The following is a 270,669-nucleotide window of genomic DNA, read 5'->3' as shown; positions in this document are numbered from 1 at the left end:
TGCCGCCACGATCACTTATTACCACACGGGGAGCTCCGTGACGGAGGATAATCGAATGCAGTAGGAACCAGGACACATCAGATGAGTGGCTGAAGCAAGTGCCATCGCTCAGTGTAACGTCCTTAGATAATCCACGCAGACGATAATCCAGCGGCGTCCGGTGGAAGACTTCGGAAAGGGCCGAGCAAATCTATGCCGACTTTTTCGAAAGGCGAAGTCGGTGGCGTAACTTGTTGCAGTGTACCTGCAGGAAGAGCAGTCGGTTGCTGTGGCGTTGGCATACATCACAACTGGCGACGTAGTGCTTCGTCGTCTTCCACAGTCGAGGCCAGTAGAACCGCTGTCGGATGCGATGAAGCGTCCGAGCAAATCCAAGGTGCCCAGACGTAATGTCGTCGTGCATTGCTCGGAACACCGCAAGGCGCAAGCGTTCTGGGACGACTAGAAGCAGTGGGGCACCATTGCTTGAGTAATTCTTGCGGTACAAAACACCGTCACGAATCACAAATTGCAATTGAGTGTCGAGATCTGTTGGTCGCATCAATAATTGGTCTCAGTGATGGGGTCGCGCAGCTGCTCCTGACTGAAGATGTCCATACTCGGAAAGTCCAAGGAGACCGTCGCAAGGTAATTGTCGAAATCGTCGTCATCGGTGCTTGTAGTAGGAGATGGTAGAACGAGGTAAGCAATCGGCGTCGGCGTGGCATCGCCCACTCTTGTAGGCAACAGAAAAGTTATATTCCTGAAGCCGCACGGACCAACGAGCCAACCGGCCCGCTGGGTCACGTAATCCGACAAGCCAACATAGGGAATGATGGTCGGTTACGATCTGAAATGTCGGCCGTACAAATAAGGTCTGAACCTGTGTATGGCGAAAACAACTGCGAGGCACTCCAGTTCTGTTACAGTATAATTGCTTTCAGCCTTGTCAGAGCACGACTGGCATAAGCAACGACGTGTTGGCGTCCGTCATGAACTGGACGAGGACGGCACCGACGCCCACGCCACTTGCATCGGTATGCAGTTCTGTGAGTGCCTCCGGGTCGAAATGATGCAGAAGGGGCCCAGAAGTGAGCAAAACTTCGACTGTGTCGAAAGCAGCCTCATTGCTCAGCGGTCCACCGGTAGGGGGTGTCCTTTCGAAGCAAGTCTGTCAGTGATGAGCTAGCTGGGCGAAGTTTTTAATAAACCGGCGAAAATAAGAACAAAGGCCCAGGAAGCTACGAAGGTCCTTCACCGTCTTTGGTGGCTTGAAGTTGCGGACTGCAGTGATCTTGTTGGGATGTGGTCGTATGCCGTCCTGGTCGACTAGATATCCAAGAACAACGGCTTGGCGCTCACCAAGTGGCACTTCTTGGAGTTTAAAATAAGACCAGCTTGTTTGATACAACTGAGAACAACGCTGAGCCGCTGGTTATGCTCGTATAAAGTCCTGCCGAAAATAATGACGTCATCGAGATAACACATACAAATCTCCCATTTGAGACCGCGAAGTATGGAGTCCATGAATCGCTCGAAGGTTGCTGGAGCGTTACATAAGCCAAACGGCATAACGTTAAACTCAAATAAACCGTCGGGCGTAACGAAAGCAGTCTTTTCTCTGTCAGACGGATGCATTGGTATCTGCCAGTACCCAGACCGAGGTCGACGGATGAAAAGTACGAGGCGGAGTACAGGCAATCAACAGCATCGTCGATGCGTGGTAAAGGATACACGTCTTTCTTCGTGACGGCGTTAAGGCGGCGGTAGTCGACACAAAATCTCCATGAGTTGTCTTTCTTTTTTACGAGTGTCGTACGACGATTTATTATGAGACAGCAACGTCTTAAACAGTCGAGGTAGCACTCGCAGAACACGAAGGTAGATCGCGCGCACAGCAACAACAGAAGCGGAAGCTCTTCTTTCTCTTCCTCACTACAATGGCCCCGGGAGTGAAAAGGAGCCATCCTGGCGACTAAGGCGCAGGTAGGATCATAGGGTCGTAATATGGCTTGAGTCGGCTGACATGCACCGTGTCACGACCGCGACGCCTGAGGTCGTGGGATGGCGTCACAGGTTCAACGACGTAGTTGACTGAGGATGTGCGGTCAATTATGCGGTAAGGGCCATCATAACGGGCAAGAAACTTCGTTGAAAGTCCAGGGCTATGCGGTGGGACCGACAACCAAACGAGTGAACCGGTCGCAAAATGTTGTGTAGACAATTCGTTGTCATGCCGGAGCTTTTCGCGACCTTGAGCGGCGGTCGTAAGTGTACGCGCAAGCTGCCTACAGTCCTCTGCGTATTTGGCCGCTTCAGACACCGTTGTGCACTGGGAAGTGTCGGGTCGGTACGGAAGCATGGTGTCCATTGTGCAAGAGGGCTCTCGTCCATATAGTAGAAAGAACGGCGAAAAGCCAGTGGTAGCTTGTGTGGCAGTGTTATAAGCGTATGTTACAAACGGCAAAACAGTGTCCCAGTTGCTATGATCCGAGGCGACGTACATAGTCAACATGTCGCCGAGAGTACGGTTGAACCTCTCCGTCAAGCCGTTCGTTTGCGGATGGTAGGCGTGGACTTGTGGTGGACGATGTTTGCATGCCGCGAGAAAGGGCTTGTATTACTTCGGAAAGGAACACGCGCCCTCTGTCACTGAGCAGTTCGCGTTGTGCTCCATGTCGAAGGATGAAGTTTCGCAAAATGAAGAATGCGACTTCGCGCGAAGTAGCGGCTGGAAGTGCTGCGGTCTCGGCGTAGCGCGTGAGGTGATCGACTCCTACAATTATCCATCGGTTACCCGAGGAGCTGCAGGGAAGAGGACCATATAGGTCTATGCCGACGCGATCAAAGGGACGAGCCGGACAGGGCAGCGGTTGTAATTCGCCAGTAGGCCGTTGGTGAACTTTTCGTCGTTGACATGCTGTACAAGCTCGAACGTACTGGCGGACGAAGCGATACATTCCGGCCCAGTAGAACGTTGTCGTAGCCGAGTATACGTCTTCAGCTCACCGGCGTGACCGTTATGAGGAGCAGCATGAAAATATTCGCATATTTCAGAACGCATGTGCCGGGGAATCGCGAGTAGCCACTTGCGACCGTCGGGTAAATAGTTTCGCCGGTAAAGAATGCTGTCATGCACAGCAAAGTGAGCGGCTTGGCGACGAAGCGTTCGAGAAGAAGGTGTGGTGTTTGGGTCGTCGAGGAAGTTTATTATAGCTGAAAGGGATGGATCCTTTCGCTGCTCGACCGGCATGTTAGCGACGTTGATGGTGGATAAAGATGCAAAGGACATTGATGCGGAGGCCACATCAACAGGCATCGGCGATCGGAAAGCGCATCGGCGTCAGAGTGCTTCCTGCCCGATCGGTAGACAACGCGGATGTCGTGTTCTTGCAATCGAAGCGCCCAACGCCCGAGCCGTCCTGACGGATCTTTAACGAGGACAGCCAGCAAAGGGCATGGTGGTCAGTAACAACGTCGAAAGGGCGATCATAGAGGTATGGACGAAATTTGACGAGAGCCCAAATGATGGCTAAACATTCTTTTCAGTGACGGAGTAGTTTCTTTCGGCCTTGGTTAAAGTGCGACTGGCATACCCACAACGTACTCGTCGTAGCCGTCTTTCCGTTGCGCTAGGATTGCACCAAGTCCGATGCCGCTGGCGTCCGTGTGTATTCTGTAGGGGCTGTAGGGTCGTAATGACGAGGATCGGTGGTGAAATCAGTAGGGCGACGTAGTTGCTCGAAGGCTTCGTCCACGAGGTTGACCACGCGGAGATGCCGATGCTTGCGGTAAGCAGATTGGTCAGTGGCGCAATGATACTTGCGAAATTGCGCACAAATGCCGAAAATAAGAGCAGAGCCCTATGAAGCTGCGGAGTGCCTTAAGAGTAGTGGGCTTGGGGAACTCTGCAACCGCGCGAAGCTTGGCGGGGTCAGGAAGAACACCATCCGTTGATACAACGTGCCCTAATATTGTTAACTTACGGGCAGCAAAACGGCACTTTTTGATGTTCAGTTGGAGGCCGGCAGGAGGAGAGACAGGTCAGTATCTCACCCAAGCGAATTGAGGTGCGTTGGAAAATCGGCCGAAAATACGACGATGTCATCGAGATAACAGAGGCATGTTTTCCACTTGTAGTTGCGAAGGATGGTATCCATCATACGCTCGAAGGTTGCGGGCGCGTTGCACAGGCCGAAAGGCATGACGGTAAATTCATACAAACCGTCAGGAGTGACGAAAGCTGTCTTTTCGCAGTCACTTTCAGCCATGGGCACTTGCCAATAGCCCGAGCGAAGATCCAGAGATGAGAAGTACTCCGCGCCTTGTAAGCAGTCGATGGCATCATCTATCCGAGGCAGCGGATAGACATCTTGCGAGTGATCTTATTCAGCCGACGATAATCCACACAGAAGCGGATTGACCCGTCCTTCTTGCGTACTAGCACCTACAGGAGACGCCCAAGGACTGTCGGAGGGGCGAATGACGCCACGCTGCAGCATATCGTCGACTTGCTCGCTAATGACCCGTCGTTCGGCTGGCCGACACGCGGTATGGGCGCTGGCGTAAATGGAGCGTGGGAACCAGTGTGGATGCTGTGAGTGATGCTCGCCGTACGTCCCAAGGATGGTTGGTCGCAATCAAACGATGACCGAAAATTCTGGAGGAGGGCGAGGACTTGGCGGCGGTATGGATTCGGCAGATCGGCGTCCAAGGCGGCTTCAAGAACGTCTGACGACGGCGAAGGCAGTGATGGTGAGGTGCAATGCTCGGAGGAAGTAAGGGCGTCGAGCTGATAACAGGGCGAGTCGTCGGAAGTCTCAAGAACGTTAATTGGGTCAATGGGCTGAACACGACCTAATGATTCTCCGCGCAGTAAGGTTACAGGTTGCTTAAACGGATTGCAGACAAGCATAGATGATAAGCCGGATCATAGTCCCTCAATATGGCCGGATGCAGTGGCGAGAACGGCAAACGGGAGAGGTAGAGCCCTCCGACGCAGAAAAATAGGCGACGGCGTAAAAAGTACGGTGGCGTCTGTCGCTGCGGAGCAAGATACGGGCACAAGGACCGACATTTCGGGCGGTACTTCCGTGTTGGATACAACAGTGAGCTTTGCGGCTTTAGTTGCAGAAGGCTCGGGCAATACAGATCCAGAGAATGGGAAAAGCGCCACTTCGGCTCGGGCACAGTCTATGATGGCACGATGTTGCGACAAGAAGTCCCAACCGAGGATGATTTCATGGGAGCATGAAGAGAGCACGAAAAGTTCGACAACGTATAGAACGCCGTCAATGACCACTCTTGCGGTGCACGCAGCATGCGGCGCTACATGCTGCGTACTTGCAGTGCGCAGGAGCATGCCAGATAGTGGCGTGGTGACCTTATGCAGTTTTCTACAAAGCTTCTCGTCTATGACAGAAACGGCAACCCCAGTATCAATAAGCGCTATTGCGGCAGTTCCTTCAACTATAACGTCCAATAAATTGCGCGGCGACTGTGCAGGCCTTGTAGAAGTCGCGGAACTTGCAGTTCGTGCCTGCGGAACTGTAGCAGCTAGTTTCCCTCGCTTGGCGACTGGCGACGACGTAAGGGCGATGGCGAGCGACGACGTGGGGAGGGTGATCGATGGTTGGCGAAAGGACGTCGAGGTAGCGGCGAAAAGTCGGGGTTGCAACGCACGGCATTGCCGGTATCATCATGCGAATAACCGTAACGCTCGGTTGCGAAGTTCCAGGTTGAGGCCAGGGATTCCAGCAACCGCCACCAGATGTCGTACGACGATTTATTATCAGACAGCGACGTCTTAAACAGCCGAGGTAGCACCGGCAGAACACGAAGGTAGATCGCGCGCACAGCAACAACAGACGCGGAAGCTCTTCTTTCTCTTCCTCACTACAATTTATTTATCTATGCGTTTATTTATGCGTTTATTTAAAAATACCTTACAGACCTCCGTTGAGGCATCGTGTAAGGGGGAGGGGGGTAGTACGAAAAAGTGAACTACCGTAGTACTTTAGTAACACAATATGCATGAACAGCAGTCATGTACCATATCGCATAATGAGAAGTGCAATACAACATAATTTGTTAATGCAGCATTGGTAATAAAAAACATATCAACAACACTAGCAAAGACGAAACGTGTAATAAGGAAATAATCGCACGGGATATTTTATCTACAAAGTCATGTAGTCAAGCAGAATTGAAACGTGATACAGTATTACGGTTCGCATAGAAAAAAGAAGAAAAGAAAAAAGATTTTCAGCTTTGCCCCCAGAAAGCCGGGGACCCAAAGGCGGGCCGTTCTGGCAAGCGTTTCATCGCTTAATTTTTGTTTTTACGTGCACTGTGAAGCTGTTTTTCTTGAGCACTCGACCAACAAGTGAGGAGGAGACGGAACGTTGCGGTGAAACTTGCCCTCCCCCCCCACCCCGTTGCAAAACTCCGCTCACGCCTATGGCCGCAAGGGCGAAGCTAGCTACATATGAATGCGATAACAACTAACTGTAATGTTATACGTAGTACTGCTAAAAAGTCACTCCTTTAGCAACACCTGGCACAACTCAAACAAAACTGCTGGCGCAAGGAAACGCGGCTACTGAATCGAGCAAAACGACCTTCGTGGATAACTTTGCGATGAGAACACGCGTGCAGGGGTATGTGCCGTCCATGGTGCCGTCGGCCGATCCCCTGTAAGGATACAGCGCGAGCGACCGCGGGTGTCCACGCGCGGCTGGTCAAAGTACGCATTTTTTGCCAGAGTTACGCAGCCCCGCCTCCGGCACCCCTCCATGCGCGTTTTATTTCTGTTTGAGCCGCGTTCGTCGGCAGCACTGGTGCGCTTTCACTCACACATAGCACATACGACACGTGGGGTGACGTTATCGATTCGTACTTTATGCAGAACATGACGGCGACACCTACGCCGACGGCAAAATGCGCCTCGAGCGGTCATATAATTGCTATAGCAATAAAATAAGAAATCTTCCCAGTTATGATGCAAAGCGTACTAAAGAGACCTATAACTCATTATGCAATGCGATCTTTACAGGTTTTTCAGACTACTTCACGGATGTGTTTAAGTGCCGCCATCTTGAGCTCTTAGCGCTGCTGTTTTGTATCCGTAACAACTCCCGAATAACCGGCGCTACCAGAACGCTGATACACGTGAAAGCGGCTGTACGTATGGATTACGCGTTTCGCGACTCGTTATTTGACTTCACAACACACAACACTGATAATCCATTCGTGTAAAAGCCCACGATGGAGGCGCTGTTTAACAAAAATAAATAAAATTGTCGACTGCAGCGATAGCAGCCTCGACTCACAGTTTGCTCTTGCTGTGCATGTAGGCCCATGCGAACACCGGGTACGGTACGACTGCGTGAAAAAAAAAGGACATCAATTTTATAATAGTTTAAGCAGCTGTACAGCACCCCACACGCCTAACAAGAACGCCGGAAGGGGCTAGTTCGCACGATAAAACCCGCCTTCTACTTTCTTCTGTGCTACCCTCTGTCATATTGGTAGGACTCTGGTACGCGCCGGGACAGCTGGTATCGCCAGAACGAAAGCCTCCGTGATCAATAGGTGTTTCGCGATTATTACGCTAGGGGAAGGGCGCATGCGCCGTGGCACCATGAGGGAGGCGGATTCTGCACCGTGGGCCGTCAATACGTTGGACATGTTGCATTATCAATCTGCGCAATGTTATTATTCATTTTGCTTTTCCTAGACGCGATGCGTGCTATGAAAACTACACCAGTGTTTCAGAAATGGAAAATTATTTTCCGAAATAAACTTGAAGAACAAAGCAAGATTTCTAGTGGACGAAAAACTTCGCTTGCTCTCCAATATACATTTATTCTCTGGCTCTCACTCACTCTCTTACTCTCATTAGTGATGCAAAGCAAAGCAGGACATTTAAGTTGTACGAAACTATAAACAATACGGTATATACACTAGACGATCAGCAGCTTATGTGATGCCCACTGCAGAACGAAGACCTCTCCCTATAATCTCCATTCTGCCCTGCCCTGCTCTATACCATTAATTAAGTTTGAAAGCAAAACGGTTCACAGCTTTTTAAAGCCCGCTGGTTCACTGTGTATGTCGGCTAGCTCTGGCTAAATCTGACTACCTGCTCCTACATCGGTGCCACAAGATGATATGTCGGTACTGCTATGCGTTTGCCGCCTCAGTTTGATAAATAGTTTCGCAGAGTACGACATTCTAACTTTAAAATTATCTACAAGATTGTTGAAAAAGTTACCAAAACGAAAAAACCCGCGCAAGGCGAATGAACGCGGCCCTGGCTACGACACCGAGTCGCCACCCTCACGCGTCTAAGTGCGAAGACTAAGGATGCGGCGGAGCTGGTGGCGTTGCCCCCCTATTTTCTCTCCTCCTCATCCTCACTTCCGTTCCCACCCGTCGCTATGCTATACACTAACTATACAAGAGAGCTCCATTAACGTGAGACCTGGAGAGGTGTGAAGCACTGGTGTTTCCCGTAGGGACACGTCAATAGCGATGAGAGGACAGCGTCCCCTCGTTGCTACGGACAGCATCCAGCGCCCATCGCAGAAGCACAGCTTTTCGAGAGCCAACGCGCCGTCTTATTTGCCACTCGGAGAAGCGCACGAGGCGTTGTCTCTCGCAGGCGAGCGCACGTTCTCGCGAGATTTTCCTGAGCGAACGCGCCGTCTTATTTGTCACTTGCATTACCGTGACGGGTGACACCGTGACAGTCTGCAACGACAGGAGATGCCGACAGTCCAAGCGCATAAGGTGCCTCGCACCTACCAAAGAAACTTACATATTGTATTAATGCCGTATATATACATGGGCTCATGGGTGAAAGCAGGTATGGGCCACCTGGAAAGAAAAAAGAAAGGAACGGGTTACTCAAGGCGCGTTTCCGTATTCTAACGAGCGCAGGAGAGGAACTTCCGGTCGACGTCACATCCGGCAAAGTCACGTGACTGGAGCAGAACTTATGACGTCATGCCACCGCCGTAAAATTTAAATCAAAGGGAAGGCTCCTGCTTGGCGTTGCTAAGTTATCGCTATTTCGCCAGCGTCATTGGTCTCTGCGTGTCATTGGGGGACCGGTAACATAGGCCGTTCGCAGTTCTCACTGTTTTGTCGGCACGACTGATGACATATAACAGCGACGCTCAGTGACGTCACATGCTCACCCCTTGTTCAGTTCTGCCGCGTGGATGACGAACGAGCCCATCGCGCCACGAAACGCCTGCAGTCCCTGTCCTCCGCCGGCAGAGGCCTGCGTTTTGAACCACGGGGTGGTCAAGACACGAAGAACTCTCGATGGCAATGGGTCAAATGTAATACGTCAGGCGAGCGCTCTTAGAAAGCTGTTTGCTTTACGCGGGAATGTTATACTGACACGTTAGCATTACGAGTATTAAAGCGGGAAGAGTCTTGTGAATGTGACCGTGATGAATGAAGCCTGTCGGAGGTAAAGCTTTAGAGGTCTTGGAAGAATTTAAATTAAAAAAAAACACTATGAGGGAGCGTCACGTGACAATCTAGAAGCCTATATTTCTAAAAAAATTGGACCATCTCCCCGAAGGGAAGCCTGATGGGATGCGAAGCAGCAGCGTTGCGCACGGGTGGCGTCACGGGTTGAACGGCGCTCACGCGGATGCTGCGGTGAGCGCTGGAATATTCGTTTGAAGCGAAACACGGTGTAGCGTTTACTGGTGTAGACGTTTGTTTGAAACGCGGACACGGGAGGCGAGCAGGCGTTGGAGCCGGCAGCTGCGGCGCTCCCGCGGGTGAGGGAGAGAGTGACGTATGCGCGCACCTGCGAGGGAAGCGTGCGAGGGGTGCGTGACGTCAACGCCCAGCTGCGGCGTGACCTACTTGGCACCGCTCCAACACCTGCGCCGAGGGAAGCGCGTTGCATTGCGTTTGTGCGGACGGACGGACAGCGTTACACAGGCTAGTCAAAGAGCTGCTACGCATCTAAAATGTCAGAGGTCCCTTATGCGTTTGCCTAAGGTGACTCGAAGGCGATTGATCCCCCTACTCCCGGCCGAAAGCTTTCTGCACGCAACGCGGTTTTGCACTGATTCCGCGGTCGGAGACATTAGACGCTCTTTGCACCTCACGTTGTGTTGCAGTGCCTCCGGGATCGGCCCACCTTTGACCAAGCAGTGATGTCATCTGATGAGATCACGCTATGTGACGTCATGCACAAAGTACTGCGACCTGCTACGACATCACGACGTCGTAGGGTGACGTCATCACAGGATGATTTTTTGCATCACTCGGGTTGACGCCGCCGATGCCGACGGTCACTTTTCGCGTTTGATGAGACATCTAAGGGTATCGCCTTAAAAATATGTAAGGGATTAAAGGGACACTAAAGAGCAAAACGATTTTTCTCGCATTAGTAAAGTAGTCTTCCACGATACCAAAAACGCCACGCTTTCTGCGCGAAGACGCTTAATAAGCGAGAAAACGCGCAAAAAGAAAATACAGGTGGCGACGCCACCTTGAATTCCCGCACCATTTGCCGTGACGTTACATATTTTTGATAGCGCCTGCTTGGGCCTACATAGTTCCTAATCGGTTAAATCGAAGTACATTGTCCTCTGAGGGGGCCAGAGACTTGACATAACGAGTTCGTGGAAATTTCGTCGAACCAGTGGCGCCAAAATACGTTAAATGCTCTTTGAAGCCTTTTACGTCACGAATTACAAAGTGCGGCGCGAAATTTAAAAATGAAACTTTGAACTTAATTTTCTCCTCTAATAATAAACCTATGGTGGTGAAATAAACTACACAAGAGTTATCCGAGCACACTTTATCAATCTAAAACAAGCCATTGCATCTCTCTAGTGTCCCTTTAATGGGGCCTCGATGGATCCCTGGACGCCGCCATGCTGACCTCTGGGCTGTTGTAAATACGCGTAACGACCCCCCGCCTCCCTCCAAGATGCACATCCGAGGCAGTGACGTCAGCCTTTGTACTATCACGGCCGCTACATAAAAAGTAGCGGCCGTGGTACTATGGTGCAACAGAAAAGAGGCGTTCCCTCTCTTCGATGGAAAGGCATACGCAAGTATGCAGGAATTCAGACAACCACAAGTGGCAAACAGGCGGCGCTTAACATAGGAAATGAAAAATTAGAGAACTTAATTGAGACCAGAAGGTGTACTAAAGCAGAAACCCCAGGAAGGAAGTACATTCTTTGTTAAAAAAATTGTGCTTCCGGCGACGTATATTGCTGCCACTGCACATATTCTAGTGCCATGCGCTATCTTACTCCAAAATCGTGCAGAGGAGAGGGCAAGTAACCAGAGCATTTGTAGGGGTGTTTCAAGTTGGTTTCTTGGGAACGGCCACGCGACGGCGGTAGTTCTCATTGGTATCTCTCTTTGTATGACGCGCAGTTTTGTCTGTTTGTTTTGTTGTTTTCTGACGTGCTACATAAACTGTGCTGAAGAATTCATGGATATATTGATAATTGATCTATATATATATATATATATATATATATATATATATATATATATATATATATATATTGATATCAATTGACAATATATTTATATATTGATCCTGTACGTCAAAACGTGCAGCGTGGTTTTGGTTAGGGGAGGGTGTGCGATACCATCCGAGAGCAAATACAAGCGCCGCCCCCGGACTTGCGGTACGCCTGTCATTCATCTGTGCAAGAAAGTCGTGCTATGTGGTTTCTGTTCTAACCGTAATTACTTTTCGCTGTTTATATAAACAAATATTCATACTAAGAATTAAAGGTTCGTCATCCCTACTTAAAGTATAACGTTTGGCTGAGCAGCGATGCTGGAAACATTCCTGAAATTTAGCGGGAAGTTCAAGATTTTCGACTGGAAACCAGTGACACGAGCTGGTCTGTCTGGGAATACCGCTTACCTGGAAATACGCGAAAGCCGCTCGACGTCACGGCAATTAAAAAGCGCGATTGGATAGGTCATCTATGCAAATTATCTCAGGGTTAGACAGAAACGGCTGTGGGCGGAACTTACGTTTATTCTTAGGTTGTAAGCGACTACAGCGTGACACGATTTAGAAACGCGCGTCTTTTTGCGAGGAGTGCACGAGCTACTGGTGTTCGACGTCACGGAAGTGAGCAGGTACGATTGGATAAGCTATCCACGCAAATTCTTTCTGGGTGGAACAGGGAGGGCTGTGGCGGAGCTTACATTTATTTTAAGTTGTAACGGACTATAGTGTGGCACGATTAAGAAACGCACGTTCTTGTACGAAGAGTGCACGAGCTACTGCTGTGGGTGACCGTGAAAAGTTGAATACCACGTAAGGCGCGATGGTTTTTGCGAAAGCGTGTTCTCACCGGGGCTGCCAGTGCTAACGCCAAGTGGGCGGGGCTAAAGCCGGGGTCGTTCAGCGTACCGGGGTAGAAGAGCTCAAACTTGACCGCATCCAGCTGCAATATGGTAATGATAATAATGATAAATAAAGAATACGGAGAAGCGAAGAAAGAAAGAAAGAAATCAGGAGCGCTTCCCCGACCGCGAAAACGGGGCAAGCGAAGCATTACGTGCGTGTGGCTGACGTACTACTTTTCTTTCTTTCTTTCTTTCTTTCTTTCTTTCTTTCTTTCTTTCTTTCTTTCTTTCTTTCTTTCTTTCTTTCTTTCTTTCTTTCTTTCTTTCTTTCTTTCTCATTGCGCAATGGCCCCTTCTGTTTCCCTCCGCCATGTCAGGAATTAAAACCGTCATCCACGTGCTTAGCAGCACAAAATGTCAGTTCCTACTGGCAACAACGACGGTCGTGCGTCCATATCCGGGCAACAATGAAAATGCGGTAACGTGAAATGACAATGACCTCGATAAAAGATCTGATTGTCATATCAGGAACAACTGATCGCCGACAAGCTCACCGTCAAGAGCGCGTCAGTTATTCGAAAACGGCGCATAGAAATAAGCGCGTGACCGGCGCATCTTTGGGTGCCGCATTTCTCTACACCCGCTGGCGCCGGGTTTTTCGTGTACAAAGCCGCCACTGCCACCGAAATCTAACTCGTAACAAGCGTCACTTGAAGACGACAAAAGGGCCATTTAGCGCGGTAAATGTCCGACAAATGCACCAGCATTGCGACTGAATACCTTCTGCTACCTTCACAGTTAACACTGGGTTGCATTAACCAACAGTATCCAATATTATCTACCACGAGCCAACAGTTAGTCAACACAACGGAGTGCTGGTAACACGCGAGGAAATAGGATATAAGATTCGCATAGGCTATGCACTTTTTTTCCAGAGTGGTGCTAACCCTTGGTGATACCTACAGGCGATACCTGTTGGTGATACCTGCTGGTGATACCTCCTGGTGCTAATGCATTAAGAACAAAGAGCACTGAACTAGATATGCAGTGTATGTTCACCACACGACTTGTAACGCAGGAAAAAACAGCTAGTGCCTCTCCCGGACACACTAACATTCCAAGAGAATTGGCTTTTGTTCAAGAAGGTACATGGTAGTATTTAAAGCGTGCAAACGGCGCGTAGTAGCACGACTTCTGTTCTGCTGCTTCCGTTCAAGTTAAGGCATTACTGAAAGGAGGCTTTCAACTTCTAAAATGGAGTCTTGAAGGTTGAGCCGTGCACACCAAGGATTGAAAAACAGGATTTTATGTCAACGAAAGCTGAAGAAGTGCCCACGTAATGCTAATGCATTTCTTTCGCGATCACCGCTATATTGTCACTTCTTTTCTTTAATTGTTAGAACCTGCGCACTTGGTTCATCGCAAGCGTGATCACTTAAACTTGCTGTGCAGCGTTTGCAGCGTTACAACCGTGCCGATGTCTTACCATGGCGCTCGCTTTGGCAACGTCCATGTCGGCCAGTGCCGAATGCCCCAGGAATATCTTCACCGATTCCACCAGTCTGTTCATAGACACGTTGGCCTGCGCACAGATGTCAGTGCACGGTTTACTACGCAGTCATCGCTGGCACAATCCTTGATTTTCGGTTACTTTAATACAGACACTAAACAGGGGGACTCGTATGTAATTCAGATTGCAATGAGAATGGCTTTTTTTTTCTTCTGAAGTGCAATTTTCGTTAGCAAGAAGCATATTTTATCGCCATAACAATTATATCGACACTCCAGGCGCATTCTTGCCGTCGGCGTCGGTGTCGCCGTGAGGTTCCAAGGGCGATAACATCAGCCGAGCATCGTATGTTCTATGTGCGAGTGAAAGCGTACGAAGGCAGCCTAAAAAAAAGGAAACTTGCAGGCAGCCTGCCGTTGCGCGAAAGGCCCATGGGTGGCAACGCTGACACCGGAATTTCTGCAACATGGGCTCTTTGACGCTATCGCGTTAAAACGGCTTCTGCAACACTCCGCCCCCCTCCTTGCCCCCTCGCCCAGTTGATTTCTCATACAACGCTTCAAATGAACAACAATCGCGACCATGCTTTCGCAACTTCATAAAAACAACCATGAATGCAAGTATGTGCTAGAGAACTGGGCAAGACATACAATATGAAATTCCGGTTAAGTCTGGGGTACATGTTTCATCTACGTCAGCTGTTTCCCGCAAGACGTTATCAAATTATTAAATTTAGTGACGTCTTCTCTTCGCTATGAGAAGGGCGCATGCGCCGTGGCACCGTGAAAAAAAGAAATCACATTTCACCGCAAGGGCGAAGCAATGAATGCGATAGCAACAAATCGTCATGTTATACGAAGTGGCAGCTAACTCTTTTTGATCCGGTCAAAACGGTGGTGTAAGGGAATACGGCCGCTCCACGGAGAGTTGCGCTTTTCGCGCAGTCTCTTCGCGTTGAGAGCACGGCACGTAGAAGGGTATACGAGCCGCCCGCTGATGGCTGCCGAGATAGCGCGCGCGCCAGTGATCGCGACCGCGCCCTTATAATCAAAGTTCACAGTTGCTGCTCGAGCGACCCCCCCCCCCTTCCACGTCCCTTCATGCTCGTTCGAGTGGGGCAGGGCGTTTCCTCTCTGCTTCAGTAGCATTCGACGGCAGATCTAACACGCGCGGGGATGTTATCGCATGCGCCCTCCGAGCGACGGAGATGGGCCGGCTCGTTTGATCTCTGCTTCAGCCACGTCCGTCGCCCGCGCTCGCCCGTTTTTATCCGCGGGTAGGACATACGATGCGCGGAGGGATGTTATCAATTTGGACTTTATACGGAGCATGACGGCGACGGCGACGGCAAAAACCCGTCGAGAGTGTCAATATAATTGCTATCGCAATAAAAAAAGGTGCATTCGCGGGATTCTGGAGTCCTGTTCAGCGAATCACCCTGACTTCGTGGCGACGCACCTTCGCCTGAGATAGCCGCGGCAGGTCGCTTCGTTGGTAGACGTGCGACATTCGCAGATGGTCTAGGTAGAACTGGCGCAGCATAGGCTCCATGTAGTCTATGCAACGACGCTCGGCGCTGGGAGGGTTGTTCAGCAGCCCCACGTAGCGGTAATGAAGGCTAGCCAATGGCGTGTTCTCCTTGCCGGCGATCGAGAACACTTGGATGGACCACAAGATCATGTACAGCGTCAGTTCGTTGTCCCTGCGTTCGAGTCCGTTGCGCTGTACGTTAAACGTGGCGTTCAGAGTATGCATCAAATACTATCTACACAAATTTTAGTGGCACGAGCTACGAGTGGCCCTCTCGTTACTCTTCCAATCACTTCCGGTGGAGCGCTAGTTACTTCCGTTTTTCTGAATATTCAGAAAAAGTTCTACAAAATAGGAACCGATGGTTCTGGTTTGAGATGAAGGGACCCTGCAACACTATTTCAAGTAAACGGGAAATGGCTTCATTAAAAGAACTTATTCCCCCATGAATCGACTGCCGCAAAATGTTTGGAATCGGTCCAGTACGAGCGGAGTTCGAGGTCTGTCGCACGCTTCCAGCGCTTTCTCTTTCCTTTCGTACCAGCGTGCGCGCTGAAAGCTAGGCGAGAGTGAGAGGGGGGGTGACAGGACGGCAACAAGATGCGGCCGTTCGTCAGCGCGCATTTTGACCTTGAGCAGTTTTTTCTTCAGAGGCTGCTGAAATTTGTGACGTCGCTATGACGTCACATAACAACGTCATCACATGACATCGTCCCATGGTCCAAAGGTGGGCCGATCACGGACGCAGTGCGAAACCAAGTGTGGTGCAGAAATCTTGCAATGCCTCCGATCCTGGAGGCTAGTGCAAAGCCACGTTAGGTGCAGAAGGCTTTCGGAGGGAGGCAGGGGAGGATCAATACATCAGCTGAGACAAAAAAGGTGCTTTTCGCCTTCGAGTCGTCGTTGGCGAATGCGTAAGGATCCCTGCGAGTTCGGGCTGCTTCCTCAAGTTCCGCCCCTCCCCTTTCGGTGAAGACACCTTGGAAAGCAACACTGATTATCGTTACTCACTTCAATCCATCGACTAAGGTCTTGAGGCCTTCGTAGTATCTCTTGTCGCTCCAGACGTACGGCTTCCCTTTGCAACCACTGACGTCAGCCGATACAAACTGCGGAGAAGGAAAAAAAAATCAGGTTACAGCCTCCGGGTTTTCACTTTCTCCTGTTTCATATTTTTCGCGCAAAGGGTGGCTGCCTAGCGCGAGCCGTGTTTTGCTGTGTGCAGTTGCTATTACGAATTACAGACACAATTATTCAGAAGCTCACAAGAAGATAGACTTGAAGAGATGAAGAATCCTAAGACAGGGGGCATTGCTGGACCCAATGCTTCGACAAATGGCCTTGTCTTCTTCAAGGCAACAACTGCCTGCCTTAGCGCGTATATGTGCATGCTTCGCACACCCTCCCCCAAGTACAAAGGTGAAAGAGAAACTGCCCAAATAGTGCAATCTGTGCTTCTTTCTTTAGGAGAGACATCAGTCATAATGTAGGCCTAACTTTAAAAAAAAGATACTGCATGCGATGCCCATTGTGGTATCCTTACCCTACTGAAGTCTTCCACTAAGACGGGTCGCTCGAAGGGTACGAAGAGGCGCCGCTTGGGATGGTCCGCGAGCTGCGTTAGAAAAAGTATCCAATGTCTTCAAAACGCGCGAAGAGTTCCTGCAGACGAAATCCTGACCACTTGGTTGGATATTATATGTTTATAGGGCTCCTTGAACTTCTTTCACGCTGTACCCGACGGAGCAGATGCAAGGAAGGGACGACGAAATTTTCTGCAAAGCGTATTTACTGAATGCTTTCAGCCGTTGAACCAGTCTTCGCGATAATAATGCATTATCCTGACGAAGGCTGGTCCGCCAGCCGAATACTTTCGGTAGGTACGCTTTCAGTAGATACGGTACCGGAGCCCTCAGAGACAACAAGGAGGCAGTTACAAGAAAAATTCAGCGAGATCTCACGCATTGCTTACCGCAGCGATGATCTGTTCCACACCGAAGAAAAAGTCAATGTCCTTCCTGACCTCGGGAGTATCGTCGACGCCGGCCTGCTTGAGGTGGTCCACGTAGGCGAACGAGAACTCGTCCTTAAAGTCACTGCTCTTGTACAATACCTCAGGCACGAACATGTCTGGTGGAAACAGCTGTGAAAAAAAAGACACGTGCCGCGCTCGCCACTTTCGCGTGGAAATGAATACACGTACTCAGCCAAGAAAGAGCACACGCTTTAATGTTTCCCTTCCTCAAACAGAAGTGGCCGTCAGCTCCGGCGTTAACACGATTGATGCCGACAAAAAAAAAAGGTCTTGTAATGACGTCACCCTAAGCCATCGTTGTCACGTCACAAGTGTAGAAATGGGGAGCGTCATCGTGACGTCACATAAAGTGACGTCATATGAAGACGTCATCACCACATCGTAGCTTGGTCATAGGTGGACCGATCCCGGAGGGACATGAGGTGCAGAAAGCATGCAATCCCTGTGATCCCGGAGGCAGTACGAAACAACGCTAGGCGCAGAAAGTTATGGGGGGCTCAATACAATCCACTGAGAAGAAAAAGAAAATGAAGACGGCTTTCACCCTTCGAGTCATCTTAGGCGAATGCATAGGGGACCTTGTTAGTTTTCCTAATATTGCGATAGCATTACTTGACTCACTGTGTGTCGTCGCCGACATCCGAAACCTGTAGTAGAAAAGTTCAAACCCCTTCACCACTGCTGTAATAGATGGAAGTCTGCGGCTGCATGTTCTGCGCCATTGGCTTCACTTTCTTCTCGCGCCCATTCGCGCTTCTGTGCGCGTTGGCGCTCTTTCAGTTCCCGCTATTCTTCCTCTGAGCGATCGACACCCGTCCGTCCCAGAGCGAGTCCAAGAGGTCAACTACCGGTAAGAGCGCTAGCGCGATCTCTGCGTCACGAGACAAAGAGCCACAACGATTGGTGTGGAGTGCCGCTGCCGAGTATCGCGACACTTGCGAAAGAGGCATCGGCGGTGGCGAGGGCCGCCAGTGGAGAGGGAGCGAGAGTCGAGGGGGCGATGCGCGAGGGGCGCCGTAAATTGTTGTCTACGGACGCGATCCGCACGAACGTAACCATATGCACATTGTCAACGAAGGCTCCCTAGGCGCTGCCATAATCATCGCTGGACTGCTGTTAATATGAGTGATCCCCGAAAATATACTGCCGAGGCTGTGAGGTTAGCTTTTGTGCTCCCGGCAACAGTCAAGAAAGGAGGTGATCCTTCTCTCCGTTGAAAAGGTCTATACAGCTTTGCTGTAAAAAGGACATGGACAAGTTAAGTTGCGTCATCGTCACCTAACTAAAGATGTGGCCGTGGTGAGGGTTTTATCCTCAGGCCCACCACTACTGCTTGCCACTCCGTAGCGGTAGGGTTTATTTGCACCTCAAAAGCCCAGGATCGTGGGCTATTGTAAGCCCACGATGTGCGCACAACTCCTCTATTTACAAAAACACTTCGATCCACGTCGTAACGCTTGGCTCAAAGCCAAAAAATGCAGCATAGAAATTTATACTGGCTGCCTGCTTCGCGTGAAACCGATTCCCACAAGGCGTCGGATATGCGGAATGTTTTACGTTACTCATGTTGACGAAAACGCTTGTCTCTCTCCAAGTATCGTCAGGTCTCGCGAAATCTCGAAGACGCTGACGCCGACGATCAATTTTCTCGTTTGATGAAGCGTCTAAGGCTTGCGCCTTAAAATTGCTGAGGTTTTGCGCGCCAAAACCACGATATGATTATGAAGCACGCGTAGTGGAGGGCTCCCGAAATTTCGACCACCTGTGGTTCTTTAACGATCACCTAGATAAAAGTACACGGGTTCTAGCATTTTCCCCTCTATCGAAAGTGCGACCGTGGCGGCTACTTTCGATCGGACCCGCTACCTTCGGGTCAGCAACCGAGCACCGTAACCATCGTACCATCATGGCGATTCATGCATGCAGGTAAGTCCACGCGGGCCCTTTGATAAGACTCGGCTTGCGTAAGCGTGCAGTAGAAGAGCAAAGACACTCACGTAGCACTTCTCGTCCGCCACCACTGGTGTGTAGAAAGCCCATATGGGGTGCAGCTGCTCGAACTTGCTGAGCACAAAGCCGGTGCCCCTGGACTTGGCTGAGTACAGTTCTCCCACGAGGTCCGCGTGTAAACCTGGACACAGACCGGAAGACCCAAGGAAATGTGGCGCATGGGGAACATACATGATTTTTCCGAGCTGCATTATTTTAGAAGAATCCGCTGGTGGACTAGTTGGTGCATGCCTGACTGGCGCTGTTTACAGCGCCAGTCTATGTTGTTTATGTGTCTTCCATTTGTCCTAGTTTCACTGCGCTGCACATACTTAGTATATATCAATGCAGGAGTTTACAGAACATCATGGGAAGTCCTTGTGGCGACTTATCTAATAAATGGAGTAGCTATAGGAAACTGTATTGTGCTAGTTGGTTACTGGCTCAATGGAACATGGCAAATAGCGACGCGTAGACCGGTTCATGAGGGCCACGCTAACCTCTCGTGGACTGGTCCACGAAAGGGCACTTTAGATGTCACTAGTAATTTCAAGTTGCCAGATTTCATTGTTGCCTTTCATCGTGCCATTTTATTGCTTCACGCATGACCGACAGAAGTGTTGCGCTGCTGAGCACGTGGATGAAGGTCTCATTTTTGGCATGTAGGAGGGTAGCAGTTAGGAGGGAACATTTCGCAATGAAAGAAAGAAGGAAAGAAAGAAAGAAAGAAAGAAAGAAGGAAGGAAGGAAGGAAGGGAGGAAGGAAGGAAGGAAGGAAGGAAGGAAGGAAGGAAGGAAGGAAGGAAGGAAGGAAGGAAGGAAGGAAGGAAGGAAGGAAATGAAAAGAAAAGAGAAGAGAAGAGAAGAAAAGAGAGAAGAAAGAAGAGAGAAGAGAAGAAGAGAAAAGAAAAGAGAAGAGAAGAGAAGAGAAGAGAAAAGGAAGAAAGAGGAGTAGTACGTCTAACCACGCGCACTCCAAGCTTCGCCTGACCCCATTTTCCAGAGAATGGAAGGGTTGCTAATTTCTTTATGTGCCCCGCGCTAGGTCACCCTCAGCACTACTCCGCCACCCAGGAAGTCACCCTATGCGCCCAACACGTCCCCCCCCCCTCCGTACAAACACTCTTGTGGGGAAGCTACACCTCCGATTCAAGGTGGCATTTAGAAGGGCAAAAACAAAAAGAAACAGAAGAAGGAAGCACCAGGGGGGGAGGGGTGTCTGAAAATAAACTTTAAGATGAGCACTCGCCCTGTCTCTTTCTCCTTTCTTGAGTTTCTTGCGTTTATTTTTTTTTTTGCGCTTCTAAATACCATCATGGTTCTTCACGAACTGGCCCGAGTATCTGTCCTTCTGAACCTCCGATTCAACACTTACCTTCGGTAGCGCGACATATGCGGTGCGCGCCCTTGGCAAGTCGGTGCAGCTCCCAAATTTTGGTTGGCCATTGGTCAGAGCCACCTGTGGGAGGACGGAGGGTATAAAAGGCGCAGTTCCGTTTAGTCGGCAGTGTTACAGCGACAAATTCAACCAGCTTGTTTCGCCGCGCACTACTGCGATAAGAATGAAGTCGCTCAACACAGAAAGTTCGCCGGCGCCAACGTTTCAAAAGGTGGACCTGTCTTTTGCTCACGAAGGAATAACTGAGAAAGACAACTGCTTTCGTTGAAACCTTAAGCTCCTGCAAAATTCCTCTATTGAACAAGGTATCACTTCATGAGAATTGATGAGACAGCTGGGGTTGGAGACAAAGGAACAAAGCTTAACGAGAAATAAGCAAACGTAGGTCTTAGTGATCTGACTACCAGCTGCCGTACTCCACGCCATGAAAGGGATTTGGGTCAAGTCAGGGATCTTATTTCGAGGTGGCGGGGGAGTAATGGTGAGCCCCCTCCCCCTCCTTCCGTATGTATGTGCGTGTCTGTGCACATACATATACACATATATATATATACACACACATACTACTACAAAAGTTTCTGACGGGGTTTGAAGACCCCCTGGCCATTGGTATGTATATGTACTAAAAGGTTGCAGGTTTTGTCCCTGCCGGAGGCAGGTTGCCTTTTCAGCCACTTTAACTTCTTCGCATGTTTTGGGGTTGCATTTCCTTCCTTCTACGCAATATGAGTGCCCTTCCCGCAATGACCGCATTGTGGTCTACAGCATGTTATAAATGGGAACAGTCTGAGGTCATGCGTTATTGTTAAACATAGACAGCGCGACCAGCGGAGGATCTTTTCTACTTTTCTTCATACTTTGCGGTCTCCTAAAATTTTCTGGGTCTAGGAAAAGTTCCCAAAAGCTAGGCGCACTATCCCCGTGAGTTGAAAGCTGTAATATGATCATTCTTAACAGATGTTCACGCCGGCACACATACGTACCAAAAGGTTACAGAAAGGCAGGCGTACAGCGCTTATTTTTTGTCTGTGCGTCGGTGCCGACTTTGAGATCTGTGCGACCTAAACATTAGCCAACTATACAGCTCTGCTAATAATTACATATTATCAGTTATATAATATTTATATATCGTGTAACTATCACTGTTTGTGAACATGATTCCGATTCTCAACTCGTCGCATCACTGTCGCCACGAACGAGAGGCCCTTACTCTGAAAGAGTAGTTCGATGAGGATGGAGTACTCGATGTCCATGACTTCGTTGTACGGCCTGTAGTCGGCGTAGTTGAGATCGACCGCTTCCTTTCGGAAGCCCCAACACGCGTACTCGAAGTAGCTGTCACACGGGTTGCTCTTCCACTTCACGAAGCCCATGGTGCGGTGCTCTGCGCGGGAAAGTACACTGCCGTCAATCCCATCTTTGCATTAAGAAGAAGGTATCAAACAAAGAAAGAGATTCACACGGTCCCTGATGCATTCGCCTAAGACGATTCAAAGGCGCAACCCATCTTCTTTTTCTTCTCTTTTTATCCTCACTAGATTGTATGGGCACATATTGAAGCAGAATCGCGAGTTGAGATAGTTGGTGGATGGTTATCGTGGAATAACTTCCAGCGCAACACAGAAAGCGGACAGTAGAAGAACTTGTGTCCAGCGGTTGTGTTCTCAATTGTCCGTTTTCTGTGTTGCGCTGTAAGTTATTAGCCCGGAAGAGGAAACACCGATAGTGATATCTAAGCATTACACATGCATTACGCAATGTTTCCTACGGTTCCCAGTAATGGCAGTGATCGTTCGCCGATGATGGCCCTAGATAAGTTCGGAGTCAAAGGGTGGTATATTTCGGCGAGGAACTGATCGTTCTGGTGAGGAACATACGCTGTTTATGAGGCCCTACTAGGGAGCACGGTTTAGCACTGTGATATGGTGATCACGATAATAAAAGACGCGTACTCACCATACTCGCCGCAGGCATCGTCGATGCACAGCTCTATATCGACTCCCGGCTTATGAAGTAGGCCACCGGATGCGACTGCGTACGTCGATTGAATGATTACAATCACGTTGATATCATCGCTATAATTTGACACGCCGTTGTGCCTCGCACAGTCACAGGAGATAGCTACATGTTTGCACATTGTACATTCAGCCGTCACGTCATCATCATAGACGGCTTTTATAGCGGAGCTGTAAGCGGCACACCTGTTTGATTTTGTAGCGTCACTCGATGTCTAAAGAAACCCCTAGCGCCCTCTAGGGAGCAGTGGTTGTCTTGAATTTTGAAGCATTAATGCGGAAGCCCCGCCGCCCCCTATAGAGGACGGGAGAAACTAATGCATTAGAGTGGAGGAACGTTTTGGTGGGGCTGGGGTTTCAACTAAAACATCTATCTATCTATCTATCTATCTATCTATCTATCTATCTATCTATCTATCTATCTATCTATCTATCTATCTATCTATCTATCTATCTATCTATCTATCTATCTATCTATCTATCTATCTATCTATCTATCTATCTACTGTACGTCCGTTACTCAGATTTCGTTTAAGCTTCCTGTAACGAATTAGTGACGTGTGTAGAGCCATCTTTATGAGGTATTTTCTAGTATGTGTTTATATGTTGAAGCTAGAGGGATCTGGGCATAATCCAACGGCTGCTTAAAGGAGTACTGACACGAAATTTAAATATTTTTGGCTTGTTGCTCTAAATAAAAAAGCAGGAGTTTAAGAACACTATAAACAGTTTCGTTGTGCTCGGGAATGCATTGAATATACTTTTTAATATCGCTACCCTAAAAAAGCATTTTCGGTTTCGGTATCGAGAGGGCGGTTCGCAGTGACGTGCAGACACAAGTATGACGTCACGGGAAGACTGCAACTCGCGAAATACTAGCACCAGCTCTGTCATTTGCTGTCATTCGCACGTGGTTGGTATAAACAGCAATGAGTGAATAGCCGTCCAGGCACTCCGGCAGCGATTTCTGCGATTTAGTCTTTATGCGGGACGCAGACTTCGCAAACCCAGTGAACTGCTGTGACTCGCCGCGATAATGTCAATTGCAGTGGGGCTTGCTTGCAGATGCTGGGTGACGAAAACTTTAAGATCAAAGTAAAATATTTTACACCCGTTGTCTGGCTCCGGTGTGTGAAGAGCTTTGATAGTGCATAACACGGGAACGAAAGATGTCCCTTTTAGGGTGCCTCAAAATGGTGTCGGTACTCCTTTAATAGTGAAAGTCAAATAGTATCCGGCCTGCGAGGAAAAAAACTAAAGGGTAGAAAACCTGTGTTAGAAAGAGCACCAACGAACCTGAAGTTGTAGAAAGTGCAACCCATTGGCACGCTCGCGTGACAAGCTTGCCCAGAAATAGCCATGCTAAAAGTGGGCCGGACTCACAGAAGTACTCGACGATGATGTAGGAAAGGACGCAGTATCCGGCCACACCTAGAACCGTGGTCAGCATGGACAGCATGAGAAACACCTCGAGCGTCTTGCGGTACGGGTTCAGGTCCAACGCGTAGTCCCTGAAGGGGTAACGCCCGACAGAGGGGATGAAAATTACACCAAAGGACGGTGTCGACATGACTATATATGGCCGACGATTTTCATTACTGCGTTCATACTATAATGATGTGATAGCGTGTTTGTCTGTTTACCTCCGTTTGACACGTACACGATACGACGTGGTGTACGACGTGGTCATAGTTACGCCGAAGTTGTCGATGACCGATAAATTACACTTTTACTGGTTCTAAGGTCCATAATGTCTACACTGAAGTCGCCGACTAGTGTAAAGGGTTTGTGCTTGTAGGTGTTTTATATTGTTTCGTCACAGTTATGAGTGATATTAGTCTGTTGTTAAACCCGATGTTTCGATTTTACACGGTGCTGAGCCGTACGCACGGACGCCAAACGGACGGACAAACCTCGGCCTCATGGTGCTTCGCCCCTAAAATTACGAGAGAAAAGCCACCGCAATACCGCCAGTTCAAAACGCCGCACGAATCCTTTTCACGAAGTTTGTCACCGAGCACTCCTCTTTTCATGCACTTAAGAGTTTCCTTCGGATAATACAATATTCGGGTGATACGTCTCGCTCTCCCGGTTGCCGTGAAGGTCGTATCCAACGAGGTGCCATTGTATATTTTTATGATGATACTCTACGTTCAAAACAAACCCTTACGTCGCTTCATTTAATACTCTAGAAAGCTCCTGTTGAAGAGGACTTACGTTTTTTCGCACGAATTGCCCTCGGGAAACAAGTCACAGAAAGGTAAATGCGGTGTTTCCTTTGCATTAAACGGAATTCTTGTTGAGATTCAATTGCACGCCGTGTATTATTGCTCAATGAAAATTGCCTAAAAGTGAGGGTTTTCTCACATCCAGTTTTGTGGCTCATCTGGAGCCATGCCGTCCATGGGCATCATGTTCGGATCTTGTAGCCCATCCACTGGCATCTGCTGTTGACCCGGCGGCAGCTGCTGGCCAAGAGGTGGCTGTTGGCCCGGTAATGGATGCTGACCCGGTAATGGATGCTGGCCCAGTAATGGATTCTGGCCCGCTGGTGGATGCTGGCCTGGTATTGGGAGCTGGCCCGGTAGTGGCTGCTTTCCCGATGTTGGATGCTGGCCAGCTGGTATGTGCTGGCTAGCTGTTGTGTGCTGGCTAGCGGGTGGATGCTGGCCAGATGGTGGCTTTTGGCCCAATGTTGGGTGCTGGCCTGCTGATGGATTCTGGCCCGGCGGCGGCTTCATGATGCCTGCAAAAAGAGTGGAAACAATATACAAGTATATCGAAAGGATCAAATATTCAAGTGTACGTGGATTTTTTTTTTTACACATTTCATTCGTGAATATGTAGTAGTGCGCGGGTTTGTCCCCAACATTTGCACGTTGTTTTTAGTGTGGTATTACCAGGGATGGTGCCAGGATTTTATTACTGGGAGGGCACCATGTATATTGTTTGTTCGTGGAGTATCTCGACACATGTCTTCTCTCCTCGTTCCCCGCTCAAGGAAAGCTAAACTAACGGAAAGCTTCGGGTGCATTCCTTACTTCGCGGTATGAAGGTCCCGTCTTACAACTATATTAAAGGCAATCTTCCCTTGTGTTCTCAAAGGCTTTTTTTTTTTTGTTTGGGGGGGGGGGGGGGCATTTGTGACTTCAATGTGTCATCGATGATTCTGCTGAACTAGGTTGCCTGTCGGGGTTAAACAGAATACAACTGACGGAATTTCTCTTAGGCAACCGATCCGCGTCAGTGGTACAGCGGTTACGGTGCTCGGATGCTGACCCGAAGGTCGCCGGTTTGATCCAGGCCGCGCAGCCGCATTTCGGTAGACGCCAAATGCTCTGTGTACAGTGCGATTTAAAGAAACCCCAGGTGGTCGAAATTTTTGGTGACCTCCACTACGACTCACCTCACAAGCATATCGCGGTTTTGGCACGTAAAACCCCACATAATGTTATCTTAGGAAACTGCTTCTCCCGGCTAATTCTCGTGGCATGCACCCGGGATTACTGTTATCGTATGTGCATATGACGTTTTTGCGCTCTTCGGGTGTTCAGTTTCCCAACAGCAAAAAAAAACTGACAAATTTGCTGTGGCGTAAAGCAGAATACGCGAAAACTTAGCATCAGCTTTGCATGACCCGCGCTGCGCATGCGTCGTGCGTGAACTCAGGTGGATATCTTGCGTATGACAAAAAAAAAAGCAGCTGTTCCAGAAAAGTTGCTCTGTATTGATTAGGCTTCTAGCACAAGTGGCAACCATCTTGCGATGCATGCTTTCGGCAGCTGCCACTAGATGGTGAAACAAGTTCATGCTAACTAGAGTCCCTGCACACTCTAGCGTTAACTACTGTATACTCTACTGTACACTCTAGAGCTAACTAGAGTTACAATGTACTGCTCCCCAAGGGGAACATATACAGTAAATCTGATCAACGAAGTGTTGTTCTAATGCTAACAATGTCTTGGGCTGAAATTCTCGTCATTTTTAATACAGATGTAATGATGCCAAATGAGTAGGATCATAAATTAAAGTGAATTCAAAGTGAAATTGAACTGAATGAGTGTGCATTAGAGTGTATAAATAATTCAAGTGAATCAGGCGAATTAGGCATGAATCAAAAAATACATCAAGTGACTTAAGTGTGAATCAAGAATGAATCAAGTGTCAATCAACTTACATTGAAGTGAATCAAGAGTGAATCAACTTACAATAATGCAAATTAGGTGATAAAGAACAGTTAGAGTGAATTAAGTGTATTGTAGAGCGTAGGCATGCACCTGTGGTATCTTTGACGTTAGCTAAATGGACCCGGTCACATTTTTTTTTAATTTTAAGTGAAGTACTTACCTCAACTGATCGCAGGATATGCCGCTATTACAGCCGAGTGGCGACGCAGACACCTGTGGCAAGCTTTACACGTTGTCTGGTATCGTATGTGGTCTGCGTTTACGGCGGGGAAACGGGTACGAGGAATGCCTGTCGCTGTCGAAAGAAAAACCAAAGAGCTCTTTTGGAGACAGAGCAAGAGTCGAACAATGGCGCTTCTTACGTACGGTGATGATTATGATTCTACGCATTGCTTTCTCTATGCTAGCCGCTCTATAACATTGTCACCTTGGTGAGCGTTAACAATCGGGACACAAAAAAAAAAAAAATTCGAGAACGAAATGCTCACCTTCGCACGACGAAGAATGGTGGCCGTGGTCCTTCGTCGCTGTTATCTTCTTCTGCCGGCCTACTCGTCGCGAGGAAGCAGTGCGAGCTCAGTGTTACGATAATGATGATGAGGAAGGTGATGGCCCTCAACCACTGGCCAATCCCCCACACTGGTTGTGAGCCACAGTTAATAGGTGAACAAGAACAAGAACTGTTAACGACGGGAAAGATGCGATGTAGAATGGCAAAATCTAAATCTTTACATGCACCGAGCTGGTCTGGCAATCTCTCCATCGTGTTCTTTTCGCAATGAGGTAGAAAAAAATCGAACGCTTCTTGCTGGACTGCCGACGTTTATCCTCACTCAGGAAAAGAACTGTTGAAATTCTAATGCGGTGACTTGGTCTGCCAGTTGCTTCACCTGTACTGGTGTCATTTGGGGCTTCTGTACTGGGACACTCGGACGTGAATGTCTGCAGTGCTGTAGAGAAATTCAATAAAGCTTGCTGCTGGGCGAATTGCTTCATACGTGTAAGGAAGTATCTGTGTCCTTGTCAAATTTTTTTCCTTGCAAGAGAAATTCAGATGTGAGTCAAGTCGATTTAGTAGAGAAATTCACCATGCTTTACCAACTAGCCAACAAGTTGACCTTATTATTCGATTTAGTAGCTACATCAATCGCTAGTAATTTTTGGCTTATGGTCTACTGTCACAATGATTGTTCTGCTTGTTTTAAAAGCTACAAAACATGGTTTATTTAGTAGTCTAAAAATGGGATTCATCACGTCGCTGAAGCGTCGCAAGAGTTTCCTGAAGGTTCAAATAGATTTAGACGATAGAATCGATCTTTACTCCTGATTTTTCTTTTATCTCAAATTGCTTTATTTTTGTTGCAATTTTTTCGTTTCATAATTCATATTCGTATGTTACCTATTTATGTAGCGTTACTAGTTTCAAATTTTGTTAAAGTTCGAGGATCTACTCTGGTCTACTAAATAAAAATTTTGAATGGGCAGAGCTTATCTGGCATCCTCCCCTCTATGTTCCTGTTGTCGTATGGACGAATCAATAGAACACTGTTTCTTTAACATGCAGTCGCTTCTATTTACTCAGAAAAAAAAAACATCTTGAAAGAATAATTCAGTCGAATTGGATTGGACCTCCCTATTTAACATATTCTGTCTTTAGGAGCCTCCTCTTTAGGTCATTGTCACGGGGATATCTGCACCACTGTTGGGAACTTTGAATTTATTCAGGAAGACTTTGCTCAATAATTTCCATTACAAATTTATTTTGATTTTTCTGGAAAGTCTTACGCGACAGAGGATATCATCATCATCATCATCATCAACAACAACAACAACAACAACAACTGTGTAGGGTGCAGTCACACTACGCAGGTTTAGACTTTGTTGCTCAATTAGTAAATTGCCGTTACAAATTTATTTAGACTTTTTTCCAAAATTTCACAGGCGATGGAGAATATCGTCATCAACAATAACAACAACAACAAATGTATAGGGTACTGTCACATTATGCGAGTTTAGGTTAAGACTCATCAACAAACGTTGTGCATGCATTTGATTGCCGATTTAACTTATTCAAACCTTGTTTATTGCACATAAGTACACTGAATCGCCATCCCTGATTTCATTTGATGATTTCCGGCGCACACAATCTTCGCGGAGCCCGAGGATTTATTTTGCTTTCATGAGAGTGCGATAGTGACGTCATCAAGATTCCGCTGTTTCCCACGCTGGGGGATCGGCCAAGAACTGTGTAGTTTTAAAAGACAAATCTTAAATTAAAGGTTAAATTTTGTCTATTCAAGATTGAAGAAGTAAAAAGAAGTAAAAAAAAATGTTAAGAATAAATAAACAGAGCAGTATTGTCACGTGGTCGTGACGTTGAAGAACGCAGCAATCAGCAGCTTCAAAACGAAACTTTTTATTTGGGCGATCTTGTGCCCGGGAAACGAAATGTCAAACTACAAGAAATACACGCTGTACACTGATAGCGGCCAAAGAGCGTCGGCCGTCGATTATCCGTCTTTTATAGATCAGCCATCGAACCTTCTAGTGTTATCGCTGGTGCTCGCGTAAGCTCCTCGAACAAACTTGCCTATTCGAGTGTTGCGCGTAATCTTAACAAAATGATCTTGAACAATCGCGAAGCTTCCCAAGCATTGCGGCGCGGTCTGTGCCGAGCGTTGCTAAGAGTTTTTTTTTTTTTTTTTGCCTGAAACCCGAATCGTTCAAAATTAGGCTGATAAACGCGCGTGGCAATATAATAGAAGTAATGAAGTGAAGACTTTGAATACAAAAATAAAGCAATTTGGAACAGAAGAAAAACAGCAGTAAAGATTGAGCCTATCACCTAAATCTGGATGTCGCGTGTAATTTCCTTTCTCTTGCTTTTTTTGTTTGTTTTCTTCATCGGTCTGGTCTGTTCACTGAAACGCCCCGTACACAATTCCAACAATTTCATTAGTTTTGTTAAGAAATCCATACTTTTTCCATATATTTGTCATATACTTCCATGTAATGATTAACCTGAGCGTTTGGGTGAGTTGGTAATTCATCGTCAAAAAAATTTCAAAAGCGCGGGAAAAGACACGAACGGACAAAAGGGAGGCGACACGGACTAGCGCTGACTTCCAAGTGATTTTTAACTAAGAAAAGACATATATATATATCCTCCTGAGACCTGAGCAAATTTGTGGCCGCACAGGTGAAATCAAAACACATTTTTTGAATGCACACACATGCTGTATTAAACCAGAAAAAAATTGAGTCTGTACGGCAAATAGTTTTTGCACAGCAGTGTGTGCATTATAATGCACACTGGGTCTCAATGCACGGAAAACGAACGACACTCGCCTATCACCAAAATTTACATGTGCTCGCGAAAAGCATGCTCATTTGTTGTGAAACTGCCTGGAGAAGTTTTGCGCAGGTGTGATGCAAAGAACGATGTTGCACGTGATGCACCTGAACTTTGTGTGCTGAGCGTAGGCGTGCGCAGGGTTCCCCATCAGGGGAGGGGGAGGTTCATCGCAGCGCCCCCCCCCCCCTACTAAGTCAATGTACGAGGCAGATTTTGCGCCCTCCCACCATCTTAGCTGACTAGGAAGGTCAACGTATGGGGCAGATTTTGTGCCCCCCTCTTAGGTGACTAGGGGGGGGGGGACCCCCTGCCCCCCTCCCGTGCGCACGCCTACTGCGCTGAGAATATCCTGGGCTTCGGCACCTCGAGGAGGATCCCTAGTTCCCAAGCTCTGAAATGTGGCTTGCTTGCGCAGTTATTGGCTCAGAAGACATGGGCCCGACCTTGGCTTTCAGCAGCTTGCGTGGTGACTCATTAGGAAGGTTTCGAGTAGGGTACGCAAAGCTTTGCGTTGGCTTTTCGCGCAACTACACATGTGTCGTACGCTTCCGCTTGCGGGCTCCTGCTAAGTGACGGAAATAGCGGGCCGCAAACGCTAACGCTAACTTAACGTACGCTACTCGAAAACTGCCTATTGTCAAATTCTGCACCACACCTGTCTTCCGGCAACAGGTAATGGGAAAGGGACAGCCTCGTCATATGAGAATTCTAGGTCCGAGGTGCCGTTGCTGATCATTGACTCAAGAACGAGTTTATCACTGATTTTTAGGTGAAACGAACGGCAAAGCCTAATGCCAAAGAGTAACGAACCGCATGAGATTGGCAATCATACGCAGGAAAAAATTGGGGGACCCTTAAGCTTCGCCTTTAAGAGTTGAACGCGATATCGAAATCCGGCCCCTAGTGCGCACTTCAACCACTAAGTGCATACTTATTAATGTGTATTGTTACACACACACACGCGCACACGCGCGCGAATTTTACAGGCTTTCGATCTAAAGCAAGAGTCGCATGGCCTCCAAGATATACGCCGCGCGCCGGCCCTCTCGGATGCCATGAAAAGTCGAGACATATTTCTCACAATGCCTCACAGATGGCAGCACATTATCTAGCGTTTGCTGCGTTTGCTTGATATGTTTTCCTCTAGATGGACATAGTTGTCCATTTTTAGAGCTGTTTGAAAGTTCGTGTGTGTATTTAGCGGCGATGGCTGCACTATCCCGGCGTTTTTCGACGTAGTTTGATGGCCTCGCGAACGCGCCTACCGTATGGGCTCGTTTTCGTCGTGACACCTGCCGAACAAAATGCGTCGAGACTCCTTTCACTACATGACATTTATGTAGTGTTTTTGTCCGAAGTAGCTGCAAGCAACATCGTGGGTTTGTGGTAAAACACTTGCTTGCCACGCGAACGGCCCGGGTTCGATCCTCATTGGGACCGAAGATTTTATCGTTTATTTTATTTGCTACTTTCTCGATTTTTCGCTCACGGATGATTTTTCGCTCACAACCAACGGTGCCGACGCCGACAGCGGAATTTCTGCGACACGAGCTCTCTAACGCTACCGCGTTAAAAGCACCCATTGAGACCGAATGTGCATTATAATGCACATTTGAAGAAAACAGCTTGTGATAACAAAAATACTCGCCCTTAGGGTTACATGACGTGCGGAAATTATCCCTAAACCCTTCCTAAGTAGATTTAAACAACAATTAAGAAATATGACACGATAAATATTGAGCAATTTGTGAATTACTTGGACGCCGTGAGCAGAACGTCGAAGACTAGAATTGCGACATGTTTAAAAGCGGGAAAACTGTGCTTCCACTGTAGTATGCTTCCTGTATTGCTGACCAGATGGCACCACATGATAGAGCACGCGATTGCACCCAGAATCTTGGCTCGAATAGTGGCGCGAATTTCGAAAACCGAGAAAAAACTAATGTGCATTTTAATGCACGCGGGGTCTGAAGAGGATATATACAGTGGAAAAATGGCAAAACTGCGCAATAGAACATGAGACAGACACCGCGCATAAACGCTAATAGGCGACGAAGTTAGAAAGTTAAAAAACACTATCCTACAAGTGCATCTGCATGAAAAAGATAATCAACGTCCTTCTTGTGCAAATCTATGGAAGGTATGCTGATGCACGCTTCCCCTAAACGAACAATATGGGCCGCTTCTACTGCCATATACGGAAACATACTGAATTATTGGAATAGCACACAGAATGCTTCAGTAGGGACGTGGGTGTGCACCATACTTAGGACTCATCATTGCGGTCGTCATCATCGTCCTCATCATTCAGCTCGTGTCGCGTGCTCACCGATCGCGGTTGTTGTTCTGGCCTCGACGATCGGTCTCCAGTTTCCGCACGTCTTACGATCGCTTGCGCGACGTTTCGGCTACAGAATCAACTCGGACTCCTGCCGAGGGTATACCGGTAGCCTCGGTTGCTCCAGCAACTTCATGATCCCACCAGAGTCTTCACATCCGACTCCATCAGACACCCTCTGAAGGAACCGAATTCCCCTTCTGGTACGCCTATATATGCACTATGTATGCACTATGTATGTCTATGTATACGCTAAATGGCAGCCTGATTGCGGCTTGCACACTTAATTCGAGGAACGAACCATCTTTGGCAGCCGTATAATTAGCGGTTTATGACGGTGCTCTCGGGTTATATCACTAGCGACGCCTATTCTTCTTTGCAATTTTCTTGTTCGCGTTTAATTTGTACGTAACTGCACTTCCTGCTGGTTGCGTTACTGAGTAAGTGAGCCGCTCGATCTACAGCAAGAGTTGTCCTCGAAGGCGACGACGATCGCTGGGATGTTTATCCATTTTGGCCACTTCTACCTGTATCGTTTATAAACAGTAACTATACCGTGTCGTTTGTCGCCGTGTCGGGGTATGCCATCGCTAGCCGACACTAGCCGTCATTTAGCCAAAATTTACCTGTAGTAGCTATCACTAACCCAGTGTAGCTGACATTGGTCATTCTTTAACTGAAAATGACCTGTATTTTAGGATTACTTGCGGCGGCAACACCGACTTACTTTCTGCACCAAATGTGCATTATGTCTATTTGTCGCGGCAGCTGTAACTATCACGCTCTCTTTCTGCACTTGCTCTTTGATTACACCAGATATATGGTCATTCTACTTGTTGCATCGACTGTGTTACTGTTAGTTGTCACGCAGACGTATTATTGGTTACTTCGTGGCGTAGGCAGGGGGTGGTTGGGGGGCTTCAAACGCCCTAAGCTCCCCTCCCCCTTCCACCCGGAAAATTTCACAATTTTTTTATTTGTATATGTACGCGCGCATACAAACACACACACCAACATGCGTAAAGAAAAGCGATACCCTCTCCCCCACGAACAAAAAATTCTTGCTTGGCCCCTGTGCTTGCTTGATGCGGCAAACCTGCTGTGCGTTTTTTGTCTGCGTCAATTTTATTGTGTTTACTTGTTGCGTACACGGACCTGTTTTCTGTCTTCGCCGGCTGTTTTCGGCAACACTTTCACCCTCGATCTGACTCACATAAGCGGGCGCACACACACGCGCTATTTGAACCTGGAGGCTTAAAGAGGCCCTGCAACACTCTTTCAGCATGGTCAGAAAACCCTGCCGATCGGTAGTCGAGGCTCCTGAGAACACGTGAGCCAAACGTTACAGCGCAGCACACGGCCTGGAATTTACAATGAATTCTCAAAGTGAGTTAGAAATCTCCCTCTTCTTTCTACAAATGACGCAATATACCGAAATTACTGCGCAATGTACCCAAATTCACGGTCATTGGCTGATTTGAACATCGTGAGCTTCATAGTTACCGCGACTGCCGCGGGAGGCCACCACGTGCTCGCGCGGGCAGCGCCCGATCTCACTGAAGGTTAGCCGCACGTTCAAAAAAGAAAAAGAAAAAGTGCTGAAGGTCATGACGCGCGCATGACGTGACTTCTTTCCCTCGTGTCATCCCTCCGTGTTTAAGCTTCCAGCGCGTTCGCTTGGACGGGAAAAGCAAGAAAACAATTACAGCGTGCGACAAATATCTGTAACTCCGCTCCTACTTGACAGGCTCTGAAATTTTTGGCGGCGGTCGGTTCGTGAGGGAATAATCTCTTTTAATGAAGTAATTCGATTATTAGTGTTGCAGGGCCCCTTTAAGCAAAATATTTACGATGTAAAACAAATCGTTACAGAAATCAGAGCTGCGGTGTTGGCGTCGACTTCACCAGTACGGCATCGTGACGGCCATTTCATTCGGAGCCCGGGACTCGGCAATTTCCAGCCATGTCTGGTAATTACGCAGCGTTTACTATCGCCATGTGAATTTATTTCGCAGATATACATGCATGAAGGTGCTCGTGTTTTAACGTATTTAGAACAGTGTTGGTAGTTACAATTTGGGCTAATGTTACTCTAAATTTATTCTGTAAACTTTGTCCGGTACTTCCAGATTGTTTATAGTTTAGGCCAACGTGACGTACGGAATATATTAATATAGATCGATCTATCTCGTACGTCGATTTCGTAGGTTTCTAATTTTCATCGGATATCTGCACAGTGAACTGCGGTGTCGCGCAAAGTAGTGACGTAACCTTCTGCAAGTGTCTTTAAGCATTTTTTTTCCATAGCCCATACAGTCCGTTATCGTTGACCGGAAGAAATATCCTAGTTGGCATACTAATAACGTTACTACTGTATTGAAAGCTAGTAACGCTTCGTTTCTCTTACGCAGAAGTGAGCATGGTCTCAGGAGTGAGCTCGGTCTCAACGGCCACTGACCAGCCTAATAGCGAGTGAGTGCTTACTCCTAAGATGTCACAACCCGACATCCATTCACCGCCTATAGTATAGGTTTACAAATCACCCGTAAAAGCGGCGGACAGCGATTCCTTTAAGTGATTCTGTTGTGACAATAAAACGGAATCCACGTGAGGTATGCAATTCAGTTTGACGCTTCTGTTCGCTTGGTTGCAATGCATACCAGCTATTCAAATGAAATATATGTGAAACCGGACAGGCGTCATCCGTTAAAGAAAAGCATCGTAGTACACAAATAAGGCTCATTACTCGCCAATCAGTACAGCAGATATGGATATGGCAAATGCAATTCAGCAGAAGTACTCGAGGTGCGCTAAGGTTAATAATTGTTGGGGTTTAACGTCCCAAAACCACGATATGATTATGAGAGACGCCGTTGTGGATGGCTCCGGAAATTTCAACCACCTGGGGATCTTTAACGTGCACATATATCTAAGTACACGGGCCTCAAGCACTTTCGCCTCCACCGAAAATACGGCCGCCGCGGCCGGGATTCGATCCCGCGACCTTCAGGTCAGCAGTCGAACTACCTTAACCACTAGACCACAAGTGGCTGGTCTGCGCTAAGGTTCGCGAAAAAGGAAGAACAATGCCTGGTTGATCTCGTTTAACGGACTTCTTTGAGTTCCCGTATGTTTCGTTTGAGTGCCCGAATAAAGGCCCTGGTTACTGGCTCAAGGTCTGAAAGCCGCCGACATTGGGAGCTAAGAGCATTTCGCGCTTAAAAAACATCCTCCCAACACCGTCTCATTGCTGTACGTTTTGTTTCACATTTGCCTCGTCGGCCGATGAATGAATGAATTAAAGTTTTGCTCTGCTGGTGCAGGGAAGATGACGACAACAGGCGTGCATCGTTCATCGTCTGCTGCAACATAGTGCTCTTCATCATCATGATCATCCTCCTTATACTGCTCTTCATTCGATACACGTGTGAGTATAGTTAATATGTACATGAACCCTCGACCGTGACACAACTGCTGGTCACGTTGCGTAAGAGGTGCTTTCAACTGGGTCGTCCCTGAATTCACTCAATAGGGGAAAACAAACATAGTGTGACTGCCCCCATGCAATAGTCAAGCAACATGTACTTGGTCGCGTCGTCATACAGTGCGTCGGCATGTTTTTAAACTCTGGCTAGAGTTGGCTGAAGCGCCCTGCATAGCTCACTACTTTGCTGAAAAGCTATATACAGTCACCATGTATCAAACCCGTAGAGCTTAAAAGGACACTAAAGGCAAATAACAATTTATGTCAGAGTGAAAGCTCAATGTATGACAACGTCTCAAAGGGCAATATTATCAACAGCAGGGCCCTACTTACCGAGAAATTAAGCTAAATGTATCTCACGATGAGCGCCACGAGTGGGACATTTCGGAAATGATCCCGATCACGTGAGAGAGTCCGACTACAATTAATCACTCGTAATCAAACTAGCTGCAATAAAAAGAGAACCTTCCGTGCATCAAGAGACGAAATAAATTGCTGCTTGTTCGTTTCTGTTTGATTCGTGGAAAAAAGAACCTCTTTGGCGTTGCCATGGGGAACGGTGCGTGTGGTTCAAAGGTTCCGTTTTCGCCTAACTGCGCTTCGCCCGGCACCCTGCTTCGCTCACACGGTCGCGTCTCAGTGGTAGTTTAGGTATCACGTACTGCCGCGTGTATTCTGCGCGCTCTAGCAGTCGCTCTGGCAGAAAGTTGCTCTGGCAGAAAGTCGCTCTGGCAGAAAGTTCGACAAAATGCCGCATGCATGTGATGTTGCCGGATACCCGAATGGTGCACGCCGGCAGTGCACGCCGCCTCGCAGTAAAGGCGGGTAACGTTGGGCACGGCAACAGTGACGTGAGAAAGACCGCTTTCAGGCGGGTGATTTGAAGTGCGCTAACGCGAAGCGGACCGCTAAAACGTGACTTTATTTCAAAATAAGCACTTCCTTGGCACAAAAGTAGCACTACGAGGTTTATGGACCGCTATTTCAACAATCAACGTCGACTTAATATTTGCCTTTAGTGTGCCTTTAACACGCCTACGTTTTCATTGTAGTTCGCGGAGTAGTGTTTGTTTATGACTATTTTTTTTTCATTCACTTATTGTGGAATAATCTTGAATTAACGAGCTTGTTCTTCGATTTCTTTTTCTCTTTCTGCAGCAACTCTAGACACAAGCGACGGCGGTAAGTTCTTGTGCGAGGAGTTCTTTTGCCGGCCTCCGAGTGCTGGCACGCTTGAAACCATACATACATACATACATACATACATACATACATACATACATACATACATACATACATACATACATACATACATACATACATACATACATACATACATACATACATACATACATACATACAGACAGACAGACAGACAGACAGACAGACAGACAGACAGACAGACAGACAGACAGATAGATAGATAGATAGATAGATAGATAGATAGATAGATAGATAGATAGATAGATAGATAGATAGATAGATAGATAGATAGATAGATAGATAGATAGATAGATAGATAGATAGACCTTGCGCAGCGAGTATTCAGTATCGTAAAAGAAAGTAGAGATGCATCAATTTCATATATCTTCTAAGTCCGCTCGTGCAGCTTATCTAACAATACGAGCAAGACAATGGCTCCTATAAGAGTAATATTCATTCATTCATTCATTCATTATTCATTCATTCATTCATTCATTCATTCATTCATAACTGCATTGGTGTGAGCCTCTTTCTTATCTTACAGACGAAACTGACAGCCCGTCGTATAAGCCGATTCCTGGCGGCAGCGTTCCCACTCCTTCCAGTGGTGAGCAGAAAACGCTTGCAGAAAACGTTTCCTTGCTTGCAGAGGAGTCCCAGTTAGAGTTAATCATTCGACGAGAACCTTTTAACGGCGGCGCTGTTGAAGGCTTGGGGTGGAGCCGTATCCGGCGACCGCCGAAAACTCGGCCCAGTTGTGCAAAGCGAAGTGGAAGCGTAGCATAGCCATGTATAGTATAGTATAGTATAGTATAGTATAGTATAGTATAGTATAGTATAGTATAGTATAGTATAGTATAGCAAGGGATGGGAAAAGGAAGTGAGGGGCAGGAAGAGTGACGTCAGAATGAGGAGGAGGAGGAAATGGAGGAGGGGAAAGCCAGCAGCTACGCTGTTTCCTCAGTCTTCGCTCCACCGGGCGTAGCCTGTCCCCACTATTCTTTTTTTATTAGCGCGACATCTCTCAATGAATGAGAAGAGACAAAACTGAACCGATGGTGCGCTACCTGTAACAAATTATTTCTTTCTTCGAAATTTCGCTAAACTCCTTGAGAAGCGTTTAACGTGCGATCGTGCGCCGCCGCATCACCCTTTCCCTCTTTCACAAGCGCTCTGACCTTCTCCCTCGATTCGAGTGTTCGCTTGTGACGTCACAACCCTTGCTCTCGCCCACTCTTTGCTACACCTTTGCTACGAAGTAACTTTGTGTGTGTGTGTGTGTGTGTGTGTGTGTGTGTGTGTGTGTGTGTGTGTGTGTGTGTGTGTGTGTGTGTGTGTGTGTGTGTGTGTGTGTGTGTGTGTGTGTGTGTGTGTGTGTGTGTGTGTGTGTGTGTGTGTGTGTGTGTGTGTGTGTGTGTGTGTGTGTGTGTGTGTGTGTAATTACGAGTGTAATAACTTTACTGCTTAGTGTATCTTTAGTGTATGATTATAAGCTTCAGGCCGGTACATATCAGCTTCTCAATGAAGAAATTAATTCTGATAAGTCATTGGGCGACCCAGCAGGCCCGCGAGGCGGCGGAGAGGCAAGACCTTGACGTCCTACGTAAGAGGCCTAGACCCAGCCAACCAAATTGCTGGTTTCAATAAAAGCTTATTCCTCCTCCTCCTGATAAGTCAACTCGCGGGAGTAAAGCATGTGTCTTAAAGGGGCCCTGCAATACTTTTCCAAGTAACCATCAAATGGTTTCATTAAAGGAGTTTCTTACCTCACGAATCGACCGCCGTAAACATTTTAAGAACCGGTCAAGTACAGCTGAGTTAGATTCGTCGCAAGCTGTAACTGCTTTCTCTTCTCTCTCGTCCCGACGAGTGCGCCGGCCGCTAAGCGGGGAGGGTGGCACGGGGGAACGAAGATGTCACGCGCGCGTCGTGACCTTCAGCACGTTTTCTTTTTTTTTCTTAGAACGCGTGGCTTACTTCCATTGTGATTGCGAGCACGTGGCGGCTTCCCGCGGCGGTCGCTGTAACTACACAGATCACGATGCTCAAATCAACTAATGGCCTTAAATTTGGGTATATGGGCCGCGTGCCGCGCTATAATGTTTGGCTTGCGTGTTCTCGGGAGCCTTGACTGCCAATCGGCAGCGTTTTGTAACCATTCTGAAAAGGTGTGGCAGGGCCCCTTTAAAGCCTTATACGGATTAAGGCCTTATATGGTTCTATATGAGTAAAACAAATCTGGCGTCCGGTGTTGACAAAGCAAATGAAAATCCAGAAAAGTCACGTGTGGCGCATACACACATTCCCTAAGTAAGAATTATAAGTGCTTAGTGAGTAAAATATGAATTAAACTGAATTACTGCAGCAAGAGCATGTCATGCATGTGCTTAGAAAAGATCGTTAAGTGCGTGAGGTGACTCAATTGTGAATTTACGTGAACTATAAGGAATCAAAGGTGAATTATGGTACGTTAAATGCGAGTGACATTTAAATTCATGGTTATTTATTTATTTATTTATTTATTCATCTATTCATCTATCTATTTGCACATACTGCCAATCGCAAATGGATCATAGCAGGACGGCATCTACAGTAGTTGAATACAAAAAACAACACGAATTGTAATACAATCGCAATACAAGTAATTACAAAGAAAGTGAAAAACAAGAGCGATTATTTACACGTGAATCTAAAGATAAACAGGCTCGCATAGTGAAATTAACCGTAGTCAAAGAGAAAAAAAGGAAAAAAGGGATGAAAAAGAGAAAAAAAACATCGTGAGACCAAGGTGTAAGCATTTTTGCACAGTGGTGCTGCAGCGCCAGACGACAAATACATGCTGTGGCATTTCAAACGTGAATTTACAGTGAATCAAGTTTTGGAGCTCCTGAAAACCAGCTTTTATGGTACCTGTTTTCTTTGGTGCAACGGAAGGCTTACCGGTCTGTGTGTCTAATCACGGAAGGGTGACGCGCAAAACTCCGTGAAACATTTATCAAAATCGTTTTATATGCGGCGCGACTATTAAGTCGCAAACATAACACATGCTGCAAACAGTGAGAGGTGGGTACGACAGCGGTTCCTGTTTGTGCATTGTGGTTTGCTGCGCATGCGTGCACTCCGCTCACATGTACCGCGGCTCGACGCCGTGTTCCACCAGTTGCCGCGAAGGCAGCGCCGCCTCTCAGCGTCAACACCTCTTACCTCGTAAGCAGCACAGAATAGAGCGGGGATGGGTAACATTATACACTTTCTAATTTTGAACGCTAATTATGGTGCCAATAAAAATATCAGTCTACTTACAGCAAACGGAGCGAATACATAGTGCAGCATAAAGGCTCTTCGGCTATAAGGTCGAAGTCTGGGTCAGTTGGTACATGACGCTGGGGAAAAAACTTTGACTTCTATCCCTTGTCCGGCGTCTTCTTGACTGCTTTTTGCCTCAGCTCTTCAGCTGCCGCGCGACATACAGGCTTTTTGTGACTTCTAAACAATATTTAAAAACAATCCTACTAAAATCGCGAAAAGCATGCTTGAATCTGTCACTATAACTAGCGATCTTTCATTTCCACCAGGGTCTAATCACACGTTCTGACCAGTTGTCGGTGCTTTTAAAGGGGTACTGACACGTACTTGAATTTTCAGTTGTCGTGTTTTTGCGTCAAGTGAAAGGCCAAGCCCTCAAGAGCCTAGAAAAGGTAGTGCTAAGCGCGAGTGCAATCTGAAAAAGCAATTACAGTATGTTTTTAAAAGCTAGTTTCGGTTCCCACCGTTGTACGCTGACGTCACAACACGGCATGACCTTCCCCTCACGTGCTCGCACAATATATACCGACGTTTCCACGACCGCTTCACACTGTGGCTCCGTTGATGACGCGCAAGCGGCCATTTTGAATGTTTTGGTGACGCACTAGCGGCCATCTTGGAAGTCTTGAAACCTGACGTTATGACAACTAGCCAGACTGCTGCGTGAAGTCGCCAGAATTAGTACTGTAGCCTGACATCAAGCTAGTGTCGATGTCGGTAGGTGCGCCATGGGAAAATTCACTTTAATATCAAAATAAAATATTCTTTCGGCGTTTGCTGAGCTTCACACTTGCTTAGAGCCGTCTCTGAATACAGGAGATTTGTATGGAAGAGTAAACTCGCCTTAGAAAAAAAGGTGTCAGTACCCCTTTAAAATGGTATAATATGAATTAATGGTGCATCAGACGTTGTGAATTCAGTCAATCAAACGTAAGTCTTTCACCTGCGCTCTTAGCGTTAGCTGATGGGGCAGTCAATTTTTGTTTCCTCGGCGGGTGGTTTTCTTTTGTCTGGCGTAGGAGGCTTAAAGGGGCCATGACACCCAATTTTCGATCATAATCTGTTTTATGTGGGGTAATCCTTCGGCGTCCACAAACAAGCCGGCGAAATTTTTGGCGCATTCGGTCGAGCGCTTCATTTATAATTGAATATTTTAATAAACATACGAGCGACCTGAGAGTCGCGCAACACTTTCGCACTCGCGAGCCGTGACGTAACAAGCTGCTTGCTGTGCGGGCGTCCGCATTCAGGCGAACGATTTTGTTCCTGATCAGCTGCTCGTGCAACCGAGCTATTTCAGCATTCTTCAGCTTGTCATTGAAGTTGAGCAATTCGCAGCGGCTGAAATTTTGGTGGAAGACGACGGCTGCGCTCCACGCAGCACATAACGTCACACTCGCCATGGCAAAATGGCGGTAGCTGGCGGTAGGTGGGGTTTATAAGTGGTGACTTCTGGGGCTCATTTCGCACTGAAATATTCTTTACAGTCTATTTTTCATATGTGTATAGGCATAATAGACCCTATACTGCTATTTTTCGCTGAAACTTGCCTTTTACAAACCGCGCATTCAACGCAAATGGTTGGGTGACCGTGTCATGGCCGTTTATCGATATGAGAACACCTCCGGCTCATAGTTATCCCTTTCTTTCTTACCTCCTCGAAGCGACAAAGAACGCCACGGTCACCCAAGCAAGCACTCCGCCCATGACGCCCTCTGTCAGCACTCCGTCGAAGGTGACCCCGAAGGTGCCAACCTCATCACCACCGACACCACCGCACCCTCCAGTGTCAACGCCGTCTACATCACCGTCGCCACCCACGCCACCCACAACACCAAAATCGGTGGCGCCGACACCGCCAGCGAAGCCTAGTGAGTATAGATTGTTACCATGTCAATCAATCGGTCATTGTTCATTTCAGTTTTGTTTACATTGGCTGGCAGCATGTTTGTAGGCCGGCTGCAGCGAAGCGCTCGATCAGTTGGGCTTTGTGTACCGCTGAAGTAGGCTTGAGAAACCAGCAGCGCTTGTTATTAGCTCACGTTCGCATTAGCAGCATTAAACAGCCCACACGGCTTCTCATGCATTTGCCTAAGACAACTCGAAGGCGAAAGGTATGGGCTACATCTTTTTGCCCTTGTCTTCTTAGTCGATTGTAACTGATACTTTATTAGCATTTGTACGATAATTAACTGAATTGACTAACGTCATTATACGTTATCATTTTCCTTCCAGCTGCTGCCCCCACAGTCAGTAAGTACTTTTCGAGACCTCGCCTGCGCCACGTGTTCCTACCGTTTGCTGCATCGTACATTGCTCGCGGAAAGTTGTGCGAACGAAGTCAGATGCACGACGTCACGATTACTGGAGTATTACGAAAAGTACTGATTAGTGGCACTGTCGATGCATAATCGACAGGGCCACTAATCATTCGCCACGGCACGCTGGCATTTATAGGTGCTCGTGTTCGGACGCAAAATTAAACGAAAGTGCGACCGTCGTAACGCCAGCTCTTCTAATGACGCACCTATTACTGCGTTACTTACTGCAGACCCAGTTAAGCTGCCTATAGAGCAGCTGTTAGGCCCCGCCACAATGGTCCTAGTGGTTATGGCGTTCGACGTACTGACCCGAAGGTCGCCGGTATCGGAATCCCGGACGCGGCGGCTGCATTTTCGATCTCGAAATTTCCGGAGCCCTCCACTACGTCGTCTCATAATCATATCGTGCTTTTGGGACGTTAAACCCCAGATATTATTATTATATTAGAGCAGCTGTTAGCCCTGAAGACCGTCCAAAATTTTATTGTAAAATAAACGTTTAATTAGTTGATTGATTGACTGCACAACAAAAAATACAACGACGTAAGACGAGACTTTGCGCTGGGTGGAAATTCTTCTCCTGCGTCGGTGTCTTTTTTTGTTTTTTGGAGTCATACTCAAATAATGGATTACCAACTTGCCCAGAATGCTGCTCTATTACTGCGAAGTGAACGACCAGTAGAGTTCTCACATAGGAAATTTCGCGGTCTAAACAGAGTTTTTTTTGTTGTTGTTTTCACGTTAGCGGGTACAGTGCTCGGCTATTGAAACACGATATTCAGAGTGCGTGGCAGACGGCGGGGATGGCGACGGTGACGGCGAGAGCTTTCGTGACGCACGGTGACTGCATCCGGTAGATCACCGCTGAGTCTGTGGTTCCCGGGGGCGTCGCAGCGGAGTGCTGCTTGCCATGGCTTCAAAACACTACACTCACATGCCGCGCCGCGCGAAGCGGCTGGCGGGCGTGTGTTACTAAAGACTGCAGTGATCCGCCGGCTCCAACGAGAACCACAGACTGAAGGGTGGTCTATTGGATGCAGTCGCCATGCGTCACGAACGCTCTCGCCGTCATCGTCGCCATCACCGTCAGCAGGCACGCGCTCCGAGTATCGCGTTTCCATCGACGAGCACTGTACCACAAAATTTCATAATAGTACACTAGAGGAAAATCTGGCGCTAGTATCTATAAGAACTGCATGGGTAGAGTGTACTAAAATATTCTGGTACACTCGAGCATGGGAATGATGGGTAGTACATGTATTTGCCTAGGCTACGTTCTTTCGGCTCCGTGTGGCCTGCCGCCGCTTTGTCGCAAGACGAAGTTCAGTAGTCCCACTTCAACATCTTGACCCTTTTAGACTCACCACTTCATATCAGCTCACGAGGTTCACAACGAGCCATTCTCTTTATTCGAAACAAAAGCCAAAACGCAACAGTAAACCAGACCACGAGTGCGTTCGAAGCCACGAGCCCGAAGAAAAGGGAAATCCACGTACTACCCATCATTCCCATGGCGGATCAACGATCGCAGCGCCAGAGTCCCCTCTATAGTCGCATTCAACTTTAGAAGGCAGGAGAGGCCCCGCCCAGACTACCGAAGCGCGGCAGCCGATCGCCTCCGCGACTAAAGAAATAGTCCCGCTCATGCACGCGCCGATGTTCTCAGAAGGCGGAGCCACCGGCCGTCCTGCTCATGACGTCAGTCCAGAGTGCGCACCCATTGGTGCAGGCTTGTGTTCATCCGCCTTTGAGGAGGAAATGCCGCTGCCTTCTAAAGTTGTATCCGACCATAGTAAATATTGAAGGAAATTCTATGCACTGTGCCTTCAGTGACCTTCCGTAGCGATTGCGCTTACTTGCTCATGCTTTCACTTCCCCCCAATTGCAGAAAATTACACGCTCATCTGCGTGTTCGAGGCTCTACGCCCAAACCAGTGGAACAAGACCTACTCGTGCACGGACTACGTCTACATCCGCTTCTTCTCCTACAGCAATGACCCTTCGCCTAACGCGCAGGTGGTCTTCGAGAGCAAGCGACAATATGGTGAGTGTACTGTTCGAAACAATCGGCCAGTCAGCTGCTTCGTCGTTTTCTTTGTCGCTGTACAAGTTGTACGTATGGACACTGCGAGTGACTCGTGTCCGCCGGGGACTTGTTTCCGTAACCTGAAGAGCGCATCGTTGAACTTCCGGCCGCCGTCGCTAGGGGGCGAGTCACATGACCTGAACATAAACGTCAGTCATGACTTCATAATACCGCCATAGTTTGAATGAAAGGCTCGCCCTGGCATTGCGGTAGTAACGCTATTTTGCCAGTGTCTGTGGTTGACCTCGTGTTAAAAGGAAGGAGGGGGGGGGGTCAACCACGCAATGCATTAGTGCAGCTCCATTAGCTCGCTACAGCAGCTAGCTTTGATCAGGAATATAGGTCGAATTTCTTTGGTCACGAATATAGGTCGTCCGCCGCGGTGAAGCAGTGGTTTGGTGCTCGGCTGCTGACCCGAATATCGTGGTTTTGGGACGTTAAACCCCAGATATTATTATTATTATTATTATTATTATTATTATTATTATTATTATTATTATTATTATTATTATTATTATTATTATTATTATATTATTATTATTATTATTATTATGCTAACCCGAAAATCGTAGACTTAACATACAAGTTTCAGGAAGTTTCTTCGAACAAATGTCGCCAAAGTAGAAGACCAACTTCGGGCTGTCCAGGAGACCCGTGAGGCGGCGGAGAGCTTTGGGCTCTCTGTCCCGACGTGGGAGATGCCCTCTGCACCTGGCACCTAGCCGAGTGTCCTTCAGGACCCCTTTTTGGGCAATAAAGTTTCACCACCACCACCACCACCACGAAAACTACACTTTGAAATCCGGACGTCAAGCGCGGAGATTTCTGCGCGAAATTTAAAAATGAAATTTGGCCTTGATTTCCGCCTCTATCAATAAACGAACCTATGATGGTGAAATCAACTACGTCGGAATCCTCAGAGTGCTATTCATCGGTCTAAACCGATCCATTGTTTCACTTTAGCGTCCCTGTGATCCTTTCAGGCTCAGGGATTCCAACTAGAATCATCAGTTCTGTAGGTCAGTCAGCAACCAGTTGGCAAAAGAATGCGTAGGTCTTCCTGTAGAACTCATATTTAGCATCTGTTCTATATGTGCTGGCAACCTGGTACGCACAAGAAAGCCAGGTCACGTGTGAACGAAAAAATTACAGAAGCGCTCGCACTGCTCCCACAATTCGCTGCGGCAGCTGCTTCTTTCACCGTGCAGAGGTATGGGAATTATCTTAGTTCTGTACCGAAAGTTTGAACTTTGGCAATATGGCAGTATTCTATGTCATTAAAATAATTTTAAGTAATAAATTAATAAAAAGGATCGAAATATTACCTAATATTACTTAATTGATAAATTAATTTGGTCACTAGATACATTGATTGAAAAGTGTGAGCACAGATTCGATCTTTCTTTTGTATACCATGAACGTGCGCACCTCAAATTGCAAAAAAGAAAAAAAAACAGTTGATCACAGTTCAAAGAAATAACTTGGGCCTGAAAGGGTTAAAAATTTCAGGGTCCCTTATGAATTGACCTAAGATGACTCGAAGGCCAAAGCCATCTTCATTTTCTTCTAATTCGACTTTTGCCCCGCCAGCCACCGAAAGCTTTTTGCACCTGACGTTGTTTTGCAATGCCTCTGGGATCGGAGGAGTTGTAAGCTTTCTTCAGCTCACCTGGTTTTGCAATGCCTCACTTTGCAATGACGTCATCGTGTGCATGTCATGTGATGTGACGTCATATGTCGACATCATTAGGTGATGATGACTTTTTTGCCTCACTAAGCCGCTCAATTTTCGCCTAATGAGGCATTTAAAGCTTTCGCCTTAATAAATACGGTACATTTTGCAGAGGGTGTTGCACCCTTGTACTACGACAACAGCGACCACGAGTGGAAGCAGTACAGCTACCGAGCACTCGACACTCGGGTGCGCAACGCCAAGTTACGACAAGGCGGTGGCCGTTGGATGTTGGGCATCTGGGGCTCCGCATACATAAGGCTCATGTGAGTTGAGTGCAGCACGCTCGTTCGCTTGCTTTTGAACCGTCGTCAACTGAGGCATCCGTGATCCGTGGCAACAGGAGGCATCGAACCGCGAAGGCCCACAATCTCGAAGCGTGTGTATTTTTCCCGGCATATAAGGTGCTTCCTTATTTGAAAATCCGAGAATACTGGCATGCCTACTTACTTTCTTCTATTTCACGCGGAACGTCTTTTAACATTGGGGCTGTTTAAGCCGGCCGTATTCTGTCCAACGCGAACAAAAAAAAAACTCCGTGCTGCGATGACGTCACCGGGCGTTGCCTAGCAAGCTGGTAGCAATCGGTTGGACGGCTGTGCGCCTGCTTCGCTATAGCCCATACACTGTTCCGCAACCAGCCCGCCTGCCTGGACACTGCGCGCAACCGCTCGGCCGTGCCAGACGTGACGTCACGGCCAACTGCGCATGCGCTGCTTCGTTCTGTAAAAGCCGGCGCGTGGCAGTGGGGCGCGGAGTCAGACGCAGACATCGGGAGACCGCAGGAGTTCCTCACTGCCGATGAGAAAGCCGCTTTACGGGAGTCGCAGCGCGCTGCCAAGCGAGACTGCTGGACTCGACTCGTTTAAAGTAGTCATCGACGCAGTACGACAGAAACCGCGAGAAGCGACTGTGCTGGAATAGAGTGCAGCTTAGCATCGCGTCGTATGACCAGGACCAGCTATAGGAACCGATCAGCTCCGATGTGCCTTTAGCCTTGCGCTTCTAGTGCAAACTACGCCCGGCTTTTTTCACATTCTTCTGACGCTTTTATTGCTCGGCGCAGGCCGGGATTCAACTTGCACGCTGTTTCGCGAATGACGCCGCCTGTTTTAGAAACACTGCATCCCCGATGCGTATGCTTACCTTCCAGGTTGTGCGCGCATCAGCGTTAACGCTAAGATTATTGTGACGCATGTAAAAATGCTGACGGATTTCGCCGTCAATCAGATTACGGATGTCTGTGCTAGCTTTGCGCTTCGAGTGTTGCTTCTTTTGCTGGGCACGAGTTCGCCCAGTAAAGCGTTTCATCTTTACCGGCTGCGTTTCGCTTTTTCCACCCTCACAACCACGTGATAATATTTAAATCCGTTATAAGTCCCCCTCACTAGCCTCTGAAAACACACACAAAAATAACGAGCGCGTTGTTATTCTCTCCTGGCGGTTCTCGTCTTTTTGACGCACTTCGTGACTCAAGAACAGTGATTCGCGGGACCTCATTACGGTGCACCCTCTCGATTGGTGCATAAACACGATATATCAGTTGTGAATTGTTTCCCCTACCCTGGTTTGTCACGCAGTCGCACCGTTCTGCCTTGTCCCGCTTGACTACCGTGCGCGATCAATCGATTTCACTTCATTTTGTGTGTTTTCCACAGCGCTATCGGAGATAGCGTGTAGCCGACGAGCGCGAAATCCTGATAGGCTCCACGCTTAGTGCTGGCATTGTACACGTGATTTTAGGAAATTAGTGGCGAGTAGGAGATATCGCCTGTAGGAAGGGTAGCGAATGCGAGGAGACCACTCCCTCGTCTTTGAACCCGGGGTGGTGACGCGCTCTTTAAGCATATTTTCTTGCCATTTTTGTCCTTTAAACACAAACAAGTGTGGCTTGTATGCGCAGTCGGCGTCAGAATTTTGGAGACCATGACTAGGTTTGAGAAAATCATTAATTTCCCAGGAATTTGTGCCTGCATTCGGTCTAATTGCACAGTACATGTCGGCGCGTTTTAGAACAGTCTGGAAACCTAAACTCAAGGCTGCCTGCCGAAGCGGCGGGAATATTCAGCATTTTTTCCCGCCTCGTGGTCCCTCACATTGTGACGCTGACTCTACAGTACTCACGGATTGAAACGCGACAATTTATTGCTAAGTAATGCACAAGTACTTTCGTTTCCAGCGTCTTCAGTTCGTGTCATATCAGCGTAATTTGAACGCGAACACTTACATCAGGAGCGGCGGTCATCTTGAGCAATTGCTCATAGCAGTCGCTTACATACATACATACATACATACATACATACATACATACATACATACATACATACATACATACATACATACATACATACATACATACATACATACATACATACATACATACATACATACATACATACATAACAGGCCCGTAGCCAGGATTTTTTTTTTAGGGGGAGGGGTGGGGGGCCCACTTGCTGAAAGCCTTGGCTATTTCAGAAGAATAGCGAGTTTTATTATTTATTTTCGGGTAAAACACCCCCCTCCATGAGAATTTCGGAGGAGCCCTTAGGGCACTCCCCTTGGCTACGTGCCTGATACATACATACATAGAATCACATACATAGAACGAGTAATTTTTCATTTCAGGAACGCCCTGTTCGACGCGACGAAAGTGCAAAAGGCTCTGTACGACGCGCTTCGAAGCAACTTCAGCCAGAGGTTCGACATTTCATTTTTCGACGGGTTCGGCATCATCAACACCATCATATGCGACAGCCGGCCCCTGGGTCGCGCTGGGGCTTTCAGCACTGTACGTATTATCCGTATGTGGGCCATCTCCATCTCAAGTACGTAGCAGGTGGCTTTTTCGATGCATATATACCCCTGTAATCCTGGTGAAAAAAAATTGCGCGGCTTGAATCAAGTCGCGCAAGGCTCAGCCACAGGAGCTACTGGGCACCTAGCTGGTCCTGTCTTGGCTGTAGGCTTTCACCCTCTCACCTGTCTCTTTCTCATCCATTTTACCTAACGGCATTGACACTTGATTAACGTCAGGCTACAGTGTTAATTCTGGTGACTTCACGCAGCAGCCTGGCTAGTTGTGATGACGTCAGGTACCGAAACACCTAAAATGACCGCTTGTACGTCACCATCGGAGCCATGGCGCGGAGCGGCCGTGGAAACGTCACGATATCTTGCTTGAGCACGTGACGAGAAGCTCATACCGTGTAGTGACGTCAGGGTACAGTAGAAACCGACAATAGCTTTTAAAAGCGTACTGTTTTAACTTTTGTAGGGTGCACTCACGCTTACCAGTACTTTTTGTAGGCTCTTGAGGGCTTGGCCTTTCATTTGACGCAAGAAAAAGAAATGAAAATTTTCGTGTCAGTACTCCTTTAATAGAACACACGGGCCGCAAACACCGACTAGGGGCCACACGTTTCATATGCTCTTGTTAACCATCTGTTCCGAGTGCCTGTGCGGTAACTGAGCGCGTGCCGGTTCATGATGACGGTAATTTTCTTTCTACGACACACGGCAGCCATAACATGTCGACCATAATCCGAGCATTAGTTCAAGAACGCTCGCCTCTGTTAAATTGCGCATGCGCAGAGCAATCGCCTGCTCAAAGACGGAAAGCGCTTGCTTTGCTCAGCTTCTCGTCTCTCTCTCCCCCTTTCTTCACTGCAAGAACGTGACACGTGAAACAGAGGCCACCTATCACTACTGTGCTGCGGTGTCCACTGTCCATTGCCTCCCAGGGGGCGTCACGCATAGCCGCATTAGTTTCATTCTAAGACTGTCCTGTCTGTGGACGATGGAAGCAGTCCCACACGCGAGCGTGAATCGCCTTGTCGGAGAATAGAAGCGTGCGTCTTCAGAGTCCTTGCAGTTGTTCTCGAGGAAAAACAAGCGCGCTCTCCGGCAAACATGCTCTTCCGGAAAAGGCGCTTCTCCGGCTCCGTGATAAACTATCTGAATCCATGCACGATCAGCGAGGGTCGTCTGTGCGACGTCTTCGCAAACATATCCCTGTGGAACAAGTTCTTCTGGCAGGTGGGTCTCCAACTAAGGGAACTTTCTCCGGGCGAACTGTCTCTCGTAGAAGTTCATTGCGGGTACGTTGGTCTGAGTATGTTGCAGCAGCAGGGGGCGGCAACGCTATTGTGCCACTTGCTGTCGCATCACCGCTGCATCGTTTCGGTGCACCTGAATTACCAGTTGTTAAAGTATTACCACCCAATCATATGCGACGCGCTGCGCAGGAGTTCGACCCTTACACAGCTCAAGTTGTGCCCACCAATCATGAACGCTTCGCTGAGCTTCGCGGCAGCGCTCCCGCAAATGAACCAACTGCAAGCGCTTGAGCTCAGCCGTGTGCCTCTCAATCGCACAACCCTCGCGGTCCTCTCCGAGTTCCTGGCAACAACCCGGTCGCTGACGACATTCACCGTGACCGACAACTGTATGGAGGGCGAAGACGCGGTTGTCGTCCTTCAAGGACTCAGGAAGAACGTGACAATCTCGACGCTGTCGATCGACTCCAGTCTTCTGAGCACGGTCTCGTCCCGGTGTGGTGAAATATTCGCCGATTACGTGAGGTGTAACCAGACGCTTCGATGCCTGACCATGGCGTCACGCGCTCGCCTCTGCTTCAACAATCTTGGTCCGGTCATCGGGGCGCTATTCTACAACAGCATCCTCTCCGAGCTGAACCTGGTCGGCTTTTCAATACATGTGCTGGACAATAAGGTCATCACCTATATGCTGAGCTGTAACCAGGGACTTAGAAGGTTCCACATGGCCAACTGCAAGTTTGACGAGTACAACAACTGCATGAACACCTGCGTGCCTACATTCTCGAGCGAGTCCAGCCTGATCTCTTTGTGGTTGGCGGCGCTCGCAAAAAACAATAGGCTGGAGGAGCTGACCATGGGCCTGTTGTGGATAAAGCCGGAAGATTGCAGTTCCTTCTTCCGAGCTCTCGCGTCTCACAAGTCCTTGAAGAAGGTCAATATCCCGCAGTTCAGGCAAAGCGATGTGGTCCAGATATGCGGGGCCATTCGGGATACGGGAGTGCCGGAGCGTTTCTTCGTCGGCGAGCACGAAGTCTTGAGGGACACCGCTGCGGTGCTCCCGGAGTGCAAAGCGCTGTCCCGCATCAGACTATACCTGCGCACTAGCTACGATGTCGAGCTGATGCACACCACGCTGCGTCTCCTGCCGTCGTGCAGGCACGTGAAGTCTCTGAGTCTCGAGATGGCCGGGGAGATGTTCAACGGAAAGGTGAGCTCCTTGATTGCGCAGTACCTCACCGACACGACGACACTTAGGGAGCTTCGGCTGAAGTTGTTCTCCGGACCCTGGCATTCCTTCGACCGGGCGCTGCTGAAAGCGCTGTCCAAGAACAACAGCATACGCAGGCTGTTACTCGAGGGTCTCTGCATCAACGAGTACGAGGCTGAGATGTTGACGGACATGTTACAGTCTAGCCGGACGCTATGCCACCTGTCCTACCAGTGCGACAGCGACTCCACTGCCTCGTTTCTCGGAAAGCTGTCGCCGAACATTTCAAGCAACTACATGCTCCTCGGCTTGTACGTAAACTGGAACGGGTGGTTCCGCAGCGACTGGCACCCCATTCGGGACGTCGTGCGTCGCAACAACTCGCTGGTGACGCGGGCGGCGCACTTCGTGATGGGAACGAGGCGCAGGTACTGCGCTGCAGCAGCCGAGCTGATGCAATTCAGCCCCGGACTTGTGGAGAAAGTTCAAGAACTCGCTTCCATCGACGAAGAAGATGCCGTGTCGCGAATCGAGGGCAGCCTGCAGAGCTTCACCGAACTGCACGACTTCATGTGTCTGGCCGGGGTCGTCAAGAAAAGTGTGAGTTGCCACAGGCGCGAGGACGGGCAGAAACAGTTCGTTGATCTCAATCGTGACTGCTGGTTGCACTTGCGGCTGTACCTAAAGGTGGGCGACATCCTGGATCCAAAGTAAGCGCGGAATTTTGATCCTCTGTCGTAAATAATGTGTTTGTCACATAGGGGGGGGGGGGATGTTTGGAAAGTTTTTCGACAGGAGTTGCCCATGAAAGCGTCATTTGTTCTTTTTCGACCGGCACTTTGCTTTCGCGAGCTGCCGGTCATCAATCGAAGAGCACCGGCATTTTGTGCACGGGTAGTTACCGTGTTCGCACAATTCGTATTTCTTTGCCTCGTAGAGTAGCCCAAATTTGTATGCGCGTGACGATCGGGTTCGAAAGCGAAATTGGGCATCTAGTTTTTTTTTTTTTCAATTTTCCTAGTACAAAATTAGCCGTGCGTCATAGTCGGGGGCTCGCTATAATCGTGATGATACGGTATTTTCCGGCTGTCTGTGTCCCTAGAACTTTTTTCCCCAAAAAATCTAGGGACTTAAGTTTGTGTTAGCTGCAGCATAACCTCCATTGAGAATGCACGGTGACGGCGCAATTTCAGGTTATAATCTTGCCTGCAGTATTCTGTCGCGAGGTGCCGTCAAGCGAAGAGTGCCGGCCTTTACGCCAGAATGTAAACTAACGACCTTTTCAAAATGCGTTCTTTTTATCATCGAAGTATTGCGTACGTTAGTGTTCTGTGTAGCTTTAATAAATTTGGGGAGTGGACACATTGCCGACGTGTTGCCGTCACCGAAGAAATTACCGGGAGTGCAGTCGGAATGGTTATCGCAATGGCGTCACTGCGATTTCAGTCTTGCACTATCATCATTGTATCAGTGCCGCGAGAACTCTGTGGGTGGCATCAATTTCTGTGATTTTCGCGTTTTCATGTTGAAGGACCATCGCGCTTAGCTCATTAGCTTCGCCAGTTAGCTCTCTAACTGCGAGTATTTGTTTGTTTTGGAGCATCTTGACGGTGACTGGAATTTTTTCTCTGGCCATCGCAATATCCACACTCACAAACACACACGAGCACGCATTTGAGATTTCTGTGAACAGTGTCTCATAAAAAAATCTAGTGGCCATGCTACATATCTGAACATCCAGCATGCGCCGAATCGTTAAGTGTTCCAATAATTCGCCAAAGTTATGTCATCGATTAGTGTAGTATCTAAATGGGACGTGCGGCATGTTATTTCTTTTTTTCTTTGTACAATTAAATGCCCTTTCCAAAAATTCAATGTAGTTTTAGCTCTTGAGTATTTAGCGCGTTTTAGACTTCATTTCGTAACTTGAAATGTATGAACTTAGCTTGTATTAGCGCGGTACAAAAAAAGTAGACATGACACGACAGAGAGGTAGGCGCCTACCTGTCTGTCGTGTCGTGTCTACTTCTTCTTTTTTGTACCGCGCTAATACAAGCTAAGTTCATGGATGACCAACTCGACCGAACTACAACATTTTTGAAATGTATGTTTTTTATTATCCGCTAGTAAAGGCCATCTCCCCAGAGTTGTACATCTCGTTCCCCTTCGATAATTATGTCTTTAAGATGAATACGTTCAGTATTTCAAGTTATCGTTGTGAAGATGCCTTTTGGAATATTTTTTACCTCCTTTCAGATGACGTGCTGTTCGCGTGCGTGTGCTAGTTGTAATGGTCATCTTGTCAACCTTTCCGATTTGAGTGTTTACAATTGTGACAACGTGCAGATGAATGCGCACTCAGTCATGTGCGACGAAATGTCTGGAACAATTTCATACTGTGACGTGTTTGATAATAAAGGAACAATTGCATACTGCAAAGTGTTTGATAATAAAGAAAAAAGTCAGTTTCGCCGCAACGGCGAAGCATTGAATGCGATAACAACAAATTAGAATGTAACACGAAGAACGGAAAGCATCTCGAAATTTCCAACCCGTCGCTCAAGCGCAAAGGACGCACGAAGAGAACACACACAGGACGAGGGCGAACTATCAAGGGTTATGCACAGCTCGACACTTAAAGCGCGCTGCTCAAACATAAAGAACGCACGAAACGAATTCACAAGTATACACAGGACGAGCGCAAACTAACAACTGTCACAGTTGTTACTTTCTGTTGGAACAGAGCGCTCCTTTCGCAAACTCTGCCGTTGCAGTGAGCGAAGAGACCTTCGTACGCTTTGTAACTTCAGCGCGGACATCGCGGTGAAAGCACAAGGCATACAAACCAACCTCTTCACGAGATAAGCGCGCACGCAGGCAAGCACGGCCAGTAGGGCGAAGTGCACCTGTCGAGGCGCGCGCGCATCGCAACGAGCGGGACGACGACCTTTAAAGCGCACCCCTTGCGTCCTTCGCGCCATCTCGCTGGTTACCAAGAAAGCACGCTGAAGTAAATGGTGTATATAAATAGCTCGCCGTTAACATGCTGAAAGACGTACGCCTCGTGGCCTAGCCGTCTAACGCCGCGCGCTGCGGAGCGAGAAGTCTCCCGTTCAATTCCGCGCTTCACAAGAATATTTCTGAATTATTTTTCTTTCCGGCTTGTGTATATATACATACTGGATGTCCTTGCTATCTTTAGCCAAGGGTTAAAAAATACAATATTAGAGGCAGGCGACTGAAATCAGTTGCAAATTACTGACAGTCACCTTGCGCACTATAGACAATTTTTTTATTGTTAATTAACTAATTTGTTAACTATGATTATTTAACTAAATTGCTAAATATTGACTTTAGGCAAAAAATGCAACTTGCAAAGTTTGAGACCGTCTTCAGAAACCCCAATTGCATTATTTGCGATAAAGAAAGTCTTACGTATACCATTTTTTCTAAGCTGCAAAGAAAGCCCGCGAAATACAAAAAGAACCACGTGACAAGCGCATTCGCGCGCCGCGAAAATGCTGCCCTCAGCCGTGGTTTGAGCGAACGAAATCAGCTGCGGCCGGGACTTGCGGGCTCCGTTGCAGCGGTAGGCCGATAAGTGGGCGGTGGTTTCTTGGTCCGCGTCAGCCAGTTGCACGGCCGGTCTGGAGACGCGCGCTCGCTCCGGAGCGAGCGCGCGCCTCTAGACCGGCCGTGCCAGTTGGCGCGCGTGACGGTGCAAGTTAAGCGAGCGCGCGCCAAGAAATGTTAACTCTATGGCGTGAAATGTTAACTCTGTGGTTCGCAGATTTTCCGGGGCAGCGTGACAGGTCCTCCCGTCTTGGAGCCCAGCTGGTATTTTATACACACGGCTGCGGTGTTTCCTCTCGGCAACGGCCGTATACCCGAAACCATGGTCGCCGACATACTGAGGTGCGTGTAATATAACTCGGCCGTTTAAAAGCAGCATTATTAAATGTATTTATTTATGAGGTCATGATTATATGACCAACTTCAGACCAGAGAACTGCTCCTGGGCAATTCTTACGGTGTTTCATTTATTCACAATACGGCATGCCAGCCTCACATCAAAATCATAGCAGGTGGGTATATGATCACACATACAATGTATGTTTAGTTTAATCAGCAACAGTTACAACAGTATGTACACTCTAAGCAAACACCAAAAAAAAATATCCAAGCATGTGAAACAGCTTGCCAACGTGGAACTACAGCAAATAGCTTCAATGCTCATAGTTAAAAGCAACTCGCACTGAATGTAACTGCGTTTTACATTTCAGTATAGATTATCGCAATGTTGCAAATCACTACATTTTCCAACAACTTAAGAAAATCATACCGCGATACAGTGTTAGTTGCACAAACGAGGACGGTCACAAAGATGGATGCTTGAAGTGACGATCAATCGTTGAACAGGCAATATCGAAGAGTTGACTCCAGAAACGCTACACCAGTTCGACTATTTGTCATCATTGTGTTACTTATAGATGCACCTAGGCTATCCCATTCGCGAACAACTCCGGGGAGAGAAAGGAAAACTGCAAAGTATCGCTATTGCAAAGGTATTTATTTCATAACTAGTGTAAAATACGAGGACATTGATTGTCACTGGATACGGTGCCTAAATCGCGGTGTATGCGGCAACGCGAAAAGCCGAGCGAGTGGTTGCGGAGCGAGCACGACCAGCTACAGGGGCTGTATCGCCATCTAACGAAACAACTGCTACACAAGCAGTGGTCTCTTGGTCGAAATGTAGACTTCCTACAGTATATATTGTTGCTTCCACCAGTTTAACATCATCTTCGGCGCTTGTTTGGGGGTTTTATACAGACTTGGCAGTAGTGCAGTCACAGTAGGTAAAGTGCAGCAATTACATTACTTCTTGCTGTAATGATTAACGTAATGAATTACTTTTGGGGGCTGGTAATTAATCAGTGTAATGAGTTCATCAAACGATCAATTTCGAGAAAAGTACTCATTACTTTCACGATCACTTTAGACTAAAATAGAGCATTTCCGCTTCCCTTATGGCGTAAAACTTGAACAACAAAGGGAAAAAAATAACAAAGAAAGGTTAATCTGAGTGTCACACATGAAGCGTGAAATGTTGAAGAAAGATCTCCGAGGTTTCAGTGTATATGTGCCGTAAGTGAAGTGTACATTAGTTAGTGCATAAATAATGAACTTTCGTAAAGTGTTTTGAAAGTAATTTCATTACATTTCAAAAGTAATATAATGTAAGTCATTATTTTCAGCCAGCTCTAATTCGTAATGTAACTTAGTTACATTTTTTAAAATGTTAAAGGTAATTAGTAAAAGCAAGCTGCTTGTTACGTCACGGCTCGCGAGTGCGCCAGTGTGGCTCGACTGTCCAGCCGCTCGCGTGTTTATTAAAGTAAGCAATTGTAAATTAAGTGCTCGACCAAATGCGCTAAAATTTCGCCAGCTTATTTGCGAACGCACAAGGATTAACCCACATAACACAGATTATGATCGAGAAATTGCGTGTCATGGCCCCTTTAATTACTTTTTAGGAGTACTTCGACATCTCTGGTTTTATATGTGAAGGTACAAACCATAGAGTTTCCTAAAATTAACTAGAGGGGACTCTGGCGCTGCGATCGTTCAGCCACCATGGGAATGATGGGTGTAGTACGCGGATTTGCCTAGTCTTCGTACTTGCGGTCTTCGAACGCACTTGCGGCTTTGTTTATTGCTGTGTCTTTTCTTTCGGATAAAAGAATGGATCGTGGTGAACTTCGTGACCAGATTTGAATTCGTGAGCCTAAAAAGGATAAAGTGGTGAAGTGGAACTGCTGACTTTTGCTGAACTTCGTCTTGCGACAAAGCGGATGCAGGCGACGCGGAGCCAAACGAAGCCGAAAGAACGAAGTTTAGACAAATCCGTGTACTACCCATCATTCCCATGCTGGCTGAAGCGCCATGCGTTGCAGCTGCCGTAGACACTAGCGCCAGAGTTCCCTCTAGTAAGTTCCCTCGCAAGGACGTCTACCCAGCACCTCCACCAAATGTCTCGGGTGAGAGTATAAAAAGAAGAAATGTATTTACAAAATATACATACGGAGATACAAGTAGCTGCTGCAAAGATGGAGGAACAGCAACAACACGAGCGCTATTTCATTCTTCGTCTTCATCGTCTTGTTGAAGCGTTCTTGTTCCTGATGGCATGTAACAGTATTGTAGGAAACTCTATGGTAAAAACGATCCACAATACGCCTAATGTGCAGCCGCTAAAATCGGCTGGCCCTCTCGTCACGCAGGGAAGCCGACCTCGTTGGGCTCAGCACGAGCAACACCACCTGACGAGCCGAACATCTTGCAGGACAGGATCCAGAACAACGCGCCATATTTGTTCGCTTCGCCGCCGAACCCGATCGTGCCGCCCGGCCCGGGCACGCGAGGCATGGTGAGTCGTCCCTCGTGACGTCACTAGGCGCTAATGCTGTAATACCTACTCTGTCATGGTAACAATAATTGCCGGGGTTTAACGAGCCAAAACCACGATGCGATCTTTATGAGGCGCGCCGTAGCGGGGAACGCCACGTGAATTTCGATAATCTAAGGTTCATTTAAATGGTGCGCGAAGTGAACACAGACACAGCACAGAACAGAAAACACAGGACGTCCCGCTATATTTTTCGTTCTGTGCTGTGTCTGCGTTCAGTTAGCGCACTATTTAACATAGGCGTGCGCAGGGTTTCCCCATGGTGGTCGTGGTGAGATGGGGGGGGGGGGGTGCAGACCTTCAGCGCAGACCCCTCCCTCCCCCCTTTGGTTGAGTCCGATGACAAGCATGCTTCACAATGGATGAAAAAAAAAACTGAAAATGAAGCGATGACGTGCTTTCCACAACGGCCTGCCTTTGGTCTCTGTCTTTCCGGGGGTAAATGGGAAGTAAACAACTCTTGGAATGCAACACCTGTGGTCCGACTAAGTGGAGGTATGAGGCTGACTTGGCGCCCTCCTCGGATAATTAGGCGGGGGGGAGGGCTGCTCCCCTCGTGCGCACGCCTATGCTTATAGCCCTACTCAGCATTTGTGGTTCTTTAACGTGCGCCTAAATATGCGCACTACGGATGTTCCTTGCATTCCGATCCCATCGAAATGCGGACCACCGCGGCCGGGAATCGAGCCCACGCCCTCGACCTTAGCCTAATTATCTGCCTAGTGGCGTTAATGCCTATCATCAAGCAGTCATGCTACTAGATATAAATACCTGGTGTTAACACCTGGCGGTAATACCTAATACACAGCTCTCAATTCTAACGGACCAATACGTACACTACCTATACAATAGAGGCTGTATGTCAACGTTTATAGATACGTTGCTGTATGTAACAATGTGCTTGCATTAGGAGTGCCGAAGCGAAAAAAATGTGCGTATGTGATTGGGAATTTAATGCCCACCTCTTGTTGTGTCGTTGAGGAAGTCTAGTCCCCGATAGCATAATTCAACACATTACCAAGTGGGCAGCATGGCTGCTTGCTGAGCTGGTTGGTTCATGGCTTTTGCCTTCAAGCACTATGGAATATGACATAATGCCGAATTTTTCTTTCACCTTCGCCAGCGTCTGTTAAAACCGTTCGCCGATGAAATAAGCATCCATACATTCAGTCCTGAACAAATTGACCTGAATGCGCGGCTAATCGGAGACCACGTCACGTGACTCCTTGGCTTGACGCGCGCGTCACGTGCAGCTGGACAACCTGAGAGATTTCCCGCACTGGAAGACGGTGCTCAACAGGAAGAGACTGTGCTTCTCCGTCACCACGTCCATCAATTATGCCTGGACCAGCGTCGACGGTATCAACTTCATCGATTTGCTGCGACATCCTCAGGACGTCCAGCGCTACAGCCGCCGACGGGTACGTGCCGTTCCAAAGAGAATGGGTGAAATCATACGTAACTTCTATGCGTACATTCTAGTACAGCAAAGGAATGTAAGACTCATAGCAGGTGTAGAGGCAAAACAGCGCGATATAACAGGGACCAAGTAAGAGTAGACAGGACATCATCAATACGTATACTGTACCAATATCAATACGTGTCGTGCCTGCTCTTCCTTGGTCCCTGTTTCTCGCGCTGTTTTGCCTCTACCAGCTTTGAATCGTTACCAACTCGCCCAATTTTCAATCCTACTCGGATGTAAGACTGCGCGAGTTGGTTACAGATTCATGTTTAAAGCAGCGCATAATAAGGAAGCACTAGACAAAGAAGAACAGTGCTTTGTCCTGTGGTCTTGTGCTTCCGTCTCTTGCGCTGCTTTAAAAATATAAAATCTAAAAAAAAACATAAAGGCGGGGTGACCGGCCGTCCGGCCCACGACGTCAGTCTGGAGTGCGCACCCATTGGTTCAGGCTTGTGTGCATCCGACATTGAGGAGGAAATGCCACAGACTTCTAAAGTTTTATCCAACTATAGGTAAAAGGAAAAAAATCCAGGGACTTTATCTGAAACACTCGAGGATGTGCTTGACAATTCGACTTCATGAAAATAAGAAAATGCCACTGGACGGAGCACTTATGCAAGTTCTCTTTGGGAGGGGCAGCGATGGCCGTGGGCAGAGCTTGTATTTATTTTTAGGTTGTAACCGACTATACCTGGCAACGAAGAGATTAGATGGGAAGGTCTTTTTCGGGGCTAACTGGACGGAAAACATGGTTTTTCGGTGGTGATTTTCTTCGCACGTCTGACCCTCGTCCACGCAGTTTGTCGACTTCAACAGCACCACCCCGCTGCCCGCGGAGCAGATAAGAAAGCACGAGTACTACTACGACGAAGTGACGCACACGCATTACTGGCGCTACCCGCCGCCGGGCCAGAAGCTTCTGAGCTTCTTCGCATACGACAATGCTGATACGATCAAGTACAAGGTACGTGCATGCTACTATGTACTACCTCGGCGCTATAGGTTGCAGGCATAGGGGCATGCGTGTAATTCCGTGCCCTTTAATAGGGCAACAGCAAAACTTCCGGTCGCCGTCACGTGCGGGAAAGTCACGTGACCTGAGCTGAAACGTCACGTATGACGTCGTACAACCGCCGTAAAACTTGTACGAAAAAATAATGTTCTACCCGGCTTTCATTGCGGAACATTTTGCAGCGAAAGCTTTATATGGCTAGGCGAAGCGAAAGACCGTTCGCCACATGTTTCGATAATGGCCTCCATTGGTTGCGCCGTTAGTTACGTCGTTCTCTACGTCGCACCCAAGCGCACGTGCCGTTGGCTGCGCCGTCAGTGACGTCGTCTCTCCATGGGACCCAAGATGGCGGAAGCAGCAGTGCCGGCAGAGTAGCGTCGACATGGCAATGGCGCAACGCGTTCGCCGGGGCCAACGCCCGCTTTCGGCGAGAGTTTCTCGAGCGGAACTTCGGCTGCGACCGCCTGTGGTTCGACAACAACCTGGCTACTATCGACGGGATCCGGTCTCAGCAACAACGGAACAATGCCATGGAGGTACTGACGCGGTGGTTCCCCAGCTGCTCTCGACGTCAACAAGCTCTTCGACGTCATCCTCAAAGGCCGGCGGATTTCGTCATTCAAACCACCCGAATAATTGAGAAAGGCTTCAATACAACGTTGGGATTAAGCCACTGCTTAACAGCGGGGCCGCACGCTCTAGCCTTCACTGGTTAACTATATGTATGCGGAGTCCTTGGGCAATGTTTTTTTTTTTAGTGTTCTACCCAGCGTCACGTGACTATCCGGCATGTGGCGGTGAACAGAAGTTTTGCTATTGCGCTCTTCATGGTACGGAAGCAAGCTGCTGGCAATGACTCACTCGGCGAATAAAAGTGCTGCGGAATCCCGCCATGTGAAGGAAAGTACGTGTACACAAAGAAAAAATATATATTGTGAGTATTGTTTATGCGCTTCATCTTCTCATATGTACATACTCATCATCACTGCTTGGGTTTGGGCTGTGGGGCTCATACTCGACACAATAAAGTGTCTTGAGCGTCCTAAACGTTGTCTCAGAAGTGGTGGAGAGTGCTGTCTGGTCCCTGGATCCTCTCACGACTAACCGACCATCTCCAGCTTCACCTAGAACACATCCCTGGAGCTCCGTTCGGGACGCCGCTTACACCACCTGCGTTCGGCGATGTCGCAAGACGAGCAGCCCAGCACGGCAGCGACCCCAATGCTCTCCCCGGCGGCAACCCCTTCTTGGGTGGTCACGAGCCCTCAAAAGGATCGACCAATGTTCGCAGGGCTTTGTGGTGAAGACGTTGAAGACTGGCTGGAGGAGTATGACCGCGTGAGTGCCATCAACCACTGGGATGCGCCTACGAAACTTACCCACGTTGCGTTTTACCTAACAGGCGTCGCAAAGACGTGGTTCTATAACCATGCGACAGATTTTCCGAATTGGACCTCTTTTACGCTTCAGCTACGCCAGATATTTGCCAACCCGTCTGTGCGCTCAGATATCGCGAAGAAGAGGCTTACTGGGCGTGTTCAACACACGGGAGAGCCATACACTTCTTACGTAGAAAGCGTACTCGCCCTCTGCCGTCGCGTCGACAGCTCAGTGGCGGAGAACGGCCGTGTGCGCCACCTGCTCAAAGGTATAGGGACTGTGGCTTTCAGTGCGTTCGTAGTGCAGAACCCCACGACCGTAGCCGATATTGTCGCTACCTGTCAGCGCCTCGATGAGCTTCAGACCGCACGCTTGCAACCTGACATGTCTGATTTGAGGCCAAGCAACGACATAGAGCTGCGTGCATTGATCCGCTCGATCATCCGAGAGGAACTTCATGCACAAGCTTCGCCGTGCCATCTTGAGGTTCGCACGACGCCACCTGGTGTCAATCTACGTGAAGTCGTGAGGGAGGAACTGGCTTCCATGACCGGCACGCAAGTCCCGAGCCCGCATCCCGTGCCAACGCCAACTTATGCTCAGATTGCTGCTATGACACCACCGCCCCAGGAGACACCACTACCGGCGCCTGGAGTGCATGGTTCGTTCAACTCCCTCACACCACGAGCGCCGGTCCGCCTTCCAACGCCTGGCGCACTCTTCGGCCGATTTGCTTCTATTGTGGCGTCCGTGGCCATATTTCAAGATTTTACCGACGCCGTCAGCAAGACGAAAGACGAGGTTACGAGGACTTTGAACGGGATGAGTTTTACACCACTGGACCGCAATATCGTCGCCCTTACCAGAACAGCCCACGTCGATCACAGTCTCCGCAGAACATCGGCGCAGTTGCTAGCTCCCGATTCCCGCGTCGTCGCTCGCCTTCACCGATGCGGCGCTCCTCTTCGCCACTTCGACCTGCTACTTCGACTCCTGATCATCGACTTGAAAACTATATAGTGCAGCTTCGGGAGGGAAAGCTGCATCTTTCGCACTATATGAAATTCCTCCGGGCCGCCCGTCAAATATATTGTTGGTGTATGTTGAAGGTGTACGGACTGAGGCACTGGTGGACACAGGCGCATCGCTTTCCGTCATTAGTGCAGACTTGTGTTCCCGCTTGAGAAAAGTGAAGACGCCAAACAATGGCCCTCCCCTTCGCTGCGCTGACAGAGTTCTTATTCGGCCTTCCAATGTTTGTACAGTGCGGGTTTCGATTGATGGCATCCTTCATCATATTCAGTTTCTTGTGCTGCCCTCGTGCACTCACGCGCTCATCTTGGGATGGGACTTCCTTTCTTCAGCATCAGCTTTCATATCTTGTCGTCAGCGAGTCATTCATATGACAGACACAGAGTTTTCCTCCGATGACGTTCCTCACAGCTTGCGTTTCGTCGCAGCCGCTGATTGTTGTATTTCGCCGGGAGACGAGAATATTATTACGCTGGCTTCTGATACCTATGTTAATGGTGACGTGTTCATTGCACCATCTGGTCGCTGCAAACCTACGGGGCTTACCATAGCACCTGGACTTGTGCGGTTTAGCGACGGTAAAGCGTCGGTCCTCGGCCAGTGATGCTGCCCCAAGGCACTGCTGTGAGTTGCTTCGCTGACACTGAGCCTTTTTCGCTGGTTTCCTTTCGCGCAGAACCACCACCTTTGTCTGCCTCAACTGATTCTAAGGCTGCGATCAATCCCCACCTCACTGCTGAGCAAAAGAGAGGCCTTTTAGCCATTCTTCAAAAGCACAGCGTTTTGTTTGACGTACATTCCAAGGTTCTCGGCCGCACTTCCGTCGCAGAGCACCGCATCGAAACGGACGGCAGCTCCATTGTACGCCGCCACCCATTCCGCGTGTCTTCGGCGGAACGGCAAATCATCGAGGACAACGTCGCCGACATGCTCAAACGCGACGTACGTCAACCGCCCTTCGTCCAGCTCTTGGTCATCTCCTGTGGTGTTGGTCCTGAAAAAGGACGGCTCTGTTACGATTTTGTCGATTACAGAGCCCTTAATAAGATCACGAAAAAAGACGTCTATCCGTTGCCACGAATCGACGATGCCCTCGACTTCCTTCAAGGCTGCAGAGTATTTCTCCAGTCTCGACCTCCGGTCCGGGTATTGGCAGATACCTCTGCACGAAGCGGACAAAGAGAAAACAGTCTTTGCAACGCCGGATGGGCTTTATGAGTTCAACGTAATGCCCTTCGAATTATGCAACGTTCCTGCAACATTCGAGCGCATGATAGACACTGTTTTACGACGCCTAAACTGGAAAACCTGTTTATGTTATTTAGACGACATCGTTATTTTTTCTTCTACTTTTCCTCAGCACCTTGAGCGTTTGAACGAAGTTATAACATGTATTTCGAACGCTGGACTTCAGCTCATTACAAAGAAGTGCCACTTCGCCAGCAAAAGCATTAAAGTACTGGGCCACCTTGTCAGTAAAGATGGCGTTCGACCGGACCCGGACAAGATTGTTGCCGTGATTCGTTTCCCTCGTCCAGAAAATCAGAAACATTTGCGAAGTTTCCTTGGTCTGGTGTCTTACTTCCACCGCTTCATCAGTCACTTTGCTGCCATTGCGGGGCCATTACACTAGCTTCTGACGTCAGGAACAGCCTTCGCTTGGACCGATGACTGCGAGTGTGCGTTCCAAGCCCTCAAACGTGCATTAACATCAGACCCGTCCTCCGTCACTTCGACGAGAGTGCGCCCACTTTTCTGCACACAGACGCAAGCGGCCATGGAATCGGTGCTGTCCTTCTACAGCGCGACGACACTTCACAAGAGCGAGTTGTCGGTTATGCCAGTCGTGCACTAACACCTGCGGAGCAGAACTACTCGATAACAGAGCAGGAATGTCTCGCTGTAGTTTGGGCCATACAAAAATTCCGACCGTACCTTTATGGACGCCACTTCAGTGTGATTACTGACCATCACGCTTTATGCTGGTTGTCCTCACTGAAAAATTGTCTGGGCGCCTCGGTCGCTGGATACTTCGCTTGCAAGAGTACATTTTGACGTTGTGTACAAGTCTGGCAAACAGCATCAGGAAGCCGACGCCCTCTCTCGCTGCCCTCTGCCACTTTCATCTCCGACCAAGCACCCTCATTGCCCCTCAGGTGCTCATGAGGCTTCATCTTCACTCACGTTATCGCCACTGGCAGTTGCCGAGTCGCTATCTTCTAACCGCTGCGCTCAGTTTGCCTCGTGTCAACGTGACGACCCCTATTGTAACCGCGTCATCGGATACCTAAGTGGCACGTCTTCTCCACCTAATGCCAGACTAAGTCGTAAGCTAAGGCGGTTCAAGCTGGAACACAACGTGCTGCATCGCTATACTTACAATACCGATGGACATCGGTGGGTGCCAGTACTTCCCCGTTCGCTGCGTACACAAGTTCTCGAAGCACTGCACGACGACCCATCTGCTCGCCACTTGGGGTTTCACAATACATACGACCGCATTAGGAGTCGTTTCTTCTGGCCTGGCCTTTCTACCTTTGTGGCCAAGTATGTCGCTTCTTGCGCACTTTGTCAACGCCGGAAAAGACAAACTTCACCTCCTGCTGGCCTGTTACAATCTATCCCATGTCCCGAAACACCATTTGCCATTATCGGAATAGACCTAGTCGGGCCACTTCCCGTAACGTCACCAGGTCGTCGGTGGATTGTGACAGCGGTCGATCACCTCACACGGTACGCAGAGACCGCCCCTCTACGCACTAGTTCTGCGTCAGACGTGGCCGCCTTCTTTTTGGAAGCCATCGTGTTGCGTCATGGTGCACCTCGCGTGCTGCTGAGTGATCGCGGAACACCTTTTTGTCCACAATTCTCGAGGAAGTGCTAAAAACTTGTGGGACAGTTCATAAGATGACATCAGGCTACCATCCTCAAATAAGTGGTTTAACAGAGCGATTCCATCGGACTCTAACAGACATGATATCAATGTACATCGGACCAAACTACTGATAACTGGGACACAATCTTACCCTTCGTGACGTTTGCGCACAACAGATCTGTCCAACGGACTACCGGATATTCACCTTTATACCTCGTCTACGGTCGTGTGCCGGCATTCACTATCGACGCCTCTTTCTTCAATGTAACGACGAAAACCCCTACAACTACACCAGAACATTTCATCTTTACGCTGGATGAATGTCGACAGCGTGCTCACCTCAACACAGAGGCCAGTCAACACAACCGCAAGCAGCGTCATGGCAGCTTTCATCGCGACGTCACCTTCCGTCCTGGAGATGAAGTACTACTTTGGACGCCTGTTCGTACTCCCGGATTGTGTGCCAAGTTTCAATCGCACTTTCTTGGACCATACGTTGTCCGTGAACAAACATCCCCAGTCAACTGCCTTGTCACTCCCATCGAGGTTTCTTCGGACCATCGTTACCGTGCATCTGAGATAGTTCACGTTTCGCGCCTCAAGCCCTTCGTTCGCCGTACCTTTCCCGCCTGAATCGCGACCGGGCCGGCCGCTCGCACGCGCGGGGAAATTTAGTGTGAGCATTGTTTCTGCGCTTCATCTTCTCACATGTGCATACTCGTCATCACTGCTTGGGTTTCGGTTATATATATATATATATATATATATATATATATATATATATATATATATATATATATATATATATATATATATATATATATATATATATATATATATATATATATATATATATATATTTGTCCTCGCCACAACTGTAGAGCACGAAGTTACACAACAGAAAAATTAAATGGCTTTCTCAGAAAGAAAGCCTGTAGTTTTGTGTTACAAACAGGCGTATGACGTTTCTTTTTTAATCTTTCGCTAGCAATGACGTCATTTCATCCGCCATATCGGCTGCACTATGGCATCGCGAAGAGTAGTGCTCAAGAAGGCCTGTAGAATGCAGGGATTCCTCAGCTGCAAGGTAAGTTAGGTAAGAGAAGCAGTGGAGGTCTCGCGAGCAGGTTAGGCCAGCTGGGAAAGCGGGGGGGGGGGGGGTCACTAAACTGGTTTCTGGCATCCCGAACTGCCTCCTCTTGCCGCATATCTTAGCAGCCATTAATTAGTCACTGTATTTTGCTCTAGGATCACGTGCACACTTGGCTTCACTCTCCTACTCACTGAGAATCTCTAATGCTGCGCATAAAGCGCGCGGTGTTCCCACACCCTGGTGGACCAGGGCGTTGCCAGGACTTTCTTTTTTCTTATTGGGGGGAGGGGGGGGTGGGGGTGAGCGTGGAGTCTTCCGACCACCCTTGCGTGTTTTAAGAGAACGTTCTGTTTGGCGAGTTGGTGTACGTTCATATTGACACCCACCATCATCTATGAACCATCCGCTATGGCACACACGTTTGTGTGCGAAGATGTAGAAAACGCTTTGCCTGCTCTGGCTCTGGGGAAGACGTCGACTCCTGCCTGTCTGTCTTGTTTCGCCTGCGACATTACTGGCGGTGGACAATTGCTTTGCAGTTGTTAGTGGCGCTCTGTCCCGTGCACTTTCTCGTGGTTGTGTTCTCTCGCGCCTTAAAACAAATACTTGCATGTTTGCATGTGCGCCCATGTATATCCATAAACCAAATCTTAAAATGTCGAGAATACGGGTATGAACCCTCCAAGCGAACCCGCCTTCTGGCTTCGGCACTGCTGATGGACCGCATTCTTGCAGGTCGAGCAGATGCTGAAGGCCTACCCCGACGACCGGTGCATCGTGTTCGACGACCTGGGTGAAGATGCCCTGCATGCCACATTCACGATTAGGGGCACCACGCACGAGTGGAAGGCGTACGCCATGTTCGAGGCCGTCTACGACGTCTTGAACAGGATTCCCCCGCCATAACACCACCACGCGCGGCACCACTGGGGGAGTAAACGGCGCCGTCGTGCTCACGCTTTCGGACACTTATACCCTCCTCCAACGAACTTCCCCGCTTTCCCTCCCTCCTTTACCTTTATCGTTGCGTCATCGACGTCACGGACATGCGTAAACGGCTGTGACGTCACGGCGTCGTTGATATGCGCGCGGCAAACTGTTTAGTGTTTAGTGATGCATACGCCCCGCCCCTCGTTTACATTTCTCGCTGTGTCATCGCAGTCACGGACATGCATGCACGGCTGCGACATCACGGTGACGTCACTGATATGCGCGACGAGCTGCTTAGCAACGTATACGCCACGCAACGGCTCGTGCCTCGTGAAAACGAGGCTATTGACCTTGTTTAGCGCGGGTACTGTCGTTATCGTGTACGACGCAAACGGTGTGTGTTCGTACTGTTGCATATGCATAGTCATTATATTATACTCACAACCATTGGCTTTATCTTCTGATTGAGATGCATTCGCAGTATAATAAACGATGTCGTTTAATAGAGTATTATCATTCCCAGGATTTCAGGGCATCTGTACGTGACGACATCTCTAGGCGGCAGCAACGGCGTCCTGCCGTATCTGAATGGGAAATAGGCAAAAAAAGGTGTCGGAAAAGGTGGGAAATGGGCAAAAAATGTGTGACGCTGCAATTTTACCTGAATGTTCCATGGGTCTCTGCTGTATAGAACCTGGAGTCCTTTTCGGTAAATAGCTTTTTTTCGTCAGATATGATTTTTTTCGCCTATTTCCCCTTCAGTTACGGAAGGCCGCCTCTGCCACTGGCGACAGATGGCGCTCGGTGCACATGTCCCCTCGTGATAGCATAATATACTACCGGTTTGAGGATTCGAAAGCCGCGTATTAAAGTAAATGCGATTGACCACTTTAGGCGCTAATTAAGGACTAGTTAATAAACGTTTATTCTCTCTCTCTCTCTTGCGGCACCATATTGCACTCGCGGAGGAAGCGATAAGCGATGAAGCCACTTTACAGGGGAGCTGTTTAACCCTTTCAGCCCTGGATTTGTTATTTTGGTCGGAAACTTTTTTTCTGTGCGTGTTTTCCTAGTAGGACCTGATAAGACCACAAACGAAAAATTAAGCCAGTGGTGCAATTATTTACGGATTAATAAGCATGGAGCCAAATTGGGTCGTCAGGGCTCAGTGGTTGTGAAATGAGAAAAATGGCTTCTTTACTCCTGCTATTCACTAAAGTACACAAAATGTGATCCATCGTCTTACTTGTCAGCGTGATACTCCATGACACAGTCTCGGTACGTCGTCCCGAAAATGGCGCTTACCCACCTTGGCGTCACCCATGACTTCCGTCTAGCTGCTTCTTTGTGGCTCCCAGCTCCGCAAACGTGCTACAATATTAGTTTCGATCGCAGTGGGGATCATTGAAGAAGTATTCCCCCAAGATTGAGCAGTTTTGGTTTAATTTCCGAGGTGCTGGAGGAAATATTGTGTGGTGGTATCAATTGACACCGCCAGAGCCGAAGGGTTAAAGTCGACGTCTAATCATTAGTTATAACTTTAAAACTTCACATCAACAATTCTTGGCCGATCCCCCAGTGTGGGTATGAGCCATATGTAGAGGCACATCACCATCAACCCCACGGAGCGTCGTGTGCAGCACCTATCGGGTATGTGCCACAGAATCGGGTAAGCCCCACTATTCACAACCGGTTCACTGAAAATGAAGCTCTATAACTAGAATGTTCGGTGATGGGTAACGTCGTGCGCTCTCCGCGAGCAGCAGCTGCCCGACGGAGGCGTCAAAGAGGGTTGACGCGTCAGCGGCAATGACGACGTCGTTCTAATACAATATCTGGGGTTTTACGTTCTAGAACCACGATAGGATTGAGGGACGCCGTAGTGGAGGGCTCCAGGATGACGTCGTTATGATCCAGAAGAGTCGGGGAGAGAAAAATTAAGGCAACTTAGCACCAGTGGTGCTAGAAAGGGAGAAAATAGGAAGAGCAAGAAAGAGAAAGAAATAGATAGAGAGAGGTAGAAATAAATACAAATAGAGAGAAAAAAGACAAAAAAAAAGGGAAAAAGAAAGGAGGAAAGAAAAAAATTCGGCAGATCCCACGCACCGTGAGAGTCGATGTATGCGAAGCATGCGGCGGAACTGACTGTGGCGTAATTTTTTCTGAGCGAAACGTTACAAAGTGACGCTAAGGATTTGCATAAATTTTATACGCACACATATACGTCGAAGAGCAGCATATGTGTTATATAACCAGTTGTTTACAGTTGGGTAACGCTGCGTACGGCAACATGGTTTTACCAACACCAGGAGCAGTAACCTGATATGTAGTGTTTGTCCTTGTGATGGAGAACGTAAGCACGTCTCACGAACCCGTGTGCATGTGTGGAAGAAGTTCCTGACAGTTCTTGAACAAGGTCATCATCACCGTGGTCAGTGAGCACCAACAGCTCGTCATGACTTGTAACTGGATCCGGTCGTGATCGCGGTGACGAAGGGTCCATGTGTAGTGAAGTATGACGTATTGTGCACCTGTTGGAAATCGTGGATGCCTCCGTCATTTCGTCAACAAATTGTCTGTCGATAGAGCCGGCGACATGTCGGAACCTGAAGTCACCCTTCGCGTTGGTGAGGTATAGGCCGTTCAGGCTGGTAGGCCTGGATAGTGCTAGGTAGACCAACATAAATGGATGGCGCTTGTCGTATTCGTAGACTACCTGGGCCTATGTGGCCTACGTAGCCTAGTCTACAAAGCGGCTGTCAGTAAACCTGGTATCATCCTCGGTCAGCATGAGGCCATCGTCCAGCCTCTTAAGAAATGAAGAATACACTGCGGCGTTCTGGCGGGCTAATATCATACGTAACTTTCGTTAATGTATTCCTCCGGGGTCGTGCAATGCATCAATATAGCTTGCTGAATCATAGGAATACAAATGTAATGTTTATTAGACTGCTATAAAACCGGAGCCAACACCGGAACCACAGACGTTAATCTGATATGACGCCTGTATCGTAGGAGTATCATGTAGTGTTTATTGCTTTGTTCCAAAATTAGATAGCCAGCACCATAACCACAATTGACGTTGCACCGATATTACGCCTCCATAGGCTGTTTTTTCCAAACCAGTTTATGTACATGTCGTGGCTCTGTGGTAGAATACCTGATTGCCACGCAGAATGCTTGGGTTCGATTCCTGCTGCGGTCCTAATTTTCATTCTTTCCGTTCGTCGGGTCAACGCTGCCGATGTCGGTTTTTCTTCACGCTCTTCTATTTAAGTTACCAATGTCTGTTCTCGCCGTTCCTGGGTAGATATAAACTGTCAATCACCTGTGGCGCATACCCGTACACCGCGGCCCCTGGTAAACGGGTATGTGCCGCACGGGTCTGGAGGAGAGGGTTTGACGATGTACGCGACAGGATCTTCGCGTTATTCATGTGAAGACCCGACAGTCATATTCGTCAAGTCTTCTTGCCCTCCCATGCCAATTTTGGTCTACACCAAGTTAAGGAGCCGATCATGAGAGCGCCCAGACGTAGGCGGCTAGATAGATAGATAGATAGATAGATAGATAGATAGATAGATAGATAGATAGATTGATACGTAGATAGAAACGCTCAAAGTGCCAGAGGTTCGCTAAGAAATGCTTCGCATTTAAAAAACCGAAGAGAAAGAAGGCTGCACAGCTCCGCACTTCCTTCAGGCTTGACAGCCCTAGTGCGCAGCTGCCTTATTTTTATACGTGGTTTTGCCCGCGGTACGCCAAGTGACGACAGCATACGACAGCCCGGGCTCCTACAGTGCTCCGCACTTGATATCAAGGTGCTCGAAGAACAAGAGGAAGAAGACTTCACTTTGGCGCGAGCGCGCACTCAATATGCTTCAGATGGCTATGCTATACGTGGTTTTGTCAGCGTTACGCCAAGCTACACGAGCCTCGAGGCGACGACAGATTACGACAGCTCGGGGCCCTAAAGTGCTCAGCACTTAAAACATAAACGAGCCATCTTCACTGACTTAATTGAGGACTGATTAATCAGTGGGGCTAGTGGCATCAAAAAAAAAAAGACTAGTGGAGCAAACGAAGGAAAAGCCTAGCAAAGGAAAAGAAATACTGCAGAAAAGAAAAGTCAAAGAAAGAAATGAGAAACGAAAGAAGAGCCACGCAACTAATGCCACTAGCTCCGCTGTTTAATCAGTCCTCGCGACGCTACGTCAGTGAAGCTGGCTTAATTTTTTCTTTCTCTTTGCCGTCGCATTTAAAGGTGCTGCGTCATGTCCTGCGATATGGTGTGCTTGCATGCTTACATTGCGAAAGTTAAGCACGAGGGCGTGGATTTGATTCCCCGCCACAGCGACCGCACTTCCGCGGGGGCGAAGCGCGTAATAAAAAGAAGAAAAAGAAACGCCAGGCCTGCGCGAAACACGCAGAACGTTTCAGACAAGGTCGAAAACCACGCACACAATCAAGTCGAAACAAGATTAACATGCCGAGAAATTTCGTTAAAACTAACCGATAACTCGAACGCCTTAGCGGAGGCTGCAGTATTATTCTGAAGAAAACGAGAATATGCGTTTTCACCTTCTTGTTTAACTTACGCCGTAGGGCATACTGGCGACAACCAAAAAACAAAAGAACTTTCACCGCTGTCTCCGTGTATTGCTTCTGTGTGTTGCTTGTGTACCATAACGTTCGTTGGGGTACAGAAGCAACGCACCTTATCTGGCGACGCACGTAGAGTACTTTGATCTAATTTATCGATAAGGCAATTACGTTTAGCATCACTGATATAGTTGAGACAAAAAAAAATAAACACATTCACGTCAGACCGTTCACTTAGGTGCAAGCAATGCTGCGTTCCCGAAACATCACATATTTATAACATCAATCGTGAAGATCAAAAGCTGCCTCGCATGGTCGGGTCAGGCCAACATGACGAAAACAAGTCATCACAAGTAAGATTACGCCAACAGCGATTGGGTCCATAACGCCCAGAAAATAATAAACACGAAAGTACGCATCGAACAAACAGTTCAACACAGAAAAGTCACAAGGAAACTATGACGTAGCGGTTCACACTTGCCATCGAGATGCACGCCGGTCTTGTCTCTATATAGTTTGCGAGTATTGTGACACCTCGCCAAGTATCGTCACCGCTCTCGTTGTTGACGTCACCAAGGCGCAAACATTAGGAAACACAAAAGTACATGTCAAACACACGATTCAATATAAAAGACACCAAATATTACGTAGCCGTCCACACTTGTCCTCGACTCAAAGATGCACAACGGTGTTGTCTCTGTAGAATTTACGAGTATTATAACAGCTTGCCAAGTGTCGTCATCCGCTTGCTGATGACGTCACTTTGGCGCTTGAAAAGAGTCACGTCACCACCCCCCTGTCGTTGACTACACTATGGTGCTTCAAAACAATGTCCGTGGAAGCCTGCTGGAGTTCCGTGCTGAGTCATCAAGGTCTTCCACAAGTTGTGGCAATCTTTTTTTTCTGTTTAGGGAAAAGGTACTCCGTACCTCTTGACCATCACGTCGTACACGGCCTTTATCATGTCCAACTTTCCGAAGAAGACGTGCTGGTTGGTGTAGTTAAAGCCCACTTCCTCATAGTCCTCGCCGATGTCTTCGAAGACGATGCACTTGTCCTGTCCGTAAGCGTCGAGCATCTCGTTCGCCTGAAATACCCAAGTATAAAGTGGAAAGCACAACGATATCAGCTTAGAATGACAGAGAGCTGTTGGTACGTATTCACATGAAAGGGGTACTGACAAGAAAATTTTCCATGGTCGTTTTCTTGCGTCAAATGAAAGGCCAAGCCCTCTTAAATGTACTGATAATGTGAAAGAGCCCTGAAAAGTAATTATAGTATGATTTTAAAAGCTAATTGCGGTTACTACTGTACCCTGACGTCACAACACGGTATAAGCTTCTCGTCACGTGCGTGCGCAAGATATCGTGACGTTTCCACGGCCGCACCTCACCGTTGCTCCGTTGGTGACGCACAAGCGGCCATTTTGAATGTTTTGGTGACGCACAGGCGGCCGTTTTGGAAGTTTCGGTACCTGACGTCATCACAACTAGACAGACTGCTGCGTGAAGTCACCAGAACCAGTGTAGCCTGACGTCAAGCTAGTGTCGATGTCGGTAGGTGCGCCATGAGAAAATTGACTTTAACATCAAAATAAAATATCTCAACAGCATTTGCTGAGCATCACACTTGCTCAGAGCCGTCTCTCTAAACGGGAGATTTGTGTGGCAGTGTAAATTCGCCTCCGCAAAATGGTGTCAGTACCCCTTTAAAAGAAGAGAAGTCAAGACACCACATACGCCGCAAAAGCCTTTGCCCGCCGAGTCTTTTAACATAAACGATATCAGAAGGACCGTGTTCCTTGCTCTTGTATTATCGTGTCAAGTGCGTAGCGCTTTAGGGGCCCGGCTTGTTGTCCATCCGCAGATCTCACGTGGCGTGGTCACGCTCACAATCAAGCGCTAAATACAAGCCTAAAACATGGCTAGTAATGCTCAAAACCGGGTTAAACTAAATGAACAAGGTCAAAAATAATAATATATAACTAACAGCAATAACCAAGAAGTAATCGCAATATTTCAGTTAAAATAGCTAAAATTGCTGCGGACATCTTCCATTACTCCTGCGTCACGCAAGATGGCGTCACCGCCTCGCAGAGGACTTCGTCGGCACTTGGTCACTACCTCTGAAGGGGGAGACAACCTGACGGAACTCGCTGCAGACGACGCCTATCTCAACTGCCGTAACAAGCAGGAAGTCGATAAAGCGAATCAAAAAGTAGCGCGCATGTCGCACACCGAGTTTTCGAAACTCCTTAACGAGATTCTGCTCCTGCCTGGGAAACGCTATACATGCTTACCACAAACAATGACGTCATCGACAGTTCGGTAAGCGGAGTAGCGGGAACTCTACGGACGGGAATCGCTGGGTGACCGTGCTACGCACTTCCGCGGCTTTCACAGTAATGGAGCTGCATTTGTTTTTGTTTTCTGTTTTTTTTTTTTTGGGGGGGGGGGCACCACCGTTCTAAAACGATATCGGCACGCACGTGTTTTCCAACGCCAACGCTGCATGCAATACAACGAAAGAAAAAAGAACTTCGCATCTAAACGAATCTGAGTCTTGAATAGCGACACCACTGACTCTCGCGTTCCTCTTCAAATCATATCGGGTCCGAGCACTATTTCCGGTTTTCCGAATGTCCAGAAATTCTTTTACTAAACAGAAATCGGTGGTTCTGGTTGAAGAAACGAGTTATGTTGGATACACGTGATATCGGAGCTTAACTTGACTTAACAGAAGAGTCATTCACTGTCAGGATACTTTATGAAAATTCATTGATTTACTTTACTGAAAACTTGTGAGCTGCTGGGATCGTTGCGGCACCTGGCGGAACGGATCTCAACCACGCGCTTCTTTCCGCGTGGCCTCCGAGATCCGCTTCGGCAGTGCGACGAAACACAAGGTTAACACAAGGAATACACCAGGGCACATGAACACCGAGCTGCGAGTGTCACAACCACACACCAGCGTTGCATACACTTAAGTCAAGGATTGAGGCCACGCCTCCAGATTTTTTAAAGGCGATAGTATTTCTTGGGATACTTCAACGCAGAAATTTCGGTCTGTCTGTCTGTCTGTCTGTCTGTCTGTCTGTCTGTCTGTCTGTCTGTCTGTCTGTCTGTCTGTCTGTCTGTCTGTCTGTCTGTCTGTCTGTCACACGACCCAGCCACCCGGCCAAAGTTTAAGCACTTGCTGAACTTTGGCCGGGTGGCTGAGTGGCATCTTGAACTAGTACCGGCGTTCGTATTTGTGAACATTGTCGATCAAAAAGTAAATATTACGCACATCTGAGGCGCAACATCGATGCGTAAGTATTAGGTGGCGCGTTCCTTTACTAGAAAATACATAATACGTAATTATAAAGACCCTATAGTGTTTCTTAAGCCAGATGCGGCGATTCAACATAGAGGAGGAGGACTCATGTAGTACGGCCAGCAGAAGACAGTTGTCTTTCGATGGCATTTGCAGCGAAGCACGTAAATACGCGGCCAATTTTTTATATCGTCACCTTACGAAGTACTGAATGTTGGACGAGTTAAGAGAGTACTGCCACGTGCTAATGGCCGTCGGTTTCAACTTACCGCCACTTTAATTCCCAGTTGAGTATAATTACGCGTGCGGAATTGCTAACGCTTCTATAGCGTGCCGTCGCACGTACCACCCTTGTTGGGCGATTTATCATTTCTGTCATAGGCAAATGCATGCAGGAATCATTCCTACAAAGTTAATCCAAGGATTTCACCAGAGCACCCCAATACCGAGGTACGAGTGCGACTACCAGACACCTAGGTCAGGGTTTTAACAGTGTTCTTAGTCGAGGCTTGCCCGTCCCTTAATGCCGTAGCACTGGTCACGTGCCCATGCGGTGTGGCCAGAGTGGGACTCGGTGGAAAGGGAAGCGGCTGCGCTGCACCAAGATGGCGAGGGCAAGGCTCGGTAGAAAAGCGAACCAATGAGAAGCGCGCAATATGGGCGAGGGTGAGGCTCGGTGGAAACTGTGAACCAATGAGAGGCTCGCCAAGAGGAGGAGTGTCGAGGCTCGGCAGAAAGGCGAACCAATGAGAAGTGCGCAAGATGGGCGAGGGTGAGGCTCGGTGGAAACTGTGAACCAATGAGAGGCTCGCCAAGAGGAGGAGTATCGAGGCTCGGCAGAAAGGCGAACCAATGAGAAGTGCGCAATATGGGCGAGGGTGAGGCTCGGTGGAAACTGTGAACCAATGAGAGGCTCGCCAAGAGGAGGAGTATCGAGGCTCGGCAGAAAGACGAACCAATGAGAAGTGCGCAATATGGGCGAGGGTGAGGCTCGGTGGAAACTGTGAACCAATGAGAGGCTCGCCAACAGGAGGAGTATCGAGGCTCGGCAGAAAGGCGAACCAATGAGAAGTGCGCAAGATGGGCGAGGGTGAGGCTCGGTGGAAACTGTGAACCAATGAGAGGCTCGCCAAGAGGAGGAGTATCGAGGCTCGGCAGAAAGGCGAACCAATGAGAAGTGCGCAATATGGGCGAGGGTGAGGCTCGGTGGAAACTGTGAACAAATGAGAGGCTCGCCAAGAGGAGGAGTATCGAGGCTCGGCAGAAAGGCGAACCAATGAGAAGTGCGCAAGATGGGCGAGGGTGAGGCTCGGTGGAAACTGTGAACCAATGAGAGGCTCGCCAAGAGGAGGAGTATCGAGGCTCGGCAGAAAGGCGAACCAATGAGAAGTGCGCAATATGGGCGAGGGTGAGGCTCGGTGGAAACTGTGAACCAATGAGAGGCTCGCCAAGAGGAGGAGTATCGAGGCTCGGCAGAAAGGCGAACCAATGAGAAGTGCGCAAGATGGGCGAGGGTGAGGCTCGGTGGAAACTGTGAACCAATGAGAGGCTCGCCAAGAGGAGGAGTATCGAGGCTCGGCAGAAAGGCGAACCAATGAGAAGTGCGCAATATGGGCGAGGGTGAGGCTCGGTGGAAACTGTGAACCAATGAGAGGCTCGCCAAGAGGAGGAGTATCGAGGCTCGGCAGAAAGGCGAACCAATGAGAAGTGCGCAAGATGGGCGAGGGTGAGGCTCGGTGGAAACTGTGAACCAATGAGAGGCTCGCCAAGAGGAGGAGTATCGAGGCTCGGCAGAAAGGCGAACCAATGAGAAGTGCGCAATATGGGCCGGTGAGGCTCGGTGGAAAGTGTGAACCAATGAGAGGCTCGCCAAGAGGAGGAGTGTCGAGGCTCGGCAGAAAGGCGAACCAATGAGAAGTGCGCAAGATGGGCGAGGGTGAGGCTCGGTGGAAACTGTGAACCAATGAGAGGCTCGCCAAGAGGAGGAGTATCGAGGCTTGGCAGAACGGGTGAATTAATGAGAGGGGCGCAAAGATAGGTGAGGGTGAGCCTGACGAAGGCAGGCATCAGCTTCGCTATGTTATTAGGCTGCAGAAATTCGCGCCTTTTTCTTCCTTCCTGAAAAATCACTGCTACTACTTCGCTGTGTCGACAGTGTTCGCGCAGTGGAGCTGGTCGCATTTTTATTTTCGTGACATGGCTCCGTGGACCACATCGATCGTCTCGAAACGTGGCGACGTACCTTGTATGCCAGCGTGGTGTTCGTGTCGTACGCAAATAGCGTCAGTAGGTCGTTATTGCGAATGTACCGCCAGAAGTGTGAGTACGTCGTGTTGTCGAAGTAATAGGTGGTCTGCTTGTCCTCGACGGGATACACTCCTGTGCCGTTCAGCTTGGTCGTGAACTGCAGAGACGGTGGTCAGCAAGCAAAAGGAGCAATTAAATATTTCGTAGACCACTAGTTCATTATATTGACTTTGAATAAAGACGAAGTTGTTGTTATAAGCGCCACCACGAATGAAAATTAGTCATTAAATCAACAGCCAACATTGTTCGATTCTAAGCCTATATTAGTAATCACTTAGCACGAGCCAACATTGGCCGGTGCTGACGAGTTCGGAAGAGTCTATTTGAAACTATGGAGAAGCATAACATTACACAGTACACTAGAGGGAAATCTGGCGCTAGTGTCTATGGGAGCTGCAACGCATGACGGTTCGGCCAGCGTAGGAACGATGGGTAGTACATGGGTTTGCCTAAGCTTCGGTCTTTCATCTCCGTGTTCAGCAATCCCATTTCACCACCTTGACCTTTTTAGGCTGATGACTTCAAACCAGCTCAGGAGGTTCACGACGAGCCATTCTTTTATGCGAGACAAAGGTCAAAACTCAACAATAAACAAAGCAGCAAGTGCGCTCGAAGCCGCAGGCACGAAGGCTAGGCAAATCCGTGTGTACTACCCATCACCCATCATTCCCATGGTGGCTAAACGATCGCAGCGCCGCAGCTCCCTCTAGCAAATTATCTAGGGAACTCTATGCTTGAAAGCTGAGCAGCAGTGTCAGCACACTGGTGTCACGTTACCCGAGCAGAAACGTCAAGTACGTCACACAACCCCCGCGTAATTTGAATGAAAGGCGAAGTTCTACCTGGGAGTGCACAAATTAGGTATCGGTATACCCTGCCAGTGTCAGTGGTTGGCGCGCGTCACTGGAGGTGCCAGTAACCTACGCCGTGCCGCTTCTGAGTTTTCATCATCTTGCCAGCATCACCACTGCCAGGGCTGACAGTGACGTGACGCTTTACCACTGACGTCACACGTGGCGTTAATGCTCAGGTCACGCGACCTAGAGCCGTTGCGGTGCAAACAAAAACACCCGGCCAGTGCTGGTAGTGGGCGAGTAAGCATGGTAGTTTTAATTTGGTTACACCGCAGCCTCCGTGACCAGTTTCGACAAGGAGCAATGGCGCGCCGATCGCTGAGGCTATCGGTCGTACGTAGCCATCGCACCTCGTTACAGAATGCGGACGCAAGATTGTCCAGCACCTCGCAATAAGATTATCCAGCACCTGTCGTTATCACACCGTCCCGTCTCTGGCGCTGTGTGTTCCTGTCCTAACGTATTTGACGGAAAGCAGCGACACTGGCTCACCCTTAGCCGGTGGTATCGCTGCACGTCTTGCACGTTGTGGATCTCCGAGACGAAGTCGATAGGATCGGCGCTGCTGCGCATGTAGTTGATGGACGTCGTGAGCGAGAAGCACAGACTCTTGCGTTTCAGCACTTTCTTCCAGTGAGGAAACTCAGCGAGTATGTCCAGCTATGGAAGAGAAGAAAAAAAAGAATGATATGCAGAAACTTCACTGGGTCGTCGAAGCAAGCGTGAGCATTGTGCCCCTTCCCAACGTCTACTTTGACCATCGCTTGACCACGATAGGCCTACTGACCATCGCTTCACCACTGCTTGGCCTTTGCTGAAAGGGGCAGCGAGACGAAAATTTTCTGTTCTTTTTTTCTTTTTTAAGTCAAATGAAAGGCCAATCTCTCGAGAGCCTAGAAAATGTACTGCTAACTGTGAGTGCACCCTGAAAAAATTAATTACAAAATGTTTTTAAGAGCTAGTTTCGGTTCCTGCTGTACCCTGACGTCACGACACGTTACGACCTTCTCACCACATGCTCGCTCAAGTTGTGACGATTCTACGGCCCCTCCGCTCCGTGGCTCCGTTGGTGACGCACAATGGGTCATCTTGAATGATTTTGGTGATGCACTAGCGGCCATTTTGAATGTTTGGTGACTCGCGTCATCACAACTAACCATACAGGTTGCGTGAGGTCACGCACCATGTCAATACAGTGTCGATGCCAGTAGGTGCGCCATGAGAAAATCGACTTTAATGTCAATATAAAATATCTTATCAGCATTGAATACGCATCACACTTGCTAGAGCCGCCTCTCTATTCAAGAGAGTTGTATGACAAAGTAAACTCGGCTTCGATCATTTGTGTCAGCACCCCTTTGACCACTACTGAACACCGATTCAATAGCGTTTGAACGTTCGGGGTTAGAGTCTCCATATGCTTCGAATGTCGAGGATTGGATAACGTGTATGCTAGGAGTGTCGAAGGTTCAAGCCCGGCCAACTAGATAAGTCGTGGGTTCGATTCGTTATTCACTACTTACCACTGCAAGTTTCCCATGTATTTCCTATGGAGCCATATGTTTTGCTATGGAAGTTTCCTTAACTTTTAAGAACCAGCTTTCCCAATGTCGCAAAGTGTGAAAAAAATCTCAGTTTTGCCGCAAGGGTGAAGCACTGAATGAGATCTCAACAAATTGGGAATTTATACGAAGGCTGGCAGCTAATTGTTTAGCATCCGACCTGGCGTGGCTCAGCAAAACGCCGATATGAAAAAATGCGGCCGCTTCAGTGAGCGAAGTGACCTTCGTGCTGTCTTGCAGCTCCATCGCAAACCGAAGGGTGAGAACAGCACCTACAAATGTATGAGCCTTCTGCTGATCACTGTCAAGATAACGCGCGCGCCATCGCGTTGCTGCCGGAGCCACGCACCCCTCCCCATGGACTTTTCGCGCGAAGAAAGACGACCGGCACGTTTCCTCTGTTTGTGCCGCGATCGTCAGCTGTTCTCGCACGCTCTCACTCGTACGGACAACGTACGACGAGCAGGGTGATGCTATCGATTTGGACTTTATACGGAACCTCACGGCGGCGCCGACGCCGACGCCAAAAACGCCCCGGGAGTGTTGATGTAAGTGCTATCGCAATAAATAAATGTTGCAGTAGCCAGGAGTACTCACACTTCAACGTATTGCTCACTTGTTTTGCGCAACTTTACTTTATTGTTGAGTAAGTACCATATTCACCATTCCGCGAGTGCCCGGAGCCACAGGTCTGATGGGGTTTGGCGGAGAAGCGGCCTTGTAGGGAGCAGTGTTCGGTCCAGCTCGTTCCAAGATGATGTTGGGCTCGTCGGTGGAGTTGCTAGTGCTTATCCCGACCACGTCTGCATCCCTGCACGCGCATATAACCACGATACTGCGCTCAGATGTGAAAAGGGCTGCTGCGGAGGAGCTACAACTTTTGACTAAAATGACGTTATTAGAGAAATATCTTGATAGCGACGTATGATTCGCGAAGATGTCGTTGATGTCGCTATCGTATCTTTACTAGAAAGGAAAATGGAAGATAAAAAATTGCATTCTTGTATATCGCTCCGAAATCCAAGCAGTTTTTGCCAGTGTGACGTCACGGTTGTCAGTCTCTTTTTGAAACTTTATTCAATGAATTACATAGTACACTGTACTATACATTGATCACACATGTAAGGCAAGTGGGCAGCGTTGGCAAAAAGACAATTTAATGCCTGACAAAGTGCCATAACCCGTCCCAGTCATTAAACCGCACAAGGAGCAGTAATGTACACATTTACAAAATTAGTAACAAAGAAGCAGTCACAGTTACACAATTTTTTTTAAAACAATACATAAAACGTCGTCAGAAGAACATTCATGCTTTAAGACCTGTCTGCAAGACTCAGTTCATAACAATAGTGTATTATAACATTTTTTAAGACACAAAGCAAGGAATATGTACAATTACGCAGACTCACTGAATACAAAACCATGAAATTACTGTTCACTTAATGAAAATACGACAGATATTCAACGACAACCTGAGCGATGCCATTTCAATGCATAAAGTTACCGTCGGCGTTGTAAACGCGAATTTTTAAGCATCGTTGCGTGGTGACATAGAGCGAAACACGGCAGACGAAAAGGGAGGTACAGAAACCCACGTGACCTTCCCGGGTGAACGGTGTATGGAAAGGGAACGGATTGTTGTGACGTAATCGCGTGACACCGTCGCTTGGTCAAAGGTGAACCGATCCCGAAGGTAGTGCAATATCCACGTGAGGTATACGATTGAGAACTGGGTGAGCTGGTACTGATTCACGGCGGATATAAGTAAACAGCGCAAAAAAAAAATTAATAAAAACAACGAGGACTAAGAAAACGCGTATGGCGCATGGAGCCACGAAGCGTACATGTTGCTTTCTTGCATTGATTGTTTTGCACCCTTCGAACTGACAACGCGGACGGTCACTTTTTGCATTTGAAGATGGGCCCCTCACCAGCCTCTGAAAATACAAAAAAAAACGAGCGCAGTATTCTCTCCTGGCGTTTCTCGTCTTTCTGGCGCACTTCGTGCCGCAAACAGTGATTCCCGTGACGTCCATATTGTACATACTCTCGATTGATCTATATACGCGAAATATCAGACGTGAATTGTCTCCTGCACTGCTTTGCCACGCAGCCGGCCATCCGTTCTTCCTTGCCTCGCATGACTATCGTGCGCGATCAACTGATTTCACTCCATTTTCTGTATTTGTGACTGCGCAAACCGAGGTAACAGCGTGTAGCTGACAAGCGTGAAATCTTTTTAGGGTCAACGTTTAGTGCTGTTTAGTGCTGACATGGTACACGTGCTTTTAAGAAATAAGTGGCGATGGTGAGATATAGCCTGTAGGAGGGGTAGTGAAGGCAAGGAGGAAACCACTCGCTCGTCTTCGAACGCTGGGTGGTGAGGGGCCCTTTAACAACATTGATTGTGTCAGACGCAGCTCTGCAAGCAACCTGAGCATGTCTGCAACCATCGTTTCGGGAACTCTAGCGTTGCCTCCCGGCCAAATGGCGGCCGTGTGGATGTAGGCCCAACTCGGCTCCAGGATCGGATTGCTCGCTGCCCGGAAAGTCTGCGGACGAGAAGAAGTGAGAACTGTAACCCCAAATACTTGCCAGCAATTTCGTTCGTAGGCATAGATCTTTCAAACGGAGAGGAGGAGTACCTTCTTTCTGGACTATGGCTCGGAAGTGCAAATGCTGACTCACGCTGACGTCACATCCTCGGCAGTGCATTTTTAGGTGGTTCATGATTATTTCCCACAGCCCAGAGGCGATTACGGCGGAACCCAGGGAGTCTTCGTTGAAAAGCCTTCTTTGACGAGTGGTTTTGTCTTTTTTGAGAAGCCAAGACCACTTGTCGGTACGTTGACTCAAGCAACACCACCCTGCTCAAGAAATTTTTCGCGATTTTCCCCAGGTACTGAGGCTAGGGGATGTGTCTAAATGTCAAGGATGGAGGGGGGGGGGGGGAAGAATAAAAGGTACCTTTGAGACTCAGATACTGACAAACACTACGAAGAATTTAAATTTCACTTCATACCTGTAATAGAGTCGTACTTAAGAGCACACAAAAATGAAGAATATGGTACTACATATATCGTGTTAGAACTTAATTGATTTGCTGCTGCGACCACGCAACAATTTAGCCGAATATGTTTAAACAGAGGTACCGTGCACCACCTTATTCTTCCGATAAACAAAATTTCCCGTCACAAGAACATATATCTTCACGTATTAAGAGTGTGCCTTCAGAAAAACAAGAGGGGTTGTACACCCCCTTCCTCAACCGCTGTCGTTCTCTCTTCATCATGCGTAAAGTGCAGCGCGCACAGGAAACGACGGACGAAAGAGATGACGCAAACAAGAATCTCTTCATCCTTGTTGAACGCACTGTCGTTAATCCCTCTCCCCCCCAAACCACTTTATGGGTTGCGTAGGGAAATCTGTCTATGTTCACGTACCTTGCCGAAGGGCTCCGCGCGTCCCATTGTCCTGCTATCGATGATCATCGAGTTGATTATAGCAAATCCATTGAAGAGGTCTATCGTCAGCTTGTCGCTGAAGTTGCTGCGAAGGGTGTCGTGAAGCGCAGTCTGGAAGGTGTTGGCGTCCCACAGACTCGCCCTGCAGCGTTCGCGAGTGCAGAAACGCGCGCGTTAGGCTGTGGTGAGCTTCAAATGACGTATACCACGCGGCCCAGCCCGAACATGACTGTCTTCGTCATATATATATATATATATATATATATATATATATATATATATATATATATTGTGGTGACCAAGAGCGGCACCGAGGCTCTGGCGCGCGGGCAGCTAGAGTGAAATAGAGGAAGAAGGAGTTTGGGATAAAACAGCGGAACTGTCATTTTTTTCAACCAAGTATAGCTGAGGTGAGTTTGAGATCCCTGGTCTATGGGAGTGTATGTAGACTGTTGTACGAACTGGTAATTCATGATGAATGAAAATAGCGCGAAAAAAAAAAGCGTGGAACAAGATGAACAAAGCTACAGGACAAGCGCATTCCATGCTTCAGTACTCACACGAGTCGGGTGAACGTGGTGCCCCATATACCGAGGAACCAGCGGGAGTAAGGGAAGTTCTTCATGCTGTTCTTCACGTTGTTGTCCAGTGCCCTGTAAGAGCCGAACCTTTGCCGCCATAGAGTCACCGTCTCGTCGTAGTATAGTTTGGCGACGCCATCTGCAACGAGAGCGGTAGTGGAAAGCCTTAGATGCCTCATCAAACGCGAAAATTGACGCTCGGCATCGGCGGCGTCGGCGTCAACACGAGTGATGCAAGAAATCGTCATGCGAGGACGTCGACATATGACGTCATCATGACGTCACAGATCGGCAAATCTGCGACGAAATCATGACGCCATCACGTCGTCACTATGGCAGGCACGTAGCCAGGATTTTTTTTCGGGGGGGGGCCCAAGGCCTAATTGTTCGAAAGAAAGCCTTTCCATGGCACAAAGAAAAAAAGTTGCCTGGAAATATAGAAAGCTGGACGAATTTCGGGGGGGGGCCGGGCCCCCCCCCCCTTGCCTACGTGCCTGCACTATGGTGTCATGACATGACATCGTCGCTTGGTGAAACGTGTGCTGATCACGGAGGCAGTGCAAAACCAGCCGAGGTGCAGAGAGCTTGTAATGCCTCCGATCCTCGAGTCACTGCAGAACCACGTTAGGTGCCGAAAGCTTTCGGAGGGGGGCGGCGCAGGATCAGTACATCGACTGAGAAGGAAAAGAAGATGGCTTTCGCCTTCGAGTCGTCTGAGGCCGATGCATAAGAAACCCTATGAGTTTTTTTTTTTTCACCAGGGCGTCACCAGGTTCAGAGATTGCAATACAAACAAGCTTGTAGGTCACATGATAGTGATGGCGTCTTCAAGTTACGAAACGCCTGCCTGCCGCTAATACGGTCAAAATTTAAAACGTAACGCAGCGCGCCCTTCTTTACACAATAGCTGCATTTTGACAGAGAGAGAGAGAAAGAGATAGATAGATAGAACTTAACCTAACACGCATGCATTTACGTCAGAATCGGTTGATGGGAGGTCCAGGACCGGTTTGTCGGAGAGACCGGTCGTGGACATTCCAAAAGTACGTTAAATACAACGAAGTGCGCCCTTCTTTTCATGTCAGTACTCCTTTAGAGGAGTAATGACACGATTTTCAGGCCTAGCAAAGGGGAATATTTTTCGTTTCCTTGGCATGCAGTGTTAACGCTATCCACACACAGGAGCCAGAAAGCACGTGTATAATAAGCCAGCCCCACCGCAATGGACATTATCATTACCAGTCAACATAGCTGGGTTTACGAGCTCTGCGTCCTGCGTGTGGCCTAAATCGCCGAAATCGCTGGACGAAAATTCACTCATCGTTGTGTACGTGCACCATGTGCACCTGACAGCAGACGATAGAGCTCCACCTAGTACGTCAAGAGTTGCTGTCTCCCTGTGACGTCATACAGTGTTGACACGTCACAATGAAACCGCCCCCTTGACATCGAAACCAAAAGTGCTTTTTTAAGGTAGCTGTATTAAAAATAGGCTCAACGCATTCCCAGGCCCCACGATACTCTCTTTAGGAGTCACGACACGAGTGTTTTTATTTAGAGCAACAACCCCAAAAAGTCCTAAAATTCGTCTCGGTACTCCTTTTGGTCTGTCTTTTTTTTTCTCTCGGAGCCTGTACACAGCGCCAAAGAGAACATCAATAGACACCTCGGCTCACCGAATTGCTTCTTCTTTTCGAACACAATGGGTTCCTTGTTCGTGTTGTAGGAATACACGAAGAAACGGATGTACACGAAATCCGTGCACTGGGGCATGGTCTTCGTGAGTGGGTGTGGCAGGTACTCGAACGCGCATATGAGCGTGAACGCGCCTGCGAGTCGAATGGCGAGGGTCAAAGGTCAATTGCATTGTTAAATTCTACAGCATGACCAGGATTTGGGGACATGTGCACGTAGCGCCATCTCTCGTCGGTGACAGCGATGGCCTGCCGTAACTGAAGCCACACGCTTTGTAGTGCGATGCTGAAATTTCGCCAAAATGTTCCAGTAGGTCTCTGCTGTATAGAACCCTGAGTCGCTTTTGATGACTACCTTTTTTCAATAGAGATGATTTTTTTTTTCGCATATTTCCCATTCAGTTATGGCAGGACACCGCTGCTGCCGCCGAGAGATGGCGCCACATACAGATGTGTCCAAATCCTGGGAATATGGGACATTCTGTTGTGCTAGTTGGCGTTTGCTGATCGTCATAGTGTAGCGCGAAGGCTAAAACAAAAACACGGAGTCGACAACACAGGCGCTACTAACAACTTTTAATGGAAGGTTGACGAAGAAACACAATGTATACCACTCCCGACTACATCCGGCAGGCTAAAGGGTCCGTTAGCCAGACATAACAAAGCTGAATGAATACATAAACGAAAAAAAAGCGTCCAGTTATTTGCGTGTTAATAACTTGAAGAAGAATTTGAACGCCCGTCCTTCTGCGCATTGCAAACACTGCGCACGTTCTCCAAGGTTTCATGGTGTCAACCTCCCGGGTAGCACTAAAGAAAAAACGGTACGTGAGCTTTTAGAAGCGTTTGCTATAAATGAAAAGAGTATACCTTGTACGTCAGATGTATATTGTTTTCTTTGCCATGGAATATGCCTTTCTTCAGTCATTCATTTGTCTCGCTAACGGACCCTTAGCCTGCCGGATGTGGCCTGCGCGTTGGGAGTAGTATATATTCCGTTTCTCGTTGACCTTCAATTGAAACTTGTTAGTAGCACCTGTATTGTATGTCTCCATGCCTTTGTACTTGTGTCTTCGCGCTACACTATGACGTTCAGCAAGCTGATAAAATGCAGCCGAACCTCGTTATAACGAATTAGCTTCGGGACCGCAAGTTAGTCCGCTATATCCGATATTCGTTGTAACAGTACAGATAAAAATCAGCTCCAAAAAATCGACAACCTGGCTCTTATCTTTAAACACACTATAAACAGAGTATTCCTTATCCGTCTCCTTGTGGCATTTCAAACTTCAATTCAGGCGGTGGCGCAACCAATGATATGCGCTTTATTTTTATTTTTTGCGCCGGATGACCAAAATTTTCTTAACTATTTCAAACGATTACAAATAAGTGGTTGTGTATTGTCTTTCAAAATTTATTTTAATTTTTATGCTACCTTTGGCTCTTTCAGCCTCGTGTGAACCAAATATTTCTTCATAACAGCCGATATCGCGGCGGTTCTCGCCTTTTTGGTTTCCTTATAAAAGACAATAAAATATTTGCTGAAATGCAGCGTCACCAACCGAAGTTCGTATTCAGTTCGCTATAACCAATAATTCAATATATCGGTGTTCGTTATAATGAGGTTGAACTGTGCCGACAGCACTTCAGTTCAGGAGTGCCGACACGATACCTTCGATTATTCATTTTTTGATAAAGTCCTAAAAATCGAACAACACATCTCGAGCTAGTTGGTTGATCATAACAAAGCAAAAACAGCGCGCAATCGACGTATCGAAACTATAGACCTATATATATCTATAGACTATAGACTACAAACAATAGGCGATATATAGTCAATAGAGACAAGATAGACAATAGACTATAGACCTATATAGAACTATATAGCGATTGACATACCGAAACTATAGAGAAGAATACTTTTTAAGCTTCAGGACATCCTAAATAATATGGGCAATGGATTATATAATGAATTGATTAATAAGTTAATAAATTAATTGATTTTGTTCAGCATATCAAAATAAGGAATGGAAACAGCAGGCGAAAAGCTACAGAGACATAGGTTGGGTCTGCATTTGACGCGAGACACAAACCTGACGCGATAGCGTCCGATCAAACGCAAGATCATAAAATTTCAATAAACAAAGAACGTAAATACGCCGAGAATAAAACAAATGGTGTTCCAAATATGCGCATTCCGGTTTACAAAGTGCTTCTTCAACTTTTACTCTTTGCAAGGCGAGTTGAATTGTACTAACTTGAGCGATAGTCATTCAACAGAAGTAACGGTTACGCTTATGGTATTGCGTATAGGTACCCAGGACGTTCGAATGTCATGACAGCACCGCTCATAAGAGCCTCACGGTCCGCATTGAAAAACGTTAGAATGTCCTGGAAAAAAAGATTTCTTCTGAACTATTGTTGTTTGCGAGTTTTATGTATCTATACATATACATATATGGAACGGCACGACATCGCCGTTGGCGATGCCGTGCTGTTTCGTTTAATGTATTTAGTGACGTATATTTATTTGCCGTATGCCATATGCCATATTTTTCATGTAGTGACGTATTTAGTGCCAAGATACTCGAACATTACCGGAATAGGGGTCTCTGCTGCACATAACCGTGCGTCCATTTCGAAGGGTAGTTATGTTTATCGCAGATATTCTTTTTATTTTTTGTAATTGCCATTCAAGTTACGGCAGAACACTGCAGCCGAAAGACGGCAGCACCTGCGCATGTCCCCAAATTGTGGAAGTTCATGAGAATTGACATGAAAAAAAAAAAAAAAGATTCGGCAGATCCCACACCTTGTGGGAATCGCTTTCATGCGAACCAATAAGCGAGTAGTTGTCACTGTTGCATTTTTTGGCTTTGAGCCAAGCGTTACGAGGTGGATCGACGTATTTTTGCGTGCACATCGTGGCTTTACCAGGCACGTCGACTACACTAGCGTTTTAAGGGTAACTTATAGTGTGACGTAACGTCAGCACTCACGTTAGAACACAGACGTCAGCATTATCGAAACCAAGTGCACTTTACGGTGTGGTGTTGTGAATATCATACGTAACTTTTGTTAGCGTATTCCTCCGGGGTTCAGCAACGCTTGAATTTAGCTTGCTGACTCATTGGGATACGAATGTAATGTTTATTAGATTGCTATAAAAGCGCAGCCGACAATGGAACAATTGACGTTAACCTGGCATGACGCCTGCATCATATGTATTGTTTATTGCTTTGTTATAAAATTAGATAGCCAGCCCTGCAACCACAATTGACGTTGCACCGACGTTATATAGGGTCTTTTTCCAAAGCAGTTTCGAGGCGTGGCGTGGCTCTGCGGTAGAATACCTGACTGCCATGCAGAATGCTTGGGTTCGATTCCTGCCGGGATCCTGATTTTTATTCTTTGCATTCGTCGGGTCAACGCTACCGCTGTCGGTTTTTCTGTGCGCTCGTATTTAAATTAAAATTGTCTTTTCTCGCCGTTTCTGGGAAGATATAAACTGTCAATTACCTATGGTGCATACCCGCTTACCGTGGCCCGTGGTATACGGGTATGTGCCACACGTGTCTTCAGGAAAAGGTTTGACGACGTACGCGACAGGATTTTCACATTATTCATGGGATGAACGCAAAGTCATACTCGTCAAACCCTCTTACCCTCCCATGCCAATTTTGGTCTACACCAAGCTAAGGAGGCGATCACGAGAGCACCCAGACGTAAGCGGCTAAATAGATAGATAGAAACGCTCAAAGTGCCTTGGGTTCGCTAAGAAATGCTTCGCATTTATTGTTATCACTGAACTGTCTTCAGGTCCCGGGACAGTCATAGAAAGTCATGTAGACTTCGCGATATGTTTATACATGTAATGCTAATAGACTGCTAAAATAAAATCACTCAGAGAATTATATTTGATGACGCCCCATTTTCGCTTTCGATGCAAAGAAAGAGGGTTGTAATATAATAATAATATCTGGGGTTTAACGTCCCAAAACCACACTATGATTATGAGAGACGCCGTAGTGGAGGGCTCCGGAAATTTCGACCACCTGGGGTTCTTTAACGTGCACCTAAAGCTAAGTACACGGGCCTCAGACATTTTCGCCTCCATCGAAAATGCAGCCGCCGCGGCCGGGATTCGATCCCGCGACCTTCGGGTCAGCAGCCGAGTGCCATAACCACAAGACCACCGTGGCGGGGCAAAGAGGGTTGTCCCTGAAAGCTTTTGTTCAAAAGAGTACGGCGCCATTTAGCATTGTAAACCGAAAATTGAATTCGTGTACTTACGGTTATCATAGCCTGGTGGTGCTCGAGCTTTGAGGAAGGAAATTGGACAGAAAAAACGTGAACATAAGGATAACGCAAGAATGCTAAAAAGAAAAACGAACGCTACACAAACAGAAATAGCGAAAAGCACAAACAATAAAAAAAAAACAATTACGTGCAGCTTTAAATGACTTAACGTCGCGAAGGCCGATTAAGCAGCGTAGCTGGGGGCATCAGTTTAAGCTTGGCCGTTGCCGAACACCCCAGAATGAATGCCAGACCCTCAGCTTATCCAGGATGATTATCAGCCGGTCTTCCTCTCCACACCACCTGCTTTGCTCTCGCCATAGCCTAGCATTCGCCCTCCTCCTTTTTACCCAGCCTCACCCTCTCTACGTCGCTACCTTTTCTCTACCAGTCTCAACTCGCTACAGTAGGCTTCCCTCTCACCCGCTTAGCTTCACCCATGCTCTCCCTCTCGTCAGTCTTCTCTCTCGCCACTGGGCTAGGAAGTGCACACGACGGATCCCCAGGAATTTAACTCGGCCTTAAAGGAGCCCTGCAAAAGTTTTTCAGCATGGTCAGAACACGCTGCCGATCGGTAGTCAAGGCTTTTGAGAACACGTGAGCCAAACATAATAGCGCAGCACGCGGCCTGCATGGAACTTACACTCAATTATCAAAGCCAGCTAGAAATCTCTCCCCCTTCTCTCTTCAAATGATGTCATAAGTACTGCGTCACATACCCAAAGTCCACGGCCGTTGGCTGACTTGAGCATCGTGAGCTGCATAGCTACCGCGGCCGCCGTGGGATGTCGCCACGTGCCCGCGCGCGCTCGCGGTCTCACTCGAAGTAAGCCGCGCGTTCGAAGAAAAAAAAGTGCTCAAGCTTATGACGCGTGCTGAAGAAGGGACGCATCTTCTTGTCCCATTGTCATCCCCCTCCCTTTGCAGCTTTCAACGCGCTCACTGGTACGAGAGGAGAGAGAAAGCACTTGAAGCGTGCGACAAATTCCTGTAACTCCGCTCGTACTCGACGGATTCTAAAAATTTTGGGGGTAGTCGATTCGTGGGGCAATAAGATCTTTTAATGAATCCGTTCGACGATTACTTGGAAAAGTGTTGCAGGGCCCTTTTAAACAGCTCCGTTGTTAAATACAAAAAAAATTAAAAACAAAAAATTGTCACACCCCACGCTACGAAGCAGTCTACTTTGATACCAGCCATGGGCAGCACAAGACACATTGATAAAGGTTTACGGACCTTTTTTTTTTCTGCGCGTAGCTACCAATTAAGAAACGTGCGATCTGCGCTTAAGATATCGAACAACGACAAAGACTCGATGTGTAGAAGTCAGCGCGCGTCTGCTTCACGGACGTTACAAGCAGCCCCTAATAGATTAAACACAGATAGTGGCGACGTACGTTTGCGTGCTGTTTTCGGACCTTGCAGTCGCCTCCGATGGCTACTGCACAAAAATTCAAGGGCCTTTGTTCCATCGGTAAAATGGCGACAAGAGGCTTGGTGTAAGCGTGCCTGACGTATACATATACCGCTTTTCTTTTCTTCCTTTCTATTTTTTTTTTCTTTCTTTCTTTCCCATTGCGAAATGCTCTCTCCTAACTGTTTCCTTCCTCCATGCCGGGAATCGAACCTTCATCCACGTGCTCGGCAGCGCAGCACTTCAGTTGCTACAGGCAACAGTGACGGCCATGCGGTCGTATGCAGGCAACAATGAAATGTGCCGACGTGAAACGACAAGTCACCTCGATAAAAAATCGGCTTACCAAATCAGAAACGGCTGAGCACCGACAAGCTCACGATCGAGAAGCATCGATTGTCAGAAAACGGCGCATGCAAACACACATGTGAGCGGCGCACCTTCGAAGGCCGCATTTCTGTGGCGCCGGGTTTTTAGATGCGAAGCATCTTATGTCGGAGTTCAAACCGGTGGTGTGCGGCGTGACCACCCTTACTGTGCATGCGCAAACCCTCTCCACACACTTCCTCTCCACTCCCCCTTTCCCATCCCGCTCTCCACTCCCCCTCTGAAGCGCGGACTCGACATGCCAAAACGCTGCTTCGCATCGCCTAAGTGTTCCCTTTAGCGGGAGATGGTGCAATTGTTTGCGTATGACGCCGCCACCGAAATCACTTAGTTATATGACAAGCTTCGCTTAAAGGGCCCCTAAACCACTCCGAGTTCAAAGACGAGAGAGCTGTTTCTTTCTCGCCCTCACTACCCTTCCTACAGCCGCTACGTCCTCCTCGCCACTCATTTCATGATAACGCACGCGTGCAATGGCAGCACTGAGCGTGGAGCCCACCGGGATTTCGCCCATTTCGACGACACGCAGTTATCTCCGCTTGCGCAGTCAAAAACTCGCAAAACGAAGAAGTGAAATCAGTCGATCGCGCATGATATCATGCGAGAGAAGGCAGAACGGGCGGGCGACTGCGTACCGAACCAGGACATCGAGACAATTCACAACTGATGTCCCTCGTATTTGGGCCAATCGAGAGCTGATTTACTCATGACGTCAAGCTAGCAGACTGCTGACGTCATTAATTGTGCGTAAAACACGGCACAATTTAATAACGCGCTCGTTCTTCGTATTTTCAGAGGTTGTTTAAGGGCCCTTTCTAAAGGCTCGGTAGCTTACTCGTAGACGACGTAGTCGATGACGCGTTTGTGCCCTTGTTGGTAGAGGAGGTCGACGTCACATTCGTATTGGAGCCGTTCGTCGGTGACGTCGGTGTCGGCGGTGTCTCCGGAGTCGAAGGCGTGGTCAAAGGCTCACTCGCTGACGTCACGACGTCGGAGCCCGTGCCGTTGCCGCCGCTGCTGTCGCTCGTGGTTTTCGGCGTCGCTTGAGGACGAGGGAACGAGAAGGGTAGAATTTTAAGTCCAGAAACGACGAAAAGGAAGAAAGAAACGAAGATAATGAAATGAACAAACGGCAAGATGGAAATGGTTCTTAAAGGGCCCCTAAACCACCCAGAGGTCGAAATTTAGTTGTGGTGTTGCAGTTGTGCACGAGTCTTCAACAAACACGCAGCCGCAAGAATTTTTCGAAACGGTGCCGTAATAGCGAAGCTACACGCGTTTGATGATCCAAAAGAGGCCCTCGCTCGTTTCGCTCTTTCCTTCGCTATGCTCCGTTCCTCGGCTCGTCTCTCCTCCTGGTCGAGTGCTCATCCTCGGCGTGCGAGGAGGAAAAGCGGCGAGAGCGCGTACCTGCGAGCAGACAAACAGGTTCTCTTTGCGGATGACGTGACCAGACGCGAATGTTGACGTCACGGCCAACGCTGTGGATTATCGAAAGGCCCGGAGAGGAGAAGGGATTGTTTATTGGAATTTGTGGCGCTCCCACGGCTCGTAGCGCTGCCGCGTTTGGCATTGTTCATCCTGACGGCATTCTGGACTCGATGCACGCTTTTACCTGAAACGTTAGAAAATTATCCGAGGTGGTTTAGGGGCCCTTTAAGAGAGAAATAACTTTATTCACGGCACAAAGAGGTTCGTGCCGGTGGTTCGAAGGATGGTGGCCAGTAGCTTGCCACGACCGTTTCGGCCCAGTTAATTGCTTCTGCCTGAGTACGGTAGTCAATTGCCGACTGGAGTGACTCCCACGCAGCGAGGGAGGAAGCTGGCAACCTTGTCTTTGGAGGTGGGTTCCCCTCGCATTCCCAAAGAATGTGATTCTGGGTATCCTTCATGCAGTTGCAATGTCGGCAGTTGGGCGGAATTTCATCCGGGTAAATTTTAGACGGCCGATGAGCGCTGGGGAAAGAATCTGTTTTGATTTGCCTCCCTTGTTGAGTCCGTATGCGGGGTCGCGTACGTTTTTTTGATTATCTCTATGTGAAGCGGTAATTTCGTTACATATGGTGATCCCTTCCAGCGGGAAGTCCGGGTTCGAGGGTAGACCTCCCGGTTGATTAAAGCTTGGGGTACATAGAAGGCAGCCTCATTCCCTGGATTGCCCGCGTGAGTGGGCACCCTTACAAGTTGTATTTTATTGCTGCATTTGTTATTTTTGAAGATGTTGGAAGCGATCGGCCCAACAAAGCCCATCATGAAGTTTGTGGGCGCCCTTTTATAATCTCTCGAGATGTCATTAGTTGCCTGTACTGATTAGTTGCCTGGACTGGCCAGCGCGATGGCGGCTTGTTTTGCCTCTAACAATGGGCTAGTTGGATAAACATGATCAACTTTCCTTGCGCTAACTACAAAAAAGTACAGGATACTGCGGAGAAACATACAGGATACGTCAACGCAAACTATAAAATGTTTAATACGGTGATAACATGGCACATATACAGATACCGCACGCATGCGCAGAGATGCCCTAGCAGGGGGCGCGTGTGTAAGCGCTGCGTCGATAGCGCTCAGCCAGAAGGAAGTAGAACTTATCAACGAGGCTAGATGGCGTCGGTAGCAGAGTTGCGCGTCTGTCTTCCAAATGCCATTAGCAACCATGCGCTGCGGAGAAGCTGATTGTCGGGCCAATTTTTGTATTTCTCGACGCCACCGCTGAAGCGAACTGGATTTACGTTAGACATCGACAGTCAAGTTCATCACCGGTCTTCGACACGCCAAACATGTGGATCGGCGACGCGGTAGGCATGTCACCTGCAAAAACGGGGTGTGGCTTTGCCGCATAGCTGCGGTTGCTAGCCAGACCCAGACTTGCGCGCAACTTTGCTACCAATAGGTAGCATATACAGGGTACATCTGCACGTGCATATAGTATCTGCATATATCGCATGTTCATAACCGCATAAAACAGTTGATAGAGCTGATGTGTTCCGCATGTGTCTTTCTTCGCAGTGTCCAGCACTTTTTGTAGTTTGTGCAAGGAGAGTCAATCACAGAAATGGTAAGAAATTAACGAAGCAGTGAGATAAAGAATAATTCTTCATTCACTTTTACTCGATTGAATAAGTAAAAGCGAAGGGAAAAAAATTCTGAAAGAAACCACTCGAGTTGTTATGTATGTACATGGGAGTGTGTGCGGACTCCAGCACATGTTGCAATGCGCATTCCTTTTATTTCTTTTCGTGCCTTTATTCGGCATGCGCCTCGTTTCCGACTAATGGTTAAGTGAGAGACGATTAATGGTTAATGGTTATGCGATAATGGTAAAGTGAGAGACGTATCTGAGATATTGCAATTGCGTGTGAATTTTGTGGGCAACTCAATCATATGATTGAAATAAAATGATGGCAAGGCGAGCCACTTTGTCAGCTGGTCATATAACCCACAGGTTATGACAGACCGTATGTCATATACCCTATATGGTATGGCAGACCGTTATGTCATACCCTATACGGCAGGACATGGGACAACTCGATCATTGCGTTGAGATTGAATGAGGGCAACGTGATCCACTCTGTCTAAATTTGTACCCCAAGACCGAATACCTTATGAGGAATCCCGTGCGGTACCCTATTAAAAGATTCCCTATGACACGGTATTCTACGGCCCTCTAAAACACACGCATACCCTGTATCTTAAGCTAGAGTATGTCATACCCTACAGGGTTTGTCGTGATTAGGGCAACTCAATCATTGGGCTGAGACTCAATGATGGCAGCGCGAGCCGCTCTGTCAGCGTGACATACTCCAGAGTCCAGACCGTATGCCATACCCTAAGGGTATGTCACCCTTTAGGGCAACTATAGTCATTTGGTCTAGAATGAGTGTGGGCCGCATGAGCCACTCTGCATGTCATATCCCGTAGGGCAATGACATATAGGGCAACTCATATCACCGGGTTTAAATCGAATGAAGGCAACACAAGCCAACATGTCAGCATGGCATAGACCACAGGGTATGACAGACCCTATATCCATACATAGAGTCTTAGTATAAGGTATATAACACGCAACATTGCCATACAATATAGCACGTTATAAGCTATATTGTATGACACATTGTCTGTCAGCTGTAGAACACTTCCTTCGTATGTTCACGAGCAATGCATGACATCAATGAACTAAAAACTAATGAATAATATGAAGCGTGTATATGTGTATTAAGTGATCAGTATCTTTTTTTTTTTTTCATGAGTGGGTTACATGCCAGTTTAGAGTTATCGTGCGTACTTACTGGGAGGAGGTCCTCCTCCGGGAACGTATGGTTTGTAAGTCGGGCTATCGGATTCACTTCCTATTGAAAAACAAGGAAGAAGAAAAAAAAACAAGAATTGGGATATCAGGTTGCACGAAAATGTCCATCTTTCTTTTTTACAAGTTCGTCTAACGAGAAATTTTCAAACATTCTTTCAACATCAAATGTGCTCAGGACGGCAGCCAGAAGTCCACCACGTGGGCTAGACTATATACCTTTTCACAGACGGCTCCCTGGACGCTGCCATAATCTTCTCTGGGCTGTGCTAAATTGGCATGACCACCCCAAAATGCACTGCCAAGGCTGGGACGTCAGCCTTACTTCTGTGCCTCAGCCCAACATGGCGGTGTTTTTTTTTCTCCTGTGAAAAGTTTTATAGACCTTTTCAACGACGGCGTCCTGGGCGCCGCCGTAATCATATCTGGGCTCTGCTAAGTAGGCGTGACCCCCCCCCCCCCCAAATGCATTGCCGAGCACATGACGTCAGCCGTACTCCTGTGCCTGAGCTCAGCATGGTGGTGTTTTTTTTTTCTCTCCTGTGAAAAGGTCTATAGACCTGCAAATAGAGATGTGAAAGCTCTAAAAAAGGTGCAATATTTGGGGGTCAGGCTTACTTTTTTTACTCGTTCTTCTTCTCATGGCATAAGAAGCGGGAGAAACCAAAAATGTCCAAACTTGCCCATAAAATTCCCTAGTTGAATCAAAGAATGCGAAGGTTGGATCGGCGTCTTAAGGATAAGTGTCTCCACCCTAGTCATCTGAGAGGGGTGCCAAGTCCGCCCCGTACCTTCACTGACTCGGACTTGTCCCGTCACATTGTTTAAAGGGGGACGTGGCACTTAGGGACCGAAAATCGACCAAAAAATCTAGTTTTCGCTGGCCATTTCTTCACATTCTTGACATCATTGTGCGCCTAGTTACAAGTTTTTATTGCTGCATACCGTCGTCTTCTATCCATATTTTACTTTAAAAAAAACAAAACCGTGCATTCTGCCCTTTATATTGAGGGCGAACAGCAAACAATTTTTCAAGCCCTTCCTGTGATGTAGGAGCAATATCTTTTCCTCTACGTGGGTTATCGTTATGATTTCTTTTCTTTTTTTTTTTTGCTTCTAAGATAAACAGATTCGATGTGTCGTAAGGCAGATTTTGTTATAGTACTTTCATCAGAAAATGTTAAAAATCGAGGTTTTGTTTGGAGTATTAATGAGGGCATTTTTTTTTAAATCAGGTGCAACAGCTCACAACTCTGTTTGAAATTGCCTAAAGCAATGATTTATACTTTACGACACCCTACAAGCATTCTCAATGTATTCTATTGATTGTACATTGATGTGCTGGTTGCAGTTAATTAGCTAATTAGGTCTTAAAGAAGTAGGTGTCCGTGATATCCTGGAAACTAATTATCATAGAAAAAAAAAGAATTTCATATTTGAAATTCGCACACGAATATTCTTAAACTCTGCTAGTTCCAGCAAAATCGATCAAGAATAAAAAAAGAAGTTTTAAAGGGCCACGTCATGACTATGCACATTTTTGACGGTAATGGAGGCCGAGGACCCCTATATTGCATTGCAAGAACTGCCTACTTCTCACCTTTACCCCTGGAAAGCCAGGGACCAAAGGAGGCTTTTGTGGGAGGTATCAATCAATCAGTCAATCATTGAATCAATCTATCTATTTATATATAAATCAATTTCAATCTTATTGGCAAATCCAAAGAAATTATTACAAACTATCTGGACCGTTAGCCTACATTGGCTAGTGGTCGGTCCATATGAGAGTTCATATTAGTCCATATTATTGGGGAACCCTGCGCATGCCTATGCATATGCCCACCCGGGGAAGCGAAAGCAAAAGTTGGTCGTAGTATAAAGACCATAAATAAATCATTAAAACCCCTCTGAGGCACATCATTATTTGTTTTCTCTCGGGTGCTATCCTGGGCATCTTCGAATTCCGCCATTTTGCCAAATTCCATTATGGCGGCATTTTGTGCGAATCAGAGAGGCCGCAGCAGCTCCCTGAGCCAACAAGGGCGACAACATGGCGGAATTCGACGGTGCTCACAATAGCATCCACCGGAGGAGGGGGGGGGGGTATGTTTCATCATTATTTAGTGCAAGAAAAACAATACTGAAAATTTAGTCCGGGAACGTTTATATGATCACGTTGGGAACATTGGGCATCTACTTACCATCGTCCGAGTCACTTGCTGTTTGTATGAAAGAGACACGAGAGGAAGTAGTTATGATCAGAAACATATACCTATACGTATACAAAAAATGCGCTGTAAAAGAATATTTCAGTACAAAATAAGCCCTTGAAGTCGCCGGATTAAACCCCGTACACCGCTGGCGACCGCCATTTTGCCATGGCGTGCCGCTCCATGCAGCACATGACGCAGCTCCATGCAGCGGCTGAAACTTCTACCAAAGTTTCAGCCGCTGCAAATCGTTCAATTTCAGTGCCAAGCTGAAGAAAGCTGAAATAGCTCGATTGCAAGCGCAGCAGACCAGTGAACAAAATCGTTCGCCGGAATGCAGACGCTCGCACAAGCGGCTTGTTACGTCACGGCTAGCGAGTGCGCCAGTGTTGCCAGACACTCGGGCCGCTCGCGTCTTTACAGAAATATTGAATTATAAATTAGGTGCTCCACCAAATGCGCTAAAATTTCGCCAGCTTTTTTGTGAAGCACGAGGATTAACCCACATAACCTGGACTATGATCGGAAATTGAGTGTCATGGCCCCTTTTAGAACCCCATTGTGTTTGATTTCGCCATGATATGTTTATTACTGGAAGAGAAAATCAAGGTCAAAGTTCGATGTGCATGCTTTGGCGATTCTCACATGAGTACCGCGTCAACACCAGGAGAAGCAGGATGATCATGATGATGAAGAGGATACAGTTGCAGCAGACGACAAACGTAACCCGCTTGTCATCATCCTTTTCTCTGCGTCAGAAAATTCGGAAAATCAATTCAACTTATCACGCTGTTTCTTTTTTTAGATTGAGTATTATTCTAAATTATTCTTCGAGCAACTTTAACCTTGCTTGTGAACAGTTTTTCTTGTCTTGTGAATAGTAACACCATTTCCTTCGTAGACTTGTACATCATTAAAACTTGCATTCGTATAAAACCTATCCAATCATGTGCGTGGATAACCTTTAGGCACTTTCTGTGTTGGACCAGCTACTAGCTACGTAGGCTATTGGTCCAAGTATTTTGTGCGCATTCTCTGTAATTACGTCTGAATAAAACACATTTTGATTTGGTTTGACCTGAAATTCATATTGTAATTACCCTATCGCGCTGGTACAGCTCACTTTTCCGAAAATTGTTATCTGACTCGGTGCTTTCTTGTGATAAAGATGCCTGTTTTTTTTTGTTTTTTTTTTTCATCCGTCCTAATACGTATCATGTTCAACTGCATAAAAGTATAAACGTATTCGCGTTGTATGCGTTCGGGTCTTTTCGTCTTATCGGGCACTTTTGTTCAGCGCCATGGCACATTTTCGTTTGTATAGCTGTATGTATTACAATTTGCGTAACTAACGTTTCTCAACATTCTTGCAATATAAGAATTGTATAATGATGCCGCCTTCAGCTGAAATTTTCTGTATTTTCGCTTGTAACCCACCCCCCTCTATAAACCTACGGCGCTTGAGGGTATTCATAATAAATAAATAAATAAATAAATAAATAAATAAATAAATAAATAAATAAATAAATAAATAAATAAATGAGAACTCTGTAAATTATATTTTGAGACACCGCATATCCACCACGAAGGATTTCATCCGACTTGGGAGGACGAATTTAAGGCAAAGAGAGAGAGAGAGAGACAGGATACTCACTCATTGTTATCTCTTGCTACGGAGCTTGTGCTCACGCTCATCTCTGTTGTGCAGGAGGGACAAAAAAATACGATTGCTATCATTACCACAATGTGTTTTTCATAAGACCGACTACCATTTGAATCTGTCATCGGACTACAGTGACAAATGAAAGTTGCCGACATTTAGCGATAAAATCGATTATGCTATTATCGATTTATGTAGGAACACTTTTAAAGGGGTACTGACACGAATATTTGCAGTATTTTTTTTTGCGTCATATGAAGCCCAAGAGCCTAGAAAACGTACTGGTAAGCGTGAAAGCGCCGAGAAAAAATAATTGCATGTCTTTAAAAGCTATAGTTTCGGTTCATACCGTACGCTGACGTCTCGACGCGGTATTTTGTATGTTTTAGTAACTGACGTTCTCGTAACTAGCCATATTGATGTGTGAGGTCACCAGAATCGGAACTAGTCTGACCTCACACTGGTGTCTATGCCAGTAAGTGCGCCATGCGAAAATTACGTTTAAGGGGGCCCTGCAACACTTATTCAACACGGTCAGAAAACGCTGCTGGTCGGTAGTCGAGGCTCCTGAGAAGACGCGAGCCAAACAGTATGGCGCAGTACGTGGCCTGTAATTTACAAATATTTCTCAAAGTCAGCTAGAAATCGTTCCCTCTTCTTTCTACAAATGATGCCATATACTCAAAGGGCAGCACCATATACCCAATTTCACGGCCATTGGTCGATTTGAGCATCGTGGGCTGCATAGTTACTGCGACCGCCGCGGGAGGCCGCCATGTGCCCGCGCGCGCGCTCGCGAAAATAAGCCGCGCGTTCGAAGACAAAAGAAGAAAAAATGCCCGAGGTCCTGACGCGCGCGTGACGTAACTTCTCTCCCCCATGCCACGCCTCCCTGCTTAGCTTCCAGCGCGCTCGTCGGGGCGAGAGAAGAGAGAAAGCAATTACAGCGTGCGACGAATCTCTAACTCCGCTCGTACTTGACGGATTCTAAACATTTTTTCGGCGGTCGGTTCGTGAGGCAATGAACCCTTTTAATAAAGCCATTCGATAGTTACTTGGAAAAGTGTTGCAGGGCCCCTTTAATATCAAAATAAAATATTTTAACATTTCCCTATGTTCACACTCGCTTCAGAGCCATTTAAGAGATTTGTATGGCGGAGTAATGTCAGCTTCCAAAATTGACGTCAGTACCCCTATAAATTGTGCGGAAAAGGTGCTCAAGCCGTTCATTAATCTACCCGTTGACACTAACGTTGGTGAGGCTCGAAAGCAGGGGCGTAGCCAGAAATACTTTCCAGACGGGAAGCGGGGGGGGGGGGGGGGGAGGTTCGGTAAAAGTGAGAAATTTCGGGGGAGCTCGAGACCTCCCCTCCCTCCCTCCCCTCCCTGACTACGCCAGCCCTCGAAAGGTCAAAGCGACAGCAGTGTGAATTGGAACCGAAAGGCGCAGAAAAGTCTAAATTAAAAGAAAACGTACCCGTCATGATTGAGGTGAAGTTGGCCCGATCGGGGCTTCAGCGTCGTCCACGGAAGAGTTGGCGGGAAAAGCCGACACCTTAACCCTAAAAACGGAAACCGCTGGCAAAAGCGTCCTCGCAGCTTCGCGTGTCTTCTTCTTCTGGCACGAGCTGGGGAACGTGGCGGAAATGACGATGACAATGATGCTGATATCTCCTTCCTGGTGGCGCTCACCCACAAAGGGAGATGGACAAAGAACAGGACGGCACGATGTTTAAGGAAGGAAGGAAAACAGAAAAGGGAGAAGGCAGGGAAGTTAACCAGAAACACTTCCGGTTGGCTACCCTACACTGGGGGATCAGGGAAGGAAAGACGAGAAATAGAGGAGGAGGTAAAACGAGAGAGAGAGAGAGAGAGAGGAGATGCTGTGCATTCACTACAGCGTGCGGGATTGCACCACAAGTCAGAGGCGTTCGCACAAGCCCGTCGTTCTCAAAAAGCACAATAGTGCTTTCACTGACTTGTGAGCCGTCGAGAGATGTGGACGGTGCTGTAGTATCATCTTCACGGAAATTGGCCGATCATCCAGTCGCCGCAGTGCGTTGTAAAGTACTTGTCTCTCCGAGGCAAAACGAGGGCAGTGGCACAGCAAGTGTTCGATGTTTTCTTCGGTGCCGCAAACATCCCATGCACGATGTTTAAAAACCTATGAAGCTAATGAACGCTGTAAATTTAGTACACAAATAAAACATCGAATGAATTAAAATGCTAAACGAACATGCGTTCAGACTATCACGTGGAGTTTGTGAAGGAGAGAGAGAATAAAACATTTGTTTCTGACAAGTTCAGTCGCTAGTGATTGGACCTCCTAGTCCGGAAGACCATTGGCTCCTGCCGCCGTCCGGGCTCGGTCGACCAAGGCTTAATTATTATTCATGGTCAGAGCTGTACAGGGTCACCTCCCACTCGACTATTGTAGGATTATGTTTGGCCGATATATTGGGATTGTTTTGGCACTCCCAGACCATATATGCGGAATAAGGTGGCTGTCTGGGGACAGAATTTGCGTTGCGGATTGTAATATATTAACCCGCGCGTTGTAATAAACATCTGGATATGAAATGTCGCGAGCTGGCTCTTGTTTAGAATAAAATGCAGAGGCTCATACCGTCATCTGTTGACATCGATAAAGGCTGTGCGTTTTACCTATTTTTCTGCTCTCCGCGGAGATTTCGGCAAGGCGAGGCAAGTGAGAAATTGTTTAATTACGTATGCCCGTGGTCATAAGCGTGCGCAGGGTTCCCCTTCAGGGGGGGCGAAGGTTCGTCGCAGCGCCCCCCCTCCCTATTATGTCAATGTATGCGGCTGCCTTTGCGCCCCTCTTCTCGCCCCCCCTACAATGTATAGGGCTGACTTTGCGCCCCCCCTTCTCGCCCCCCTTGCCCCCCCCTGCGCACGCCTATGCCCGTGGTGTCGGCTTTAGAAAAAAGTCACGCACAGGTGACTTTTTAGGCAACTGCATAAGGCCCAGTGGCTTTATGCATTTGCCTAGGGCCACTCGAAGGCCAAAGCCATCTTTTTCTGCCCAGACGATTGCATTATACCTCAATGGCTGTGCAGCGAGTGACTCGATCCGAAGGATGAATGCGCTCCATCAGGGGCGTAGCCAGATATTTTTCTCGGGTAAGGTGTGTGTGTGTGTGGGGGGGGGGGGGGGGTAACAAAACCTTTATGTATGTTCGTGCGCGTGTTTGTGGGGGAGGGTTGAACGCCCCTCCCCTCTCATTCGCTACGGCAATGCAGCCCAGCGCCTTGGATCTGCGACTTTCAGAAACCGATCATGAAGGCAATGCTTGCGCGCGTTGAAACGTCGGAACCAATGGGTGACCCAATGTCCCATCTTTTTTTCTTCTTCTTTTCATAACGGAAGCAGTGCTTTCGCTGACAGCACGCGCGGGTAGCCATTAGATAAACAAGAATAAGTAACACTTTTAATATATCCAAGTTCTTGTATCGGCTTATTTACGGACAACGAAAAAAATAAAAGCATTTCGAAGGCCATGCATTTTGTGGTTGCACGCGCATAAAGCTGTTCGGGAGCCGCAAATACATCACGAACGATTTGCTTCTTTATGCCCAGGTTCCCAGGTAATGTCTCGCTCGAAGAATAAAATGCAGAATTGAAAACTAATGACGTCATATTTACCATCTTTTACGATCGTATCTGGCGCACTTGCAGCCAACACTAGCCGGTAAGCAAGTCATCGGCGTAGCGTTCGCCGCTTTCGTTTGTGTCGTGTACGGCGGGTGCACTGACTTCTGTGACTTGGCTGACAGCAGCATGTTTTGAAACGCGTAGCGTGTGACTGTAGACGTTCAGTTTGCGTACGACGTTCCTCGTCAACAACTCTCTAGTCAGTTGTATGTATGCTTCCTTCACCTCTGTAGTAGTGATTCTAACCTAACCTTCATGTGTATGTGCGTGTCCGTATTTATGTAACGCCCGAGGAGGCACCGGTAATGCAAACCGAAGCACGACCCGCTACAGAGGACAACTACTTCGTGTGCAGCGTGTGCGGCATGCGAGAGAAGTACCACGTCGAGTGCGACTCCATCAAGCGCTTCGGTCTGAGGTTCCTCGAAAAGGTGTACTTCGTCAAAGACGGCTCGGGCGAGGACCTGGGAGGCTTCGCCGTCGGTTCAGACTGTTCCGTGTGTCGGCGCGCCGTGTGCCACGCGAACGAGTGCAGCGTCTTCTACGCGAAGCGATTCTGCAAAGCCTGCTTCGTTCAGCACAGCCTCCAGTTCCCGCCGCAGATGAGACAGGCCTTTGGCAAATAGGTGGTCGCCGGCGAAGGAAACTCGGGGTTGTCGGTCCGTTGTTTCTACTACATGTCGCGTACCATTTTTTTCTTTGGGTGTTGTGCCGTTTTCACAACCCAAGAATTCGGCACAAGCACCGCCCACAAAAACCTCTGTCACCTGCTTTTCACATCTGTAAGAAAGCTATGTCAGCTGTAGTCGACGCTGTAAGTGCTAGGCTGACTGCAAGATAAAAGTTCGCTGTTTTCTTGCTGAAATGTTGTATTTGCCTGTGTTCTGACATCAGGATTCGCCACGACGTGCAGGTTTCCCGCCTAAAACCAGCTGCACGCAAATATCTGCTCGGCGTCACGAAAGTGCGCGTACGTGATTGGACGTGATTAGCTTACGCACTTTTACAAGTTCCCTTCTGAGATGGGAGGTGGTACTCTTATCACTGTGTTCTTGGGTTGCACTGTGTCGTAAGAGCGCTTTGTTGACCAAGTGTGTAGTGACTGTTTCGTGACACAGCAGTGATATTTCTGTTGTCATTCGCTATTCATAGCTGCTGGGTTACTAATAGCTCTTAATTTGGCTAAGGTGCAAAGTATGATTGTTAATTTGGCTAATGTAACATTCAACCCATTTCGTATAACTGGCTTTTCGTGTGAACAAAAAAATTATGGGGCTCATTCAGTCATTTTAAGACAAACATGTTAACATCCATTCAGTAAACGCACTGAACATGATGCAGAAAAGAACATCCTGTTTTGTTTAAGTTCAGCTGTGTATGCAAAAGTGAAGTGTGCAAGGTAGCCAATTAATTCACACTCGTGCTTGCATCTGATAGCCTCGTGTTTAGCTCCGATGGCGGATCAACTGCACAGAGAAAGAGTTGGTCCTGGGTTCGGTTCTCAGACTATTCGTTAACTGTGAAACATTTTTTTTCAAGAAGTTTCTATGAGATTTCCCGCGTAGCTACAAACAGGTGGTCGAAAATATTCCCTTTCATGAATCCTAGTCCATCTTGTGTGTTTGTGCAGAAGTGATTTGATGTACAAGGTTTTTTAACTACATGCATTTTGGGTGTGCTGTTCATGAGGTCTGCATCACACATGGCCCAGGGGTTAATATGGGCAGTTAGACTTGCAGAATTTTAGCGTGAAATATGCTTGAAGATGACAGGCTTAAGTGTTGCTGCGTGATAGTGATATCATAATGTGTTATCTGTGTGAGGTGGCCCTGGGGTTGTTCATCATCATCATTTCCAGCCTATTTTATGTCCAGTGAAAGATGAAGGCCTGTCTCAATGATCTCCAATGCAAGCTGATTCCATATTGTGCCTGTGCACTTCTTAATTTCGTCACACCACTGAACCCTCTGCCGCCATCAGCTACGTTTTCCCTCTCTTTGTATCCATTCTGTTACTCCGACCACCAGTTATTAGTCTTCCGCATCCAGCGACTAGCCCAGGTCCACTTCGTAGCGTCGGCTACAATGTCGGCTATCCCCGTTTGTTTTCTCATCTATTCTGCTCCCTTCCCGTCTCTTAAAGGGACACTAAACAGAAAAACGACTTTTCTTGAATTAGTAGATTACTCATACGATACCAAAAACGCCTGCGTTTGCTGCGAGAAGACCATTGGTAAGCGAGAAAGCGCGCGAAAAGAAAATGCGGGTGGCGACGCCACCTTGAAGTTCCCGCATCAGTCGCAGTGACATCATAGATCTTGACGACTTCTACTAGTGACTACGTTGTGCCTAATTGGTAAAAAATGAAGTACATTATCTTCCAAGGTAGCCAGAGACTTAACATAGCAAGTTTCAGGAAATTTCATCGAGCCAGTGTGGTCCAAATACGAAAACACACTTAGAAATCCTAGACGTCACCATCGGAAATTTCGGTGGGAAGTATAATAGGGAAACTTTTGACATTAATTCTCTGACCCATTATTAGTAAACCTATAGTGGTTAAATTAACTGTGGTAGAGTTTTCAGAGCATTATTTATCAGTCTAAACTAACTTATTGTTTTTAGTGTCTCTTTAATGTTATGCTCCATTTCGCATGTACTGAAAACCTTCTTTTTAATGCAGGCATATCTGCAAGCAGCGCATGACCAGCCATGACTGAAGACGTCCAGAGAAAACGGCGGGTGGCCGTGGTAGTCCTCGGTGACTTCGGACACAGCCCACGCATGAACTACCACGCCTTGTCTCTCGCAAAGGAGAGAATCGAGGTCGACGTAGTGGCCTATGGTGGTAAGTGTCGTCGACGTTGCTCCACTGGTTGCGGCAGGGGGCTTGTAGACAAAGCAGTAATGTGGGCTATTTAGTTGCTAGAACTGGCAATGATTTTACAGCGAAAGCTGTTACGAGATCACAGCAACAGCTGATTTTGGTGGTGTAGTTGTATGCCGCCATCACTGGTGTCCGTAACTGCTATCGTGCGGAATAAGAAAAAAATATCCAGTATCAAATGGGATTTGAACCCAGGCCTTTTGCGTGGCAGTCAAGTATTCTACCACAAAGCCACGCCGGTGCTTGAAACTCTGTTGCAAAAAGACCCTATACAGGCATCATGTTGGGCAAGGAATCGCATTAGAATATGTTATATAGCGAGGTAGAAGAGTAAAATAACAACAAGGCGTCACACAATGCGGATCGCGTACTGAGTGGGTGGTTTAAAGCTTCCCACCCATTACCAAGAGCTCAACTGTAATTCTTCGTCATCAGCCACAGTATCATCAGAGTATGCATATAATGCCTTACAGATGTGTAGCAGGTGCCTGGCTTCTCCACAGAATGACGAATAATGTCATGGTGGGTGCTTCCCCACTTTGCAAGGAGTTTGATGATTTATGGCGTAGTGGGTACTTCGCAAGTGTACTTGTAGTAGCTGCCCCAAGAGAGTTTACAACAGGCCCTAGAAAGGCTGTTCTTCCAGCTTTCACTGTGACTGTGCTGCGGATTCCACACAGGCCTGGCGTTTTGTTTGCAATGCAAAATTATAAACACACATACGCAAGAGAAGACGGGATGAGCACTACACATCAACTGATTTTACTGCAAAGAAACACACAAACATGTTGAACAAGTGCACACATGCAATCAGTACACTGAAAGGGGCTTTCTGCGCACTTCACATGTCACCAGTTCACGTGTGCAAGATATACATGCATATAATCAAGATATCTGGGACAGAGCAACAGAAGGAACACTGCCAAATTTGCTTTTATTAATGCTGATAGCGAAAGTTTTTAATATTTCTCGAGTCACCTGATCTTTGCTTTTTCGTAGTAGACGTCCAAAAACAGACGTAGAAATTTGATTAAGCCTACATGCATAGGCATATGCAGACATAGAGTTTCATAATAGTATGCTAGAGGGAAATCTGGCACTAGTGTCTATGGGAGCTTCAACGCATGACGCTTCGGCCAGCTTGGGAATAATGGGTAGCATGTTGATCTGCCTAAGCTTCGTTCTTTCGGCTACACATGGCCTGCAGCCACTTTGTCGTAAGACGAAGTTCAGCAGTCTCACTTCACCACCTTGGCCTTGTTAGGCAGACCAATTCAAATCGGCTCGCGAGGTTCACAACGAGCCATTATATTATCCAAAACAAAAACACAGACGCAGCATAAACAAAGCCGCAAGTGCGTTCTAAGCCGCAAGCACGAAGACTGGGCAAATCCGCGTGCTACCCACCATTCCCGTGGTGGCTGAACAATTGCAGCTACACAGTTCCCTCTAGTACATATTGTAGGAAACTGTATGCAGTGTCCGGCAGTAGTTCGGTGCACTGTAGCTTGACGATGCACCCCCTCGCCACCACTTGCTCTTGACTGCTTGATCTTTGAAAACAAGAGCTCCCTTTCAAGGGAGCAAGGAAAATTAACATTGTAACTTGTAGAGATGGTAGAGTGCTACCATCTCTGGCGCCTGTGCGCAGTATGCTGGTCGTGGAAAGGGCAGATGCCCGCGTCTCCTAGCATGCACATGGATGCGCGTCCTTCCCTTAACTAAACGTGTTTTTCATTCTTTCACCATTCAACAGAGAAGTAGCCAGCCTCCTAATGCTTAAAGGCAATTAAGAGGGTTAGTATTACTTTTCATTAGTCTCGTCTCTCTCACCATCTGAACACGACGCCTGCAACATCGCTCCTCGTGACACCAATGTTGTGTGACACTACATTGCTGCCAGGGCCCCCTACTGTTCCTTCCGCTCATATAGATGCTACTATGTGGATTGTGTCACATCATTACATTGCGCCCACGCGCTGTTTGACACCGTCCAAGTCTTCAAGACCGACTCTGTATCTTATTGCCGCACCACTCTCAGAGCTTCACTCATCAGGTGAAACTGCCAAGTTTTGTATTTGTGCTCAGAATTGCTTGGCCGATTTCTGTAGCCATTCTAGGATGACTTCATTTTATTTACTTCATCAGTTTCATTTCTCTCCGTAGGTTCCCAACCCGGCCAGGAGGTCCTGTCCAACCCACACATCCACCTTCACCTCATGAGGGATCCACCTAGTTTTCAGAAATGTGAGCTTGTTGTTACGCTCAATTCGTGAGCCAAGCAATCATTCGACAGGTGACGTTACTTGAAAGTGAGAAAACTGTTAAAGGGACTGTCTACCACTCAGAAAAATTTTTCTGATTGTAGTGAAAATGAGAAAATCGTTCGTCACATCAGTAGCAACGAGCATGCTTTTGCCCCATAAAAAAAAAGAATTATATTTTTAATTTGATGTTGAAAATTGTGAAAGAATGACCGCCAGCGTCACCCAACAGCGATGTGGTCAATCTACTGGTAGGACAAGAAATCCTCGCAGGTAGACTCATTTTGCTTAAAAACAAGCATGTATAACTTGAAATTGTATTTTACGCACTTGAGGCAGCTTTCGGTTGCGTCAGAGTAATTCCTTGCTTTCTTTTTTTTCTCACGCATCCAAAACGGAGCCCGGTGGCGCTGCTTGCGGCGCTGTCTTCAATTTCGTCTGCTTCGACTCATGCACTACGCCTTGCGGCCCTCCGTGCTGGTCGTACTGTGCCACTGTATTGTTATTAGGATGTCTCACATGTGTTGCGCTGTGAAGACGTGCATTTATCGTCTCTTTTTGACGAATCTACTTGGCTTGGATTGCGGCAGCAGTGCTAAAATGAACGCATTGACTGCGATTAAAGCAAAACAATTGTTCGGTAATCGTGTAATAAGGCTTCATTTAACCGCGAGTGCGCTGAAAACAACTGTTACATTCATTACATTAGTGTTCAGCGAAAATAATGTAATCCTACAAAAATCACGTGTGCTTTCGGTTTTAATTTTTACTGGCACCACAATCGTCATCGCTTCCACCAACCAGTGTTGTGGGTATGTTTCACGCCAGTGGAAGAAGACCGAACACAGATCGAAAAATTCTGTTTTGAAAGTTTCTACTCACTTCTAGAAAAACAGCTGCAATATTGGACACTTCAGACTGTATGCTTTCTATTGCGGTACAAAACAGAAAAGCGATGAAGGACGGTAGACGGGTCCCTTTAAATGAATCAGACTGGCCTGCTTTATACTTCTACAATGTCTGCGAGCAATTTACACTTGATTCGCATGTGAAAGTGTGTGGCTACGAATACTTCAAAGTGGCCAGTGTAGTCCCTGCGAAGCCCCTCCTGAAAATCCAAATTCCTGGGTACAGTACTGACTGCACCTATATCAAACTTGTTCACCTCTGCATTCGAAGTATCAAATGCTGTGCCCTCACAAGTGTACTCTTAACGCACCAAGGATCCTTTGCATCATTGGAAATATTCATGCCGACAAAAAGTCTTTTGCAAAAAGTATTCTTGCAGATGTTGTCAAACTGGGCAATGCAAGCAAGTCATGGAAAAAAAATTAGTAAGATGCACATCTCAAGATACAGATAGAAAACTCGGCAAGGACTTATTTGCAGTCCATAATGATAGATGTGCTTTAGTAAGCTTTGTCGCAACAAAGCCAATTAGGGCCATGAATTAGTGAAGCACACTACCTACAAACCACTACATTTCTTTAAGTATGCGAAAGGACTTCTGGTCCTACATGCACATTCCAGAAGAAGGTGTGAATTGAGAGATGAGCCTTCAACACAGCCTTAGAGCAACAATTCAGTAAATTCTCACTTTTAACACTCTCTAGAAATTATCCAAGACATGCAGAGTTCTTTTTAGTAGCTTCAGACAGACACATTTTGTATTTTAATTTACTGAAATGCTGAACTGTTCCATAAACCCCTGATAGTTTGATGCATCCTGCTTCATTATATCGAGATTCAGCTGTAACTTGTTCTCTGGTTATTTGCTGTGGCCTGCAGATGTTCCGAGGCTGCTGGCATATGCTCTCAAAGTGCTATGGCAGTCCCTAGCCTTGTTCTTCAGCCTGATGTTCCTGTCCAAGCCTAGCCACATTCTTGTTCAGGTGAGCCAGAACTGTATGTGCCCTGTGACTAAGCTGGACACAACTGACGCTTGTTGTCTAGTTTTATAGCGTGTGTGGGTTCGTCTTTAGTGTGTCGTTCAGTCTTTATTGCTATCACTACTGAAGTAACGAGTGTTCTTTATTACCTCAACAAAATTTCACTCCAGTACTAAGAATTAAGAATTTTTTGTAAATGGCTGAGTCAGCTCTGTTCCACTAATTTTTAGAGATGTCTGAATGGTGTTTATGTTTTCAAACAAGATAACATGAAGGTTAAAAAATACTTGCTTGAAATATTGTTTTGAATACCGAATATTTATTCTTGTATTGGAAAAACATATTGAAACTGGAAAAGGAAAAAGACTAAAGATGCAAATATACAATTTTCAAAGAATATATTTGCATGTAGTATGTATTTGCCAAGCATATATTTAACAGTGTGTTAAATTACATTGATGTTACTTCTTCAAAGCAGCACACAAGCTGCGTGTAACGCCTTAACAGAGAACTGTATAAGTTACGGCCACCAAGAGATTTAATGCCACTCGCAGCACTGTGAAGGAACGATTTTTTTCATTATGACCCCAGTCATTATAGAGCTGCTGCAGGCAGGGATCGCACCTGACCTTGCACGCGCACCTTCGTATTCATACACGAGTGAACTGATGAAAATGGCAACGACTACTTTTCTTTGACAGAATCCCCCGTCGATACCAACGCTACCAGTGTCATGGTTCTGCTGCATCTTGCGAGGTTCGCTGCTCGTGGTTGACTGGCACAACTACGGCTACTCCATCCTGGCACTAGCACTGGGGCCGGGACACCTTCTGGTTCACACGTGCCACTGGTGAGGTCGTAGAAGGCACCAACGTGCCAATACACTCAAACCTCATTATAACAAAATCACATCTGCCACGAAATTAACTTTGTTATATCCGAAAATTCGTTATATTCATGTTCGTTATATCGAGGTTCGAGTGTAATACAAATTCGCCCAGAGATGTCATACAGTCCAAACATCATTTGAGAGTCTCACGTACAGTCTAACATCATTATAACGAACTCACATCTGACATAAATTGCTTCGTTACAGTCGAACCAGGTTATAACGAAGTAGCGTCGGGGTCATAAATTAGTTCGTTATATCTTATATTCGTTGTAACAGCAGAGATAATATCAGCCCTAAAAATCTGCAATCTGGCTCGCACTGAAATCCTAGATACAAAAACTCGTACACTGCGCAGAACAAAGTTTTCCAGTGTCCAAGCAAGGGGGGGAGAGGACCTTTGCTACTTCAGCAGTTTCAGTTGCTGGGAGCTTCTCCAAATATCTTCTCAGTCTCCTGGCTATGTCCGCGGAATCCGCGCTGCTTATTTCCACCAGAATTACTGCAAAATTGTTCACCACATTTTAAACGAAATCGTTTATGTCCCAGCCATATTTTAAGCATGAATGTGGTTGTGAATTGTCTTTCAATATTTATTCAGCTTTTTATGCCACCTTTAGAGTTTCAAGCCTCACAGAGACCAAACATTTCTTGGTTACAGCAGATATCATGGCGGCTCTCGCGTTTTCTGTTTCAGTATTGAAGCCGCTGAAATCAAATGTGACCCACCAGAGTTTATATTTATTTCTCTATAGCCAAATGTTCACTTTATCAGCTTTATCAACAAGGCCCAACTTTATATCCGAAAATTTGTTATAAACGTATATTCGTGACACTGTGTAACCTGCAACGCAATTCCTCATTTACTTCATTATAAGCAATAATTCGTTTATTCGCATCCATTATATCGAGGTTCGACTGTATTGGAACTGCTGGAAAATAAGAATTTCAAAGGCATCAGAGACTGGCTGTTAATACATTGCTACTCACACGGTGCAACTCGCCTGCAACGTAGTCGGTTCGTGTTTAGATCATTGCTGTGCCCGTGCTCTAGATAGGCAATGGTGCAATCATTCAATTTTCTAAATCTACACTCGCTGGTGACGTGACAGTCGTTGACCACATTGCAGGGTCCGAATGATTGTGAGTTTTCTTGCAACAGTCATCATCCGACACTTTCATAAGTTAGAGGCACCTTGAACAACCCTGGAGACTTCAATGAGAAAAACTCATTTATGCAGATAAAAGAGGCAACTGTAAAAATCGTAATGAAATATTGTAGTTGTGTGCTTGAATGAGAAAAACTCATTTATGCAGATAAAAGAGGGAACTGTAAAAATCGTAATGAAATATTCTAGTTGTGTGCGTTGCGTGTAGTTCACGACGTTAAGTTGAAACACCCTCTCTTCAGACACAGCCAGTGGCTGTCCTTGCCGTGGTGGTCTAGTGGTTATGGTGCTTGACTGCTGGCCCGAAGGATGTGGGATCGAATCCCGGCTGCGGAGGCTGCATTTTGATGGACATGAAATGCTAGAGGCCCGTGTACTTAGAGTCTAGCTGCACATTAAAGAACCCCAGGTGGTTGAAATTTCTGGAGCCCTCGACTACGGCGTTCCTCGTCATCATATCGTGGTTTTTGGGACATAAAACTCCAACAAGTCTTATGTAGAAGTGAGGTCTTTGTGGTTCTGCTGGTCAGGTGCTTCGATCTCTTCATGGTTTCACAGATCTGTAATCTGTTTCTACATGCAGGTGCGAGAAAACATTTGGCAAGAAGGCAGCAAGTGCGTTCTGTGTATCTCAAGCAATGCAAGAGGACCTGAAGTCTAACTGGGGAGTGCAGTGAGTCTTGGCTTTTTGTCTGACAATCTTTTTTTACGTGTTCAGTCTTCAAAGCTAAACACAGAAGCTTTCCAGATGCATCTAGATCTATAGTAACTTCTGCTGCAAGTTTTTTAAACATTTGATGCTTCTAGATGTATAGTAACTTGTGCTGCAAGATTTTTAAATTTAAGTTTGCTTTCTTGACGTAATTAGGACTGGATTAGCCAGACCTTGCTCTTAATAATCGTGAACAGTTAGGTGTATTGGAGAGAAAAAGAGTTCGCTGTGTGCATACGTCACAGGAGCTCTAATCTTCAGTATTTGTCGTTGAGCTAACCAGCAACATTGTTGGCTAACTAAAGCAACTTGTTGTTGTGTAGGACATAACAGTAAATGTTGGGACATGTCGCAATGTCACTGTGAACATTGTCGTCCGTGGTTCAAATTCTGGTTTTGTGCTCATAGGCTACACTTGCCATAGATGTCACTACGGTTGTCTATGTGGTTTTTGCCAGATTATACATTTGTTTGCCCGTTCGTTAGCATGCATGAAGTGTGCTCATATTTTCATTTACACTTCACTGTCTGTGAATATGGAGCCCACAGTGAAATAGCTTCACGGACCTAAGTGCCATGAATTTAACTTATGTATAACTCATAATCCTTATGTGCAGCTTGTTTATTCTAAGACAAGCATGTTTGTTCAAGTTATAGGTAATCACTTGGTGTGGGTCTTATTTAATTCAGTGTATTTAAATTAACCCTTTCGATCCTCAGGTAAAAAGGATGGGAAAGTGGTGGTTGTCTAAATTCAATGAAACAAAAATGCAAGCAATTCAGATTACTGTTATTGTTGTGGGGCAGAAGACTCTCCAAAGGGTGCAATTGTCTTTGGTGTTAATGGTTTGTGTCTTGGGTAAGCAATAATCAAATGAATTCAACAAGGGCACACTGGATCATGGTAGAGGCCATGTGACATGCGAAACTTGCACGTGGGCTCGAAACAATCACGGGACACTCATGTTGCACAACACGCAATCTATGCACCCAGTGCCAAACAACAGCTGGCACAAGCACCATTGTATAACTTCTTGAAAATGGCATTGGTGTAAGTGGTATCCCCAAGGGCTGCCGTCGTCAGGGCAACAGCTGACAAGCAAGTTGATTGCATACATTTAGGGACTTCAGATGCACTCTTTTATCGCTAAATTCTTGTAGCATTTTTAGTTAAAAGGACTGAACAGCAGTAAAGGGATGCTACAGAGAAAATGGATCTTTCTTGTATTAGGAAAATACTCTTTCACTGTATTAAAATAACCATGCTTGCCACGAGAAGGCACTTGATAACCGAGAAAATGTGCAAAAATAAAACGTGGGTGGCGATGCCACCTTCAAATTTCGCCATGACGTCAGAAATTTTGATGGTTCCCACTAGTGCCTACCTAGTTCTCATTTGGTAAAAATTAAGTACATTGTCCTCTGATGGAGCCAGAGACTTGCCATGCCAAGTTTCAGGAAATTTCATTGAGCCAGTGTCGCCAAAACAAGAAGTAGATTGCATCTTGAAATTCATGACATCCCGTCACGCACGGATATTTCGGTGCGAAATTGAAAAAGGAGCCATTGATTTTTATTTTCTCCTGTATTACTAGAGCTCTGATGGTGAAATTAACGACATTAGAGTTTTCAGAGTACAATTTATCAATCTAAACTGATTTATTGTTTCACTTTAGTGTTTCTTTAAGGCTTTTTCAAGGGGCTGGCGTCCATCTTGTTCTCTCTTTATTTACAACTTCATCCTCCTTTTCTTTTCTGCCCAGGCTCTTGCGCTTCTTCATCTTCTATCCAAAGACTCATACCACTTCAATACTCTCTGTATCTTCTTCTTTTCGTAGAGCCGCCGTCCTCTACGACAAGCCCTCGTCCGCATTCCAGCCAACCGGCACAGATGAGCGGCACAGCCTCTTCCAACGTCTGGCTGCGGAGTATCCGGAATTGGCCCGCACTGGTGATGCACCAGATGCGGAGGCCATTGGAGGAAACATATTCACCGAAGCTGCGCCCGACTCCGGTGCTGTGACTCTGAGGTCTGATCGGCCGGCCCTCATCGTCAGCAGCACCAGTTGGACAGGTGGCTAGCTATTCTTGTGCCCCGGTTGCATAGGCACGATCGTCTGCAGTTCGGTTGAGCAGTGGTTAACGCTGGAGCGGCAGATTAACCGAACAGCACTCTTCTGAAAGGGACACTAAGGAGATAAACGATTTTTCTCATATTAGTAAATTACTCTTTCGCGATACTAAACGCACCATTTTTGCTGTGAGGGGACGCTTGTTAAGGAGGAGAATGCGCAAAAAAAAAGTGCGGGTGGCGATGCCACCTTGAAATTCCCACACCAGTTGCCGTGACGTCATAGATTTTGATGGCTACTAGGGCCTATGCAGTTCCTAATCGGTAAAAATGAAATACATTGTCCTCTGCAGGAGCCAAAGACTTAACGTACCAAGTTTCATGAAATTTCGTTGAGACAATGTGGCCAAAGTACGAAAATACACTTCGAGATCACTTCGAAATACACTTCGAGAATACACGTCACCATCGGAGATTTCGGCGAAATGTTTGAAAGTGAAACTTTTGACAGTGAGTTTCTCATTTATTACTAAAGCTATGGTTAAATTAGTAACGCTATAGTTTTCAGAGTAGAATTTATTAAAAGGGAGAACTTTTGACATTGAGTTGCTCATCTATGAGTTTTTAGAGCATAATTTATCAGTCTAAACTAATTTACTGTTTCACTTTAGTGTCATTTAAGGTTACAGAGCACTTCTTGTGCTTAGTTCAGTTAAGCTATGCGGTCACGTAATAGCGACTTCAAAGCACATTTTCTTGACTAAAAACCCTTCCTCTAGTATTGATCTGACAAGAACTAATATTAACTGAAGTATTTTATGGCAAAAGTAGCTTTTATTCATGTTTGCTACAATGCGTTCTTTTTTTTTTTCATTAGTCAAACAGCCAGTTCAATCACCAAAGCAATGCAATGCCTATCCACTGGTTCCCTTATACGTGTGTTTTGAAGTGTCCACACTCCTTTTTTGCCATGTGCACAACACCAAGAAATGGTCTTTCGAGATTTTGCTTTGTGTCACCGTTTGATTGTGTCCGCAAAAACCGCTTGCTATCGCTGCACTTCTCATTATTTGTGGCGGAGGCACACTCGACACTTGCAACCCTTACAGACTTTGCCACGTTGTCGGTTGCCGCGTCTCAGCCAGTTTACCCATTTACAGTTTGAGTGAACTGCTGTTACAGTGTTCTTGGCAGTTGTGCCTGCCACGTAAAACTTATAACTGCGACTGAAATCTAATGATGACTGAATTAGTCCGTGCAACAGGGGCAATAACGGACTACAGGTGTAACAGTTTCGATTCGCATTTTATTTCTTGCATTGCTGTAAGACAAAAAAACTTCCTAGGTTTCTGTTCAAAGCTGGGAATCCGTACAAAAACGCGGCAGCAGCTCACTTCGGTTTTTCTCGACACGTAAAATTTGTGGCGGAAAAAGATGATCCACTGATCTTGTGTGTGGGGTAACTCTGGAACTGTGTTCTGCCTTTTTTTTTTTTTAGAGGATGAAGATTTTTCGGTGCTCCTGGATGCCTTGAAAAGTGAGTCGCGTTCTACTGCCACTTTCCTCGTAAACTGTTCGTTTTCTCTTTAATGCACCGCACGTCTCTTCAAACAGCGCGAGTGTGCTCCCCTGCAAGTTATTGGTGTGCAACGCCATGTCAACTTGCTGCAAATTTTAGGGGCGAAGCTCCTTAAGGCGGCACCCGTTCGTCCCTCGTAGTCGTAGTAGTGCGTAACCAGTCGTAACGCTAGTACCAGATCTTGACCTCCATGGTGGTGCCGGTGGGAGATTTTTCCTGTGCGTTGTTGAACAATAAAAAATTCACAGCTTGCGCGTTAACTAAAAGCCGAATTCTTCTGTCTCTCATTCCCCATTAGCAGCCATTGGCATGTTCCAGTAGGAAACGTTAGTAGAAGTAGAAGTGTAAGTGTTAGCTAAAAGCCGACTACTTCTGTCTCTCATTCCCATTAGCAGCCATTGTTTACCTCCAAGGTGGTGCCTGGTGAAATTTCTCCTGTGCGTGATTAAACAATAAAAATTTTGTTCAAAACGCCGTTGATTGATGAAATAAACCGACGAAAGACGCCAGATGTTTTGTAAAAGCAAAACGAAAGAACGCCAGATGTTTCTAAAGCAAAACGAAAAGACGCCAGCTGCTTAACGAAAGATGCCAGATGTTTTCTAAAGCAATGGTTTTCTAAACAATGAAAATTCACAGCGTACATGTAAAATTAAAGTGAGCTGCAAGTCGTCATAACTCATCGAACCTTTAGTATAAACGCGCCCGATCTCACGTCGGTGATGATGTACTAGGCAGAATTCACGGAAGATTCACGGTTTAACGATGAACCTCCAGCAGCTTCGCCCACTCATCATCATTCACTCCGTGGATATGCTGTGATTTTTTTTTTTTTGGCACCCTCGGTGCAATTCTGTTTTGCCATCTAGGTTTTTCCAGATTTTCCTCTTGGTATTTTCATTAATGCCCTTTCCTCTGGGAATGCACAGACAATGAAAGATTGGGATATTTCTATGCTGAAATTTTCTGTCTTCGTGTCATTCAGCGCGCATTCTTAATGCCACTTACTGCCCAAAAATGAACTGCTTTGAATAATGTATTGCCTATAGCTCGTGAAGGCATGTTTCTTTTAGAGGCATGCTGTTAGATAAGGAGGTTCGTGGAGGTAAAATGGAACCAGCTCACACAAGATAGCGTTAACTGGAGATCATTGTGAGAGGCCTTCATCCTGCAGTGGACTTTAAAAATGATCATAATTATGATGATGTTTGTTCGATTAGAAATTTTGCCAGAACTCCTACCACAAACGGTGGCTGACTCAATAAGAGATAAGCACCTGTGGTTTCCAGAGAGAACTCTGAAAAAATAAGAAAAGAAAGCTGTTGTTAAAATAAGTTAGCCTAAGACAGGTTCATTGTAAAAAAAATTGAGATATAGTATAAATGCACGTCGTGTACATTTTCTCGCAGAGTATGATGTTCGCAAGGAGGCGGGTGACAGTGGCCTTCCAGACTTGTTTTGTGTCATCACTGGTAAGAAACATCACCTTCCGCCTCCAGATGCTTCCCAGGCATTATCATTTATAGTGGCAAACGTCAGTGTGCCTATCAGTATCAGCGCATCTGATTACCAGCGTGTCTAATATATTCAGTATTTTTCTTTATCATTTTAAAGGATCTGTTATTATCTACTGGGGCTGTATCAGTTGGCGTGTTAACTTTATCACTGCATTCCTGCCTCATTGTAAAGTCATCTCACATTAGTTTAACGTGGTACCTAGGGAAAGCAAATTCACTGTTCAGAGCTGACCCTGAACGGGGTGTCGTTGCATCAGCAGTAACTATCCTTCATTTCGTACATAGCAAACAACGCCACGGTGGCTAGAGACTCCTCTCTCTGTTTGCATTTGTGACGATGAAACGGTGCATCAGGTATTAAGAACAAACGTAAGCATTGCATAAGTCTAACGTTTGGTCTTGCATACTTCTACGTGGCAAAACGTGACGTGTGACGCCTGCAGAATTCAGTGCCATCTGGCACCCACCTTTTAGGGGCGTTGGCCAACGGCAGTGTGCACTTGTGTGCAGGTAAGGGCCCGCAGAAGGAGCACTACCTGTCACTGATTCGCAACAACCCGCTGACTCACGTCAAGTTTCTGACCCCTTGGCTGTCGGCGCAGGACTACCCCAAGATGCTGGGTGAGTGACGTGCTCTGCAAGATCTGGACAATCTGAACGTCCCACCACTCCTTGAAATAGGTAGTACATAAATACATGGTATGTGCATGCATACATACATTTAATTTCTTTCCCATACTTAGCGTTTAGTTCAGGTCGTCCCATGCAAACAATGCTGGTTGGTCGACGTGGCAGTCAGCTCGACGCCATTGTTTTTATGATAGTAAATTAAGTAACATTTACTCACAAAGTAAAACAGATAACACACAAATACGCACTTTCGGTCACATTATTTCAGCCTTAAGTACAAACTATAGCAACAGAAGAATCTCGGAATTGGCTAGTTGGCTCATGGTATAGAAAAATTCATGGTACAGAGACACGTGAAAACAGGACCAGCACTGCAGCAAACCGGACCAGACCAGACACTCTTTTATGTATGTTCATGCATGTGTTTGTATGTGTGCTTGTATACATATAAAAAATTTTGGGGCGGTTTTGAACCTCCAAACCACTCTTCCTAGCTATGCTACTGTGTATATGTTATTGGGATAGCAACTAGTAGACAGATGCTAGAGCCTCAACCCTGTCACTGGTGCATCCATTCCCGTTACGCTGTCCGGCTATCGATTGTTCAGGTGCGATTCATGTGCAACAAATTAGAGAATCTTGCGACTGACAAGAACCTGGCTAACGCACTGCCAAATAAACTGGGTTGTTCCAGGCTCCGCCGACCTCGGCGTGTGTCTGCCACACATCCTCGAGCAAGCTGGACCTGCCGATGAAGGTTGTGGACATGTTCGGTTGCGGCCTGCCTGTCTGCGCCGTCGACTACCCGTGGTGAGGTGGCGCTTATCTTGTAAACACTGCTAATAGAACAGAGCGCTTTGTGTGTGGTTCCAATACCGTAGACTAGACACCAGTTGCTCATTGCATTGCGGTTCTCGGTAGTCAGCAGATTTCTCAAGTAGAGCAGCGTAGGTAATCAGTCATCTTAAACCTTTCAAGGCTGACTGCAGTGAAATTTTAGACCACAAAGAAGCCTAGTTTCGGATAGTGTAGATGTGCAGGAGCCCTCCGCATAATTTCCCTCCCATATCCTCAAACACACCTCAACTCGAATTTCGTCCTTCACTTGACCAAGTTGAGCTCAGTGCCATTGCTCAACTGAAAATGACGCCGCACTTCTCAAGAATCGCTGTAGATTATCGCTGATGTGCAGTTACTTGTTCTGCTTAGAGAAAGCAATCCCATTGACTTTCTCAAGTCAAGGCAGAGTGTTGAGTGAAGGGACATTCTAGAATACAGGTGTTAACATCTGAAGTACAAGTGGGGGTGTCATGTGAAGATTGCAAAATTAGGAAAATAAGAATCGTGAGGAGGTTGCGATGACGTGAATCGCTGACGCTGTCTTACGTTAGCAAAGTGGGCGTAGGTGCAACAATAAGCTGCACCGTCCCCTCTTCGTGGTGGAAGAGATCAGGAGATTTATTTCTTATTGACAAATGCAAAAATGACAAATCGTTGATTGATTGATTGATTGATTGATTGATTGATTGATTGATTGATTGCATGGGGAGGCCGAGCGAGAAACTTAAACCAGCCGAAGCGGCCACGAAAGTTGTTCTGTCCCCTGCAACTTGCTTACACTGCGCTTATTCGCAAAGTTCTTATGGCCGCATGTTCACGTTATACAAGTTCACAGTTCTGTTCATCATAAATTTTTGACCTTGGGACTCTTTACTGGCCCTTTACAGGAGTACCGATACCAATTTTCAAAGCTGATTTTACTAGACCATTGAAATCTCCTGTATACAGAGACGTCTCTGGGCAAGTGTGAAGCTTAGGAAATGCTGATAAGATATTTTATTTTGACATTAAAGTCTATTTTCGCATGGCACATCTACTGAGATCGACACTATCGTAATGTCAGGCTGCAGTATCAATTCTAGTGGCTTCACACACCAGTAGGTTGTGATGACATCATGTACCAAGACATTCAAAATGGCCATTTGTGTATTGCAAGTGGAGCCGCGGTGCGGAACGGCCATGGAAACGTCACAATATGTTGCGCGAGCACATGACGAGAAACTCGTAGTACCGTGTCGTGACGTCAGGGTACAGAAGGAAGGGAAGCTAGCTTTTCAAGATGTATTGTAATTACTTTTTGAGGGTGCACTTGCGCTAACCAGTACATTTTCTAGGCTCTTGAGGGCGTGTTCTTTCATTTGACAAGATATAACTGGAAAGTTTCGTGTCGGTACCCTTTTAAAGGTTGCGATACCTCTACCAAATCTGTGTACTTCGAGCAGCGACAAAAGACTGAGTGCTGTGTTTGTGATTATTGTTGTCGCAGCTTGAGGGAGCTAGTCAAACCCGGAGAGACCGGCCTTGTGTTTGAAACCAGCAGCGAGCTGTGTCAGCACATTTGTGTGAGTACCACAACTCTATCTACGCATGTTTTCTCAACTATGATAACAACACTCCTCTCGCATTTTAGTGCATCTGAATGCTTTTTCTAGGCTTCCTTAAGTTGCATCATTTAAATGATTGCCACTCACCACGAAATGCATTTTTTCTCTGAGTTTGTTTCTTTATTTATTTTCAAATACATAAATGAAATACTCAAAAGAAGTGATGCAAACCACAGAATATATGCCTTATATGAAAAGATCTAGACAAAAAAAATAATTAGAACAGTTATAGACAGCTAATTATTTCAACTAGCAGACTACAGCAACAGCAAGAGAAAAAAGACAGTCATCAACACAATATGCAACCGTGTCAAACAGCTACTTCCATGTGTTCAGCAAACAATTCTAGCTTTGACTGAACAGCAATGAATTCCTCTGAGAAATCAGTCTATAGCTGCCCTTCAAGAAGCAGAGAAGCGAAATACTTCGTTTGGAGGATCAAGTTCCTCTAAGGTGAATCTATGTTTGTGGCACGTTTCTCTGGATGAGTCACATGTAAAAAATGACCAGGTGCTTAACTTGAAACTATCGTGTTAACTCTTTGAGTTAATAGAGCTTGACAAGCTACCAGCAAAATAATTTATGGTGCTTTTGATGTCATATGTTCGACGGTAAGGTAATGGTTTTTTTTAAGTCGTGAACTTTGCTTCCCGTATCCCGCAGGAGCTGCTTCAAGGATTTCCAGAGCCGACAAAGCTTCTCGACTCCTTCAGGGCCAACGTCCACAAGTGGCAAGCTGTTCGCTGGGACGACAACTGGAGGACAGTCGCAATGCCCAAGTTTCGCGGCGATCTATAGCTTCTGCCACCAAATCCGCACACATTGCGTCTTAAGACAGGTCTTAAGACATGTTTAGACTATTCAACACTGAGCCATCAAGCAGAGGTGTGGTACATGCGCTTAATTTGGCACTTCTGCTCGTTGCCGCTACCAACCGGTTATATCTCAATCCTGAAAAGGCAACAGGCCTGTTCTGAACGCATCCAATTTTTTCGAGAGTCCTTCTACATCTTGGAACGTGGGCATTTAAGTTATGGGGTTTGAACTCGTATGCTTTATATCGTGTTGTCTTGAAACTTCTCTTGTTTGAAACATTTTTGTTGGGACCAAGAGTGCCTTTTATTATTAATCACAAAGGATTGTGAATAAAATAACTAAACCTTTCTCAAAATTATGCGCCTGCACTTTTTTCCTTTGTGTAAAGTGTCATATGCGCATCACTTCATGCAGTTCTAATTTAGTCTACAAGAAGTATTTATTAAGGCTTATATAACACTGCTGTAAACATTGTGCTACAATGTTTTTTTGCTATAGATGTTTAATAATGAGGACACAGTCTCACTAGGGTTATGCATTATTTGCAACTGTACTTTATATAGTACATGACAAATGTTCAGGATAATGTTGCATAGTGTATGTTTCTACATAAAGCAACAGAGAATCTGCAGCTACATGTAAACAAATTTTCACGTATCTGCAAGCATGATAGTAAACAAGTAAACACACCAGTGTAATGTGCAGTTGATAATGTACATGAGGCGATCTGTAAAATATTAGTGATCATATGCAATAATTTACTTGCAAGAAAATAGGCATGAATACTTACAGTAGCCGCTGTCACCGCAACCAAAGAATCAGGTTCAGCCAGGCCTACTTTTGTAAGAAATGCACACTTTCTGTACACATCGCATGCCACGGAAAGCCTGGTGCATACGCCGGGTATTGAGAAAATTATTCAAAAATATTTTTAGAAACCACTCGTTTTGTCTTCTCCATTAAACTAGACTGTACCGAAACGACTTATCTGAAAAAAAGCACTCTGCCCGATAAATTAGATAGCGCGGACAACATGAAAGGAGCTCACAATAGCGCTGAAACGTGCATGCCGCCTCTGTAACCGAAGCCCACGGAGCCCTCTTGCCCATCCCGCCGCCATCTTCGTATCTTCTGAAAGCTCAAAACTTTCACCCTGGCTTCACCTTCATGTTTCCACCCTCGTGGCAAGATGGCCGCTGAGCAAAGAGGGTATGGAAGAGACAACATAGATGTCGGACTGGCAAACATTCCCGATGTATGCGGACTCTGATTGGCTGCATGTTGTCACGCATACTATGCAACCCCAGGTGAAAATGTGTAACTGGGAATCCAACTGGTTTCAACTGGTATTAACTGGGATCAAATGGTTCCAGTTGCAGGCCAACTGGTTCCAGTAGATTCCAGTTGCAACTGGTTCCAGTTAGCAGCTGGTCTCAGTTACAACTCAACTGGCCACCAACGGGAACCATGACCAGTTGAACTGGATGCAGCTGGTACCAACACTGCCGGCGGACTACTCGCTTGAAAGAAACAGTTGTTTTCCCATCGTTTCTTTGATGAATCGCTTTGTGATTGCAAACAACATCAACGCCAGTTTTTAAAGAGTTAGAAACCCGCATCGCGTTCGAGAAGCACAGTGCTGCCCTCACCTATAGGTAGGTAGGCGCTTATCGCAAGAATAGCTAGACGAGCTGGTGACCGTGGTGAGACGTGAAATAAAAACGGGCCGTGCAATCACGAATCATGTGGGCGATTTAGCGGAGTTAGCGATAACAGTATGACGGCGCAGACGTGCAACCAAACCGCGTTTTCAACTAAGAGTCGCCTGCAAACAAATTAAGCTTATTAAAAGGCCCCTAGACCACCCATGCAGAGGTCGAAATTTAGTTGTGGTGTTGCATTTGTGCGCGAATATTCAACAAACACGCAGCCGCGAGAATTTTTCGAAACGGTACCATATAATAGCCGAGTTGCATGCGTTTGCTGATCCAAAAGCGGCCTCCGCACGTTTCGCTCTTTCCTTCGCTATGCTCCCTTCATTGGCTTGTCTCTCTGGTCTCTGCTCCTGGTCGAGGGCTCCTTCTCGCCGTGTGAGCAGGAAGAGCGGCGAGTGCTCGTGGCTGCGAGCAGACAATCGGGTTCTTTTTGTGGACGACATGACCATGACCAGACGCGAATGTTGACGTCACGACCAACACTGCGAATTATCGAAAGGCCCGGAGAGGAGTAGGGATTGTTTCTTGGAATTTCTGGCGCGTCAGCGGCTCGTAGCGCTGTTGCGTTTGGCATTGTTCATCGGGACGGAATTCTGAACTCGATGCGCGCATTTACTTGAAATGTTAAAAAATCTTATCGGCGGCGGCTTAGGGGCCGTTTAAGTGAAGAGATAGTTATGTCCTCACTGAGCACGATAAGTGCGTCGTTTAGTTTCATCGGTTAAAGCATACTCTCAGAGAACACGTACACGAGGCACGGCGCGTTAACACAACGCATGCATAGACCCCTCACTAAACAAAAGTGTCCATCGAACTTGCCGGCCACTTCCGCAGCGGCTTTCGTCTCTCCTACCAACACACCCGCAGTATTATTCTAAGGACCGTATGACCGTATCCGCACCTCGAGTTGTGCGCTTCTACCTTCCTATTGGGCCATCGCCGTCACGTGATACCGGGCACCACTCAGCGCGCTCGTCTTAAAAAAGCCTTCCAGGCGCCATCTTCGGGTTGTCAAGTCGGCGCGCCATATCTTTAAACAATGACAGGCCAGGTCCGACTGACCTGGCCTGTAATTGCCGCTCCTGTCATTGCGCACAGTGCCACTCCGGGGGAGGAGTTGTGTGGTCGTCGAAATGCAGCGGCTATATATTTACCACCGTCAATAAGTACACGCCGGCACAGGCGTGCGCAAGGTTAGTAGAACTTTACCCCTCCTTATGGGGAATCTTGTGCACGCCTATGCTTGTCAATTCCTCTTCGTAAGGCGTAAAAATCTTGGGTGTGTGTGTCTGACCCCCCCCCCCCCTCCGAAACCACCCCTCACCCTTGGTTACGCCACTGGTCCCTAAGAATGCAGTACTGGGCGCCGATGGAAACATATAAGACGGCGGACTACGTATGCCGTATAGTGAGTGTACCATGCTGAGCCGTATTTAGTCACTATACTGGCTTAACTCGAGAAGTGCGCATGCGCGTTATCCTGTGCCGCCGCTCGCACTTCGGCGCGCCGGAAGCTTCCGGTAAGAGGACACACAGCACAAGAAACGTGACGCAATTAGCGTGCGTAGACACGTCCTGCGCATTTATGCGAGGCTGCTTTCTTTTCTTTTTTTTTTTTCATCTAAAGGAACCGCACCAACGAGCGTGCGACGACATCTTGGGAAAGTGGTCCGGCAAAAATAGCAAAATCAAATAAAGGACAACGCGTCGGCCTTCCTGTAGCACAGACGACGCAGATCACGTCCGCACCAGCGGGGAAGTGCGGCAAGCGACCAGTGATTTCGTGGAGCAAATAAGTTTTTTTTTTTTTTTTTTTTATCGCGGATAGACCCTGTCGTTTAACTGCAAAATACCACAACAGATCGACACTCGCGAAACTTCTAGACCTCTGTTTGTTTAATTGCGAATTATTAACAGCATATAGTACATCACTCGCGAAGTTCCTAAACCTATCTGTTCAATCGCAAAGTATCACATCAGGATACGACTTGCGAAGTTCCTAAACCTTGGGCCGAATCCACATAAGTTCGCTTGCGTGAGATGCGGCAATTGCATGCCCCATTGATCAGCTGGCTTCGCTAATGATATGTCCCGCATCGTGATTGGCTGAAACATTCTTTTGCGGAAATTCTTAGCGGAAGACTTTTTTTTTTTTTGTGTGTGAATAAGGGACCTGTTTCTTCATTCCCACAATATTGCCACGTCAGAATACCTGTCGCGAAGTTTCCAACTTTTATGGAGTTCCCCTTGTACGGCACATATTAGATTTACAGATGCATGTCTAGAATCTGCATTATATTTTTGTGATATACCGGTTGAAACATGGTGAAAAAACGTGCATGCCGACGCTTAGGAGTATTAGCTTGTGTACCATTTTTTTTATCTCAGATATGCAAATGGCGCTAGAGCTTTTGTATAATTAGAGTTCCTGTATGTGGCTCGTTATATATACGTAAAGGAAGCTTATGCTGCAGTAACTCAACATCTAACGGCGTGCTTGAATCCTTTATCAACTCACACAGCAAATTGTCCATATGGCAGTAAAAGAAGTTTACTTCGAGATAATAATAAAGTTCCGTGTTCAGTCAGCGTGGTTTCTTGTGTGCGTAATATAACACTCGTAAGACCGATGATCAGCCAATAACAATGATCAACGATATATCGATGTCGATCTACCAGCCAATCAAACTCATTAAACACAGTGCATGTGGATATCGGCCCCTGTACGATCTCAGCACTTGGCTTCTGTGAAACAGTAAGCTCAGCAACGCAGACACGATGTTGTTAGCGGTTATTTAAAAATTAAATGTGAAAGCTGCTTTCTGAGAAAAACTTCCGCGGATACGTTACAATAAGTTACGTTTATCCAGAATTTCGATTACGGGGGTTTTACCAGAACGCTGAAGGGTGTGGATGGGTGCCCGTATGTGGAGGGGGGGGGGGTAGAGAAGAGAAGAGGGGGGATGAGTGGTTATCAACCTTTTTGTATATGTACGCGTGCTCGTGTACACAGGCAAAACTGAACAAATTGGGGGGGGGGGGGGGGGGGGGGATTTGAGCTCTTCAACCCTTGGCAACTCTAATGTATGGTCTGGAAATATTTTTTGGGTGTGTGGGGTCCAGTGGAGATCCTCCTGGGAAGAGGGGGAGGGGGGATGTTGGAGGGGTGTGCATAAATCCCTAACCCCCGTATTCTAGGACGTCCCTTCGCTCAACGCTCCACCTTGACGTGAGAAAGTCGATGGGAGCACCGTTTCTAGGCGGAACAAATCACTGCATATCAGCGATTATCTGCAGCGATTCTTGAGAAGCGCGGCGTCATTTTCGGTCGAACAGCGGCGCTGTGCTCGACTTGTTCAAGTGAAGGACGAAATTCGAGTCGAGGAACGTTTGTGAATACGGGGGTAAGAGTTACGTGATTAATTTGGTGAATGGTTCTTTAAGTGTGGAAACCATGTTCTGGTGCGTATGAGAAGTTACGTCAAAAAGTTACACCACTGTATTTTTTTTTTTTGTCTTGTTGTTCTTAACAACATTACTAAATAAACATTTTCATAAACGCAGACGACGCAAAAACTAGCAGGTGGCGCCATCTGAAAACATTCGCACTCACTGTTCGGGCATTTATTGTCCTCCGAGACGCCACACCGGGCGTTTCATTCTCGGAGGCCACAGCGGCGCGGCGTCCGATTCATGTCACGGCGCCGCCGCAGGTAAAGCGAGAGCAAAAAGAAGAGCACCAAAAATGCCGGCGCTCGCTGCTCGCGTAACGGGCCAATGAGCGCGGCTGTGGGACGGGGAAAAAATACACCCGTAGGAACTGGTTTGTCGGCCAATGAGAGGGCCACGTCTCGGTGGAGACCCGAAGTTCCGCCCGTGAGGCATCCGTCGCATCTCGCGGTGGGCCAACTCCTGACGTTGAAACCGCGGTTCACTCTACAGGTTCATCGCTACTTGCCGGGTGTCCCGGACTCCTGGCACGCCCACGCTGTGCAGTGCGGAGTTGTGTGTACGTCTACAGCGGTTGCGCTGTGCGCCCGAGCTTGTGTGCGCGCTCTCCCGAACGGTGTGCTCCGGTTTGCGGCACCGTACGCTCCGAAAAGTGTTGCGGTGGCGACCGCTCTATATCGCCAAGCGAAGCATTTGTGGTTTCTCTCTTCCCAGCTGGAAAAGGAATCACCCATCGCCACACCACGTCATCCTGCAAGCCGGCGAACGATTCAGGTATCGAAGTTTGTGCGTGCGTGTGTGTGTGACCGTGCGGGCATAAAATATACACAAACTTGACACCGAGTTTTCCATTCAGGCACATCGCGGAGACGTTGTGTTCCGTAGCGTGACAGAAGCGCCAGTTTCGGCCCACGGATTCAAGGCGATCGCCGCTTCTGAATACCTGCGCTTTCGATATCTCTATTTCTGCGTTACCTTACGGCCGTGATGGTACGTGTCCAGAAAAAAGAAAAAAAAACAGAAAATGAATGCCGCGTTCTTCATCGTTCTCCCTCGCTGAAACGTCACTCGCACGAGACCTAGCTGGCGGCTCGTTTCACCACCACGCAGCGGCTCGCGGGCAGTCGCAGAAGGCCTGGATATTTTTTCTTCTTCTTCCCCCTCCTTTTCGCTAGGCCTAGTCTCGAGAACGGCGCGGCTTCGCCGCATTCTCCAGCGAGCGAAGGAATGTCCGGATATCGTCTGCTACACGCGACGCACAACCTGCCTTGTTCCCTGCAGTAGTAGTGACGTTTCGGCCTTTTCCGAAACTGCTCTCCGGTCCAAAGTTACGGTTCGGTTTTGAGACATCTCTCTTTCTAGATCGAAACGAACAGCGCAGTTTGAAAGCGCTTAGCCTTGACTGTTGCGATCGACTTGCGGTCGATTAGTTTATTCTTCGCGATCCTGCAACCTGTTGCTCTTGCGGCGGCCGCTTCAGGACGACCTGTTGATATCTGCTGAGAAGATGGCGGCTGGCATACGTGTGTGTAGGGGAGGGGGGGTTGCCTGCGCTTGTGGAGGGGCTGACGTCACCTGCCAATTTTCTGGGTTTGCGCCGTGGGCGGGCCCGGGGTAACGCGTAGGCGCGGGAAACGACGTAGCGGGGTGGTTTGTTTTGACGGCCCAATTTATGCCAACGGGAAGCGATTCCTCCCGCTTCTTCCGCTATAGGTCGATCTCTCCGCTATTTGTTTGTTGGTTGAGGGTGCGGCGCCGGCGGTTTCGTTCGATTGCCTCCCAATCGGGTGAGGGTGTCTCTTTTCAAGTGGTGCGATCAACCTTTGCGAAGAGTTCAAAGGTTGTTGACGCCTCCCTGTCTGCGTGGCGTTGAACGCAGCACCGTCCCGACGCCCACCCTTTTTAACGTTAGAGGAGTGTACAGCGTTACGTTTGTATGTACTGCACGTCAGCGTGTATGTGGAGCGCAGTATAACTAACCCTTGCCGTGAAATCTACGACCTGTATCTCGTTCGCCGCAGTGTTAATTTGCGGTTTCGCTTAGACACTCGGCCTCCTTCTTCTTTATATGTTGTGTGTGTGTGTGTGTGTGTGTGTGTGTGTGTGTGTGTGTGTGTGTGTGTGTGTGTGTGTGTGTGTGTGTGTGTGTGTGTGTGTGTGTGTGTGTGTGTGTGTGTGTGTGTGTGTTATTACTAGCGTATTCAAATCAGTGCTGTAGGTGACGTTTCAGTTCAGATTTTATTTTCAACATAAAGGTCAGTGTACAGTGACGATGTGGGCAGAGGACAAAAAGCCTCTGCAAAGGGCTTGAAAGCGTCCCATCGATTTCGCAGACGACAGTGCAATAATGCTAAAAATAATACACAAGCAATATAACGCAGTACAACAATGCTAAAATAACAACGTGAAATGCATACTCCAAACTTAACGTGTTATAAAGTACAACGTTTTGGCAAAAGCTAAAATTTAGTCATGACACAGGAAGTGTTGATTGAAGCGTAGAATGTGAACAAATGATGCAAGCTAAGCGTTAAGCACGAATTCCACGCCTAAAGTAAACAATACGTGAAAAAACAAACAAACATGAAGTATAAAAAACTGAAACTGATATTATGTACACGCAACATAACTTATTTATTTATAAGAGGCGGTAACTGCATGCTCAATCTTTGTTTCCCATAGTGAGTTCTAACAGAGACATCAGAAAGTTTTCGTACTGCGTACTTACGAGAAACGAGATACTGCATATACATCCACAGACTCATCAAACACTCTGATTTACATCTTCGGGTCGTCCACATCTGAGCTGAACACTTCGTTAGTACTCTGGACCTCATAAAAGCTGATGTTCAATACATAATTCGTAAGATTATTCCAGCGCTTATCGAAACCAGGATCAGACGTCATATAATGAATATTTCGCCGGTGAAGTAGAATAAACGTTATAGTTTTACCAGCTTGAATACTAAGGAGATGTTCACCTTAGATCTGGTCGACCCTGTACATACGCCGCCGTATTTCATTCGCAAGTGTCTCAACGCTCCGTCAAAAAGGATAATAATTGTGCAGGGTTTAACGCCCCAAGATTACGATATGATCATGAGAGATGCCGTACGTATAGTGGAGGGCACCGGAAATTTCGACCACCTGGAGTTCTTTAACGTGCACCTAAATCTAAGCACACGGGCCTCTAGCATTTCGTCTCCATCGAAATGCGGCCGGAATTCGCCTGTCCCCACGTGGGTGCGGCCCGCAGTCGACCATCCCTCTTGAGGGAAATCGGCTCGTCAGGACAATTTATAAATAAAGTTCATTGCCTGACCGACGATCCCGCTACCTTCGCGTCAGCAGTCGAGCACCATAACCACGAGACCACCGCGGCGGCTACGAAAGTTTTCGTATATGTTACGAGAAAAAAAAAAGACAATATATTTCCACAGACTCATCACACACTCGGATTTACACCTTGGGTTAGTTTACATAAGCCAGCGTACTTCATTGGCAAGTGTGTCAGCCCTCCGTCATAAAGGAGAGATATTCGATGGCATGCTGGCAGACTTTCTGTCGAGGATTTATGCAAATCCCCCCCCCCCCCCAATGAGGATCCGGACAATACACCAAAATTATTGCGCCTCCCCCTCCGCCTCTCAAAAAGAAAAAAAAAACGACATTCTGGATAAACCCCTGATTTTTGACAAAGTCAATAGGAAGATAGAAGCTCAATAGAAACACAACAGATTATCTGTAATGCTCCATATAAGGAAAGTGTCTGTTTCGGTTTCCTTGTTGAGGTCGGTACACATATATTGGAGACGGTGGCCTCCAACTGTACTAGATCAGTGCACTTTCCTTCTGAATTGTTCTACGCTTGCGCTTCGCAATCCGGTCACGTTGCCGAAGGAGCAATCGCTAGAGTTGAGCTTTCACTGTTCGAGTTAAGTCTGACGGCGACTGTAAGCACACTTGTCGTGTCCTAGCTCCTTTTTTTCGTCCTTGCGTTATTTATGCGCTAGAAATTTATACCAAATCTTATCTTTTTCAAAATTTATTATCAGTCTATTTATATGTCCACCGTAGGACAAAGGCCTCGCCCCATGACTGCAAACTCATCCTGTTTTCCGCAAGCTGCTGATGTATTCCTGGCTTTTTTGAAGGCGTAAAGGACCCATTTCACAACTATTAGAGGCAACATTCCGTCGTGTTCCTAAAGGCCTTATTTTTAGGCGTTTCCTACTTCGAATAGTCATCGATGACTCTGCTGAAATAAGCTGCCTGCCAAGGTGATGTAGACCACAATTGACAGAATTTCTTTTAGGCAATTTGGTCCACCTCGTTGGTACGGTGGTTACATGCTCGGCTGCTGATACGAAGGTCGCGGGTTCGATCCCGGCCGCAGCAGCCGCATTTCGATGGAGGCGAAATGCTAGAATCCGTGTTCTTAGATTAAGGTGCACGTTAAAGAACACCTGAATTTCCGAAATTTCTGGAGCCCACCACTATGGCGTCCCTCATGATCATGTCATGGTTTTAGGACATAAAACTCCAACAATTATTGTTATTATTAGCAAGCTGATTCAACTTCACACCTGCATTTGTTTTTAAATTTCATTCCTTCCATCCTTTCATCCCATTTTGACGCTTTTACTGACCACGTTACGCAATTTTTCAACATTTTGCGTCCATCTGGGCTTGATTAGCCTGCGTATTCTTATAGTTTCTGTTTAATTTTTTAGGATTTTGTCTTCTCCTGGAACACGCTCTACCACTTCATGTAATATCAGACACGCCATATTGACGGGGTTGCACTAAAAGGAAACAGAAACTTCGTTGAAACTGATGAATTACTTTTTGAGAAGTCTTTCAGTCATTAATTTCGCGATCATACGTTCCTTATGAGACAAGAAAATGAAGGCCGAGGTTGCACCTTTTTAAGAATTTTTCACTGAAGCCACCGCGTGAGTACACGTCAGTATGACGTCACTGACTTTGTGGTTCCTTTTCCGAATTTGGCCACCGCTGGAGCTTTATAAAGACTTTTGAAATTCACCATGTTAAGTGCCTGATCTCTTAACAATAAAATCTAATGCGTTTGTTTTTTGTTTTGTTTTGTCTAGAAGTCCGTACGTAAACTTGCAGCAGTCGAAAATTTACTTGCTTATAGGAAAATCAATTTACTCTTTGATAGTGTCTTTTTAAAGAAAGTTAAACAATAAATAAATTTTGTATGATACATTATTCTTTGAAATCTCTATTGTCGTTAATAGAGAAGATAAACTTCAAGGTTTAATTTCGAAGTTCTGCGCCCTAATCTGTACCGATGAATGTTAACATTGTCAAGGGGTCCCGAATAAGCATGCGGTGGGCCATAAACGCCATTAGCAGCATGTGCACAATAATTTATTTATTTTATTGATATATTGGTACTGCAGCCCCCTTACCAGGGTTTTAGCAGGGTGGGATGCCATGCATGGAAAGTAGAACATATATAATGTTAAACAAAATATATGTATATGTACATGCAGAGGTTACAAAACAAAATCGCGCAGAAAGGTATGAACAGAGTAATATACAGACAAAAAAAAACACTAGAAATATTCCAGACTCTACTTCAATTACTAAATATGTCTTAAACATTAAATGTGTCTTGAAAACTACACAAACCAGTTATAAAGTTCCAAATATAGGTGCCCGAACACGAAACGACACATTTCAATATATCTAAACTACAGTTTACTAATAATTGCTTAAGTTGACGTTTCTAAGTGTTGTGAAACATGCTCTAATTTCAATGAAGGCGAAACGCTGTAGGCCCGTGTGCCTAGATTTCGGTTCACGGAACCCCAGGCGGTCGAAATTTCTTAAGCCCTCCAGAATTCTTCTTCTTCTTCTTCTTCTTCTTCTTCTTCTTCTTCTTCTTCTTCTTCTTATTATTATTATTATTATTATTATTATTATTATTATTATTATTATTATTATTATTATTATTATTATTAGCGTTCTGATAAAATTTGGATATATTTTATCAGAACGCTCGTGGTCTTCGCACTAAGACGCGCGAATTCTTTGCTAATGTTGTTTCGTCTTCTTTTGACCTTATTGCGATTTCTGAAACGTGGCTGTGCAGTGAAATTCCTTCCTGTGACTATCTTCCGTCGAACTACACCACCTTCCGCAGTGATCGGGACTTCTGTGCAACTAAACAAAAAGGTGGTGGTGTATTGATGGCTATAGACAGTTCTCTAAGATCTGTTAGACGCAAGGACATAGAAACAATTTCTGAATCAATTTGGATCGAAATTAGTTTTGAGCACTGTGAAAAATTGTTGATTGGATGTTTCTATGTATCGCCTAGCGTTTCACCAATTGCTTTTAATCAGATCGTCTCTTCTATTGAAAATGTGGTAATTTCACATAAGAAGCACAAAATTATTGTACTTGGCGATTTTAACACACCAGGAATTGACTGGACCACACTTAAATTTTCTCATTATCATCATTTCTTAAAGAAGAAATGCAGCGTATTGTTAGATTTTCTCGCTTTTAATTCCCTACAGCAGCACAATAGTATTGCCAATTCCTGTGGTAACGTCTTAGATCTGTGTATTTCTAATAATCAACCTATCGAAGTATCACTCTCTCACATCTCTCTTGTTCGTCCTGACAAATTTCACCCACCACTCAAACTAACACTCTGTATTTCACCAGAAAGACCAAGCTTTCCCAGAAAAATAGACAAAACGCCCAGATTTGCCTTCAAGCGAGGTGACTACGCTGGCTTGTACCATGACTTGTCCACCACAGATTGGTCACTGGTAACTGACAAACCCAATGTTGATGATCAAGTCGATCAGTTTACGGAGCTTATCTTGACCAGCATGCGCAAGTTCATTCCCCAGTATACACCTCATCATTGTAAATATCCCTCCTGGTTCTCATCAGAACTTATAAGTGCACTGAAACATAAAGATCGTGCACACAGGGAGTATAAACGTTCTGCATCAACTCATTTGAAGGAAGAATTCTGTCGTTTTCGTACTCTTTGTAAACGCCTTTATAAACGGGATCACAGTCTATATATTTCATTTTTAGAAAAAAGCGCGTCTGACAGGCCGGCTGAGTTTTGGAAGTATGTGCGCAAACGGTCGAGCAAAAGTGGTGAGTCCTTCAGGATACTGGACCCAAATGGAGTAGAAGTTCAAGCCGTTGCTGACTGTTTTGCCATGCATTTTTCATCTGTCTATAAGTCTCCAGCCTCTGTAGCTAGTAACGGTCGACAGGTTAAGGCAGTTGGCACAGCTGATGCTGTGTCGCTAGATGAAGATTCCATTTCAGAATGCATTAAGCGCTTGAAACCATCCTTTTCAGCTGGCCCAGATGGCATCCCCTCTGCCATACTTTAGCCTATGGCAGTATACTTGTCCCAGTATTGACTACCATATTTAATAAGTGTCTGCATGCTTCAACGTTTCCTAGCATGTGGAAAACTGCTCGTGTTTTCCCAGTGTTTAAGTCTGGCTGTAAAAGTGACGTCTCGAACTACCGCCCTATTTCCCTTCTGTGTGCCGCATCCAAAATCTTTGAGCTTGCTCTTCACAAAATATTGTCTTTTGATGTAAAAAATTCATTGATTGTGAATCAGCATGGGTTTCTCGCTGGCCGCTCAACTGTCACTAATCTTGCCAGTTTCATGATGCAAGTCTCCACGCCTATTTCGCAGAGAGGACAGGTTGACGCTATTTACTGTGACCTTAGCAAAGCTTTTGATGTTGTCAGCCATTCGCTGCTTGTGGATAAACTTGCACAGTTTGATGTTGATTCTTCAATTGTGAATCTCCTCCATAGCTATCTTCTTGATAGATTATGTTACGTTGCCGTTAATGGCCAAACGTCCTCTTTGTATAAAGCTACTAGTGGGGTTCCTCAAGGGTCGGTACTGGACCCACTCCTCTTTTTAATTTATATTAATGATGTTTCTTCTGTCATTCGGAATTCTTCTTTCCTTTTGTATGCCGATGACATAAAGATATTTAAGGAAATTCATTCAGTTATCGATTGTCGCTTGCTGCAATCTGATTTGTGTTCTTTTTCTGAATGGTGCAGGAGCAATAACCTCTCCCTAAATATTTCAAAAACCAAGGTAATGAGTTTCACTCGAAAAACATCTAGTGTGCCATTTTTATATTCTGTCAATTCTGTGTCGTTGTGTAAGGTATGTGAGATCAATGATCTAGGTGTTCTTTTTGATAGCACCTTACACTTTTCTGCTCACGCTAAGCGTGTTGCTTTGCGGGGTCTTCGCACCCTAGGCTGTGTTTGCAGAATGTCTAGAGAATTCCGTTCTCCTGTGCCCTTCCGAAAATTGTACACCGCGCTATGTCTTCCTCAACTAGAGTATGCATCTGTGATCTGGAATGGCATTCCTAATTACACCAGCAACGCCATTGAGCGAGTCCAGAAAAAATTCCTAAGCATTTACAACCATCGTTTCGCTAGAAATGACTCTGGATCTCGTTCTAACGCTGCTGGATTATTATCATTGCCATCACTTTGCTGCCGACGAAATCGCGCTGATCTGTTATTTCTTTACAAGCTTGTGCATGGTATCATATCCTGCCCTGTACTGCTCAACTGTCTTAATTTCCGAATTCCACGTAAGCTGACCAGAGAGAATAGACCTTTTCATGTAACCGCCTGCCTCTGTGAACATTCGACCATTGGCAGGATACAACGTCTTTACAATGCTTACTTTTTGGAGCTCGATGTTTTTCACAGCTCCCAGTCGTTGTTCTGCTCCGAGCTTTGCACTGTACTTACATAGCCTTGTACACTGTTGATATTTTTTTTTCTGCCTGCGCATAGTTGTATATGTGCAATTTTGTAACGTTTTTTTATCCCTGATATTTTATTATGAATGTTTCCTTTGTTTTTTGTTTTTTTTTGTTTTTTTTTGTGCGCCAGTACAAAGACCTTACGGTTGTTCCTGGGCACATTAAATAAACGTTTGATTGATTATTATTACCTGAGCATACTGTACGAACGAGTTAGTTTGATATCATTCAAACTGTTCCATCCTTTAGCACCACAATATTCGAGTGTCATGGCTACCATAATTGGAGTATTTTGTGAAGAAGAAAACGAACCATATTCCCCGAAACACTCTTTAAAAGGAGTGTATAAGATAATCGCAAAGCTAACAGCTCAGAAGTACAAGAAGGAGAAAACAAATTGGCGTTCTGTGACGTCATGGTGACGTCATGTGGTGACGTCATCACGTCATGATGACTTTCTACATCACTCGTGTGGATGTCACCGACGCCGACGGTCAATTTTTGCGTTTGATGAGGCATGTAAGGCTTTCGCCTTAAAAAGAAGTCAATCAAGAAAGAACTATTAAACGTTGAACGCAAGATTTGCGTAATCTCATAATTTGGCAAAGAAATTAAATTTTCACCTCCGAGTTTAAATCCGTTTTGAGTGCCTCGAAATGAGTAGGGGCTTTGTCAAACCTTGCTCTTCCTATCCTTGCAAATTATCTAATCAACAATCATAAAGAAAGCACGTATTAACAATTGAGCATTTGCATTTTATCATAATATCTGACAAAAATTGACTTTCCATCTGTCAGTTTAAGCTTGTTTTGTGGGCCTGGAATAAAGTACGCGCTGCGTGAAATCTTGATCACTCTTCCTGTGCCTTCAAATTATCTCATCAACAATCGTAAAAAAATTACGTATTAAACATCGAACATTTGCATTCTCTCATAATTTGACAAACAATTTCAATCTTCAATCGTTAGTTTAAGCTTGTTTCGCATGCCTCAAAGCGAGTAGGCGGTGTGTGAAACCTTGATCACTCTTCCTGTGCCTGCAAATTATCTCATCAACAATCGTATGCCGTGATCCCCATAATCTCCGGGCGCCCTCAATTGCGTCTTAACCTCGCATCCCATGAACTACTAGCATCGAACATCGCACTTTATCTGCTCCGTGCGTATGCGTACCACGCGACCTGACCCGACTCACTCCACTTGTGCCTGTTAACCTAAACTACATTATTAGGCTAAACCAGTTTGCTTTCCACTTCGTAAGTGATTCCATCGCACTCGAGGAACGACAGAAAACGGGCGTAAATATCACGAGATCGGCGCGGCGGGCGCGGAGATTATTAGATATTGAATTTCAATCCGTTTCGTACATACAGTCAGCGCAAAAGTTAAAGAGGTACTGACACAACGATATCTACCCTTTTTGCGTCTTTTTTATTTTTTGCATCAAATGAAAGGCCAAGTCGCGCATGTCCCCGTAAGTCTCTTCTTTTCCCTGTGTGTTTTGCGCGAGTAAGTGAAGGATGAAAGGCCAAGCCCTCAAGAGCCTAGAAAATGTACCGGTAAGCGTGAGTTTACCCTCAAAAAGTAAGTACAGTATGTTTTCAAAGGCTAGTTTCGGTTCCTACGTTACCCTGACGTCCCAACACGGTACGAGCTCCTCGTCACGTGCTCGCGCAAGATATCGTGACGTTTTTCACGGCCGCTCCACTCCGTTAGGGTGTATAACTCCGTGGCACCGTTGGTGATGCACAAGCGTCCGTTTTGAATGTTTTGTTACCTGACGTCATCGAAACTAGCCATATTTGTGCGCGAAGTCACCAGAATAGACACTGTAGCCTGTCAGTAGGTGCGCCATTCAGTAGGTGCGCCATGTCAGTAGGTGCGCCATTCGAAAATCGACTGTAATGTCAAAATAAAAGATCGTATCATCATTTACTGAGTTTCGCACTTGCGCATAGGCGTCATTGTATGCCGGATAGCAGAGTAAACTCACCTTCGAAAATTGGTGTTGCTACCCCTTTAAGAGACCACATGTCACCAGAAAGAGCTGAATATTCCTGCTGCTTTGACAGGCAGCCTTGAATTTCGATTTCCTGCCTGTTATAAAACGCGCTAACAACGTGTGGCCGTGTACTGTGCAGTTACACAGAATACAGTCACAAATTTCTGGGAAATTCGAAGTTTTCTGAATTCTCTATAGTGGTCTCTAATGTTTGGCGCCGACTGTACATGGGTCGTTGTACTACAAAATATACACACTGTTAGAATCATTCAAATTTGTTAGGAGGGCCCCTAGACAAATGTTAATAATGTAAAGAATATTGTACTGTAGCTAGCTGCTCTTTTTGCAACCTAAGTGCATAAAACGAAGCAGTTAACACAAGGTGCGGTAGCGTAAGAATTTTTGCACAAAAAGGTATTAAATTTTGTACACTTTGTACTAATATTACCAAGTGTGTTTGTATAGGTTGTGTCTGGCAGTCGAAAGTGATTCCGTGCTTTCCATCTGTGCAGCTGCAAAAACTAAGCGCTAAACATAATTTCGACTGACAAACACTTCTTTGAAACCCTAGTACTTTCGTTTCTATTTCTCTGAGGTGCCGATTAGTGCAAGACTGATTGGAGCGTAGCTTTCAGTTTTCTGAACCAGCGCATATGTACTACGCTATGACGTCACTGGTCTCGAGGTATTTCTTTCGTGTTCTTTTCTGTCTTCAAATCAAATCAAAACGTGTTGCATTCATATTTGTAGATGGAATGCGTACAAAATTTGGACCAATAGCTCACGTGGCTATTGGACCAATTTGGACCAATAGCCTGCATAGCTGCAATATTTGAAACAATACCACCGTGGCTAGTGGCTTTTCCAACATAAAAAAAAAAACATACAAATGTTAGCAACGCACATAGATAGATGACGATGGAACAAGGTTTCGTACATTAACATGAACGTGAGTATGAACATGAAGACGCAGCAAGTAAAGTTGTTGAAACTACTATAGCTCCATGTTTCTCTTTGAATACAATCTACTGATGAGAAAGGAAAAAGATAGTTAAGGTTGAGCATAAGTCATCAAAACCGATGGCGTCACGGCGAGCTCGTACGGGAACTTCGTGTAGCGTCGCCACCACTGTTGTTTCGCTTTGTTTTTGTGACGAAAAACCGGTTTATGTCACACTTCCTGTCCATAATGAGAGTGTTACTCGTTAAGCCACCGTTAATATATATAGTAAAACCACCAGTTACGTTACGTTATGCGTAATTACCGTTGTTTCTATATACGTAATGCCGCGTTACACATTGCTTAGTCCGCGCCCAACATAGCCTGCGGACGTGTCTGCTAATGACTTCAAGTTAGTAGCGCATAAAAAATGGGGACCAAAGAAAATACGTGTAGAAGGGACAAGCGAAAGGCAGGTCAGCGCTTGTCCTGTCTACGTCTATTTCTTTTGTCTCCGTTTTTTTACGCGCTACACATTTGAAGTCATGCATCTTTACGAACCTGCACAACTTGCCGCAATTGTTGTCTCTTAATTTTCCTTGTAAAAAAACAAAAAACAAACATTCGATAATTCGGGCTCACTCGCGCAGAAAATTGCAGTTACAAAAAATCACTCCGAGCCTGTTGCATCGGAAAAAAAGAAAAGAAAGGTGCGAAGTCAGTAAAGCATATAATAGAAGTGGAACGTCTGGAGAAATGGAAAGCTTGAATGGCCTCGAAGTTGCCGAGGGTGAACGCAAAAAGAGAAATCGACACATGGTCTGCGAACGGGCAAATTCTGTTGAGCTCAATACGGTTGGGTAAAATAGGACGAGGCTGTGTGAAGGAGCAAGACCGAACCGTGTTTACGTGTCGACGCAACAAACGCAAAAAAAAAAGAAAACGAGAAAAAAGACATAATTGGAGCGCGTATACCAAAGACAGGAGCGTGAACGAACAATTCGAGCTAAATATATCGTCCCCCGAAAAAAAGCAAGTAAACCCTTCATGCAGGTATAGTCTGACGCTGCAGTTAGTCCAGCTTTTCCCGATTTCGGTTTAAAGTGTTTAGTAGTATTCGATCAGAAATGTGTTAGATTGGGCACTGTACCCCTTTACAGAAAGCGAATCGAGGCCCAGGAACAGATATTGTATTCAAACAGCAACAACAACAAAAAGAATATATATATATATATATATATATATATATATATATATATATATATATATATATATATATATATATATATATATATATATATAACGTTTATTAAGGCACAAAAATTTTAGAAACTCATAGATTTCCTCATGCATTTGCTTAAGACGACTCAAAGGCGAAAGCCATCTTCTTTTGCTCCTTCTCAGTCGAATGTATTGATTCAACCCCCCTCCCCACTCCGCCTTCCCCGAAAGCTTTCTGCGCCCAACGTGCGGTTTTTCACTGCCTCCGGGATCGGAGGCATTGGAAGGATCTGCCCACCTTTGACCAAGCGAGGATGTTACGCGATGTCGTCATCATGTGACGTCACGCTATGCGACTTCGTGATGACGTCACAAAATTTGGCGATAAGCAACGTCACGACGACGTCATCACGTGATGACATTTTTTGCAACACTCGTGTTGAGGCCAACGCCGCGCGACGCCGAGAGTCGATTTTCGCGCTTGATGTGGCATCAAAGGCTTCCGCCTTGAAGAAAGAAAAATAAATCGTAAAGAAGGCAAATCGCTCAGCGCTGCGCGCGGGGCGTTCCTGCATAACATTATTTACCATACACGCAGTCGTTATTACAGCGTCCCGTTATATGCCTCTCGATCGCGTGTTTAGCGCCGTCGCTGCTGCAGCTCTGGCACCGTGCCGACTCGATCGAGCGTCCGTGAATGAAAAAAAAATAAAAATGGTATAAAAGAAAAAAAAAAGCGGTCTTGCTTGCCTCGCGCGCAGTGCATGCCCGTATGTAACCGCATCCGCACTGTGTAATAAGAAAGACCTCCGCGCGTCGTGGTGGCAGCAGCGATTGAGCCGCAGGAATCTCAGCGGCACGGTGTCGCACTCTCTGCTCGGCCGTGAGAGTGGATTCCGATTCGCTGGACGTCTGCCCGTCGTGGCGGTCTTTCTCCCCTCAAGCGGTGGTTGACGGTGGCGGCTATGCTTGCGGCGATCCGCGCATTCCTGGGCGGTTTCGTTTTACGCACGAGAAGTTATAGAACGTGCCTGGCGTCGCTATCGATATCCGTGCATGTCCTTCCAGGGTGGAATAGCGGTTACGCTGCATCATGCGCGGTCGCCGGGGTGTCGTGAGTCATATGTGCTTACCAGGGGCGTAGCCAGAAATTTTTTTCGGGGGGGGTTCAACCATACTTTATGTATGTTCGTGCGTGCGTTTGTATGTGTGCGTGCCTATATACGCAAGCAAAATTGAAAAATTTCGGGGGGGGTTGAACCCCCCCCCCCCCATGCCTGCAGGGCCGCGCTCGATAGCTTTCTTTTTCTTTATCGAGAGGTCATGTCTGCACTCTGTAAACGCAATGGCAATAACTATCATCATCGTAAACGGGTATGTGCCCCAGAAATTGGGTAAATCCCACTACTCACCACTGGTCCACTAAAAATGAAGAAGGCAACAGATAGCCCAACAAATGGCTGCGAGCGACGGCGACGAGCCGAAGGACTCGAGTGCGTACAACGAGAGAATGCTAGGTAACGGGAAAGGCAACGGCGGCGAGAAGACCCCGAAGCGATGGAAGCCCTACGCCAACGACAACGTGCTCGTATATCTATGAGATGTGCGAGCGCTCGCGGTTTCAGGGCGAGGTTTTCTGTCTCTGGAGTTTGGACATTTGTGTCGTGTCTGCGACTGTCTGTGGTTCAACTTCTATGCATGCACTGAGAATCAAAGTAGTAACAACCTAGCGCCACCTAGCTAAAGCCTATAACACCGACCTAGAAGCAACCTATAAGCAACCTGCATCAGGCCTAGAAACAATCTAGAAGCAACCAGATTAGTCTTCAGAATCGTCCAATTTCATGTTTCAAATCTTGCGCAGCAAACTTCGCCAATTTTTTTTATAAAGAAATTACGAAAAGAAAAAAAAGTTTCACCCCAAGAGAAAGCTGTACGAACTGTGGAGCATTGGTTCGCCTGTGTTTATCTTGTGTTTATCTTGCGTTTATCTTCTATTTTCTGTTGTTTCCGTGTCATTATGTGATATTTTCTACCCTTTCCTGTTCTTTTCTCGCTGGCGTTCACGGGCAAGCAAGCGCTGGCGTTCCAAACGTGCAGTCTGCTATATGTGTATCGAACGTGGCCGGCCCTGCGTGACGCCTGCGTGAAGCCAACGCGAGGCATGAGATGACGACAGGGCGGTCCCCTAACCGCTTCGCAGTTAAAAAAAGAAAAAAAAAAGGAAAACGTTTTTGATGCAATGTCTCGACGAAGTGTGGGATACCGGCTTACACCTTCTCTCACGCTCTTAAATGCTCGGTCTGTCATTCCGCGCATGCGCTCGAGGAAGCGCTTTTCCGGGAAGCAGCTCTGCTCAGCGGTCGGAAGGGAAGTTTTCTGGCGCCGCCGTCGCCAACTTCCTTCCTTACAGCGGACGTGAAGAGGAAGTTACTTCCGCCGTCCCATTAGACGTATACACTCTATACGCTGTACGTCCAGGCGATTCGGCCGATTCGTCTTGGTCCTTAATTTGGAAGCGTCGCTTAGGCCCACATTTATATATATATATTTTTTTTTCTTTCTCATTTCATTCTTTCTTGTATCCTCTGCAACTCGGCGGGAATTCCTCGTGAGTCCCGTGCTGGTTCTTATTATGGGATTACGCTCTTCTTTTTTTCTTCTGAATACCCCTCTGCTCTGTCTTAACCTTCTAGGTATCTTTGTTGCTTATTCGAGGGATTTGTAGCAAGGCATGTGTGTTAAACTTTTACGAACGAATTCTGTCAAGGCATGCAGGGCCTGTTTGATGCAGGTACCGCAGAAATGAGTCGGCGAACTTGTTTTCCGTCATCGAGCGGCAGGGGCGTAGCCAGAAATATTTTTCGGGGGGGGGGGGGGGGTTCAACCATACTTTATGTATGTTCGTGCGTGCGTTGTATGTGTGCGTGTATATATATACGCAAGCAAAACTGAAAAATTTCGGGGGGGGGGGGTTGATTTCTGGTCCACCTCCTTGAGGCGTCCTGTACCAAATATATCTCGGTACACAACCAAAGACATGCAGCGAGCGCTCTTCGTGATTATTTAGTGTCTCACTTTTTGTGCCGCATCAAACGAAGGACTATACGCCACACTACAATTTCGGTGATTGTGTGATTAGCGGGTGTCATCACAGTGCACGCGCATTACATATAACAGCATATTCAACTACTTTGATCGGTTGAGCGTATTCGATACACGGCCCATCACAATAAGAAAGAGAGGCGATGAGGTTGAAGTGAGGAAGATCCGCTATTACGCCACCTCAACCTCGACCTCTTTCTCTCTCTCTCTCTCACTGTGAGATGTCGTTTATCGAGCATGCTCACACTGAGCAATGTGCTAATAACCATGACCACGCCGTGACACCTTCCGTGGTCGACTTTTAAAGAAGTCGCTGTAATCTACAGCGAAGTGAGAAATCTACAATTGGTTTCTTCTTTTTCTCGACTGTATAGAAACTCATTGACACGCGCGCGCACGCGCACACACACACACACACACACACACACACACACACACACACACACACACACACACACACACACACACACACACACACACACACACACACACACACACACACACACACACACACACACACACACACACACACATGCGCACATTTCCTGATGTTTCCAACTATTGTTGCACCTTAAAACAGCATCAAAAGTTTGATAGTGAGTTCGTCTCAGCTTCTGCGCATGTTCTACAAAGCTAAAAAAAATTATGGCTGTGACCCTCTGCTCTGAGAAATAAGCTGTTGGTGTTTTTATTCCATGCAAGCTATTAAAACCGAATGAAGCTAATAACGTGCTACGGTGGTTTCCTTCAGATCACACACGCAGGTTATCTAAAACTCTCCAATTATTGCCCATTTTTTTTAGAGGCCGGTACCCTCATCGGTGCTCGTCAGCTCTTCGTCTTCGACGTCAGCGTCTTCGATGACGGCGTCGTCGAAGAAGGGTTCCTTCTGGCTGAGATTCTGAACTGAGCAGCAAGCCCCTTATAGTGGACCTTTGCAGCTTATGCACGTATTATCTAAAATTCCTCATGTAAATTAGTAAAGTGAAGATTTGGGCTGGTTGGTTCTGCATGCATATTGAAAATGAAACAGCGCGATTTTTTTCAGACGGGGGCCATGAAGGCTCACTATGTATCAGCAACAGGGGCGTAGCCAGAAATTTTTTTTCGGGGAAGGGGGGGGGGGGGGTGAGGTTCAACCATACTTTATGTGTGTTCGTGCATGCGTTGGTATGTGTGCGTGCATATCTACGCAAACAAAATTGAAAATTGTCGTGGGGGGCGAGGGGTGAACACCCCCAATCCCCCCCCCCCCCCTTGGCTACGCCCCTGATCAGCAAGACATCTGCCTCTTTGTCGCAGAAAAAAATTGTCATTTCTAGAGAAGCAGGCGGCATGCCAGGAAGTCGTCACGCTTTAATGTTTCCGTTGATAAATTTTACCGTAATATATATACTTCTCGTGTGAAATAAAATTTCACTTGAAAGTCAGCGCTTGTCCGTGTCGTTTCCTTTACCGTTGTCCCCGTCTGCGAAAATCGCACTGTTTTCTTTTTTTTTTTAATATTCCTATGTAAAGTACAAAACACAACAACTGTGACGTCCATGCCTGAGAAATCTACTGTTGTCTCTCGTGATTCCACGAAAGCTCCTGGGCCCGCAGGCCAGGCTGATATTGTGCGATGCTTTATTTTCATCTGTACAACACAAGCGGATTACCTAAAACTCCCCAATTATTGTTTCTCTTTGCAGAGAGGCCGCCCTCTGCGGCGCTTCGGTACGGCGTCGCCGAGTGATGGGCACAGCTCACGCGGCCGCTAGCCCACCGCCGCTACCGCCACCCCTGCCGTGGTGACCACACGGTGCCTCCGAGATCCCCTACCCCCATTTTGCCGTCTCCCTAGAGACAGCATGAGGCGAACCCCAGGTCCCGCCGCCGCCAACGACCGGGGCGGCGGTGGCGCGTCGCCCAGACCTCCGTCGTCGTCGTCTTCGCAGCAGCAGCCGACAACGTCGTCCTCGCCTTCTTCCTCGACGCTGGTCACGTCCGCCATGGAGGACTTCGAGCCGGGACAGCTGGTCTGGTTCGACCCCGGGCTGGGTTACAGCTTGCCCGGAGAGGTGGTCGAGTTCTCCAAGCCCGCCCAGGTCGTCACCGTACAGGCCGTCGTCTCAGGGAAGGTAAGTGTGCATGTTTTATTTATCTATTTTCAATACTGCAAGTCTTTTCGGGCTGTTACAGTGTGGGAAATTTCACAACACTGAAAGCAAATGGGCAAACATGATAGTACTAACAGCACAATGTAAAATTGAGAACAGAAATGTATAAACAGCATATAACAAAATACAAAACAGCAGCATAGGAACGATGTTGTGCGATTATACATAAAAATAAGAATGTCGAAATTGGGTACCTAGCAAATATTTTTACCTTCAACTTGAATTTCTCGCGCGGAGAGCGTTACTATGCTTAAGCTCAAAGAGGTGGCACTCCGAGTCGGGCATCAATGACGCACGGCGGGTTTGAAAATGGCGTTGCCCAGCAAACGTCAACTTTTTTTTCCTCGCAGATGTTTATGTGGTTTATATTTTTACCCAGTATGTGTGAAAGCACTACCGAAGGGTCTCCAATGAAGTTGCAATCAATTTTTATGTGTAATTTGTGTTGCAAATTGCGGTTAACAGCTGTTTAACTTAAATAAATAATTTTAATTAATTAAATTTAATTAGTAAAATAACTTAAGTTTCGCCCGTTTTTCTTAATTGTTCATCCGAAATCATTTTCTTGCCCTTTTCTTGCAAAATAAAGAACTTTGAAATAAACTGACCTGGAATTTCCTTCTTGGCACTGAAAAGGTTATACCTGGATGCTCGTATACATTCGGCAACAAAGTAATACGGACCATGCGAGGGGGTGTATAAATTGCCGTCTGCGCCATTTAGTGGCGAGCCGTCTGCTATCGAGACCATTGCTCTGGCCGCACGTTCGCTAAAGCGGCACGCTGTCCACAATTACGTTCGTATTGCCAGCGCGGGAGCCGCGTGACAAACGCTGAGATCTTGAGGCGCGCGCGCCCCCGGTCGCGGCTCTTGCAGACCGGCGGAAAAGAGTGCGCGGGAGAGGAGAACGAACCGACACTGCGCATGTCCGTTGCTATGACGACACACGTGCGAGGAAGCTCAGCTCCAAGGCCAAACGCACGCACAAGAATGCTTTCTGGATTTGTAGCGGGGGGAGTAGCGCTGTCGCTCTGAAAGAAATAGCATATTGGCAAACGGCCATAGACCACGCATTGACATATCCGCTTACCTGTTTTGTGGCCTCTTAACGGTGTGCTTCGAAAACTCACCTGACCTACGTGATTCTCCAAAAGTGCAAGATACACGCCTCCAGCATACCTCCTCATGTATTATGAGATTACGATTGACTCTTCCATTTTTCTGCGCAAGAAGGTTACAAACAAAACAACTGCGCCCCAATTCGCCACAAGATCTGTATAATGTGTTGCGGAAAGAACTGAACTGCGCCCGCAATAATGACTCTTGCCAGTTTATCATTGTCCAAGTAAACATTTTGCGGAGAGCGGTTGTACTAAAATCTTTAAAGCGTGGGCGCAGTTACCCAAGCTGATTCATGTAGGCGCGGCAAGGTTATGCTCAATTTTTTTGTCTATATAAACGCAGTCACAGAAAAGCAGCGCATATTGAGACACAGACAAGAAAGAAGCACACCACCTCAGCGCTGAGGTGGTGTGCTTCTTTCTAGTCTGCGTCTGGATGCGCGGTGTTTTTTTTTTACTTTGTGTCGACAAAAAACCCAAGTTTTCAATTTATGGTACTATAAACGCAGCTCGCGCTCGCTCTTTACCATATCTTTCCAGAGCAATATTTGACTGACATCTGCTTTCAAACTATACTACAGTAAAAAAAAAAAAAGTGAGTGCCCGTGTTGTTCCATCTGCATCTGACGCAGGCTCAGACGTTCACCATCCACAAGTTGTCCACCGTCCGCAAGCGACAAGACCTGGGCACCGATGGGGTGGAAGACATGGTCAGGCTGGCGTAAGTCACGTGAACTCCGCTCTTTACTTGGCGGCGTCCTTTCACCACGATGCTTTTCACAAAGGAAAGGAGAAACGAAAGCCTCATAACCCGATATAGGCGAAAATATTGCGCTTGGGTACTACATTCCAAGAGCAGGATATGATTATGTGGCTCGCTGTAGGAGCGGGCCACTATAGGTTAATTTAGACCATCGGGCGTTGAGCATCGAAACCTAGGTACCCGGGATTTCCAGAACCTTTTAATGAGTCATCATAATTATTGTGGTCGTGTAATTATGTTTAATCAAATGCTAACAGCGCGGGAGCGACACCGACAAGGGAGAGCAGACAAAGTGTCCTTTCCGTGCCGTTAGCCTTTGACATGTGCCACAAAGTGGCCTAAAGAATTTCTTTCTATGTTCAACGAATATGCGAGACGCATCTTTCGGGCGTGTTTTGACTACGCCGGTCATACAAGAACGTGAAAGATCGTACGACCGAAAATTTCTCAACTCGTCATGACTATTCTGTGTGTCTTGGTCGCGTTACACGCCTGTAATCAACAACACATGACGAATCTCGGCCCGAGAGACGCTGCGTCACACGGCAGATTGTGGGACCAGGTGTGTGCATAGTTATTTTCTTTGTCTTTTTTTTTTCTGCAGCGACCTGAGCGAGGCGGCGCTCCTGTGGAACCTCAAGATCCGCTATGACAAGGAAAAGATATACGTAAGTTTGCTCAATCGCTGCGAAATAAGTTAATTTACTACGAAAAACTTCCATCATACTATGTGACAGTCACTTATTATAAGCGCACGCTTGAAGAGAAAAACAATCCCTGATAACGAAGTTCCGTTCGTTGAACACGACAGTTTTAAGGTTTACAGCAGAAAGCATCTGAGGTGTAGAAGACGACACAACATGAACTGGTTGTGGGATCGACTCAGGGGCGCAGGCAGCAATCTGCTCGCAGTGGGGGCGAGGCAGAACCAGCGCCAGAATAGCGCCAGTTTCCTATTGTGTCCGGCCCTTGTAGGACTTCGAATGTGTTTATATGTAGGTCACTCGGTAGACCCTGCTCACGGGAAGGATATTAACCGAAGAATAAATACGGGTTTGAGCGCATGTGCCAGGTACGACGTAATGGTTACATACAGCTTGCCGCTTTCCACAAAGATAAAAGTGCACTCTCATTGCATTCAACTGGTACCAACTGGACATTTAACAAAGAAACTCACGCTGAAGTTAAGGCCTGCGCAGCGAGCGACGAAACGAAAAGCCTAGGCGTGACATTTGATTTGATTTGATTTGATTTTATTGATTCATCACAATACATGTGATCGGAGGCGAAGGGAAAAGCCATTTGAATGGCTTGAGGGAGTCCTTCGCCCCGTACAAAGACAGCAGCTCAGTTACAAGCATGTTCTTGACACTGTTAACACAAAAATTTGTAATGAATCATGTTGAGCAAAATATTAATTGAAACGAACCACCAAAATGTACATCGATTGTTAGTTACCCTTTACAGAACGTCCTGCATTTTTATACATCCTGTTTAGATCTGTGTGATGGACCAACACAACACTTCATCGCTACTATAGTATTGCATTAGTGACAGTTTAGTGACATTAGTGACAATTTAGGTGTTTATTTAGACTCACGAAGGCAGCAATGTGGATCAGCGCGCAAATAGAGACAACTAAAAGATGGAGCTGGAGAGGCCATGTAATTCGTAGGGCAGGCGGTTAGCAATGTGTCGGAATTGGTGCCAAAGAGAGGGAAGTGCAGTAGTGGACTACAGAGAATTTCACGGGTGCGATGAGTTTAGGAGCTTTTCAGGCATATAGAATGGAATGAGCTCGCGGAAGATATGTCGCAATCGAAAATATTTGGTTTGGTTGGTTTAGTTAGGTTTGGTCTTGCAGCGGGCATAAAATGAGACGATCACGATGATGGTGCTGATGGTGGTGTCCCGCATGGTTCAGGTCACCGGAGACGTGTTAATAGACTCGTTTGAACATCGAGAAATGCGTCTGCTACATCAGACTGTCGGTACACCTGTTCGTACAAACACGGGCTGTGTCCGAAAGTTGCGGGCTTGTTTGGGATTCCGCGGCAGCACGCACGGCAGACACGACGGTGGCCGCGTTCCTGGCACAGCGGTCGATCGGCGCCCGCGGTTGTGTAAACAATGGGAAACTGCGATCTTCCGGATCGGTCGTGGCGTTTTGTCACTTTCGTGGCGCCGTGAAGCGTGAACGTCAGGCGAAAGGTGGGAGGAAGGAGGAGGAAGAAATGAACTCGACGGGCCTTCCATCTGACAGGTTGCGTGGCAGCTTTCAGTGCGACCCGTTTAGGTTAAAGAAACAGAATTCACAGCCAACGCCAGTCTGCGGCTGCACTTTCGCATGCAGGTTGTAAGCGGGTTCCATACCTCATTTCCCACAAGGTATACGTGTAAAAGTGGCAGTGCATTGTTGAGGCAGTGCTAGTACAACAGAACGTTCGAGAGAAAAGATGAAAGCGTATTTACTCGAATGTTCAGCTGAAATGGTGCAACTGCATACAGTCTCACTAGAATGTGCATGATCAATATTGCACACACGCTGATCGCAATTAAACATGTAACAGAAGTATAGTTAATAATGAAGAACCGGCATTCAAGGTACCATGAGTGCATGAGTGCAGACACGTGCCAGTCGAACTGCGTTGCCGAGTCAGTGTAACATGCACCTATAGAGAATGTGCGTCAGAAATGGTGGAAAAAGTTCAGTTGAATGTACGTTCATACGCATTCACTGGAACGTGGAGCGGAAATAAGGGCGTTCAATCGGCCTTCAGTGTGCAACAAAGGTAACTAAGCGTGAAGAACCAGCATTCGAAGTAGTTGTACAACGTGTCCTGTTCACTTATGCTTGCTGATACGTGTTAGGCTAAATGCGTTGCTGACGCAGTTAAAGCACGCCTAAGAGAATCTGCGAAAGAAACAGCGGGAGTGGGTTCAGTCAAGTGCAGGTTCACTCGCGTTCATTAAGAACTGCCGCAGAAACTTGTGCAAGTTCATTCGATAGCACTTGTTCTCGCACAAAATGTGCGAGCACATTCACTTGCACTTTAACGTGCTATACATAATTAGTTCCGCGCGGAAAAGCGGCATTCAAGGTACGCCTACTCAGTGTTCATGTAGCTATGTTTTCAAAAACGTGAGTGCAAATGCTCTGTTGAGAAAGTGCAAGTACAAATGATAAGCAACGTTCAATCGCAATTAAATGTGCAGCAGCAGAAATAGTGCAAATCCATTTCGTCTCATTTAAAGTGCACAGCAGCAGCAGTGCCACGGAAGTTGAATCGCATTTAAATGGGGAACAAAACTAGTGTGGCGTGAAGAAACGGCATTGGCACCGTGTACGCTGTGTCCGTTCATTGTGTCCGTACACTGTGTCCGTGCAGTTGTGTTTGCAGATAGATGTAAGGGCAAGTACGTTGTCAAGGACGCTTTTTTTTTTTAAACATTTCAGTAGACGTAACTGTATGTCCCGCACTATATACGCAGACTTACACTGGCAGCATCCTGGTGGCTGTAAATCCATACAAGATGTTCGATGTGTACGGCGTCGACGTCGTCAACAAGTACCAGGGACAGATCCTCGGAACGCTGCCACCGTGAGTATCTGGAGATCCTTAAGTAGCTATTTCACGGACAGGAGGGCACACGTGTAAATTTGAAATTGCTTCAGTACTCTCCTTGCAAAAAAATAAAAAAAATAAAAAAAAATAAATAACACTCACACAAAACTAGGACCTGGACAATGGAGACAACACAATCGTAGAAGTACATTTACAGCGCAAACGCAAAGACGCACCACAAAGAAAGAAACGGCACACACAAGCGCTGACTATCAACTGACTTTATTTCGGCAGTGTATGCATGTACACTGTCGTCCTTTATGAAAGGGAACACGCGAGCGCGCGGCCTGCGCGCTGCGGCAGCTAGCGTATACAGCACCATCAACCGAGAGCTGAGGAAAGCACGTCCGCTTTTGGCGGCATCGCCCGCTGCACGACCGAAGCGGGAGCGTAATCTAGCAGCGCTTGTCCACCGGCCATGACTCGTTATTTTGTTTGCCAATAGATGACGTCAAAAGCGGGTGCGCTTTCTTTCGCTGTCGGTTGATGGCACTGTCGCTGTCGGTTGATGGCACTGTAGGCAGCCGCAGCAGAGCTCAGGCCGCGCGCTCGCGTGTTCCCGTTCATAAAGGACGACAGTGTACATGCTCATTGTGGCTCCTGCCAAGGATCGAGGTCCCTTCAAGCGGCTGGCTTTAGAAGCCTATCTTATCAGGAAAAGGGCTCATCTTTGCATGAGCGACACGTCTCTGTCCCTGCACTCATCTGAGTTTGATTTCATTTCATCGCGTATGTAATACACTGATTCATTGTTTCCACTCTGTTTCACTTTTGTTTTTATGTCGTTTGCGTGGCGAATGTGCAGTAAGGCTGCCTTGGAGGTATATATGGATTGACAATCGCCGAAATAAAGTCAGTTGATAGTCAGCGCTTGTGTGTGTCGTTTCTTTCTTTTTGGTGCGTCTTTGCGTTTGCCCTGTAAATGTACTTCTAGGATTATGAACCAACTAGACCCAAAAGAAGTTTTACTGAAGACAACACAGTTCAAGTTTTGTGTGCGCGCTGTTTTTCTTAACGTAACAATGGCACAAACAAGTGGAAGTCGGTATTCCTTGATCTGCCCGTAGTGCTACAGTGAAGTTCTCCGGTACCAAGTAAGTGCTTTAGTAAGTGGTTGTTCATTTGAGGAAGTATATACAACAGGAGGCAAGGAAGAGGAAAAGTTGTACTGATGGCCGCCCTGTAGGCGACACCTGAACGGCGGTCATCAATGGGTGTGGGTGCTGTAAAGGAGAGAGAGAGAGAGGAGAGGATGCAAGGGGGAGGGGGGATACTGTTTACATATGTGCACTGAGGATGTAATGACTATGTATATTATATAGAAGGACGTCAATCATAAGGTCTGGCCCGTTGGAAGCATTGCATGACTCGTGCTTGTTTTTACTTCTTTTTCCTTTCATTTTTTTAGTGGGGTCAACTCTACAAAACGCCATGTGTGGAATACCTTCCCTCTTGGCTCGTATGCGGTGTGAGGGGAGCTTAACCCGTTGAAGACTGACCGTACCGGTGGACACAATGGCGCGAAGTCGAGCTTATTCTGGGGCTGGGCGGAAGGGCCTGAGGGGGTGATTGTTGTAGAAGGTATTGTCCGAACGCATCTCCCGACTTTGGTGCGGCGAGGACGTCAGAAGAAGATGTCAAAGACGGCTGACGGTGTGCACCGTCGTTGCACTTTCCCTGAAATAGGGATATTTTTGTTTGTTTGCTTGTTTGTTTTGTTTGTTTGTAGAAGGGTGGGTGGGTTGGTTAACTTGAGGAGACGATGGGGAAGACGCTCAGGCCTTCTCCAGCACGGCTGCACGGCTGCAGTTTTTCGACGGAGGGGCCCAGTCGACCTCTCTGTTTGTCGGTCCTTCCATATATGTGCACGTTGCCGCCTCCGTCGTTTCGCTCTTCCGCCAGTATTCGTTCGTCTACGAGCTTGTTTCTTTCCGCCCCCCGTGCACGTTGCTAACACTAACGACGTGGTTCTCGTGCCCGTGTGCTGAGACGGGCCGTCGCCGGCTTCAAGTCGGTTCATCGCTGAAAGTTGTCGTGGCGAAGACGTTTTGTGTGTGTGTGTGTGCGAAGAGTGCAATCTAGCTGGTTCGATCGGATGCGGCGCGTGGATTGCATCTTGGATTAACACGACGCCGGAGAAGACGTGATCATGTCGGACACGGCGACGTTTGTAGACGAATACGAAGACTACGATCTCGTTTACTATGACGACGTGGCTGACGACAGGTACACGTGTTTTTCTGCGTTGCTCCCAAGGACTGCATAGCGAGACTACTTGCTGTAGACGCGTTCGCACCAAGAAATGGTTCGATGATTTTACCAGGAAATAGTTCGATGATTTTACGACCCGTAATGTGATTTCATTTTCTTTTTTAGACTGAGTAATAAACCAAGATGCTTTGTGCCTTAGAATTTAACAAACCCGTTTTCGATACGGTTTTCAATAGGTTGTTCTAAATCGCTTGGCGTCTCTTTATTTTCGTATCTTGACCTCCACGATCAGTTTCGGCGGCGCGCGCAGCCGGAGCCAATCGCGAAGGCCGCGCTTACAACGACGAAATCCAAGTGCGAGACGCGCGGACATTTTGCTGATCGAACTTTTTTGCATAGCTTCCTCAGAGTTGCACCTGATGTATGAAACGGAGTATAAGTGGCAGCTCTTTTGGGACACGGATATTGAGACCTCGGTACTACGTCATTCTTTTTATGAGAAAGAGAGAGAGATGAAGAGGAAAGGAAGGGAGGTTAACCAGACGCTAGCATGTGGTTTGCTAACCTGACGAGGGTGTATAGTTAATGACAGCGTTGCAGAACACGTGACCCAGCACTCTTACCGTGTTTATGTGTGTGTGTTCATTTTACAGCCACCTGTTCGCCATCAGCAGCGCCGCCTACTCGAAGATGAGTAAGGACAGTGAAGACCAGGTCATCGTTATCAGGTGGGTGATATATTCTTTCTTGTACTTTTTTTCTTTTTGCTCTTAGTTTCCCTCCGCCAGAGCTTTCTTTGCAAAACCATGTCTGTTTTCACTGACACCGTTTGACGAAGGCGTTTGTATGCCGTGAGCACAATGATATTCTGATTGAACTATCCACATGGTCGACGACATCTAAGGTCAAAATCTGATTAGTACTCACACCGGTAAAACTACAACGTTTATTCTACTTGACGAGGGCAATGTCCCTTATATGACGTCTAATCATGGTGTTGACAAACGCAACAATGATTTTCCGAATTATTATGTATTAAACACCAGCTTCTATGAGGTCCTTAATACTAATTAGATGTTCACCCTAGACGTGGACAACGCTGTGCCTATAGACTAACTTTAATTACTGCGACTAAAGATTGGTTGCTTCTTGATCTTGGTTTCATTGCTTATTCCTCTTGCGCGCATTTACTTATGTATACTTTTGTGTTTGCATTTCTGGAGAAATTGGCAGTTGAAAATTGGCAGCTTTGCATTAGGATAGCCGACTCTAACGCAAGGTGGGGGATGGGGGACGAAGTACTTTTTAAGCAGTGTGCAATTATTAAGAAACAAGAAAAAGAGCTCGTGCATTGTCATGAAGTGCTACGGTATGTGCACTATGATTTAAGGGTCTGCATTCACGCACCAGCTCACGCAGGAGTGTGCTAACTAGGTTACCTTCGCTTTCAACTTTCATACAACGATGAGTTAATTATCTCCAATTGATGCAGACCACTTTAGAGCGCAGTACCATAGGGGCTGTACCGTGCACTTCACGCAGGGTGTTAATTGGAGCTACTGGGGTAAAACAAGCACCAATGAGTAGATGCCTTTCTTTACTGTTCTGCATATACTGTACTGTTATATAAGATGTACCACGTAGTGCGTACGCCGGTCGCGGGACAGGATACACCCCAAAGGGTGTAAGTGTATTTACAGCTCAATATAGAGTGCACACTCTAAGGCAAATGGGAGTGTTTGGGGCGTCTTTCTGCCACGCAACGAGAATACTTATCTGGCTTGCCTGCGTTTCCTTTTTCGAAAACTGTGCGCTCGCTCCTTAGCTGTCAGTAGTGCCACGGCCGTTACTCTTGAGTGTATTAATATCATAGGCTTGCGCTGGGTTCCCCATCAGGGGATGGAGGTGGGGGGTAAAGTTTAATTGCAGCGCTGCCCCCCCCCCTTACTCGTTGGTCGAGTCCATAAGACAACACGGTGCACAATGGGTGAAAAAATGAAAATGAAGCGATGTGGTGCTTCTCGCAATAGCCTGGCTTTGGTCCCCGGCTTTCCGGGAGTAAAGATGAGATGCAGCAGTTCTTGGAATGCAATATCCGGGGCCTTCGGCCGCCATTATCGTCGAACACCTGCATGGTCTTAACCCTGCTCGTTAAACTATGACAGGACAGGTCCGCCTGAGTAAAAGTATGGGGCAGACTATGCGACCTCCTCAGGTTATTAGGGGAAGCCCTTCAGCCTCCCCCCCCTCCCCAAGTGCACACGCCTATGAGTACTATATAGTCTATATTACATTGACATATTACATTGCGCGCGATGACACCGCAGCGGCGAGAGCGGTGCGGGCAAGACGGAGAGCACAAAGCTGGCGCTGCAGTACCTGGCCGCGGTGAACCGCAGCCCGAGCAACCTGGTCACCGAGCAGATCCTCGAGGCCTCGCCGCTTCTCGAGGCGTTCGGCAACGCCAAGACGGTGCGCAACGACAACTCGTCGCGGTTCGGCAAGTACCTGCGCCTCTTCTTCCGCGACGGCGTCATCACGGGAGCCAACACCACAGACTACCTGCTCGAGAAGTCGCGCATCGTCACGCAGGTGAGAGGGAAGAAGCACAATCCGTAGAGCTCTTTGTGGCTTATTAGTAAATTATCAGTGTTGACGGTAACGCTTTAAAAGTAACGCCGTTACCGGTAACGCGTTACTTTTTTCGGTAATTTAGTAACCTACTCGTTACCATTTAGTAACTGTATATGAGTAACGTACTTACGTTAACATTTTTCCAATTATCCCGCGAGTCTTACACGAAACTCCTTCGTCTCGTAAGCACCACATTCTCAGAGCTATCCCAGAGAAATAAGTAACGTGCGTTACTTATTTTCGGTAACGATAACGGTAACGCGTTACCCTTTTTTGTAGGTAACGTAGGGCGGTAACGCGTTTCTTTTTTGTTAGCGTAACGAGTAACGTATTTAGTTACATTCTTTTGACGCATACAACACTGCAAATTACTCTTTCACAATTACAATGTCACCTCGCTTGCCGTGAAAAGACGCTTGGTAAGCTAGAAAACGCGCAGAAAGAAAGTGCGGGTGGCGACGCCACCTCGAAATTCCCGCACCAAACGTCGTGACGTCACAGATGTTGACGGCCTCTACTAGGTCATACGTCGCTCCTAACCGGTAAAAATGAAGTACATTGTCCTCTGAAGGGGTCGAAGACTTAACGTACCAAGTTTCTTGAAATTTCGTTGAGCCAATGCTGCCAAAATACGAAAAACTCGCTTCGAAATCCGTGACGTGACGTGCGGCAATTTCGGCACGATATTTAGGAATGAAACATTGGTCTTCATTTTTTCCTCTATTATTTAAGCCTATGATAGTGAAATTAACGACATTAGAGTTCTCAGTGTACAAATTATCAATCTAAATCAATTCATTGCTTCACTTCAGTCTCCCTTTAAACGAACGACCTTTACGTGAACCCCAGTAACACCACTTGTCCACTAAAAATAAACAGAAAAAGGTAAATGAATACATAAATAACTAAATGAATCATTGAAAGAATGAACGAATGAATTAATGACCTGTGCGCCGCACTTGTGGACCACGCAGATCTATGTGGAAATGGTGTAAAGGAGCACACGCTAAATTAAAGGGGCCCTGCGACACTTTTGCGACTGCCTTATTTAGCACCGCAAATGCGTGTAGGTATAAATGCCGAGACGAACGCAAAAAGAATTATGCAAATTGGTGCACGAAAAGTGAAGTTATTAGTCCTCAAAGTTAAAAACTTAAGCAGACGACGACGAGAAACGTTTTTTTCGGATTTCACTCACCCGCTGACGTCAAAGACCGGTTCCAATCACCGCGCGCGTCTTATGAAGACATACCGGAAATGTCACCTCATGGTGGCCTTCACACAGTACATTGCTACCCCTCTTTTTGACGGCGTTGTTACCATGCTTAAGACAAACCACGTGCATCAGCTAGCAGACGCTCCCATGATTTGTCGTGTAGTGCACAAAATGAGTCTGGAAGACCTAACAGACCTCGAGCGCGAGCTCTTGCGACGCAGTGATTGCTTGCATGTCGTGCACGCCATTGCAAATTGAAAGTGCGTCGCTGAGCCCCGCGCAACGCGAGGATGGCTCCATGGGCCCAGACGAAACGCTAACGCCCGATGACGCGGAAGGCGTCGGCCGGTAAGCGTTTAGAATTTTTTTTTTCGTTGACAGCATCGTGCCGAACTGAGCGTTGCGTGTTTCGCAGGTGCCGGTGTGGCCGGTGTCGCTCGATGCCCCAAAAGACAAAACGCGGAAGAGTATCGTTTGATTACCATTCCACAGCGCACCTAGCGTCGTGTTCGTTGTTTTGAAAATATATCAGTTAGAAACAGGAATAATTTGTTTCTGAGAAAGGATAAAAAGGGGTTTTGTTCCTCTTAGGCCTCCGCAATATGGCCTAGCTACCACCATATGAATATTGCGCGTCACGTGTCGCGTCAAGCCAATCAAAAACGAACGGTCTTTGTCGTCACTGTCACATGACATCACGTCACTTCCTGTAACAGAAATAGCCGATGTGTGTCGCTATAGTGCGAAATCAAGGTAGTTTATCCCGTGAATTAAAATTATAACCGCTTCGATTTCGGCGTTGCCACTTGCGCAACAATATCGGTGCATTCCACAGTACCAGAAGAACCGATGAAAAAGACGTGTTCAAATTGTGTCGCAGGGCCCCTTTAACAACTTATAAATAAATGCATAGATAAATAAATGGTTCACACATTAAGGCTTAATGTTCCGGCAACGCAGCGTCTTTAGCGAACACTATCTTCGAAAAAGAATTGGAGAAGGAACTCATTACTAATCTTACACCTTCACCTTTCATCCAGTTGCCCAGTTTAGGCAAGTATGCCGTTTATTTTGAAGTAGTTTGCGTACTTGCCTTTCCTTTCTCTCCCTTTTCCTTCATAACTCGCAGTGTACGTCTTTGCGACTTGCGAATGTTCTTCAACGTGACTTGCACCACAAGTCCGCAGCGTTCGCGTGGGCTTCTTGCCTCGCGTTTATAGCTCGGCTTCTAGTACTAAGGCGTAGTCGCAAAGTACCCTTTCCCGCTAATGTGTCGATTATATAATCTACTATCTGAAATGTTGAAAGGTACATCCGCGGGTAAACTGATCACGTTTTCGTATCGTCCTCGTCCCGCCATGACAGGCCACCGAAGAGCGCAACTACCACGTCTTCTACGAGCTCCTGGCCGGCCTCTCGGACAAGGACAAGGACAAGTACGGTCTCCAGACGGCCGAGAAGTACTTCTACCTCAACCAGGTCAGCATCATTATTTTAATCATCACGACAATAATTACTATTATTTGATATGAAAACATATGTGTGCAAAGGAACCAAAAAATTGGCCGCGTATCTGCGTGCTACACTGCAAATGTCGTCGAAAGACGATAGGCTTCTGCCGGCCGTTCCTGCGCCGTTTCAGCGCAGCCTGACACATCTGAACATCGATCGCTCTCACTCAGCCGATCTGCTCTGATGATGTCGACCGTACACAGTCGTCGGCGCTCCCGTTGCCACGTTCGCACGGTCGAGCGCTGCCTGTTCTAAATTGCCGCTTTTCGGTGGCTATGGGTGTACAATCGGCACTTTCTCCTGTAGGTTTCCTAAGAAACACTAGGGTCTTTAGAATTACGTGTCTATGTGTTTTCTAGTAAAGGAACACACCACCTAATACTTACATATTGATGTTGCGCGTCAGATATGCGTTATATGTGTTTTTTGATCGACAATGTTCACAAGTATGAACGCAGCTGCCAGTTCAAGATGGCTGGGCGTTCAGCAAGTGCTTAAACTTTGGCCGGGTGGCTGAAGTTGAATCGTGTGACAGACAGACCAAAATTTCTGGGTTTAAGTTCCCCAGGAAAGACTATCGTGTTTAAAAAGAGGACTGTGGAGAGTAGGCCCCTGACGACCGCCATACGAATAACGTATATTCGAAAGGTTGTTGATTTGGAAGGGGACTACATAAGGTAATAGGTGCCACAGCGGTAATAGAACTATGTGGGTATCTTTTGACAGTTAACCATATTATTACCTTTATGTCTGCTTACCAAGACAGTGCTTGTTTAACAGAGAAGTAGAGTAGTGTTAATGCGTGCAGTCTTACTAAAGCGTCACAGCTAGCAGCGATAACTGCGATGAGGATAGGAAGAACTTGTACCACGCCCTAATTACAGTTCGTAAGCCTACTATTTGGGCCCACAGCAAATACTTTCTTCCGGCACTCCGGTACACGGCAACACCATGCCGTCTCCGTATACGGCAAAGCTGTAATTTTAAAGCTTTTTGGTTATTTCGACGCAAGTGATGACAGCGTACCGAGCTGATGGAGCATTATATCAAGAACTGCAGATGTCGCCAGCAAAGTGTGCAAATTCAGTATCGTTTTGCAGTGATCAGACTTCAGCTGTGACGAAGCAGCCGTAATATCATGATCATTTACTGTGCCACAGAATAACTTCCCGGCTTTATCGTGTAGCAAGCACGTGTTGAGAGCTACCCTTTTGACCGAGGATCGTTTCTTTTTTTTTTTTTTTCGCAGGGTGGTGCCATCGAGATGGCGTGCAAGGACGATGCCGAGGACTTCCGGTCGCTGCTGTCGGCCATGCAGGTGCTCGGCATGAGTTCCGAGGAGCAGGACGCCATCTTCCGCATCCTGGCCGCGGTGCTGCACCTCGGAAACGTCTACTTCCACCGGAAACCCGTGAGACTTTGACCCTTCTTTTACTTTCGTGCCCCTCGAGGACCTGCAATCCTTCAGCCTTGGTTTTGCACTCTCGGTTCGTGAAAGTGGATGCTAAAAAAAAAAAAAAACATTGTTTCACTCGTTTGTAACACGAAGCTTTGACATGGCTGTGACCGAAACCCACAGGAAGTTTCTGGGAAAAAAAGATTCGCATCCCAAGAGAAATTTGTCCTGGTCCGAGATTATTCTTCACCTGCGAAGCTCTACCAAAGAGCTTACTACTGGGAAAGTTGGTGTCTATGTTTGCTGATTGCTAGTTGCTATAGTTGGACACAACTTTAGAAGTCCGCGGCATTTCCTCCTTAAAGCGGATGCACACACGCTTGCACCAATAAGCGTGCACTCCAGACTGACGTCACGAGTCGGAAGGCCTGTGACCCCACCTTCGGAGAACACTGCCGAGTGCATGAGCGGAACTATCTTTCTAGTCGCAGAGGCGGTCGGCTGGCGCGCTTCGGTCGTCTGGGCGGGCCTTCTCCGGACTTCTGACGTTGTATCCGAGTATAGTTGCCGATTGCTCGTCTGTGCTTGTTAGTTGGTGTATATGCTTAGTGCTTGCTATGCGTATTGGTGTCTGTCAACGCTCCTCTGTGTGTTCACTGTCCTTTTTTTCATGATTCAAACATCGCGCCGTGAAGAACATCTTCAGCATGCCAAGCTTTCTTTCCGACAAACACCGTATGGCTTCCTTTCACGCCCCCTTCCTCAACCTCACGGGTTTCTGCAGAGCTGATTGATGATGAAAGAGAGAGAGAGAGAAAGAAAGCGATAGGAAGAATATAGAAATAGAGAGAAATAAAGGGAATAAAGGCATATAAACACAGAAACACAGAAAAAGACATAGAAAGGGGGAGAAATAAATACAAAGAAATAAATATAAAGAAACGAATACGAGAAAGAGATACAAGCAAAAGAGACAAAGACAAAGAAAGATAACAAAAAAAGAAAAAAATTAAGAGAAACAAAGAAAGCCAAGCAGCTCCGCTCTGCCTTCAGTCTTGGCACCACTAATGCGAAGTAGCCATAATTTTTTAAATTGTGCTGTAACGATGTTGGCCTAAATTGAAAGGAATTACAGTGGACCAAAAGCTATACCCTTTCTGTCGGTTGGATCCGAAGCCACAGCCTTCGAATATTTTTGCCATTTCTCAGCTGAAGCACGGTCAGGAAGGAGTCCAAGTTGGAAGCGAGGCCGAGGTCCGGTGGGCGTCGCACCTGCTGCAACTCGCCGAGGACGGCATCCTTGCCGCACTCACCACCAAGACTACGGTCAGTGTGTGCACTTCCTTACGTCGATCGCATGACGTCACGTGATCGCACGCAAAGTTCGTTAAACTATTATAATTCGATCGGTACGGCTTTATCTCTGCGCGGCGTCTCCTAAGCAGCTAAAACTGATGTATAAAATTTCTATGTAACATCTTGTTGTCATATGTACCTTTTTTTTATTTCGTTGACGCTAAGAGGAAAGCGTGAGTGCCGAACATGTGGAAGCATAAGTATGCTGCTATAGTATATCTATGTGTATGTATAATGTGTGTATGCATGTGTATGCATATGTGATGTTGCCTCCCCTCCAAATGAAAGGGTTGTAGACTCGTCAAGCTGTTCGAGGACAGCTTTTAGTCTACGACCTCCCCATATGTATCTGTAGTTATACGAATTGGCAAAATAAACAATTTCAATTTCAATATGTCACAGTTGGCCTTGTCGCTTTTTCTTCTTGCTCTATAGGAAGCTCGAGGGGAGCGTCTCACGACTCCATTGAACATCGACCAGGCTCTGGACGCGAGGTGAGTTTGCTGCAGGAACGTCGTAAGAACATTGTGACCTTCCTGGGGTCGTATTCTGAATTGGAGATGTCGTCATGATATCGCTTTCAGTGCTCGCTGATTGGCTGCTTGAAGAAAATGCGGCCAAGGTCGCTTCAGTCATTGGACACGCGAGACTCTACGTCACGCCATTTGTCACTGTCGCTGCAAGTGATTGTCGCTTAATACGGCCACAGGTCTCCTATAGAGGTTGCATCTCGGTGGGGTGGGCTAGAGTTGCGGTATATGCTACCTTTAGGTAGCATATACAGTAACTAGAGTTACTGTATCTAGAGTTACTGTATACAGTAACTAGAGTTACTGTATCTAGAGTTACTGTATACAGTAACTAGAGTTACAGTAGCTAGAGTTACTGTATATGCTACCCTTAGGTAGCACATACAGTAACTAGAGTTACTGTATATAGTAATATATAGTAACTAGAGTTACAGTAGCTGGAGCTACTGTATCTAGAGTTACTGAATACAGCAACTAGAGTTACTGTATATGCTACCTTTAGGTAGCATATACAGTAACTCTAGAGTGGGCGTCCGAACAGCATTTAGAATGAGGAGGTTCGTCTCTGCGTCTTAAAAAAGAGGCAGCTTTCTGAAGTGCTTAATCAGCCATTATTAACTCTTGTGATTGAATGGAAGTATACTTGTTCTTTTAATGTAGTTGTCGTAAGAAGTTGAGGACTGTTTTCTTTTCAGACGTTCGGAAGCCGCAAACGCAGATACTGTGATGATGATCTTGATGTGGGGTTTGTGGCACAAGAGTCATAGATGGTGGAAATAGTGTCAGACTATGATCCCAAGGACAATGAATGGTGGTCAATGGACAACACATTTTAAAAGTCTGTTTTGCAGTGTCTCCATGAAACGGGACATGTTTAAAGATCTAATTGAATTGACAAGTTATGCTGCGCGTCAACAAATGGGTACATGAAACACCCACACAAAACAGCGAAAAAAAAAATTTGTATACTTTTGAATAAGCGTGGGAAACGAAGGAAAACAGTCGGACACAGGACGAGAGCTGTCCTGAATCTTTAATAAGTGTATGCCATCGTTTTCCGCGCTAATTCAAAAGTGTGCATCTCTTCGAAACCACCCAGCTTTCCAAGTATGTACCTGTTGTCCGGTTTGCGGTCCAAGATGGCGCCTCCCGCGAATCGAAGATAAAGATTTCGATGCTAACGTTCAAATCTGAAAAAATCTGAAAAAAGGGTTTCAACAGTTTGGTGCAGCCTCCAGCAGCTTCGAAAAAGTGCGCCCTATCAGACTCCATGTTGGACCACTTGTTTTTTGTTTGTTTGTTTGTTTGTTTGTTTGTTTGTTTGTTTGTTTGTTTGTTTGTTTGTTTCTGGGAGGGGGAGAGGGGTTTGCTCGGATCCTTTTCGAGCATATCATATTTGTTCCCATGATCTCAGGGACGCAGTGGCGAAAGCACTGTACTCGGGACTCTTCTCGTGGCTGGTGTGGCGCGTCAACCAAGCCGTCTGCCAGCGAGAGACTGCAAGGACCACTGCGATCGCCATTCTGGACATTTTCGGCTTTGAAGTGCGTACCTCCTGGAAAGCTTCACTTGAAGCAAAACTTTCTGCCAAATCGGAGTTTGACTACGCTAAAGGGCCCGCTGCGCCTAAATTGCTGCTAAAAACAATGCACCGAGCAACACGTGACATAAAGTTGCGAACAAAAAATAGGTATCAAGCTCGATGAGAGGCAATGCAGCTTATGTCGACACAGGCTGTATACAGATAACTTATACACCTGCCGTAAACATACGTCCGTAGACTTCCTTAGAGAACTTAAATAAATGTTTGAGGTTGTACGGACATCGTGGCAATTTCATGCCGTCTCATTTTATTGCATGAAGGCAGACACCGTCGAGACGTTTCGTGACCTTTTCGTTAGGGGATGGGCGCTTGCGCCGTGGCATCGTGAAAAGGGCGGATTGCCGGATCCATTAGATGCAGTAATGGCCGAGATGAATTCCCAACTGTTGCGTATTACCACTGAATAAACAATCAGTGAAGTCACTCATTCATTTGCTGTGTCTGTGTCCGACAGGACCTGAAGGAGAACAGCCTCGAGCAGCTGTGCATCAACTACGCCAACGAGGCACTGCAGCAGTTCCAGATCCGGCAGGTGTTCAAGCTCGAGCAAGCCGAGTACAGCCGCGAGCGTCTCAGCTGGCAGCCGCTGAGTCACTGCGACAACCAGGGAGCGCTGCAGCTCATCGCCAAACGGCCGCTGGGTCTCCTGGCTCTGCTGGACGACGAGTCCAATTTCCCGAAGGCGACGGACGCCTCGTTCCTGGACAAGTGCCACTACAACCACGCCCTGGACGAGCTGTACTCGCGACCGCGCATGTCCTCGCTCGAGTTCGGCGTGCGACACTACGCGGGTCACGTGTGGTACTCGGTCGAAGGATTCCTGGACAAGAACAGGGACACCCTGAGACCAGACGTGGTGCAACTGCTCATCTCGTCTAAGCTGCCCGTGAGTAGCTCATGCCTGTCAGTTTAATGATAATTGTTGGGGTTTTACGTCCCAAAATCACGATGTGATAACGAGGGACGCCGTAGTGGAGGGCTCCTGAAATTTCGACCACCTGGGGTTCTTTAACGTGCACAATCTAAGCACATGGGCCTCAAGCTTATTCGGCTCCATCGAAAATGCGGCCGCCACGGCCGAGATTCGATCCCGCGACCTTCGGGTCAGCACTCAAGCACTGTAACCACCAGACCACCGTGGCGGGCATGCCTGTCTGTGCAATCCCTAGAATCATACAAAAGATAGCGCGACATTTTTTGAACTTCACGCTCCGGCCGCTAAGGCGAAAAGTTGGGCTAGTTGGTATCGGGCATGATAGGACGTGATTACTAGCGTACGGGGGAGAGGGAAGAGAAGAAGAAATGCGAGACCATGCTAGACAAACGGCACTAGCCCCTTCGTCTAACCTACATGTCCCGACCGCAGTGGATGGTGCTCGACTGCTGACCCAAAGGTCGTGGGATGGAATCCCGGCCGCATTTCGACGGAGGCAAAACATGCTAGAGCCCCGTGTACTTAGCTTTAGGCGCACAGATAGTGTACTAGAATGTATTATTCTAGTACACTATAGGTGAACGTTAAAGAAGACCAGATGGTCAAAATTTTCGGAGGCCTCCACTACGGCGTCCCTCGCAATCATATCGTGGTTTTAGGACGTTAAAGCCCGAATAATAATAATAATAATAATAATAATAATAATAATAATAATAATAATAATAATAATAATAATAATAATAATAATACTACTAATAATAATAATAATAATAATAATAATTATTATTATTATTATTATTTTATTATTATTATTATTATTATTATTATTATTATTATATTATTATTATTATTATATTATTATTATTATTATTATTCTATATGTGGAGAAGGGAAATGGAAATTAAAAGAGAGCTAGATAGAAAAGTCATGTGTATATATCGCTCGGGAGCAGGGTGTAAGCCCATCTACGAGTGCAATCGTTCAATAGAAGCGATCGTGTGGATTTCTGGGCTGATGAGATGTGAGGCCATACTCCCAAGACATCTCGATCTTTCTGTAAAAAAGCAGAAGGAGCTTGATGTGGGCGAGTTCCGTAAAAGGCCTACGTGAAGTGTTCTGTAAAAAGGCTTATCGTGAAGTCTACTCAATGTATATAGACTGGATATTCTGGCGTTACTTTGTTGAAACGAGAGCGGATTTGAATGTGGCCTGCACGTTCCTGCGATTGCGTTCATTTTTTTCTCACCGCGTCGCGTCGCAGATGGTGTCCCAGATGTTCGAGTGGCGTCGCGCCACAGCCGAGGCCTGCAAGACGTCGAGCAAGGCGGACGGCCGTTTCGTCACCATGAAGCCCAGGGCGCCCACGGTCGCCGCCCGCTTTCACGACTCCCTCCAGAGCCTGATGGAGGCCATGGCACAGTGAGTGTTGCTCGCTCTGTGTACCCTGATCTTCCCTGCGCACTTTCGTTGACTGCATCTCGAAGTTTAGGCATCAGCTAAAAGAAAACTATGGGGAAAACGCCGAACTTTCATTCATTCATTTTATTTATTTTTCTTAAAGACTCCGCAGAGGGTTGTTACATGAGGGTTAAGTTGCGTGAATAAAGAAATCGTGACAAATCTTTTTGTCGAGAGGGAGGTAAGCTAGATTTGCTGTGAAAGCCGAACAGGAGATGGCAAGTCAGGAGAACTTTACCGGTGAAATCAGGAGCACTAACTGCATTGTTATCTTTGTAGTGTATTTCCTTCCTTGTAGGCAACATGAGTGCCCTTCGTGCAAGGACCGAATTGTGGTCTGCACTATGTTATAAATAAAAAAAAAATAATGAAAAAAAAACCAACTTCATGGGTAAGTTGGCGTTTCATAAACATATCGTAGAAGCGCAAAACACGAAAAAGAAAGGAAACAGAAGAAGGAGATGAAAGAAAGACAGGATATAGCAAGGCTGATATAGTAGAAAATGCCTTCCCAGTATCTGGACGCTTTGGCAGAGATCGACGTAGCGGCTCAGATGGCGTTTAGGGAAACTCACAGTTTCGAACTGTAGAATGTGTGCCTTAATTTCCCTTGACACTTCACCTCAATATTCACTTGAAATATTGCGTGGTCGGTCTGTTCCTGTCCAGTGGAAGTTCACAAAACAATCGTGGGCCGAGTATCTTTCTTCTTTTGAAGTGCAAAATGATCCCTCTTTACCAACGAGAAGTTAAATACAGTATCGAGCCGTCGCCATCGAGATCAATGACATCAGAAGTCTGAGGTCGTGCATTGTCCATTTCTTAAGTGTCTGTAGAAACACGTAATAACGCTGAATTTATTACGTAACATGTCATTCGTAATACTGACCGATGGGTGTCTGAACGTGGTGCCGCGCTGTTGTTCTTTGCACAGGTGCAACCCGTGGTTCGTTCGCTGCATTAAGCCTAACAACGAGAAGGCTCCGATGAAGTTCGACCTGGCCGTGGTTCTGGAGCAGCTGCGGTACTCGGGCATGCTGGACACGATACGGATACGCAAACTCGGCTACCCCATACGATTCAAGTTCGCCGCTTTCTCGGAAAGGTACCGCTGCACGCAACTATCTTCCACTCTCTTTCAGCCCCATGACAACGTCACAAGGAAGGCAACCATGGAGGAAAGGAAAAAAAACTAGGAGGGAGCATCACCAGAAAATCTTTAAGCCTAGCCATAAAAAGGTTAAAGGGGATACTGATGCGAAAATATTCAATTGTCGTTTCTTTTGCGTGGAATGAAATACCAAGTCCTCAGAAGCCTAGAAAATGTGCTGGTAAGCGTGAGTGCACTGCGAAAAATTAATTACAATATGCTTTTAAAGGCTAGTTTCGGTTCCTACTGTATACCCTGACGTCACGACGCGATATGAGCTTCTCGTCACGTGCTCGCGTAAGATTTCATGACGGTTTCAGGGCTGCTGCGCTCCGTGGCTCTGTTGCTAATGCACAAACCGCCATTTTGAATGTTTTTGTACCCGAGGTCATCACTAGAGGCCGGATTTTTAGGCATTAATAAAGCTCGTTTTAGGCGCCAAAAATAGGCAGACAAAGCCACGTTTTAGGACCTCCATTGCAATATCGTAAATATAGGCACAATAAATTTTCACATAAGTGCAAATAATTTCAAACGAAGACGTGCGCGACCTCTGTCTACGACAGGAAAACAAAAATGTTATCGCTTAAGATGGCACAAAGGCGCCAACAGTTGAACATAGCCGTGCAATTGTGCTTTGCCCTGCACGGTTCGCAGAACACGGTCTCTCCCGTGTTCTGCACGGTGAGTCAAAGTGTCCACTGTCGAATCAACACACTCCCGGGTGTCTCTTCGGCATGACTGAGAAGGGCAGAGCAGGATCATAGCCGGAGCTCTAAAACACCAGAAGGGAGAGATTCCTCCTATTGTCCGAGTCGAGTTGCGTAGAGCCAATTTCTCCCCTGGCAGTCAACCACTGGCGTAGCCACTAGCCAGGTGGGGTGGGGGGGGGGGGGTTGTAGTTCGGGTGGTTCAACCCCTCCCCCCCCCCCCGAAACATTTCAGCTTTCCGTGAGTGTGTATGCACGCACACACAAACGCACGCCCGAACATACATAAAGTATTGTTGACACCCCTCCCAGAAAAAAGAATTTATGGCTACGCTACTGCACTGAACACCTTAAAAAGTAAATTACCTACAAAACAAAAGCCGCGTGCACATCACATTTTCTTTCTTTCTGCTCTTCACTCTTCTTTCCGCTGACGGCTCTCCGCGGTTTCGCATTCACCAACCGCTCGCGCGATGTCAGCGCGGCGACAAATTCTCGCCGGCGTGTCCCACTTCACTGCTGCTAGCGGTTGTTTCCAGGAGTTGGTTGAACTAGAGGACTAGGTTGAACCAGATAGAGTTCATGAACAGTCAATGTTGCGCGGTAATATGAATAACGGTCTCAAACTGCTCGCGGGAGCGATACTTGCGGCTAAATAGTGTTGATATAAGCGCCAGTATTGCAAATAGGCATTTATATGCATTTTTAAGTATTTAGGCACGAACGCCAAAAATAGGCATTTATGGGTACTATAAGAGCACTATAAATGCCCTTCTTAAGCTCTAATTCGTGCTCATATATCAAATGGCTTGATAGGAGAGCAAGGAAAAAAAAATAGGCATTTGCCTAAAATCCGGTTTCTAGTCATCACAACTAACCATGCTGATGCGTGAAGACACCAGAATTGACACTGTAGTCTGACGTCACGATAGTGTCGATTTCACTAGGTGCGCCAAGCGAAAATTGACTTTAATGTCAAAATAAATTATCTTTCAGCATTTACCGAGCTTCACACTTGTGCATAGCCGTGTCTGTGTATACAGAAGGTTTGTATGGAAGAGTTAACTCATCTTCGAAAATTGGTGTTAGTACCCTTAAAGGGAGAAGTAGGCCCTGGTCACGTGATGGGCAAGCGCTACTATTGGTCTGCTCGCTTTGGTATCATCTGCTGCGGGAGCCTAATCTTACCCAGGAGGCACCGCGCGCTGACCAGGAGGGGCGGCGTCAGAGGAGATTGGCTTGCCGAGGCTAGCAGAATCACCTGGCGCTCCATCCTAGTTTCTTTTTTTTTTTCATTCCTCCATGAAGGCAACAAACCCTTTTCCGTTCTTCATCAGGGTATCGCCCTTTCTAATCTCAAATGCGAGCCGCATCTTTCATTTTTTGAATTTTTCTCAGTCCGTATTCACGAGAAAGGTGCCAGAATTATCTCACGTCCATCTCCGCTTCCGTGAAACACGGGACTATCTAATATCCTGCCATCAAAGAGAACGCGTTAAGAGACTGCAACTTCGCTCAAGAAGTAAAGGAACAAAAGCGTGTGACTGGAAGTGTGAACCTGTGGCTGGCTCTTCCTGAGGGAAACAATAAGAAAAAAAAAAGCGCTAGTAAACCGAGCCATTTTGCTCCTGTGGGAATGTTCACTGCACGGTCGACGGGAGAAGCTCACACTTCAAAGGCGTCGCTGTTTCGTTCGGGAAGGAGACGAGAAAAGTGTTCTCAGCATCCTTTTCTCGACCGTGTATTACAGGATTTTTCATTAGTGATGAAGCCTGTGCGAGAGAAAGGAAGATTGAGCCTTTGGGAGAGAAAGAAAGATTGAGGTCATTTCATCAGTATTACACAGGTTTGCTAGGAAACATGCTACTGCAGATCGGTATGATGAAGAACGCGGTGATATGCACCGCGTGCCCTACACCGACGGAACACACCACAACACTAAACAAACTAATTACTACTTCACTGAGACTGTCTCCTAGAAAGTTAAAAAGCACGCACTTTCGCTGTGAGACGCACTTGCTGTCTTAGACCTTGGGCCAAGAACGTTTCTTGGCTAAAGACGTGACTATCTTTTAGGTATGTTGAGTTCGGACATTGATCCCCGTACTCAGATATTCATCTCACTCAGAAGCCGAGACTTGAATTAGTCTTGTCTGTACAATGTAAGCCTGACATGGCCACGACGCGCACTGCGTCACACGAGAGGCGTTGCGATGACGTCGGGCGTTCAAGTGAAACCTTGACTTCAAGTTAAGTGGCGTTTTTGAATACAGTGGTAAGAAGCTAGAATAAGTGGCCTGCGAGATCAGTTGGGCCGGCCACGTACACCGTATGGGACGGGCAACCGGTGGTCAGTTAGATCAGCGAAATGGATGCCAAGGAATGGGAAACGCAGCTGAGGGTCGATAGAGAGTTAAATGGAATGACAAAATAAAGAAGTTTGCAAGGACAAAACAGAACCGGCTCGCACAAGATGGAGTAAAGTGGAGGTCATTGGGACAAGCCTTCGTCTTGTAGTGGACGTAAAATAGGCTGATGACGATGATGATGATGTTCACGAAGAGAATTGGTACTTAATGGAGCCAGTGCCTTTCATGAAACAGTGTTCTCCATTGTATAATTCCTCCATCTTGTCAGAATCCGGCACTGGTCGACTGTGATCGGTCCAGAGGGCTGCTACGGCCCTTCTGATTGGCTTAAGATGCCGCCATTATGAAAGTTGACAGTGACAAGAATAGCACACCGTCTTTCCTGTGCCTCTACCACAGGGTCAACCGCCTACAGCTCTTTTATCTCTTACTGTCAGGCTACATCACCTTTGCATCTTATGGAACTGTTCTCGAAAGGGAAGCTGAGACGTGTCCCTCGCCATCGCGCATGCGCCGTGGTTCCCCGCTCTCGAAGCGCGGATTATCCCGCCGCCGGTACGACCGTAACGCTGGGTGGTTAATCGCGGGCAGCGAGCGTTCGTGAGAAGATGACACTCGGAGCGTAGCCGGTGCGGAACCCGGAAACAACGGCTGCATCGGGGTGGCCGCGCGCACGCTCTGTTTGCTTGTATTTTGCTTGTTTGTTTGTCGTACTTGCCTTTCTCTCTTTCTTTCTGGCGCGGTGTGCAACCATCGTGCGGAGCTCCACATTACGGAGGGTGCCTCTTCTTCAGCGCTGCTGCTATTCTTTCTCTTCCTTTTCTCTCTCGCTCTCTTTCTTACCGAGAGTTTCACACTCACTCCGGATCGACCGTTCCGCCGCTGCACCATTTCGTACCGGGCTATTGTTGACGCCGCTGCTGATGTCGTGGTCGTGAACCGTTCGGTCCATCTCGGTCCTTCGACATGGAAAAGGCTCGCTGCCAGTGGTGCACCGGGGAGGATGTCGAGAGCTGCGCGCAATCGACTCTTCGATCAACGTGGTTTGGTCGACGTGACTGTAGAAACTGACGCCAGAGTGGGTTCTGTTGCCCCCGGGAGACGAAGTACCTTGGAACATCTTTGGAGACGTCTTACGTCATTGGATAACTGACACGTTCTCCTGTACCTGGTTCCACGTGACTCATCGATGTGAATCTTGAACCTATTGCAAGATGTGACTTCGTGGACTTGAGGAGTGAGGTCTCTTGAAGATGTTTGGTATACTATATAGCCGATCTACCCTGGCTTCCAAAAGTCTCGATCGCGTGCGTTTTGAATGTGGAGCCAGATGGTGCGGTTGCATTGTGCAATGGAAGCGGCTTGAAGATCACACATGGAATAGCTGGTGCATAACGGTCCCATCCTTGGTTTCCGGAGGTTTGGTTGAGGTGACTTCGAATGTGCAACCTATGTAGTGCTGTGAAAGAGCAACCGAGAACAGCTTCAAAATCTTCGAGAACAGAAGTGCCGGTGGATAAACGCGCGGCTTCTTGGTTTGTGCATCTCTAGATGCGAAATTCGATGGGATGGCAAAGTGCTACCATGGCTTTGAACAGTGAGGCTCTGCTGGACAGCTTCGGATGTGGGCGGGCGTCTTTGGTGGCCTTCTCCAAATGTGGCGGGGTTTCGAGATGGATGTTATTTCTTCGAGCGGTGTGGTCAGCGGAGTGGATACCTCGTTGTTAGCCATGTGGTCTCTTGTGTGTTACATGCGCGGAGTCCAGGCTTCTGTGATTTTTAGAAACCTGTCACGTGTTTGGCATTGTGATACACTCGACACCTCTGGGTTTGTGGTGGTCTACGTTTCTATAGCGAACAAGGCGTGGTCAAAAAGTACCCTTCTCGGTGACGTGTACTATAAGCTTGTCTGAGACCGCATTTTATTCAGATGTACGCATTATTTCGTCTTGCTCTTATGCCTCAGAATTGAGTGGCACATTTCTACTCCATCGACGTCCAAAACGGGGCGTAAAACCTCTGCGTGTACAGAAGATAGCCACTGTCCCATTTTTGGAATTAACATTACACTTTTCTTGCGTCCAGGTACAGCGCTAGATTTACGGCTGGATTTTACCATTGTGTTCTTACTTACTACTTGCGACGTACATGTTATACCGATCAATACGCTTCCTTGTGGGTTTCTGCAGCTGTCATGATTATTTCGAGAACTGACGCATGACGTCACCTTTTCATTGAACTGCTCTGAAAGGGAATCTCTCAGCTTGCATGATGGCGCCTCTTCCTGGAATATTTCCGCTGGAAATCGATCAAGCAATTTCTTAAATCAGAGCCTCTATTCCCCGCTGTTTCAACGTCTTGGCTAAATTCAAGGATTGCTCAACAGCCACAGTCCTCAAGACGACGTCAAATGGTGCTTTCACTAATCCGATAGATGACGTGTACTCACGTGCCTGTTTCGCGTGAGCGTTGTTTATTTCATGAATGGTCATGTGCATATCTTAATCGCCAGCTCTTTCCGAAAGGTTATTTTGAGCATGCGGAGCTGCCTTGTCGCTTCCTGCCATCCTTGGAGCATTCCCCATAGCACTCAAGCACGGTCGTAGCTTTGAAGTGAGATAGCTGTGCGTGTGTGCAACGCTGAAGCGAATGAAGAAATCCATCGTTCTTCATAAGCAGTGCCTACATGTCTAACAGCCTACCAACTACCGTCCTATAGAATCACGGTGTTTTTTCGAACCACGTTGACAGACTGCATTTTGACACAAAAGGAGCTAAGTAGCATCCATCGCATGAAGGCGCCAACGAATCTGGTGTCTTGACGGTTTTCTTCTGGTCTGTCAGGACGTAACGCGGATTGCGATAAGCTTATTCACTGTCTGAGCAGCGAAGATTCACTGTGAATGGTGACGTTATGTGCGGTCGACAGTAACGTGTGCGACGTCATGACTGGGTGTATGGCACAGTGACTGCTTGAAAGTTCAGCAGCACCGACGATGAACAGTCGGTTCAGTCGCCTGGAGAGCAGGCTGCTCAACTGCAAGAGCCTTCGCCTCGAACGCACCGATCTGTTTCTCGTGCAAGTGACCAGGATACGACGGAAAAACTCCAAGAGAGTTTCACGCAAGCGTCTTCAAGGGGGAACGTAAGTCCAGCTTACTTTAGTATATAGTGAGGACCAAGCTAACGATTGGCTCTGTGTGGGTATAAAGTCTGGACTGTTTGGTTTCGCCAGTGGGTCCTCCCTTCCTGTTGGCGTTGTACACTAAGGATAGTTATCTTCCTTTCCCGTAAGCTGTCATTGTGTTTCAAGGGATCTTATTTTTCTTTTAGATGTTTTATGCGCGAGTGTTTCGTCTCTTTGCGAGGGTGTGAAGGATTACTTCATAAGCGTTTTCGTACGGCGTTTTAAACTAACAAAACTGCGCAGGCTGGCTTGTATATAAATGGAGTAACACCCCTAGTACGCTCTATCGTGCCTGTCACGGTACCTCAGCGGCTTTGCGCGTCTCAACGCGAAGTCGTGGGTTCGGTCACGGCAGCGGTAGCCGCATTCCGACGACGGCGGGATATGTATCGTCTGCATCGCAATAAGTTTTACAACCCATAATAGTTCCGGTTTCGTCTCGTGGCTGACAGCCTAGTCCTTATCGATGACAAAGATTCAAACTATATTGCGTGAGAGAATAAACCATAGGCTACAAATTATTGGGACTGCTTGGTGCGCACTGACGTATCTGATGACACAACCTTGATAAATAATTAACTGCTGTTCGTAACGGCTCATTTCGTGCAGTTTTGTTGCTATCTGGCGCTTGCACCGTCATGATTACTGGCAAGAAAGCACTCGTCAAAGAAAAAAAAAAGTCTTTTTCCCCGCTAAATGTCATATCTTACCGCTAATGGTAAGCGCGGCCGTCACCGCTAAGGTTGCCGGTGGTCCCATGATTAAGGTATCGGGCCCATAAATCTAACCATCTCTAGACGGTGCCGGGTCGATTCACGTGCGCGTTAGAGGGAAATGTTTCTGTGTATGCTGAATAGCCACAGATGGCTGCAACTCATCCGAAGCACCTTTACTGCTGTACCCCTCGTCGCATGGTATGTTGCTTGAAGACATGTCCCATGGTTTGACCTATTCGGACTGTATGGAGACGTCGTTCAATTCCTAAAGATAGGTCTCCTTCCGTTTACACGTTTTCCTTTCAGTTGAGTTAGAGAACCTTTTCTTTCTGACTGCTTCTTCTCCGCCCTTCTTATTTTCCTTATTGGAGTGTACAGATTTAGTGTGGAAGACAATGCATGCAAACTTTGCACCTTTCACGCGAGAAAACAACGTCGTAGTACCATGACCTTCTTAGAGGAGAACACACAAAAAAGTGCGTAGTTTTGTCGGCGTTGTTTTCATCTCACCAAAGTGCATACTCTCGAAGCTTCTTTGCTCCAACTGATGACCTAAAGAGACAGGGTAACGGGTACCTTCGCCATTGTCCCACATACGGCGGTTAAACATTCTACGCTCGCGCAGAACATACAATCATCGCTGACCCCTTGGGGACTCGTTTTAATTTCGCCGAAACGTCCCGTCTTCTCCTGCTTAGCGCCGCTTCCGAGCAAGGCCTTTCCACCGCACGCCGGTTGGAGTTTAAGCTACGTGCACCTAAGAAAAGCACCGCTCCGGCAACAGGGCTGATTCAAAAGTTATCCTTCTCTCTCTCTCTCTTTTTTCCTTTTCCGGAATTATATCTTTTTAATGCGCGCACTTTCTTTCGTCCACTCTTCTTGTGATTCTTCCGCTAACCCCACGTTGTCCATTATATCCTCCTCTCCCGGGCCTCTCGCTAATCGCCGGCTTCCCTTTCAACAAGATGCAATTATATTGTGGCAGGATTCCCACAGACTCTTACCACCTACCTTTCGCGCACACCGCATGCGGGAGGTAAAGAAGATGGACGTCCTTTTATTTTGTTTTTGTCTCTGAATGACTGTTTCTTTGTGTTCCTCCTTTGATTTTAATACGTTTCGGTTCTCGTCAGCTGTGCGCTCCTCTTCGCCGTGATGCTTCTTCGCGTGGGAAGGGCTCTCACGCTACATGTACGCGTCGTTACGCCGTTGTTACGGTTCTTGCTGATGCTGTCATTGTCGACGACTCTTGTCAAGTGGTTGCAAACAAAGGTAAAGGAAGAACTGGTCGTATATGGTAAACACACTACAGCCATCCTAATCTTCCAGTAGTTCGTGCCTATTTATTCAACTTGGTGTGCCTTCTGCTCACAAACAGGGGGCGTCAGTCCTAAATATGCACGCCGACCTGCGACAGAGGTTTCGCCGCACTTAGAACAATTGCATTGTACCAGGAACCCTCGTTACTGTCTAGTTCTTGTTAGGCACTAGTCAGAGAGAAAAGGTAAAAATGATGGCATTGTGGGTCAGGCAATGACAATGCCAGCTGAATTACCACTGCCAGCTAGGCAAGACCAAGAGATTCGACTGCCACTGCCAGTACGGTAGTTGCGTTGCCAGTTATGCAGCGACGATTCCTGTTCGGTACGGACGATTCTAGTCCAGCGATAATATTGGCACTTTGGCGCTGCTACTGTGGCGGTGGCATTGGCTATTGGGCGGTGATGCCAGTTTGGCCCTAACACTGCCAGTACCGGTACGGCATTACCGCCCTCCATTGCGGTAGTGACAAGTGCTGGTAGTAATGGATAGGGCAAGTGACGACGCCTGTTTGGCACTTACACTCCCAGTCCGGCACTGCAGTGGTCATTTTGGCACTACTATACTGAGAGTCAGTCCAGCCCCGCCTTTATCAAGATGGTACTGCTGCCATTGTAACAGCGCGAAGCTGACGCTTCGTTACTGCGACTGCGAGTCTAACGCTGGCGTTGACTGAGACTTGCACTATCACTGACAGTGTGTCAATACCAAATCGATGACGAATTCGCAGTGACAGTGACGCTGCCAACTGTAGCGCCACCGACTGCAGCGCTGGTACAGTTGTTTTTCCCAGATACGACGTCCCGTTTCATACGTGCAGAAAGAACATATAGCTGTAGCCTGCACGATCGCACACCTCTGCTTTCGTACGTCGTCGCGTACGGACGAGGTCAACCATTTCTTGTGCGAGTATGTCGTCACATTCTTGCGACGTCGACACTTTTTGTACGAGTACGTCATCACGTTTCCTGTTACGTCAATCTGCGCAGGTATCGATGCCTCGTGCCGCCCAACCGCTTGGGCCGCGGCGCGTCGGCCAAAGACGTGTGCCGGGCAGTGCTGGATCAGGTACCTTCTGCGCTGTCGGACGCCTTCCAGCTGGGTACCACAAAGGTAAGACGTCCCTTTTAAAACACATTCGATGATGGCTTATGTAAATATAGACCCGCCTGCTTTCATTCGGATGAGGGCGTCAGTGTGACGTCACTGAACCTCAGTAATATGACTGAGAGATACACTTTGTCTTAGTTCGAGTTGTTAGTTTTGAAGCTAAGTAAATATAAACTATGTGATGAAAAAATGCCGTTTGTTCCTAAAAATGCATTACTCCAACTGCTACTGTGAATCTAACTTTTATTAAATGCCTATTGAAAAATATCTTTCCTGCCATTTTGAAAATGCTAAATTCCCGTTTTTCGTTTTGTTCTGATGTATCATATCTTTTTTTTTTTTCAATGTTGCTACATGTGTATGTATTGAGCATTCTTGCCATGTTGCTACTCGCGTTTCAAGGAAAGCTGGGACTAGTCAAGCTGCCATTATGCAGCTTTCATCCTACCATCCTCGTAATGCGTGTCGCGTATACGTGTGATAATAATAAATTCAATTCAAACTTGAAGTCCAGTTGAGTCCTGAGTCTTGGTAATGAGTGCACCTGTGTGGACCTGGTGTTGTGCTCGATGTAGTGACATGAGGTGTAGCGACATGAGTGCAGCATGACAGACAAGGATGAAAAAATAATAAAATAGTAATTGAGCGCTCCATTTCTTTTTTTAATGTATTTCACACAGTACCGTAAATTACTTAGGATCTGTAGTTCTATACCAACTCGCCTCCATGCCAATCTTGTTGACATCGCAGAATTGTCCACGTGTTATCTCGCTACTGGCATCCTTTCGGTGCGGGCAGCGTTACCTATACTTGCAACATGAGGTATACTGTTCCTTCAGTGCTAGTTGTACTTCTTCGCTACTGATTAACGCTCAGCTGTAACTGCTTAACTGTGACTATATCCACTTGTAATATGAGGTTAACGTTCAGCTGTAACCTCTGAACTGTAACTGTGTCAACATGTATTACGGGGAAATCTGATCAAGCAAAGAATTCTTTTAGAATCGTGACAGCAGGTCAGTAGTAAGAAAATATATCAAAGGGTGTTAGCGAAAGAAGGGGGAATTTTTCGAAGGCCTCGTTTTTTTTGTTTTTTTTTTGTTAGACACAACAAAATACATAAAGCAGACAATTAGGCCATGGAAAGCTTAGCGTACGTTAATTGTTGTTCAGCAGATTCGAGATGAGGGCCAGTTGGTGATGGAGCATACTTGGTGAAAATTAAGCGCAATGAACGGGACAAAAGAAGGAGCGCTTCGTCCTGTGTGCTCCTTCTTTTTTCCTGTACATTGCGCTTAATTTTCACCAAGTATGTTAATTGTTGCCTTTTAGCTGTAGTGTATCAATTACGACGTAAACTGAAATAAACTAAAGTGTACGAAAAATCACCTTTTTCCATCGGTGGGATCCGAACCCACATCCTTCGACTTACGTGTTGTATCATTAGAATTTGGATAGGTCTGAGAGACTTGACCAGAAGGACCGCTTTGCAGCATTAGGCCGTGCACCTTTCTTGACGTATGCGCAGGTGTTCGTGCGCGAGGCCTTGGAGCAGTACCTGGAGCAGGAGCGCGTCGCGCTTCTGCGCGCCTCCATCGTGGTCATTCAGCGGCACGTGCGCGGATACCTTGCCCGAAGGCAGTACACGGCCATGCGTGCCGCCGCACTACGGATACAAGCCGCGTATCGTGGATACGCCGCAAGGTATGTGGAACCCATCCAGCGTGGAATCACGTGAAAACAATGTAGCGGTGAATTAGAAAGAAATGAGTTGGTATTACCTCTAAGTACCTCTAATTACCTTTAATTACCTTGGCAGCAAACATTAGCGAACGCTGTGGTTTAATGAAGTAGCTAACGGCGGCTGCTATTATTCGAGTATGTGCGGTAGTCTAGCCACAAACAGTTACGCGACCAGCTTCGCGCAGTCTTCGACACTTTTTCTCAGCTTTGCTCCTCTTAATGCGAACGCATTGTCGAACATGCCCGAGCATTCATAAAGCAAGATAACCTGACGTTTCGGCCATGTTTAATTGTTATTCGCAAAATATTCGAGAATGACATATCCTTGTGTCGGTCGCTCGATGTGGCAGCCTGTCTATCTATAAATTTTGTCCTTGTACTTGCAATCGTCTTTAGCGTTAGCTGGAATGTAGGCGATACGTTACCGAGTCGGGTATCGCCTGTACTTGCAGGAAAGAGGAGAGAGAGGTAAAGGATGGAGGTTAAATATTTCAGAATAACCGATGTAGTACACTACACAGGGAAAGTGAGCGGTAAGTTTGATAGTTGGACGTGTAAAGAGATAGAGAAAGAAAGCAATAGGAGAGAGAGCGCCAATAAGTATTTAGCTGATAGTCCATGAATTACAAGCACTTTTGACCCAAAAGTGTTAACTTGGTTGTAATTGCTCTATCATATTGACAGCTGAGTTAGTGATTCGTTTGACACGGCCGCGCGGTTACCGATGAAACAGTCGACTCTTGTTTGAATGTGGGACAAACTTTCGTTTTCCGCAGGAGCCGCTACCGAACGATTCGACGAGGAGTCATCCGGGCTCAGGCCAACTACCGGATGCTCCGGCAGAAGAGGGAATACGACAAGGTGAGCAAACTCTCTCGCGTGGCGAAGCCAACTTTCGCGTGAGCTGACTTTCTCACGCTTCTCACATTCAAGTTGTACTTTCCGCTTGCATAGCTAAACGTACTTCGTCTCAACTTGTAAAGCTGTTGTGCTTGAAGTTCCAGACCTTATAGGTTAATACGGGAGCTTGCCTATTATAACTAATGTTAATCCTATATTTATGTTTGAGAACAGCTTGCCGCATGAACTGTACAGTAACAACAAAAATATGGCAGATCCCATGCATTGTGAGAATCAGTTTCATGCGAAGCAGTCAGCGGGTAGTAGCCTGTGCAGGATTTTTTGCTTTGGGCCAAGCGTTACAAGGTGGGTCAACGTCTTAGTGTAAATTGAGTAGTTGTGCGCCTATCGCGGGCTTACCAGGCACGCCGAGTACACTGGCTTGTAAAGGGCAGCTCATGGTCTGACGTAACGTCGGCATTCGCATTACAGCAGAGACATCACTTGTATCGCTTACGAAGATTTCTATGACGCAGTAAAGTAAGCTTCGAAAACTGATGTCAGCACCCCTCCTAAGGCAGCTTTCAGAATAAATTATAAATTAAAGTTCTTGCACACTCTTGTACGTCTCTTGCAGATCAAGGCCATCCTGGCCCGCAAGCGGGAAGCCGACCGTCTCGCCCTGGAGCGAGCCAAGGAACGCATGGCACGGGACGAGCGAGCTTCGCGAGCAGTGGCCGGCGTCAACCACCTCGAGATACCGGCCGAGCTTGCATTCATCCTCAGCAAGCTGGACGACTTGGCCCGGATATCCGGGCGCCGTGGCCAGGGCGCCGTCGTCCTCCACTTCCGGTTCCTCTGCGGGCGGCGTGACGCCTCCCCTGACGCTCGTGCCCCGCCAGCTGCCCGGCGACGTGGACCAGCACGCGTTCAGCAAGTTCACCAGCATCTACTTCAAGTCTCACGTGTGGGGCATGAAGCGGGAGCCCATACGGACGCCGTTCCTGGCCAAGGGTTCGGACGCTCAGCACCAGGAGTCGCTGGCACTGTTCAAGCTGGTCAGTGCACGGCACATCACCATCAGCCAATCCCTTCCTCATATGCTGGTGTCCTTAGCGGTGGTCGAGTGTCGGAGCTATTGCTTATTGAGAAGATCGCTATAGTCGGATACAACTTCAGAAGTCCGAGGCATTTCCTGCTCAAAGGCGGATGCACACCATCCTGCCCCAATGGACGCACACTTCAGACTGACGTCATAAGCCTAATGGCTAGTAACCGCGCCTTCGGAGAGCATTGCCGATCGAGTGCACGAGCGGAGCTATTTCTTTAGGCGCGGAGGCGACTGGATGCCGTGCTTCGGTCATCTGGGCGGGACTTCTCCGGACTTCCAAAGTTGTATCCGACTGCAGATAAAATGGTCGCTCAAATGTATTTTTAATTGCGTAAGCCTTTAAGGTATAACTAGACTGAAACTATAGTTAGACTAAACCAAGCATACAAAAGTTATTAACGTACTCAATTTATCAGCGCTCGAATGTTATTAGCGCATGATTGTTAGCGTACACAGAATCTATTAGTGTGCGATATTTTAGTGTATACATATAGGAAGTTTATTAGCGCAAGAAACATGTTAGCGTATGATTAGCAGCTTAAGGAACTTGTTTTCGCGCGAAAGTTATTAGTGCACGAATATTAGCACATGAATGTTATTAGCGTACGAAAATCCTAGCAGTACAAAAGTAGTTGGCGCACTATTATTATTACATGAAAGTTATTAGCGTATTATTAATGCACGGATGTTGTTGCGCACGATGATTATCGTACGTCGTCGTTAGCACACGCCCGAGCTCTGTACACATTCGGGGAGGTTCATTAGCGTGTGTTCATTACCCTGTGAACGTTTTTGCTAGTGTACAAATTATTAGTTATTATAGCGTGCGATGATTAGCGTGCATCGTCGTTAGCGTACGCCTAAGCTATGTACACGTTCTTGGAGGCTAACAGCATTGGTCGCACTGACGACGTCACAGATCCTGCGCTTCATGAACGACGGCCACCTGAGCGGGCGGCGCGAGCGGGTGCTGGGAGACTACGTGGTGCAGCGCGCCCTCCAGGAGAGGCCCATGCGAGACGAGCTGCTGTGCCAGCTGTCCAACCAGACATGGCAGAACGACAACGAAGCGAACCGCCAGAGGGGTTGGCTGCTCATGGCGAACTGCCTCGGGTGCTTCGCACCGTCTCCCTTACTCTACAAGTACCTGCTCAAGTGAGTCACAGGAGATAATTGAACGGATGAACAGTGCTGTTGAGCACTTCAAGCGATCTACCTTACTACTTTCATGGTGATTTTAGAACAACTTTATTCCGCAATAGATAATTAGAGGATTCTAGACCACTGAGTCATGACTTTAGGTGTCCAATTTGGGACTTTCTTCTGATTTTAGAACAACCATTATGACAAAATATGTTTGTAGTACGGAAGGAGATCACGAAGCAGACACTGTCAGTGGGACGTATTGTTACGGCATGCGTAAAAATGCAGAATGATGCGGGTGTTAGCATAGGTTAAAAACAGTCCAGCAATAGGAATAAGCGTACTGAAAGTAAATACACAAGACGTCATAACAACTAAGGTTTGAAGGTGAAGGTGCCCGTTCGCGACAGCATTGAGGAGAGTTGCAGTATATGATTTGCTTTGCCTGAATTCATGCCCGCTTCCGAAGCTTGGTTTGTTAGATTCGTTTAAACATATTTATACTTTATTTGCGTGGACAGCGAGACGGTTACTTATGTAAACTCTGGTATTTACGTTACGTGCTGTGGACACACAATTAGGCTGTCTCTTTCCCACACTTTGACACAGACAACGCAGGGTTTTAACTACTTCACCTGAACGTCCCTTCAACGTGAAATGAACTGGTAGTAATTTTGAAAATCTTTTTTTATATAATGTGTGTACAAATTTACACGCTTGACTATGGACGGTGGTGGGAGTCCTGTAATTGCAGATGAATTAATGTTTAGTAGTAACACCGAATGATTCAGCAGATTTTTTAGCCCCTCTCTCCGTTTTCAACACCGTTCCAACAACGCCAGAACGTTGTCTGCGCATGTATGCAACGGTTCGCGAGTGCCTCTCCTCGGCGTGTCGTATATGAATGCGCTGAGGACGGCAAGCAAGACGACGCGGGCGATAAAGGTCCTGCGTGAAGCGTCATTTCACGTTCGCCGCTGGTGTTCACGCACGTGCCTCTTCTCGTCCAAGCATGCAAACGCCTTGTGTTTTGCTGGACGCTCCTACGTAGTACATACGACAGAGCCGCCTGTGTATGTGACGTCACTGAAGTCCCCAGACCCTCCACTCTTAGCTGTACGTATGTGTTATATATGTCATTAGTTTTGTTTCCGTGAATATCGCGTTTACCTTGAATCAGTGCGCTTGCGTAAACGATTGTGAACTGCGCACAATTAGGTAAAGATGATGGCGGTGGTGGTTGTGGTGATGTTGCCACAGGCGGGGTTAGCCTGGAAGACCTGGCCGGCAATTGCTCCGTCTGAGCGACTATTTCCATGCAGTACGTCTCACCATCTAGCACCTTAAACCTGCCTCTTGCAGGCAACGTAAAAGCAGTCACTTCTTTGCGAATCATCCGCACATTTTCCGGAAACACAATGCCGTCACAGCATCAGTGGAGTAACCCTCTTCATATTGTTCATTAGTCTCTCCTTTTCAGAGCAAAATTGCTCACAGATGTGAACCCTACTGTATAGAGTAATAACACGATGGACCTGCACTCCTGCATGGTTCTTTAAAGTAAGGGGCGCTCCTTTTCCGTTACGCACCGCGCGCAATGAAATTAGGAAGATGTCAACACGAAATGAGACACACAAAAACCGGTTCCCCGATCCATCTGTTTTGTGCGTCTTCCTTCGTGTTCTGCTTTTCCTAATTGAGCGCAGTTCACAATCGATTACTACAATCTACCAACTAGACCCTCCAGATGTTCTAATTATTCGCGCAAAGCTCTTCATTAATCGTCACCACTTCTGCCATCTGCGCATGCGCTTTGTGAGTGAGCAATGAAGCGTTTCGAACTGTTTTTACAGTTAAAAACACACAAATAATCTCCTCTGCGCCTTCCTTAGGTTGATTGTCTGTTGTTTTCATTAGGTTAGGCCTAACCAAGAAACGAGCCCTCGATCAATACCCCCAGTGTTTCGGATTGGAATTCAACGGCGAATAACTGTTTTTTTTTTCTGTTCTTCGTATAGTTAGCTTTTATTTAATTTCTTCAATTTCGTGCCCGTGCATATGCGCAGGTACGTGTCGGACCACGGAGACAAGGACGGCTACGCGGGGCACTGCCAGCAGCAGCTGCTTCGATCTCAGGGCCGGGACGCGCGCACCTACCCGCCCTGCATGCTCGAGTGGCAGGCGAACGCCAAGAAGTGCCGCATGGCGCTGCCAGCTGCCTTCCACGACGGTGGGTGCTTACCTCGGTACAGTGATATGACCCGATACAACGACGTGGTGACGCGTGGCCATTTTCAACATAGAATACAGAGGATCTGCTGCGGAACGTTCCGTATGCCATTCCAATCTTTCTATATGTTCCATACGGAATCGATACGTTTTCCGTATACTTTCCATATATTTTCCATATGTTTCCGTAAGATTCTTACGGAACCATACGGAATTATTGGAATGGCCGTACGAAACAATTCAATAGGGCGTGGCTGCTATATCGCTCTAAATCACATTTCGTGCTTGTCTGAATCATAATTTTTGCACTTGCCTATAGTCGATTACAACCTAAGAACAGATATAGCCTCCACCCACAGCAGTGGCTGTCCCACCCGAAGAGATTTCGCATAGATGCCCCATCCAATCGCATTTGCTCATTTCAGTGACGTCAAGAACCTTCGACGCATTTCAGATAGGTAATTTTTCCCAAATAGACGCATGTTAGTGTGGTTAGTGTCGCTGATTTTCCGTCGGAAGCATAAACTTCCTGCGGCATTTCCCCAAAGATAACGTCATCACTGTCAGCCAAACTTAATGTTTTAGCAGAGATGACGAACTTCTGATTGTTAGTACGCGTAGTATTTACATTAGCGGCAAAAAAAAATATTTCTCATGATTAGAACGGAAACGATTTAGCACGACTTTCTTGCAGAGATGAATGGCAGGCGAGCCGCAGTTCCGGGGGCGGAGCTCGTAGCTATTCTCAGGTTGTAGCCGACTGTAGTTTGGGCGCCTTCTGGTTATTGCGGTTTGTCGAGCAGTCGTTAATACGATCAGTTTCCCTTTTAAGAACACTGATATAAAACATCGATTGATTAACGGGTTTACTGATATATTGATTAAGAGCTGAACTTATTGGTTGATTAACAGATTGATTGATTGATTGATTGATTGATTGATTGATTGATTGATTGATTGATTGATTGATTGATTGATTGATTGATTGATTGATTGATTGATTGATTGCGCGTTCCTGTGTAAATATTAGCCACTATAGTCGCATAGAACTTAAGAAGTCCGGAGTGGCCCCGCCCATGGCAGACTACTGAAGCACGGCGGCCGATCGCGTCCGCGACTCAAAAAATAGTCCACTTCATGCGCTTGGCAATTTTCTCCAAAGGCCGTCCTGCTCATGACGTCAGTCTGGAGTGAACGCCCATTGGTGCAGGCTTGTATGCGTCCGCCTTTGAGGAGGAAATGCCGCGGACTTCTAAGGTTGTATCCGACTATAGACGCCCCTAAACTGTCTCTAAACTTCCGCGCGTATGTATGTACTGAACGAGAGCCATTAGCAGCTCCAATATTAGTATGCAACCAACGATTTTTCCCCCTAACAATACGTGCAGCCTCGGAACCTTCCATGGTGGCGGTGGACTCGTGGACGACGGGCGAGGAGTTCGCGGCGCCGCTGATCCAGGCGCGCGGCATCGACGACCTGTTCGGCTGGACCGTAGACCTGGAGCATGGCGAGTCCACCACGTACGGCCTGTGCGGCGCCGACTACGTGCTGGACTTGATCTCGGAGGCCGAGCAGCCGCCGGCGTTCCCTGTCTGCAAGGCGTACTTTCTCGTCTCGCACGACCCCCGTGGAGCGGCGCCTGTGCCGGAGACGTCGTGAGTGCTCCGTGCTATCTTAAAGCCTCAGATGCCTCATCAAACGCGAAAATTGACCGTCGACGGCGTCAGTGTCCCGCGACGTCGTCGTCGAAACGTGTGATGCAAAAAAAAAAAAAAATCGTCATGGGATGGCGTCATCAAGGCGTCACTGATCGCCAAAAATTTCGTGACGTGTGACGTCACATGATGAACTCGTCACATGAGATCGTCGCTTGCTCAAAAGTGCGCCAATCACGGAGGCAATGCAAAACTAGGTGAGATGCAAAAAGCCTGCAATGCCTCCGATTCTGGAGGCAGTGCATAACCACGTAGGTGCAGAAGGCTTTCGGTAGGGGGCGGGGCAGGATCAATAGGTCGACTGATAACTAGAAGAAGACGGCTTTCGCCTTCGCGTCGTCTTAGGCGAATTCGAAAGGGACGCTTTGAGTTTTTCAGTGATTGTCTTAGTGTGTAACTTAGCAATGTGCATGTTCGGGCTAGGTGGCAATCTGTGATTTATTCTTTGCGCAAAAAAAAAAAAAAATTGTGAAACAAAGGACGAAATGAATGCGACACACGCAAGCGCTAACTTCCATCTGAATTTTTCTTGGTCAGACACGTATTTATAATGGTAACAAGCCTTGTGTGTGTTGCAACTGTGGCTCTCATTGTAGGCAGTCTGCATCGACAGCTTAGAAGGCATCTTCGAGATCGCGTTGCCCACGTAAAGAGCGTGAAGTGGCTTTACTCCACACAGACGTCTGGAAGACGACGTCCAGGAGCGTAGCCAGGGGGGGGGGGGTTCAACCCCCCACCCCAAAATTTTTCAGTTTTGCTTGCGTATATATACACGCACACATACAAACGCACGCACGAACATACGTAATGTATGGTTGAACCCCCCCCCCACCCCCCCCCGAAAAAAATTTCTAGCTATGCCCCTGACGACGTCAGTGCGACGTTACGCATTCCACGTGGAAAAAAATTAGGATATGAAAAAGTCACCGGTTTCTTATGCATGCGTAAGAAGACTCGAAGGCGAAAACCTTCGAGTCTTCTGCTTGTTTTCTTCCCAGTCGATTGTACTGATCCCCTCCCCGTCCTGAAATCTTTCTGCACCCAACGTGGTTTTGAACTGCCTCCGGGATTGGCGACATTGGAAGCTTTCTGCACCTCGCATGGTTTTGCAGTGCCTCCGGGATCGGCCCACATTTGACCAAGCGACTATGCCATATGATGAAGCCACACATTTTTGCGACCTGTGACTTCTTGATGACGTCATGGGGTGACGTCATCGCATGATAAATCCCTCGTGTTGACGATGGCGCCGACGACCACTGTTCGCGTTTGATGAGGCACCTAAGGCTTTTGCTTTCAAAAAACCACAGGTGTATGCTGCTGATTCTGAGACTCCTGCTTCCAGGATGACGTCGTTCTCACTGGGCCTCTTTGTTTATTATCCCTGACACTCCTGGCCTGTGCGATCGAGCCGGTGCCTTCAACCAGTGAACATTGCGTATGCAGTGCCTATGATAGTTAATGGTTGTCAGAGGCTAATAATTGAAAAGTCCCAATGACGACTTAGCAAAATACGTTGCGTGGTTATTTGGTCATAGCGCCTTCCTTTCATGCACTTTTCTGCCCTGCCCTCGTCAAAAGTAGCGCTGGAATATTTTAAGAAATAATGTATCCTAATATCGACGGCTTTGTTCAGCGGGCGTTAATGACGTATCTTCCAATAGCCATCAGTATCGTGCAGTATTTTGTTTTCCTGCTCATTCACTCAAATAACTTTATTGAAAGGTCCTGCGACTTTGTGGGACGGGCAAAAGGTCCCGCCTAGGTGACGGCCAGGGGTTCTTGAGTCTTGGCGGCTTCCTCGGCCCGCTGGACAGCCCAAGGTTGATCTTCAGGGGCAGATCTGAACAACACAGTCTCCCAGCGCGCGCGGAGGCGATCGCTAGAGGCTGCATCCCCAGTATTGTGTTATCCCTCGACATTCACATGTCGAGTGGCTCTATGGAACCACAGTACTTGCAGTTACCTGTCTTGCATGTCTGGGTGAAGGAGGCGTAAAATCACCTGGTTCGGATAAGTTCTGGTCTGTGACCGCCGCCAGTATACAGACTGCTTTTTGTTTAGCTTTCGGTGAGATGGTTGGAATACGCACCTCTACAATTTGTAGTGTTGTATGATATGATTAAATCTCGCAGCTCAATATTTTTTTGTCTTGACGTTCGTGTTTTTCTTTTCACTGCACAGGCCTCACCACCCGAGTCGGGTGAACACGTACGAAGTGGACCCGGCGGACGTGGCCAGTCCCCCTCCGGCACCTCCCGTACGCGTGTCCAGTCGCAAGGCACCCAGCCGATCTCGGGAGCCCATACCGGTGCCGCCACCCGTCGTTCCCGCGGCGGCCGCTGCCGCTATTGGCGTTGCCGGTCGCATGGATGGAGTGCGCTCGCGTCGCTCCATAGAGTCGCAGCCTCGGAATTCTGGTGAGAATTCGAGAACCGTGTCACTATGGTCCTAATATTCGGATACAAGTTTAGAAGTCCGGGGCATTTCGTCCTCAAAGGCGAATGCACACAAGCCTGCACCGATGGGCGCGCTCTCTAGACTGACGTCATGAGCCTGACGGCCGGTGACCCCGCCTTCTTAGTGCATTTCCGAGTGCATGAGCGGGACTATTTCTTTAGCCGCGGAGGCGATCGGCTGTCACTCTTCGGTCGTGTGTGGAGGAACCTGTCCGGACTTCTTAATAGGTATCCGACTATAGATAAAATGTGTCAAGTGCCGTTCCGTCATCGAGCCGCCGTCCCCCTGTTTCACCATCACGGTCTCCCACACTTGCCTGCGCGTGATTGGCTTACCGTGGTCACATGGAAATGCTGTGGGACCACGCTGATCCCTGGAGCCCATAAAATGATGGCTTCATTTCAAACTCCGTAAAGTGGTCCAAACGGCTGTGAGGATGACCAGTCATTTTTCTTAGCAGTTCTTCCTTCGTACTAAATTCTGTGTATCAATTGTTCGGATTTCGTGTAAAGAGTACGCACCTCGTTCATTTCAATCTCCTTTTTACACAGCAGGGGCAGACGGCTCCCTCGACCGCCGTGACTCCCGCTTGGGCGGTCGCTCCGTCGCCTCTTCCTCGCACGCCCGCTCTCGGTCCATGGAAGACCTCCTGGACGAAGGACCTCCAGACAGCGCCCTCTCCAAGAGAAGCGCCCTCAATGGCCGCTACTTCGAGCTGGCCCGAGCCGAGTCGGCCGCGACTTCTGCCGGAGGCGGGCAGCAGCGATGCGTGGCCACCGTCCACCACAGACCGGACCTGGACGACGCCGCCGGCATGACGGCGGCGACGACGCCCTCGGGACGTTCTCACCACGATGACGTCGACGACGACGATGACGGAGGCACCTCCTGGGGCCTCTCGGCGTCGGTCCTCAACGAGCGGTACTTCTCCCGGAGTACCGGGGGCAGCATGGTCCCGCCCTCTGCTTCAGAGACCGCTAGCGAGTTGATGCTCGACTCGCCGCTCAACGGTCGTCCGGGTTCGGACCGCAGCGATAGCCCCCAAGTCGACGCTAGGAGCGGGACGACGGACGCGACGCGATACGTCAAGTACTCTGGTGGTTCAGCCATTCAAGCCGGACGACGAAAGGGTCCTCACTCGCACACGGCCAAGGCGCAGCTTGCCGGTCGCGCCGCTGCCGCGGCCGCGGCCGCCGGGTCGTCGTCGGAGTGCGCCCGCAGCTCGGCGTTGTCGGACACGTCCGAGGCCCCGTCGTTGGCGTCACACGTGCGAAACGTGCGCATACCGTCGCACACGTCCGATCTGGACCAATACCTGGACGACCTATTCAACCCGGTGCTCCTGGACGGCGGCCTCGACGAACTCAGCGACGCCAGGTCGCTCGCGGCCTCGCTCAGGGGAGACGACTCGGCGTGGGACGGCGACGATGACAGCTTGAGCTCGCTTCAGGACCCAGTGCTCCTGACCAGGGCCCTCAAGGGAGACGGGCCGTCTATGGACGCGCAGGTACTGCTCGACAGTCGAGCGCTGGTTGAAGAAGTTTGGGTTTTCTCTAACCCAGTGGTTTTCAGTCATGGATGTTTCGGGGACTCCTTGTGAACCGATGGAAGTGATGAGGGACCCCTTGTACTGAGAGAAAAAAAAAGGGAGGGGGGGGGGAGTCATAAGTTGACACAGTATGCAGCGTGGAATAGCTGCCTTTTATTTTTACCTAGCAGAGAATGGTCAAACTAAAGCGCCACGCCAAATCGATCTCTGCAGCTTGTCATTAAGTTGTGCGGTCTGCAGCCACATTCAAACTGTTTCTAGCTATGTTTGCTCTTCAAATATGCAAGCCTAGAAAAAGTATGCTCGCGTGCATACGTCGTAGAAAACTGCAACAAAAGCATTACAGCCATCAGGGGAACATAAGTAAGCTCCGCCGCAATGCAAAAGTGTTATGCGGTGGAACATAGCAAAGTTCAGAAGGAGCAGCTTTCTCGGGATATAATGTGCCTCCAAAAAAGCGCGTTTTTTTTTTTGTTTTTTCGGTGATTGGTTTCGCGGACCCCCATATGAGAACCACTGCTCTAACCCTTTGACTAGACTCCAATTCCCATTCTCATAATCCTGTCTTTTTTATACTCTTGCAGAATGCCGGCGGTGCGCTGACAATGGGCGCCAACCTGGGTCTTGGTAGTGGACTCGTGTCTCCCCTTATTGGCTTCCAGGCCATGCAGAGCCCTTCAACGGGACCCCTGACAGCTGGTAGGTAGCTCAGCAGTGTGTCTGCCTCATTGTTTTGTCATACCTAGAATTTGCTCGACTATAGGCGCTAGTACACTATATCCTGTACCACGAAACTCGGCGTAGGCCACCGACACAGCTCGATTGCCTTATTAGAACGTTTTTTTGTTTTTGTTTTTTCAGATTAGCCCCAGTGAGAAAATGGCTTGCTGACTGTACTGCTTTTTCGCTCCCGCTCAAATCTGTAACGTAAAGCGTTGCCTCTTCAGACGCTGCCCCCGTATACGGCATCGTATCCTTGAGAAACGTGCTCGCTTTTAACAGAAAACTGCAGCCTGTAGAATTTCGTTCGTAGAATGCACCGTCTTCAGAGAAGGCTCAACCAGAAGCGAACATTTCTAGCCAACGTCGAAACCTGCCTTCGTCGAGGCCTTTGTCGGTAACTCTTCTCGGAGACGAATCTCTTTCTTGAAACATCGGCTCCAGGCACCATGACTTCAATTGTTCACCCATTGCCGACTGCTTCAAACACCATTATCCTCCAGCATTTCATTTAAATGTGGCGTGGTCCTTTCTGCTTCCTTCCGTTTCAATGGTGCAGGAAGCGCAGCCAGTGGGTCAGGTGCTCAGCAGAATGCGGCCTCTCTCTACAACCTGCCCTTGTACAATGTTTCTGGTGAGTTGGCGTAGTTGGATTTCATTCGGGAACATGCAAGATTTGATTCATTGCCGTATTCGTGTCTCTCTATCAACAGGTATGACCGTGCCGATTGTGGACGCGTCTCAACTGATACAGCAGCAGGTTCTGCAGCAGCACATGATGCAGGTTCGAAACCCTTTTTACAATGCATAGCTGCACGTTAATTTCACCTTAGGCAAACGCGGGTTCTTCGTAAGCGAAGCAAAGCTAAAAATTGGGTGTCATATGATCTGTCAGACTTCCGTGAACGGGCGTTGGCGTCAAGTTTAACTAGAGATTTATTCGGGAAAGAAGCTATGTCAAGTTATGTCCTACTTTCTTTTTCAGCTTCAGCAACGAGCATTCCTCGCGAACGCAGTCCAGCAGAACCTGCAAATACAGCAGCAGCTGATGCAGCAGAGTGCCGCACTTCAGCAGCTACTTCAGTCATCTGTGGTAAGCTGGCTCTAGTATTGTAAGGTGTCACGAAAAGAAATATTGAAAATGGTCATGCAGAACCCTCGTACTGTCAGGATGGGTGTAAGATAAGTACTGTTTGGGTCGCGAACTAGTGGTTCACTAAACTTTACTCTCGTTCGACTAACGCGACTAAGCTTTTTCGATGTTTAAGGCTGTTGGCTGCCACGGGCAGGTAGTGGTTGAAGGTGATAACGGAGTTCAAGAGAGATGCTTCCTGGGCAAGTTTGTAAATGGTTATACTAGTATACCTCTAGTATATCATATCATGATAATGAAGCGTACATCAGATGCATGGGTCTGCAGCCCATTTGTAACACCAGTGGGGCGTTCAAGTTCAGTGAAAGCTGAATTGTCAAAGAGCTTAAGTTAATCACACTAAGACTAGATGGCAAGAGAACCTCGAACGACCAAATGGCTTACGCATACACCCGGTGAAGTATAGGCAATGAAAGTTATGTTTGAAAAATGTTGCATAACATTAAATGGCTTCGAAACATTTGAATAAATCGCAGATTCATTTGATTTAGCTAATAAGCTGTACGCCATACGAGAATAAACAGCCTCGCCCATCGGCATGGGCAGAACTCTCCAATGTTCTCAACGCTCTATTGTTCGGGATACAAGCGTTCGTTGAAAGCGTGTCGATGCGTAGGTCAGAACGCGATGAGTCTCTTATTGTTCAGTCAGTCGCAATCAAGCGGAGTTAATGCCTCTCACCTTTCAATAGCGAGCCACGGGCCACTTTCAGTTGGCTTCCAAAGATGCATGGCGCTCGTCGAATGCAAGCTCATGTGAGTGTTTTTGTAAACGTGTACCGGACTATTATATCTAGCGCCATCATCGTCAGCCTATTTACCTCCGCTCCTGGACGAACGCCCCTCCCAATGATCAGTTACGTGTCAGTTTGAACCAAGGAGAAATTCCTGGCAAAGCGAGATGCCATTTATCAGCGGGCTGTGCTGCCTCATTAAGACAACTGAATGACTTATTGCTGGCTACACTCTAAAAAAAGTCATTTGACTCTTTTTTGCTACACATATGACTCTCGCATGTATAGATGAGCACTAACACTTCTTTCCTTCTCGCATGTATAACTCTCCTTAAATACACACGTTGACTCTCTTTTGGAGAGTCATGCATCCCACGCCTCTCAATTAAAGAGCCAACGTGTCTCGCTAAAGAACGTTACACACGTAAGAGTCACATTTATAGCAAAAAAGAGTCAACTGACTTCTTTTTTTCTTAGAGTGTCTAGTTCGCGATTTCTTACAGACACATTGTTTTGCAAGAGCCACTACCATTCAGAGCGGAGGTAACTGCACGTCACAGGCGCCTGTGTCGTGTACCTGTGTGTATTCTGTGTGGCTGTGGTCCTTTACGCTACAATACATGCTTACAATTGCGACTACGACGCAGGTTCCAGCTGCCTCTCCACCTCCCGGCACCGGCGGAGCCGGTGGCCTCCTAGCCCGAGCCGCCAGTGCGGGCGACTCTACCCAACAGCAGCATCAACAACAACTCCTGGGCTCTCCGATGTCCGGTCTCGCTCCTCTGTCACTGTCCATCCCAACTATTGACCCAGCCACGGTCGCGCAGCAGCGACTTCTAGCGCCAGCGGCGACGTCTACAGCAGCGACCGCGGCGCACACGTCGCATGCTGCGGCAGCCTCGGCGGCGGCGACTCGGGCGTCTCCCAGAGACGCTTTCGGTAGCGTTCTCAGCGAACTACGCTTCAAGGCGGACGGTGGTGGCGCCCCCGGTGGCGGACTTTCGTCGGGCGCTCCTCCTCCACCGCCGCCACCTCCGCCACCACCGCCACTTCCGCCAATGTCACCAACCACCATGGCCAAGTACCAGGGTCAGTAGCCTGTCCGTCACTGCTAGTAGTTCATTCTTTAAAGGGGTACTGACACGAAAATTTTCAGTTGTCTTTCTTTGAGCCAAATGACGGGCCAAGCCCACAAGAGCCTAGAAAATGTACTAATAAGCGTGAGTGGCACTGAGCGCGCCCTTAAAAATTAAAAGTTTTCAAAAGCTAGTTTCGGTTCCTACTGTACCCTGACGCAATGGAATGGCATGAGCTTCTTGTCACGTGCTTGCACAAGATATCGTGATGTTTCCGCGACCGCTTCATAGACGGCTATTTTTGAAGGTTTCTTCCTGGCGTCATGAAAATTAGCCATACTGGTGCGTGAGGTCACCAGAATTGATGCTGTACCCTGACGTCGCGCTAGTGCCGATATCAATAAGTGTGCCATGCGAAAATTGACTTTGATATCAAATTAAAATATCATAATTTCCTGAGCTTCACACTTGCTCAGAGCCGTCTCTGTGTACTCGAGATCTGTGGGGCGGAGTAAACTCAGCTACAGAAATTTGTGTGGGTACCCTTTAAGAAGACAGCTATATGCGTTTTCTGGATGCAGTCTCGGTTCTTGAAGAAGCAAAATTGGTAGCGCACCAAATGTCGCGCAGACCTTGGTGGATAACGTGTAGGGCTAAAGAAGCGTCGAGGTCGCATAAGTTGGGTGAAACATTTTGACTAAGCTTTTACGGGCGTCTTTTTTTCCCAAAGTTTTCCAAACCTTTTGCGGTCGATTGATCGTCATTGAGCCTAGTCTAGCGAGTCAGTCCTTCAGCCAGTCAGTCCTTCATCTGTCACTCTGAGTAAAGAACATGGTGTATAACCATGGGACTGCAGAACTTCACGAAGTGTTGCCGGATTACTGTGCCCATGAAATGTAATCAGTCCAGTGTCTGCTTGTCTGTGTTCCAAAAGGCCACCTCCGAGTTGCCTGTTCAGGGTGGCTGCCAAAAAAAAAAAAAAAAAAGCTTTCCTAGCTTTCTGATTAAGATCTCGTCAATCTATAGGGTGCAAGAAGGAACATGGAATATAGCGAAAGCTCGCTAGTATAGACACCAATTGTTTATTTTCTCGAGACCTTATCTTTCTACAGGTATATTTATGACATAGCCACGTACGGGTCTTTGAATTGTTTCGTTACACTGCTCGGGATTCGTTATAAAGAGGTCCTACAATCATAATCTGCATCGGTGCCACATTCACCCTGCAGATGTCTACGGACGAGCCAAGACTGTGCGCATCGGCAAGTGGCGTTGGCCGCCACCTCGCGACGAGTCCGGTAACTGCCTGCCGGGCCAGCCCACGTCGTTCCTTGAGTTCAAGCGGCTTCGGCGTCAGGAACGCGAAGAGCGGCGCGCCGCGGGCCTGCAGGACGACTCCAGCAGCGACGAACTGGACGACCTCGACGACCTGGATGACGAAGACGAGGATCTCGTCGACTTTCCCGAGATACAGGACATGGACGCCAATGGCACCGAGGCCGGCTCGCCCAAGGTAAGCTCATCCAGCTTTGCGGTAGCACATATATACCGTAGCTCCGACACACACACACACACACACACACACACACACACACACACACACACACACACACACACACACACACACACACACACACACACACACACACACACACACACACACACACACACACACACACACACACACACACACACACACACACACACACACACACACACACACACACCTTCGAGATTTCCGTCATGTTTGCATTCTGACATTCTAGCCAATCATCAGTGAGGACGAAGCCGCTTCGTGAGCCAGTCATAGCTGACAATGTGGCGGTATTTAATAGTTTGCAGAATAACACCCCTGTGCAATCACATGGACAGATCTTACACGTGGACAAAAGACGATGGGGCTGTTATATAACAGCTGATAGCCAATACCGGTCGACGTTCGCCATCATATGGCAAACATTACACAACAGACAGCCAAGATTAGTGCTGGCAGCATACGAATAAATGCGGTAACATAATCCGGTGAGAAATTACAATCAGCTGGAATCATCGTACAACGTTACAGAACGCGCGTGAAAGTGGCCTAGGAAAACGTTGTCTTCAATAAATAGTTTTTTGACGCCTCATTTCGAGCACCTGCGTTGCGTGGCAGTTGCACATAGCGGCGTAGCGTTGTGCAAAACCGCGTGGCGTCTTTACGTAGTTGCGTACCGTCAGACAGCTTCAGCTACACTAACCGGCTGCGTAGCGTCAACAGTTTCGTTGTAGAAGCACCGCTAAACATGTGAAAAAAGATCATTTTGAAAACCCGTGCGTCATTCACCTACGCTCTCTCGATGGTCGATCACAAATCATTGTAAAAGAAGTCACCGTAGAAACCATCTCTCAATATCTGTCACAGTCCATGCGTACAACACTGTCGTTGACTTAATAATTGTATATGTATTTCTCTGCACCCACATTCGTATGAACTGCGACTCGACGACAAACTGTCGGCGTTGTGAAAACGCGCTGGCTTGCACGAAGGAAACCCATGAGGAAAAACCATCAGCGTTATGGTTAACGCGCCAGTCGTCTGAATGCGCTTGCTTGTGTGCAGGACATTCTTAAAGGCGTTCATCACCGCCATAATGGGGCATGCGCACGTGGCGTAAGTGGGGAGAGCATCGGTCTTAGACGCAAGAGACCCGATGTTCAAATCCAGCAGTCGGAACGTTTAACGTCTTTATTTTTCTAGCGTATCCGGTGTAAATATGCGCTGCGCTGACGAACCTCGCGTGCATGTGTGTGACGTCACTTGTGGTTGACACCTGACTGGTCTGTCTGTCGGTCGGGGAGTTGCTTAAAGATGGATGTCTAAAACACCACCGCACGCAGTCCGAGTCCGTACGCACTCGCGGCGGAGACGAGGAGCCCATCATCCGGGCCTTCGAGGGCGAGACCCGACCGGGAAGCGTGGGCAAGCTGCGCATCAGCTCCGAGATGAAGGCCAAGCTGGAGCAGCTCACCATGGACCACAGCGTGCGCTCGCGGGCCTCCAGCAGGAGGAGGCGCGAGGACGAGCTGCCCGTAGCACCGACGCCCACCACGCCGCCGGACGACAACCGCAAGCTGCGCGAGGAGCGCAAGCTGGCCCTCGAGCGACAGCTCGGCTGGCAGGACGCCGCCTCGGAGGCCCACTCATTCCGCCTCGACAACCTGGTCAAGGCCAAGATACAGAAGATGGAGAGGAGGTCGCAGGTTCGTGTCACTTTCGCGTTTCTCTTGCCCTGTGTGTGCGTGTCTGATGTATAGCACAAAAGTTCTTTGAGGTATGGTTTTGTCTATTTTATACGGGCACTACCGGCAAAATTTCGCCGTCGGCGTCGCCGTGGTGTTCTAAAAAAGTGCGAGGACGTCGTGACTCGCTCGTGGATGCTAGGGTGAGCCTAGAAGGGTGGTAGCTCGATATGTGTCGCGCCGAATGAATACTGGTTGTCGCGTGAGCAAGAGTGCATTTGGAGGAAAGATGCAAGCGATGGCGCACCTCCTCTAGTACGGCCGTAGCGGCGCATGGTGCCGCTCAGCACATTGGCGGCGCGCGCCTTATTTTCCATGCAATATGGTGGTGGGGTGCAAAGAGTGTGGGGAGCCCTAAGGTGGTATGTGACACGACCTCCAAGACTAGGAGCGTGGTATACTGGAGCACACGAAAGTCACCAGTCCGGAGTCTCCTAGTAACATTACTAGGAGATTCTGTATAAACGTAGTGCGGTACCATTAGAGAGACACGAAGCATCTTACTCTCTCTCCCCCGTAACCTTGGGCTTGGTCTCGTGGTGGCGTACTCGCAGGCCCCTATGCGAGACATGGCGTCCTCGCGACCTCCGCGGGCTTCTGACCGAGCCGGCCTGGGTCCACCGCCTCCGCCGCCTCAGCATCAACAGCAGCAGCAACAGCAGTCGATCCTTCAGCAGCAGCAGCTTCCACCGCGAGGCGGATCTGGTCAGTCGGGTACCTCGTCGGTGGCGGCGTCGAGCAGCGTGTGCATGCCCACTACACCCGTGGTGCCCCGGCACCGAGAGCCACGACACCCGATGGCTCTGCACCCGGAGAAGCTGCTCGAAGGCATGGGCAGCAGCAAGGCCGAGGCCATCGAGTGTGAGTGACCTAGCGGCTGCTACGGCGGGGTATACCCTCATGGTGTGTTACGGGATGTAACATATTGGGGAGCTTTAGAGAGCCGCGACAGAGACGTTTAATTAAAGGAGTCGTCTACAGCATGGGCGGCCAGAAAGACGGAGGCCATCGAGTGTCAGTGGCCAAGTAACTAATAGGCGGTTACCCTTATGGCGTATTACTCCATGTGATATATTGGGGAGTTAGCATCGATCCATCGGGTTGACAACGTAGGCGGAGCGCAATTCGCACCAGACAAATCGCGAAGGAAAGTAATTAAAGTGCGGTCATTGTATTAATGTTGCGAGCTCGATGACGGATGACGACGTTTACCTGAGCCTGATCGCCCTGCCAGTCGAGGACTGTGCAGAGTTCTTGCAGCCCGTGGACGAGGCCCCTCCTCCGGCGCCAGTGGTGCGCGCCAGGGACAACCTGAAGACGCGCCTGTACCCGCCCAGCAGCGCCCCCTACATCACCTACACGAAGGTCGAGTGGAGAATCAGGATACGCAAAGAGGTACATGCACCGTCTGAGTCCCTGTGTCTTCCGTAATTCGAATTCATGGTTTTGTCGCGAGTTCTTTCCTTTTCTTGGTGACGGTCTTCAATAAGTGGCGCAAAAGCGGACAATTAACGGACGAAGAAGGGAACAAAAACAAACAAGCGGTTGCCTTTGTCCCCTTCTTTGCCCGTTATCCTCTCCTGCACTGTATGTTGAAGATGGATTACCAAGTACATCTCAAACTTTGCTTTAAAAATCAATAACGATTCTTTATTACCTTCTTTCAGTCTTTCTTCCTCTGTCGCTTTATCTCTCTCTTCAGTTCTTTCACTTGCCCTCTATAACACCCCTCTCCCCTTCTGCAAAAGGATATGACCTTTTTTTTTACGGTGATCACAATGATCTCTGATGGAATTCAGCTACCGTATCCGCAGACCAGAGGTGCTGAGCTGGAGACTGTCGGATTCCGTCATGTCGTCGCATCCGCTATCTGGTCAACTTTTATTAGGAGCGAAGCTCCTTAGGCCCGCACCACGCCGTCGCCGTCGAAGCTCCCTTCTCTTAAGCATCGCTTGAGCGCTTTGGTTCTAGCGCACCAGAAATTCCAGGTTAAAAGAAATAAGCTCTGTGCACAACTGGTTATAATGGTCGTCTTCACTTTCACCACCTTTATCGTGGGTTGTAAAATGACAACCATCATTCAGCGCACTACGGGCGCTTTGTCGAAGGTAGTAACAGATGCTCTCCCCACCCGGCGCCGGCGCAAAAAGACAATGAAACTCCGCGCGCGGCGTTCCATCGCCGCCGTCGAAGCTCCCCGCTGCATCAATGCCCGCACCCCTCTCCGACCTGTCTCCCTATCGCTGCGCTGCGCGCCGCACACTCAGTCGTTCCCGCCACCGAGCGCAGCAGACGCTCTCCGCACCCGCTCCCCACCCTACCGCCTTCATGAAAGCCAGCAGCGAGATCAGGCGCATAGTCGTTTGCGTCACATTTCTAAGGAGCTTCGCTCATCGGTTGTATTCGTACACGGAACAACTGCTAGTTTTTTTTGGCCCAGAGAGCTACTACGGTATTCCTGATTGGCTTAATATACCGCCATCACAAAATTTCACAATTTGGCGGAATTTCACGGTGTCCGCGGAACAAGGATGCATGTTCTAGAATAGCACCCCAGCATTTGCTGCTGTTGCCAACTATGTGGTTAACATTCGCTAGTATTGGATATATCGTGACTAATTTTGACCCGTGTTCGCAACTGTTAGCTTAACATTAATGTTTGCTAATGTCGGCGAATGTCGGCTCTCAAACGACATAAGAGTAACATCTTTCTTTATTCAATCTTAATCCAATAACTAAGATTGAATGAAGACATACGCTGCAATGCAGTGAGTGAGTTTCCGGCCAACGTTTTCATCGCACCCGACGCAGGTGTTCCAGCCCGGCGAGCAACTACAGGAACCACAGGCCCTGCACCTGGTCTTCTGTCAAGTGGTCGCCGACGCATTCGGCCCGGCCTGCATAAGGCTTCGCGAGGACGAAGCGGCTAGGCTACGAGCGCTATGCGGTGAGAGACAGCGAACTCGAACCTTCTTTAACACGGCTAAACCTCGATATAACGAAGTCGGTCAAAATCGGCGATTTGCTTCGTTATATCGAAACTTCGTTAAAATTGAAATTCGACCCTTTATGCAGAGTAGAGCCGCCGAAGGCTCCCTCTTTAGCAGGAGAGTCGCCGGAAGAATGTTTTGAATAATACGGCAGTGCAACATACTAATTTCAGTAACGCGAAAAGAAAAATCAGTTTTCTTGAACCTGAGATCCTTTGATTACGGCTTGATGCTTTGCCCGGCGAAGAAGCCTTCCTCATAGCAGCCGGGCGTATTGCGTGAACCCGAAAGAAATACAGGTCCAACGCACTGTGATAATATAGTAAGCGTTCGCAATAATGGCGTGCAACTCCACCATATGACCTATGGCCATATCAGGTTTCAATTTATCGCCTCGGTCTTCTGGTACGGCACTGAAACTTCGTTATATTGAAATCAGGGATAGATGCGCTTCGTTGTACTGAGGTTCAAAATACGTGGTGTTCTATGGACATGACGTTCTAAAAAGTGAAATATTTCGTTATAACGGGAATTTCTTTATATTGAAGTCCGTTAGGTCGTATCAGTGTACTCCACTAAAATAGCCTGGAATAGCTAACGGGATGCTTTTGGGGGAGTAGTACGTCTTCTCGATGTAGCGTTACCTCTAGTGAGAGACGTCGGCGCTTTAGTGCATGCTACCACACAGCACAGATGCTGTGTGTTGTTTCATGTTCCATAATATTGGGGCTGTTGCTGGGCTATTCTCAGATTGTTAACCCCTTAACCGTTTTGATATTTTGATAAGTTTACTGCCTAAAATGGTTATTCTTTTAAAAGTTGGTATTGAATATTTCTCTTCCAAAAAGCAAGTTCTTGCCGTTGAAAAAAAATTGAAGCATATATGAAGTCGAGGGCGCTGCGGTCGCCGACGGGAGCAGATGCGTCTCACATCGGCTCCGTCTTTTTCGATGTTCCGCTGGCCAATTTTTCGATGTACGACGATTTCAAGCGCATCATCAGATTTGTGAAGTTGCCCAGCACCGACTGATACCACGTGTCGAGGTGGGAACCGATTTTTGACAATTTTATTGGACATTTTCTGTTCACCCTACTTCGCGCGGAGCTAACCCTGACGAGGAGTAGGGCCCGTAGCCGGCCTACGTGCCCCGCGGACATGGCGGATTCCCGCATGGAAGAGGAGGCTTCCGACGTATACGAGAACAACGAGGAGGATTTCGGCTGGCAAGTGGCTACCGGCCGCCGATCCCGTGCTGGAAAGAAGAGCAGCGACGCGGCCAACGCGACGCCACGAAACTCGCAAGCGTCCGGCGGAGACGCCGTCACCGGTGGAGATGGCGTCTCTGGCGGTGGTACGGGACCCGCCAAAGCCACCGCCGCCGCGATCAAGAATCGTATAGTCAAGGCCTCGAGGATGCCCCAACTGCCCGAGGAGCATCACAAGATTATAATCCGGCCACGAGGAGGACTAAACTTGAGCAAAGTAAGTACCACCGCTATTGGAACTGCAGTGATCGAGGCTTCCGGCCTAACGGCAGAGCAAGCAAGTGAAGACGTGGTGTGCCCCAACTTCACGCAAAATATCGTGGTGGTCAGCACGCCTGAACCAGACCATGCGGCAAGGTACGTGAGAATCAAGTCCTTCAAAATCGTGGAAACAGAGTATGAAGTCAACGCCTACGAGACGGCCCCGCACGCCACTTGCAAAGGCGTGATTAGACGAGTCGACATCAGGGACTCCCAGTCCGTTATTACAAGGAACATCGTGCACGAGCGCAACCCGCTCGCTTTGGCCGCCAAGCGCATCAAGACGTCGGGCTCCGTCATTGTCCTCTTCGACGGACTGAAAGTGCCAAAATTTGTGCGCTACGGACCGACCTTGGTGAGATGCTATCTCTACAGGAAACAATTTGATGTGTGCTTCACTTGTGGTAGGGTAGGACACCGCTCGGACGTGTGCCCCACGCCGGACTCTGTTCAGTGTAGAGGGTGTGGAGCCCTCAACCCGCCAGTGGACCACGTTTGCACGCCCAAGTGCAAGTTCTGCGGAGGAAACCACCCCACCGGAGACAAGGCGTGCAGGCAGCGGTTTCAAATGCCCTATGTGGTACGGGTTCGCCGAAGGGAACGCGGCCGGTCGCGATCGGCCACGAGGGCGCCTGCGGAGACGTCACACCCGACGCCAAGCCTTCAGCAGGGCCCCAGAGGGCGCTCACACTCTCGGAGCCGCGCGAGATCCAGACACCGCTCGTTACCCAGGGAGAAAAGCCGCTCCAAGTCGAGAGGAGCGTCCGTGAGCTTAGAAGATGGAGCACCTGGTGCCAAGCCGACAGCTGGGACTGCCTGGGCCGATAAAGTAAAAGGTACGGTGAGAATCGCCGGTGGCGCTGCCACGCCAGCGGTGACTGAAGACAATGATGCCCGAATAGAACAGTTGATTAAGGAGGTAAACGCGTTACGGAAAGCTAACGAAGAGCTGACCAAACAGGTAGTAGAACTTAAAAAGAAGGCACAGCCGAGCCCTGCCAGGGTAGCAGTAGCCAGGCCAGTAAGTCAAAGCACCGAACCAAGTGAGGGAGATAGCTCCCCCGCCCCGAAAAAGAGAGCAGTAAGCACCGAAATTGACTCGGTTTTCTCAGTCCTCAGCGAGCTGAAAGAGGTAATTAAAGAAATTAGAGAGACGACGGAACGGACTAACTTTAAAGTGGACAAACTGTGGAAATGGAGGTTAACGGCCGAACAGAGATTCAAGAAACTCGAAACCAGGTATGACGACGACGACGAATTCTTGCCTTCAGACTCGGAAAGCGTGAAATCACTCCCCGGAACCTCAGGGGGCGCTCCAAAGAGAACGATCGCTGGTAATAGCAAAATGAACCCGTCCAACAATCATGGATAGCAACCACAGTTTTAGTGTGTGGCAGTGGAATTGTCGCGGATTCCTCAACAAAAAGGCATCGCTGCGCCAATTAATTAGATCGGTGGGGGTTAAACCAAACGTAATTATGCTGCAGGAAACTTTAGCGGACGAAGTCAAGCTAACCGGGTACAAATCGGTATGTAGAGAAAAAAATGGTGGAAGGGGATTGGCAACCCTCGTTGACAAAAAACTACCCTTTATCGAACACGATATCCACCTCGGATTGAGTAAAATCGAGTATACCCTAGTAGAAGTCATTCTTAAAAGGCACAAGGGCAAGGGGCACAGTATCTTCTGCCTAAACATTTACAGCAGTCCCTCCGACAAGAAGCAGAGCTTTAGGGCACTTTTCAACAAGGCACTCGCAATCGCCAAGAGCTCCCCGCTACTAATAGGAGGGGACTTCAATGCCCCTTACCACGCGTGGGGATACACTTGGAATACAAAGAAAGGAGAGGGGTTATGGGACCTTTCCACGTATCTGGGCCTGTGCCTGATCACCGATCCGGCTTTTCCCACCCGCTGTGGCACTTCCACATGCAGGGACTCTACACCTGACCTCACTTTTGTGAACAGCTCGACACAAGCTAGCTGGGAAAACTCGGGCACCGATCTAGGTAGCGACCACTATATCATACACATAGGTATAGGCATGCCGAAACAAGAGACTAGAACGTTTCGGTGCACAGACTGGGACCTTTTTAGGAAAGTTAGGGCAAAGAGACTAGAATCGGAACCGATAGCAGTGGGCAGACAGTCCTACCAGACTTGGGTCAACCAGCTCGGAGAGGACCTCAAGGAAGCCACTAAAGAAATTAAGACCGAAGAAAACATAGAGAGCGTAGACAATAGGCTCGCGCATCTGATCGAAGCCAAACAATCCATTCTCCAAAGATGGAAAACACAAAGACTGAACCGAAGGCTCAGGAAAAAGATAGCGTTGCTAAACAGACAGATCCAGGAGCATTCGAGAACACTCGTGAAACAGCAGTGGGACGAAGCTTGCAACTTGGCAGACGGCAGAATCAAACACGGGGGCAGTTGGAACCTCCTCAAACACCTACTGAACGAGAACGAAACTAAGTCAAACAAGAGAACGGCCATTGCAAAACTAGTACATCAGGTCAGCCAGTACACGACTGAGGAGGTAATCATGAGGCAGCTCGCAGACAAATATCTTCCGCTCAAACAACCGGGCGATAGTGCCGATTGCGTAGAGTACTCGGGAGGACCGTGCGAGGACATGGACCGTGATTTCACCGAGGGTGAGGTACGGGCCGCCCTCCATGGTCTCTTTAGCAGATCGGCAGCCGGACCCGACGGTATTACTAACAAACTCTTAATTAATCTAGATGACGATTCGATCACTTTCTTGACGGATCATTTCACTGAGTTGTGGAGAAAGGGAGAATATCCGGATGAATGGAAGATGGCCAACACCATCCTCATACCCAAACCGGGAAAACCGCTCAATCTGGATAACCTCCGTCCAATCTCACTTACATCGTGCCTAGGTAAAGCTATGGAACACGTTATTCTCAATAGACTCACTAGATACGTCGAGAAAAACGACATCCTCCCGTATAATATGATCGGTTTCCGCCCCGGGCTATCGACTCAGGATGCCATGCTCCTGATCAAACACCAGCTCATACAGGTTAGCCCGGTGCACGCGAGAGCGATTCTGGGTCTAGACGTCGAAAAAGCTTTTGATCGCATAGAGCACAAGGCCATCCTCGAGGTCGTCTCCGAGCTGGGTTTGGGCGAGAGGCTTTTCCGCATAGTCAAGGCGTTCCTCGGCGGTAGGCAAGCGAGCCTCAGACTAGGAGAACTAAAATCTAAGGTGATGAGCCTGGGAAACAGGGGCACCCCTCAAGGAGCCGTGCTCTCACCCATGTTATTTAATCTAGCAATGACCAGAGTCGCGCGACAACTGGAGCAGATAGAAGGTATACGCTTTGTGATATACGCCGATGACATAACCATATGGAGCGCCAACGGTAACGTAGGCCAAACGGAGACTAGACTGCAGGAGAGCATACAGACCGTGGAAAGCACACTAAGTGAAATGGGGCTCAACTGTTCAGCGGCAAAGTCGGAGCTTTTGGTTCTAAAACATCGATGCAGGGGTCGAAGGCCAAAGGACTACGTACCCGGGAAGGAACCCAAGATTATCTTGCGCTGTCACGACGGATCCGCGATCAAGCAGGTCGAAAAGATTAGAGTTTTAGGCTTCCACATAGAAGCGGGAGGCACGAACCTCAGTACCATTCGACACATTTCCAACAAAACGGACCAAGTCCTGAGGTTACTAAGGAGAATTACCAACAGACATAGGGGCCTTGGTGAGGACAGCGTTTTAAGGCTAGTACACGCCTTCGCTTTCTGTCACTTCACCTACGTAGCAGGTCTACTCAAATGGTCTCAGGCGGAGCTGAACAAGCTCAATATTATTATCAGAAAGCTAGTTAAGGTTACCTTAGGTATACCTAACAGCACCTCGAACGAGAAACTCATGAGCCTAGGCGTACATAATACGATGGAAGAGATGGCGGAAGCGCAACAGATGGCGCAGCAGGAAAGACTGACAAAAACGCGCGCGGGTAGGCTTATACTCAAAGCGATCGGGACAGACCCCAATAGATCGAGGACCCCGAAGGAGGCCGAGGTGGAGCTGAGCGCGGAACTTAGAGCCGCAATCAGAACCACCCCTCTCCCAAGAAACATGCACCCGGAGCACAATGTTAGCAGGAGAAAGGCGAGAGCGAAAGCTTTATTGAAAGAAATTGAACAGGTAGGTGAAGAGGCAGCCCTCGTAGACGCCGCCTGGGTCAAAGGCAAAGAGGCCTACACGGCCGTGGTGGTCGACAGCCAGGGCGAGATACGGGACGCCGTCACCCTGTTCACTAAGGAATCAACGGTGGCGGAGCAAGCCGCGATTGCTTTAGCTATCAGGAACCGAAAATGGTCTTACATTTATAGCGATTCCAAATCAGCAATTAAGAGCTTTGACAAGGGCTATGTCGCTGGGACTGCTGTTAAACTTATCGGCAATGTAGAACCTATAGAAACTGAAATCCGATGGTTTCCTGCACATATGGGACAAGTGGATGAGGCTCGGGTCAACCTCAACGAGGTGACGAATGATCTGGCACGAGGACTCGCTTGCCGTGCCGGTCAGAACCGAACCGACGCCCACTACCATTCCGGGGATCATAAAGATAATTTACTAACCTACAACGAGATCACTAAATACTACTACTTGGGGCGTAGACAATTCCCACTGCCACACGTAAAGTTGAACAGGGCTCAGGCAGTCACGCTACGTTTACTGCAAACTGGGACGTACCCCACTCCGTATTTTGTAACAAAAATTCACCCTGAAAGTGAAATTAGAAAAGAATGTGACGCATGCGGTGGCATCATTGAAATCAGACACATGCTGGCGGGCTGTCCCGCGACTCTCGCCAACCCCGAAGAAAAATGGCTTCACTGGCAGAAGATGATCTCCAGCTGTTCGTATCAGGATCAACTACGGGCTGTCCAGAGGGTTCACGATGGCGCCCTAAGGCTCGGCCTAACGGTGCCGACGTGGACGCGGCCCGCCTCGGTCTGAAAAGACCGGGCTTCAGGACTCTTAATAAAGTTTTGTGAATGAATGAATGAATATATGAAGTCAAATTAGGTTAATGACGTTTCTTGTTAATTACTCATGAGAAAAAATTCCGGCTACCTGCCCATAACTAACAATAAAGAACAAAACAATTAGAAGAAGGCTGTTGGAATTTTTCAGCATTCTGAGAACAATTTCATCAATACCACAGTTTTAATCATTATGACAACGACGAAAAGCTTTTCCGCCACGCGGAAGAGCTAGTAATCTCTTCCAAAACAGTTTGCGGACAGTTCGGCAGGGACCAGCTGCGAGTTTTCGAAACGGGGAAGGGGTTAACTAAATGCTCAAGCCAATTTCGTACACCTGTACACGCAACATCGTAAACACTCATAGAGCCAGAGCTTTCACAAAGAGCCTTCAGCTTACCGACACACCGTCCTGATGCCTGCGGTAGACTGTCTGCGAGCAAGCACTAAGCGACACGCTTTCGATAAAGATTCTGCGTTACCTTCTTTCATTCTCACTTCCTTTCTTTCTCTCTCTTTCTCATTACAGTTCTTTCACCTTCCCTTTGTATCCTTTGAATACACGATCTCCTCGCTGCTTAGCCCCCACCCCTTCCTCCCACGCCATCCTAACCTCTTTCTCTTGTATACGCTCCTCTTGTACGCTGCTCTTTCTGTTGTTCACGCTCGTGCGCTTCTGCGCAAACTCGGGAGCCGGCCTTCTTCTTGGCTGTGTCCTAGGCTCTCCGCTTTCTCTACTGTTTGTTTGTTACCCTGCTCATATCAATGTACACTGATGCTGAGGTGTTCTCTACGTGAGACACTGATACGACGGCGTACACTTCTCATCTTTCGAACACAACGTGTTCTGGGCCTCTGCAATACACTTCAACAAAGGGGCACCACGATGAATGTTTTGTGACTTAATCTAACTGCCGTATTCACTCGCTTCCTACCATCATTGGTTAACAAGTGTTGGCTATTGGCAAATGTCGGCTGGGGTTGCAAAACGATGGCTGGTTTCGGTTAAATTACTCTAAATATTGGCTAACTAATCGCTAAGGCTACCTTGTTCTGGCTAAATTGTGGTTAGTGAAGGCTGTGTTGGATAATTACTGTCAAGTGTCGGCTGGTGTTGCTAAGTGATGGCTGGTGGAGGCAACGAGACGGTAAATGTTGTCTAGTGCTAGGCAGTGTTGGCCAACTACGGTCTCATGTTAGGTACTGTTCTAAACGAGATCTCTGGTTCGATCCCGGGTTTCGGCATCAAAAACTGCGTAGACAAAAGATACTGACCTCGTTCGCTGGCGGTTTATTGATGGAACTGTTAAGATGGAGGTGGTTCAAGCCCGCGCTTCATGCGTTCTTCGCCGCTTTTTCAATTTTCGTCACTAACATTAGCTCACTGTTGGCTATTGAGTTCGATGTTTGAGTTTGTTTATTTACCACATACAGTTACGCAGTAAGAGGTTGGGACAGGGGGGGGGGGGGGAAGCTGCAATAAAGAGCTTGCCAATATCTACATCCCCAGGTTCACTGTGGCAACAAGACGGCAAAGGCAAAACACATCTCAAGACAGTGTAAACAATGCACAAGCTATACATTGAAAAAAAAAGTTATACAAAGAGAGAATTATTACTAAGGACATGCTCAACAAAGCATATTCAAAATGGGAGTATTAGAGAGTGTGCGCACAGTTTCAGAAGTAATTTTGAAATTAGCGCATTCGGCAACGAATAACTGAATGCTTGAAAACCATAGTTTGCACGCGCCGCGGAATATACTGGTGCTCATAGTGTCGATTTAGGCGCGTAGAAAGCTTTAGTTGTGGGTTACCCAAATTGCATCCTAAGGTTTCATCTTCTAGCAAATTGCGCAGCAGACGGGACACAAAGAAGGAACGAAAGGGACAGATGAGCGCAGTTTCTTCTTGTGTAGTTCCTTCTTTGTGTCCCATCTGCTGCGCAGTTTGCTAGAAGATGAAACCTTACCAACTCGCCCAGCTTTCGACGTTTGTTGCATCCTAAGGTCGCCCGAGTTTCGCCAAATGGTAATTAGTGTTGGCTAACTTATGGCGTATACGTGCTCTGTTAAAACAGCAGTGTTGTCTTCATCCAATCTCAATTCATTCGTTGAGTGTTCTGCCAAATATTACTCAAGGTCACTCGCTACTGCGCAGACTCGCTGGGAGTGAGTCCCTCTCCAGAAAGCCGAACCCGAGCCCCGGTGCAGGCGCAACGCAGCGTCGTCGAAGCTGCGCGCGACCTGCCCCTCTACTTCAGCCGCATGTTCCCGGCGTCCGGTGGGCGGCAGCTTCCCGACGTCCACCTGGTCGCCGTGGCCCACTCGGGACTTCGACTCGTCAAGCGGGACCCGCCTGGACAACTGCGGGTGCTCGAGACCGTCCGGTAATTCAAGGAGCCTCGATCCACAGAGTTCGCTTACAAATGCGTTAGCAGTAGGAGTATCTTAGTGTTGTGTGACCGCGGTCAAGCTCGTCCTAGGTAGAGGTACGGAGGTGATATACCCGTTTGCGACACAGCGTCCTTATTTGGAGACGCTACTTACTTTTCCCATATCTGAGCACTATGGGCAAGGAAGAGACCACGAGCACTGGACTAATCGTAAATTAAGCATTCTTGTTGCCTAGAGTTCCGTTATATCATTTTTCGTTGAAATATTTTGCTACACGCGATCGCTGTGGCGGACGCATGACCGCGGTTAACGAGACGTTGGAAGTGGGGCGTTTCGGCGGGAACTTCCTTTTTTTTTTACCTTTTTAGGAATGCCCGCTGCCCGCAGATAACTATCGCATCTAATTTGAGTGAGTCTTTGAAGTCGGTTTATGAAGAAATATAGCATGACTGACTGCACAATAATTAGGTAAATATTGATGTCGTAATTACAATTGACTCTTGTAAAATACACTGCAATTCATTCTAACACTTCCACTTTAATATTGGTCTCCACAACCTTGGCATCAAATTATTTCAATTTCACGCATTTATAGACCGTTGATCATAATCCGTGTCGCAAAGAGACACGCGTTATGACATTGTGATATCTAGCCTGACGTAAAGTGCAGATTTAGGTCACGTGTGGAGGCAAGTGAGTGCATTTTAACGCTAAGTTGCTTACCAAGGGGCGACTAAGACCGGAAGTAAGCTCCAGAAGTGATCCTAAGACCTGTAATGGAAAGCGAAAGTGAAGAACTTCCGGATGAGGTGAATTTTGGCTACCCATACCAAAGCGCTGTTCTGGACACTGTCAAATTCCGCCATATTGTCAAATTTCGTAATGGTGGCAGTTTAAGCCAATCACAGAGGCTGTAGCGGCAACGTGGGGCAATCAGAGTTCACAAGATGGCGAATTTTGGACAACATGGCAGAATTCGACTGCCGCTCCGTTTCAAAGGAATAGCGAGGTAAACATAGGGTTTCGTAATAGTACACTAGAGGGAAAACTGGCGCTAGTGTCTATGGGAGCTGCAACGCATGGCGCTTCAGCCAGCATGGGAATGATGGGTAATACACCGATTTGCCCAAGCCTCGTTCTTTCGGCTCCGTGTGCTCTGCAGCCGCTTTGTCGCAAGACGAAGTTCAGCAAATGTTCAGCAATCCTACTTCACCACCTTGACCCTTTTAGGCTGACCAATTCAAATCAGTTCACGAGGTTCACAACGAGCCATTCTGCTATCTGATACAAAAGCCAAAAACGCAACAATAGACAAGCCACAAGTGCTTTAGAAGACGCAAGCACGAACACTATAGGCAATTCCATGTACTACCCATCATTCCCATGGTGGCTGAACGATCGCAGTGCCACAGTTTCCTACAGTAAATATTGTAGGAAACTTTATGCTGGTAAAGACTGCTACCGTAATTGAGAAAACTTTTCCGCGCGAATTGAACGAGGACAAAGAAAACAAAAGAACAAAACTGGCGCCAGAAAGTCCTTTGTCATCGTGTTTTTTGTCCTTGTTCAATATGCGCCGAAAGGTCGCCTCAATTATGAACCAGTACCCAAAACTAGCTCAAAGCAGGACTATTGCAACTTCTCCGGTCACACTGTAGTGCTTGAAAAAGCAACGCTCCCCCCCCCCCTTATTATTATTTTTTTTCTCTCGATCGCGCCTTTCAGATTCGAGGACATTGCCGACGTCAGTGCGGCCAGACCAAGGACGCTCCAGCTGCTTCTCAGGCATGGAGGTTGGATGACGATCTACTCACCCAAGGTATTTGCAAACGCGGACCGCTCAACCATTGCGCTGTGACGTAGTTTGTATAGTCAACAAAAACGTCACACAATTGTGACTTTGTCTGACAATGTCTTCGTTTCCTAAGGGTGAAAGCGGCGCCAATTTTCGAGGTTGAGTTCATATTGCCTTACTCTATACAATACATATTTGATTAATGTAAAGACGGTTCTGAACAGTTCTGAACTTCAAGAAATGCTGACATTTTATCTGGATAACTATGTAAATTTTCGCATGACGGGCCTACAAACATGAGAACCATGTATAGCGACATGATGTCAAGTTACGGTACAAATTTTGGTGACTTCACGAGTTCGCGTTGCCGTATGGCTAGTTGTGATGCTGTCAGGCGTTACTGATTCGTAAGCGTGCTGCTGTGGCTTTACATGGAAGTTTCTGATTTGCGGCAACTTTGGCTTATTGTTTGAGCTCCAAAATCACAATTCTGTAATCTTAAATTGCAAGAAATTTTATTCGAACTGGTTCAGAGCTTGTCTATAGTGAGCACGTATGAAACATATTTGAGCAGCGAAATTGAAATTGGGCCCGATGCAGTGCATTCTCTTTTACGTTGGACAGGAAATCGGGTTTATGGAGGGGAGGCAGTAATGAGCTTTGTCATTACTTAGTACTATAATTAGAAAGTTTAATAACAATATGCAGCGGATCACTGCGCACAGTTGCCGAAATACTGTGTTTCCTTCTCCTGTGCCTCGTGTTTTCATGTTATATTGGCACGTTTTATGCGATTAAAGCATTTTCTAACTTCTCTTACAGCCATTTGGACCGACCAATGGTGGTATGTCATAGCGTGTGACGTTACATTAGACGCATGATCGACGTCACCGAATCGCGAGTGACGCCATACACGTGCGTGCGGATAACGTCAGCGCACGCAGGGCGTGACCAAAAGAAAGATTTCTGACTGCTGGATTTGAACTATAGGCCTCTATTCTCGCGGACAGCTTTTCTTGGCCACGAAGGGAAAGCTACGGGGGCGGAGCTTCTGCACATGTGCTCTTACGCGAAGTGGTCCGGCTTGGAGCGCATTTCGTACCACTGTGGAAAGGGATGGCTGCACGGCATCAGAGTCGCATGGCATTTGATTTGTCCGCTTAGGCGACCATTTGTGGGGGTAAAGTTCGTAGAGAATCTCCGAGGCTAATAGACGCGAGAGTCAGAATGAGACGGACGCTCACCTGAAGACGCAGACGCCAATTAGCGTTTAAGCTATTCGTGTGAAAGGCGCTACTATCTCGAGCGCGAAAAAAAAAAGCGAAATTACAACTCATAAAGTAAAACAAATTTAAATGCCTCCCTGGTGCATGCTACGTCCTGTCTCACTGAGCTTCATGCGGAAAATGGCGGAGTCTTTTTGTAATTTTCACGTAGAAAACAAGGACGCCATTGTGGGACTATATACATTCATTAGCGGTAGCATTCGCGCAGTTTGGCGTCGTAGCCTTCGCTTCATTTGCCAAGAAAAGTTGCCCGCGAACCGTGGCCTCCGTTATCGGTTCTAGAAGCGTGCCGTCACCGTAACCGATCGCGGAGGCCGCGCTCCAGCCATGGCGCCGCAGGCACAAGTGCGCTTCATCTGGCGGAATAGAACGCCCTTCAGTACGCCGCGCAGCGCGCAAGCAAGCGCGTTTTCCGCAGAGCTGATGGTTTCCTCAGAAGTCTCCTTTGTGCAAGCCAGCGCGTTGGGACGCATGGCGCGTCTTTCACAGAGCCGATGGTTTTTGATCTCCCGCCTACTTTTCGCGACGCATACGTCTTAAACAATATTGTTACATCGCAGGCGATTAAGGTCCTGTTATATCTCGTGTGCTTCGCAGAAGAAAAGGCGAATGATTTTATTTTGTGACTCTACCAATGGGGAGCTGTGTCGGATTCCTCAAGAAAGCCACACGGTTCGTTATGCACTCGTCTTAGGCGACTCGAAGGCGAAAGTCATGGTCTTTGTTTTACAGCGAAAGCTGTTGTGAGATCAAAACAAGGGCCGTTTTTGGCGCCGTAGTTCGCCGCCGCCGCCGCCGTCGGTGTCCGCAACCACTATCGCTCGAAATAAGAAAAAAAAAACGAAATAAGAAAAATTTCGAGGATGAAACGAGGTTCGAACCTCGGTCCTCTGCGTGGGAGCCCAGGATTCCACCTGAGAGCCATGCCGGTGCTTGAAACTGCTTTGCAAAATGACCCTATACAGGCTTCATGTGTTACTTAAACATATGTAATGTAGCGTTGTAGAAGAGTAAAATAACAACCAAGCGTCACGCAACGCGAATTCTGTAACCAGGCGTCACACAATGCGAATTGTGCAACGAGTGGGTTGTTGAATGCTTCCAACCCATTACAAAGGGCTCTGCCATAATTCTTCATCGTTATCAGCCACATCATCAACAAAGTGCACATGATGCCTTACAGGTGTTTAGCAGGTACCACGGTTCTCCGCAGAATGACGAAAAATTGCATAGTGGCTGCTTCCCCACTTCACAAAAATTATGATGATTTATAGCGTAGTGGGTTCCTCGCAAGTGCACTTCTATCTGAGCCCATAAAGCTCCCACGATCCATATACTGAGGGTCTCAATAAAGTTAATTTCCTCTCTCTATCTCTTTCTCACCTTAGGGTATGTTATAAAGCGTGTTGGGAGAGTGAAATAACGACCGGGCGTCACACAATGCGAATTACGTAACTAGTGGGTCCTTTAAAGCTTCCAACCCATTACAAAGGACTCAGCCATAATTCTTCGTCGTCATCAGCCGTCGTATAAAGAAACTGCACATAATGCCTTACAGATGGTACCTCGCTTCTCCGCAGAACGACGAGTAATGTCGTGGTGGGTGCTTCCCAACTTCACAAAAATTATGATTTATGGCTTAGTGGGTGCATTGCTAGTGTAGTTGTATTAGTAGCCACAAGAGAGTTTATAACGGGCTCTAGAAATGCCGCTCTTCGAGCTCTCGCTATGACTGTGCTGCGCTTTCCGCGCAGGCCTGGCGTTTTTTTCTTCTCACTCGATTGTAATGACCCTTCGAGTACCCCCTCCCCCCACCCCCTCGCATTGTGGTCCAGTTCCTCCGGCGTCAGCCCACCTTTGACCAAGTGTTGATGTTATGCGATGACATCATGGTTACGTCATCTGTGATCACGGGTTTCGTGTTGACGCCGACGGTCACGTTTCGTGTTTCATGGGGCATGTAAGGCTTCGGCTTGACGGATTATTAGCGAGCCTGGCGCTAAAGTTCACTGAAGTAGAAATTTATTTGGCAAATCCAGATCAGTCAGCATATCTGAGAGCAGAGGTCTCTTCTTATCTTCATACAGCCCGGTTATGCGAACAAGTTAAAGCGAGTACATTTTTCGAAATAAACGAAAGGATTTCGAGCGTTATTTGATCTCTCAGTGCACGTACTTTTGCATTTCGAATTTTACATTAAACCTCTAGTTGAGCTCTCTTGAGGCGGCAGCCAAAGTTTCAAAGAGAACTACAAAAATAAGTTGTCTTGAATCAATCTCGATAAAGTGATTGAGTTGCGTACATTCGTTTTCTTTCACCTTCCTTTCCCCGTGTCCTGAAGGCTGGCCACATTCAAGCGCTGGTGCGTCGCTTCGTCATGGAAGGCACTCAAGTGAGTCCCATACACTGTACCCCTGTACGTTTCTCGAGATTCTGCACATGTCGAGAATGTATTCTGTGCCATTATATATATATATATATATATATATATATATATATATATATATATATATATATATATATATATATATATATATATATATATATATATATATGCGTGTGTGTGTGTGTTTGTGTGTTTAGATAGATAGATAGATAGATAGATAGATAGATAGATAGATAGATAGATAGATACATAGATAGATAGATAGATAGATAGATAGATAGATAGATAGATCGGAGTGTTGACACACAAGTGATAAAGTACATTTATTGGCGTTTCGGCCGTGGGCCCGGCACCTCACGATCGTTACAGCGTATACAAGTTTTCGCTCGCCTTTCAAACACGGCACGCGTGTCAAGTTTCTCAAAAGCTTTTGCCTCGTCACGTGACTAAACGAACACGTTGATAGGTTCGCCGTGCGCATGCGTACACGTCAGCACTCTCCTATCAATGTACTCTGCGAGGAGGATGCTGCTGTTTGCAGGCGGACCTTTGCACACTGCGCACGTTGACGTTTCATAAGTAACGAAACTCTGTGCATTTTGATGTTTCATTACTGTTCACGCTGTTGCACGGAACCTTTCTCAGCTTTTGACGTCTCATGGTGGTTAACGCGCTTCTCGTTACGTGACCGAGCGAGCTACACGTTAGATACGTTTGCAGTGCGCATGCGCGGAGTGCTTCTAGGGCTCCCATAAGTTTTTAAGCGGTTCACGTCAGCGTCACGGTTAACGGCGGCCCCTAAACAACCTCTGAAAGTACGGAGAACGAGCGAGTCAGTCATTCTCTCCTGGTGTTTCAGGTCTTTCGGGCACTATTAGCGACGCCAGCACTCCGTTCACGTGAAGTCATAGGGAAACAAGCTCCCGGTTGGTCCGCATACGAGGGACAGCAGTTGTTAACTGCGTCCTGCGCTGCTTTACCAAGCAGTCGCAGGCCCCGTTCTGCCTTGTATCGCATGACTATCGTGCATGATCAAGTGATTTCACTTCGTTTTGCGCGTTTTCGACTGCGCAAGCGGAGATAACAACGTGTAGCCGAAAAGCGCGAAATCCTGATAGGCTCAACGCTTAGTGCTTACATTTTCCCCGAGTCCTACGAAGAAATAACTGGCGAGGAGGAGACAGCGCCTGTAGAAGGGTAGTGAAGACGAGCAAGAAACCACCCTCCCGACTTCGAACTCGGAGTGGTTTAATTAAGGGCCCTTTAATCAACGAGGTTCAGCGGACTTTCGCAATGGCGCTCCGAACCTGCCTCGCGCATTCGGTGAATCGGGAACCAATGAACCAATCTCGAAACAGAGAGCGCGCCTATCTGTTTCGCACGTGGTCCGTGTCACGTGGCTGTAAAACTCAAATCGCATTCGGTGGCCGCCGGGCGCGCGCATCGTGTCGTCGCGTTCGCCCGCAAGGTGTCGTCACAATCGCAATCGCGGTCGTTGCAGTAGGCGTCGCGCTACTCCTGGGAGGAGGGACTCACTGCGATTCCGTTTCGTTTGTTCGTGCGTGCAAACAAGCGAGCGTGCGCCAGCTCTCACGTCGTGTGCATCGCCGTTCCGTTTCGCAGGAAGTGCCGGAGTACGTGCAAGCGGTGGCGGACTACGTGACCACCGAGTCTACGCTGCTCAGCTTCCGCGAGGGAGAGCTCATCCGACTCATCAAGCAACGCTGCACCGGACTCGCCAAAGGTCAGCACTTGGACAAGTGTTTGTTTTAAAGCAGTACTGACACAAATTTTAAATATTTTCGGATTGTTGTTTTAAAAAAAAACGGTGGAGTTGAGAACCCTAAAACGACTATCGTAGCGGCTGGAAATGCATTGCATACATTTGTAATACCGCTACCTAAACGAAACACTTTCGGTTTCAATATCGAGGGGGTGGTTTCGCAGTGACGTGTAAACAAAGTCTGACGTTAGGAGGAGACGGCAACTCGCGACGTACTGGCAGCGGCTTTGCCATCCGCTGTAAGTCGCACGTGGCGCTCGTAAACAACGATGGTTGGATTGTCGTTCCGCGACTCTGACAGAGATTTCTGCGATTTCGAACGCATGCAGGACGCAGAGTTCACAAACCCAGTGAACTGCGTTGACTCGTCGTGATCAAGAAAGCGAAAAATGTCCCTTTTGCGATGCCTCAAAATTGTCAGTACTCCTTTTAAGTGAAACAGGCCTAGATGTTCGTCTCTAGAACATGTCGCATGTTTCTGCGCGCAGTGATCTTTCATGGTGCAAATCAGGGCGTAGGACAACGTATGTAACAGCACGATTCATCGTACTATAGATGACTTGCACCGACTTCATTGAGGCCGCCGTGTCGCAGTACCAAAATGGTGCGAAGCTTAGTTTGTGACGTCACGCGAACGTTCTAAATGCATCGCACGCTTGTACTGTCGTTAGTCTCGATCGCTGAGAGGCTGATAATGCTGAAGCATGTCACCCGCAGGAGCGAAATACGTTGTGTGACATAACCGTAGCCGCCATGTTAAGTAACATGGCGCCATGACAGCCGCCATGTTACAACCCGTCATGATGTAGTACAAGTACGTAAAGAAGCTGCACCACGTGCAAGCTATCAACAGTGTGGTCACGTGTCATCGGACCTATTCCTCTCTCCGCCTCCCTCGCCCATTTCTCCTCACCACGGTGAGTTGTGGTACAGCAGTCTTCAGATACGCTCTCCGGCTGATCTCTTCTCCTTTATGGTGTGTATTAAGTACCCTTCCTGCTAAACAAGACCACCCTTTCTTTGCAGCTCTCGTTTGTAATGATGATGATATCTTGTCGGTACATAAAGGCGCAGATGGCATACGAAACTGCGCGTTAGAAAGAAACGGCGAAGCACTCGCCTCTTCTAACTGCTTCATTCATGCACTTTTTCCTTTTCTTTTTATGTAGCCGCCATTGTGCATGCGAGGTGTGCGCAGGTCAGTCGGTCGGTCATCTTGCGCTGCTCGTGCATTTTCTCACGTTTTTCATTGTTGTTGCTGTTATTACTTTTCTCTCGCCCCTTCCTTTCACCGCGGATCGCGTAATTGCGTGCATCAGTTGTAGTCTTTTTTTTTTCCCTGCAACACAATAGCCAAGCTTGTCGGCGGCAAAACTCGGACGTTGCGCAGGGGCTTCGCACCCCAATGGCGTGAAAACGTGCGGTTAAAAAGGCGCGCGTATTTCAGCGGCAGTTGCGCAGTGGATACGCGATCTCGGAATGTGTTGCGGATGAGAAACATAACCCGCGCACTTTTGTGGTATATTTCAACAACGAAACATGTTAAGAAATGATCGCACATACCTTAGATAAGTTCTACTTTCGCAAAGCGAACTCGACAAATGTACTTAAAGGTAATGCATGTGTTTCTGCAGACGACAAAGCTGGCCCACGTTTTTGTGATTTCGAACTTTGTTGTTAGGCTGAGCATTCAACATATATTCAACGCATATTCAACGATATAAAACAGACGCCATGTCGTAAGTTGACATTGAATATATAGCTAATAACAATTGTTGGGGTTTTGCGTCGCAAAACGGCGATATGATTGAGAGACGCCGTAATGGAGGGCTCCGGAAATTTGAACCACCCCGAGTTATTTAACGGGCACCTCAATCTAAGCACACCGGCCTGTAGCATTTCGCCTCCATCGATATGCTTCCGCCGTGGCCGGGATTCAATCCCGCGACCTTCGGGTCAGCAGTCAAGCACCATAACCACTAGACCATCATGGCGGGTACAACGCAAAGATATAATGAATGTGTTTTTACAGGTGGCAAAAGTGGCCCGCGCTTTTGTGATTTCGAAATTTCTTATTATTAGACCCGCCGCGGTGCTCTAGTGGTCACGGTACTCGACCGCTGACCCGAAAGTCGGGGGTTTGAATCCCGGCCGCGGCGGTCGCATTTCGATGGAGGCGAAATGCTATAGAGGCCCGTGTACTGTGCGCTCAAAATTTCCGGTGCCCTCCACTACGGCGTGGCTCATAATCATAGCATGGTTTTGGCACGGGAGAAACGCAGATATTGTTATATTATTACTGTTAGCCTACAAGTTTGTCCCATTTGTTAGAACCGGTACAATGCAATACACTCGCCTTTGCATGAGCTATACCAGTCACGGTTTTTCTAACACTAGCTCGAGCAGCAGAACTGAAAACTAGGGACAAAGGGATGACAGACAATGACGTCGCTATGGCAACGGTTCAAATTTTATTTCTGTGGGCTAGGCTAAATGAACAGCCAAACAACAGATACACAGCAGTGATTGGCGCCACGTGTCGTTTCCACGAACTGTTTACAACCGAGCTGTTAATCTTTTCATTGTGCCGTTAGTCGTCGACAGAAAACTGTCATCTTCATGACCCGGCATGCGCTCTCTTCGTCGTCCTGTTCCTCGCTCCCAGAACACGTGCGCCTATTTGTCCGGCGTGGGATGCAATAACTCTGGTGGGCGAGACGAGCATAGAGAGAGAAAGGCAAGAACGAGAAAAAAAAATATATAAAGAGCGAGAAAAAGAAGGAAATAGAAACAGAGACAAAAAAAGGCATAAGAACAGATGAGAGAACAATAAAGAGAAACAGAGAAGGCCGCCCGCACTTCCTTCAGGCTTGACACTAGTACGAAGCTGCCTTAGCAGCCAGATAAATATGACAGTTGTTTATCATTTCTTTGTCAGAACCACTGAAATATGAAATACATGCCGTGCGAGCGAGCGGTCGTGTATCGTATTCCCTTATCGTGCGGCCGGACCTATATCGGCCAAGCTGGTCGATGCCTTAATGAGTTCAAGGGAACACGATGCCTCACTGAAGACAGCAGCACATTGTGGACACCTTAGCGGCTCATTGCAGACACTGCGCATGCCAGGCCTATCTAGAGCAAAGTCTATAGGATCTATCGAGGCGTGTCTAGAGTAAGGTGAAGCAAACTAAAACTGGACATAACGGAAGTCACCAGTAAAGAACTGTCGTATCTATATCTGGCAGGTGAAAATCAGTTCGTGGAAACGACACGATGCTCCAATAACTGCTGGGTATCTTTAGGTGACTGCGCGCACGTGTGGCTATTTCCTTAAGCCGTGTGCATATAAATAAAATTCAGTTGTTAGTACAGCGACGTCCTTGTCTGCCCCCCCCCCCCCCCCCCCCAATGTCTCTCGTTATCAGTTCAGCTGCTCGAACCAGTGTTAGCTATTAACCAACTAGCTCCGGCCGGTGAAAACACTGTGTAAGTACACGGTGTGTCGTCTTCCTTCTCGTGTCCTTGTGCCAAGTTCGCGCTGCAACCAAAATTCGTCGGTGAATACCGTTTTGATGATTTTTCTTCTTCGGCAAATTCTGTTAATAATTATTATTGGGGTTTTACGTCCGAAAACCACGATATGACCATGAGGAACGCTGCAGTGGAGGGCTCCGGAAATTTTGACCACCTAGTGTACCTAAATCTAAGTACACGGTACTTTAGCATTTCGCCCCCATCGAAATGCGACCGTCGTGGCCGGGATTCGATCCCGCGACCTTCGGGTCAGCAGTCGGACACCACAACCGCTACACCACCGTGACGGGTTAAAGAAAAAGAGCAATGAAGTGAGAAAAAAAAAAAAGAGAACGAAAGAATGGATGAAAGTACAAGCGAAGCACGCAGACGCAGTGCTTCGCTTGTTCCCATTTTCCCGTTAGGGCAAGGGCTCCTCAATTTTTTTTTTCTTCGGCAAATTCTGAAGACTGTTGTTCGCGCCATCTTACTTCTCTTCCATCACGTTTCGTGACGTGTTACTTATACTACGTCTAACGCCATCTGGGGGGATGGGGGGTGAGGAAGGTTTCCATTGCTGAAGAGCTCCATGCTGTAAGTCTTATAGGAAGGAAAGGCGTATGATTTGTCCACCAACACGTAAGGAAAGGGGGTGATTTGTCCACGAACACGTGTCGTAATGTGTCGCATATACTACGTCTAATGCCATATGGGGGAGAAGACTTCTACCGCCGAACGTCTTCACGATATAAGTGGTATAGGAAGGGATGGGGGGGCTTGAGGATGGGTGGGGGGTGGGGGTGTAGATAGGCGACGTTTCTGCTTGACCTGCGCTCGCGTGCGGACACGCCCCAAGTGCGGGGCGAACCGTAGAAGCAAGCGGAGGCGAGCGCTCGGTTCATGGCCCAGGCACAATGGCGCGGCCCGCGTCACGGCCGCGTCACCGGGACACTGGGCCGTCTCTCCTTCTTCGTCGTGGAGCGAGCGCGTGCTCTGCGTGTGTCCGTGGCATAGTGACGGACGACGTCCGGTGACGACGACGTTACGTGGTGTGGCCAGTGACGACCCGTGTGTTCTCTCGGTACATACTGTACGCCCTGCCGTTGTGACCCCCTTGAACGAACCTCGCCCGTTTGTTGTCGGGCTTCGTTCTGCGACGGGAGTGTTCTGTAGTGGGCGGTGTATGGATGGTGCGAGGTATGCTGTGCGCCGCCGGTCAGTCCCCGGACCGGCCACGGGCCCTGGCCGAAGTGTTTAGGAACGCCGCCTCGCAGACCAGGAAAGCTATCGGTCAGCTCGTCCTCGCCATTCAAGGTATCATCATCAAAGTTTTGAATATGCGCTGATTGAAAGAATTACAACGAAGACACACAGATGCAGAGGGTTAACATCCGTCCGTCGGTCCGGACAGAGTTAACCTCTGTCCGGAGACAGACAGAGGTGTAAGAGGAGGAGGACGTGTCTTCTTCGTCGTAACTCTTTCAGTCAGCGCATACTCAACGTCGACGTGAACCAACTAGCCCCAGTTATCGCCTTACTATCATCATCAACCTGTCTTATGTTCGCTGTCAGGGCGAAGGCTTCTCCCGATTATCAACCCACTCTGTCCTGCCGAGTTTATATTCCATTTTGTGCCTCCAAATTTCTTGATTTTGTCGCTCAACCTAAATCCTGGCCATCCTTGGCCGCACCTCCTATCTTTTGGCATTCACTCCGACGTTCTAACTGACCATCTGTTATCTGTCCTTCTGATGAAGTGACATGCCTAAGTCAATTTTTCCGTCTTAATATCTACTAGGATATCGGCTACTCTCGTTTATTTGATCCATCCTGCGGTCTTCCTATCTCTTAGTTACGCCTATTATTTTTCGTTCCATTGCACGCTTTTTGGTCCTCAACTTCTCGGGTTTGCTTATTACTCAAGGTATATTCTCGGCTGTATCGTTGCTTTGGTGTCCACTGTGGAACCGTTTGCAAGCGAAGTGCAGTCTGAATTGCATTTACCTAGAGCGGTCGAGAGCGTGGCTGTGGACGCTTGCGCTGTCCACAGTTGCTACCTCGCGTTAGCTACAAGCTTCCGTTCATGCTTGAATTATAGCACTAGGACCTAGCAGGTGGTATATGACTACGTTTGGTATCGTTATGGCGTCGGTCTCTGCATATTTTTGCAAAAAGCGGCGGCTGAAGCGGCCGACTGGTCGCTCTAGACAAGTGTGATTCATACTCTATATAGACACCATGGTTACATCGCTTTTCTTTTTCTTTTTTTTTTTTGTCTAGATTATCGGCCGCGCTGATTCGCTGGTTCTGACGTTTTACTGTTAGCACGATGTCGTATGTTCAACTTCCTGACGTGGTGGTCGCGTTGAAGGATAACTTACAAGACGATGTGAGAACCCTAGGCCAATGAACAAGTTGTCCGCCGAGGTGGTCACGGTGCTCGGCTGCTGACCCGAAGGTCGCGGGTTAGATCCCGGTCGCAGCGGTCACGTTTCGATGGAGGCGAAATGTTAGATGCCCGTGCACTGTGCGTTGTCAGTGCACGTTAAAGAACACCAGATGGTTGAAATTTCCGGAGCACACCACTACGACGTGCCTCATAATCATATCGTGGTTTTGGCACGTAAAACCCTAGATATATTATTATTATTATTATTATTATTATTATTATTATTATTATTATTATTATTATTATTATTATTATTATTATTATTGTTGTTGTTGTTGTTGTTGTTGTTGTTGTTGTTGTTTTTAAGAAACTGAATATCTGTGCCTTTCTCAATTTCGCCTCCTTTCCTGGCGGCTATGGTGGTTATCGAAGTTGCATGTTGCATACCATGTCCTGTATGCGCGGTATGGATGTTGTTCGATACAGGAGAAAAAGGCCTTCATCCTGCAGAGCATTAAACGTGCGGGTGGCCATGATGATGATGATGATGATGCTGATGCGTATGAAGCTCTTCAGGCGTAAATGGCGCCTGGTATGTACCAATATAACACCTGCACATGATCGTGGCAGATCGTTTTGTTGCAGCCGCTGCATATAAAAGGGTTTATGTTATCTGGAATGCTCGCCGCACGACTTACCGGATCATTAAAAGCAGGGTACTGTTAGTATAGTTTACTATACTTTTTAATAAGTCAATACGACGTGGTTCGCTGCAGCGAAATACAGAGAACCGCTATACTTTGGTTGAACAATGCGCGCGAACCTCTGTCTGCAGCCTAATTTTTCTGTCTCGGCGTGTAATCGCCGAATGGCCCTCTCCACTTTTGAAGCCTTCACGGCCTTCTGGACCTTCTCGGCCTACATTCGCAAACGGGATGCATCGTCCACGATGATCGCGGTGATCTCGACGATGATAATTTCTTATTTAATGAATAAACTACCGCATATACTCGCATACTGTCACCACTGGTTAGCACCGGCCAATGTTGGCTAACCAGTGGCTATACAATGAACGGAATAGTACAGCTTGATACCTTACGGGCTGCATACTTACAAGCACGTTTCTTTTACACGCTGACCTATGTTGAGTGACTGTTGGCTGTATTTGGCCGATGTTGGCTGAAAAATTGTTAGTGTTGGCAACTGTTCGCTAATGTTGGCTGTCTATTGTCGGGTAATGTCAGCAAACAATAACATTCTGTTCACTCAATATCAGTCGAACTATCTTCAGAAAAAACTGCGCAGCAGGACGAGGCACCAAGAAAGAAGAGTCTGCGCTCATTTTCGTCATTTCTTTCTTGGGGCCTCGTCCTGCTGCGCATTTTTTTCTGAAGATGTTCCCGTGCCAGCTTGCCCAACTTTCAACCCTTGTTACGTTCAGTCAAACTATTTAAGATCTCTGCCTTCCTTCCTTTTCTTCTTTTTTTTTTTTTTTGAGAGAAGAGAGAGCACCGCACCAGTTTCACAGGAAAAGCATTCCGTGGCGTTCTGGACACCGTCAAAATCCGGCTTCTTGTAAATTTCTGCAATGGCGGATTTTAGGCCTTTCGGAGAGGCCGCAGCAGCCCTCTGGGCCAATCAAGAGTTGTGAAGATGGCGAATTTGACAACGTGGCGGTATTCGACGGTGTCCATCCATCCCGCCGCACCTCACACAATATCGTGACGGAATAGTACTGCTCGATACCTTACGGGCTGCTTACAAGCACGTTTCCTGTACACACTTACCTACGCCGACGTGTACTGCAGGCTGGCTGTACGGCGTTACGGACACCGGTGACAGCGGCCTGTTCCCGTGCGAGTACGTGGCGCCACTGTCGTCGGCTCGGCCGCACGGCCCATCCGTGTCCCCGACTTCTGCCATTGGTGCTCGAGGAGACATGCGCTCTCCGTCGGAGCATGCGCCTGCGCACAACGGAGCAACGAACTGGGTCGAAGCCAAGGTATATTAAACGCGCTTCCAGTCGTTCTTCGTCTTTGTCATTTCGTATTGGCGATTATAGCATGCAACCTTTAATGCGTAAGCATTCTTAGGCTACTTTCCCAGGAAGTCTGTCAGTCTGTGTGGCTGACTGTAACGTAACCATTGGAGTAGCCAGGGGGGGTTGGGGGGTTCAACGCCCCCCCCCCCCCCAAATTTAAAGATCTCGGAGAGGGGGAGCGTTGACCCCCCCCCCCCCCGAGATCTTTAAAACTTGAAGGAGTGTATATACAGGCACACATACAAACGCACGCACGATCATACATAAAGTATGGTTGAACCCCCCTCCCCCCTCTGAAAAAATTTCTGGTTACGCTACTGAACGTGACGTCTCTCCCATAGAAATACATAGGGATCAATGTAAATTACACCACGGCAAACACTGAGTGCTATATAGTGAATAATGACTCGAACCCACGACTTACCAAGTGTGTTGTGGCTCGAATCCTGCACCTTCTGAGCACGTAGGGTATCGAACCATTAACCTCTGGTGTGTACAGGAACACGAAACGAACCCCGAACTTTCAAAGTGTGTAGGGCATAAAACCCTCGACCTAATCCCGAACATTCTAAGTGCCTGGGGTGTCGGAACCTCGACCTCCTAAGTATATATAGACTCGAAACCCGTCTGGGGCCATGATTAGACTGAAGGCGTCCTCGCTCGGACTTTACCTGCAGGATCACGTTGACAACTTGGAAGACCACGCCATCGAACAAAGCAACGGTGTTGAGAGCCACATGGCCGACGGAAAGCATAGCATGCTGCAGTACGCCATGTTCAACTTCAGGGAGAGCCTCGACAGGTCAGTGTGATTTGCATTACATGTACTCTATATCCAACAATAGGCAAGGAAGCTCGCGATCTTCATGGCCTTAACGGTGGGAAATTCCTTGGCGTTCAAAGCACCATAGACATTGCACAGCTGGTGTCCTTGTAGGGTGCACACTGCGTGCCACTCAGTTTCGCATACCAAAGCAGCTGGTGCATGCACTGATACGCGGGTTTCGTATTCTGGTGTGTTTGTACGTTAGTTTCGATACGCTTGAAGGGAACTCTTGATGACGTATGCCAACAAGGCCAGCGTCTCAACGCTAACGTTCTCGCCTTCCACGTGCAAAGGTACGAGATGCTCCGCGACCAGAACGGTTCCTTCCGGGGTTCCCTGAAGATGCTGGAGGACCTGAAGGCCAGCAAGAAGGGCAAGGACTCCGACTGGACCTGGAAGGAGCTCGCCCAGCTCATCAAGTTCTCTAAGGTTCGCTATGACATCTCAACATATAAGGTTCCCTACAGCTTGCCTAGATGAGGTTGTGCCCGGTTAACTGTAGCAGACCATATTATTCAGTTAGTCATATGATCCAGTTAAGAAAGCTAATGCCCTGGGAATAGACATGAAAGGCGGGAACCTTAACAAGGACTGAGCTTGACTGGCTGCCCTACCCAGAACCCGGATGAACAAACGTTGAAAAAAATAATCACAAAGGATGCGATGAGGACATAAAAGTTCTATCTTGATGGAGTGGAGCGCAGACGTTGACAGCCTTACCTCTCACCGGGTCTGGCACATTTAGTCAAAAAGACAAAAGGCAGCAATACTATGTCGTCGTGGACGAGTGCGAGGCTGCGGTGCGAATTCTTTGCATTCGAAGACGTTCCAAAGAAACGCCTCTTCTAACGGCAGTTTCATATGAATTCTAAGGGAAGTTACCTCCGTATTTCATGTAATACTAAAAAAAAAAGTTGGCTGGGGTTGAATTCTTCTAAACCTTGTTATCACAAGCGAAAGGTACGTTTGGGCTGTTTTTGTGAAGGTTATGCACACAGCGTTTCATTAAGCCCTCGCCTGGTCACGTGGTACCGCAGTGGTGAGGCTCCGAGCGAACGCAGCTGCGACGCCTCTCCGCAGCGGATGACGTGGCGTTACGTCACTCCTGACACACTGGCGCTCCGGCTTCTCAAGGTCATTGCGATGCCATGAATGACCTTTGGAGACAGCGTATAGAGCTTTCGCTCTAAAGCAGCATGCAAGAAATCGGACAAGCGTTTGTTTTCCTTGTCTAGTTTCTTGCGCCGATTTTCTTAGCACCACAAACAGACTAGCTCAACAGCAAGCTGCCGTGAAGGACAGACCACTGGAAGTTCAGTGCTCTTTACGTGCGATAGTTTTACATTATGCCGTTCTCTTTTTTTTCTTTCTTTTTCAGTCTCCCATCAAGGCTTCCCTCCTGAATCTCGAATCGCCCGAACTGAACAAGCTTGCCATAGACAGTTTCCTATGTAAGTGTCCGTCTGTTACCGTTCATTTACGATGCCTGTCCACTTCGTGTCTGTGCATGACGCGTGCACTGCTGTCGCACGCGGCATGCCGTCATTTACTCCGAATCAGCGTCGTTCGAAGATTCTTAAGAAAGCACGATGTCATGTTGTAATCTATATAAGCTTTTCGGTGTTCTTTCTTCGCCAGCTATCATGCGCTACATGGGTGACTACCCCATGTCCAAGAACCAGTCCGAAGTGGATTGCGTCTACTCTATCCTAGTAGTAAGTTCCGGCCATTCTAAAAAAAAATGTTTTGTTCTTTTTCATATCTTCGCCAAACAGCTCTACATCCAGCGTGATATTGTGTCCTGACACCCCGTTTTTTACAGAGTTGCCATAAGATTCCCGCTCTCCGGGACGAAGTCTATTGCCAAATAATCAAGCAGACAACGAGCAACAAGAGCTCGAAACCGTAAGTGGAAGTAGTTGTATCCCAGAACAGTAATCCTACGTGTCATTCATTGACATCTATACAGAAAGTCTATAGAAATCCGCCTGCAATATAAATACATTCCTAGCACAAATGCGGTAAGAGAACCTTACCCCGACCGCAGTTGTTGAATTAGGTCTACTCTCTATACTCAACTGCTGCGCTGTCTTGATCTCCTTTACCGACTCTATTTCTGCAATCAATGATAGCCTTACATATGTCGTGTTTTCTGTGTAGTCGGCACATTGTGCGCGCCTGCGTACGAAGTACTCTTTCTACAGTAAGCGACAGTCGTCCGATGCCCCTTTACGGAATACCAACAATGTAATTCTGCTTACCTAATCGAAAGTGAAAATTTGCCTAGCGCACACGTCAAAGTAGTTACCAATTGTACCTTGGATTGTTAAGCCTCTTAGTTTTACCGGCTGGAGTCGCTTATCCACCATGAACTCTTTTTCATTCATATTCAATCGCATCTTTCGCGTGCGATAGCTGGCTCACTCACGTAATCGGTAATAACGTCACATAAGTGCTGCTTCCCTCGACGCAGAATATTGTACTGACACTTGGGCGAGTTGGATCTGTTTAATTATATTGAGTTGTACAGCGCGAAACGATCGAGGACCAAGGCAAGAAGGCAGAAGACAGCACTTGTGTTCGTCCCTTCTTGCCTTTGTCTTCGTTTCGCGCTGAACCACTCAACAGAAATTTGTGTCGGTGGCAACGCTGTCTAAGTCAGTCTGAATGAATCACGGTGTTATGCTGCAATTATATACTTCTGGTTCTGCTGATTTCGGGAACCCTTTGATACGCGGTACGCGATCCAAGCGAACGCAGGTGGCGGACACTTTCTTCAAGGTCGATCAGAACAGCGGGGCGGTTCTCCATTTTTGCTGCCTGCTCCTCCTGTCCATCGAGTCGCGAAGGCTGTGAGTGTATATACACCCGGCGGCAAAGGTTTACGGGACGTTAAACTCCACTGCCAATCCGAATGCCTCCTCTGTTAGTGCATGAATGTTCCAACCTAGCAGGTAAAGGCCTCCTGCAGGCTGGATCGCTTGACTGGATGCTGCGTTTCCAGACAAAGCGGGAATATTAGTACACTAAAAGTGTATAGCGCGAAAAACGACGAACATAGAACAGGGAAGCAAGTGTTCGTCGTGCTTTGCGCTATACTCTTTTAGTGTTCATGCACGGATAGCTAACAAGCCCAACAGCCTGTTGTGCTAAAGTACGGGAATATTAGCTTTCTCGAAAGCTTATGCCTCCCGCAAACTTTTGCTAGAGGGTGTATACACAATGTACAGTGTCAGGGTGCGCACCTACGGATAACTGGCGCCGAAAGCGCAAAACCTTGTGTGCGCCTCACCATTTTTTTTATGCTCTTTGTCTAAATGATGTGGCGGTAGCGCTATTACATTCTGTTAAACGTAATGGTACGCCTTCTCGCGCGATCTTCTTCTCCAGGGACAGTTGTCAGCGGGGCTGGCGTCTCTTCTCTATCGTGGCCGCGTATTTCGACTGCTCCGAGAACCTCAAGCCGTACCTCTTCAAGTTCCTCGAGGCGGCCGCCTACGACAAGCGGAGGGCCTACCACGGTACGATGCCGCGTCCGCTCACATATAAAAACGTCGCTCGCACTTCCCACACTTTTACGTGCAATGATAACAGTTCTGTGGATCTTTTGCGAAATTCAGTTGCAGAAGCCTGCCCCGAGTTATTTTTTTTATTTTCAAAATTCGTGTATTGTCGGCTACAAAAGTTCAGCTCCGCCTGCAGCTATCGCGCTCCTTCCAACAGAGAACTTGCATGAACGCACCGACCAATAGCGCTTGTTCAATTTCGTGATGTCAAGCGCTTTTCGAGAGTTTCATATAGTCAACTTTTCCATACAGAAGGGGCTTGCGTCGCTGGTTCTAGGTCGGAAACTCGAACGTTCTCCTAAATTTCTTCAGGGACTTTGACGTCGCTGCTCAGCCAAACATAACGTTTCGGGTAGTAACGACAAACCTTTAACTCATAATATGCGTAGTATTTACTTCATTCGAGAAAAAGTACTTACAGCTTTAGCGGAAACCAGCTAGCACAGCTGTATTTCACAGGTTAAAGGCAGGCGCACCGCGGTTCTGTTGCTGGAGCTTATATTTTTTCTTTGCTTGTAACTGAGTATGTATAATATGCTAAATTTTACGTCGAGCTCTTCCCAAAATTCCGAATCTTACGACGTTCGGATTCAGGTGTCCATAAGACTAATAATTCGACAAGATAAAATACTTCGCATACAAAATCAGTTTGCCTTCACAAAATTCGCCGCATTCTTTTCGTTTTTGTAGGTACGGCTATGGTGTGTCTGCAGAACCTGAGAAAGACGTTCAAGTACGGAGGCCGAAAGAACGTCCCCAGCATTGAAGAGATCGCAGCGATATCAGTGAGTGAACAGTATTGGTTCTTCACGTCACGATGTGCCCGCTTCAGGTTTCGTTGCCGTTGAAAGGGCACTGATGAGATGAATTACTTGAGCTCTTACGTGAAGGAAAGAAGGGGAATTTTCTTTAGAGGGACTGTTTTCGTTATTACCGTAAAATACCGAGCAAGCGCCTGTCCCCCCCCTCCCCCTTGCGGTGAAAGATAATCCGACGTGATATCGAGGGGGGGGGGGAGGCTTGCTCGGTCACAGAACAAAATTCAAGATGGCGGCGGAAGAGCCGCGCGTGCTTTCAATCAAATGCTTTATTGAATATGCATACATTCACTGTCGTTTTCGCCGTCGTCGGGCGAATAAAAACAGTGAATGAAAGTGAAAATGGCGGGAGGAGAGGGGTGCTTGCTCGGGTAGGGGCGCTTGTTCGGGATTGATTGTTCGGACTTAACCCAATGATGGTATAGGGGACAATATTAGTTGTTTTGAACTACAGTGTAATAATTATGGCATAAATTGAAAGGAATGAAAGTGGACGAAAAAGCACCCCCTCCGTTGGCGGGACCCGAACCCACACTTCGAATTACATATACGAGGGGATCGGAGGCGTAATTGGGTAAAGATAGGGGGCTGAATTGCCGCCCCCCTTAGATGATTAGGTGTGTGAGGCGGTCGCCCTCTCTGCGCACGCCTATATAAGGAACCCTTGGTTTGTTTTTAGAACTTTGTCGTCATGGAATTCGCTTGCGCGATGATGTACTTTTCCTTGTGATCTCTGCATAATTCCGTGAATTCCGTAGGCATAATTCCGTGAATAAACTTCCGTTTTCAGAAGCGCTCGTCCCATCTCGTCTTCTCTCTTGTGCCCCCCTTTCTTTCTTTCTTTTCTTTTTTTTTTGAACAGCGAAGCTAAGCTTGGCAAACCCCCGGTTCGCGAAAACTGTCATCATTATGAACGGCCTCTGCTCTGCGACGCTCGCTTGCCTCGCCTGGCTGTTACACCGCGTTCCCCGGTTACGCTCGCCCCGTGAGAAATCATGATCGGGCTAGAGGGCAGACACGACGCGCCTCTCGTTTCCCTCTGTCCCGATTCTGGTGTGATTGTACCACTGGAGAGAGAAAGAGATAGAAAGAAAGACGAAGCGAAGCGAGAAATAGCGAGAGAAGGAAAGGCTAGAAAGAGAAAAAAAAAGACACAGAAAGAGGGAGAGAGAGACAGATACAGAGAGAAAGAAAACTAGAAGCGGGGACAAAAAAGATAGAAAAAACAGAGAAAGAGGGAGGAAGAAAGAAAGAAAAATAAAGAGAAACGAGGAAGGCCGTCCAGCTCCGCTATTGGTTCCAGCCTTGCGCCACATGTGCAAGCTGCGTCAATTTCTTTTACGCTTGAAGTCGAACTGTAAGATTGAAGTGTGACACTATGTTATGTCTTTTCTTTTTCTTTTTATTGCCAGGCTGGCCGCAACTCCAAGCGGCAGATCTACCGGCTACCCGGAGGCACCGAGCGCGTGATCAACACCAAGTCGACCACGGTGGTGGAGGACATCATCGACGAGATCTGCGGCATTCTGGGAGTCCGGGGCAGCACCGAGATGGACGAGTTCTCGCTCTACTGCATCGTCGAAGGCGGTACGTTGTGAGAGAGAGAGAAAGATAAAGGAAAGACAGGGAGGTTAACGAAAGAAAAAATGTGGACAGGTGGCACTAGAGGTGCAAGGCTGGGCTAACAGCGGAGCTTGTGGCCGGCCTAGCTTCTGTCCGCCTTCTACTAGCTCGAATAAGTCGTTGCTAGGTTTGGCTTGGCATGGCAAGGCTTGGCTGTTTGAAGCGTAGAACTATATTGTTGGCGAAGTGTCGTCGTGGCTACGGGAAGTGAACGATTATTTAGTATGTTCTTAATTAATTTGGTCTGAATTAGCAGTGACTTAATTAGCAGCACCTTAATATGTCCTTAATTAGCTAGGTCTTAATTAACACTTAACCTTAGTTAGCAAGGTCTTAAGAAGATGAAGAAGGGGACGCATAGAGAGAGCGCCAGTGGAGAGGCCGATCATAGTGATGATAGTTTTTTGTTCACTCTGTACGACCTAACCTCGAGCCTAAATAGTTCCGATGTTAAAAACTCAGGAGCCCTTCCCCTGTCGGGAAAATGGGCGCAGGCGAAGCTTTCCGTGTGCGTTCCTGACATATTCATTTTCTTTCTTTATTATTGCGATAGCAATTATATGGACAGTCTCGACGGGTTTTGCCGTCGCCGTCGCCGTCATGTCCTTCCGGTATGAAGTCCAAATTGATAAGATTCCCCCGCGCAGTTTTATTTCTTTCTCTCGCATGGCGCAATGCTCCCTCCTAACTATTTCCTTCCTCCATACCGGGAATTGGACCTTCGTCTACGTGGTTAGCACCGCGACGTTTCAGTGCGTATATACAGGCAACAACGACGGTCATGCGTTCATATCCAGGCAACAATGAAGTGTGGCAATGTGAAATCGCAGGTGACCTGGATAAATAATGACATTGCCATATTGGATACGGCTGATCGCCTACAAGTCGACGATCGAGAGAGCATAAATTATTGGAAAACGTCACACACAAATACGCACGGCACCGGCACATGTCACCGCATTTCTGTACACTCGCCGGCGCCAGGTTTCTCGTGTACAACGCCGCCGCCGCCACCACTCAGAACTGTAACTCATAAGATTTGTTTGAAAAATGTTGGACGAATCATAGTACTACACAGAGTGGTTTAGACCAGCTGTGTTTAGAAATATTTGAGACGATCTCGAGTAGCAGTTACGATACTAAGGGCAAGTCATAAAGTGTCCTCTTTGCAGCGTTTAAACGTGGAGGCCGCTGTGTGATTTCCACAATAAACAGACCACCAAAATGGCAACGTTTGCAATAGTCGTGCGGTGCTTCCATATGCTCTACGCACCGTACCTTCAGGGAACCTCCGTAGTACGCCTGGTCACATTCCATTGCTTCTATTTAATGTCCCAGTGCTTCTTTAATTATGACCGCTAAGAACAAGACTTGCATGAACCGTTTCTATAGATGCTTCTGTTCTTTACGTGAACATCCTTAATTATGTGATCTGCAAGGTTAAAAAGTGGGCAATCTTGCGCTCCGCATTGTCAGCTTCTGTGTTACCGTGTTAAACCTCAATGCGTTAGTTTCATTTCACGTTTGAAGTAGGTTTTAGATCTGAGCTTCCATGTACGATGTCGCATGGTTGCCCATAGAGGCAACAGTTCGTAAGCTCATCAGAAATAACCGTAAGCTCATCAGACAGAACCCCGGCGCGCCTGCCCTTGATCTGTGAAAGACAGTCGTGCTAGCTGGTTTCCGCTCGAACTGTAAGCACTCTTTCTCGGCTAGTGCAAGTACTACGCATATTAAGAATTAAAGGTTCGTCGTTACTACCTAAAACATTGTTTGGATGAGCACCGTTGTCAGAATCCCTGGTGAAATTTACCAGGATGTTCAAGAATTGCTTGACCTCACGAAAATGAGTAAGCGCTGTTGGATGGAGAATTTGTGTAATTTCTCTACGGGAGGGAGAGCGATGGCTATGGGCGGAGCTGACGTTTTTTTCTTGGGCTGTAACCGAACGTAGTTTCTTAATGCTGTCTTTGGCTGAGCGACTATTCCTGAGCGGCTATTGCTGAATGGCTATTGCCGAGTGGCCATTAGTTAGTGGCTATTGCCGAGTGGCTTTTGCTGACTGATTAGTGGCTATTGCTAAGTGGCTATAGCCGAGTGGCTACAGCCGAGTGGCTATTGCTGAGTGACTGCAGCCAAGTGGCTATTGCTGAGTGGCTGCAGTCAAGTGGCTATTGCTGAGTGGCTGCAGCAAAGTGGCTATTGCTGAGTGGCTGCAGCCAAGTGGCTATTGCTGAGTGGCTGCAGCCAAGTGGCTATTGCTGAGTGGCTGCAGCCAAGTGGCTATTGCTGAGTGGCTGCAGCCAAGTGGCTATTGCTGAGTGGCTGCAGCCAAGTGGCTATTGCTGAGTGGCTATTGCTGAGTGGCTATTGCTGAGTGGCTATTGCCGAATGGCTATTGCCGAATGGCTATTGCCGAGTCGCTATTGCTGAGCGACTGTTGCTGAGCTTGGCGGTGGGTGTCAAAGACGCCATGGCTTTAAACAGCGTATGCGCCGTTGCCTGCGCAGATCCGCTGACGATGCCGCTGAGTCGCGAGGAGTACATCCTGGACGTGACGACGGAGCTGATCAAGAATGGTCACGTGTTCTACCTCATCTTCTGTCGTTCGGTGTGGTTCTTCCCGCTGCGGCTGGACAACCCGCTCTACGTCGAGCTCATCTTCAACCAGGTGGCGCCCGACTACCTCGAAGGGCTCCTATTGGTCCAGCCGCAGGGGCGCCGCCTTCCGGATCCGATGCTGGTGAGCTAAATAAAAGCTGCAGATTAAATATTTCACACCCTTAAGGGTGTAAACCACATGTCAGGCGGACAGTTCTAGTTTTACGCCCTTAAATGTGTAAAATAGTGTGTTGCAATACGAACGCGCTTAGGGTGGTACACATTTGAGGATGTAAGTCAGTTTCTTTGTCATACGGACACCTAAGGTGCTATGCTATAATACGCTACAGTGGATGTGCTTCTATAGCACACTAGAAGAAGGCTTCGCAGTAAACGTATTTAAGATGTTTGAGTTGCAGCCCAGATTAACACCCACATGCATGTTGCGTCGTTTCACACACCTCGTTTCCTACCGTGTCTAGCTGTGGATTTTCAGATGGGTACATGCGACACTTGGATTACAGCAAATAAGAGGGCATGTAGCCATACGCCGTGTTTCTGGTATAAACACGACTTCCTATTGGTTTTGCGGGGTTTTTCTATTGGTTGTGCACGGGAGAGAGGCTCGAATAGTTATATTTGAAGAATATTTGCGGCCTAGAATTTCTATCTTCATTCAACACGTCGATGCCAGCTGTGAGTAATACTTATGTGCTTGAATTTTGCAGGGCGACATCGCGAGGATAGCTGCCTTGCTTCACAGAGCGGCCGACATGCAGCACGTGCCATCCAAGTGAGTGCGAGACACCTTATATGTTACTTTTGTGCCACAGAGTTGCTAGATGCTCGATGTTTAGTGTGCTGTATCCGTTGATTCTCTCGGCTACGTTGTCGTTACCAAGTATCAGGCCACCTTCTCCTCAATGTGGTAATCCGAGGAGAGAGAAGGCTTTCCTCCTCTGCTGCTCGTGTGCTTCCCTCTCCGCTGTTCACTTCCTTTTACCTTAAATCTTCTGGGTTATCTTTTCGCCAACCGGGGGAACCAGGACGAAGTATGTAAACAAAAGTTATCAGAACATTCTTGGAAACATTTGGGCGCGCACACAAAAGACTAAAACGAAAGGCGAGAAGGCAAACGGGCGCGAACTCACAACTCACAAGTTGTGAGTTCGCGCCCGTTTGTCTTCTCGCCTTTCGTTTTCGTCTTTTGTGTGCGCGCCGAAATGTTTCCAAGAATGTCCTCAAACCAACTCGCCCAGCTCTCCATACTATTACAAGAGTTATCAGTTTACAACTTACCGGCTTCTCTGTTCTTGGTTGTTCCGCAACATTCAGGGACGAAGTGAAGTACCTGCTCCCCAAGCCCGTGCTTGCGAGCAAGGACGTCAAGCCTCCGCACTGGGTGGACCTTGTGCAGCGCAACTGGGCCGACATGATGGCTCTGACCAACACGGAGGCCAAGGCGCAGTGTCTAGGTCAGTCTTTAATGTTTTGACAAGCGAGAAATTTTAGTTATCTATCATCTATATTATGTAGGTCTTACCGCTCTCGCTATGTCTATGGTTTTGTGCTGTTATACACAGCACCAGTTTAGCGCATCTTGGCGAAACTCTCAGTTCCGCACGAAGTGCGTCTACAATGAGAGACAATCATTTTCAAATTGGAGTCTATCGAGTCTGGTTACAAATGTCACGGAAGTCATTAATCTCGTTAAAAGTTTGGTTAGAAAAGTTTTGAAGGGTTTTAGAAGGCCGTCCTGTTAGCGTACAAATTACCCTCTATATTAGCTATCTTGGCACGTCTTAAGCGTAGCGCAGTAGGATGGCGGGTAGCTCTGGCGTAGCAAGGGGGTGGAGGGGGGCGTTGGGGGGTTCAAACCATCCTCCCCCCTCCGCCCATGATATTTTTAAATTTTGCGTGTGTATGTATAGAAGCATACAAACGCACGCGCGAACATATATAAAGTATGGTTGAACACCCCCCCACCCCCCCCATAAAAAATTTCTGGCTACGCTACTGGCGAGCAGGGTCCCTACCTGAATTTTTTTTTAGTTTTTTTAAAGTGCAGCGAAACGTTGAGCACTACCGCTTGAAATGCCTCAACAAGCGCATCACGTTGTCGTGCTTTCATCTGGCCACTGTAACTGTAGCACTTATAGTACTACTAGACATTTCTATCTTTGGGCTTTAATGTATTCGCACCGGTGATAACTACACTTAACTAATTACCGTGGCCTTCAGCTTTTGCCTTTACATTGTATTCGCACTTTTGTCTTTGGGAAGTCGTTCTTTGCTTGACGCATGCTTCTTTCTGCGCGCAGACATTCTACAAAGATGGCCACTGTTCGGTTCCTGCTTCTTCGCCGTTAAGGTGGGTCATACGTTCACATAGTGCTGTCGCTGATAGCAATGGCTGTAACTATACGTAAGTTGCTGGGAAAACACCTTGTTGATTGTCATGTGTTTTTTTTTTCTGTCGCAGTGGATTCGAAACGAAAACGTGACGTCAGAGCACATACTCGCCCTGAACAGGGAAGGCATCCACTTCCTCGACGTTGTCACGCATGTAAGTTCCCCTATTCATCCGTTTTCGATCGAATTTATCAAAGGTAAAGCAGTGTGAGTATTACTTCTCGAACCCATATTCTCTCACATATAACGCTAGCCTTACATGAATGGAGTTCGAGTAAAAACTGTGCATTCGGTATAAATGGATCTGCCATATACATGAGATCGAGCGCCAGAGTAAACTTCTAACGTTTGCCGCTCGCGTCTCCTGGCGTCTCGGTCGCAGGAGTCTGTGTGGATGTACCCGTTCTCGGAGGTGATATCCACGCGGAAAGTTCGTGCCGAGGACGGCACACTCTACCTGGACATGAAGTGTGGAAACCTCATGGTGCAGAAGATAACGCGCATTCAGACGGACCAGGTACGTGCGTTTATCGTCAAATCGTCTTGGCAGCACTTCAAAGCCAGGAACTTGGTGTTTGCATTGGTTCGCGTAGCCTCTTCCCTCAAGTCCCTTCTGTGTCATATGTGCTTCCGAGATGCTAGTAGGTTACTAGCAAGTGACCGTCCTAAAAACTGGTGAGAACACAGGTGGGAGTCTAAAGTGCGGTTTGGTGAAATCGTAAACTCCCTAATTACTGTATGCAACACTATACTGTGTCCAAGCTCGCATCCCACAGACAGTTTCCTCTGAGTAACAGCCACCAATCTCAAAGGCTATGTTCTTGTGGCACTGCAAGCGCCGTATTCAACAGCTGAGCCTGGAGACACGCCCGTCACGCCCGCCATGTTGTAAACACATATCGCTTAGTGACCACTCGTGTTACATAAATTCGAGAATTTCCAGCGGTTGCCGCAGGCAGTGTAACAAAGGTTTACCATGTTGGTTAGGAAGCTTACTTCGAGCTAGCCACTCCTTTGCGGCGGGGTGTAGATCGTGAGCAGGGCTGCTTATTTTGTTACAACCTTCTTAGAGACTATAGGAAATTGTTCTTAACAGCTTTATGAGATGATTTTATGCTCTCGTTTGTTAAGGCTTGCGTAGATACCTGCTTAGTTTCTTCTGCTTACTTTTTTTTGACCAATTCATCTTCCAGGCTCACGAGATATCCAGGCTGGTGCGGCAGTACATCAACATCCAGCAGAGTCACCAGGGCAACCAACATGGCGGCGCCCCACAGGACGTCACCCTGTCCAGGAACCTCAAGTGATGCGTTTCACAAGCGCATCCGAGTCAACACGACAGACGAAAAAGACGTGTACATCGACTTCAAATGACCTTCGTCATCGACCGCGATAGCGAACCCTCATCCTAATTAGGTCGTGACACCGCTACTCTCACAAGCGATGCTACAGTAGCTTCTACGCGGGGACGAATACTTCTCGCGGCGTCTCGTTTTCGTTCCCGTCTTTTCGAGAGTGTGCGCGTGTACCCCCCGAACGTTCTTACACTCGGTATCGGATTGGTGAATAAGTTGTCACGCAGCGCTTGGACTGAAGACTTCCCCGTTACTTATCTATGTCTCGCCTTCCACCAGCAGGTTCAGGACGCCTGGCAAGGTTGAGGAGCAGGTTGAGGCCTGCCTGACAAGGTGATCCATAGAATCGCGCCTTATCGTGTTAGTTCGTGTTGTATGAAGAGTGCCTTATATATTACTAAGATGACGGTATACCATTTAGACGTACATTTTCTACACAACCTACCAATGACAATAGACACACTGCCCCTACAGGAGGTAGTGTCTTCGGATACATTCCTCCATCGTTCGTGTCAAGTTCTTGCATTGCCTTTCAAAAGAACATGTTGCCAAAATGGCTTTTCGATTTTTCCTTTTACAAGTGTAACGGGTGTCACTTTGTGTTCGTGGGGGCTTGGCTCAAGAACGGTCTACTAAGGCGGGACAAAAGAATCCGGGTCACGCGATGTTTGACTGGCGCCGACTGCGCGTACGTGAATCTGCTGTGCCGTACCTAGCTGTGCATGCTCTGTCAGTCGCCTTGGGCCTACACTTGTACGTAATGAGGGAGACGTCGCCTAAAACTTAGAACACCGGATTCCTGCTGTTCACGACATTGTAATATTCTTCGCATCTTAGGTGTGACGGATAACCTGACGTCATCTTCCTTCGAGTAACATTTTTTTTTTTTTGGTTCACGAGAAATTAATATGGGAAATAGAACGGTGACGACGCCGAAGGGGTGCTTCCCCTTTCGCCAACAGCTGCCAAAACTTTCTCGGGCGTTTGAGGAAACACAACTTTTCGCGCCGAACTGAGAATTTTATCCATTATGCCCTTTTGTTCTACTCTTTACTTCCTTCTTATATTTTAGGATAAATTGACTACCATCTCTATGTGTGTTGATACGTACGCGTGTGTGTATATACATATCTATTTGCCCCCTTTTCCCCCTGTCCCCTTGCGAAAGCAGCCTTTCTGAGAAAATTTGGAGGTGGGTGTGAGGAGGTGTCGTTTTTTTTATAGTGCCTTAAAACTTTATAACATATTTCACATCGTTCACGTGCTTTTTTTTTTTTCTTCCTCGTGACGTAACAAGATGACAACTAGCCGCTGTGGGTGTCACGGAACGTGAGCGGAAAGGCTGCTTTCAAGTTTGATAAGAGCACGCAATAAAAAGAGAAACGCGAGTATTGGACATTGTGGTGTGGTTTGTTTTTCTTGGGCAACATTGGGCATGAGATCCTTGGAGGCGGCATGAGATCCTCGGCGGCGGCATGGGATCCTCTGAGACTGCGTGACCGCAGAGATGTCATGGTCTCCAAGATCTGAGACCACGATCGGAGACCCGATCTCGGAGACCACGCCCACGAGAACTTGTGCTGCCTGCAAAGCACCAGCAGTTTCGAAGCTCGCGTGATGCAAGAGGTCGGAGTTTTCGCTCGATCGCATGAGCTTCAGTCTGTGAGGGAGCCAGGTGTTTGAACTGAAGTCTTGAACCTTGGAGGCACCGATCAGGTCAGGGTTCATCCTGGTTCTCTTCTTGTGCAGTGGAAACTCTTCGGTAATTTATCAGCTCCGCTGAAGATAGATGTGTCTTGGCTTTCCTGAGCACAACAAGAATAAGAAAGTGCGACTAAAATTCGACGAAATTATTGGAGTGCAATTGCACTGTAGTGCGTCATAAATTGACGCAGATTTGAATTCAAGTTTCGTTGTACGAGTCAGCTTTTGCAAAAGCGCGTGAAAGACGCAAATGTTCATTACCAAACAACTAGAAGTACAAACTTCGTCTTCCGCTATGGCAACTTAAAGGAGCACTGACACAAAATTTTGAAGGCGAGGTAACTCGTGGGATAGATTTGCGAGGACGCACACGCATCATCTATGGAACATCAATGAATAATATAGTGTAGAACATATTTAAAATCAATTTTAAAGTGCGTGTCGCGCCACCGCACGCGAAACCTGCCTTTGGTTGTATTCGTGTAAACAACCAACCTCCACCTGCGTCACGAGTTTGTGTTGGCTGCCACGATCCTTGCGAGCGCTCTCTACTAGCAACACCTTCGCTCCTAGCAAACCTTTTCAACGGAAAGAGAAAGAGGACTTGCACGGGAGTACAAAGGCTGACGTCCTTGTCTCGGCAGGGCATTTGTGATGTTTCATGCATATCTAGAACGTCGCAGGAAGACTTCGAGGAAAACGGTTGTCAACGCGGTGGTCATGTGCACACGGTTTTGTCTGTTCCACGTAGCTAGCTACGTTTACACAAAAACCACTCTGAGTCCCGCTTCTCTCGGCGCTCTCTGAAACCGCAACTGTGAATGGTGGCTACAAAACAGCCTACAAATGATTAACCGTCGCACGCTCGAACAAACGAGCTTTCCAGCCGTGATAAGTGGGTCGTTAGCTACTTATTGCAACAGAAGACACAAGATATTAAAGTTTTTGTGCAAAATATTGTTTTCCATATCGTAAAATTCTTGCTTTGATTGCTTGCTGAGAGTGACCCTAAAAGGAAATTGCTGAACAACATTGCGATTGAAATGAGAGGGAGAGTATATTTTCTCCTGAACAGCTTGGGGTCACGTGACCTCAGCATAAACGTCACGTATGATGTCAAAGGGCAGAGCGACCCGATGCTGTCGACCTTGGCTCTGGCAGTAGTGCTTCTGGCAAGATAGTGAGAATTAACTGCGACACGGCACGGCGTAGGTTACTAACCCTCCAGCGACACGGTCCAACCACTGGCAAAATGGTGATTCTTACATAGTAAAACTTGTTGAGCTAGTTGGTACACTCCTACTGAAATACACAGAAAAAAAGAGACTCGTAAGCATCAAGGAGGAATTCGAGACAGAACAGAAAAGTAGGTCACTCGCAACCAACTTTATTCTCAGAAAAGCAGCGTGTCCTTCCTTGATGGTTACGCGCATAGGCCTGCGCACAGGGGGGGGCAGGGGGGTGCCCCCCCCCTAATCACGTAAGAGGGGGGGCGCGCAGAATCTGCCCCGTACATTGACTCTTCTAGTCACCTAAGAGGGGGGGGGGGCGCAAAATCTGCCCCATACATTGACTTAGTAGGGGGGGGGGGGCGCTGCGATGAACCTTCGCCCCCCCCCCCTGATGGGGAACCCTGCGCATGCCTATGGTTACGCGCCTTTTTTTTTTCTATTTCAGCAAGCGTTACTTACGCAACGCCAGACAAAACCTTTCATTCTAATTGAACGGCACTGGTATGCCGCCGTGGCGAGGGGCTCGTTTCTTTGTTAGACGCAACCAAATGGATCCAACAGGCCAAGGAAAGCATACAGGACATTAATATTTGTCTTTCATTGCACAGTAGTAATTGGAGCGTAAATTGAAACGAATTAAAGCGGACAAAAAAATCACCCTTTCCGTCAGTGGGATCTGAACCCACCCCTTTCGAATTCGGTTGTGGGTTCGGTTCCCACCGACGGAAAAGGTGATTTTTCGTCCACTTTACTTCATTTCAATTTACGTCGTAATTACTACATTTAAATCAACGGCAACAATTAATGTCAACTACGCGTTCCTTGGTCCAATTGTCTATTGGATTCATCTCGTTTCTCCTCAGGTCATGTGACCCCGACCTGTTGAGGCTCAAATAGACTCCGCTTCGACACCAACACCGCCTGTGCCTCGCACTAAAACACCACAGTATGGCCCGCCTCGCCTACTTGGCCTTCTTGAGATCCAGGGTCTCTCGCACGGTGTCCGGTAGCGCCACCTGGAACGTCTCGGGCAGCAGGAGGACTAGCACAGCAGCCAAGGCGTACATGGCCGCCAGGACAGCCATGGGGACCGACTCGTGCGTGTAGCGCCTCTGGTGTCGAAGACCAGAAACACATTGCGTGTGTAAGGACCACGCTGAGCTCTGTACCGTTTAGTGTCAAAGATTCTCCAAACATAATGAAAGTCTCTCACCAGAGTTGTACGTAACGCGTTACAAGTAACTGATTACTTGTAATCAATTACATTTTTTTGTAATTTTATAGTATGACTGATTACTCTTCCGAAATTTTAACGTTCTGGGTAATTCAGTTTCATTTTCTTGTAAATGATTACCAGCAATCCCTTGCTTTTCTTATACGTTACCAATTAGGGCATTTCTAATAAAGACCATACTAAATAACATTACGCTAAGCATGGTCATCCTAGTCCGTACTAATTAGGACCTTGCCAATTAAGACCATGCTAATTAAGACCTTACTAATAATCTAGGTCGGGCACAATAAGCTCTGCCGTTAGTCCAGCCTTGCACCACTATTCCAAGCTGCCCACACTTTTTTTTTTCTCGTCTCTATTTCATTACGTACCGTTTCCAGTAGAAGTGGCACGAACGCCGAGCCGACCCGAATGCCCATGAGGCAGGCGCCGACGCCCACGGTGCGCAGCACGGTGGGGAACACTTCGGCCGCGTACAACCACGTGACCGTGAACGCCGAGCCGGACAGGATCTTCCCCACCAGGCCGTCCACCTGACGGAGCCACGTCAGCGCTACGTAACGATCAAAAACACTACATCAAAAACACTACACGGGGCAGATTTGGCGCCACCCCTCTTAGATGATTAGGGGGGCGGCCGCCCCCCTGCCCCCCCCCCCCCCCCCTGTGCGCACGCCTATGCACACACACACACAAACACACACAAAAGCGTGCGTCAGCATATTGAGCGGCCCCGTAACGAGTGCATGGCGAAAAACGTTTGGCATGTAATTGCCAACGTCATTGCAACTCGTCAATAGAATAGCAATGGAACTGGAAGCTGTCATAAGTGCCGCCGCAGCTTATTTAAAGCATGCAAGCGGCGCTGGTATATGCACTCACACTGCGGTATGAGGCCCAAACCGAGCGAGCAGAGGACTACGCCGGCGTACATAGCGGGCACGGCCGTGCGCCTGCGGAACCAGCGAACGGTGCCGTAGCAGAGCACCACGGCCGCCAACTCTCCCAGGCCCGACAGCAGAAAGCCTACGTAGGGGTCTCCGCCCAGGCTGGTCATGGACAGCTGGATGCCGTAGTACACGGCGCCGCACGACACGCTGCAACGGACAGGGTGCACATCTTAATCACCTAATAATACTCAATGTGCGCGATAGGCGCCTACGTTAAGGCCTGTGTTGCGTATAAATTCAAGCGGTGCTCCGCGGTACATGTTGTCATCATCATCACCATCATCATCGTCATCATAATTCTCAGCCTGTTTTAGTCCACTGTACAATGAAGGCCTCTCCCAAAGATCTTCACTTTATTTCTATCCTGTGCGAGCATGTTACGAGTGTCTGATACAGTCCTAACAAGGCATGTTCCAAGGCCAACGTTCAGGGCAGCAACATGCTTTGGCGTTATTAGGTCTGTGCGCCTTGCTGCACCCCTCTCGCCTTCGATGGGGTGGAGGAGAAGAGTAACCAAAAGAGAATGAAAGGTGGGACAGGAGGCGTAAAGGCATCCATCTTTTGAACGAACGCTCCCTGGGTGCCGCCATAATCCCCTCTGGAATGTGGCAAACATGCGTGATACCCCTCAAAACGCACTGCCAAGGCAGTGACGTCAGCCTTTGTGTACTCCCGTGCCACAGTCCAGAAAGGAGGTGCTCCCCGTCTCCGTTGAAAAAGTCTAAAGGCCAGGGGTCTCAAACTCACATCAGCTAGAGGGCCGCAGTCACGAAGTTTAGTCTCTCAAGGGCCGAGAGAGTGAAGGTTAAAGCAGGCGAGAGGGGGGGGGGGGGGCTGATGGGTTGAACGAAATTTCAGCTAAAGCATCGGTTCTGCGGAATCTCTTTTGGTGGCGGAGGGGTTCAGCAAGGAAAATTGAACCGCGGAACCGATTTGTGATACTCTGTGTCCACGCGCTTCGAATTGCCTATTAATTCGCCCTCGCGCTGCCAGTTGCTAGCCTCCTCATCAGCTCAATTGATGGAACGACCGCCCCGGAAATGGCGTTGGTCCTGGGTTCAATCCCTGGACCTTAACGACCTTTTCGGCAACTGAGAAGCTTTCTTTCTGAGAGATCAGTATTGTTTTCCTTGTGGCTTCGTGCTACAAACGGGTGGTTATCAATTTGCCTTTCTAAAACCTAACGTTGCCATTTAAAAGAAGGTATTTCCATTATCTCATACAGGGGTCATTTATGAAAGGAATTGGAAGACAAGATTCGAGAAACATACCGATACCGATCTCCAGAAAGGCTAACGTTTGGACGTCGATTCTGAAATGTAGAGCTTTTGTTCCACGGTTATGTTCAAAGTTCCTTTAATTCACAATTCGCTATGTTCAAAATTCATTAAAAATACCTTCCAAGCTATATTCTCTGTTGATATTTTGCAGATGATGCACGTATGTTCACGGGAGTCGATCCCGCAGGCTATCTCGGCCTCGAAATTTTGTGTCAGTACCCCTTTAAGAAAATAAAATATCGGACGAAGAGAGGAGGAGGATACAACTTTATTAAAAGAAATTTCATGGGTTTGGAGCTGGCCGCTTGTCTGCGGCGACCTCTTCTGCCCATGCAATGACTGTTTTCTGCAATGTTTCGTCGGGAGACCGTATTAAGGTATAGTCATGCACGGACCGAGTCGCTTGCGAAAGGTCCGCGCGCCGCGTGTTTGAGATCCCTGCTGCAGACCTTTTCACATGAGAGAAGAAACACCTCCTTTCTCGATTGAGCCAACACCCTGAGCGCGGGAGTACAAAGGCTGACGTCACTGCCTTGGCGGTGCGTTTTTGGGGGGTCACACGTTCGTGTCGCAGAAATTCCGTCGTCGGTGTCGGGACCGCGGGGACCGTTGGTTGTGAGCGAAAAATCATCCGTGAGCGAAAAATCGAGAAAGGAAACGGACAACTATGTCCATCTAGCGGAAAACATATCAAGGCAATGCCGCCTTTTCCAGAGGAGGCGTTGATCAAGCAAACAGCGAACGCTAGATAATGTGCTGCCATCTGTGAGGCATTGTGAGACTATTCATGGCCTCCGAGATGGCAAGCGCGCGGCGTGCATCTTGGAGGCCATGCGACTCTTGCTTCAGATCAAAAACCTGTATGTACCATTCTCGCGCGCGCGCGTGTGTGTGTCTGTGTGCGTGTGTGTGTAACAATACACATTAATAAGTATGCACTTAGTGGTTGAAGTGCGCACCAGGGGCCGGATTTCGCTATTGCGTTCAACTCTTAAAGGCGAAGCTTAAGGGTCCCCCAATTTTTTACCGCAGCCCAGAGGGGATTATGGCGGCACCCAGGGAGCCTTCCGTGAAAAGGTCCATAAAGGAGCGAGAAAGAGAGGTTTGGGGTTGTGTAGTGGGGAAGGAACAGAGTTGGAACACTGTTTGGTTCCTTCGAAAAGCGTAGAGGGGACCCATGAATGACAAATATTTCAGGGATGACTAGGTACTGCCAATCTATGATGCATGTTATTACAGCAGTTACAGCAGAGATATTATGCCGGAGGTTTGCCGTGTGTCGTAGATAGAAAATTATCATCATCATGAACCGGCACGCGCTCTCTTCGTCCTCTTCTTCTTCGCTCCCATATGCAATAACCCTGATGGGCGCGAGAACAAGTTCACAGAGAGAGAGAGAAATAGATAGAAAGAAAGAGACAGAAATTCTTGGCGAAATAATATTTCTTGGCGTGGCGAGATTCGAACCCACGTGCCCGCGATCCGAAGGCGAGCGTCGTAACCACTCGGCTATCCAGGCACGCTAGCAGAGCATGGCATAGCCTTGTATAGTATAGTGTAGCAAGGGGGTGGGAAAGGTAAGGGAGGGTGAGGAGGAGAGAAAGGAGGAGCGGAGAACGAGTACAGAGAGAGAGAGAGAAAGAGACAAATAGAGAGAAAGAAGGAAAGAAAAAGAAAGACATAAATAAATAGAAGGAAACAGACACAAAAAATTGAAAAAAAAGAAGAGAGCAAGCATAGCCACTCCCGTCCCGGCACCGTATATTATAGAAAGGGGTGGGAAAGAGAGATGTGAGAGGATAAAAACCTAGCGAAGCCAGGACAAACTAGGTGCCCATCAGCTTTACTGTGACCCAGCCTTGGCTTAGTACAAGCTGCGATTTTTTTTTTCTTCTAAAAATGAGGAAGCCATCGGCTGAACTTTTCGGAACGTCTACTTCAAGAAAAGGCCGAGAGAGGCGGGTAAAGAGAAGCCATCTTGTTTGGTAGCCCGAAAGACGAGGAGTCCAGCTGCTTTGCAAACGGATCCCTTCACAAAATTCCCTTCCCCCAACACACAAAACTGTAACAACTAGCGCATAACGTGTTCATAATAGCGACAGCTGTTTCGGTTATGCCCGCTGTAAAGCACTCACCAGCTGTAGACAAGGATGACGCTGTAACGTCGGATCCTGGGCTGCCTCACGAGATCCAGGTAGCGTACCTTCTCGGCCTCTTCGTTTTCCTGGTCACGTGGTGTAAACGGAGGTTCATAGAAGAAGCGCTCGTTCACCGCCATCGTCATGCTTTGGCTATGACGAGTGCACGGCACACTGTAACCCGTATCGCCTGTTTAAACGTGAATGCTCCCGTATAGGCTTTACGTATCCTGTATCTCAAAGTTAATGCGATTTGGTCCCCCCAAAAGCATACAGGGCTCATATTGAAACACCACCCTGTCATCCAGCCAATGTAGATGACTATGTTAATTTATCGGTGTACCTGACGTCTGGCCCGATAACAAACAAAATAAGTGAGCTTTTAAGCTCTCTTAATATATATATATATATATATATATATATATATATATATATATATATATGTGACGAACCACACGAGAACGGTGTGGTGCGGTAGTGGTGAGAGAGGAAGACGAAGTGTTTAATAAACATGGATCTTCGTACAGCCATCATGTCTCCTGCGTTACACTAGTCGACAGGATCTACCGTGCCCTTCATCATGGCAACGTCCAAGAAAGTCATCAACATCCCCAAGTTCTCTGGAGCACCCGAGGACGTCCCCTTTGACAAGTGGCTCCGGCTCTTCGATGTGAAGACTGCGGCCGCTGCATGGACGGAGCGAGACAAGCTGTGCCACTTCTCCGATTACCTTGAAGGTGAGGCTTTCCGCTGGTTCCTCACCGAGGTGTTCGACACTGACGCATCTTGGGACAGCTTGTCCGAATGCATGAAGACACGTTTCACAAGTGCCGTAGCGGATCCTTTCCGTCAATTCATTCATTGTCGGCTGAGGCCAGGCCAGAGCCTGAAGGACTACTATAACGAAAAAATGTGTCTCGGACGCCTTGCCGACCTAAAGGACGCACACCTTATTTCCGGGCTCAATGACGGCCTTCCCGCCGATATGGAAATGGCTCTTGCTGGGCTTAACCCGTCTACACCAGCGACGTGGCTTTCAGCTGCGCTGCGCGTAGAGTCAACTTTGCAGAGAGTTAAATTACAGCGCGTTCTTCCCAGTCGAAACACGCAGATCAACGCAGCAAGCGGCAGCGCCCGTCAGCGTCCACCTAATACGCCGTTACGAACACCCGCTTCTGAATGCAGACACTGCGCAATGGATGGCTTACCCCGACAGATGCACTGGCACAATGAATGCCCACGACGCGCAAGCATTTCCGCCCTCTCTACCGACCAGGGAAACGAGGAGGGCGACCCAAAGCTCATGTAATTCAGTTTGATGCACTCATTAACGGGTACCCTGTCAGCGCTACTCTTGATACTGGAGCTACGATCACCTGTATCAACGAAGCAGTGCTGGAGGCTCTTCACCTACAAATAATGAGGAATTCATGCATCTCAGTTCAACAAGTCACATCATCTACCAAAACTTTGGGTCGCGTCAATCTAATGATACAGATAGGAAAAGTCACAAGGGAAATTCAGGCACATGTTCTACAAGGCATGAAGAGCAACTTACTTCTTGGCTTGGACAGTGCCTGTCTCTTCAACTTGTCCCTGGACCTTGACACCCTGACTCTACGCCAAGAGAATGACATCCTGCATCCTCGTGCACCAAACCATGCCACGGCTAATATGGACGCTTCCTTACAGGGAGTTGAAGTTTGCGATTTAGTGCATCTAAATGAAACTCAACAGTTCGCATTGAAGCAGCTTGTCCATAAGTACGACGACATTTTTTCCAAGTCACAGACAGACATCGGGTGCATCATCAGCGAAACGCATCGCATTCTTCTCACCAACAATGTTCCCATCCGCAGGGCTCCCTATCGATGCTCAGAAGCCGATAGCGTTGAAATGGACAGACAGATCAACGATCTTCTTGCGCAAGGCGTCATACGACTGTCTACGTCACCATACGCTGCACCGGCACTTCTGGCAGAGAAAAAAGGGGAAGGACGCACGCGTTTCTGCATCGATTACCGCAAGCTAAACGCAGTGACGGTGCCTGACTATCAACCCATCCCTCGCATCGACGACGTTCTTGATTCTCTCGGGAAATCTACGTATTTCTCGACATTAGACATAACGTCTGGTTACTGGCACGTGAAGATGCATCCCGAAGACATTCCAAAAACGGCATTTGTCACACGTACCGGTCACTACGAGTGGCTTGTCATGCCTTTTGGCCTACGGAACGCCCCAGCCACTTTCGAACGGGCTGTCAAGTCCATATTGACAAAACACCGCTTGACGCACGTCACGAATTACTTTGATGACATTGTTGTCTATTCCGACACGTTCCCAGACCACCTGAAGCATCTGGAGGCAGTTTTAAAAGCTTTCAAAAGCGAATTCGTCAAGCTGAAATTGAAGAAATGTCAATTCGCCCGAACCTCCGTTGAGTACCTGGGACACAGGGTATCGAATGGCACGGTCACTCCGAAACAAAGCAACGTGGATGCAATCCTACGGTTTCCGACGCCATCACGCCCTAAAGAGTTACAGCGTTTTCTCGGCACTGTGAATGTTTACCGTCGCTACATCGCCCGCTTCAGTGAAATTGCTCACCCACTGACACGTCTCCTCAGCAAAGACGCCACCTGGAACTGGGATTCGGACTGTGAGCTGGCTTTCACTCAGCTCAAGAAATGCGTAACAGAAGAGCCCATCCTTAAAATCTACGATGCCTCCAAACCTTGTGTGCTATACTGCGATGCGTCCAACAAAGGTATCGGCGCCGTCTTGAAGCAGGCTGATGATGAAGGTCGAGAGCATCCAATTGCATACCATTCACGCAAGCTACTAAAACACGAAATCAATTACGCCATCACAGAACTTGAATGCTTAGCAATTATTGACGCCATTGATAAATGGCACTGTTACCTTCACGGGAAACCTTTCACTGTTATCACGGACCACGCGGCATTGCAGTGGCTTAAAAGCATCAAAAATCCCCAAGGGCGTCTCTTCCGATGGTCCTTGAAGCTTTCCATGTACGACGTGAACATCAAGCACCAAAAGGGCATTGACAACATCGAAGCCGACGCACTGTCTCGAAACCCGATTATTCAACTCCTATCTGCTGAACAACTGCGAGAGCATCCACACGACAAACCACCCGGCAAGCATACCATTGAGAACGGAATGACCATAGTCACGCGCAGAGGGATACGAAAAGTCTACGTCCCCTTTGCCCTCCGATCTTCTCTTCTCGAGAAAGCTCATGACGCTTTCGGTCACGTCGGTGTAAAGAAGACATTGCGGCTTCTCTCTCCACAATACTACTGGCCTGACATCGTCACCGATGTTTCCGAATACATTCGACACTGTGATACTTGCCAGCGCTGCAAGAAGCCGAAGACCAAACGCTTTGGTTCCTTGGAGTCTTTACCACCAGCGGAACAACCATTTGATCTTCTAGCCATGGACACTATCGGAGGTTTTGCCAACTACGGTTCCTCCAAAAGATTTATCCACTTAGCCGTTGATCATGCCACCCGTTATGTGTGGGCTTTTGCACACAAGAATGAGACCTGCGACGCCTACATCTCTTGCCTGAAGAGTATCTTCGCTGCTGGAAAGCCTCGGAAGTTCCTTTCCGACCGCGGCACAGGATTCACCGCCGGCAAATTCAAGCAGTTCCTCAAGCACAACAACATTCATCAGCTTTTTACAAGCTCACAACGCCCGCAGTGTAATGGCCTAAATGAACGCACCAATCAGTCCATCGTAACTCGCCTTCGCTGCAAGATTAATGACGAACCCCGAAAACCATGGACGCGTCTCCTCTCTGACGTTATCGACGAGTACAACAGAACACCTCACGAGGTCACGGGCTACCCACCCTGTTTTCTTATGTATGGCACACCATCGTACCCTTGTCTCCTCTCCGACGTTGCCGAAAACCTGCAGGACGCTCGTGCAAACGCGGTCCGCAATTCACTAGCATATCACGAGAAAAACAAGCTTATATACGACAAGAAATTCATTCCATCGGAGCTTCAAGTGGGAGACTTCGTTCTATACGAAGCACCCTGGCACCCAAACCGCGGCAAACTTAGTGCAATAATGGAAGGACCGTATACGATCATACGCAAGATATCCACTGTTAACTACGAGATCGACCGCAGCGTGGCTCCACTCGGTCGCCAGACTGACATCGTTCACGTGGGGAGATTAAGGAGATATCATCCGCCCCTGCATCTACGACTCTCTCGGGGGGAGGGGGAAGCGTGTGACGAACCACACGAGAACGGTGTGGTGCGGTAGTGGTGAGAGAGGAAGACGAAGTGTTTAATAAACATGGATCTTCGTACAGCCATCATGTCTCCTGCGTTACATATATATATATATATATATATATATATATATATATATATATATATATATATATATATATATATATTATATATATATATTATATATATATATATATATATATATATAGAGAGAGAGAGAGAGAGAGAGAGAGAGAGAAGAGAAGAGACACAACTAAGCGGTTATCTTAATTTTATTTGCCAACGGTTTCGACCGGTGGACCGGTCTTCGTCAGGGCTTATTAGCTCATAAGCCCTGACGAAGACTGGTCCACCGGTCGAAACCGTTGGCAAATAAAATTAAGATAACCGCTTAGTTGTGTCTCTTCTCTTCCCAAGTACATTTGGCCCATTGAAAAAGCTTCTTCAGTTATATATATATATATATATATATATATATATATATATATATATATATATATAATTGAAGAAATGAAGGAGCACACTTACGAAAATTGCATATTTTTACTCATTTACGTTTCGGCCGCCGAAACGTAAATGAGTAAAAATATGCAATTTTCGTAAGTGTGCTCCTTCATTTCTTCAACTACATGTGCACCGGACCTTCAGAACGTTATTCTGAATTATATATATATATATATATATATATATATATATATATATATATATATATATATATATATATATATATATGAGCGCATCTACACGAAGAGTACGCTGTGTAAACTTCACCTGTAGTATCTTCTTTCGCAGCTGCCGAAGCACCCAGTCCATGTCCTGGATCTCGATGCCATTCGACGAAGCCGCCCGGAGGACGACGCTGGCGGCCTCTTTCGTCCTCCCGATGGCAACCAGCCACCGAGGTGACTCGGGCAGGTACCTGGTATAGGATAGAGCCACTGTCCTTATTATTGCAAATTGGACGGGTGACACTTCGCACGGTCTTACTATCAGGGCGCGTTAGAAATTTTAATATTTTATCTTTGTGCGATTTTCACTGCTGTGTTTGGTGCTACTGCCTCTCGTTCGCGGCAAGTTGTAAGTTGCGTACAGACATGTCCACTGTTCAAGAGAATACTTGCCCGTAGGGCATGTCCAGAGTTTCCCTCTCTTGCAAAAGCATAGTGACTTAGATTTATGGCTGCAGCTGGCTGACAGTTCTACTTCTGACTCCTTATGAAGGACTATAGTATCGTGTATGAAGAATGTGTTCCCTGTAGCAGCTGTCAAGTGAAGACACGCCACCAGGGTTAACCTGTGAAGCTGCTGCTCAACCCAGGGGATCCCCGTTCCACACAAGAGGGGAAGGAAAGGATTAATTCATTCGCTGTCTATCATCAAGATTTTTTGGACGTTTCTTTACGAACAATCCTATAGCTCATGAAGGCTTTTTCTTTTTGTGTGTGTGGGGGCGGGGGGATGCTGACATTGCATCTTACCATGACCAGACCAGCATGGCGATAAACGGCACCGTAATGGCCACTTGAACGTGACGCCAGTGCTGGATTAACCACACGGTGGCCGGCAGCACGAAGAGGCTGAGGGCGAAGCCCAGGCTGAAGGCGACTGCGGCCCGTGTCCGCTGCTTGGGACCAGTGACCTCCACCACTGCGTGATGCGAATGGCGACGTGGAAACTTAGCATGCCGCATGAAGGCCTTCGAATACAACTGTCTATCACTGCTTGTGCAATCCCTGCGACACGCCTGTCTATAGATGGCTTGCATTGACGTCACTGATGCTGCATGACGGAGTACCAGCATGGTGGGACATGAAGTTTGTGATGTCACGATAGTGTTATTAGTAGCATTGCATTCGGGTCATTTTGTTATTCATGCACAAACAGAGGACAGTAGCGTTTTAGCCACATCGTTATCACATTGAAGCAGGTTAAGCGTAACGGGATTATGCTGCCTTGACGTCATTTTAGCCGTTATGATGGAGTGTTAGCGCTTCTGAAGAAGGTACGCCCATGACGTCACGTACAAGCTATCAGTATCACTGCTTATCTGCTTTTGTGTACGCTGCTTTTGTGCCTGCATATCAGGTTATGGTTGGGTTGTCTATCATTTTGCTTCTTTCCTTACGGAGGCAGAACGAGGCGGTCTGCATGACGGCCAACGAAATTCCCAGCACCACGCGGGCTGCCAGGAAAACGCCGAAGGAGGGCGCCGCTGCGGTCGCGAGGCCCGCCATGTTGGTCAGCGCGCAGGAGCTCACCAGCACGGGACGACGACCCAGCCTGCAACGGATGCGACACGTACCATTAAAGGACTAACACTGGTTCACACAGGGGAGCTGAAAGCAAAAAAAAAAAAAAAATACGTGTTGTGTCTAGACATAATTTATTTTCTCTGCCTCTCTCCTCGTGTTTTCTGCCTTTCCCCATCCCCAAATACGTAGCATGTTCCCCACCGGACTCTTAACCAGGTTGACCTCTGTTTCCTTTATCATTTCTCTTTTCCGCTCGCTCTGTATCTTTTCCCTGTAAGGTCTGAATTTAAATTTTACATTTGACATTCAGCCCCATACGCACATTCTTCAAGCGCGTGATCGTGACTGATGCGCCTCGACTCGCGCACTTTGCTCACCTGTCTCCGAGGGCCGAGCAGAGAAGACATCCGAGCAGCATGCCTGTCATGACACTGCTCTGCACCAGGGGGCGCAACCATGCATGCTCGCACACCAGGTCCCACTGCGTTTCGAGAAAGTGGACCAATTGAGTGGATGCCTATGAACCCTGCGCCACCTATGTCTGTTATCCGTATAAATATCTGTGTTAAGTGCTATCGGCGTCAAATGAAAACCAAAGAGCGGCAAGCATTATAAATGGTATAGTGCACGCCATCCAGTCATCACCTTTGACAGGCGCGCAGCACTCCGGTTTTACAGCACTGCACATGTCCGCGGTGATGACTGGACGGCGCGCACTGTACCGTTGCTAATGCTTGTTCGGGTTTCATTTGACGCCGATAGTACATTCTTGCACCACCGTCTAAGTCTACTGCTGCCAGCATCATCTAAAGCAGTAGGCTCACCCACCTCTTGAACCAAGGTGTGGCCCGAGAAGCTGTTCCCGTAGTTCCACGTTTCGCACGAGGAGGAGGTCGTGAGGACTTCGGGGACAAGCGACCGGTTGTCGCCGACAGCGACCGTCGTCGTCAGGCGCCTCGAACAAGCGCCGAGTCCTAAGTCACTTTCCTCGGCGAGATACCTGGACTCACGAGACAGGTTCCCTAACCTGCCTGAATCCAAAGTCGTCGCATTTCCGGTCACGTGGGAGGCGGGATCAGCAGCGCACCAGTGGTCTACCTCGGGCGCGAAGAAGCTGGACACGACGAGATGCAGACCCATGAACGTGCCTCGGACCAGGCCGAACCAGAAGATGTTCTTCTGGAACTTGCCGTAGTCTCCGATGATGCCGCAGACGTCCATGTTGTTCAGGAATTGTGCAGTATTTCCGTCTGTAGTCGTCGTGAACCAAGCAGTGATTATATACGAAAATCCTACATTTTACTATAGTCGGTTTCAACCTAACAAAACATGTAACCTCCGCCTACAGAACCGCGGCGTAGATGTCGTGCTAGCTGGTTTGCGGTCGAACCGTAAGTACATTTTCTCGGCTAGTTTAAACACTATGTGTACTAAGAGTTAAAGGTTCGTCGTAATTACCTAAAACATTATGTTTGGTTGAGCAGCGATGTCAGAATCCCTCACAAAATTTACCAGAACGTTCAAGTCTCCGACCTTAAACCAGCGATACAAACGTATGTCTGTATGGAAAGCACTGGAGAGCTGTAACGTCATAAAAATTAGATTAATGCAATTTTTTTGGAGGTGGGACAGCGATGACTCTACACTTTACAGTATCGCTTCAACTTTCCCGGGCTCTTATTCCATCAGCGTTTCTCGCTTGAATGCGACACGCTGCCGCTACTTCCTAACTCTGAACAGTAGCGCAAAAAATCACACAGACGACGACAGAGCAACCAGCCCATCAGTCTGTCCTTTTAAGCTACTTCCTGTGCGTTTCGCCTTTCCTTTGTCGGTACTTTTGTAGTCACTTTGAACAGACCCTTTTCGTCGTCGATTCTTTCACGCTCACGTCAGACCGCTCAATCACATCAGGTGAGAATAATTGAGCAAAGCGTTTAAACAGACCGTTAAGCTTGAACTGAGTGCCGCCCCGGGTAGGCTTAGCACCTCACGCTGTCTATTCGAACATCATTCTGTGGGACGCGTTGAAGGCGTGCTTGTCTTTACGAAGCCTACTAAGCCCATCTCATCGCAGAAAGTAGCACCAAAATCGTAGACAAGGAAAGGGCCACAAGTACGCAGCGTACACTGAATAAGATGAGCACTGACCACTGAATGAAACATCTCTTCCTTTTTGCATTTTGACCACGTATTTCTTTGCACGAGTGTATATATGCGTGTTCTTCGGTCAATCTCATTCGATAGCTGCGCTGTGTACGTGTGGACCTTACCTCATCCCCGTTTTTTGTGCTGCTTTCTACGATTATGCAGTTAGCACGAACTCGTCCAGCAATTGAGGCACTCTTCTAAGCCTAACATGATTCGTTGAGAGTCTCAGATGATTCATCCTATCAAAAAGAAAACGGGATTACAAACAAAAAATTTTGATGAGAAGAGAAAAATCATGGGAGGAGCCCATTGCGCGCTATTCGCGTCTCTGAGGACCAACAATAAAGTTTTACCAATCAACCAAGGTGCTATCGCGATGGAAAGAAACGCGAACAGTGCGGCATCTACGCGCCCTGCTGTTTCGCATCTCTTTTCAAGCGGTTGTAGACTGGATGGTAATAAATAGCCACTAGACTCCACCATGGTGCAATCAATGATCCCTCTAGCTAAGCACCTTTTCATTGCCACCAATGACAGAGCGCGATTAAAACTGCGCGCCACGCTGTTCGCGTTTATTTCCATCCCCCCAGTACATCGATCACACTACAACACGCGGGACGAAAAAAGAAATACTTGGGTAATACACCCGAATGAATTACCTGGTCTCGTAAGGCCGTCTTAAACTCGAAGTCACGGAAGGCTTCGTGTCGTTAATGGCGTGAGAACTCTTCCCAAGCGTGTTCAGCGTCTCTTTCTAAAAGGACAGAAGATGGCGGCGGAACAGGGGACCACACTCTTGGCGTAGGCGCAAGTCTTCTTTTGTCGCACTTACAAGCTACAACAAGTGTATACCTTAGACCTCGCTGTAAACGTCGCTCGCCGTAATGCTTGCACTGTCGATGGCCAAGGCATTTCTTCATCCGTACGTAGTTTCTTGTTTTATGTATTTTTTTCATTCACTCGACGTTCCTGGGCTGTTGTTCAAAAGCTCACCAATGCCAGAAATCGAACGAGACCTTCACTGTCAAGCGACTCACACTTTTGAGGGAGCATTTATTTTTGTCTGTTTGTTCTTTTTTTTTTCATACCTTCTACGACGCCGTCGCGTCGACGTCGGCATTTTTCCGTCGACCTGCTGAGTGTCTGTTGGCGAGGTCATCGCCTAAGCAACAGACAACCGCGGACATTCAAGGGAGAGACGGCTCATTAGGGTAGCACGCGCGAAGTGTTGGTGGTCACGTGTTGTTGTTCTTTCTCGGGGAATCGTTCGCATTCCAGCACGCCTTCAGGCGGCTTGATGCTCGAAACCAGTCTGCAGGAACAAATCGATGGTCTTTTAAAAGTGCACCTGTTTAAAGCGTCCGTGAGCTGCGAGGAGAAAATGATTCGTCATTTTCTTCATCGTTTTCTTCATATTCTGCTTCGCTCCCAGAACACGTGCGCAGACTTCTCCGGCGCGGGATGCAATAACATGTGATTGGCGAGACGGCGAGTACAGAGAGAGGGAGAAAGAAAGAGAGGGAGAAAGAAAAAAAGAACTTAAGATAGGGAAAGGGAGAAATTATAGGGGGGGGGGATTTCTTCGCGAAGCGAGACTCGAACCCGCGTACATAGCTTAGCATAGCATAGCCTTGTATAGTATAACATAGCAAGGGGGTGGGAAAGGGATGTTAGGGTGAGGAGGAGAGAAAGGAGGAGGGGTGAGAGTAAAGCATAGCATAGAAAGAAAGAGAACGAGAGAAATAGAGAAAACGAACGGCAGAAAGAGAAAGGAGAGAAAGAAATAGAGAGTGAGAGAAAGAGATAAAAGGAAAGAGGAAGCGAGAAATAGAGATAGAGAGAAAGAAGTGAGTAAAATAAAGAGAGACAAAAAACACACGCAAAAAGAGAGAAGAGAAAAAAAAAAGAAAGAAATGGAGGAAGAAAGAGAACATTTGCAAAACTTAGAAAAACAGCAACAGCCAGGACTATATCTATAGTCAGATACAACTTTAGAAGTCCCTGGCATTTCCTCCTCAAAGGCGGATGCACACAGTGCCTGCACCAATGGGCGCGCACTCTAGAATGACGTCATGAGCCGGACGGCCTGTGACCCCGCCTTCGGAGAACATTGCCGAGTGCATGAGCGGGACTATTTCCTTAGCGCTTCGGTCGTGTGGGCGGGACCTCTCCGGACTTCCTAAGCTGTAATACCCATCGGCTCGGCTGTCTCTTTAGCAGGGCGGTGCGAATATTCCAAAATCTCGAATAACCAATCGAATAGTGATGTATTCGATTCGGTACTCGAATCGAATAGCACATATTCGAAATACCGGATACATTTCGAATAATTTTTGAATAATCAGCACTCGAGGGAAAACCCCAATGGAATAACACATGTGGAACATCGAGGGAGCACTTTTCTTGTTTTAATTATTGGATTACCAAGATACATGCACCCAACCTTTTACGGGACTATCGGTGCTGTAGTAATAACAGATGACGCGTCTATTTCAAACTCTAGTGTCGCCGAAGCGAAAGTGTCCTCAATCTGCTGTGCTCATCGCGAGATTCATGATGCTGATTCATCAAACGTTGTTTCATTTTTATGCCTCAATTTTGCTTAAAAGGTGGTGACGAAGTACCACTGCTCCTCACTTTACATAAGTGTGGCATTTCTTGTCAGTTAAAGATAATCGTAATGTTCCTTTGTTAATGTTTGTGACTCTTTGTTCCAGATAAAATATTGAATGCTATAACTGTTTTGAAGATGGTTGCCTTACGTACTGTATTCGAAAACTATTCGAATAGTATTCAATTTGTATTCGTATACTCGTTTCCTTGTCATCATTATTCGATTCATATTCGATTCGGTTCCAAAATTTACTATTCGCAAACCATAACTCTGTAGCATTGCGCCTCCAGTGATCCTTTTCAGCTGCTGTTAAAGGGACCGACAACTGCCCAGAACATGAAATGAGTTGACTCCACTCAGTGGCGCACCCAGGAATTCTCTCAGGGGGGGGGGGGGGGGGTTGAAATTCTGAGAAGCCTACAGGAATGTGGAATGGGGGGGGGGGGGTGCAAGCACACTGCATAATACGCCATTTCGTTGCTTAGGCTGGAGGACTGCAACGACAAATAAAATATGAGATACCAAATAGTAATAACAATACTACTACTACTGATAATAATAATGTAGTGTTCCTACTTAAAATAACGGAACAGCATTAAAGCTTCAGTATGGAACTGGCGTCCATCTTAATCCGCTTTATTTTCAACTTCATCCTCCTTTTCTTTCCTGCCCCGGCTCTCGTGCTTCTTCATCTTCTGTCCAAAGGCTCATACCGCTTCACCCTTCCCGCTTTCTTTTAATTACCCCTCCTGGGGTAATACTTGAAGACATTTCCAATTGAAGCACATTCAACTGATCCACGTTCACCAGTGTACCAGACAGTCTTCAAAATTCCGTTCTGGGTGGCTGTCTTGGTCACAGAGTAAGGCCCGTAAAATTTGGCACTGGAATCTCTTATTCCTTTTCTCACTAGTACGAGGTCGGTGACTTGAATGTCTGGCATGTCTGCTCGATGCCTCTTGTCGAAATTCTTTTTCATTCGTTTTCGGTACCTCTCCTCCTGTGATTTTTGTTGCCTCTCCTCGACAATCTTGAGGTTTTCCAAGAGTCCCAACTCACGGTCTGCCTGCAGAATAGGGGTTTCTCCTGTAGAAGCGTACTGTGGACTGCACCCCAAGCCACTTGTGTAGGATCGGTTATGATGTTTTATGGCTGCTTCTAAAGAACATTTCCATCCACCAGGAAAACTATCGTACATCTTGATGTACTGTTTCACGTCCCGTATGGCACGTTCTGCAAGCCCATTCGCCGCAGGATGGTATGGCGCACAGAACTTGATCGATACATTGTGATCTCGAGCCCATCTTGCTAGCTTTTCACTCTTGAACGCGGGGCCGTTATCGCATACGATTGTCCGCGTAGTTCTAAACATGTCTCTTTCGAGCAGGGTTATGACGCTATTTGCATCTTCTTTTCCTGCTCGTGCCGCGACCATCCTGGTGCATTCATCTATGGCCAGCAGAAAAGCTTGCGTTTGTCTGACTCCTTCCCGTTTCTTGTTAAGTTCGGCGAAATCCAGGTGAACTACTTCAAAAGGCACGTTCGAGTGGCTAGGTAGTATCATGGTGTCCGTAGGCTGTCTATACTTGACTTTGTGTACTTGACACACATGGCATGAACGAACGTACTGACTGATGTCTTTCTTCATGTGAGGCCACGTAAACCTCTTGACCAACTTGTTGTAGGTACGCCAAAATCCGTCGTGTCCTCCAGATTCTGGGCTATCGTGGTACAAGTAAAGCACTTTGGAAACAAGAGTTGGTGAGACTTGATACCGACCTTCAGTAAAAACCAGTTGTTCTGAGCCTTCCCACAGCTTCACCTCATTGATTTCTTCAGATTGTTCTGTGTTGTTTTGTACCATCAATCTTGATAGAGCATCTGCATCGGTTAAAAGCGGTCCTGGTCGATGCGAGATGGTGAAGTCAAATTGCTGCAAGTAATTCACCCATCTGGCGATACGCCCTTTAGTTTGGGTCATATTCAAGAGATGAGTGAGTGCCTGGTGATCGGTGAACAAAGTGAACTTCGTCCCTTCCAGGTACGTGCGGAAGTAGTCAACGGCCTTCAGAACAGCCAGTGCTTCCTTTTCCGTAGTAGTGTAGTTTGTTTCAGACGGCTTGAAAGTGTAACTGTAGTAACCTACTACGTGTCGCTTTTCTCGGCCAGATGCTTCAATACATTTTTGATACAACACTGCACCAGTCCCATAATGTGAGGCGTCAGTGTTCAATTCAAAGGGTAAAGTGAAGTCTGGTATGCGCAGAACTGGGTCAGAAGAAATTCTGTGCACCAAGTCACGGTACACTCTCTCACATTCGTCACTCCATTCAAAGGGAACTTCTTTCTGCGTTAAGCGCGTGAGGCATCTAGTTTTGACAGCAAAGTCCTTTATGAAAGATCGGAAATGTCCTGCCAATCCCAAAAACACACGCAGTGAATGGACGTCATATGGTTTCTTCAACTGGGAGATCTTCTCGACGGACTCTTGTTTTGTGCTTTTGGTGTTCCCATCGAAGACTCTTCCAAGAAACACAACTTTTTGTTGAAAGAATGCACTCTTCTTAAAATTAACCTTGAGATGTGCCAAGCTCAAGGCGTTTAACACCTGAGACAGATGGCCCTGATGCTCAGCCTCCGTTTTGGAGAAGACTATAATGTCGTCTATGTACACATTACAAAAAACACCAAGGAAAGGCTTTAGGACGTCGTTCATGATCTTCTGGAACCACGCTGGCGAGTTTTTCCAACCGAAAGGAAGCCGGTTATATTCGTAGAGATCGAATGGCGTGATAAAAGCGGTGTACATTTTTGTTTCTTCGGTTAGTGGGATCTGCCAGAAACCTTTGCATAAATTGATGCGGGAAAAATGTCGGCAACCCCCGGTCTCATCTATAATTGTGTCGATCTTCGGCATAGGAAATGGTATGAGGTCTGTCTGACGATTGAGAACCCTGTAGTCGGTGCATAATCTGAAGGTTCCGTCTTCTTTCGGTGCGATCGTTATGGGAGAAGCGAAGGGTGATACCGAAGGTCGTATGATATCAGCATCTAGCATCTCCTGCAACTCTTTCTTGAGCCACATCTTTCGCTCCCTTGACATATTGTAAGGTGCTTTTCGGATGACGGTCTTGTCAGCGAGTTCGAAAGGAACCTTGTGCGACTTCATCGCCTGAGGATAGCTTCCTATGCATACAAGTTCAGGGTAGGTCGTTGCGATATCCTCCGCGCACTTGACAACTCGTAGATTATCTTGTCTACCCTGATATATCTCGTTCCTTGCTACTCCTTCGACTAGAACCACATCGTCCCAGTACACATTGATCTTTAGCTTCTTTATATCTGGTCTTGATAGCAAAAAGTCGTACGTCACCCCCTCTATCACCAACACTTCGCTCTCTATTTTCTGACCTTGGAACTCGATGTTTACAAAGGCCCACTGATCATGCAACGTTACTTTTCCATCATAGCCTTGTACTCGTAGGATTCTTCCACTATGCAAGCGACTTGTATCCACCAGCTTGGCATTTATAATGGACACAGAAGCACCGCTGTCTACCAGAGCCATCATATGTTTGTTTCCTACTTTGACGGGAATGTGAAGTAGGCTAGAGCAACTTAAATAAACAGTCTCATTTGGAGTCATCGGGTGGGACTGATCACCCTCGTTTATTAGTTTTTTTCTGTCGAATACTCCTGAGCTTCAGTGTCGATATTATTCACTCGACCTCTTGGAACGCGCCAGGGCAAGTTATCTGTGCTACTTGCGAGGTGGCTCGGTTCTCGCTGAGCGCGGCTTGACCAGTCCGCTTTACTCCGACTGAAACAGCTGCTTGACTCGGCGGTTATGCTTGTTTCCGAAGCTGATGGTATGTTCTGAAGACACGCGAGGAGGTCATCTAGAGTTTTTGGCGACAGTATTTGCACTTGCTTCAACACGTTAGTGTGCAATCCATGCATTATTAAGGCAACTACGGCCGTAAACGGAAGCAAAGGCTCAGCCAGCTTTAAAAGCCGGCGTTTCTCAAAGAAGTACTCGACAAGGCAGCTTTGCTCAGACTTGAAATTAAGCGCTGTGTTCCATCTTTCTACTGGATTGCTTCGGAATGCAGTCAAAAACTTTTTCCTCCACTGGCTCCAAGAGTCGTCACTGTCTTCCAGAATGCATGTTTCATACCACTTTCGCGCAACACCTCTCAAGTAAACGCGCATGTTGGTGATTTTAGCCTCATCAGAGAGCCACTTGTTTTTTCCAGCGGCATATTCGTAGAAATCAAGCCAACTTTCTGGACTTGAAGACACACCGTCGAAGGCATCAGGTTCTACGAATTTAGGCATCGGTTTCTCAGCATTCAGAGAGCTTATAAGAGATGTCATTATTTCGTTTTGTTGAACTATCTGTTCCTGTTGCAGCTGAAGAGCTTTCAAAACGAGGCTCACCTCTTCTGTCGAAGGTCGTGATCCTGAGTCTTTTCGACGCGCTGGTTCAAGAACTAGGTCGTTGAAGGTCGCCACACGCATGTTCACTTTCACAGCACCTTTCCGTCGTAGTTCAGTAGTGTCCACGGCTGCCTTTTCCACAACCAGGTTCACGAGTTCTTCCGAGCTGAGCTCACGAGGTAGGTCTACCGCTGCTTCGTCTTGAACTTGGTACTTCGAAAAGATGATCTTCTCCTCGGAGGTCTCGTCAATGAAGAACGTCACCCACATGATGGCTTCGATGGCCGGCTGCGCCAAAATAATGTAGTGTTCCTACTTAAAATAACGGAACAGCATTAAAGCTTCAGTATGGAACTGGCGTCCATCTTAATCCGCTTTATTTTCAACTTCATCCTCCTTTTCTTTCCTGCCCCGGCTCTCGTGCTTCTTCATCTTCTGTCCAAAGGCTCATACCGCTTCAAATAATAATAATAATAATAATAATAATAATAATAATAATAATAATAATAATAATAATAATAATAATAATAATAATAATAATAATAATAATAATAATCGGGAGGCGTTAGTTGCATGCGGCAAGGGTGTTGTCTATCACATCCCCTTGTCTTGCGGAAAATGCTATATCGGGCAAACCGGGAGGTGTGTGAACAATCGTCTAATGGATCACAGGGCTTCGCTGAAAGCTCAGCCTTCATCAAATTTGTGCTTGCATTGCAAAGTTTGCAAATGTCACCCGTTGTTGCAGGAAACAAAGGTGTTGTCAAGGCATAAAGATAGGACAGCGCGAGAAGTGGCTGAGGCATTCTACATCCACAAGTATGGCAGCATGTGCGTTGCAAGGCCTTCGCTTACGTTACACAAACTAGAGATAGACTATCTAACCGCCAACCTCTAATCGTTCACGTGGTTTTTCTTGTTACTTATATTTTTGTGCTTCCTTCAATAAACTTCCAGTTGCTAGTCTGCGCTTGTGCGTGTGTCTCACTTGTCCCTGTTTATTTTGCGCAGTTTTTCGTAGTAATGGAGTACCAACTCGCCCAACACTCAGTCCTTTTAAAATAATAATATCAAATGTGATGATGATGATGATCTTTCAGCGTTTTACAGAAATATCTTGAAAAACTTGAGAGGGCCAAGAAACCGTTCAGTGAAGCAGCACACGGAGAAAATAAATGGCAAATTGAATAAACCAACGCGTAATATGGTTCCAACAAAGATGTCTGGCAAATACTTATTTTTGCTAGTTTTTCAGCTCCAGGTAGTGATAAGGGTGCTGACGTGTCGGCCGGCTGGCGGTCGCGCAATGCTGTTAAAAAAATTATTACTATGTTAGCGCAAACAAATGGGACGCAAGAAAGGCACACGAGGACACCCGGCGCCGTGTGCCTTTCATGCGTCCCATTTATTGTGTCTTGTGACCGATTACCACAGTAATCAGGAAATGTCATACAAACAAGCCCCATTGGCAACTTTAGCAGTTAAAGAACTCTGCAACGAAGAATTTTGTGCACAATGTGCACAATATATATTATACTTCCTTCTAGCCTCGCCAAACTACAAATCTGAAAGTGCATCGTAAATATTTACAATAAGCTTCGTGACATTGCTTATAAACAGTATATACGTACAGCTCAATGCAGCACACGTACAGTACAATGCTCAGCTCACGGATAAACTGCACTGTAGCCACGCTTACCGATTTGCCATGTCATTCGGGTGCACAGGTTCGGCGACTGAAGAATCCTCAGTGATAAGTGACTGATCGATTGACGCATCTGAAGGCGATAAGTGCTGAGTCATCGCTTCCTTTTTGGCCGCAATCGGGCATTCCGGTGCTGTCGCTGCATCTCTTGAATCTCAACACGGAACCTTTTTCGGGAAGTAGATGAGGATCGTGTTCGACTGGCGCTTCAGCGAAATTCCTGTGACGTGGTAGCTCATTCGACGCAGATTCGCGCAGCAGACACAGAAGCAAGTTCTAGCGAGTGAACTGAACGTGTGCATGGGGGCACATCAGACTTCGTAGCTTCCGTCCGATGTACAACATACAGAAAAGAAGTGGTAAAAAGAGAGAGGGTGAGAGATGTCTGAAAAAAAGAGAAAGAAAACGTGGCACCCCAATATAACTCTCCCACTTTCCAAAGCCCTTTTTTCTTGTCACGCGTCCTTGAAAACATTTATTCATTCTGCACGTCGTCTTCTCCTCCCATCTTCGCAACGTATGGATTTTCGCATAGCATTCGTGCTTGCTTGGGGTCCCTGCGTGCGCGCGGTACTGCGGCATGGCTGTCGACGCACACACTAGTTGCTCTAAGGCTTGCTCATAAATGCAAGAACCACAGTGTATGTACTTAAACGAATATCGTCATGTGCTCGAGCTGTACGGCCTCCGGGGTTTGCTGTCGCTTTGACGAACGAGCCGCGTCGCCGCGTGCGAGGTCGCCTTTCTTCTCGCCGCTCCAATGCACCTCGTCCGTCCGCTGTCAACAAAGTTAAAAAAAAATGCGCGACCACCCCGCTGGCGACACCATTTGCCTGTAGAAAACGCAAGCCCCGCCGACGCCCTCTTATCTTTGGAACTTTGAGTGAATATTTGTCCCTACTTTTCGGAATCCATACGGTTCCTTCTTGAGCGGTCAAGGGGGAATGAACAGGGCTTTTCTTGTTCGGTGGGTATGAAAGGGTGAGGCAGGCGGCGGCAGTGCTCTTCGGCCAAAGAACAGAGGAGTGCCAGGGATTTACCGGTGGGAATGAGTTGGAGTAAAAGGGGGTGCGGAGCTTCTTTGGGGAGTTCCGCTGTTGCAGCTCGCGTCGCAGTGGTCGCAGCTAGTACAAGCAGTTTCGTTGTCTGTCCAGGGGCGTAGGCAGAAATTTTTTTCGGGGGGGGGGGGGGGGGGGCACCTCCTTGATCTGTAGTGGGGACGAGCAGGCAGATAGGGTCGAGCGTCATTTTCTGCTCTGTATGCTATGGCAAAAAAAAAAAATTTCGGGGGGGGGGGGGGGCACGGGCCCGGTGTGCCCTAACGTGGCTACGCCCCTGTGTCTGTCTGTCTGTTGTTCTTAAGGAAAGGAAAAGGACGCTAATTTCTGTCTGCCCAGTGGCGACACGGCTAAGCGCCCTGTAGGGGAGGGGGTAAGGAGGGAATAAAAGAATAGTAGGAAATTAGAGAGAAAAGTGAGAGAGCCATCCATACAACGAAGAGAAGAGAGTACAGGAAAGATGTGGAAACGGTCACGGGAGTTCAGGGACAGGTCCGCGAAACACAGCTAGAGGCACAATGCACAACATCGGCGAAGCGGCGAAGGCCCCGACGATGAGCGGCGCACGGCATAGCGGCATAGCGAGCGAGTCCAGTTTCGTTGAAGATGGCTTGGGTACGCTCTTCCGGTGACTGATCTTTGGGAGAAGGCAGAGAACGCGCTATTGTGTTCGTAATGCTGCAAACATTTTCACGAACCGCCCGTCCCCTTCGTCGGCTACGGGCCACACGCTCGAAGTGGTGGGTTGTCAACAAGACCGGTTTTTTTTTTCCTTCTTTTTTCGGCAGCCTAGTACGCCGGCGGTTTTTCGAACATGTATTTTCGCTTTGAAGTCGCGCGCGCGCCACCGTTTGCTGTTTCGAACTGGCTTCGAAGTTCGGACGGCACGTGTGTATGGCACAAAGGCGGCAAAGCGCAAGCCGACGGGCCATTCGCGTTCCGCGGAAACGGGCGATGGTTTTGCTGGCACCACGGATAGCGGAGAGTGATGTATTTCTGTCGTGATGTTGATTGGGGGACACCTGTTACTGGATTTCTCAGCTTGCGTCGTTGTGTTTTTGGAAGCGAAATGCTTCCTGAATAAAAGATTTTCGGTAGCCGTTCTTGGCGAGTTTCCTGAACATATCGCGTTTTTCTTGTTTTTCTTTCTAAAGTTGTGTGCTGCAGTGCGTTCCGGCTCATCGCATTAATATCTTTACTACTGATGTATTGCGGATTTTCGGGTGGTCTAAAGTGAACTGAAAATATCGACTTGTGTAGGTGTGTTTGCACAGTTTCATTTGCAAGTTACAAGAGCATCTAAAAACGACAGGGAGTCTTCTTTTCAAGGGTGAACTGAATACTCGTTCGATAAATTTAGATGAGAGAATAATTGTGAGTTATGATCTCTTGACGCTCGAATGACAGTCGTTGAGACGTATCTGTGAAATATTTTTGACTGCTGCGGCAATGAAACAAGAGCTTGTTCCTCGATGTCTTTCATTGTTATATTTGCCATGGCGACAGACATGGGCACAGGGTTCCTAATAGTGAAACGTTTATGAGAAAGTTTGCATATTTAGCAAAATTAATGCATTGTGATAAGGCAAGAAAAAGAAGATTCGCACCATATGTCTCTGGAAGGGCCCAAGTTCATCAAATGCTTTTCTCCTTTTTTTTTCGTTTAGGAGGATCGATAGTTACCTTAGTTCGGTCCTGCCAATTAGAATTACGTTAGACCTCGTTTGCACGTAAAAAGTGGCGCTGATTGGTAAGACCGTGAATATAAAGGGCATTTTAGCGGTGACACGGGGCTATATACTTTAGAGCTTGCCGTAGAATGATTGCCTTCATTTTGATTTTGTGTTTTGTCACGGCCGCTTGATGAAAAAGCTTCATCCAGACGGCGTGGTTTTGTAGAGCCCATCTATATGATGAAAAAAGCTTGTTTGTTTGTCGGCAAGGAGAGCGTACATTATTGACTATTTAGAGGAAAGCAAAGGTGCTCCATGACGGACACAATTCGTGTTCACTATAATATCAAGGATTTAAGAAAAAGTATCGAGAACGCCACCGGCATCGCAACAGGAAATGTTAATCACGCTTAAGCGAGTTTCGTTTCCATAGCGAGTAAGGCATTGAATGTACCTGAAAGCGCTTGTTATTTCTATAAAACGAGTTTTGTGACGTAGAATTTGAAAGAAGTTGCACATTCAAGGCAAAACCAACATATATTTATTGCGCAATTTCGTCGTCGCGCCATTAGTGTCATCAAATCAAGCCATGTGACACCGACAATTTATTGGTATTTAGGCACTTGATATCTTAATCTCTAATTACATTAGAAGCGTCCCAGTGAACCAGGTATAATTTGCATGTGTAGGTAAGTGCATTAGGTTTGCCCGTGTGAACCGGATAATAACGTTACAAACGGTAAACAACACTGCGAACTCTTGTTCTGGACAAACATGTATGTAGCACTGCGTACACAGCTGGATGAGCTGCTATACGTAATACTTTTTCATGTCGCATGCACTGTGCACCGACGTCTGTGGCCAAGTCACGCGGCGCATTATCATTGTACATAGCCCCTTTTAGACTTCCCCCGAGAATCAAACAAATAAAAAAAACAATAGCTTGTTTCGAAGATTCCGAAATATCTCCTTGCTCTATTGCAATAATCAGTGGGGGCAAGAAAAGAAGAGGGGTCAAACTGATGACCCGTGAAAGCATCTTTTCTTTCGTCCAAAGCCGCTTCACTGGAAGTGAACGCAGAGCCACAGAGCACGCGGTTTGCGCTCTTTCAATTTAGGAGTAGATGGGTGAATACAACGTATTTCTGGATTAAATTAGGGAAAATCGACCTCAGACCACCTCTTGAATTGAAATGACAACGTCTAAAACGCCGTGATTGTGTACGCTGGATTCTCGGTGACAATGACCGTGAAGCAGTTACGGGGGGGGGGGGGGGTCAGATCGGCCTCAGGGGGGGGGGGGGGTTACAACCCCCAAACCCCCCCCCGTCGGTGAGCCACTGCCACTGATGTAAAGATTGTCCGTCGTATTGACTCAAACCAACCCTGTTTTTTTCGTGAGAGATGGATTTATATTTTTATTTCTTAATTGAAAGTCGCGAAAAATGACCTGTGGCGCCTCTGGCGGCAAAAACATGAACAATCCGATGAACCCGACCACGTGACCATTGATTGCTGTACGCGGTCGACGATTTGTTTGTCAGTATTGAAATATTGTTCGTTTCTTTATATTAAAAATTATTACTCCATAAAAATGTGCATATAGGCCTGCGTTAGTAGTATGCATTAAAGTGGCGCTGCCTTCGCGTGACGTAATGATCCCATGCTCGTCAGAGCGTCTTGAGCAACTTTTCAGCGTGCTCATGCAACCGTGCACGCAGTTTCCGGGTCGCTAAGATTTTGGAGCGACATAGTTTTGCTACCTACACCTTGTCTCAGAAATGACGCGCGCTGCTACTCGACGCGGCCGCGCATATGCGTAGTGACGTTTTCGATGACTTGGCTTGGCTCGTGCATCGAGAGAGTAACGACGCCGGGACAAGCCACCCATGGCACAGGCGCAGGCAACCTTGGGCGCATGCGCACACAGCGCGGTACAGATACGGGGAAAGTCATCATCTCATTGTAAAAGCTTATTTTCAAAAATAGTTCAAAAGCTATAAATAAAAGTGGTTAAGCATAGTTACAGGAACTCCTGCGAAATCAGAACAACGATAGCTTTCACAAATCGCGAGAAGGGCTGGCGGCATCGCTATCAATTCTCAGCGTTGCTGGAGGAAGGGTGCGACTGTATTTAGAGCCTTTCAGATCGAAAAATACTGCTTGTAAAATAACTACGTGCTTTTGGGATTAACTGCTGCAGCTACAAACACTGCGAAGGGTGAGCTTTCTGTCACGCCGTAAAAAATTGGTCGAGAAAAGTCAGTCGTCGGTCCCTTTAAGGTATCCACAGCCGAAAACACTCTCTTCACCCGAAGCAACGTGCATGTCATGCGCGTCTCGCACCGGGGGGGCCTACTTGCACGTCAGTGGCTCGGGATCACGTGACCCTAACTCCTGACAGGAACGTCACGTCTTGCGTCACATTGCCGCTGTACAATATGAATGAAAGCCATGCCAAGGTTCTGCCTGGCTTTGCATAAGTGTCGCTGGCTTGCCAGCGTCAGTAGTTGAGACCGTGTCACTGGCAGAAGCAGCAACGTACGCCGGGCCGTTTCGCGGTTCTCGTTTTTTTGCCAGCGTCAATACTGCCCGAGCCAGAGTAGATAGCGACGTGTTGCTCTAGCACTGACGTCATACGCGACGTTTATGCTCAAGTCATGTGACCCCGAGCTGTAGAGGCACAGATCTGAAGTAAAGTGTGCTGTGTCAAATTTTTGCGCTGAGCTGTTCAATAAAGGTTCATATCATAGGCGTGCGCATGAAAAAGGGGGGGGGGCTATTCACTTAGGAGGGGGGGGCGCAAAGTCAGCCGCACACATTGACATAATAGGGAGGGGGGTGCTGCGACTCGGGGAGGGGGGGGGGGCAATGTCAGCGCCATACATTGACATAATTGGGGGGGGGGGGGCGCTGCGACAAACCTTCGCCCCCCCTGAAGGGGAACCCTGCGCACGCCTATGGTGCAGATACTAGACTGTTTCGTCCCTCACATACACCTAGAGGGTAAACTATATGCGCGCTTGTAGTTGGGATCAGTCGAGCTTGCGACGTCGGCTGCAAGTTTGCGACACGTATACAAAGCAGGGGCGCAGTCGGTATTTTTTTAGGGTGGCGGGAGTTTGAAAAGGGGGAGGGGTTCAAACACCTTTTGTGTATGTTCGTGCGTGTATATATACATATGTAAAATTTTTTAAAAATATTTTTCTTTTCTTTTTTTTTGGGGGGGGGGGGGGGGCTGGGGTATTGTTCGAACCTTCCCCCTCCTCAAATTTTTCAAATTTGCAGATGTATAGGTACATGTACGAACATGCATACAAGACGGTTGAATCCCCGCACCCCCTCCCTTTCACCCCCCCCCCCCCCCCCAGCGTACGCCGATGGTGCAACGCGTTGGTCGTAGTTAATTCAGGGCTTCAATGCCAAGGATTGCAGTCGGAACGCTCCCGTCATCTCCTGCAAGCTGGCCTTCGCTACAGTGACACAAACAGTTATGACCGATGGATACATGACAACACATTCCACAAGACACTTCTTCACTTCATACACAACACCGGCCTAACGGCGCACATTTAACACAAATATACATAACAAATATTATGCCTTAAGGGCAAGTCTATGTCGTAAATAAAAAAAAAAGTAACGTAATTTGGAAGATCGATTTGTTACCAGTATACATGTACAGTGATGCTACCGAGTACTTCTGATTTGGAGCAATTTTTGGAGCAGCAAAATTTCCGTTTTGGAGCACTTTGGAGCAGCAAAATTTTCATCTTGGAGCACTTTGGAGCAGATAATTTTGCATCTGGGAGCACTTTGGAGCAGCGAATTTTACATCCTGGAGTGCAATACAGAAGCATACTGCATTAACATTCAAGCACCTGAGTATTATTATGGGGCTCTTGTGAAGCCTAGAAATATTTCGATTCATTGCAAATCTCATGGAAAAAATCATCTCAAGAGCATAGGCGT

General features: G+C 47.4%; 6 protein-coding genes across 7 annotated transcripts; 4 read left to right on the top strand and 2 right to left on the bottom strand.

Moving 5' to 3' along the window:
* The first annotated feature begins 55,899 nt into the window (after positions 1 to 55,899).
* Positions 55,900 to 68,867, top strand: LOC119400194 (uncharacterized). Its single transcript, XM_049417995.1, has 5 exons — positions 55,900 to 56,018; positions 58,388 to 58,533; positions 59,826 to 59,993; positions 60,837 to 61,001; positions 68,165 to 68,867. Exons 2-5 carry the CDS (start codon positions 58,531 to 58,533, stop codon positions 68,333 to 68,335), a joined length of 507 nt encoding a protein of 168 aa, XP_049273952.1. The 5' UTR covers positions 55,900 to 56,018; positions 58,388 to 58,530; the 3' UTR covers positions 68,336 to 68,867.
* A 4,834-nt stretch (positions 68,868 to 73,701) lies between these two features.
* Positions 73,702 to 83,440, bottom strand: LOC119399118 (uncharacterized). Its single transcript, XM_049417539.1, has 5 exons — positions 83,433 to 83,440; positions 81,663 to 81,810; positions 79,930 to 80,097; positions 78,519 to 78,680; positions 73,702 to 74,048 (listed from the first exon to the last, which is right to left on the bottom strand). Exons 1-5 carry the CDS (start codon positions 83,438 to 83,440, stop codon positions 73,869 to 73,871), a joined length of 666 nt encoding a protein of 221 aa, XP_049273496.1. The 3' UTR covers positions 73,702 to 73,868.
* A 21,312-nt stretch (positions 83,441 to 104,752) lies between these two features.
* On the top strand, positions 104,753 to 123,900 carry LOC119400192 (chitobiosyldiphosphodolichol beta-mannosyltransferase-like). Its single transcript, XM_049417994.1, is given in 14 exon segments — positions 104,753 to 104,890; positions 107,367 to 107,531; positions 109,737 to 109,817; positions 111,623 to 111,726; positions 112,425 to 112,573; positions 114,365 to 114,454; positions 116,332 to 116,567; positions 118,063 to 118,101; positions 119,553 to 119,615; positions 120,171 to 120,281; positions 120,985 to 121,010; positions 121,012 to 121,100; positions 122,617 to 122,692; positions 123,398 to 123,900. Coding segments are annotated over 13 exon segments (1,335 nt in total). The 5' UTR covers positions 104,753 to 104,890; positions 107,367 to 107,395; the 3' UTR covers positions 123,533 to 123,900.
* Positions 104,990 to 105,310, top strand: LOC119399116 (cysteine-rich DPF motif domain-containing protein 1). Its single transcript, XM_037665931.1, has one exon. It carries the CDS (start codon positions 104,990 to 104,992, stop codon positions 105,308 to 105,310), a length of 321 nt encoding a protein of 106 aa, XP_037521859.1.
* A 5,480-nt stretch (positions 123,901 to 129,380) lies between the features above and the next one.
* Positions 129,381 to 239,382, top strand: LOC119400191 (unconventional myosin-XV). Its single transcript, XM_049417996.1, is given in 55 exon segments — positions 129,381 to 129,489; positions 146,502 to 146,930; positions 148,723 to 148,811; positions 149,458 to 149,521; positions 152,346 to 152,455; positions 155,344 to 155,418; positions 157,018 to 157,282; positions 159,906 to 160,019; positions 161,302 to 161,463; positions 162,658 to 162,774; positions 163,240 to 163,298; positions 164,749 to 164,878; positions 165,392 to 165,823; positions 167,133 to 167,290; positions 168,264 to 168,434; positions 177,771 to 177,894; positions 179,420 to 179,595; positions 180,411 to 180,495; positions 181,112 to 181,291; positions 181,293 to 181,532; positions 182,505 to 182,740; positions 184,795 to 184,958; positions 186,346 to 186,613; positions 188,858 to 189,093; positions 189,685 to 190,640; positions 191,267 to 191,381; positions 191,962 to 192,036; positions 192,116 to 192,186; positions 192,388 to 192,495; positions 193,936 to 194,377; positions 195,594 to 195,877; positions 197,242 to 197,604; positions 198,198 to 198,504; positions 198,878 to 199,038; positions 200,455 to 200,590; positions 209,354 to 209,582; positions 211,315 to 211,408; positions 215,012 to 215,062; positions 216,680 to 216,800; positions 224,553 to 224,746; positions 225,463 to 225,587; positions 225,905 to 226,040; positions 226,990 to 227,062; positions 227,250 to 227,326; positions 227,434 to 227,516; positions 229,002 to 229,132; positions 229,868 to 229,962; positions 231,408 to 231,582; positions 234,129 to 234,361; positions 234,948 to 235,012; positions 235,555 to 235,694; positions 236,541 to 236,590; positions 236,702 to 236,785; positions 237,014 to 237,148; positions 237,825 to 239,382. Coding segments are annotated over 54 exon segments (9,348 nt in total). The 5' UTR covers positions 129,381 to 129,489; positions 146,502 to 146,660; the 3' UTR covers positions 237,939 to 239,382.
* On the bottom strand, positions 239,375 to 256,148 carry LOC119400190 (solute carrier family 22 member 3). 2 transcript variants are annotated; one of them, XM_037667191.2, is made up of 11 exons: positions 255,867 to 256,147; positions 253,885 to 254,306; positions 253,434 to 253,537; positions 252,930 to 253,084; positions 252,283 to 252,451; positions 251,576 to 251,723; positions 246,522 to 246,610; positions 243,039 to 243,253; positions 242,528 to 242,709; positions 241,889 to 242,034; positions 239,375 to 239,791 (listed from the first exon to the last, which is right to left on the bottom strand). In XM_037667191.2, the coding sequence occupies exons 2-11, from the start codon at positions 254,275 to 254,277 to the stop codon at positions 239,704 to 239,706; spliced, it is 1,689 nt and encodes a 562-aa protein (XP_037523119.1). In that variant the 5' UTR covers positions 254,278 to 254,306; positions 255,867 to 256,147; the 3' UTR covers positions 239,375 to 239,703. The 2 variants fall into 2 exon arrangements, with proteins under 2 accessions (XP_037523119.1, XP_037523120.1); XM_037667192.2 differs by lacking the exon at positions 241,889 to 242,034 and having other exon boundaries at positions 255,867 to 256,148.
* Between the last annotated feature and the right edge of the window lie 14,521 nt (positions 256,149 to 270,669).

The sequence above is a fragment of the Rhipicephalus sanguineus genome, chromosome 7 (genome assembly GCF_013339695.2).
Source record: "Rhipicephalus sanguineus isolate Rsan-2018 chromosome 7, BIME_Rsan_1.4, whole genome shotgun sequence".
Lineage (NCBI taxonomy): Eukaryota > Metazoa > Arthropoda > Arachnida > Ixodida > Ixodidae > Rhipicephalus > Rhipicephalus sanguineus.
Note: the sequence above shows the minus strand (reverse complement) of the source record. Positions and strands in the feature narration are given on the sequence as shown.

Excerpts from the sequence above, each read along its gene's own strand:
- LOC119400194 (XM_049417995.1), top strand. Across the intron at positions 59,994-60,836 it reads AGCGCTACAGCCGCCGACGG|TTTGTCGACTTCAACAGCAC; the intron begins GTACGTGCCGTT and ends TCGTCCACGCAG. Across the intron at positions 61,002-68,164 it reads CTGATACGATCAAGTACAAG|GTCGAGCAGATGCTGAAGGC; the intron begins GTACGTGCATGC and ends GCATTCTTGCAG.
- LOC119399118 (XM_049417539.1), bottom strand. Across the intron at positions 80,098-81,662 it reads CTCCGGGCACTCGCGGAATG|CTGGACATACTCGCTGAGTT; the intron begins GTGAATATGGTA and ends TCTCTTCCATAG. Across the intron at positions 74,049-78,518 it reads ACACCACGCTGGCATACAAG|GCGAACGAGATGCTCGACGC; the intron begins GTACGTCGCCAC and ends TGGGTATTTCAG.
- LOC119399116 (XM_037665931.1), top strand. The coding sequence starts at position 104,990 with ATGCAAACCGAAGCACGACCCGCTACAGAGGACAACTACTTCGTGTGC.
- LOC119400190 (XM_037667191.2), bottom strand. The coding sequence starts at position 254,277 with ATGGACGTCTGCGGCATCATCGGAGACTACGGCAAGTTCCAGAAGAAC. Across the intron at positions 243,254-246,521 it reads GTCATCCTTGTCTACAGCTG|CGTGTCGTGCGGCGCCGTGT; the intron begins GTGAGTGCTTTA and ends TGTCCGTTGCAG. Across the intron at positions 242,035-242,527 it reads TGCCACTTCTACTGGAAACG|AGGCGCTACACGCACGAGTC; the intron begins GTACGTAATGAA and ends CTTCGACACCAG.